This window comes from Puma concolor, chromosome C1, assembly GCF_028749965.1.
Source record: "Puma concolor isolate L17-30 chromosome C1, mPumCon1.1.hap2, whole genome shotgun sequence".
Classification (NCBI taxonomy): Eukaryota; Metazoa; Chordata; class Mammalia; order Carnivora; family Felidae; genus Puma; species Puma concolor.
Genome location: NC_141674.1, coordinates 218,890,916 through 219,145,172, shown reverse-complemented (window position 1 = coordinate 219,145,172; position 254,257 = coordinate 218,890,916). Strand labels below are relative to the sequence as shown.

Sequence of the window (254,257 nt, the reverse complement as noted above, 5' to 3'; positions counted from 1 at the left end):
GTTTACGTCCGAGCAAGCCTTTGCACAGCGCCTCCTAGAAGACAATGCAAAACGACAGGTTTCCACTGGCAGGCAAAAGGAGGCAGAGTGCAAAGAGTCAAGACCCACTCTTTCCTGGTGGGAGTTCAAATGAAAGAAATGTGCCTTGCCTACTTGCTTATGCGAGTGCCACTAGGTAACATGAGGGGGAACCCTGGCCCCATCGAGACCGCATTTCAGCACATACGGGGCACTGCATGGTCCAGCCCGCCGAAGCTTTTTGGGTCCGGTGTCATGTGCAGCAAATGAACGTCCCACACGGCCTGTGTCACGGGAGAGCGTAAACCATCGGCTGTCCGAGTTTGCACCCGGTGACGCTGGCGGCGGGGAACAGGGCAGGGCCGGAGGGAACGGCACTGTGCGACCTGGCCCAGAAGACGGGGGCTTTGTGCCCCTGCCGCGGCAGCCTCAGACTGACCGGCGTCTGTGCGGCCAAGCACAAAGCAGGCCCCCCGCAGAGGCCGAGCCACCAAGGCCAGAGAGGAGCCTCGAGGGGCCGGGAGGGGACGCCCGGGCCCAGGTGCCCGTCCCTCGCTCGGAACTGGCTGCAGCTGAACGCACGAGCCTCCCAGCTGGCTTTGCATCCCACCAGCCGGAGGCTCCAGGGCCCCCCGAGACCCCCCTGGACCACCTCAGGGTATTGAGTAGATCCTAGATCACTGGAGCCGTCCTGTTCCAGCTCCTTCTCCTAGCTTTCACCCTGCCACGGCTTTCCTCCGAGCTTAGTTTCCTCTTGTGTTTCTCTGAGTTATGATTTGCTCCTTATTTTTAGTGTTTTTATTCTTCGTTTACAAGGAAGGTGGGCAGGAAGGAGGGTGAGGACATTCTCCCCCGTCATCCCCGGACAGCCTTCCATCCCTCCCCTCCCAGGATGAAGCCTCCGGCACCTTCAGTGGTGGATCCCTGGGAGATTCAATGACCTTCTAGACCCACGAGGAAGCAGCTCCGTGGTAGTGCGTGGATCCTGCCGGGGCAGCCGTGCTTCTGGTCCCCGATCTGGGGCCACGTGGTCTCTGAGAGGGAATCCAGTTACACCTGGTCTCTACCTGTGAGCTCAGGGGACATAGGTCAGGCCTCGTGAAACCCTCCAGCCGGCATGCTTCCGGCAGCTCTCGAGGTCGGATCTGCCCTCTCACCAGCCTGTATCTCCCCATCTTGTCCATGTGTCAATGCACCTGCTGGGCGATGAATCTCGGAATCTCATGCGGCTGCAGGACGAGGCAGACTTGGATTGCTCGTGCCAACTCTCCCTCCTCCCCGCCCCCGTGTGCTCTCGGGCAACAACACGAGCCCTTCTGAGCCCCGCTCCCCGTTTGTGCATGGGGCGGGGGGGGCACAGTCTATTCACACTCGCTGCGGAATGAGTCCACCTGCGAACGCCCTGCCACGAGTCCTACCCGAGCTAGATACAAGAGGTGGCATCTGTCGTTACGACTAGAGATAGAACCCAGGCCCCTTCCAGGGAAGTATCATCCCATCCCTGGAGGCTGTGTCCTCCCCGGGGGAGCACTGACGCCATGCGGGAAAGAGCTCGGACGGATGCCCGGGAAAGTGCATGACCTTTATCCCCGTTCCCGACCGGAGAAGCTTCAGGTGCTGGTGGGCCCGTTCCCGCCCAGGCGTCTCAGCAGTGGCAGCGAGAATACAAGATGCACTGAGTCCCCCGGAGACTGGGCCGTGATGATGCAGGGAGGCAGGAAGGTGACAAAATCAGAGACAGAAGCGTAAAGGCCATAGGCCTGAAAGAGTGAAAATAGGACTGGCCAGAAGAGGAGGGCGGGGATTCAAGATAGGCTTTGGCCTGCGGGTTGGGTAGCAGAGAGGACAGGGCGGTGGTGGCCGGGGGATGAGCCCCTGGCAGGCAGGAGGTGGGGGGGGATGGGGCCAGGGAGCTGAGCTGAGCCTCCTCAGCCCTATTCACAGAGCCCGGGGCAAACACCTCGGAGAGGCTCTTCCTGTGGCCTGTTTCCTTCAGAGCTCTTGCCGTGTTCCCTTTCCTTCCTTTGGAAGAAGAGAGTGCTCCCGACGCCCTCACTTGGTCACCTTGCTGCCCGGTCTCAGCCCGTCCTGCCACTCTGCAGACGGGACCCATGGCTGTGCTGCCCTCGGTGCTCGCCCCGACCCGGCCCCGACATCACCGGGCCACTCCAGCTCCCTGCGTGACTCCCAGCCCCCTGCAGCCCTTTCCTCTGGACGCCCCCCAGCCTCTCGGAGCCTCCTTCTCCTCCTAGATCCATTTCCCAGACCTCACACCTGACCCCACGCTCCCCCCTAAACCCTGTTCCTCTCCCTGTGTCCCTGAGACGACGGCAAAGCTCACCACCTGTCTCAGAAATGGCAGAGGTGCCCCCACGGTGCACAGGCAGGATCCAAGTCTAGCCCTTCCACCCTGCGCTCGTCAGCTCAGCCGCTGAAACAAAGAACCCCAGCGGCTGTCAACAACAGTCATGGGTCCTGAAGGTCCAGTGTCCTGGAGGCTGAATGTGATGAAGGCCGAGTGTCCTGGGGGCCGAGTGTCCCAGATCAGGGCACCAGCGGGGTTCAATCCCGAGGAGGCTCCTTGGCTTATCTTCCCTGTGTGTCTGCGCCCTACCCTCCTCTTCTTTTTTTTTTTATTTTTTAATTTTTTTTTTCAACGTTTTTTATTTATTTTTGGGACAGAGAGAGACAGAGCATGAACGGGGGAGGGGCAGAGAGAGAGGGAGACACAGAGTTGGAAACAGGCTCCAGGCTCCGAGCCATCAGCCCAGAGCCTGACGCGGGGCTCGAACTCACGGACCGCGAGATCGTGACCTGGCTGAAGTCGGACGCTTAACCGACTGCGCCACCCAGGCGCCCCCTACCCTCCTCTTCTTACAAGGACACCAGTCAAACTGGACCAGACCCATTCAGAAGACCTCACCGTGCCTTAATTGCCTCTTTACGGTTACCAGAAGCAGTCACATTCTGAGATACTGAGGATCATGGCTTCAACATATAAATCAAGGAGGGACACAACGCAGCCCGGAACACACCCTCCAAGCAAGCACCTCGAGAGGCCATCCTGTCCCGCGTCCCCCCTGCCGAGCCGTGGTTCCCCCCCCCACCCCAGCACCGGCCGGCAGCTGGAACACCACTCTCCGGGCCTCCCAGCCTCCAGGCTCTCCTGTCCCAATTCACCGGCCACGCTGCCCCCCCCCCATCAGTCAGGCTACTCTTTGTTTACACATCCCCAATACCGCCTGTTTCTTGCAAGAAGCCGACCCTTGGCGCTCTTCCCCATCTGCTTCTCCCCTCTCCCTGCCCACCAGGCGCCCTACAGGGACTGGGGAACACACTTCTGGGTGAGGGCAGGGCTCCTCCTGCCTTCCCACTGGGCCCCAAGGCCCCACTCGTCCCGTACCTCTTTCCTGGAAAGCCAAACCGTGTCTCCTCCTTCGAGATCCCACCAAATGCCCCGAGATCTGAGGCTTCCTGCACTCGCCCGGGGAGACAGACACTCCGTTCTCCGTGCACCCAGGGTGCTCTGTGCACACCTCGTCTCCCGCACGGAGCCCGAGGGGGGCCCTCTGCACGCGTGCACCCACCGGCGGCGGCCGACGGAGGCCGGACCCGTTCCATCTCTGCCTTCACGGGGCCCCGCACACGGGGGACACCCCCAGGTACTGCATCGATTCGGTGAACGAACCTACAGCCTGGGCTCTCCCCCGCTGGAGGGTAAACGAAGTCTCACAGACAGCTTACTTGGCACTAACTTGCAGGCCCTGAAAAATAAATAACGTTCTCGGAATTCTGAGAAACCCAGTATCGGAGCCCTGAATGGGGGGCCGACACGTGCATGTTCCTGACCGGACAGAGGAATTTAAGGAGCCCTGGGTCTCACAGCATCCATTGGTCTGCGTGAGCCTCAAAGCCCTCCTAACATTCTGCGGGGACAGTGCTGCCATTCATCGGGGCCCCTGCCGCAGGGGCAACTCAGGGGACAGCTGAACGTTTCACTGTGCGTTTATTTTGCAAGCAAACATAATGAAATGTGAAGGGCTCCAGCGGCTCCAGTGAATAAACAGCCTGTTGGGTGGAGAGCGCAGGAAAGACAGTTCGGAACAGAGCTCGCCCTGCGAGGCCCCAGGTCTGCCCTTTCCTCAGCGGCAAGGCGTGGGTTACAGCTGGAACGCGGGGACTTTCTGGTTGTGTCTCAGCAGCAGGAAGGACTCGGAGAGGGGGACTGTTTTCTGAATAGTAAAGAGTTTGCTTGTTGGCGTGGAATCCCCTCCTTGGTTTACAGGAATGAATGCTCAGTGCTAAGGCTCTCGTCTTCTCCTTCAGAAAGTGGGACGAAACCCAAAGCCTTGAACCTCACAGTGTTGTCCCCTCTGCCTGCCAAATCCCCATCAGTATGCGGTCCACACGCCTCACCTTTTCTCTGGGTTCAATGCAACCTTGCACAAAGCCCGTGCTCTGGGGGGTGGCCCCGAGCCTCTGAAACAGAGCAGGTGCAGGGGCCTCTGCCGGGGCCCAGCTCCCAGTTCTGGCACAGGTCATGCCCAGCCCCTCGCCCCGGGTTCCCACGGGGATTTACAGAGCCCCACACGGGGAAGATGCTGAGCGGTCCACTCTTCACGGTAAGTAGAAAGCTCCTTGTTTTCTCCTTCACTTATTCACTCGTTCAAAAAGTACTTGGATGCCTACGTCGCGCCAGGCACTGTAGCCACGTCTGAGGCACTGAGGACGGCCGCGGTGGAAAAGTCAGGCCAAACCCTGAGTTTTCTCCAGCCCAGCCACCAGCGTCCCCTTCCCATACCCACCCCGGCCCCGGACCGCCGCTCACCGCGTGGTCAGGGATCCCGGCGGCAAGCTAAACAACGTGCGAGGCTCTCCCCCAAGAAGAACACCCACGTCCTCATCCCTGTAATCTGTGACTGTCTCTGGAGATGGAGAGATTCTCCCGGACCGTCTGCGTGGGCCCCACATGTCACCTCCAGCGTTCCTACCGGAAGGAGCCAGGAGGAGGTCTGGTCACAGAGGAGAGGGGTCACCGTGCCAGGGCAGGCAGCGAGGCTGAAGAGATGCCCTCTGCAGATGAAGCAGGGACCACGGGCCTCTAGTCACTGAAAAGGCAAGGAAACAGACTCTCCCCAAAGCCTCCAGAAGCGGCCGCTTCGCCTGCACTTTGACTTCTGCCTGATGAAACTGATGGCAGGCCTGTGACTTCCAGAACATTCAGCGTGTGTTGCTTCAACCACTAAGTTTGCGGTAATTTGTTGCAGCAGCCACAGGGAACTAATGCATGCCTCTTCTGTCAGGGGCTGGATTTCACGGTGCCAGAGCACGCGGGCCGGGAAGGGACACCCGGGCCACCAGATGCGTCTCCAGATATGTGCTGTTCGTCAGATCACTGCCGGGGCAAGTATCCTGCAGCACGTGTGAGTCAGGCGTGGTGCTGCCATGGGGAGCACAGGTGGCAGCAACAGCCCCCGGGCCTGGCTTGTGGAGTTGCTTCCCTGCCGTGAGGCTGCTTGCACACATCCAGTGACAGGGAGCTCACTCCCTAACAGAGAAGCCCATTTTATCCTAGGACCACTCCTGCTGTTAGAAAGTTCTTTCTTTGAGGGGGCGCCTGGGTGGCTCAGTCGGTTAAGCATCCGACTCTGGCTCAGGTCATGATCTCACGGTCCGTGGGTTCGAGCCCTGCGTCGGGCTCTGTGCTGACAGCTCGGAGCCTGCTTTGGATTCTGTGTCTCCCTCTCTCTCTGACCCTCCCCGACTTGTGCTCGCTCTCTCTCTCTCTCTCTCTCACACACATTAAAGAAAAAAGAAAGTTCTTTCTTTCCATAGAATGGAACTCCTTGGAAATCACTTCTTCCACTGAGTTCCGAGGAAGTGAGCTGCGTCCAGAGAGGATCGCCACACAGCCTCTGTTCCCCACACCACCCCTCTGTGGATGCATCCACAGCCGAGCCCCTCACCCCCGAATCCGTGCCCCCAGCCTCCCGGAACCCCAGCCTCTAATACACCTGCCTTCATCAAACATACCCTCCCTGCTCCTACGTGACTGGTTTTTCGAGGCTGTCATTTTTGCTTATGAAACACCATCACTTTAGATGCGACGTGGCATTTCCCCTGACCTAGGTCATCCGACACGTCCACAGCCCTGTCCTCTGTGTGTCATCAGAAAAGCATTTCTTCTCCTTTTTGGTCAAAGCAGAAACCTCCGTGCTATCTCCGTGCGGATCGCTCCAAGGACACGACGTGTCCTGACGCCCGGGGCCTCCCCCGCTGAGGGTCACCGGACACACATTGCCCTGCGGTCGGATGCCTTCTACCGACAGCCGCCTCGTCGCCTGTGCTCTCAAGCAGCGCCGGCTTGTCCCTAAGCAGGAAGCGGTTAACACATCCCCGAACTCCGTCACCTGGAGGCCCAGACATCAGCCCTCCCCGGGCATGCACTCCACGAGCATGAGGGTGCCGGGCGGAGCCCTCCCAGAGGGATTCCACAGAGGACGCACGGACGCAGAAAGCCCACCAATCGGGACACCGGCCTCCAACAAAGATTGGTGAAACTTTCCTTATCGGCCTTGGGAACGCAGACTAACCTCCAGCAGAAAACGGGTGCTGGTAATTAGAGGCGTGCCGGTTATTGGCCAGGAAGCAGAGTCTAACTAGGAAGCTACGTTTGGGAGGCCTGAAAGGGGACAATCCAAATACGATTGGGGATGGGGCACCTGGGTGGCTCTGTCGGTTCAGCGTCCGACTTCCGCTCAGGTCATGATCTCACACTCCGCGGGTTCGAGCCCCGCGTCGGGCTCTGTGCGGACGGCTCGAGCCTGGAGCCTGCTTCGGATCCTGTGTCTCCCTCTCTCTCTCTGCCCCCTCCCGCTCGCACTGTCTCTCTCTGTCCCTCAAAAATAAATAACTGTTTAAAAAAACATTTTTTTTAATACAAAAGGAGACGGGAACTTCAGTAAATGATGACCCTTTGAGGCTTTCCCTTGAGTAAACTGGCCACCTCGTCTCCAGTGGACCTCCCGTTCCAGCCCATTCCCTCAATGTGCGTGTCCTGAGATCCCCATGCCGAGTGAAGGTTCTGGGGCTGGTGGAGAGGGGAGCGAGGCGCAAGCCTGCCCTCGGGGAACATGCAGTCTAACACGGAAGGAGAACCACAGCACGTGGCCACCAGTCAGACACTCGGCCACATGTGCTTCTAAGACCAGACTTTAACATGATCAGCAGGCAATGGCCAAGCCATCTGGTCCCCAGTCCCCGCCCTCACATGACCCAATGGGAGAAACACCCCCAAGTTCAGGCTTTTTTTGTTTTTTAATTTTTTTAACATTTATTTATTTTTGAGAGAAAGAGAGAGAGAGAGAGAAACAGAGCATGAGTGGGGGAGGGGCAGAGAGAGAGAGGGAGACACAGAATCCGAAGCAGGCTCCAGGCTCCGAGCCATCAGCACAGAGCCCGACGCGGGGCTCAAACTCACAAACCAGTGAGATCGTGACCTCAGCCAAAGTTGGATGCTTAACCGCCTGAGCCACCCGGGCACCCCAAGTTCAGACTGCTTTAGTGCTGGACCCCTAAGGGCAAGGTGGTTGACGAGTTTCACCCTTGGAGCCAACCCCAGCTGGTTGGCAGAGCTTCTGTGAGCACTGGGTCGGGACCTCAAGCCAAGCCTGCCAGACTCCGTGGAGGAGAGAACCAGGGTGGATAAGCCGTGAAACCACCACCAAGGGTGTTGGCAATGCGACACACTCATTCCCCATCTACAGATATTTCTGTTCAGCCGGCTTCACTTCCCCAGCTTCACCCAAGTGAATGGCCCAACTCCTGAGGAGTTCCTCCAACTCGAGATGACAGTGACCCTGACAGCAGGGCAGCCTCTGTCCCTCCCGACTCACCACTGAGCGTGTGAGAAGAGGCCTGTCTGGCCCCAGGGCACTGCTCACCTGAGATTGTTAGCAAAATAGATTTGGACGTAATGGGTTCGCTCAAGCCACCTACCACCAAGGAACAGGCCAGAAGGCCCGGGCTGATTCATAATGGTGACTGATGCTGGAGGTAATGAGTTACATAATTTTGGGCAGTGGAACGGTAATTCCACGGAGCTTACGTCGCAAGACCGGAGCATTAGGAAGGCTTACTTTCAAAGGGCTAGTAGGTATCGTGGAACTCCCACGTGCTCCCACGTGCCTTCGAACCAAGTCCAGGACCAGAGGCTCACTGTCAACTTGACGTGGCTTTAGTAAAACCTTGGTGGAATCACAACACATGAGGATTTCTTTATTGAAAAACCCCAATGCTGGGGCGCCCGGCTGGCTCAGTCAGTTGGGCGTCCAACTTCGGTTCGGGTCACGATCTCAAGATTTGTGAGTTTGAGCCCCACATTGGGTTCTGTGCTGACAGCTCAGAGCCTGGAGCTGCTTCAGATTCTGTGTCTCCCTCTCTCTCTGCTCCTCCCCCACTCATGCTCTGTCTCTCTGTCTCTCTGTCTCTCTCTCTTTCTCTGTCTCTCTCTTTCTCTCTCTCTCAAAAATAAATAAACATACAAAATTTTTTTTAAAACAAGAAAAAAGAAAAACCCCAATGCTGAGTCCAAGACTGAGAACAGCTGCGTCTGGGAGGGTGGTGGGGGGGGGGGACACTTTCCACTGGCTGGTTCTCCCATTGGCCCTCCAGTGCGGCCTTCTAGTTGCTGCTGGCCCTTCATGGCTCCTTGTCTCTTTACTGTTAAGACTGATGCGTCCACGGAGCCCTACTTTCCATCAGCTGTTGCAGTTACCAGTAGCTTTTATCACGGCGACCAGAAGAAAGCCCCTTGAACTTGTCTCCCTAAATCTGCCCCTTTAAGACCGCAGGTGGTCCGTGGCTTGTGGATTCTACTTGTGTACTTGTGGGTGTGCTCTGTTTGCGAGAACATGAAATCTGGCCCTGGGCGCTAATTTCTAAAATGAGTGTGTGTGATACAGGGCTAAGTTCCAAGCTCCCGAACATCCCTGGACATGCATCGTGAAGAATGGAATCCGCCAACCTGCGTTCCACATGTGTTATGTGCTAATGCCATCCGCAGGAGGAGCTGGGTTCCACTCTCACGTGACATCGTGTGCATTCGTCCTTAAAGCACATAGAAGAGTGCCTGGCCATGAGTAAGTGCCCTGTAAGTCTACACCTTCATCAGCCAGTCACAAACCACCTCTTTCTAATTCATCCCAGGTCCCATCAAAAAGAAAACCCATCCCACTCTACCAGAAAGAAACGAAGGTCTTGGAATTAAGCAGACGTGTTGCCCGATGCTAACAGCATCATGCCAGGCACGCTGGTGGAGAAATCAGAGGCACGCCATCTTGCAAAGGGCCCAAGAACGTGAGGGACAATAGTGACAAGTCACCTCGGCACACCACAGGTACCCCATGAGTTAGGGCTGTCATCCCCGGGGGCCTGGTGCCCCAAAGAACGGCACCCTCTCCCCTCTCTTTATGCCTGGGAGCACAGACCTTTCCTACCTGCACTCAGGACACATCTCTTGTTTAAAGATCTCATGAAAGAGGTGCCATCTACAAACCTCGTTTTATTTTGAAAATCGCCATCACACAAACAAATGGGGGGACCATGTTGGCTTCGTTTCTCAGCATGTTTCCATTTCTTTCTACAACAAATCCAAAGTTTCAAATATACACAATAACCTGATTTGAGAAAAAAATACCAAGCAGGAATGAGAAAGGAAAGTAGTCAGGTGCGCTAAGAAAATGACCGGGATTTATTATAACCTGGCTCTTAGCCTTGCATTTAAAGATGGCAGTTGGAGCCCATAGACTTCATTCCCCTCCACCCTTAAGAATTCCCATTAGATTATTTGTTTTTCGGGTGTGGAGTTTAGTGAGTTCTTTATAGATCTTAGATACCAGCCCTTTATCCGATATGTCATTTGCAAATATCTTTTCCCATTCCATCGGTTGCCTTCTAGTTTTGTTGATTGTTTGACGATAGATTATATTTAAAAAATAATAAGATAATAAAATGAACTTAAGGGAATTGTAATTAAAAATAAAGAATTCCCATTGAATTTTCTTTGAAAATAGGAGAGAAATTCTGTAGCTGAGCTGGAAAATATTGGTGCCACCGTGGGTAATAAATGACAAGAACTGCCCATAGGTATGTCGCCAATGGGGTAGGTCCCAGGACTTAACTCTTTTTTTTTTTTTTTTAACAGCAAGAGAGAGAACGAGCAGGGGAGAAGCAGAGAGAGAGAGAGAATCTTGAACAGTCTCCACACAAAGCCTGACGTGGGGCTCGATCCCACAACCACGAAATCATGACCTGAACCGAAATCAAGAATCAGACACTTAACCAACTAACCCACCCAGGCAATCCCAGGACCCAGCTCTTAACCCTAACCTGAGACCCATACTGAAACATCGGGCAGCCACCACACATCTGAGCTGCCCTGCAGCTCTGTAATCGATCTCACTCGTATCGTCCTTGGCTGGCCCTTCGTCACATTGGGTGCTTTTATTATCACAACATATAAACTTGTATTATCACAGCAGAATCACACAATCCAGGCAGACCTGACATATCCCTCATAGGACTTGATGGAAAATGGAGATATTAGATTATTTTAGATTATTTCAGAGAACAACATGCAAAACAAACAAGCCTACAGAGAAGCATGGCCCTTGGGATCTGCTGGGTTCTCGGAGGCCTTTCATTTCTGCTAGACTTTCCACATAATGGCAAGACCCAGAAATGTCAGTCACATCCATTACAGGAGACTATGACTTCTCTTAATGGTTAAAACTGGGGTTTTTATCTCCTGTTTAGTGTGCAGAAATGTCAGGACGTGTACCCTGTGAGACCAAGCAAACCCGAGAAACGTCTAGGACGGGCTCGCAGCCCTGGTGTTTCAGACCTCTCATCTGGAATTCATTAAACTGTAAGATTATTAAGCTTCCAGTCAAATGGAAAAAAGAACTGTATTCATTGGAAATGTGAAGGTATTCAAGTGTCAGCAACCAGGCCCTACCTCTAGGGACAGGGTTTTCTTGAAAGAAGTGTTATTATGGTAAAGTCTGTGTTTCTGGTGATTTCACCATATCCACGTTGTTGACAACAAACCTCACTTTCAGAAGCGATGTGGGATATGTAACAATTCTTCATGCGGGCGACCCCTGCCCCCGCTGTAAGCCAGCCTCCGTCCATGGTACCCCAGCCCCACGAGATGGGCAGGGCACCTCTCGGCGGGTCAGACAGGTAGATGGTCGTGGCCGAGGTCACCCAGCTGAGGAGTGATGGAGCTCGTTCTAGAACGCGGCTCCTCGGGCTCCTGGCTCAGGGCACCACTCCGGGTACCCCCTCCACAGCCGCCAAGCCCCAATGCCTCTGCTAAGTGCCGAATCGCGTTCCCCAAAACTCACACATTGAAAACCTAACCGGAGACATGACTGTATTTGGAGACAGTGCCTCCAAGGAGGTAATTACAGTTGAATGAGGTCACAAGGTGGGGCCCTAATCTCAAAAGGCTGTGGCCTTACAAGCAGAAGAGGCACCAGAGATAATCTCCCTCTCTCTCTCCCTCAGCCCCCACCACCCCATGTGCACCAAAGAAGGGCCACGTGAGGAGACACAGAAAGCGGCTGTCCCCAAGCCAGGCAGTGGGCTCTCACCAGAAACCACATTTGCCAACACCTTGATCCTGACTCCTGGCTTGAAAAAAATAACTATTGTTTTATCCTTAGAGTTCTTTTTCTTTTTTTTAATTAACTAGGCTCCACACCCAACGTGGGGCTTGAACTCAGGACCCTGAGATCAAGACTCGCATGTTCTACCAACCGAGCCAGCCAGGCGTCCCTAGAAAAATAACTATTGCTTAAGCCCCCGTGTCTGCCTGTTTTGCTAGGATAGCCCAAGCTGACTTGGACGTAAAGGCCTTAGAAGGTCAAGGGCAGGTGTCCAGGAAGCAGGACAAGGGCCCTTTCTTAAGGAGAGCCCACAAGATTGGAGGCGTGCGTGTCACAGGCAGGGGTGGGGTTGTGCAGTCACTGCTCCGTGCAGGTGCCCGCTTTGGGGCCGGACAGCAGGGACATGTGGAAAGCCCGGGCCTGGTGCTCCCCATCTGGGACAGAGTCCACTGCCGGGCCACCCAGCCAGGCTGCAAGGCAGTGGGCCCCACTCCTGCCCAAGGAAAAGTGAGCTGGAGATCCGGACCTTACTCAGCGATGCCGCGAGAGTCTAGCCAGCCCTGCCAGGTCAGAGGCCATCTCAGAAGGGACCCAGAGTCAAGGGCAGAGCCAGCGTCCTAACAGCCTCCTTGGACAGTCAGGCCCTGAAAGGTGCCTTTGGTGTCACAGATGTTGTCCCTCCTCTTCCGGCCAGTGCCAGGAGGGGGGCAGGAGGTACATCTCAACTCCTCAGGCTGGGGGCAGGGGGAGGGATGGGGTTGGCGTGGGCAGGCTGCTTTGCTTGAATTCCTGAGAAGTCACCATACATAGTGGCCGGAGATTGGGTAGGAACACAGCTGTGGTTGTCGGACAGCAGGTCTGGACAGGACACACAGAGCAAGGGGTCCATGGACCCATAGAAGGAACTCAGAACCAACACACAATACGATCATCTGTTACAGGTGAATTATGCCTCTGCCCAAAGCCATAAGTTGAAGCCCCAGCCCCAGTGTCTCAGCATGTAGCCGTATTTGGGGACAGTTATGTGCCTTTAAAGAGGAACATAAGTTAAAAGGGGGCCATTAGAGTAGGCTCTGCTCCAGTCTGACCAGCATCCTTAGAAGAAGAAAGGCAGACATCCTGAAGGGCACCAGGGACACACAAGCACAGAGGAAAGGCCAGCTGAGGACAGGTCGGGAACACAGGCACCTGTAGGCCGAGGAGAAAGATCTCAGCAGAATCCAATCCAGGCAGCGCCCTGACCTTGGACTTCCAGCTTCCAGAACCAAGAAGTGAGTTTCTGTCAGTCAAGCCCAGTCTGCGGTACTTTATCACGGGCAGCCCGGGCGAAGTGACATGTCCCCCACGGACAGCCAAGGGATTCTGCAGGAAAGCAGAACGCAGGTGGAGTGTAAATCGAAGGAATGGATGAGGGCCACTGTGAAGCACCAAGGAAGCATCAGGAAACCTCCGTGAGGCACCTCGGCAAGCAGATTCGCCCTGGGGAGGCAGGACTGGGGGTGGCCATTCACAGGCAAGAAGCAAGCGAGCCTCTGTGAGCTGTAGGGACGCAGCCTGGGCTGGACTGAATGGGGTCAGTGGGAGGGCGGCCCGTGGACACAACAGGAGGAAAAAGCCCTACAAGTGGCTTAGGGTGAAGGGCAGAAATGATGGGGACAGCAGTGTCAGAGGGACCGGGTATCCAGGGAAGATTCCAAAATTTTCTTTTGTTTTGGGGTGAGGAGCATGTCTACTCTGTGAGATACTCAAGACTGCTTTGGTGGAAGAGGGGACACAGAGCGTGGCTGAAATATGACGTCTCCTACAAGATCCACCTCACCCAGCTGGGACTGTGGACAGAATTTAAGGAGGGAATATACTGAGAGAACTCTGGGCGGCTTCAAGGGAACTAGAAGGGCCACTGAGACACCCAAGGGCAAAGTCATTAAGCACTCAGACCCAAAAGCAAGAGAGCAAGAAACCGTGATATCCCCATTGGGCAAGAGTGGGAACCATGGAGGGGCGGGTGCCCAGCAGAAGTCGTGCATTAGGGGACATGGTTTTACTTCCAGAACCACAGCATCGATGGAGGGAAGGACGGAAAGAAAGGCCTGATGCTGGTCTCCCTTCACTTCCCATCTCCTGGAGGCTCCTGTAGACAAACCCAGCCAAAGACCGAGGACAAGAATGCGCAGCAAAGGACCCAGGCCATGGGGGTCATGGCCTGGGGCCCAGAGCAGAGGGGATCATGGATCTGGAGGATGTTGTGGGTGGACTGTGTCTTCCCAAAAAAAGGTACGTTGAGGTCCTTACCCCTTACCTCAAAATGTGACTTTATCTAGAAATAGGGTCCCTGCAGATATAATTAGTCAAGGTTGTGCTGGAGTAGGTGGGCCCTCACCCAGCATGACCTGTGTCCTTAGGAAAAGATAGCTGTGTGGAGCCAGAAGCACAGGGAGAACACGGGGGAAAGGCAGGATTAGAAGGATGCTTCCAGAAGCCCAGGAGCACCAAGGATGGAAGCTAAGAGAAAAGCAGGGGCAGAACCTCCCCTAGAATCTCCAGGGGGCGCACGGCACTCCTGGCACCTTGACTTCGGACTTCCAGAACTTTGACACAACAAGGTTCTGCGGTTTTAACATGCACTTTGTGGTACTTGTGACAGCAGCCCTGGGAAGCTGCTACAGGGTGATGGACAGGCTAACCGGCATCTTTAGGGAACGTGATGAGCAAAGCCCCTGATGACACTGGAGGGTCAGGAGCACAGGCATTAAGTGAGCTTCCCGGGAAGAAGGGAGGGAGAGGGCAGAGTGTGGGGTGGATGCTGGGAAGGGAATTAAGGGCACTCCCTTCCTTCCACCCCTGCCTTCTCCAGGGTGTGGCGGGTGAGGTCATCTGCCCTGAGATAGGGGTGGGGGCTGGAGTAGGAGTTTGAGGAGCCAGGGGAGAGCCAGAGGCATCTATCTGGCAGGGCAGGGAGAGGGGGTTTCTGGAAAAGGACATAATTTCAAGGGTCTGGAGAACCATCCATATGATTGGCACCTGTCTATGTAGTCTAGGGATTTTTTTTTTTAATGTTTATTTATTGTAGAGAGAGAGAGAGAGAGAGAGACAGAGCATGAGAGGGGGAGGGGCAGAGAGAGGGAGACACAGAATCCGAAGCAGACTCCAGGCCCTGAGCTGTCAGCACTGAGCCCGATGTGGGGCTGGAACTCATGGACTGTGAGATCATGACCTGAGCCGAAGTCAGACACCGAACCGACTGAGCCACCCAGGCACCCCAGGAGGTTTCTCCACAGCAAATAGCCTGGTACAGGACAGGATGGGGGATGTGTGTATCAATCCCAGGCAGGGGACCTGCAGTGTGGACCCTGGGGGGCAGCACTGCCCAATAGGATTTTCTGTGATCAAGCAAATATTCTCTAAATCTCCACTGTCCAGTGAGAGAGCCACCAGCCACGAATGCTTTCACTGGGTCCGGTGCAACCGACCAACTGAATTTGCTTTATTTTCATGAACGGAAATGGAAATAACCACAGGGGCTCTTGGCTACCATATTGGATTCAGCACGCCGCAGAGCAGGTGAGGGAAGGCAAGGTCGGTTTGAACCAACGAGTGCACTCAGGGCGCTGGGGCCACAGGGTCGGAGGCCAAGTTGGAGGCTCATCCAGGCAAAAGAACAGCCTGGAGCCATTCAAGTCTTTCTTTATTAAACTTCTCAAGGAGGAAATTGGCACTGGCCTCGAAGTTGGTGGGCAACCCCTTGGACATGTTTTAAGGGTGACAGTTGTATTGAGGTGTGAATCCTGGAAAGTATGGTTATTCCCTAAAGTCATAGTTCTTTTCTCAATTGACACAGGTCACTGTGCCCTCCAAGTATCCTGGGCTTCTGTTACGTGTGAGCAGCTCTCCAAAATGTTTAAAAGCTCCCCAGATGTGCCAAGGAGATGTGCTCCAGAGAAGTCGTAGGCACGTTACTTTCATGGTGCTTTGTTTTATCATTGGATCCTTCTCCCCACGTTTTAAAGAAATCCCTTAGGGGGGATAAGATACCTGTTGGTTAATTAAACTGTGTGATAAGTTATTTGCCCTCTCCTGGGCCTTATTAAGCTACAGATATTCCATAAAGGAGTCTCTACAGGAATTGCAAGGTCTGGAGAAACATACTTATCCACACTGTATCATCCACTAAACTTCTCACTGGTTTTCTAGATGCCAAAACGCATTTTTGGAGTGGCACTTTCTCTCCATACCTGGGCTCATTCCCCATAAATTCTTGGATCCTTTGTTGGGGGAGCCACACTCCTCAGGCATATTCCAGAAAAGCAAGCTGGGACGTGGTCTCCGGGCGGAAAGGGCCCAACCCAGACCTCCAAACTCGCAATTCAGACCTGTTGCACTATGTGATGTCACCTCCTAGGCACTCCGATCAAAACAAAAATACCTTTAATTCACCCCTTGTCTCAAAATTCCATAAAATTTCCACCATGGTATTTGCTCAGACGCAAAGGGGAAAAAAAAGAACGTCTTAGAGACGCCATGCGAAAGAATTCTAGGTGCAGAAGAAAAATAAGTGTTGGGAAATCTATACATGTACCGACAATGGAAAGATGTCACACTGATTCGAATGAGAGTGGCTGAAAAACGGTCCCTTTAGGAGAGCAGGAAGCGCGGCCACGGGCCCAGCTCCATGGCTCACATGCCCCCGGGGGATGTTCTGCTCCCCAGATGCCAGTGACGGGTCATCATAAATCTCCCCCGGGGTGGGCGGTGGGGGGGGTGGTGCCAGGTGTTTCCGATGATAAAATTCTCAAGATTAATGAAAACTTCCCTTACACGATATTTTTTCCGGGATTGACAAAAAAAAAAAAAAATACCAGCTGACCCTTTGTTTCGGCCGGCTTTGGACTCTGCCATCACGAGCTCCGGGGCTGCCCATCTCAGAGCCACACGGCTCCAGCAGCTCAGGGACCCCTCTGTGGCTCTTTCCATCCCTCGGTGGTCTAGTTTTGTTTTTTCCCATTTATTCAAACATAAATGACAAAAAAATAAAATAAAATCCACTCAGAGAACCCTTATTAAGTACTGTCGTTACTCTCATGCAGCGGTGATGAGGTCATTGGGGGACTTTCGGAAAACAGCCTCTTTTTCAAAAGCTGGCCTCACCTCTTGAAGTTCGGGTGTTATCTCAGTAAAATGAGTCTCCCCGGGCGATGTTTTCAGAGGGAACGGTCTGGCCGGCCGGTACACAGGTGACCAAAACAGCAATATTTCTCTTTAGCCAAACAGCACGTAGGGTGTCTCTTACTAAAGCAACATCCAAAGCTCGCCTTTGGCTCCTGCTGGTAAAAATCCATTTTAGCACCAGCGTGGACAGCAGGGTTTAGTGATGAGTGGAGTCATTCTAGATAGAGCATTTGGTAGCACAGCTAACACCACCACGAGCTCCAGAGCTAAACAAAAGTCCGTAACTTGGGCTTGTGAGTTTCGCTCTCCGTAGGAAAGAGAAACCACTCAAAATCGTGTTCTGCGCGTCCCTCTCCTTCCGAAAGTGACCTGCCAGGGGCAGGGGTGGAGGTGGGAGTGGGGAGCAGCCTGACGTTGGTTTCGAGGCTTCCCCATCATCCGCCTGGAGCAACGTCCCCATCACACGACCTTCCTGGGACGCGGGAGGGCACAGCATCGGCAATGCGGGGTCCGTCGCGATGACTGGTATTATTTACAGGTCTGGCCAACGCTCAGCCCCACCACCCGCCGAGGCTGCTCCCGGCAGAAACACTGCAGGTAATTAGAGAGGAGCCTGCTTCCCCGGGGCTGTCGCTGGTGAGTCCTGGCACGGGTTACGTTGTTTGGTCTTCATTAGGGAACCTACAGGGAGTTGCTTTCAAAACCTCCGCGCGCCCCGAGGACGGATGTGGTAAGTCTTGGCCAAATTGACGAGATCTTCGTGAAAGCACATGAATCAATCGGCTGGGGCTGAACGAGTGAAGTCTTTGTTCCCTCAAAGGGCACGGGTCTCATTCATTCATTCCTTGCCCCAGCAGGCATGCAGGGCTCCTCTGTGTTTGGGGCACGTTTGAGGACCCAAAGACACGAAGAGGAGCAGGACAGTGTCCCATCTAACGGTTCTACCGCCCTCCTCCCCACGCCCTTCAGGGCAAAAAAATATAGCAGACGCTGGAGAACGCGGAAGTGAAACGAAACCCAGACCCGTTCTCTTCTGTGTCACGTGCTCACAGGTGGACACAGGTGCCCGATCTTTGCTGTCCCTTCTCTGCCACCCCCGAGACTGCATCGAGACGGAGCATCAGATGTGCTGAGTGCCCGAGGACTCACAGTGTGGACAGCTGCCTCAAAAGAGCATGTGCAGTAGATTCTGATTAAGGGCCCTCGAGGAATTCTGCCTCCTCCAGGCAGCCCTCGAGGGCCTATCGGGCAAGCTGGGGCCCCATCCCTTTGCCTCGCTGGTGGTGTTCCACAAACCGAACTAGCTGACCTCAGGGAGTGCTGTCTGCTGACCATCACTTACTCAGGCCCTGGCTAAGACCGGGGGTTACATGAATTGAGTCATCATAGGTGGGATCAAGAATTTGTTTTTTATTTTCCCCCACGGTTAGCAAATTTTGGAAATATGTGAATTCCTCAAATATCATGCACATAACCACAGGGTGGGGTTTCAGAAACTAATCACTAAGGGCTATTAAAATGGAAAAGAACTTGACATTTGAAATGTTAGAACAAATAACCTCTAGTAAATCTATATAAAGACAGTGATGGTATGAAAAGAATTATTCTTCGAGAGGACCAAGAAGACCGCGGTCAATCAGCAAGTTTGCTGATGGGGGAATCCAGCTAATGGATGGATCACATGATAACCTCCGAGGCCCGCCTGCAGGCACAGGTGTCCCCAGCATGGTCCAAGCCTGCCTGTCACAGGCTCGCTCACACACTCTCTTAGCTATCCCCTCACGGTCACGTTCAACATCGCAGCAAGAATGGAAGAAGAGGCAGAGAGGGGAGGGGAAGGGGAACCAGCACCGACGGACGAGTGCGAGGGGTAGGGGCAGTCACAGAACGCTATTATTCTCACCACACACTGTGAATGGATACCAGTGTGGAGCCCATACTCTAGAGGACAGAGTCAAGGCTCAGAAGGACTGTGTCCCTTGTCCAGAGGGAGAATTTGAGCCTACGTGCGTCTGATTCCCAAATTCTGATGGATGCCGTCTCTGAACCAGAACATGCCGGAGAGAAAGCGACAAATGCTTGGCGGGCAGAGGACGCCAGCTTTGGGTGATGCTTGCTTCCAGAGCCCAGCTGTGAGCTTGGTGGTCCATCCCAGGGAAATCCGAAATGCAAGTCTGACTCGTTGAGTTCCTGGCTTCAAAGGCTCGAGCTGGAGGAATCCAGTGAGGACTGGCCCCCGGGGGTCATTTGGCCAGCCCTAAAGCCAGGGACATTTGGAGAGACGCGACCCAAAGTGCCATGAAGCACGCTTCATCTGGCCCAAAGCCAGACCTGACTCCCAGCGATCATTATCTTCTCAATATTGGCCAACTTCTTGGAGCTTGCATTAAAATCCAAATGGGTCGGGGCGCCTGGGTGGCGCAGTCGGTTAAGCGTCCGGCTTCAACCAGGTCACGATCTCACGGTCCGTGGGTTCGAGCCCCGCGTCAGGCTCTGGGCTGATGGCTCGGAGCCTGGAGCCTGTTTCCGATTCTGTGTCTCCCTCTCTCTCTGCCCCTCCCCTGTTCATGCTCTGTCTCTCTCAGTCCCAAAAATAAATAAAAACGTTGAAAAAAAATTTAAAAAAAAAAAAATCCAAATGGGTCCACTCATTCTGCATGTGCCCTAATTGAAGGAAGAGTTGCCAGAAGGAGCAATCATGCAACTGCTTATTAAGTCAATGGAGCCCCCCGAGACCCGCTATGTTGCCAGGCACCATGTGAGACCCCAGAACTACAAGGGTACCAAAGCCGCCTCCCCAGCAAGGCCGTCTCTTGGAATATAACCGAATGAGAAGGAGCTAACCACAGAGAAACACAGAAACATTCTGTTTGCTGACCATTCAAATGTATGGATGTTTTCTAGATCAAGTAACCAAAAGAAGGCACTGCACAGAAGTGAATAGCTCATTAGAGAAATGACTCTCTGTTGAACTGTTGAAGCAAAGCCCTGCTTTAGGATCAAAGATGTGGCAGAAAGCTTGGCCTCCTCTCAATGAAGGATCTTCACAAAGTAGCACAGCCGCTGATTGGCCTCCCCTAAAAAACAATATCAAGTTTCAGACCTTTCAGGCTTTTTACGCCAAAAATACGCCACGCGGTTTGGGGTTTCTGCCTTCCTCGCTGACCCTACCTTTATGGCAGCGATCCAGCTTCTAAGAATAAGCTTCCCACCCGTACAGCGATCGATATTATTTTTTACACACTGTCCGGAAGAAGGATGCATCATCAGCTTGGCAACCTTAGAGTAACCCTAGAAGACCAAGTCTAACAATCAGAAAGAAAGGAAGGGAAAGTGAGCCTCGAAGTAGAAACTGATGTACTTTGCTTTAGTTTTAAACCTACTTCATCTTTCCTTCCTTTCGAGGGGAACCCCAAAGGCCCAATTTACTATTTTCAAATACTACTCCTGAACTGCAGTCTGGTTCGGCCTTTGGATAACTTCTGACTTCGGCCAATTCTGTAAACTAAACCTGGATTTCATCAGGGGATCTGCCCTTGGACACAAAGCATCAAGGACTTGTGCTCGAATCCATCGCTCAGAGAGAAGGCAGGAAAAATGAAATTCTTTTGTCAACTGGGTTGGGGTCTCTGGTAGGGCCGGGGCTTGTTCTGGGCCGCTGGGCTGATGGTCCCGGGATGCCCCTGGGTCCCTGATACAGTCTGCTGGGACTCAGTCCTTCTTCTGGGTGCAGCCTGGCGGCGTGGGGGTGGGGGTGGGGGCTCGGAGCCGGGCCAGTCTTAGGTTCAGATTCAGGCCTCCTCCACTCACTCTCCTTGTACCAGAGCCTTTGTGCGTGAAACAGGGGTGATAAGGACACCCCCCTCCAAGGCCCAGGTTGGGACCGAGTGAGAGGCTCAGCCCCGCGCTGAACACCTAGACTGGAGTTTGCACCTTTCACCTGCTGCTAAGAGCTCAGACCTCAGACCGTGCCCACCCCACCGCCTGCAGTGGCCGCTCCCGTGGCACTCACTGCCGGAGCCACCAAAACACCCGAAGCTTGAGCAGAACTGCTGGGAACCCCTGCTTTTGTACGCTAAGAACACAGTAGCTTTTTTGTTTTTGTTGTGTTTGCGTTTTGACATGGAGAAACTTCTCGTGCTGTTGCACAGAGAAAAGGAAATCCAGATACAGCTCAGTATCTTAGGTTTCAGGTCTCTGAGCAGGAAACCATTTGACACTGTGGGAAGACCAAGTCTAAGGGCACCTCCTGCTTAAACGAGCACCTGTGGACTCCGATGCCCTATCTGCTGTCCCTCCTGAGTGTAGCCACGGGCCAGCGTGCGGGAGACCATCCGTTAATCTGTTTAAACCCATCATGTTCCTGCTTTCACTGCCTCTGGGTTTTTTTTTAAGTTTATTTATTTATTTTGAGGAAGAGAGAGGGAGAGAGAGAAAGCTCGAGCAGGGGAGGAGCAGAGAGAGAGGGAGAGAGAGAATCCCAAGCCGACTCCACGCTGCCAGCACAGAGTCGGATGTGGGGCTTGATCCCGTGAACCGTGAGATCGTGACCTGAGCCGAGATCAAGACCGAGCCACCCAGGCGCCCCTCAGTGCATCTATCACCTCCCCTCTACAAGCAATACAATGGAGGGCAAAGCTCACAGCGTTGTTCCGCCATTTGGTCATGTGTCTGTTCCACAGCTGTGCACTGAGCAAGCAGCACCGAGCCAGGCCCAGCGAGCAGAGACGATTTCCCGGTCCAGGGCCCTCGCGTCTCGTCGGGGAGACAGGAAGCAAAGGCAGGCAGGTCAAAGCCCAAGGGAAGCACGAGGGACAAATAACTTGTGCCGGTTGCATGTGCCCGAAGGGCATCCAGTTATCAGGCATGGTGCATGCAGTTCATACGCTCTCTCTGATTTAACCCTCGAAACAAGCCCACGAAGAAAATACCTCCAGGATCCCCGTATTGCAGTCATAGAAACTGAAGCTCTGACAAGTTAGGTAACTTTCCCCAAGTCACAGGGTGGTAAGTGGGGAGTAAAACCCAGATCAGACCTACTAGAGCAAAGTTTGAGTCTTTGACAATTCTTTCACATGCTATGGGTTTCGCCTATGACCTCTGAGTTGCCATCCACACCTTTTTCTGAGTTGTCTGCTACCTCAAACCCCCGAGGTGCCTTGATAGTGGGGGGCAGGAGGTAAAAAAAAATACACACCTGTGAAATATTAGTATACTCCTGAGTTTTTGTGCAAGGAAGTGCTTGGTGAGCTGGGCACGAGCTTGATGCTTTAAGCAACGCTGAAACTTAATCTGAGAATGAGATACGGTCACTTACTAAACATAACTTATTCAATTGATTTTCAGATTGTTTTGTGCAGCCACGTTTCACCACAGGAGGCTCGTCAGCGGGGCACGGAGCCCCTCCCAGCCGGGCTCCTGCTCACCAAGGGGTCCCCCCAGTGCAAGGTGCTTGTCCCAGGGCCTTCTGGTTCTACTGGAATCACCGCTCACTGGAGCTCCATTCCATGAGCGTCGGACAACCCTGATTTTTGCAGGCCGCATCCATCGATATTTGATTTGGCCGGGCCTGGCGCTCAAGCTCCCCCAAGCAGAGGGGTTTGCACGGCTAACTGCCTTCCCGCTACTAAGAGGGGGCGCCGGGTTGGGGGCGCCTGGGTGGGGGCGCCTGGGTGGCTCAGTGTCCGACTCTTGATTTCAGCTCAGGTCATGATCTCACAGTTCCTGAGTTTGAGCCCCACGTTGGGCTCCACGCTGACAGTGCAGAGCCTGCTTGGGATTCTCTCTCTCCCTCTCGCTCTACCCCTCCCCACTCATCTCTTTCAAAATGAATAAACTTAAAAAAAGGGGGGGGGAGGGCGCCTGGGTAGCTCGGTCAGTTGAGCATCCGACTTTGGCTCAGATCATGATCTCATGGGTTCACGAGTTCGAGCCCCGTGTCGGGCTCTGTGCTGACAGCTCAGAGCCTGGAGTCTGCTTCAGATTCTGCGTCTCCCTCTGTCTCTGCTCCTCTCCCGCTCACACTCTGTCTCTCTGTCTCTCAAAAATAAATCAAACAGGGCACCTGGGTGGCTCAGTCGGTTAAGTGGCTGACTTCGGCTCAGGTCGTGATCTCACGGTCCGTGAGTTCGAGCCCCGTGTCGGGCTCTATGCTGGCAGCTCAGAGCCTGGAGCCTGCTTCTGTTTCTGTGTCTCCCTCTCTCTCTGCCCCTCCCCCATTCGTGCTGTGTCTCTCTCTGCCTTTCAAAAATGAATAAATGTTAAAAAAATTTTGTTTTTTTAAATAAACCAGACATTAAAAAAAAAAAAGAGGCACTTCGCAGATCAGTTCTAACCCACGGCCTTGGGCTCTTCCTAAAGTAGTTTCAAATGGGTCCACACACTGCTCAGATGTCCCCATGACGTGATGCTTCCATGTCATGTTGAACACATAACACATTTCCCGGGATGGGTGGAAATGTGCGTCACGCATTTTCCTGGATGCCGTACAAGCCGAGGATGAATCAACGTTCAAGGAGGAGATCGTTTCCTCCTGCTGCTTCCCAAAGGGAGAGCTGCTCATTTAGCAGGGCAGTGCCTCTGGGGGAGACGTTTTCCTGGTACCCTACAGCAGGGCAAGCCCCTGGGGTAAAGTGAATCCCCCAGGGCCATCTTTCCCAGTCCTCGAAAGGCACGACTGCTCCACATAGATCTGTCCTGAGACGACATTTTCCAAGACTCACCCACACGATGAGTCTGACGACGAATTTGTGCCACACTGACTCCTCTCCCTCGTTCGTCCCCGGGATGCTCAGACTTCAATCAAAACAGAGGAAAAACTCAGTCGCTGGGCTCTGCGCGGCCACTGAAAGGCTTCCGTGGGCCTGCGAGGTCACTGATGATCAGAACCACCTGGAAACTTTTTTTTTTTTTTAATTTTTTTTTTCAACGTTTTTATTTTTATTTTTGGGACAGAGAGAGACAGAGCATGAACGGGGGAGGGGCAGAGAGAGAGGGAGACACAGAATCGGAAACAGGCTCCAGGCTCTGAGCTATCAGCCCAGAGCCCGACGCGGGGCTCGAACTCACGGACCGCGAGATCGTGACCTGGCTGAAGTCGGACGCTCAACCGACTGCGCCACCCAGGCGCCCCAAGAACCACCTGGAAACTTTTAAAGAGCGTGAATTGCGGGGTTCACCCTGGAGCTCCTAAAGCAAAACACCCACGGGTGGACCCCGGGAACCACTTTTGTTTCAAATCCTTCCCCGGGAGCATCCTTGCAGCCGGGCTTGGAAACATCGCCACGTTCCACATCAGCACTGCAGGCCAGAAGTCCAAGTTCTATAAGGAATGAACTCCACGACCGACAAAGCCACAGAGATTTCTTCACGCCAGGACTCCTCGAGCCTCAGATTTGCCCAGGTGCAAAGGCACCGCGTCCTCAACCTGTCTGCCCACAGAAACCTCAGGGAACACCCCGGGCCTCCGGCAGGGCTGGGCACCCCTGGGGAAATGCCGCAGGCACACGAAGGATCAGGCATCCCCTCCAGACATCATCCTCGGTGCTCGTATCTGCGTCCTCGGAGCCTGTGCTGCTCGGCGCAGAACCCGGATCGATCCGTTAGCCCCAAAACCAATCCCGACAATCCCTGGCCTCAACCAGGACACCTGCACTCGCTGTGTCTCTTTCTTCCCCATAAAACAGAGCTGCCTGAAGCCCACAGTCTCACATCGGAGATGGCAGAGCCTGTAACCTGTGAGCAGGGAGCCTGAATGCTCAGGGCTGGTTACGAAACAGGGCGACGACCAGGCAGGGCCCGCGGAGCCTAGAGATCCAGAGTTGATGAACTGATTAAGTCAGCCTGGAGGCAGGCCACCGGTGGCCACACCTAATTACTCACTGGCCACTGGGGGCCTGCCTGTTGGGATTCTCCCTTCGTGAATCACTCACCCTGCTCCGGCAGCTGGGGCGTCCTTCCTCCCCCAGCACGCGTGCTAGGCAGCGGCCCCAGATGGCTGGGCCCCTTCCGTTAGCACCACTGCCTCTGGTCCCCACTGAGCAGATGTTAACCCCTGAGTGCTAACTGACAAGGAGGCGTTTGGGGTCGCAGGATTCTACATGGGCAGCATGAGAAATAAAGTATTAAAAAGAAAACAGACAAGAAAAATACAGAGGGCAAAGGAGGCGGGGGTGCTCCCACACCCGCCCTGCCCTTGGCAGGAGACTTGGTCAGGTTGGAGGAGAGGACTCACTCACTCAGTCACGCACAGTTCAGCCAAGAACAAGGAGACCACGCCAGTCACTAAGGGAGAGAATTGAGCGCGTGGACCTTGGTAAAAGGTGCTGACAGCACTGAAAAGCCGTTCGAGGACAATGAGGCAACCCAGCGGTCACCATGAGGGAGGGGACACCGCCCCTAGGGCCCACGGGACCCTGGTGGAGCAGGAGAAGCTCTGAGGCCAGGCACCACCGGTGAAAACCAGGACCACTGCAGAGATGCTGACCGAAGCAGAGGAAGAGGAGAAGATGCCCACTGTCCTGGGTGCTCGTATGAAGGACGAGTTGGTTGGCCAGAGACAAGGTAAGGGGCCAACCGACAAAGAAAGGAATCCCTAGGAAGGGATGAAACCGAGATGATGGCCCTCGTGGGAGAGTGACTGATGGCTGTGTGGCTGCCGATGGGGTGGGGGGCGGCGGGTGGTCAGAAGACGCTCATCTGACCTCCCCGGTGGAACACAGCAGGCACCTAGACTGCCCTGCCCCCCAGCACTCCGGATCGGTCAAGGTCCCATCAGGAGAGGAAACCTGAACGGCGAAAAGTTTAATATCAAGGGTCATAAACCACAGCAAGCGCTAACCAGCGTAGCTCCCCAAACCCTCCCTACAAAGGCAGTAGAGAGAGTTAAAATAAAACATCGATACATGCATGTGTGTGCGTACTGTCTTTCACCTTCTTTCTTCCCAAACCCGTAATGAAATCAGAAGAGAGAGACAGACCAATAAGAAACAAATCTATTGGAGCCACGAGAAATTTGAGCTACCAGGTGCCAGGGAGAGGGCAGGACGTGACTCAGGGGCTCTGTGTGCTAGTCAGCTTATACCGGTTCGCAAGGGCCGGCTGTCACGTTCCAGAACTTCCCTGCATCGGTTATCCAACACAGCGGTGATCAAACCTAAATTATAGGAACTTCAGTTAAACGCACTGTATGAAAAACGGAGGTAACGATAACTCAGAACGCATCACTTCCTGAGTCTTCTGTTACATTTTGCCGCTCCCTGTGCTCTTGAGGTGACCAATGTGACTGTGTCTACCTGCTGGAGGTGCCACATGAGGACATGTGCCACGGAGCCTCTCTCCTCAACTCTGCATCCAGGGGCATCAACCCGGCGAGCTTGGAACCAGCCACGGTGGGAATACTGACCTACCAGAGTCAACAGGTTCTAGAAATCGGGACGTCTTTTCTTTCCTCCAGGGAGCCAGCTGCTGACTGTTTACCAAGACGGCAGTGGATGAATCTGAAAACACTGTGATCATCTTAGACCCTAAAACCCGACCCCTACTTCACAATCGGGAGACCACCCTTCCCTATCCAAAGAGGAAACTAGATGCATCCTGCGGAGAAGCTCCATCAGAGTCTGGGCCCTGGGGCCTCAGGCGTAGCAGCCGGTGGTGAAAGGTAAAGGCTGAATTTGGGGCAATTAAGCAAAAGTCACGTGGCTGGGGAGCCCTATCCTCTTCTCTTTCTCCCCTTCCAGAATGCCACAAATCAAAGTCACACCTCCCAGACAGATAGAAGGATCTGGGAAAAGATGTCACTGTGAACCGTGAGTAGATCGCCAAAGATCTGCGGCTGTTTGAGAAAAACTCCGATGTGAAAGAATAAAATCCAAAACCTGCAAACAGGAAAACAGGAGGAGAAAGGCTTGGCTGGAGCCCGGTCGGCGCAAGCCTTGTGCGTGCAGGGCTGGGTGGGGAACGACGAGCCGGGCTGACCCTGTGCACACCTGTCTGCCCACCCCGTTCGTGCAGGAACATCCCTGCAGGTGGCTGACAAGTGTCCCCTAAATAACACGTCCACCCAGCACGTGTTATTTGAGAAGGGTCTTTGCAGATATCATTAAGGGTCCTAAATCCAATGACAGGGGCCCTCGTAAGAACAGGAGGAGACCCAGAGACGCAGAAGAAAGCCCTATGAAGCCAGAGGCCAAGACTGGAGTCATGCAGCCCCAAGCCAATGAAAGCCTGGAGTCCCCAGAAACTAGAAGGGCAGGAACTGATTGTCCTCAGATCCTGCAGGAGGAATGAGCCCTGTCAACAACTTGATTTCAGACTCCTGGCCTCCAGAAGTGTGGGACAGTCAATTTCTAGGGTCCTGATGTCCCCAGTGTGTGATGCTCTGTTACGGCAGCCCTAAGGGGGGACGTGTGCAGGGCTGCAGTGTGCTGAACTATATTCAGATCCCAGATCCATTGCTGGAGGGCAGGTGGGCGGAGCCCACACACGCCCCTGCAGCCCCCAGACCCCGGTTCCCTCTCTCCAGAAAGGGGGTGCATACACACCTGCAGGCCAGCCCCGCCTACCTGGGACAGGGCCTGGGGGCCCACGGAGGTGCCTTTCCATTTCTGCAGCTGAATTTTGAGAACGCCCATGAGGGGCCGGGCACACCGTAAGTGCTCAACAAGCATGGTGTTTCATTCATTACACCCTGTCCGTTACGGACCGAATAATTATTTGTGCCCCTCCACCAAAATTCAGATACTGAAGCTCTGAGCCCCCTGCCTGGTGTAATCACACTGTGTTTGAAGGTGGGAAGTCTAAGGACGTAATTCAGGTTAAATGAGGTCCTGAAGGTGGAGCCCTGGTCTGATGGGATTAGTGTCCTTATAAGGAGAGATGCCAAGAGCTTGCCCTACCCCACCTTGGGCACAAAGAGAAGGTCACATGCGCACACAGAGCTGGAGCACCCCACAAACCCAGAGAAGCCGGAGGACGAAGCCTCTCTGGCCGCTCCCCCGACTTTCTTGTCCTAAAGTCTCATTTCCTGTCCTCAGGGTGGGGATGGCCATTAAGACCTTCCATTCCCAATTTAGAAAAAACGCTCCTATCACACCGTGACGAATGCTGTCGGTATTCATGAACCCGTGGCCACCTCTCAGACGCCTTCACTTTTCCTGAACACGTTTACTTTTAACAGTGACAGCATCCTGAAGACTCTCTGTCCCACACCGTGTGCCCTGGACCTACCTCCTGGAGCCTGGCCGTCCTCAGGCTGGGAGAGGAGGATCCCTTCTTTGTAAGCCTTCCCCGATGCCTTCTCTAAGGGATCACTCCCTCCCATCGGCTCTGCATATTTCCAGAAAAGCCAACCGGGATCCTTCTCACCACGCAGCCTCGTAACCATTTCCCTATGTCTCCATTGTCCATCGATCTCCCCTTCCAGGCTGGGAGCCGATGAAAAGAAGAAACAAAGCCCTGGCCATCTCTGACATTTTTAAAGCCCAGCACAGTGCCCGGCACACAGTGGGCACTCAGCAAAGCTCGGCCGAACCGGCGACTGAATGAACTAGTGCACGGCTGGATGAATACATTAACGGAAACAAGCGTGGAATAAATTGCAGAGAAAGACACCCATTGGTGGCACAGCTGGGCAACTGACGACTTTTCATTTACCCTTCAGGCTCCACACGGAATTCAAATTCTCATTACAGTCCCGCATAAAACACAATCCGCACTTTCAACAACGACCCTGAGAAATGCAGCGGTGGGGAAAGCTTTAATGCACTCTTCCCATTGATTACAACTCTGCAAAAAAAGAAAAAGGGGGGGGGATGAAAAGATTAGCTTCAAACACTTTCATGTGAACAGCTAAAAGGAAGCAAATCCGGCATGGTAAAGCAAAGCCCTGGGCTCTTTCAGACGTACCGCGGCCACCGACACGACGTGTTTGCGGCTCGCCCCACGACACGTTGCCCTGCCAACATACATTCTGAGTCACCCAAGCAGATGTAATGCCATTGCCACAATGACTCCCTCTTCGCTTTTTCTTCGAAAACTTGTTAAAGGGAAGATTCCGACCTACCTAGGAAATGCTTTTAATCAGTTTAGTTCCGGAAATAACTATGGAAATTCAGATTTTTCCATTCTGTTGCTTCTGAACATCATATTGTGACAAACGGCTGATGATCACCGCTCTTCCCCCAGAGCGTAGGGAGGAATGACGTGACTGGCAGCCGTTCTGAATCCCGCATGGAAAGGTCTGAGCGAATAAGCATATGAAAGGCCAGCAAAAACGAAGCTTTTGAAAAAAAAAAAAAAAAGAAGAAGAAGAAAAATGTCAAAATTGCCCATCACTCTTCACATACCGATCCGATAGCCATCCCCTCCTTTGGCAAGAGCTGTGCGTGGCCTTTTGTCTCGGTCCTTGGAAAGCAGGGTCCCGGGGACTCTGGACGGAGGTCACGTGTACCGTGACAGATGGCCATGCGCGGGTGAACAGAAGCCCACTCGTGGATGCCAAACGAGCTTGAGAAGTGTGACAGTCACGGAGGTCTGATACACGGGTCTTCCCCAGCTTACGATGGGGCGAATCCCGATCAACTGGAAACATCGCTGCAAATACAAACTGCCTACAGTAAGTGAGCTCCTTTCCTTTCGTGCCTGACCCAAACTACTATCGTTCCTTATCAAACGCTGCCAGTGTCCAAATTTGGGACTGCATAGACGTGCACCGTCCAGGATATTCCGGGACTAGGAGAAGAAGTGCTTTGTAACACTGGCACGGTTTTCCAAGCATGTGACCCTCCCGCTCCCCGGAAACCATCCCCCTGGGAGGAACGAAACTGTAGAGACACACATCCACCGGAGACATCCCTGGGGTTTAGGAGCAGAGTCCAAACCTCCGGGAGGGGACTTTGGGGACCTACCTGCTCTCATCAGCCAATGCGCTCGACCCCGTGTGGCACACATCCACAGCTCCTCGTGTGTCCCCGGGTCCTGAGATACGGGGCTTAGCATGGATGGGGAGTTGCCTGGACCCAGGGCGGAGAAGCTCAGCAAAGAAACAGACCACATCCTCGAGCCGCGGCCTCCTGGGGAGACCTCCAGAAACAGCGAGCCTGGTGATTTTAAATGTCTTGTTACCCAGGAAGAGAGCTGAACACAAGCGTCCGTGGGGTCTCATCCCAGGTTGCCTGGAGTCTACCGGGAAGGCTGAAGTCCATTATCCAGAGGACATTATCCCGCTGTTTGTATGCTGACCTTCGGAGCAGGGTCACAGGGTGGGAGAGGTCCAGAAAAGCCTCTCTCCGGTGGGGGCGGGGGGGGGTCCATCCACATCCCATCCTCTGCTGGAGCCCCAGTAACCCTTCCCGGGGTCCACATGCCATCATGCACTAAACAATGCATAGCTTCACTACCCTCTGGCATTTTCAAAGATCTTTCCATCAGGAATGAACCTCAAAAGGTAGAAATCTCGGCACCAGGCTCTCCGGACTCTGAATTTGAGGAGAGTCAGGGGCTTCTGCCCCAAACCTTCTCCACCGCCACCCCCCGCCCCTCGCCCCACAGTCGACCCCGTACCCAAAACCTGGCACACAACTTCTCCCAACTCTACATCTACATCCACGTGGGTGGGACAGGGACAGAAGTTCTTTAATATTAACCGATTAGCCCCCCCACCCCCACGGAGCTCTGTACCTCTCGGCCTGTGCCTCCATCGCCCCACCCCAGAGCCACAGGCCAGCGTCACTGCTCCGGGGAACAGTGTTACAGCCACAGATCAAAGGACAGGCTCTGGGGTCTGGATAACCAGGGATGAATCAGGGCAAGTCTTCAAGCACCAGGCAGGGCGAAGAAAGGGGATTTCTAGGAGCAGAGACGGTCTGACCACTGGAGCATCCCTGAGATGGAGTTTGCACGCCAGAAACCCCACCGAGCTCTGAGGGCGCCGTGTCCTGGGGTCTGTGGGGAGATGGGGAATCCCCACAAAGCAGCAAGGGCTGCGTGGTAAGTCGAGAGTCGGTTCAGAGTCTGCCCACCTTCCCTCCGGCCCTCCGTGCCAGAGCAGCAGCTGGTGACTCTCGTGGGGCTAAGGGTGGCCAGAATACAGAAAAGAGTCGAGGCGGTGCACCGAGCACCCGAGCACCCCACGACCCAGCGTGGCGCCCAACAGCAGAAAGAGACCCTGGAATAGGGTGACACGCAGGAGACCTGCGTAAGAACCTGGCAGGTGTCAGTGGACACTTCCGAAGATGCTGGCAGGAACTGACGGCCAGGACCGCCCCCCACCCCACCCCCCTGCACCTCCGTCACTATGTACCCCCCGGCAGAGCTCACCCAAGGTTTCGGAAGAATTAGGCAGTTGCGGGGAGCATCTCTGAATTGACAGAGATGGGGCCTCGAGACAGAAGAAATTAAGTTGAAATCGTTTCATGTTACACGTACTGCAAGGCCGAGCTTGTGGGTACAGGTATGTCCCCGCCTTGAATGTGCTGCTCAGCGAGCGTGTTTCTATCTGCGCTTAGGCTGCTAGGAAGCTCAGCGCAAGTTGCAGTCTATTGTCAGGAACACATATTCTGGTCATGATTTACTGACTTGTCTGTCATTGTGCTCGTCCTTGTCCTTGCTCTTGGGATCTCCGCCCATAGTTGGCCGTGGTCCCACTATCTATATTATTGTTACCCAATCAGAACCCTCAAGGCACATGTGCACCTGAGAACATGTGTGTCTGTCACATAGATATTTAGAGTGACTTATAACCCTGGTTTCAAAATTCTCAGCCATAAAGCCCTTTGAGGAACTAGGAGCCCTCCTGTGGCAGGCTGGGTCTATGGGACCTGGTGGGGGCTGCTGGGGGCAGTCCACCGTGAGCGTCTGGGTGAGCCGACATGCCCAGGGGGCTCTCCTCTATGGTAGCAGTCCCCAAACTCACAGGTGAGACAGGGGCTCGTGGCCCGGGTCCCTCCTTGTGTTGGCAAACAGCTCTCTGTGCAAATCAGCCTTAGCACAGCTGGAGGGGGAAAGGGCAGCTTTGGGGAGCTGGGTCCCCCTCTCAGGTCCTGCCCAGACGCACCTGCCTGCTGAGGTCCCCACCGTTCTTGTGGCCCCACAGAGAGCTGGTGAGGGCACAGCAGAACTGGCCATTCTGAAAGTGCTCTCTCAAGCCACCGGTAAAGCGGGTTTATTTGGTAACGCACAGGCCGACAATGCACTCATCGCGTGGTCTCAAGAGGGTCACAGATTGGTTTTGTCTTTTAAATGAAGAGTTTGCCCTGTACACAGGAAGAGAAAGCAGGGCCTAAAACCACAGAAAGCGGGGAGTCTGGGTGGTTCAGTGGGTTAAGCGTCCGACTTCGGCTCAGGTCATAATCTCATCGTTGGTGGGTTCGAGCCCCGCGTCGGGCTCTGTGCTGACAGTTCAGAGCCTGGAGCCGGCTTCGGATTCTGTGTCTCCCTCTCTGTGTCCCTCCCCAGCTCACACTCTGTCTCTCTCTCTCTCTCAAAAATAAATCAACATTAAAAAAAAATTAAAAAAAAAACTGGATGCTCAAAGGGGCTCCTGGGTGGCTCAGTTGGTTAAGCATCAAACTTCAGCTCAGGTCATGATCTCACAGTCCGTGAGTTCATGCCCCACATCAGGCTCTGTGCTGACAGCTCAGAGCCTAGAGCCTGCTTCCGATTCTGTGTCTCCCTCTCTCTGCCCCTCGTCTGCTCACGCTCTGCCTCTCTTCCTCTCAAAAATAAATAAACATTAAAAAATTAAAAAAAAAAAAACTTCGCAGGGAAGTGTCAAGGGCTATGTGACATGTGGCCCTGGGGGCACACACCAAGCCACACACAAAGTCCCGGGCCCTGGACAATTCTGGGCCGACGGCAGGCGAGAATCTTCCGGCACGCACGTGGCCTCGAAGGCTACACTGACCCAGCATTCTCCTTTCCCGCAAATATACCACATGACGTTAAAAAAAAAAAAAAAAAGCACGAAATGTTTTTCCTTTTCCATCACCGCCTCCAAGCTGACCCCTTGGGTTTTGCTTTATGGTAGCGTTCTTGTTTTAAACACGTCAGGCCGACGTAACATGCAGCACAGATGTGTCGTTATTACCTCACACACACGCCACCTAAATGTCACACATGCTTTTAAAACTGAGACTCAAATGCCTTTTTAGGAAAAAAAAAAACTTTATTAAAAAAAAAAAATAACTTACAAACGGAGAGAACTTTCTGGAATAAGACCGCTCGCTTTGTGCACAGCGTCGCAGCCCGGGGCAGCTGTGCTTTGTTTCGCCTTTTTCACGTACTTTTACAACACCCATAAGATCACAGGCTGCATGACAGAGTCCTTTTGTCATTCCATACCCCAAAGCACCACACAGACATAAAACTATCGTAAATAAAGCCTTTCCGCCAAGACTGGCGTATATTTATATACTTATATATTTATAGATATATCCTTTCAAACCAGCTAACAATTAATGTCATCCTTAGTCAACACGGAAGTCAAACTAGTCTTCAAACTACCACGCTCTGAATACAAGTCAGCGTTGTGCCTCCCGTACGATATTTAAAATATATTTAAACTTTCAAATACGTTTATCAGGTACACCGATAGTGAGAAAATAAAGTCTTAAGATTTAAATACAAATCGCCATAGAAAACCTTCGGGGAGCACGGAAAGTCCTATTTTACACAAGTGCAGGCAAGCCCATCCCCGCGGCGGGCTTGGGCCAACAGGTCGGTCACACCTGCGTCAGGAGACACCGCCAGGATGCACGGCCGCGTGGCAGCCGCCACGGCGGCCCGTGGCGCACACTCCCCTCTGCCCGCCACTCGGGCGCCCAGCCCCGAAGCCACCTGGCCGCGCGCTCGGGAAACGACGCATCCCGGTGCCGCATGGCAAACGGGCACCTTCGGTCCCCGGGACCCCGCAGGGCGCGTCACTTGGTGCTCTGCTCCAAGGCCGAGTACTCCGTCTCAGACACTCTGGAGGCGTCGATGAGTTTGGTGAGGCCTGTTTTGGCCGAGTACTTAAAGATGAAGGCCTTCATCAGCTCGTACCTGTAGTTACGGTTGATGAAACTGTAGAGCACGGGGTTGACGCAGCAGTGCACCAGCGACAGGCACTGCGTGACGTGCAGCGCCGTGAACAGGAAGTTCTCCAGCTGGCAGGTGAAGGGGAGGTAGTGGAGGATGGAGAAGATGTCCAGGAGCACCACCACGTGGTAGGGGAGCCAGCACACGAGGAAGACCACCACGTAGGAGAAGATGATCTTCCGGCTGGTCTGCTTCTCCTGGTCACCGGACGCCGAGATGGCTCGGGCCAGCAGGCAGTAGAAGACGGCGATGACGCAGGAGGGGACGGCGAAGCCCAGCACGACGGAGACCAGCTCCATGCTGATGAGCCACTCCTTGACGCTGTGCTCGGGGTAGAAGGAACGGCAGTAGGTCTCGTTGTTGGACGCCGACGTGACGGTCTTCAGGTAGTAGGTGTCGGGCAGGGACACGCAGAAGGCCAGCAGCCACACCAGGACGCAGACGGTGCGGCGAACCGCCTTCTTCCTGCGGCTCGACGTGCCGGCGAAGTGGGTGAGGGACAGGTAGCGGTCCACGCTCATGCACGTCAGGAAGAAGATGCTGCCGAACAGGTTGATGGAGAAGATGAGGTGCGTGATCTTGCACGTGAGCTCCCCCATGGGCCACTGGTTGTGCTGCACGAGGCTGACCACCCAGACGGGGATGGTGACCACCACCCACAGGTCGGCGATGGCCAGGTTGAGGATGTAGCAGTGCGTGTCGTAGCCGGTGGTCTTGGCCTGGATGGTGACCCAGACCACCACGGAGTTGGCGATCATGCCGATCACGAAGATGAAGATGTGAACGAAGGCCAGCGTGTACAGCAGCAGGCTTTTGTTGGGCATGTGGGGGCACAGCACCGTGTCCACGACGATGCAGTCGCTGCCGTTGCACGGCCAGCTGACGTCGGAGAAGTTCCCCGGTTCCGAGTAGTCGAAGAGGTGCAGATCCATGGTGCTTAGGGCAGGAAGCAAACGGCCTGCACAAAAACCACACAAAGAGAGATGGAACGGAAAAGCGGCTTCGTTAGGGAACGCCGGAGCGCCAGCCCATGTGCTTTTCCGGCGCTCCGTAAGCTCGGCTGTCCCGCTCGGGCTCGGTGGCGTCTTCCCAAAGAAAGGACAAAAGCAAGCCGCCGTGACGGAGCTCTGCACCACCGCAAAAAAAAACCTACCCGGAATCTTAAGCCCACGTGGTGCTAAAGACAGCAAGAGTGGCCGCTGTCTCTATCTTTTCATGGCTGTGTTCTCAAGACGTCAGCAGCCCGGCCGTGCCCATGGGGTGAAATCAACACGGCCCAGGGGCCAGCGAAGCGTCTGACAGCCCAGGCGACGCCGACGGCTCGCTCATTCTCCGCGGAGGACAGCGGAGCCGTTTTCCCCACGTCCCAAAGAATGGCAGTCGATCAGTTCCTGGCAAAGCTGCATGACCAGGGTCCTGTGCTGGGGTCTTAATGACAGCGCTGCAGATTCCCTCCCCAGCGTGCGTCAGAGGTGTGACTGACTCGGTGCTTCTGACCTTCCTGCAGCACGCGTGTGTGTCGGCCCGGGTCTCAGGCCGCCTTCGCCCCGCGGTCCTGACGACCATTCGGCACGCAACGTCCTGCAGCTCGGGTGCCTGGGTGCACCCCAAACCCGCACCCCCCCCCGTCCCCGGCTGGGCCACACGCTTTTCAACTAAGGGCAACCAACCGGCTGTGTTCCCTTCTTTTTTTTTATCCAACGCTTCGGGAGCGGCTTGTGCCAAGACCCGGAGCACAAAAGTCACCACCTGCCACGCTTCTGGAGGGGCAGACACCTGTCTCCACCGTCTTCCCTGCTGACCTGGGGATCGTCACCATTTGCACATCCATAGAAGAATCCCGCTCCCAGGTACCACGGGGCCTAGACGTGATTTCTCCCGAAATGCACCCACCGTGAGAGCTGTCAGGGGCTGTCTTCTACGGGTGACCCCCCCCCCCCCCGCAAACCTGAGGGTGCTGAGATCCCACCAGGACCCAGCCCCGGGACGGCAGCCCCACTGTGTGACCGTGGGAACAAGGGCGACCTGCTGAGAGTTACCTCACAGAGGAAGGTGTTTGTGCTTCCTTTCCGCATGTCACGGGTAATGACCCACCCCGAGTCGAGCCTCTGTGCCAAGTTCATTTACAGTGGACTCCAGGTCACCTAGGTGACCTCCCTGGAGGATGCACAGGTCAGTACTCAGGTGGCTACGCTCACGGTATGAGGACACACAGCCGGGAAAAGCACCCATCCCGAGACCAGACCTTCCTGGGTTGGAATCCTGACGCTCCCCTCACGGGCGGTTAACTTGAGACTAGTTGACCTGTCTTCCGCTGCATTGTCAGGGCACCAGAGCCATCGCGGAGTCACCCGGGCACCAAAGGGCCCAGTGCAGAGTCTAGCACATAGGGGAATTGCTCTGCAAAAGTCCACCCCCACCCCCTCCCAACCCTTTAGCAAAGGTCACAGCCTCCCTTAATTCTTGGTCCACGTTTGAAACTAACTCTTGCCGCCTAAGTAATTGCCCGTCCCTGCCTGGAAGGGAAGGCAAGGGTGCACAGAGATGGGCGGGGTGATGGGTTTACCTTCCGGATAAATGAACAGAGTCCCTGACAATGAGACATCCCACTGCCTCCCAGGACCGACTTCCTCAGCCTCGAACCCACAGCAGGTGGATCTCAGTTAGTGGGGATCACCAGCAGATTCCTGGGCACTTCTCCTCTGTGGGTTGAAAGTGCCCCTTGGTCCCTCTCCTGGTGACCTAACCAGGCCCCCTGCTGCTAAGGGGTGAAGGCCGGGCCCCCCGTGAAATGCCCGCAGCCAGGAAGCCTGGCGGTCCTCGGAGCACCCTACCAGGAGGGTCCCGTGCCCTGCAACCACCAACTTGTGCAGGACCAGACCCACAGCAGAGGACGGCATCCCGGGAGACTCAGCACGACCAAGTTTCAGACAAAGAAACTCCTCGCGTGACCAGACTCTGGACCACCTTGTCTTAAGAGGCAGCTCGAGGACCCCCACAGGACACGGGGCAGCAGAAGAGACAGGGGTCCCTGACCCACTGGGTTGGCCTTAGGGTGGACAGCCAGCCCCAGACCATGCCTTGAGGCCACTATTGCCACGTCCCCCTGGCCACTAACCTGCCCGGGACTGATCCTCCCCACCCCGACCCCTGAAGCCCCCGATTCCAGAACAGAACAAAGCAAGGATTTCAGCTTTGCTTTCTTCCTGGTTCCAAGGCAGTGACCCCTTCTCCCCGCATTTCCCTAAAAGGAAACACATCTGCAGCACGGCCTAGTTTATAAGGTGCTTTCGCCTCATGACCTCATCTGACCCCAGAGTCCCTGCAGAGCAGAGGACCCCTGCTGGAGGGCAGAGGAAGGCGGGAGCCGGGTGGGGCTCCCTCCTCCACCCGCACCGCTACAGCCCTGCAAGGCCTCAGCAGACACGCCCCGGAGCCCCAGATCTGGACTGTCGGCTGGGGCCAGAAAGGAAGGAATGCGCCCCAGCCTTTGTCACCGTGACTGGGTCCAAGCCCCCCCACCTCTCTGCTCACCACAAGGAGACAGTGAGCTCCCGTGCTGTCCAGTGGACAGGCGCTGGGCGCTATTCGGCGTGCACAGCCATACCACACAGGGCAGGAGCGTATGAGAAGCCACCTGCCTCTCACGTCCTGCTCTTTTGGACCCTCTGGGGCTCCTGCCAACCGTCGCTGTTCCCAGAGCTTGAGCTGTGGCCAGAGAGGGTGCGGGCCCCATCCCGGGTTTTTCCGCCTCTGCCCTCTGAGCAATGAAAACCTGTTGTAGCGATCACGGGTCCTCCTAGGCCCTCGTGGGGTACACCACCCAATCCATGTGTCCTCTCCCTGTGTCTGGGGGGACACAGTAGGGCTCTTCCAGCAAGGGTTGATGGGCTGAAGGGCACAACAGAGGCTTCGAGGCCCCTGGCTAGAGCGAGAAAGCCAGCTGGCCCGTCCATCACCGATCATCCACCACCACTCGGCCCAGGAGCTGAAGCTGGGGCCTGTGCCCTGACCACCCGCCTCCGGGGCACCCGCCTCCCAGGCACCCCCTCCCAGGGCAGGAGGCCCCAGCGGTCAAGAGAAGCAGGGAAGCACAGCGAGGAGACGAGACCAACTGGGAATCAAGCCTTCCACGAATCTAAACGGGGACTAAGGAGAGTAAAAGTCCTCACCACAGCTTAGCCTCTTGTCATGCCGGTATCTTCCATGCATTTGGCTTTGGAAACAATCAAGGGCCGTTTCCAAAAGAGAATATGATCTGACAAAGACAGTCTGCATTTTCTGTCAAATGCCGTCTGCCGCAAGGCCTGATGACAAAGCTCCCGGCAAAATCTGAGGGTGGAGAGGGCCAGGGAGAGGGGCTGCTGATGAACTACAGGGGCCACTTTAACGCCCAGCGTGTCCCACACCAGCTCCTCAGCTGCCCTCCAGCAAAAGCTGGAGGTCACCTCAGCCAGTACACAGACAGACAGACTGCATTCCGCATGAACCCCGGAGGATCTGCACTCCCCGTCTAAGTATCAGGCCTCTGAGCCAGTCTCTGGTCTCTCTGTGCTGGGAGGCAGTGGAGGTCTGATGACACCCAGACCTGCAGGAGACCCCTCATCCCACCGGGACCAGTCACCTTCTGCTTTGCACAAACCAGCAAGTCCTTTCCCGCCAGCGTGGGGCCAGAGCTTGGGAAAAACTCCCAGGGGCGCACTGCCCCCCTCCCTGCGGACTCAGAGCCCCGAGGCCGGAGGGTGAGACCCACTTTGACACCTAGGTTCACACGTTGCTCCTCTCGAAAGATTCAGGAGTCCCCAACTGCACGAGCAAGCATGTTTACTGAAGCACTATTTGTTAGCGAAAAAATTGGAGACAGTGTGGATGTCCATCAGCAGGGACTGGTTTGTCAAAGCGTCCACCTTCTGAAATATAACATAGCTCTAAGAAAAATGAAAGGGACCCTCCTTTAGGAACATGGAAAGTTACAAGGTAGCCCAAGTGAAGGCGACGTGCCTGTGCATACGCGTCGCATAATCTCATTTGCGTCCCATAATCTCATTTACGTAAAACAGGAGCAAAAGGTGGGTGTGTCTTTATATGCAAATACATGTGCACAAAAGCCACAGAAAAAAGATCTGCGATAAGTATAAAACTTTGGGCAGAGGGGACGGAGGGGGGATTGTTGATTTGACTCTCTAAACTTCTGTACCACTTGAAATTTGACCTCGAGAATTATGTACATTCAGGAATGTTCCACAGACCAGTAAAGGCTCCCTTTCCATTGTCTCCTGGACCATGGAGACCCCACTGACAACAAAAAGCCGGACTTTTCACTGTACGTCCCCTTGTCCCCAGCACTCACTGAGTCTTAACTGACCGCTCCTCTCCCCTGGGGTCACTTTCTATAGACCCTTGGGGGTCACCTGTCCCACACCTGTACTCAGGGACCATCACACTTCTGCCATTTCCCTATGGCTGCGGAGGACCCGGTGTCTGTCTGGACCTCCCCACCGGCCTGGGGTCTGCAAAGGGCCTCATCCACCACTCCTCTTCGCTAGTGGTGGAAAGGTTCCGCTTTGTCGATTGGAGGACTTTTCTGGGAGATGAGCCTCTCCTATCTCAGGCTTATTATTCATCAACCAAGTATCCCAGACAACGAGTGAACTACAGCCAAGTGGCCCGAGGCATTCGTCTGGATCCAAATGGTCCGCCTGAGCTCACCCGGTGAGCTGGGGGGTCAAGCCAGAATTAGAAGTCCCCAGGGTTAGTAGGCAAGGGGTGGCGGTCAGCCTGCAGTAAACATGTCCTCTCCTTGGCCGAAAGTCAGTCCCTCCACAACGGAGACTGCCAAGTGTTCCGGCAACCGGCTGGCGTTCGCCAAAACTGCCTCCTGTGTGTTTGCAAATTCCCATCCCAGACCAGGAAGACTCTTCCCGACCCACCCCTTGGCTGCTCCTGTCCCAATGAACGCATCCTGCTTCTCCCTCCTCGTCCACCACCCAGGCCACAGGTCTCCATTCTGTGTCACCGCGGTCACTTCTCTCCACATTCTTCCTGCCCAAGTCCCACACCCCGACGACGTCTTCACCTTTTTCCACCATGGCCAGCACAATGCAGGGGCTCAACGCACTCACGGTCAGTAAGTCAGCGGGGTTCATCAGGCTCCGCCACACCCAGTGATGCGACGCCATCCCTGGGAATGGGAGTCCAGAAGATTCTGAGCCCCTCATCGAACTGAGACAAACATCAACGCTGTCCGGGCCCCCAAATCTTTGTGGAGCCTCCTCCGCGAGGGGCACTGCTCTGGGGCATAACAGACCAGAATCACCACGCCCCGCCCCCCCCCAAGAACTTGCCAGTAACTGAGATGGACAGCAAGGTGCGGGATTTCCCCCCAAGTGGCTTATGGGGGCCTTCAAGGAGAAGGGAAGGCGTGTACCAATGAGGCACCACGAAGAGCATCACTGAATTTGCCTGAGGCCACCCTCCCCACACACGAAAGCTGGCGCAAGACTCGGTCCAGGGCAGGGGTGCAGGGAGCGAGGGGGTCAGGCTGGGGCAGTCCACCAGGAGCCACAGGGGTTTTGAGCAAGGAAGTGGCTTGGGGCAGAAAAGGCTTTGAGGGCAGGGGTGCCACAAAGCCGGGAGAAGGCGCACAGCCGGGTGCTCTGGTGGCCGGGGGCAAACAGGCGGGAGGAAGGCGCTCCCCGAAGTCCCCAGTGGTGCAGGTACGATTTCACAGGCCAGGCCAGGGCTGGGAGGCAGCAGCTCAGACCCTAAGGGGGACCCTCCGGCCCTCGGGGCTCTTTGGGAGACCTCTGCCTACGGGTGACCTTTTTTATTGGCTTTCTGCCGTTTGGGATCTGTGTCCCCCCGGGACGGAATTTCACAGAGCAAGTCCGCGACGTCCAGATCCTATCACCCTGTTCAGCCTCTCTCTCTGCTGAACCTCCGCAAACCGAGGCCAGGCCAAGGGACCAGTTGATCTAGGTTTGTGGCTCAACATCAGCTCTCTTCCCTTTCGCAACTTTTCCAGAGACTTCATCCAGTGGGAGCTGTGCTCTGGCCTCCTTGCCAAAGTCCCCCCCTACCCCACCTTCCCGCACAGCCGGCACGCGGTTCGCTAAGGAGAATCCGCACTACCTCTAAAAACGTGAGGCAACGGCCCAGCGCTGAGGTTTGGGTTCTGTTTGCCCCTTGGTTTTGGTGTTTTTACCGATGCTGCATTACATCCAATGGGGCAGTCCGGGAAAGCTCCGGCCCTGGCAGGCTCCCTGCGGCCATCTGCGAGGGCTGACAACAGATTGGGGACTGGTGGGTCCCCCAGTGCCAGGCAAACAAAAATAATGCTGTCTTGACTGCCCATTCAGTCTCAGACGGATACTTACTTTATACAAGTAAGGGGCTGCTCTGCGTCAGCAGGAAACTCAAAGGTCATAAAGAGAGAGTCAAGGAGAAAGAAAGCTTCCTACCCTGATTCAGATCTAGGCCACCTACCCCTGGGGGGCGGGGGGGGGGGTCCTCACCATGCTTCCTGTTAACACACGGGGTGGGGTATCTTCATCCACCTTTAAGCATTTGGGGGAGAAAATGAACCCCCACATCCAGAAAGCCCATCTGGTCTATTGTGCTCAGCTGCCCACAGGGAAACAGGGCTGTGCCCAGAAGGGCAGATCCAGAGAGCCCCACGTCACAAAGGCTGCCGTCTGGGTTGGCCGGGTGTAACCAGAGCCTTAGTTCCCACCCAGCTCAGGACCTGGACGAGGCAGTGGGAGGTCAGCCAGGCTCTCGGCCAGACACAATAGGGTTCCCAGGAGAAGGCGACTCAGTCTTAAGGCTCTGCTAATAAAACTCGGGGAAGATCCCCACAAAGGTATCTGTTACAGCAAGAAAATTGGAAGACGCTGCCGACACGGTCCCCCACGCTGCCCACTGCCCTTTGATCTGTCCCTGGCCAACAGCTGTCCAAAGTCACCACTGAGATACTCAAGTCCCTCTACCCCTCAAGAAACCCATCAAGTGTTCGAAATCAGACAATCCCCTCTTTTGTTCCTTTCCCATTCTTCTCTCTCTCTCTCTCTCTCTCTCTCTCTCTCTATCTCCGCTTGCTTGTTTTTACTTTAATAGAAAATGTGTGTCCCAGGGCTCTGATTTTCCAGACGTGAGAAACACTGGACGTGACCCAGCCTCTGGGTTTCTTTCTACGCTCTACCCACGTGCAGGAAACTCAACAAGAAGGCGTTCTGACACCATTCTTGTTGCTAAAAGGAAAACTAAGTTCAAACGCTGTGCTTTCCAGTTCCAAATTCCATTTGTGCCCTGCAAAACCACTGAGAGAAAGCTAAAGTCCTCAAGTCCTGAAGGTTTTTTTTCCTCAGCTCAGTTTTACTCTCAGGGTTTCTAGAGTGTCCGTCCGCCAGCCTCAGGTCCGAGTAACCTCAGCCAGCTCCCACATGCCTCCCCGAAAACAGAAACCCCTCTGCCCCGATGATCACACAAAAAGCCACTGTTCCTGATGAAGCAGGTTTTTTTGTTTGGGTTTTTTGTTTTTTTTTTTTTTTTTCCCAATCCAGAAAGCCTATACTTTGCCTGTTCTGGGTCTGATTAGAAACCATAATACCTTCTCAACTCTCCCAGGACTCGCTGTTAATAAGGGAAAAACTCACCTCCAAAGTCCTGACTCAGTTAAGCACCGGCATGCTGCCTTGGCTACACTTTCTGGAACTTTTTTAAAACTATGACTGCAATGCATGCCCCTCTAAAAAACCGGACAGGCAGCAAAACACAGGCGTTTCTCAATTTTCTTTTGCCCTTCCACCCCACCCCCACCCCCCAGCCCCAGGAGGCTGTGTGGCATCCAGCTCCCGCACATTCAAGTGTGCATGGCCAGAGACCCGGAGAAAAAGAGCAAATTGTTTCCAAGCTAGAGCGCCTATGTGCAACTTCGCTTTAGAGAAAGGCTTTGCATCTGGGGAAGCTCGCTCCTGACGAAAGGACAGGCAGTTTATCCATTTAAAAATCTATAGAAAGTTAAGCACAGACCCCAGCAGCCTGCCCTCTCTTTTCTAGGCAAGCCTATTTGATCTCCACATTTTCCTGGAATAAATAAAAGGACACAAAGGCAGCATCTGCGTTCAAAAAGAAAAGAAAAAGTTACCACATTGAGACCTTGCAGAATGAAGTTTCAGGGGATGTCAGCTCACCGAATCCCTTCAAAGAGCCATAAACCATGTCAGGGGGGCCCTCTGCCACTCCTGGAAAACCTAGTGATCCTGTTGTGAGCAAGTGAACTGGGGGGGGGGGGTGGAGAAAGAAGAAAAGAAAAAAGAAAAGAAAAGAAAAAGGAAAGGAAAAGAGAAAAGAAAAGGAAAGGAAAAGAAAGGAAAGGAAGAAGAGAAGAGGAAAGAAAAAAGAGGAGGAGAGAAGAAAAAGAAAAGGAGGGGGAGGGAGACAGCCAGTCTGACTTTTACAACTTCTCATTCTCTCTGGAAGTTACAAGTCTTGGCTAACCACCCATCCCTTGACCTCACTCCAAAGTTCTGCCTGCCAGTCACCCCTTGAATCTTTATGCAAGCTAACAATATAGAACAGCACTCATGTTTTACCTGAAGGGTACATTTAAACGACAAAATCCTAGACTTTTGTGTGTGTCTTTATTGTTCTCTAGTTGAAGTTGGACTTACCTTCCGAGAGCACGATACCTACTCAGATTAGATCAGCAAGGATGCAATCAAGACACCAGAAGCCCGGGCTGCATTTAACATTCACCCTCCCAGCTTCCCGGCTTACAGGATCTGGTAATCCCCCAAAGCACCGAACTCGAGCACATTCTGGAATCCCACAGTTCAGTGCTTTACTTGAGGATGCCTCTTAATAAAGTGTACGTCCTTCTGGAACTACGGATTTCCTGCCAATTCTATTTCCCGACTGGTATCCCGGCACGAGAGAGGTTAAGCGATGGTGCCAGGCTGTTCCCTATGCCAACTCGGAGCCAGCCGAGCGGACGGTCTGCATTCTTGCTAAGCTCTCCACTTACCCGAGCTTCAACACCCACAGCAGCAAATCAACACCAGATTCCTAAAGCCAACACACCCACGGAGCGCGCCGTCCACCAGTGCCTGAGGGAAAACGGCCCTTTTTACTTTCTGCAGCCCAAAGGTGAAGCCCCACGTTAGCACCGCGCGTTGCAAAAAAAGCAGCCCGTGCAGCATGCAGCCCGTGCTTTCGGAGACCAGACCTGCACGCCCCGGGCAACCGTCACAGCGATGCAAAGAGAGTCCTCGGTAAAAAGACCGCTCGGCTGAAGAGCAGAAACCCTGCCCGCCTTGCTTCCCTTCCTCTCCGGCAGGGCTGCCCAGAGCAGCTGCCTTACCTCCCCGCTGGGCTCCGGCTCACGGCTCCCTGCGCTCACCGCCTCCGGGCCGAGCAGTTTGCAGGACTGAGCTCGCCGGCTGCGGACCTGCGTTATATACACTGCAGGAAGGCGCCTCTAGGTGGCAGCTTTGTAACCCGCATCTCCCTCCCTCCCGGCGCGCGCGCCGCCCCCTCCTGACACACACACGTGCAGGGACACACACACGCACGCCGACACGCACACACACGCGCATGCACGCAGGCACGCGCGCACACCCTTCTCGTAACCCGCCCCGCCCATCTCGGGCGCAGCTCTCCCACCCCCTCCGGCGCACTCCTGGGAAACCCCAGCCGTCCTTGACTTGCAAAGTCTAAGGAGGCCACAAGGTCCGGACCCCACGGGGAAACATATGTCAGCAGAAGGAAAACTGCAAAGACACCCCAGCGCTTTGCAAAATCGTCAAATATTTATCTGGTCTCAGGTATATCTTTAATAATCCCATTACCACCAAGAGTTCCTCTGAATGCCTCTTGGCCCTAGGGAAGACTTTGTTCCCAAGACAAATTGCTCTGACCTTCTGAACTTCGGTGTTGATTTATTTGGCCTGGGTTTTCTTTGTTAATTCCTCCAAAACAGAAGTAACAGTTTGGGTATGAGCAATTAATCAGCACCATTTTCTGTGCCCCGGGAGTGGGGGAAAGGGCTTTTGAAATAGATTTTAAGAATTTATTCGGATAGTTCTGTCTGTGAAGGATTTTAGGTCCAGAGTCCTTGAAACTCTAAGCAAAATGGTGTTCCCGAGTGCCTACCCAGTGCCGGGCACACATTAGGGGTATAATAAATGTCTTCTGATAAGGTCTTTTTCTGAAGTGAGTTTAGCAAGTGCTTTATTATGATTACTGAAATCCGCATTCTCATCAAAAAGCGTACAGCTTAAGTTATGCCCATGGGGAATTCAACCTAAGAAAAACCAACCATTAAACAAGGACGTAAACTTTCACTTTTAAAACCATGCTCGCTGAGTTTTTTTCCCCTCTAGAGTAATGTGCAACAGCGTGTGACTTTTGGTTTGCTTTCTGCTTCTTGTGGGGTTCCCTAAGGGCACGTATGCGTGGAGGCACCCGCGTGTTCCTCCTTTCTCCCCAGCTAAAACTTTTCACCATTTTTTTTATACTTCTCCCTAAAAATAACAGCAGACAGCCCAACGCTGCACCTGGAGAATCGGAAAGGTCAAACTCTCCCGTGGCAACAAGGCCCTGGTGTGGAGAAAGCCCTTAACAAAAGAAATCCTCTTTTCAGATAAAAGCTTCCCATTTTCCTCGGTACCAGAACTCCAAACGCGAGGGCCAAGCGCACACCTGCCCCCCGCCGCCGCCCCCGCCTCCCCCCACCAGCGTCCCCACCCCCACCCCGGGATCGCGGAGGGCGTCTGCCCGCCCCTTCCCGCCCGGCCCCGGCTGGGTCCCCCTGTCGCCTGGGGACCCAAACTCCACCTCCAGGCGCCTGGGGACAAAGCTGCGGTAAAGGCAACTGCGGGCAGCTCTGTGTGCGCACAGGATCCAGGGCGGACTGCAAGAATACTTTTCCTAACTTTCCGATCCTGGTTTCTTCTTGTGCCTGACCCTGTGTCTGAGCCTCGTGGGAATGTAAGCGCCGGCCAGCGAGCAGAGGTCCCCTCTGTGACACTGACGCACACCGCTTCACTGTGTGTCTCCGTGAACTTGAGATACCGACTTTGGAGGACGCCTTTCTCCTTCGGGAGGCTCCACGCTCCTGGAGCAAGAGCTAAGCACCGGGCGGGCTGGAATCGGCTGTGAATTGCGCTTGCTGTCTCTAAAAGAAAATATGCACTGGTGAGAAACGTGCCGCAGGATGCAGTCGCTAATGTGAGGGGAGGAAAAACCAAAGTCATTGTTAAAATTAAAAAAAAAAAAAAAAAAAAAACCCTCCTGGGTACAGAAGGTGGGGCCCGCACTCCCCTCCCCACCAGCGGGGTGGGGATGCAGGAACCTCGCCCCCACCTGCTGGGGTGCAGAGGGCTGCTGGGCCAGGGGTACCCGGGATCCCCCCCTCCACCCCGGCCACCGTGGCTCGGCTGCGTGGGCCCTGCCACCAATTCTGGAGGCACTGCCTTGAAAGGGAACCAGATTCCAGCGTCCCAGGCCCTCAAATGTCTCTGGGAACCCTCCCAAGGTCTGCCCCAGCTTTGTGGAAAGATCCCTTTGGAAGGGAGGGTCACACTTCATGGTTAACTTGGTAGCAGTGAGTTTGGTTACCCCCAGTGGGAGAGTCTGAGAAGGCAGGAGTGGGTGTCTGTCCTTAAAATTGTCCCAGCTGCCCTCAGGACTCAGTTCTAGATGGAAAGGGTGGTGAAGGGGTTTTCAGCCCAGCTCTGGGCTCTTTCCCTGTGTATAATATGAACCTGAGATGTTAGACTCCACAGAGCAGACTCTCCCCTCTGACTTAATTTGCCTGCAGATAAAATAAATCTAATAGATCCTTCTACTCTTTCTGGGCCCTGGAAGCCTGAACCCGCTCGCTGCCTGAAACCCCATCTGAGCCTTGGTAGGCTGGGTCCGGGCTCCTCCCGAGCACAGTTACAATAGAATCAGCCTGGACTCTGGTGGCCCCAGAGACTCTCAACGGCATGGTGGGCCTGAAGACAAGGCTGACTTTGCCTAACGGCGGTCTACACTCCAGCCTGAAGACTGTCACACAAGGCATTGCAGATCCCTGGAGTCATGCCCCTGGAAGAAGCTTCATGCTCTAGTGCCTTGGCCTGGTGAGAGTCGTCTCAGCTGGCACTGGATGTGCCCCCTGAACATCGGACACAAGGCCTTGTGGGGGAAGGGCCTAGAAGCAAAGACAGAGCCCCACACCCAAGGAGGTAGGGTCCCCAGCCTGGGCTCTGTCCAGACAAGTCTGACTTGGAGCCCCGACTGACACACCGTGTCTCCTTAGGCAGCTTGGCCTTTTTGAACATGAGGTTCCTATCTTCCAAGTGAGTATAGCAGACCCTTCTTGTCAGGATTAAATGAAAGGACGCGTATTAGAGACATCTTGGCTATTTCTTTCCCTCCCCCCGTCCCCGTCCCCATCCCCGGCTGAGTCAAATTCCAGTGACACAGTGTGTTGCTTTTGTTTATTTGTTTGTTTGTTTTAAGAACTAACACAGATATGTAACCCAAGGCTTGCAGCGTTCTATGAACTTTGATAAGGTTTGGACAGGTTTCATGACAATAGCTGAGTCTGAACATTTGCTCTTGGCCCGTCTAAGTGTTTTGTCCCACTTTTGTAATTGAGGAAGATAAGACCCACAGAGAGGGGGTAACCCGGCCAAGCTCATGAATGGAGGGGATTCGAACCCAGATGTGTCCGGCTTCCCGCACTCTCCATCTCGTCTGGTGCCACAGGAAGACGTACTTTTCAAAGAAAAAAGGAAAAGCCATTGCAGAATATATGTCGGGCTGTCTTCAGCGGGGGTCCCTGAAAGCAGGATCGTGGAGGAGAATTCAGGGGCAACCCACGTATTAAGGAAGTGCTCCAGAGGAAACTAGCGAGCGAAGGGACGACACAAAGCCGAGCTAGGATTCTGGCCAAGTCTCAGCCGCAGCCTGACCCCTCAGGAGCCTCCAAAGCCTGCGTCCTGATTTTGTCCCAACTGCAGGCAGGGATGCTGGCTTTCATACTCCTACACCTTTCAGAGCCTGGGTCAGGGTTGCTGGGTGGGAAGGTGGGGAATGTAACCTCCCCTTACTTCCCGCTCCCACCCCGTATGGGCAACACAGCTCCAGTAGCCTGACGTCAGTCTCGCAGAGATGCGGTCCAGTCACAAGCCTGGGCGGTCAACCCCCATTAGATAGACGCACAGACATACAAGGAAGTCAGCAGCCTGTGGGAACAATGCCACCAGTGCCCACAGTACTAGGCATCAGTGGTACCTCTTAGGGCAATTTTGACCCAAATAAGAGAGTATCCACTAATTAATACTCAGACCTACTTGTTTCTACCTCAGGACCTTTGTACCTGACATTTTCTCTTCCTGGAATGCTCTTCTCAATGACCGTTGTATGGTTATGTCCTTCTTGTTATTCAAATAGTGACTTAAGTATAATTTTCTTAGCAGAACCTTCTTTGACTGCTCTGGCCCATGCCAATTACTCTGTCCTTATCCTACTTCCTTCATAGCACCTTCCACCATCCAGAGTTTCCAGTTTCTTATTTGTCTTTTCCCCACCACAGCATAAATTCGAGGGTAAGAGTGTTGCTGTTTTGTCTTGTGCTGTATCCCTGCTGTCACCTGGAGTGTTTGGCACATGGCAGTGCTCATAAATATTAACGGAATGAAGAAGCTCAGAAGAAGCTCACTCTTGAATCAGGTTCTTGACGCCCCCCCCCCCCCCCATATTTCACTCACCTTCTGCCTCATAGAAATGATTTGGTGGGAGGAGTGCCAATTAGGACAGGGCTCAAGAAAATGTTTTAAGGAGTCTTAAAATATGGACATTGAAAGTAGGCAAAACTATATAGGTACTTCCCACAACTTTGTGACCCCTAAAAATGTGAAAGGGGAGCAACTTCCTTAGTTTGGCAACTACACGTTAAAACGACCGGATGCCTCCAGAAAGGCTGAAATGAAAATCAGTGAATGCCTGCAAGGATGCGGATCCTCCAAGATGCTCGCTCATCTGTGCTTCTCAGACCGTGTGGTGAAGGACCAGTGTTCTCTTTTTTCCCCCAAAGTATTGCACACCAAGCCGTGGTCCTACTGAGACTGACCGGTGAGGGGCTCCTTCCCCCGTGTGTCATCACACGTGTGCAACATACCGTGTCACACGAGGCTGCTGACCATGCACTTGTGTGTCGCAGCAATGTCACATGTCTTTAAAACTTTCTAAACGCTCACTGTCCATTTCTAACCTCACTTCTTTGCCAACTAGTGGCAGATCGCTCACAGCCCACACTTGGAGGGACACAGCTGTACCCCAATGGTGGAGGCATAAATTGGCACAGCCATTTTGGCACTGAAGTATTTTTGGGCGCAACATATTTGCTAAAGTTGAACCCACGCATACCTATGACCTAGCACTTCCATTGCAAGGCACAGCTTAAAGGTGAACCTACTGCACCAAATAAAACACACAAGAATGTCTAGTAGGACTCTGTGTAAGAACTCCACACCAGAAATAACCTGACATTAGCAGAAAAGACTATTACCGATCAATATCCGTCGTGAACATAGGGACAAAAACTCCTTCAATGAAAGCAAACCAAATGGAACAATGTATATCATGACGGAGTGGGGCTCATCCTGGAAATGCAAGGCTGGTTCAACATTTGAAAGGCAATATAATTCACTAAGTTAGCAAAATAAAGCATTTGAAAAATTCAAAATCGATTTGCAGTAACACCCTTCAGCAATCTAAAAATAGAATGACTTTGATTATATTTGGTTCTTCAATTTGATACAGGGGCCTGGATGAATTTGATACAGGGCAGGTGTGAATCCTTAAAAATTTTTTAATGTTTATTTATTTTTGAGAGACAGAGCGTGAGCACGGGAGGGGCAGAGAGAGAGAGGGAGACACAGAATCCAAAGCAGGCTTCACCCTCGGAGCTGTCAGCACAGAGCCCGATGTGGGGCTCGAACCCATGAACCATGAGATCATGACCTGAGCCAAAGTCAGATGCTTAACTGACTGAGCCACCCAGGTGCCCCGGTGTGTGTAAATCCTTAAATCTAATGTCACTTAATGCTGAAAATTGAATGCTTCCAAAACTGAAAAAAAGGAAAAGATATCAATTTTCACCACTTCCTTTCCAGCATGGTGGTCCTAGCTATTGCCAATAAGGGAGATTTAAAAAAATAAAGACATTTGGCTTCTGCACTTCTTTGAGAGACGTGGGGAGTATGGATCCACCTACTTCTCTGCCCTGTTGCCCCCCCACCCCGAGATACCACCTCACGCGGGTCAGAGTGGCTAAAATGAACAAATCAGGAGACTATGGATGCTGGAGACGATGTGGAGAAACAGGAACCCTCTTGTACTGTTGGTGGGAATGCAAACTGGTGCAGCTGCTCTGGAGAACAGTGTGGAGTTTCCTCAAAAAATTAAAAATATACCTACCCTATGACCCAGCAATAGCACTGCTAGGAATTTCCCCAAGGGATACAGGAGTACTGATGCATAGGGGCACTTGTACCCCAATGTTCATAGCAGCACTCTCAACAATAGCCAAATTATGGAAAGAGCCTAAATGTCCATCAACTGACGAATGGATAAAGAACATGTGGTTTATATATACAATGGAATACTACTTGGCAATGAGAAAGAATGAAATCTGGCCATTTGTAGCAACGTGGGTGGAACTGGAGAGTGTTATGCTAAGTGAAATAAGTCATACGGAGAAAGACAGATACCATATGTTTTCACTCTTATGTGGATCCCGAGAAACTTAACAAGATCATGGGGGAGGGGAAGGGCGAAAAAAAGTTACAGAGGGGGAAGGAGGCAAACCATAAGAGACTCTTAAATACTGAGAACAAACTGAGGGTTGATGGGGGTGGGAGGGAAGGGAAAGTGGGTGATGGGCATCGAGGAGGGCATGTGTTGGGATGAGCACTGGGTGTTGTATGGAAACCAATCTGACAATAAATTATATTTAATATACAAAAATAAAAATAAAAAAACAAAGATATGGATGAGAAAGAAACATGTAAAATCACCTGTATTAACAGTTGATATGATTATTTCCATAGAAAGTCCTGATGAATATACAAAACAACTTCTAGAACTAGCTGGTGAACTCAGGCCCCGGATGGGGCACCTAGATGGTTCAGTCAGTTAAGCGTCTGCCTTCGACTCAGGTCATAATCTTATGGTTTGTGAGTTCGAGCACACATCCGGCTTGTTGCTGTCAATGCAAAGCCCGCTTCAAATCCTATCTCCCTCTCTCTCTGCCCCTCCCCCACATGCTTCCTCTCTCCCTCCCTCCCTCTCTCTCTCTCTCTCAAAAAAAAAGTCAGTTGTATTTCCATGTATCAGCAGCAAACAATTAGAAATAAAATTGTAAGATGCCTTTATAATAGCACCAAAATCCATAAAACACCTTGGAATAAATTTAACAAAAAACACATGAGACCTCTACAACAACGGCCCTGAGGGAAGGAAGACCACAATAAATGAAGAAATACACCATGTTCATGGATTGGGGGATGCAACAGCGTTAATATGCCAATTCTCCCCAAATTGGTCTGTCCAGTCAACGCCACTCTAATCAAAATCCCAGACGTTTCTTTTGGAGACATTGGCAAGTTGATTTTTAAATTTTTATGAAAATTCACACGACTTCAAAATAGCTAAAACTGTCCTGAAATGGAAGAATGTTGGAGGAATCAGTTCGCGATTTCATGGCTTACTATAAAGTTAGGGCAAGAAATCTAGTGTGGTATTGGCATATTAGGCAAACCGAGCAAGGGAATAAAATAGTTCAAAAGCAGACTCAACCTGCACAGTCAACTGATACTCAACGATGGCACTATATCAATTAGCAAAAGTTAAGAACAATTATATTACTGTATCATAGTAGAAATCAAATAATTGTTGTCTGTAAGGGTGGGGAATAACGGGGAGGGAATTTTCTGGGGTGATGACAGTGTTCTAGATATCGATTGGGCCGGGGGTTACAGTGGGTGTATATATTTATCATATCTCATTACCTGTTCACTTAAGATCTGTGCTTTTCATTACATTTTACCTCAATTTTAAAAAAAAGTAAGTTGTAGGGGCGCCTGGGTGGCTCAGTCGGTTAAGCATTTGACTTCGGCTCAGGTCACGATCTCGCGGTCTGTGAGTTTGAGCCCCACGTCGGGCTCTGTGCTGACAGATCGGACCTGGAGCCTGCTTCGGATTCTGTGTCTCCCTCTCTCTCTGCCCCTCTCTGTCTCTCTCTCAAAAATAAACATTAAAAAAAAAAAGTAAGTTGCAGACTGTACATATCCAGTGACGCCATTTATTTAAAGTTTTAAAGCACTCAAAGTCCTTATTATTTATGGAAATATACAAAAAGCCCACCTAGAGGTAAGAAAGGCTATAAACCAACTTGAAGACAGGGGTTACCTCTGAGGAGGGAGAGGAGACAGGGGATGGACGGGACACACAGAAGTATCTACACAGTCTCTACAGGATTTTTAGTTCTTTAGGCAAAATATTCACATTTGTTGGATGTTATTGGTTGAGCACACGGAGATATTTTACAGTACTTGCTGTTCTCGGTGTTTGAAATGTTTCATTTCAGCTTGTACATTTGAGGAAAAGGGGGAAAAACGGAAAGTTCTGAGCGAAGCATTGCTTTCTCTCCGCTTCATTGTGAAGTCTGACACCGAGAAGAATGTTTTTCTGATCTCTGAGTGAGTCCAGGCAACTTCTTCGACGAGAGTATATCAAAGCACGGAGGGGCCTAATGAGACACCAAGCGTGTCGGGTCAACCCCAAGTCTCATTTTCCCGAAACTTTGGCAACATTCTAAAGCACTGCGATTTCACACTCCTCAAACTTCAATATATAGATTGTAGCTTCAAAGCCTAAAAATGATTTCAGCCCCCAAAAGATCTAACCTGAAGATCATGAAGAAATATCTGCACACAGCTAATAAAATTCCTTCAGCAGATATGGGTTTTGAAAGTACAAATTTCATATATGCTAATAGAGTTACACATTTCCGTTTCCACCGATGCTTGAAAATGTATGTAGAGACTTTAAAACACCACGTAAGGTCAAGCTAGTAAGCGAGACTCTTCCTCCTTTCTTTCTTCCCTTCCTTCCTTCTTCCTTCCTTCTTTTTATTTTTAAATAATTGTAACATCTTCAAGCGAAGCACAAAACCTCTTTTTTTCCCCTCTGAACTGAGAGTAAGTTGTTGACATGATGCCCTCTCACCCCCTAAACACTCAATGTGTGTTGCTCACAAACAGGCATATTCTCTTTCTTTACCCAAATGCAGCCACCAAAATCAGAAAGCTAACGTTGAGACATTCCTACCTCCAAGCCACAGATCCCATTCAAGTTTTGCCAATTATCCCAATAACACCTTTTGCAGAGAAAGGATCCTCTGAATCGTGGGTTGCCTTGAGCTGCTGGGTCTCTTCCATTTCTTTCAGTCCGGCACACTCTCTCAGCCTTTCCTCGACATTTATAACCCGGCACTGTTTGAAAATAACAGGTTGGTTATTTTATAGATCGTCCTTCCATTTGAGTTTGTCTGATGGTTCCTCTTGATTAGACTCCAGTTATATGTTTTTGGTGAGAATTTCCAGGAGTGAGGGTGTTTTTTCATTGCGACCCATCAGATGGTGAACAATGTCAGTCTGTTCCACAGTGTTCACTCTGATCTCTTGATTAGGGACCGTCTGCCAGATTATTCCACTAGTTACTCTTTTCGCCTATGTGAGTTCGAGAGGAGATAGTTTGAATCTGTGCAAATATTTCATTCTTCCTCAAACTTTTCGTTTCTTCATTTATTTATATCTGCCTGAACTTGTGGTTCCCTGTCTTATCTAGTGAGTTATAATCCCTTACTCTGAGTATTTATTTTGCAGCTCAGATTTCCCCTGATTTGGCCGGCGGTAGTTGGCTTTTGTATCCTTTTAAAACACCCTCATCATTTTTTGAAACGCCCATTGTTTCCTGGCACAAGAATATGGTCCAGGCTCATCTCGTACTTCCTCTACCCCAGCTCAGAATCACCCTTCCAAGGAGCATTAGTGAACTGTGATATTTAGAAGCCAAGATCTTGGTGCAAAGTGTGCTCGCAGTTAATGTGTATTGCAACTCCGAGGCTCGCTCGGTGGTCAGAGCCAAGACGTGTATGCATGCACGTGCACACACGTATATAACAGTGGGTTCACACCAGCACCTCTGATTCCAGTCCAACAGACAGATTTCATCCACATGTTGTCGCTTTCCATATTTGTAACTCTCTTCTCCTCAGTGACAATCTTAGCCTCCATTATCCTTATTATAGCAGTGTATTTGACCGTTCCTCTTAGTTTCCTGTTGCTGCTGTAACAAATAACCTTTTCTTACCTTTTTAGAGATCGTAAGTCTAAAAGCATTGTGCCAGCGGACATAAGAATCCCCTTAGGAAGGCTTCAGAGGAGACATGTTCTTGCTTTTTCCAGCTTCTAAGAGGACACCTGCAGGCCTTGACTTGGCTCCTTTCTCATGTGCTCCCTAATCATGTTCTGTCCTCACGTCTTCTACTCTTGGCTCTGATCCACTCCCCATATAAGGACCTCGTGGTGACATTGGACCTACGTGGATAGTCCAGATAATCTCCCCATCTCAAGATCCTTACCTCAATCACATCTTGCCATAGAGGTAACCCTCCTAGGTTTGCAGCAACAAAAGATGTGTTTGGGGATCAAAGATGTGGACATCTTTGGGGCGCCTTGTTGTCCCTCTTCCCCTGTGTGGATGTCGTCCTCATTCTTTCTGGTCCCTGACACCCGCCACAGGACTGACCTGTGAGAATGCCCTCCTTATCCCATCCTGAGCCTCCCTGGCTTCCCACCGTGGGCCACACACAATTGCTTTAGGACTGAATTGCTCAGGAAGAAAAAGGAAGAAGCAGGGAGCAGCAAGATCTTATTTCCGAAACACACTTTTTCTAAAACTCACTAACAACAAATTCCCAAAGTGACCATTTCAAATTATATTCGCTTCTACAGAAATCCTGTATCAAAGACGTGAGAGAATGGTACCCTTGCCTCTTTATTTTTCTCTTTTCATGTTGGGAAAGCTGGAGTTGGTGTTCTTTGTTGCTGATTGCCAGAAACCCATCCTGAGCTAGTTTCAGCAAAGAAGATGCACTTATTGGCTTCTATAACCAAACCAAGGCAAAGAGGTACCAGGACTGGCCTCAGGGATTCTGGGCACCAGGGACTCCGATGGCATCAGGTGCTTTCTCTCTGCCGTCTCTGCGTCCGTCTCGTCTTAGATGCATTCTCTCTAGCTAGAGTCAGGGTCGCAGGCAGCCCTTTGCATTCATAAGGTCTTAGCTTCTCTGTGAACAGAGACTTCTCTTTCCTGCCACCATTTTTGAAAAGTCCCATTTCTGACATTGATCAGGAGTCACCCCGTAGATCAATCACTGTGGCCAAGACAAGGTCAGTTACAAGTGCTCCTATTTTGCCCTATCAGAGCACGCTTGGAACGTGTTTGGGGACAGATATTGCCAAGTCTTGCAAAGAGACCCACACACATGGATGTGCATTCATTGCCCTGCTTGGTAGAGTGAAAAGGCTCTGAGCTGTCAGAGAGGTCATCAGGTATATGGTTTACAAGAGACAGAAGCGTTGGGGGAAGAAGCAAAGCCGAAGGACCGAGTTCGTGTATTTGAAGAGCTCCCCTCAAGACAGGTGGTGGGTGTAAGGTAGTTCGGAGCCAGAAGCAGAGACGGAAGAGGGCTCATCCTTCTGGCTGCCACAGGTCGTGGCTCGCGCCCTGCTGCGGATGTCCCGCAAGTAGGACTAGGATGCAGTAGGGCTTTTAAAGTCCCTTCCAGGGGCGCCTGGGTGGCGCAGTCGGTTAAGCGTCCGACTTCAGCCAGGTCACGATCTCGCGGTCCGTGAGTTCGAGCCCCGCGTCAGGCTCTGGGCTGATGGCTCGGAGCCTGGAGCCTGGAGCCTGTTTCCGATTCTGTGTCTCCCTCTCTCTCTGCCCCTCCCCCGTTCATGTTCTGTCTCTCTCTGTCCCAAAAATAAATAAAAAACGTTGAAAAAAAAAAATTTAAAGTCCCTTCCAAACTTGACATTCAGTGAAACCCTGCTGTACGCTTACTGACATACTGCCTCTCAGCTACAAATTCACCCTTTTTTTACTGTTTTGTGACAAGGGGCGTGAGCCCCTTACATGTTTTTACCGGGCCAGTTGGCGTGATGTTTAGTTGTGTCAGTGGAGGGGCCGGAGGGGCATGGCAGAAGGAAGCCTTTCGCTTCCCAGTTTGGCTGTGCCACTTGTGGAGTTCCCTGTGTACATGGAAGCCCACAGCAGCCACCAGCTTCCCCCCAGCCCCCTACATGGTTTTGTAGCAGAAACTTGGGTGGTTTTTGTGCAAAATCCATGTTGCCTCTGACGACACATTTCACGAACACCTTTCCCCAGTGCTCTAGAGGACGGAGTTCCCGTTAAGTCCTGACCATGAGTCACCATAGCAACATCCCTGGCATCCAGGAAGCTGTGGCCATGCCCTCTGCCACGAGGCCTGGGTCTCGGCCTGGCGGTGATGTCTGCCTCTCTACCTCCCAATCCTCTCTTCCTTAGAGCCCCCTTACTTCTTGCTGGCCATTCCCTCCTTACTCTAACCCGTTGTTAGAGTTAATAATGTTTTACATTAGAACCTCCCTATTCAGGTTACCGTGTGGTTTCTCTCCTGTTAGCCCCTGATGGATGCATCTGCCTTGCTCCTCCTGATGTCTTCTCTCTCCCTCCCATTCAGAGTGTATCACACCCTCACGATCCAGAGACCTTTTCTATAGATCTGTGGGCACAGATCGTAACTCGTATTATTTATGTAAAACGCACAAAGGATTAATAACCCCTCAAGGGTAAGGGAAGGTTTCTTAATCACCTATTTTCCCAGAATGAAGAGAGGAGAAGGGGCAGGTATCAGAATCACCTGGAAGTTTTCCCAACTGCGCTGTCCTCCTGGAGCGTAAGAACCACTAAGGATTAAGTCCATCTCATGGGGCGCCAGGGTGGCTCAGTCGGTGGAGCATCCGACTTCAGCTCAGGTCATGATCTCATGGCTTGTGGGTTCGAGCCCCATGTCGGGCTCTGGGCCGACAGCTCAGAGCCTGCTTCGGACTCTGTGTCTCTCTCCGCCCCTAAGCCACTCGTATTCTGCCTCTGTCTCTCTCAAAAATAAATACAAATTTTTTTTAAAAAACCACTCATTTAAAAAGAAAAAAAAAAAAAAGATGAAGTCCATCTCAAACTCCCCACCGTGGCTCCGAGTTGCTCTTTTAGGGCATGGTGTCCTGCCCCTCAGAAACAAAGACACCTTGTGAGCCTCTGTCCTGGACCCTGTCTGGCAACGGGGCAGAGAGCGGGCATGAGGGAATTTTCTGACCAAAGACCTGCACAAATGGAATAGCGATGCAGGACAAATCTCCCGCAATGGCTGGAACCAGGTGAGATGAAATAATTAAAACATCACCAAAGGAAACACTTTCTTTTCTGCAGGCCGTATTTTTTTGAGATCCTTCCCACTCCTGTGACCGTCACAGGTGCTTACAAACCCGCTCTGAACACAGGCCTCCCGGGGTCCCCACCGTGAACGACCTGTCCCTCAGCCCTCCGACCATCGTGCCTCACGCACTGGCCACATAAGTACTCACAACCATGTGCACGGATGAGGGGTCTCCCTATCTCTATCTGAGCCTTAGTTTACTGAACTCATAACTCTGTTCCCAGCAACTGAGCCGTATGCCGGCTCAGCCAGTGTGCCCTCCTTGATGGAGACCCTCTGGAAGCCGTCTTCTCTGTTGTGGCTCATCTTCGTTGGCGTCTCAAGGTCTTGGTCTTTTCCACCTCCACAGAGCTCTCTGTAAAGGATCGAAAGCATAAATACGCCCAAATGTCGTCAGCAGCTGTCTTTACGTTGGGGGGGGGCAAGTGGGGTGCCAAAGACCTCCGTCTGCCCTTTAGCTCCAGGCCCCGCCCTCCTCTACCTGCTCCCCACCCGGGAGGCTGAGCCACTGGACGCGTCCACAGGCTCTGGGCACTCTGGTTTCCGGTGGGATTTTGCAGCAAATAGGAGGGGAATGTCACCCTGTTCTCCACCCTCACCCCGGGTGCCTCACAGAGCCACCAACTCCACGCAACTCTGTCTCCTCTGTAATGGTGGATCCAGGGGCTGTGGGGCTGACACAATTTTGGAGGGGGTCCCCTTTCAGAAAGAGAATACAAGGGACACCTGCGGGGCTCAGTCGGTTGAGCATCCGGCTCTCGATTTCATGGTCTGTGGGTTCAAGCCCCACGTCAGCTCGGCACTGACAGCTCGGAGGCTACTTGGGATTCTCTCTCACCCTCTCTCTGCCCCTCCCCTGCTCACACTCAAGCGCTCACTCTCTCTCTTTCTCAAAAATAAATAAACACTTTCTTTAAATTTTTTTTTAATGTTTATTTCTGAGACAGAGAGAGAGTGTGAGTGGGGGAGGGGCAGAGAGAGAGGAAGACAGAGTCCGAAGCAGGCTCCGGGCTCCGAGCTGTCAGCACAGAGCCTGACGCGGGGCTCGAACTCACAGACCATGAGATCACGACCTGAGCCGAAGTCGGTCACTCAACCGACTGAGCCCCCCAGGTGCCCCTAAATAAACATTTTTTAAGAAGAAAAGAAATAGAAAGTTATGAATAGGAAACACTGTGCCCCTGCATCACCCCGCGTGAGGTGGGGGACGGAACGTACCAAAGGGAACTTGAAATCGTAGTGGAAAGAGAAACGTGTTAATCTGATGGTGCTTAAAACGTGTTACTTCTACAAACGTTCTAAACAGTGGGGTGCTGTGACCACACCCTGAGAGCCTCTCCTCTCCCCTGGCCTGGGAACGGTCCATGCAGTCTCACTGACTTTATCGTGACCCCCTGCTTCGGGCTCTGGGGGCCACTCAGGCTGCCTGGCCTGTGTCACCCACTACCTTGCTATGTACCCCCTTTGTGGGGACACATATTTCAGATCTCCCCGTTCTGATAGTGTCGTCACAGTATCCATCTTCTTCTTTTTTCTTTTTCGTGTTTATTTATTTATTTTGAGGGAGAGTGAGCATGAGCAGGGGAGGGGCAGACGGAGAGGAAGCGAGAGAATCCCAGGCAGGCTCCCGGCCGTCAGCACAGAGCCCAATGCGGGGCTCGATCCCATGAACCGTGAGGTCATGACCTGAGCAGAAACCAAGAGTCGGTCACCTAACTGACTGAGCCACCCAGATGCCCCTCACAGTATATGTTTTCTTTTCTTTTCTTTTCTTTTCTTTTCTTTTCTTTTCTTTTTTTTTTTTTTTTTTTTTGACAAGAGCCGACATCTACAATTTTTTTGCAAATAAAATCACCCCTCCACCACCAGCACACAAGTCTTGGGTCACGGCAACTCCCAGCGGTCACCACTGTGTACAGAATAAAACAGAGGAGGAAAAGTCTGGGGAAACACCCCAAAAGTCTCAAGGTGGTTTTCTTTGGGGGGGTGGGGCCAATGTTGATGTTCCCTTAGTTCTGATTTTACTAATTTCCCCAATTGTTCACCGTGTAAAACAGAAACAATGTGAATGAACAAGATGGACGACAGACAGGTGGAGACAGACCCTCCCTCTCCCTGCATTTGCCCCCGTCACCTCCCCCGCACACACTCAAGGACACGGTCGGTGTCACCTACCAGGAAGCTGTCCCCCCTCCTCCCCCTTCCCCCCTCGGGGTTTCTCTTGCTCTGGGAAATCCCCCTGACTTCCCTACAAAAATGTAAATACTCTGAATCAGGGTATCGGCCAGGAAACCCAGCAGAAAGTCCCATCAGGGGAAAAGACCAGGTTCGGTTACTAACATGGGGATAGAAAGAGGTGCTTGATAACAAGAATCAAGGCCAGAGTCCAAATACTGGTACCCGAGTCCCAGGGCAGGTGGGACCCTTGGCCTCCCAGTTACCAGCCTGGGTGCCCTGTGATGTCGGGACAAGGCTGGCCCAGAGACAGGTGGGAGCCAGCCAGCCTTGGGGTCTCAGCTGCAAGAATCAGAAGACCCGGGCCACAGGATCCAAGCAGACGGTCTTGAAGGTCTGTGCTCAAATACAAATCCACGCTCGTGAACTCTGAAAATGAAGGGAAAATAATTTCCGACAGCCCAAAGCGCATTTCCTTGTTTGCGAATATCCCATTTGCCTTTCAGAAGCCATCATTCTGTGGATGGGGCGGGGGGGGGGGGGGGTGGAGGGAGAGCAGATGAACAGTCCCAATGCAACCTGTTTCGATGTTGGGGTCAGTTAGGACCTGAATCGGCGGGGGCCTGGATCCCGTTGTCCCACAGAGACAGTGCACTTCGGGAGGTAAGCTCACGGGACAGCCCCCTACGATCAGCACCCTGGCTCCGCGCGCCTCAGTTTCACGGGGAAATGCTTTCTGAGTTCCTCCTGGGGTTGGGACGGGTGCAGAAGCACACTTTCCATCCTGCAACCACAAGGCTGGCCTCAGGGGCAGCCAGCTTCAGCTCAAACGTCACCAGCAAGGTCCCCAGATACCTGAGCAAGGGACTTCACCTGGCCAGGCAGGAAGGGCACTAGGGCGCTGGGGCACAAGGGATCAGCATCCTGGCCGGGGCCCCAGGAGGAGGCCTGAGTGCCGCGAAGACGAAGGAGAAGCAGGGAGCTGTTCATCAACTGTTAGGCGTCATTTAGGCCACAGCCTGGTTAGGGAGGCTGGGTCTCTTGTTGTGGGAGGACCGGCCTTGCCTGGAGCTGGTCTGGGGCTGCAGGCTCCCCCTCAGTCTCCCCCTTAGCAGCTTGCACTCGCCTGAGACAGAGCAAAGCAGTCACAGTGGCCCGGATTCCCTCAAAAGGTAATGCCATCAGGCAACACATATTTCACTGCCTGATGACATGGAGAATGTCGACTCACCCCTGGAAACTGAGATGCTGTTAACCCGGTTCGGTCGGATGGCTCCCCGGCTGGGCAGGAGCAGGGGTGGCAGGGTGCCCACCCCCCACCCCACCCCCAACGTCTCCTGCCAGGAGCTTGTCTGGCAAAGATGCATCCTGGCGTTCCGGGGCCACGAGGAGGATGTTATGGATTTCTCCCCTCACCCCTCCATCGCTGGGGGAAGGCCAGCCCCTCCGTGACCATGGGGGTGAGAAAAAAACAGGGTATGAAGGAGGAATCCACACCGCTGCGGGTTGGCTCCCGACTGCAAAGCTGGGGCCCTGGTTAGCCACCTTCAAGGAGCACTTGTCAAAAGGCCAGTAAGCATCCCAGGTAGCTAGCACTTGGGGTCCAACAGCCAGTCCCCGCCCGCATAGTCACACCTGCAGGAAGGCTAGAGAGGAGGGAGTGTCTCAGTCCCACTGGAGAAATCGGCGATTCACAAACACTACTGACCCACTGATCCTCTGGAAATAAGTGCATTGAGACCTGCCCCACGGCCCATTTTCTTCGACTGAACACAAGACACGATGTCCATACTCCCAAAGGAAGTCCTGGGGACTATAGTAATTGTACCCGCCATTACATGAGGGCCCCTGAGAGGCGGCCCCCTTGCAGACACAGCAAACATCGGGGGACCATGAACCATGCACCGATCTCCCGGCCCCAGCTTCCACCCTGCTCCTGCTCTCACTTCCAGAAATGCCACCAAGCAGAAGAATGCTGCCATGTTATACACGTTCGTTCCATTATCATCTAGCTAAACATTACGACACCTGTTGGGGCGCCTGGGTGGCCCAGTTGGTTAAGTATCCAACTTCGGCTCAGGTCATGATCTCACGGTTCGGGGGTTCAAACCCCATGTCGGGCTCTGTGCTGACGGCTTGGAGCCTGGAGCCTGCTTCGAATTCTGTGCCTCCCTCTCTCTCTGCCCCTCCCCCGCTCATGCTCTGTCTCTCTCTCTCTGTCAAAAATAAATAAACATTGGGGCGCCTGGGTGGCGCAGTCGGTTAAGCGTCCGACTTCAGCCAGGTCACGATCTCACAGTCCGTGAGTTCGAGCCCCGCATCGGGCTCTGGGCTGATGGCTCAGAGCCTGGAGCCTGTTTCCGATTCTGTGTCTCCCTCTCTCTCTGCCCCTCCCCCGTTCATGCTCTGTCTCTCTCTGTCCCAAAAATAAATAAACGTTGAAAAAAAAATTTTTTTTTTTAAATAAATAAATAAACATAAAAAAAATTTTAAAAATAAAAGAACTTGGACCTTACGCAATAGACGCAAGAAAGAGTACAGAGAACACCTGTATGTTCTGGACTCAGATCCACCTGTTTCTTGTTAGCGTTGCTTCATCTGGGCCTCTCTCTGCCCTCCCCACCTCCCCTCTGTACTCATAATATTATTTTTGCCCTGAATCATCTGAGAATTGTTGCCTGTATCACTGCCACGTTCCTCCTTCTCACTGAGGAGGAGCGCAGGGTACCTGGAGTCATCACCCTCCTGACGGGCACAGGGGACACACTCAGAAGGGTGGCCGAGCGGGGACCCACAAAAAATCAAGGGCAGCCTTCCAGAGACCAAGCAGGGACCGCAAAGCAGGCTGGGGCCAGCAATCGTGGAAGCACCCCCTTTCGTGCAGCCCCTCGAGCCTGAAGAGTCAGGGCAGGGCTGAGAGGAGACCCCGGGCCCAGCAGAGCTAGACCCACAGGAGAAACTTCCTCCATGGAAGCTGTGGGCTCAGACAAAGCCCCGTCAGACAGGGAGAGAAGGGGGGCAGAAACGCCTCACCCTCTGAAAACATCTCAGCTCAATCTTGCTGGAAAAGCAGAGAGCCTATCTCATTTTATAGAAACAAAATTTGTCAGTTTGCCGTGGGTTCCTAGTGACTCCCGACAGCAATCTCAAATTCCCCTCAAAGTAGAACTGAGACAACCAAGGCTCTATATTTAAACGACTCTAATTTTTCACCAAGAGATGTTCAACTTGAAGCTTTAAGAATGGCATAAATGTGTGTGCCCTGGTGGTTTGTTCAGGAAATCTATTCCAGAATGGTAATATGTCCTCTTTAGATACATGTAAATGAGCTTTTAATAAGCTTCTTGGCAAGAAATCATCCAGTAAGTATAAATTACAACTAAATAAACACTGAACTGTGCTGGTGTGAGTTTTTATTGGCTGTGATGTCAGAAAAAGCCGACATCCGCAATTCTCCTCAACACCCCTTCCAGATCTTCCCGTTCACGCGTCACATGGGTCCCCCTTCCCAAGCTGCGCAATCACTCCCGTCCAGAGGTTGGCAATGTCCACTCACATCTGTCCTCTCGCTGGGTTGGCTTGCTTGTGAAAGGTGGGACAAGGGCCAGAGCCGAGAGGTCAGAGCGGAGACCTCCACGCACGATGCCACAGCCTCCACGGGAAGGTTGAGAAGGATGGTGAAGGCTCTCGGTCCTGGTTAAAGGGAGAAAAAAATATTCCCTGACAGTTTATAATAACAGGCCAGACCTTATGCAGGTTTGGGGACTGATTTCGATCCACCTGTGCGGTCCAAAGACATCTTGGTGGAGAATTTGGTAGAAAGTAGACCTTCCTGCAGCAGGCCGACTGAAGCATGTACAAATGCCCGGAAGAATGCACTCCCGACCCACGTGCAGGGCTTCCTGAGGTGAAGACCGCCATCATGAGTTTACAATCAAAATGAACTTAGGAAAATCACCAAGCTCATGAGGAAACAAGACATCGTGAACATTGAGTCAGCAGAAACAACCAATGGCAGATCCAAACCCACAAAGACACAGATATTGGAGCTATTGGATATGGACTAGAAAATCAGGGGTAGAAAACCCCAGACATGGAAAACAGAAATGACAGAGGCGCCTGGGTGGCTCAGTCAGTTAAGCGTCTGACTTTGGCTCAGGTCATGATCTCGCGGTTCATGAGTTCAAGCCCCGCGTCAGGCTGTGTGCTGACAGCTTGGAGCCTGGAGCTTGCTTCGGATTCTGTGTCTCCCTCTCTTTCTGTCCCTCCCCAACTCATGCTCTCTCTCTCTCTCTCTCTCTCAAAAATAAAAAAAACATTTAAAAATTAAAAAAAAAAAAAAAAGAAAAGAAGAATGACAGATGAAAAGATAGGAGGGCCAGGGAAGTGTCCATCTAATGGAAAATCCAGGAGAGACAGAAGAAAATAGGGGTGACATGATAATGGAGGGAAACAGTACTGAATTTTCCAGAGCTGATGAAAGACACGAATCCTCAAGGTCAGGAAGCACAACGAACCTCAAGCAGAACACACATTACAAAGCTCAGCACCCGGGTACATTACAAAGAAATTTCAGAGCATGAAAGTCAAAAGTGAGCATGTTCAAGGCAGCCCCAGAGAAAAGACAGGTTGCACAAAGAAATGGCAGTCAGACTGAAATCTGACTTTTCAGACACCAGAAGAATGGCCTCCAGAAGTCAGGGGAATAATATCTTCAACACGATGAAAGAAAATAGCTCTGAATCTGGAATTGTAAACTCCGGATAATTATCTATTAAGAACGCGTGCAAAATTGGGGCATCTGGGTGGCTCGGTTGGTTGAGCATCTGACTTCAGCTCAGGTCCTGATCTTGTGGTTGGTGAGTTCGAGCCCCGCATCAGGCTCACCACTGTTGGGACAGAGCCCACTCAGGATCTTCTGTCCCTCTCTCTCTTAGCCCTTTTCCCACTTGTGCTCTTTCTCTCAAAAAGAAATAAAACATGAAAACATTTTTTTAAGAATGAGTATAAAATAAAGCTTTCTTGAATTACATAAAGTTCATCTATTTACGTATATGGTTCAGTGATCTCTAATGCATTTCTAAAGCTTCAAAACCATCACCAAAATCCAATTTCAGAACATTCCCATCATCCCAAAAGATGCATTAAATTTTAAAAATTGTGGGGCGCCTGGGTGGCGCAGTCGGTTAAGCGTCTGACTTCAGCCAGGTCACGATCTCACGGTCCGGGAGTTCGAGCCCCGCGTCAGGCTCTGGGCTGATGGCTCAGAGCCTGGAGCCTGTTTCCGATTCTGTGTCTCCCTCTCTCTCTGCCCCTCCCCCGTTCATGCTCTGTCTCTCTCTGTCCCAAAAATAAATAAACGTTGGAAAAAAAATTAAAAAAATAAAAATTGGTTTCAGTTACTCATTTTCCAAAGAGCTCTTTGACAATAACATATCACATATACAAACCATCAGAAGGGTCTTTGGAGGAGCCCCTGGGTGGCTCAGTCAGTTAAGCAACCAACTTCAGTTCAGGTCATGATCTCGCGCTTCGTGGGTTCAAGCCCCACGTTGGGCTCTGTGCTGTCAGCTCAGAGCCTGGAGCCTGTTTCAGATTCAGTGTCTCCCTCTCTCTCTGCCCCTCCCCCACTTGCGCTCTGTCTCTCTCTGTCTCTCAAAAATAAATAAAAACTTCAAAAAAAAAGAGTCTTTGGAGCCATCAAAAACTGAGTTTTTTTTAAACCAACAAAGCCTTCTTAAAAGACAAAATAAAATTATCCCAGAAGAAAACAAAACAAAACAAAACAAAAAGATCTGACCTCCAAGAAGAAAGGAAGAGCAAAGAACGTAATAAACCTGTGGGTAAATCTATTCAAATTCTGATCATGTATTTGTGGAACGTATTCTTCATGGATGAGGAATAGATATTCTTTTGTAATAAACACAGGGACAAAATGGCTCTCTTCAGAGCACCAGTCATTGAAGGCCAAAACTTTAGTAACTGTGTTTATAGTTTTACAGCCTATGATTTGAAATGTAGTAGAGAGGGGAAAAAAATAGTATACTGTTAAAGAGTCATTATCTCACTGTGGAGATGCTCTGAGCAATTTTTACTTCCTTATTTACACTTTAATAGTTTTCCCGTGTTTTCTAGACTCATCATTGCTGGGGGTGAAATGATGAAAGGAGACATCCTTGTCAATGACAGCGCATGTCTGCAGCCGGGGGCAAGGGATTCTCCCCGAGGGAGGGACACCAACATGTCTCTACCAACCCCAACTTTCAGGCTCCAGAAGCTGCACCCCCAGAACCACCGCAATGGTGGGTCCGCACTTCCTGGGGGGGGGGGGGGGCAGGCTTCTACCTGAAAAGCCAGGGAACTGATGCGGTATTAATTTACAGTGAGAATAACCGTCTCCAGGGCCAGAGCGCTTTCTCTCCCGAAAAGCAACTCATGGAGAGAAGCCAAAACATAACGAGGAGGTCTCCCTACTGGGGGGGGGGGGGGGGGGGGGAGATCCAAAGCAAAGGGAGGTCAGGCGAGCACACTGCTTTCTTGCTGAAGGCCAACATAGCCTAGGAGTCCTGCTCGCCCCGGGACCAGGCGACCCACAGTGTCCCATCCCAGGCTCCTTATCCCCAGCACAGCGGCTGCACGGCCACTGCAGGTCTGCCCCTGGACCCCCACGCCCGCAGGCTGACCACTGCCTCCCCTCCCTTGACTGTGGGTCATCCTGACTCAGGAGGGTGGCCATGCTGGCGGGCCTGGGCGCCCTCTCCAGAGTCAAGGGCGTCTGCCCAGCCTTGCCCGTTACAGCTTAGATCTCAAGACACCCTTACTCCCTTAAACCTAGGCTCTCACTGTGACCGCCCAGGACTGACCCATTTTATTACATTTGTAGCGGAAAAGTAGCTGTGTATTAAAGTCACACGTAGAATAGCCCCACCCGGGCGCACAGAGACTAAGAGACACAGAGGAGATCACTGGCCCCTGAAGCCAAGGGGCCTCGGCAGGTGGGCCCTGAGGGGCCATCCTTCCAGAACGAGCCACAGGTGGAGTCCCCTTGTGGGCATATGCCAGTTACCAAAGCGCCCACTTTACCTGCGGCTCAGCAAGAATCAGTCTGCACGTCACCAGTTACCCAGTGTCTCCTGAGACCAGCAAAAATTCTTCTGTGCCAACAAAACGTTTCTGTCGCCTGGTGCTTCACAATTCACAAAGGCCCGCCACCGAATTTTCTCGCGTTTCCTCCAGCCACACACGCAGTGCGCCTCTGAAAAGGAAGCAAAACTCTTGTGGTCAAAGTACAGCTCCCCGCTTTGTAGTCGGGCTGAAAAATAACCCAGAGAACAGCTGTTCCAGAACTTCATTTCCTTTCTCACATGCTCTACACTTGGGGCTTTTCGGTTCCTCTCACACTGTGAGTTTAAGGCATGTGAAATTCAACAATGAGAGACTACACCATGCAAATGGCTTCATAAATAAACATGACTTCTCTTTCTAGTAATCTAAAAGTATTTGGCTTGGAAAACACCGTGAACTTATAAAAATACATTCCCAGGGGTTTTAGTTTCCATCCCCCGAGAGAGAGGAGATCCCGGATTACATGCCGTGAAATCTCCCGGTTGTATAACCGAGTTGCAAAGCAGAGCATTAAAACCTTGCCGTCCTGAGACGCGAGTCCATAGGGAATTTCCCCCGTCCCCTGCTCACCGGTGCAGGCAAGCATCAAGGAGGAAAGGGAAGTAGGAGACCAGGCCCCGCTGAACTTCCTGACCTTGAATGGCGTTGAACCACACTCAGAAGAGAAATGGATTGTTCCGGTTGGCCAAGTTCTCTCTTATGGACAGCTTGCACGGATTCCTCGCATTCTGTCCATCCTTACAACCGTATCTTGAACATCATTCTCAAAGTATTTAGTATATGCCCACAGCACCCCGGCTTCATGATCGTGGGGGGTCAGATGTATTATGTAGCCTCTTCCTCTTTAATTACAGCACTGATGGAAGCTTCCAGGGAGCTACAGACATGCACGAATTGTTAAGGACATACGACATAGAAACACGGAGTGTCGGCAGGACCTCGAGATGGTCTGTAAAGCGGAAAACGTGGTGGCTGTGTTTCTGGGCAGGGGGACGAAGCAGGGGGCCGTGAACAGCCAGCATGGTGGGCATTCCGGAGCTGGGCATGATGCCACACAGGAATCCCCAGCATGTGGGGTGGGGGGCAGAGCCCCCACAGATCAGGGTCTTTCTCTTACATCCTTCAGTTGCAAGAAATGAAGGTGCTCCCCGCCTCGCTTAAGCTCCCGTCAATGAAGAATGTATGGAAAAGACCCAGGGCATCCCGTGGAATTCACAGGAAGCAAAGACGCATCCTGAGGGACCGCAGCGAATAAGGAACGTGGACCCCCGAGGTGCTGGGCTTCCCAGAGGTCACATGTGTCCCCTCCTCTCAGCTCTGGTGGCCTGCCACCATCTGCACACCAGACTCCTCTTCTTTGGGGTGAAGACCAGTGGCCCCATTCCCCTGTAAATATGTCCAAATGTGTCCAATTAAAATAAAACAAGATCCACATTGTGTCTCGTAGATGTCTGCCATGATTCCTAAGGGCCTTAAAACAATGGCCTACGCTCCATGTGCCTCTACTTGCTCCCAAATCCAGCCCCGGTCTCTCTCTCCTGAGCATCAAGCCCACGTTTACCCCTTCCTTGATGTACCTCCGATTCCTGGGTTGAGACAATCATCCTCCACCTAAAATCTGCTCCTCCCCTCTGCTCCTCCCGCTCAGTCGTAAGCCCGTAATCCAACTATCCTGGTGCACGACCCACATACTGGGACCACCTTCACCCCGTCTTCTTCACATTCAACGTCTGCACTGGCCCTCTTCCCATCCATCCAGCCTTCCCTGCGTCTCTCTTATCTACCCTCAGGTCTACACCCCCAGTGGTAAGTCGTCCCCACTTGGGGGCCCTGAAGTTGCCTCCTCACTGGTCTGCCTGCCTCCAGACTTGGCATCCATCGGACAGCCGCCCTGGCAACAAAGGAAGCCATCGAAATGACAGAGCTCCCCTGTGATGGCCCATCGCACACCCGAGCGGCCTCCGTACCCACAGTGAAAACCTCTCTGAATCCTGGGCCCCTCCGTGTCTACATGACGCTATAGACCTTTCTCCCAGGAGACCGAAAAATCACACACAGTCTGTAACCACTAAGTCGAACAAGCACAACTCGTGGATAGAGTCACACAGCAATTTTATTTTGGGTGCCACTGTCCCTTCAAATCTACCCTGCCCTTGGATGGAATTCGGGTCATAAAACTTTAGAACAATCACTATTCTGGTCACTTCCAACCAATGAAAGTGGCCATACCAGTCCGTAATTAAAATGCCCAGTGTAGCGATCTAACCAAACGTGGGGTTTCATTGAAAGTTACTCCTTGCCAACCTGCACCTACTACTGGCTGGGCACCTACCCCCCTGGGAGGCTGGGGGCTTCATTGCTTTCTCTACACAGCGTGTATTTACCCATGCAGCCCCCAGTGGTGCGGTTACGACACACAACACATGAATAACCCCAAAGTCATCTCTTCGTCTCCAGCTCCTTTGCTGTAACCTCAGTGCGGCTGAAGAGTTAAAAGACGGAAGGCAGCTTCCGTCTTCACCACCCCCTGCACGCAGGCCTCAAACACCCCTCTCCAAATAAGCCACCCGGGTCATCGTTGAAACTGAAGCAAAGTGGTTCCATCCGTCTCTGAGGGTCCGCACCACAGGAGCCCTGTCTTCCAGATGGGCGCCTGCCCCTGCTCCACGTCTGGAGCCCTGGCAAGATCCCCGAAGGCACGAGGCTCTCCCTGCACACTTTCTCTCCCTCTACCAGAGCTATTCCCTTTCCCGTCCACCAGGATAACTGCCACCCACCGTTTTGTACGCCCAACAGCAGCTCGTGCAGAAAAACGTCCTTTCTCTGTTGCTTCGGTAAAGCATTGCTCACACTAGACTGTCTAATTTCTGTCTCTTCCACAGAAGGCTTGGACCCCGGAGGCCAAGAACCATCTTCTTGGTAGCCTCCACGGTCATCACCGGGTATTAGACAAGCGGGCCCTCGTGGATAACTCGGAAACAGAAACCGTGGCCAAGAGTGCAAAGCATCACGGCCTGCTCTGGGTTTTTACAGGACTCTCAAGATGCGGGGGAAGAAATTCCACGCTGGATTCTCATCCACGAGTGCTGTCCCAGATCAATGCTGGCTTCCTCTCAGGTCTGCACTGTGTCCAGGAAACGTCGTGTACTTGCTCCCTTACGCCTAAACTTGACCCAAGCTGATCGCTACTTCTCTTAAAGCACCTCAGTGCTGCTCGGGATGGAACCCGGACCACTCCCTCCTGACCCAAACTCGTGTAAATAGGACGACAAGTCTCTCACCGTCGATTTGCTTCCATGGCATCGGAGACCCGAGGGATGGTCCAAACGCTGGGAGGTAATTATTGAACTACGGCAGGGCGGGGAGTTTTCCAACACTTTTTTTACAGTGTGCCTCTGCGTAAACAGACTTCGTAATGTTGAAAGTAGGGGGTCCTTACCTTTTGCAATTGCTGGAGTAAATGAATGGCGTGAAGGCGGGCGTGGACGGGGACACACAGCCCGAGGGTGGCCCTGCTGGTCACACCCACTGATTAGACACCATCTCCAGGGGAGCCCCCTCTGCAGACTGGCTCCAAGATTGTTCTGGGGCTAGTGCAAATTAACCCGGTGCACTCCATGAACACAGTGTGCACGGGCGACTCTGTAAAGCAGGAAGATCCCTGTCCCTGAGACAACTGCCGGAGGCCATGTGCGCCTCCCCTCACCCCACACGACAGCACGTATGACAACTCAGTCGCTGCCTTGTCTCCCCACCAGCAGGAAGGTTGAACCCAACGATGTGCTCGTCAACGTTCAACAATGTTAGGAAAAGAGTCCTGATTTGTAGTGCTTGCCTGTTTCCAGGGTGCAAATGCCCCCGTCCCTCCTGACCGCAAGCTGCCAACCTGTGGTCACCGAAAGCAAAAAAAAAAAAAAAAAAAGGCTAAAAACCGTTGGGATTGACACATAACACCGGCATTTGTCTGTTGTGGTGATGTTTCTGCAGCAAAAGTTAGAGAAGACTGGAAGGTAGGAAGTTGAAAATGCCAAGTAAATTTTCCTGGTAAGAACCTTCAACAACTTGTATTTTTGGATCATGTAAAGAGGAAAAAAAAATTATTGCAGGGAGTAAGGGTAAAGAAGCAAGCATTCTGGAGCGACCCTCCTAAAGACAGACAAAGCCAGCACTTGGTACGCTACCAGTCCGAGATAAACTCAGGAGATGATGCAGGTTTCGATAAAGGTGTAGACGAAACCACAGATAGACGCCAATAGAGCACCGGGCGAGAGGTTTCTTCCAGCCGTCCTGCCTTGGCTTCCCCCAGAAGGCGGAGCCATCCGTGATCAGAACTCAGGCACCGGCCCTCCTAGGACTTACCGTAAAGCTACAGTAATCAGGACAGTCTGCAAAGACGCAGAATGTGCTAGAAACACACACATGCTCAATTGATTTTCAACCAAGACACCAATGGGATCCACTGGGGAAAGGCAAGTCTTAGTAAAGCATTGGAGAAGAATGGATAATCACACAAGACAGAAGGAGGCTCCCCCCTTACGTTAGACCATAACACAAAAATTAATTTGAAGCAGGGCATGGGCCTAAACATAAAACATTTTATTTTATATTATATATTATTTTATATATGCCAAGTGTTACAAGAAAATAAGAAGAAAATTGTGTGACTCTGAATCAGGCACAGATTTCTGAGAACATAAAAACTCCATACGTGAAAATAGTCGATAACGTGGATTTAATCGGAAATAAAGCCTCCTGTTTTTCCAGCGACGTCATTGAGGGAATGAAAAGGCGAGCCCTAGAATGGGGAGCAAGTACCTGAAAAGGACTTGTATCCTGAATGTATACATAATAAATAACGCAGTAAGAAGACAGATGTGGGCGAAAGACTCGGACAATTCTTTTAGAGACAGGAATGGCCAGTAAGCACCCGAGAAGATTCTCGACCAAATTATCATCAGAGAATTAGGAACCAGAACCACAATAAAATAGCGTCTTACAATTACTAGAAAAACTGACGTTTTAAAAAGACAGTTCCGAGTGTTGGCAAGGATGTGGAACAGGTGCACTTTTCACACGCCGCTGGTGCTCTGGACTGTTTGCATCCACCCTGGGATTCATATGCTCAAGTCCTAACACCCCACGTGACGGTGCTGGGAGGTGGGGCCTTTGGGAGGTGAGCAGGTCATGAGGGCACAGCCGATGGGGGGTGAGGGAGAGAGGAAAGTGGGTGATGGGCATTGAGGAGGGCACTTGTTGGGATGAGCACTGGGTGTTGTATGGAAACCAATTTGGCAATGAATTTCATATAAAAAAGAAGAGTGCTCACAGGGGCGTCTGGGTGGCTCAGTCGGTTAAGCGTCTGACTCTTGATTTCAGCTCAGGTCATAATGTCATGGTCATGAGATCCAGCCCTGTGTCAGACTCCACACTGGGCTTGGAGCCTCCTTAAGATTCTCTCCCTCTCAGAGGGGCGCCTGGGTGGCTTAGTTGGTTAAGCTTCAGGTCATGATCTCACGGTTCGTGGGTTTGAGCCCAGCGTCGGTCTCTGTGCTGACAGCTCAGAGCCTGGAGCCTGCTTGGGATCCTGTGTCTCCCTCTCTCTCTGCCCCTCCCCCACTCGTTCTCTATTTCTCTCTCTCTCTCTCAAAAAGAAATAAACATTTTTAAAAATTAAAAAAAAGATTCTGGGGGTTGGGAGGGAAGAGTGGATGGGTGACGGGCATCGAGGAAGGCACTTGTTGGGATGAGCACTGGGTGTTGTGTGGAAACCAACTTGGCAAAAAATTTCATTTAAAAAAAAAAAAAAAAAGAGTGCTCACAGGGGCTCCTGGGTGGCTCAGTCTGTTAAGCGTCCAACCTCAGCTCAGGTCATGATCTCGAGGTCCATGAGTTCGAGCCCTGTGTCGGGTTCTGCTGATGGCTCGGAGCCTGGAGCCTGCTTTAGATTCTGTGTCTCCTCTCTCTGCCCCTCCCTCACTCATTCTCTCTCTCTCTCTCTCAAAAGTAAATAAGCATTTAAAAAATTGTTTTAACAAAAAATAATATAAATAAATAAATAAATAAATAAATAAATAAATAAATAAAGAGACTTCCCAGAATTTGGTAGCCCTTTCTGTTCCTTGAGGACACAGAGAAGGACCCGGCTATGAACCATTACGAGAACGCTCGCCAGCATGGACCCATGTTGCTGCCTTCATCTTGGCCTCCCAGCCCCCAGAACTTGGGGGAGGGGAAAAAAATCTGTTGTGTATAAACCACCCAGTCTTGATATCTTGTTACAGAGGCTGAACGGACCAAGGCAGCTGGTCAGAGAATAAAATGGCACAACCATTCTGGAAAATGATTTGGCATCTTCTCACACAGTTAAACATACCCTTCGCAGAAGGTCCAGCTTTTCCGCTCCCGGGGTTCTGCCCAAGAGAAAGGAGAGTGTGTATGTCCACAAAAAAATGTTGCGCACCAAAACACACAGGAGCAGCTTTACTCATGATAGATGAAACATGGAAACAAGTCAAGGGTCCTTCTCTCGGAGGGAGAGAAGACATAAAAGAAGAAATACCGCCCAATTCCATCTATGTGAGGTTCTAAAACCCGAAAGCTTACTAAAGATTCTTAGAGACTTGATCAGTCGGGAAAGCCGGCACAGACTGTCTGGGCCTCCCTGGCCCTGAGCGAGGGTTGCCTGGTTCAGCAAGAAAGAATACAGGCCTTAGTCAAGCTTCAGCTTCAGATAGACCGCAGATAATTTTTTTAGTGTAAGTATGTCCCATGCACTGTGTGGGATATACATGGCACACACAGGCCCTGGACATACTTTTTCTAAAAAAGTATGCATTGTTCATCTGCAAAATCCAAATTAGCTAGACATCCTGTTTTATCTGGCAGCTCAACACTGTTGTTTCCTGTGGCCTTTCTAAGGGCAAGGCCTCTGCTGACCGGGAGGTCCGCAAGGCCTGGTCTTACCCCCAGTCACTTCTCAGAGAAAGGGACAGAAAACGAGTCTGCCCCAGGCCCCTTCCAGCACGCAGGCCCCTGTCACGCTGTACGGGTTTCGACCTTCACTTCTCAAAGGTGCAGGAGTCCGAGCCTTGCAGGGGCGACAAGGTGGGGGGCCCACACCCCAGGGAGGGCACCAAGCTTCTCCCGCGGGGCGGGGCGGGGCGGGGCTGAGCCCAATCTCGGGCTTGAATGACTCCTTCAGACCACATTCTCATTACTTCAAATCGTGAAAATGCGTCATTACTGTGTCGCCGTCTTATTTCGGTTCTTTGTGTCTTGCTTTTTCCTTTCCGGCCGTGTCTGCAGCTCCTGTTACCTTGCAGAACACGCTCCAAGGCAGCTAATCAAAGAGGGGATTACGGCACACGGGAGTTTTAGCCCTTTTCCAAGAAGTCAAATACCAGATGTGACAGCCTGATATTAACAAGCAAAGGGAAGCCCGATCTGTTTACACTGCTTTTCACACCGGTTACAAAAAGAGCTTTTTGAAGGAGAACCTGTTAAGAGTTGTTCGGGGAATTATTTTTTTTTAAAGAACCCCCCCCTTTTTTTTAGAAAGCCTACTTTGAACATAAACACTTTCTCAATAGGGATTTTTTTTTTTTTCCTAGCCTGGCAACAAAAAAAAGGGTATAATCTGCCAAGAGGTGATTCCCTAAAAGAAGCACATTCACTTGCTTGAAAGAACATGAATATATACCAGCGAGAGAAAGTAAATTTGACAAGAAAATTACACCTTTTAGGGAAAGTGCAAGAAACAATAAAGGTGGTGGAAGGGAACACTTTGATCGAAAAATTAATACGCATTTGCCCTCCCTGCACCTCTCTGTGAAAAATGGCTAACCCTGGCTCATAAATAGTAGCAGGCAAAAAAGAGGAAAATTTGAAAGTAGAATTCGTATGCATTAAGAAAGCGAAAGGAGGAATTTAAAGTGTCGTAAAGGACGGGTCGGATGAGCCTCGCCGCGTCTGGGGGTGCTCTGGGGTCCCGGCACCTTCAGAATTTACATCGGGATGGTCCGGCTGAGGTGGTTTTAGGACGTTTGGGTCGTGGACCATTAAGATCCTCATAAAAATTACGAACCCGCTTCCTGCGACATGCACACACCCCCGTGTGCACACAGCTTTGCAGACCACTGCAAGGGGTTCAGGCACCGCCCCCGGAGTGCCTCGCAGAGCCCAGGTCAGGAGGCCTTGAGCGAAGCCCCACCAGCGTCCTTCACGCTGCCTGCCTCCTGGGACGGGCCTCTCCGGCCCCACTCTTGGAGCCAAGGCGGGCTGCCGGCGCTGGACCGCTGTCGCCTCTGTCCTCCCACGCAGCAGCCAGCAGCTTGGACAGCCCACCGGTTGCTTCTCGTCTGATCACGAACCCTAGGATGCTTGTCACGGTGTCCCATGACCCCATGCGGTGAGAGACTGGGGGCAGGAGGCAGAGACTGCAGCGGGGAGGGCCTGGCTGTGCTCTCTGAGCTTCTGGGCCCTCACCCAGATAGTAGCCACGGCCTCAGGGGCTGCAGTGAGGACTCCATATCACCACGCCTACGAAGTGCCTGGCGTGCGGCAGGCATTCTGGAAAACGGAAGAACGCGTCTATTCCAACGATCAGTCCAGACGCATTGACGCTGGCCGGTGACTCTCAGTGTTATCTCACACTCGGACGGTGGTTTGTGAAGGGCAAAGCACCTCCACGGGAAACTCATCATTGCGAACTTAGTATTAGCCCACGACGCCCACGAGGTGGTTCGATCAAAGTTATGGTTCCCGTTTCACAGGTGAGAAAACTAAGTCTCAGGTTAAGAGGGCTGTTTTTCTTCATTCCCAAGGCTGGGACATGCCTCCAGAGCCAGACCAGCGAGCAAACACCCGGGACTGAAGGTCACCACGTTCCCCTAGATAAAAAGGCACAGGTCACCACATGCTACCAATGAACTTCACAGCAGCCCAGGAGGCTTCTCTGTCCTGATAGCAAAGGCCTGGCTTGGGGTCAGGCCCTGGAGCTGCATCAAAGGCCCCCCCGGAGCCCTTCTCACATCCTCCTCACCCACCTTCTACTGGAGCCGTTCTGGCGACAACCGGCCTCCTGCAGGTGCTAGCCGTCAGCGCTTGGCCTCCACGGCCCCAGGCCGCCCTGTGCCCGTGACACCTGCCCGTCACCCATACACAAGGGCTGGAGCATACAAGGCAGGGACGCCCACACAGTGGCCCCTGACAGTGGAGAACAGGAGCCCCCGGATAACTCCTCCTTCTCCCGTCCTCGGGCAGACCGTCCTTGAAGGCAGACTCTATGGGGCTCCCGAGAGGGTCCAGTGAATGGAATCCCCCAGCCCACGGTGGCGTCCAGCGTGAGGAAGCACCTTTGTAACCTTGCTCCCCTTCCCTGTGTTGGTCCCCAGCCCCCAACACTGCCCTTGCTTCTGTTCTGTGCCCACCTCCTTCCGGCAGCCCAGCCTCGGGAGCGTCCTGGCCCCCGTGCACACCTGCTCTCGCAGAGGCTGCCGTGACTCAGGACTTAGAAGATTGCCCTCCAAAGGGCCTGGATTCCAACACGGAGATCCCAAGACCCCCGACTGCCGGAGATGGCACCCTCAGCCTCCCCTTCCCCCAAATGTCCCAGGTGAGGCCGGGCTTTCCTCGGCCATGGCCAATCCAACGCTGGGGGAAAAAAGCACCACCTCTCGGCCGCATCCCAAGAGCACGCCAGGAGGGGCAGCCTCCGTCAGCTTCTACTGGTGTCCGTCTTTCCGTGCCTTGACCGTCGGTTGGTCCCCTGACACTGGTTTGGACTCTGGTCCCCAGCCGGGACTGGAGTCCGGTCTGAGATGGCTGGGTCCTTGGCGACATTGGCACTGGCGACATGGTGCTTCTACGTGCATGGTCCCAGTCACTTTCCCACACCAAGTCTTGCCCGTCCCGGCCGACTGTCCTAACGCCTGGCCTGTCTCTGCACGGACACCTGCTTCACACCCTGTGCCACGTGTGGTCCACGGAGCCCCAGCAGTGTGATGAATGAGAACTATGGCGGCCTGGCATAGCTCCCAACGTACTGTGTCACTTTTAACCTCCCCGTTCTGGACACCAACCCAAGTCCCTGCTGAGGCTCTCTTTCCAGCTCCTCTGAGAAGACGTCCAGTCATCAGGAGGACTCGGTGCCATGGAGACGAGCAGCAGGCAAAGGCAGCCATGTCCCTTAGGGTCGTAAGTTCCTGAATACCTTGTGTCTGCTCTGCCATGGTTAGGATGAGGCTCAGCATCACCTCCAAGTGCTCCGGGATTGGAAGAGCCTCCAGGCTTTCCCTGCCAGATTTTCCGGGGAGGCAGGTTCTATGTGGAAGCAGCTGACTGAGGAAAATGAATTAAGGAAACAGGATATTTTTTTCCAATTTTTTAAATGTTTATTTATTTTTGAGAGAGAGAGAGAAAGAATGAGTAGAGGAAGGAGCAGAGAGACAGGAAGACACAGAATCCAAAGCAGGCTCCAGGCTCCGAGCTGTCAGCACAGAGCCTGACGCGGGACTCGAACCCACGAACGGGGAGATCATGACCCGAGCCGAAGTCCGTCACTCAACCGACTGAACGACCCAGGTGCCCCTGGAAATGGAATCTTTCTGTGGATGAGGGTTGGGGCTCACAGCATGGTTGTCTGGTGAGTTGATAGGTGTAGGGGGCCCCAGGGGTGTCCCCAAGACGTCCTGCCAAGAACCCTGCTAGACTGGGTGAATGGGTCAATGCCCCAAACCTGTAGGTGGCCTTACTTTGCTTTACCGAAGCCAAACCCCGACCTGCCCACAGTCTCCTCGTCTCCCTAGAGCAAGGTCAGCAAAGATGTGCTCAACCACCGATTCGTGTACTCACTCACTGATGCAACCTGCTTTCACTGGGCTCCGCTGGGCACAGGTTAGGCGCTCATACACAAGACAAGCGCTGCCATCATGAAGCTTACGTGATCTCAAGGAAGTAGACACTAAACCGGTTGAAAACTACACGTGACATTATTTCAGTGGGTGATAATGGCAAAAACGATGAGTTAGGGCAGGTTGGTGGGGATACAGGATAAGTGCCAGTCCCCGATTAGTTTTTAATGGCTCTTCGCCTCTGCTGAAGAATACAGCAAAATAGTTCTACGTATCTTCTCTACCCCAGACCGTTTACATGAGGCAAGAAGAGACATGCCCATGTTACTTTCGCTAAAGAGAATCACTTAAAAGTACACGTCGCCAACGCGTCTTTCAGATTTTATACGGATTTATATACTCTGACCACCGAAGTATAACAGAGCTGGTTCTCGAGAATCCTCGCTTGTTCCTGAGTGTTATGTCCTTGCCCTTCACTGAGACTTTGCCGTTGAGAATATTTTTGAAAAGAGTAACAGTGGTTTTAATTTGCCTTTCTTCAAAGATGTGCTCCTGCTGGCCCTTTGCCCTTTGCAAAGGGGTCTAAGCCTTTCTTTCACCCGAGACTCACGCTGGTGCTCAAGGAGGCACCCAGGGCTGGGATCATCTCCGAGGAGCCCAGGGTTGTCCCTACCACAGAGGCCTGTCCCCCCGCCCGAGAGATCTCTCTGGGCTCCCAGACTGGGGCAGGCAGTGCCTCGAAGCACGGCCACCGGGAAGATTACTGGCTTCCCACCGCATGAGCAGGTGGCTCTGGGGTCTGCTGGTGCCCCTCAACCGTAGGGAGACCCCATCGCCACGGTGGAAACCGCTGGAAAATGTGCCTCTGTTGGTTTCTTTGTCTTCTCCATCTCACTTCCAGACGCCCTTATGGGCGCTTTCTGGGATCACCGCCCAAATCGTCTACTTGTCTCACAGTTGACTTCAGGAACCCAGGCTGAGGCAGAGCATACCAGGAACATCTACTAAATGGACCCTGGGCCCATGTTCCTTCCTAGCGGAGAGAGAGGGGGTAGCACAGAACAGGTGCAGCTCACATAACACCCGTGGCTGGCCATGGAAGACGAACTAATAGATTCACGTTCAAAGGGAACCTCAGCGATGGGCGGGTCGACCAGCAGACCCAATACATGGGCTCTGGTCACCTGGGCTGCGACCCCCTGCCCCGGGAGCTGCCTCGGGTCGGATCTGTCTTTGCACAGCCCTACCTGTCGGTGCAGCCGCAGACATCTGCTGACCTCAGATGCGATGCCTCTGGGGGCTCGGCCTGGGAGGGTGTCGAGTGGGGACGGGCGTCGCGACACCCTCAGGAGATGATTTTCCACGTTATCATCTCCTCTGGGTCCAAGAGAACTGTAGCGGCTGCCACAGCCCCTGTCCACAGCTGGCGTCTGGACATCTGGATGAGGCTCTGTGGGGCTTCGGAAGGGGATGGGGAAGCGGGGACAACTCTTTGACCTCCAAGCAGGGAGACAGCAGCCGTAAAGAAGTGGTTAAGAAGCCACGTGTGATCTGGGAGTGGGGACGGGTGACTTGCGATCTCAGCCGGGGACAGCAGCTGCCCCTGCCTTTTGGCTAACGCTACTCAAGCAGCCGGAGCTGAGGCACAGACACCTGCCCTGAGCAGACGAGAGAGGGGCACATCGGATTGCCCACAAAACCTTTGTTCCCGGCTCCACCCTTCTAAAATGTATGTGAAATTAAAAAAAAAAAAAAAGGTTGAGGGGGATGCCTGGGTGGCTCAGTCGGTTGAGTGTCTGACTTCAGTTCAGGTCACCATCTCATGGTCTGTGAGTTCAAGCCCTGCGTGGGGCTCTGTGCCGACAGCTCAGAGCCTGGAGCCTGCTTCCGATTCCGTGCCTCCCTCTCTCTCTGCCCCTCCCCCCACTTGTGCTCTGTCTCTCTGTCTCTCAAAAATGAATAAACGTTGGGGCGCCTGGGTGGCGCAGTCGGTTAAGCGTCCGACTTCAGCCAGGTCATGATCTCGCGGTCTGTGAGTTCGAGCCCCGCATCGGGCTCTGGGTTGATGGCTCAGAGCCTGGAGCCTGCTTCCGATTCCGTGCCTCCCTCTCTCTCTGCCCCTCCCCCCACTTGTGCTCTGTCTCTCTGTCTCTCAAAAATGAATAAACGTTAAAAAAAATTTTTTGAGAAAAATTTTGAGTAACGCAGATGGCAATGTATAAATGCAATTTGGTATGAAGCACTATGTGAAAAATAATTTCGCCTTGTTGAAAAATGGTTAATAATTTCAACTTAACATACAATAATTTCCCTTTCATAAGGTAACGTCGTGTTTTTCTTTAGCGCACGATGTATTAGAACGTGTACCGTATTTTATCTTGCGCGGATTCACTTGTGGAAAGACTCGAAGTGTGACAGAAAAGAACAGAGGGCGGGACAGAACAGATCGGCAGAAGGAAGCATGTCCATGGAGAAACCGAGCTTGATGGGGAATCCAGCGGTCCTTGTTGCTGGCAGTTTTTCTGGAACTCTGGCCCTTGTAAAGCCCAGCTAACTTTGGATTCTGGGGACGTCCCTGAATCTTCTCGACAAATTCCTCTTTCGGTGTAACTTAATTTGAGTGGGATTCCTTTGCTTCTACCGTGGGAAGAAGTGGAAACTGTACAAGGCTTTCTTGACAAATTCAGTGTCTTGACAAAGTTACATGACTTTCATTTCCCTTATTTACACAGTAGCAACAATAAAGCTTGCTTCATTATGAGGCCTAAAGTGTGAGTGTGTGCACATGCGTATGAGTGTAGAGCGCTTATCAAGTATAAAATACTACCAATAGGGGCACCTGGGTGGCACAGTTGGTTAAGCGTCCGACTTCGGGTCATGATCTCGCAGTTCAGGGGTCCGAGGCCCGCATCAGGTTCTGCACCGACAGCTCAGAGCCTGGAGCCTGCTTCGGATTCCCTCTTTCTCTGCCCCTCCCCCGCATGTGCATTCACACGCACTCTCTCTCTGTCTCTCTCAAAAATAAACATTTAAGGGGCGCCTGGGTGGCGCAGTCGGTTAAGCGTCCGACTTCAGCCAGGTCACGATCTCACGGTCCGTGAGTTCGAGCCCCGCATCAGGCTCTGGGCTGATGGCTCAGAGCCTGGAGCCTGTTTCCGATTCTGTGTCTCCCTCTCTCTCTGCCCCTCCCCCATTCATGCTCTGTCTCTCTCTGTCCCAAAAAAATAAAAATTAAAAAAAAAAAAAAAAACGTTGAAAAAAAAATAAACATTTAAAAAAATTTTAATAAAAAAATAAATAAAATACTACAAATAGTGTTTTGATGTTGTTTTCTCGTCAAAACAACTCTGAATGTTTTGTAAGGGAAATCCCCCCACAGCTTTTTCCTGGATGAGGACCCGAGTGTCGTGAAGGAGGGAGGCACAGAGCCCAGACCTAGCTCAGAGCTTGGTCCGCTAAAGGGTGACCAGGCCCAGGTGCAGGCTATTTCTACAAATCCACACTGGTGGCATGAGAAGGGAAATGGAGACAGTGAGGATGACTGAAGTCATTTGGGGCTTTCCTTTCTGGACAAAATACAAACACAGCAGTCGTTTGTAGGCATGGCCCAGGGTCCCTCGTCAGACCCTTCCAGGCAGAGATTCAAGGCACTTCTAGCCTATCTCTGGCCGGGGCGTCTAGAACCTTTGCGTCTAGTGCAATCATCAGTATGGTTGGGTTGGCGTCCGCCATCTTGTTGTGCGTGTTCTACGTTCTCCACTTTGTCTCTTTCCCCTTTTCTTCTTGGAGAGGCCTGAACACCAAAAGCAGAATCGCCTCCGATACAGAGGCGCCCCACGAAGAGTCCTCAGAACCTCAGGACTCAAACAAAACACAGAACACCCACACTTTGCCCTTTGCCGCCCCAACGGAGTTTATCTGATAAAGCTGAAACGAGATATGTTTCACCTTAGTAAAAAAGAAAGGTCTCAATTATTCGACTCGTGGCTGTCAGTTCTATTTTTCTGGTTACATGGGAAACATGTGATTTCGGCAAAGGCTCTGAACGCGTGTCATCAAACTAAATATTTATAAAGAGTCAACAAAGTGAATTATTTCTTCCTTGTAAACTGGGAAAAGGCGGGCTGTCCTCACCACGGATCAGGTGCTATCCTGCAAATATGCGAAAACACCCACACTTCGCGGGGTTTGAACAGACCCGGCGCCTGGGAATTTGAAAACTCCAGCCCAGCTCGGGTGTGCGCGTTTCAGAGGATGTGTCACGGTGAGGTCACCACACTCACGTGCGTTAAGGACACTGTGCGTGTGAACCGGCCGGGAAGGCTCACGGGCAAGAGGTACAAAGCACACGCACTCCCAGTGCGGTTGAGTCAGCTCAGTAAGAGGCTAGAGCCTCTCAACGAAACGCGATGGCACCTTTAAAGTACGGCATGTCCATTAGCCACAAGTTCTAAGGGAAACCAGGTTCGCTGTCAGCCACAAGTCCCTGGCGTGCGTCCCGGGGCACGGAGAAACAGGAAAGATTCTCTGGCACCCACACCTTGCACTCACACGCGGGGCAAGATGGGTTCATTTGCGCACAGACCCAGACGAGCAAGAAGAAAGTGGTCCAAAGGAAAATAATGTGGGTCCTAGAACCCTCTGAATTATCTGAGTTGGGCAGAAACGTGGCTAAGGAAGAGTCTTTCGCTGCTCACCACCACGCAGGGACTGAGGACTCGGTCACAGAGGCTGAGGCACCGAGCACGTGGGACGAGAGCAGGAGCACAAACCTGGCTTTGCGTGGCTATGCGTGAAGTCACCGCTGACCCCAAACTCTCCGGTGTGGGGGCCGATGCGCATCCCTTTCCGCAAAGCCCATTTGAGTTGGTTTTCGGCCATTCACAACCAAAAACTAAATAAATAAACAGCAGCCCTGCAGGGGGTCGGATGAGGGAGGGGTGGCTGTGACGGGGGCCGGGCGGAGGGGAGGTCTGGGACACCTGTGGGATCCATAGGGCCCCCTATGGAGGAGGTGGATGGAGGGAGGGAGCAGGGAGGGGACAGCAGCTCTCAGCTGTGACGTCACCAGCCATCCAAATGTGCAGTTATAAAATAAGCAAGTCATGGGGATGATGAAAAGTACTGCAAAGAGAAGATAGCGGCTAACGTCACGATAACGTCAGATGGGGACAGAAGGGACCACGCTCACCCTGGGGAGCCCTGAGGAGTGTGCAGGGCACGGTCGAATCAACACATGGTGCACCCAGAACTAATATAAGATCGTAGGTCCACTATACTTCGATGAAAAATTTGAAAAGATAATAAAATAAACCACAAGAAATCATTTAGGACGCTGGTCAGTCCTGTGTCCCTTAGGAAGAGGCAGTTTGCTGAAGAAGAGACAGAACAGAAAATTTTATTTTCTGGGAAGGAGGCGTCAGAAAGAAAATGTGGTCGTCTTGGTGCATGCACTGGCTAAGCTTTCACGGAGGAGATTCCAGAAAGCCCCAGTCTGATAAACAGCTTGAGGTTCCAAGCCATCCTGCAGGAATTCGTGGTATAAATTGAGTCTTAATCGTTGCATCAAACAAGCCAACCACGCGGGAATTTTGAGCCTCGGCTGAGACATGGCTGGCGATTGTTATTAGAAGTGCTCCTAGAATGTTTACATTTCAGTAAAAGGTGACTCTCTCTGAGCCTGGAGAATGAGGAAAGCGATCAATCACGCCTCTTAACTTGTTACAAGTTCATACCAGGTCAACGTGCCACTAATAATTCCTTCTTCTCCTGATTTATGTGTGCTCCGCCACTCGTGTTTATCGTACGCCGCGAGCAGCGAGCCTTCCCGCCACCTTGCTGGGCCAGGGGAGCGACCCCGGCTCTGCTGATGGGTCTCTGTACCCCACGCCACTTGCTTCTGACAAAGGATCATCGCACCCCTGGATTTACCGGCAAGACAGACGCACCTCCGCTTGCGAAGTCAGCAGCTAAGGACACATGCGGCTCCCCCTAAAGGTCACTGGTTACTACTGTGAACTTTTAAAGTGTGTCTGATCTCAGCACCTTCCCCTCTTCCGGTAAAGCAAACGTAGTTCAAAGCGGTATTTTGTGCCATTATGGAAACCTCACACACCGCTGCTCAGCACACGTTCGTCTTGTTTTGTTTTAACACAGAAGTGTCTCTGGGAAGGCAGAAACCCCGGAGGGCAGCCCCACTTGAAGGACAGTTTTCCTGGTAGACTGCAGGCACTCAGTCGATGCTCGATCAAGGAATCTGGCCCAATCTGCTTAGGAGGGCTCCCGCCGCACGAAGGCTGCACTCAGCCTTATGCTGGGTTGCGTTCGTGATGGGTTGTTTTCACTCTATTTTTTGGTGACCCGGAGGTTGAACGCAAAAGTGAGCAAAGGGCAAACTGTGTAGCAGGAAGGTTTCCCAACTGGCGGGGAGCCGCTCCAAAGCGTGAAAGAAATTGCAAGGCAAGCTGGAAGGCGTTAACTTCCTAAAAGAGGCAAAGGTGGAAGAGTGATGGATTGATCTCTGAGCGAGGAAGAGGGAGGCATCCGATACGGGATACTTTACTGCACGCACGTGTTCACACACTAATTCTCTTGCACTCCCAGAGCAGTGTCAGTTCTGCAGAAGCCTTACATGCGCGCATAAGACTCACGTAACCAATCCTGCAGCAACCCCAGATACGACACAGATTTGGTATCGTATCTCCATGTTTGGAGGCTGGACATTAAGAGACCCACCTCTCAAGTAATGCCTATTGATTATTTCCTCTCTTAGCAGAAGTGGGTTTTTTCCTAGCCACCTGACTTCATAACCTGTGGCACGTAGAATTCTCTAAGAAGGCCCCAGAGATGCCCACCCCTTGGTAGATATGCCTGCATCATCCCCTCCCCTTGAGTGGGGGTGGATCCACACCCGAGATGGGCTAACGGCTCCCTTGATCAGGTTACAAGCTATCGGCTCTCCCACTGTGGCCCACGAGCGAGTTCTCCGGCTGGCTTTGCAGAGGGGCGCTGCAGCGGGCAACGGAGAAAGCTGCAGAGCTGGGCCCTCAGCCCTGCTTCTAGGATCTGAGTCCTGGGGGGCTCAGTCCCACACCACAGGGAACTGAATTCTGTCAGCGGCCTGAATGAACTTGCAGGAGGAGGCAGAGTTCTGGAAGGGAATGCGGTCCAGCCAGAATTCAGTTTCAGCTTTGTAAGCCCCTGAGCAGAGAACCCAGCAGCGTTGGGCTGGGATTTCTGACCAACAGAAACTGTGTGATACTGAGGGGAGTGTGCGCTAAGTTTATGATGAGTTTATGATGAGTTACACAACAACCGAAAAGTAATACAGACTCATCTTCTAGGATTTCAAAAAAAAATTTTTAATGTTTATCTATTTTTGAGACAGAGAGAGAGGGAGACACAGAATCCAAAGCAGGCTCCAGGCTCCGAGCTGTCAGCATAGAGCCCAATGAGGGGCTCAAACCCACAAATGGTGAGATCTTGCCCTGAGCCGAGGCCGAACGCCACCCAGGCAGCAACCGAGACCCCTCAGTCAGCGCAGAACCCAACGCGGGGCTCAAACTCATGAACTGGGAGATCGTGACTTGAGCCGAGGTCGGATGCCTAACTGACTGAGCCACCCAGGCACCCCATCATCTTCTAGGATTTTTATCTAATTCTCTTTGTTTTTTGTTTTTGTTTCTGTTTCCTTTTCTTCACATCTGACCGTTTCTTTTCTCCAGTTACCTCTGCCTGAATTCTGTACCCAGGATATCATTTAATGGTAATACAGCCTACAAGTCACCAAAAAAAAAAAACAAAAACAAAAAAAAGGGAGAGGGGCAGAAAGAGAACATTAATTCAGCTTCTTGCCAATTCATCCAGGCCTTGAAGCATGCAGAAATAGAGGTAACCCCACCCCCACTGCTGGTTCCGTGGAAAATAGAACTTCCTCCTCACCAGAGATCCCTGCATTGTTCTGCAGACAAGCAAACGGGATTGGGTTTGGTAGGTGATCGTCTAGGCTGGCACACAGGCCAGCATGAGAGTGAGGACAAGGCCTTTGTGCTAGACTCTGACCATGAGGGAACCAGAACCACTTTCAGAGTCCCAAGACATTCAGCAGAGAGAGCCGGGCTACAGGCAATTATTTATTAAAATAAAAATCACCCTAGTTCTGTCCAGCCCTGATGAATTAACTGGTACTGTGCCAGCCCTCCTGCCATGAACAACTACGGAGTCGGGCAGAAGTTGTGTGTTAACATTTTCCAGGCATTTTCAAACAAGGTGTGGTACAGCAACCAAGAGAAGACAGAAGCAAAAGTGATGCAATCATTTGCGAGATTAGGTCAAAGAAAGACTTTGGCTGCCGTCCTGCCTACCCTCTCTCTCTTGCTCACTCTGGTGGAGCCGACTTCTGTTCCATGAGCCGCCCTACAGAGAGGCCCCTACGGGAAGGAGCTGAGGGAGACCTCCAGATGACAGCCAACCCAGAATGGAATTCTCCAGTCCAACAGCTCAGGACAAATTTGGTCCTGCATTTGGTCCTGCCAACAAAGTCCCAAGTAAGCTGGACGCCAACTCCCCCACGGCTGAGCCTTCAGATGAGACCACATCACAGCTTCCCCCGTGAGTATAGCCTGTGAGGAGACTATGGCTAGAGGCACCACTGTGCTGTGAGCAGATTTTATATCCACACAGATGCTGAGACGATAAATGTATACTGTTCTAAGCCACTAGGTCAGGATAATCTGTTATGCAGCAATATAAAGCTAACATAGAAAACAAATAATAAAGATATATTATATATATTATATTATATTATATTATATTATATTATATTATATTATATTTATTATATAGATAATTATTAAAACCAAAGTTTGCTTCTTTGGCTGTATTAATAAAAATGATAACCCCTAGCAAGACTCATCAGGGAAAAAGAGAAAACACAAATTGCAACTATTACGAATGGCAAAAGAAATATCATCACCAATCACACAGGTATTAAACGGACGGTATAGGAATATCACAACCAACTTACTATCATAAGTTCCACAAGTTACATAAAATGATCAGGTAGCCTGAACCACACAGCTTCCAAAACTAAGAAGAAATGGAAAACCCAGATAGCACTATATCTATTAGAGACATTGAGTTCTTAATTTTAAAAACCTTCTCACAAAGACAACCTCGGGTCCAGATCACGTCCAGCAAACCTTTCAGAAAGAAATAACAACCACCCTATGCAAACTTTTTAAAAAATACAGGAAAAAAAGGGAACATTCCCCAACTTATTTTATGAAGCTAACATTACCATGAGAGGAAAATCTCACACAGCTGTCAAAGAAAATCACAGACTCCTATCCTTCATGAATGCAGGTGCAAACCTCCTCAACGATATCTTATATATAAAGTGTAGCAGGTGCATGATAAGAATAACCCATCGGGTGGGGTTTCTCCCAGCTATGCATTCAAAAATCAAACAATGTACTTCCCTACATTAACAGAATAAAGGGGAAAATCATATGATCCTATCAAAGACTCCAAAAACATCAGCAAAGTTCAACACCTTTTCAGAAAGACACCCATGCTTATCCGGACACTGGATTCATGAGAAAGGTACCACAGAAGAGCAGGGGGAAAGGTGGTCTTCTTGTGAACAGGGCTGGTAGATTTGGAAGTTCCTACAGGAAAAAAAAAAAAAAAAAAAAAAACAAGATTTAATCTCTATTTCACACTTCATAGAAAAACTAATTCTTTTTTTAAAATTTTTTAATGATATATCATTTTTGAGAGAGAGACAGAGATAGAGCATGAGTGTGGGAGGGGCAGAGAGAGGGAGAAGCAGAATCCGAAGCAGGCTCCAGGTTCCGAGCACAGATCCTGACGTGGGGCTCGAACCCACGAGCCGTGAGATCATGACCTGAGCTGCACTCGGACACTTAATCAACCGACTGAGCTACCCAGGAGCCCCAAAACACTAATTCTACATAAATTATAGATCTAAATGTGAAAAGTAAGACAGTACAGCTTCGGGAAGACAACACAGAGGAATATTTCATCACCTTGAAGTAGGCAAAAAAAAGTTCTTAAACAGAACACAAAAAAATCACTAATCATAGAGAAACAGATGGATATGTTAGGCTTTATTAAAATTAGGAAATGCTATTCACCAGAAGACATCATTAAGAGAGAGAAAAAAGCAAACCATGTGGTGACAGGAGCTATTCTCAATAAATATATTAAACGTGGGCTGATGTCAGAATGTGCAAATATCTTCTAAAAATGGGTAAGGAAAAGACAGGAATTCTAGTGAAAGTTTGCTCAGTGATTTCCACTGGTGCTTCACGAAAACACAACAAAGGATATCCAAAGGGCCAGACGGGCACGTGAAAAGGTTCTCAGCACCGTGACCCATCCGAGAAATGCCAATCACAAACACAAGGAGATGATGACACCACGATTTCAGAGAAAAAAGACAGGAAATTCCAAGTGTTGGTAAGCGCGTGGAACAACAAAAACTACTACTCGAAAAACTGGAGATCTCGCTCTCCCTCTCCCTCTCCCCTCTCTCTCTCTTCCTCAGGACAATGTCACAAAGTCTTCCTTTATAAGGGAGAAGTACTCATTGGAGTCAGTCGGGTAATGCTTGCCTGTGGGGAAACGACACAGGATGCGATTAGGAAGGGCACAGAGCACTTGGGGGATCCTGCTCGTCTGTGTCTCAGTCGATGTACTTATGAGTGTTTGCAGACTGGGAAAACTCCTTGAGCAGTAGGCTGGAGAGCTGCGTCCTCTTCTGCATTGACTGTAATAAAAGGTAATTTTATTTTAAGTTTATCTATTTATTTTGAGAGAGAGAGAGAGAGAGAGAGAGAGCAAGCTCGTGAGCAGGGCAGGGGCAGAGAGAGAGAGAGAGAGGGAATCCCAAGCAGGCTCTGCACTCTCAGCACAGAGCCCGACGCCGGGCTCGAACCTCAGAACTGCGAGATCGTGACCTGAGCAGAAGTCGGACGCTTCACCAACGGAACCACCCGGGGGGCCCATAAACATAGCTCTTACTATGTTCATCTGCATTTCGTGTGTCAGACAACTAAAAAGTCTGAAATCGTATCCACAGCGTAGAAACGCAGAAGTCAGCAACCCGCTGGGAAGACAGGAGGCAGGCACGTGACCCGGATGCTTTACCGCTTAAGGCTCAGCCCAGCATCAACAGGCTGCACTGGGTATTTGAACCAGGAAGACCCCGTGGGGTCTGTGATGAGCCCATCCCGAGTGCCGTGAGGTCCCTGGCACCCTGCCCTGCTACAGGGCAGCACTGCTTCTCAGAGGTGTGGCATTTGTAGGGAGCAGGGATAAACAAAGGAGCAGCAGAGAAACGGCTGGAAGACAGACGGGGTTCGAACGTGCACGTGAACGTCTCACTAGGCTTCTGCCTGATTTCTTTAAACGGAGATTCTATTCCTATTAAGTCTGGCCATGGACTACGATAAATGAGAAGATTAAATAAGTATTTTCTCTGCTGTTAAACTGCATCTTACTGATGCACTCAGGGCCCCTGGCAATTTAAGTCTCGAAACACCTCTCATTAATGTTATCGCTTTTGTTTTATGCGCAACGCGGCTTTTATTTGCAATTAGCTTTCTACCCTGGGTATCAAGAGCTATTGTTTTGCTAGAAGCATTGTGAAAATCACACAAGAGGAGGGAAACGGTTTGAGAGTCAAACAGAAACAAAACAAAACAAAGCAAATTGGACGGACACGTGCTAGTTATTCGGAAGTAGGATCAAAATACAAGGAGACGGTCATTTGTGGGGCAGTTTTAAGACTGAATTTATCAATGGCTTGTGGGAATCATGTTCATTTTAAAAGACAGCAGGTGTTAAAACAATGAAGAGTGACCTCCTTTGCACCTGGGTTACAAAAGCTGCCTCAATGTTTGTGGGGGAAAAAAAACCAGGATAATAACAATAATAATAATAAAAAACATCCTGTCTTTGGCTAGTTCCTTTTCATTTTTTTCTCACGCTGGACAGTTTTATTTATAGATAATACAGCAGCTTATAAGAAGCACATACACACACACACACACACACACACACACACACACACACTCATTTCCCAGGGGAAGTGATGTTTATTTGACGTAAAATAACTTTGCTGTTTGTATCATTAGTCTGAATTCCATCCAGACCATAACGTTCGGATTACTAATATCCATTTTAAATCTGTTTCCTAGCATATGCTCAACAAAATCCATCAAATAAGACTCATTTCCAGTCCGATATCCTGTGATATGTTATTGTAATAGACTGGAGAGAAGCCAACTTTCACGACTAAATGCTCTGCTTTTCGGGCACGTAGATTTCAGCTGCAGGGTCGACTGTGTACCTATCACTGGTATTAAGCCAAGATCTCTGCTATGCGCACCCTACGGAAAAACCTGCATGCATCAGATCCTCGACATCTGGGATTCCTCCCACGATCACCGCAAACCCCCAAATCAGGAATGCTGCTAATTGAGATGTGGATTTTGAGCGGGCACCTTGGCAACCCCAGCAGCTTAAGGGATTAGCTGCCACATAACAGCAGGTGGGTCCTAACGTGTGCCAAGTGCCCTACATCCATTATTCACTGAATTCTTACAATAATCCTTTGAGATAAGGAGAATTGCCCCTGTTATAAATTACAACATGTCGCTGACATCGGACGTTGGTCAGGAGGAGTCAAGAGTGTAAATGGCGGGTCTTGGGACACCAGGGGTCTGCCAACATTTACTTTTAAAACCGTGATCGGAAGAAATGAATACTCTGTTCACTTCCAGTTCTGGACGCAAACGTAAAAGGCTCCCTGTGCCACCGTTAGCTTTTGTGCAGACATAACATCAGACGTAAAAGGGGGCATGTCACGGCAGAGGGTTTGGCATCTGACAGGTTAAAATACGCCTCTTATGAGGAATGACATTTTGTGCTTAGAAGCCTAGAAAACGTGTCTTACATTTGAGAGAAGTCCTTCCGATGCACTTTGAACCTTACACCTTTCCAGCCTTATCTGTCCTGCGTTCGCCGCCTGCGGACCCGCGGGTCTCCCCAGACACCTACGGGAGCTGACTCAGAGGCCGGCGCTTCCCGTCCCCCAGCCTTGAAGTCCCAACGCATCGCTGGGGGACTCCTCTACCTGAGCCCATGAGGAAACGACAACTATCAGCACGTGGCAACATAAAGCCACTCAAGGAGCCACGCCACGCTCTGAGGACGTGGGGGGTGTGGTAAGCAGCATCCCCACGTGGGGCGGCGGTGGGGGCTTTCAGGAAATCTGGAACTGGACCCAGGAGGGTCCCGGACCCGGGACAACAAGCCTGCACGTCCCGGTGGCCCCTCTGGGGCTGCTGTCCTGCCTCGTCCTCCTCGCTAAGCCATGCCAGCGGTCACACTTGGCTGCTGCAGCTCCTGGTGTCTCGGTGCCCTCTGCTCCTGTCTTGCAGGTGCCCCCCCACGTGAAGCACCCCAAAGCCGCCTCCCATTCTGCCAGCAGCCCGGCCTCCCTGCCCATCACCGGCACTGGGCCTTCAGGGTCATCTCTGATTTTCCCTCCGCACCACACCACGCCTCCTGTGAATGACACTTTCTCAGTACTTGACATGGTCTCCTCCGCTCTCGACCACCTGCTCAAAATGCCCAAGTCCTAATTCGTGTACATGTGACACAAAACTTGCCATTTTAAGCGTGCGGTTGGACGCCATGGACCATGTCCACAATGCCGCGGGGCCATCGGCACTATTTCCAAGATTTCCCATCACCCCCACCGGAAGCTCCATACCCATTAGGCACTGACACCCCCACGCCCGCCCTCCCCCAGCCCCTGCTCACCTCGAACCTACCTCTGTCTCTGTAAATTTGCCACAATAGGGATTTCATGCGAAGGGACGCCACGCAGGATCTGTCCTTTGGTACCTGGCCTGTCTCCCCTCGCCTAGGGTCTTCAGGGTTCCTCCACGTTGCTGCAGGTGTTGGCCACTCATGCCTCCGTGTGGCTAAGTGTTACTCCAGAGCACGGACATGCCACGTCTCGTTCAGCCACTCACCTGTGCTCCCCGCTTTAAGACCCTCTGCGCCCGGTGACGGCGTCGGCTCTCCTGCTCAACCAAACCTCAGACCCCGGAGCAGCCCCACAGCCCAGTCCGGTCTTCTCTGCCCGCTGCTGAGCGCACACAGCACTGGCCCCGATCTGTGATGCCAGACCTGTTCCCAAGTCAAACGGAAATACTGACTCCCCAGTGAATGTGTCCCCACGCTTCTGCTTTGATGCCTCTCCTTTGCCTGGCATGCTCTCCTTCTATCCCCTCGGGCCACAGCCCTGCTCGCCCTGGCATGGCCAGCTCCGATCCCGCCTTCCGCTTTCCCAAGGCCACCTTGGCCCTCTCAGTTCTAAGCTCACAGAAGACTTGATGCGGTGGCCTTTGGCCACCTCTGACCTTCATCTCCTCTGCTGCTCTCTGAAGGCAGAATTCCCATCTGAGTCACCGGTTTTCCCACCGCACGGTGTCGAGTACTGGGCTTTGTCGAGGGCCAGCACCAACAAACATTTGCCGAACCGACTTCCTCCATATCGTGACTGCCTGGGAGGTGAACTTTGCCGGAGACCTAGCAGTCGGACTATGAGGCCGTGGAGAAAGACATTTACATTTTGAATGGAATCAAACATCGACGGTTAGGGCAAAAACACAGTAACCGCGGAAAAGATAGCAATCAGTTTAGAGGAAATTACTGGCAAGGTGAGCCAGACTTGGGCCTCAGGGGTCTAGCAAAGCATAGAGGGTGGTCGCTCAACAAAATAAAGGTAGTATTTTCAGGGAGAAGGGAACCAGAGATCACTGAGGCACGGCAGGATGGGATTCCGGGATGGGACTGGGCAGGACAGAGCACGAGACAGGGAGGGCAGGACAGGGAGCTAACTCCTCGGGGCAATGTTGCCGCATCTGTGCCCCGCCCGTGCCGCCTGTGGGAGCCCTGAGCCATCCCCTGGGCAGGGTACTTGGTCCGGCTGTGTTTGGTGCAGACAGCTTGGTCTGAGGGCAGAGTGTCTGCTTGCCTTGTCGTGTTTAGCCTTGCGGTCCCTGGGAAGGGTGAGGCGGCCTTCAGTGGAGGAGGAGGGCGCAGAGGCTGGGTCCCTGAGGTGGTGGTCCCGGAAGCGTTAAGCGGCATCCCGTCTCGATTGGTCAAGTGGCTTGCACACCATCTCCTCCTATGAAAGGGCAGAGCTCAATCTTGCAGCCTGGGCTCAATCTTGCCGGGCAGAGGTCTAGACCCAGGAGCTGCTGTTATCGTCAATCAGGTGCCAGCCTTCCGGGGACTTGGGTACCAGCGAAGAGCCAATGCCCCGTCTGGTTGAGTTGTCACCGTGCCACGTTCAGCGGAGAGGCTCCGTGTGGCAGGTGACTCCCAAAAGAAAGGAAACTCAGGCACTGATCCCAGTGAACTTCACGTGGAGCCAGAACAGACCATTAAAAGGATGAGTGAGTTCTCAGGAAAGGAAGCAGAGAAGGCAAGTGTTATCATCTTGGGTTCCCTAGAAAACAAGGCTCAGCTGACAAGCCCGGTTCTCACTTCCCATGGTCACAAAAGGCACTAGTACAAAAGGACGAGGCCGTAGGTATGACAGAGCTGTGTGTTAGCAATGCACTTGGCCGAATCCTTATTTCATGGTGTCATGGAGGACAAGGAGACACGTGAGCCAGAGAGAGGATGGGGGGGCCGGGCGGGTTTATAACTCGTCACCGGACGACAACTCTGACACGTTTCCAGAGCTGTGCTCGGGCTCCCTGGCTTTCTCACAGGGAACATCCTGGAACTGGACGGGGTGGGGAACACACTGAGTGGCACGGGGGGCTCGGCAGGAGAGAGCGGAGGAAGGGCTGCAGGTTTGGTCGGCTGCGAGCACCGCCTGAGTCAACAGCGTGACGTTGATGAAGTGTCCCCGGCCCCCACCCGGGAGGTTGTGTTTCACCGGGTTAGGTGTGAGGGACACCGATGGAGAACAGCGTGACAGAGAGAATGACCGCAAGGGAGCTTACCGTCTTGCCGTGGCAGAGAACTTGAGGGTGCTTGCCCTGGAATCAGGAAGACCGGGGCAGGGGCACCGGGGCTTAACCGTTCACAAGGCTGCTCTGGTGGAGAAGGGTTGGCCTGGAGTCTTGATGTCAAGGAATAATGGCGAGTTGGGCACAACCAGAGTGGACTTTCTAGAAGGGCCGGGGGGTCCCTCTCCCCGACAGTGTGTTGGCAGAGCAGGGGCGCTCAGGAGACAGGAATGTCCTGGGGCTTGAGGCCTCTGACATGATCCGTGGACACTGTCCGAGGGCTCTTCCAGACCTGCTGTTCCCCCAGGAAACGAGCCTGTGAAAAGGAAGTCTGAGACCTTCTGGAAGGTTATCGCCTCTGTTCCTTGAAGGCAGAACACAGCCAGATCAGCTGCACGGTGGGGACCATGGCGCTTTGCTCAGAAGGAGCATCAGCGAGGATCTGCCCGAGTGACTGCGTATGTGAGAAGATACATTTTCCCAGAGACCTGGCAGTCTGACCATGAAGCTGCATAAATTACTGAATACTGAGGACAGAGTCACCTTCTCTACGGTAGCTACCTGATGAGGCAGCAACGGTGTGTTCGTTCGTTTGTTTTCTTAAAGGATAAATGAGTTGAGAACCACTGGTGTTCAGCGACTCCTCATTAAGACAGTTGTTGTTGCCAACAAAATGGTAGTCGTCAACGGTGTAGCCTTTGAAGTGAGGCTGTTGGGTGGTTTGAAGACAAATCCACCGTCCACACACTGTGGTCTTGGACGTACTTAACCTCTCAGTCTCAGTTTCCACCTGTGGAAAACGTGGGTGAAATTATGATTCCCCTCATGATGTAAGTGGGAAGGCTAAGTGAATGAATCGACATCAGGTCCTAAACAGTCCCTGCCAGAGAGAAAGTGGTCAGTAAGCGGTCTGCAAAGCTCGCGGGACATAATCAGAGAATAACCGCATCTGTTCTCCTACTACGCAGACTTGGGGAGACCTTGTTCCCATCTTCCCACACTGAGTGCTTGTTCATCCTTTGAACATGACTTCTGTCTTTTGATAGCTGGGTTTTGCCACCAAGTGATTTATTTCCTGGAAGAGCTCGAGTTATGCTGCTGAATGTGGCCCCCTCAACACCCCATACCGCCTGCTTCCAGGCTGGCAGAATCCCGATTTGGTTCTTTTATCCACTTCTCTGTCTGTCATAATGCAGGTAATTCCCGATTTCTCTAAGGCAGTAATGGTGGTCCCATTTCCCAGCCGGTCCTGTTTCTGGTTTTGTTTTTTTTGTTTTTTTTTTTAATTTTTTTTTAATGTTTTTATTTATTTTTGAGACAGAGAGAGGCAGAGCATGAGCAGGGGAGGGGCAGAGAGGGAGACACAGAATCCGAAGCAGGCTCCAGGCTCTGAGCCGTCAGCACTGAGCCTGACGTGGGGCTGGAACTCACAAACCGTGAGATCATGACCTGAGCCAAAGCCGGACGCTCAACTGACTGAGCCACCCAGGCGCCCCTGGCCGGTCCTGTTTCTATCTCCAGATGTCACCGAGTGAGGGTGCAATGTCTATAGCTGCAGCACACATTTTATGACCATGAGGGAAGCCATCCAACATCTTCAGGATGACAGCTCCAAAAGATGGAAAAACCATCAAAGATTGATGATGTCACCGAGTCACTGAAATAACCACCTCTAAACCTCCCTTGTGACCACCTCTAAAACTGTCTCACCTCTATTCTTGTTAAGGGACACTATAAATCCTCTGATCTTTTTAAAGTTTATTTATGTATTTTGAACGAGACTGAGACAGAGCAAGTGGAGGAGGGGCAGAGACACAGGGAGACAGAGAATCCCAAGCAGGCTCCACACTGCCAGCGAAGAGCCTGGCGTGGGGCTTGAACTCACGGAACTGTGAGATCATGACCGGAGCTGAAACCAAGAACGGGACGCCTAGCCGACTGAGCCACCCAGGTGCCCCTAAATCCTCTTCCTGTGTAAGCCATTAGACGTTGGGTTTTCTATTACTTGTGTTGGAAAACATGTCAATTCACCCATGAGTGCTGTATTTCCTGAGGGCTTTCACATTTGGGAACATCACCTTCAGGGAGTAGAAATATCCTGGGTCACATTTTCCCCCCAAAGCTTTGTAAATGTTGCTACCTTTTCATCTTACATTGAGAGCCACCATGGAGACATGTGAGGCCACCAGATCCCCCCTACCACTTCTCCTGAAGTTCAATAACACATCCAGGATATCTCTGGGGTTGGTCGTTCTACACCTTTTTCCTGGGACACAGTGAGGACTTTTGATCTGCAGATTTGGTTCTCTTATTTCAGAGATATTCCCTTATATCTTGGAAAAAATTAATATCGGAGGACTCTTTTTAAAGAAATATCAACTGACCCCTTCCTAATTGCTTAAATGGTGCAGTCTTTTCCCTCTACGTCCAACTACGTTCCCTGCAGTTGATCAAGCTTTTCCTGTAAGTCAGTAATTCAGGTGACTTGTGCCCAGTCTATTTCTTGGTCTTTCTAATTTGGTTTCTCTGGTGGGTGTTTCTGATTTTCATTTCGTTGCCTTAGCTGTATAATCCTTCTCATTGTGCCGTTTCATCATTTCTTTCAGCCCTTATTCTCTTCAGTTAATGTTCATATTAATTTGTTCTAGAACCTGGGACACATGTGACGAATTTTCTTCTCTTTGCTTACATTTTCTTTCGGGCTAGGTTCTTCATCTGTCTTGCCCACACTGTAATTCTTTTTTTATTGCTTCCCCTGTTACGAAAGCCTTCAGCTTGGGTAGTGGACTTACTGCTTCTGTCTTGTTCATATTAAAATGGGTTGCTCTTTGTAAAACCTTCTATTTGTTCAAATATGTGAACAGATTTTCCTCGGTTGCTTTCTCACTGTACCTGAACGAGTTTGAGAGCTGGAAGATTGCATTTTTACCCATGTTTCCATGACCTGTATGTACATACAGTGAGGACTAGGGCTGACCCCCACCCCCCCCCCCCCCCGGCTGTGTGCGAGAGTGAGATTCTGGTAAACTCCTGCCCTCACCCTTGTTAGAAGCCTCCCCTGTCCCTGTGACAAAAATGTCCTTGGACTTTGAATCTCTGCCTCAACTCGGTGCAAAGGCCTAGAAAGTGGCAAGCCCTAAGTGCTTTTTCCCAGCTCTGGTCGGGTCCTGGGGCAGCAGGGGCTACTTTCTACTCAAGATAGTTTTGTCTCCCCTGCGTTTCCCTGGTGGTTTGCTTCTGTGCCCACCCTCCCGCTCTGTGGATTCACCAAAAATTCATGGTATTTTGTCTACTTGGTTTCCTTCCCTGGTAGGGATTTGTGCGGAATGGGAATGAGATTCAGATGCTGTGATCGGCAGCGGGCTTCTAGTTCACTGAGTACCGTTTTTGACATTTGTAGCACAAAGCTGTACTTAAGTTTTTAGTTCTTTCTTTCTTTTGCTGATTTATGCGACTCTTTTGTTCACTTCATTAGCGATGGTGGGAGCCAGGTTCTGTGATCCAGACCCAGGCTGTTATTTTTAGGTGGATATCTTCTCCAGGCTCGCGGCGCCGCGTTGGTCCTGAATATATTCCTGCAGGGACTGCGGGTTCTAGAATTTGCAAATAAATCTCAATAGTTCCGAAAGAAGAAGGAAGAAGGGCAATGAACGCAGACCCTCAAGGCGACTTGCTGCTAACTAACATCCACACAGCATTTTCCATTTAAAACACACTAGCTCCTCGCCTCGTTTTCATCCCGTCCCAGAAGGACGGGACTGCTTGTCCTGTATCCCCAGAACCTAAGTCTGCGCTTGGCCCAGAGAAGCCCAGTAAAGGTTGGAACAAATGAACGGCTGTTATCCCATTTTACAGATGGGAGACTGAGGCTACAATCAAGGACCTGGTCCAAGGCCACATATCTGAATGTGGATGAAAGCGGGGCAAACAGGAAAGCGGGAAGACGACACGGAGGACGAGGAGCCGGTGGGAGGCACCCGGGGTGGCCCCCGGAGGCAGGTCCCAGCGGTGCCCTCCGGGAGCTCCGCCTCCCTACCGGGCGGCACCTCCCCTCCGCGGGACCAGCGTCCCTCGGCGCCCCTGCGCGGTTGCCACGGAAACCAGGCAGCAGCGCAGGCGCCTGGAGCTCAGGGGGCGGGGCGCGCGCCGCGCGCCGGGCCGGAGTGAGCCGGCACTACGCATGCGCAGCGTCTCGGTTGCTAGGTTCCGCCTCGCGTCGCGTCGAGTGGCTACGGTAAGGTCCCGGAGCCTCGGGGTGGCTACGGGAACGTTCGAATCCCCCTCGGTGCCTGCGCGTATCTGCAGGTTGTCGCCTTTTCCTGCCCAAAGTGAGAGGATCTCTCCGATCCCTGTCCCCCTCCTCCGGAAGGACCTCTCCGTGGACGCCCCTGGCGGTGTCCCGACCCCTGCAGCCGGCCGCCCCTCGGAGGGACAAGGAAGAGCTTCCAGGCGGGCGAGGGAAAGAGGGAAAGTAGCCAGCCATGTCGAACGCGTAAGTTATGGGCTGCCGGCTTAGAGGCATGGGGTGGACTTCTTCAGACGGAAGGATAGCTTCCTCTGCTTCTTTTCTTTTTTTCTTTTCTTCTCTCTCCCACCCTCCTTCTTATATTGCAGCAAACATAGGCCTAGTATAGAGTGTCCGCTTCTTGGGGACACGGAAGGCCATCCACTTAGGTGTCCCTCCTCCCTGGCCCACCACCCTCTCCGCCCATGAAGATGCGCTCCCGCAAGCCCGCTGCTCGTGTCTGCTAAGCCCTCGCCGCTGTGTTTTCGAGGAAGCAGTACCTTCAGTAGGTTCGGTACTTGGCCTGCTTTTCCCTTGACCTGGCTCAGTAGTAAATGGATTGCTTTGTGAAAACACGCGGGGCCCATATTAAGTCAAGAAAGGAGTTACGGAAGCTTTGTGGTACCGCATTGTTCACCACACCCCTACCGTGTAGGACTTGTTACTGTTGTTGGTTTTTTGTTTTTTTTCCCGTTTTACAGCTGAGGAAACAGGCACAAATAGACAAGTAGTTCATACACAGCGCGTCCACGACATTTTTTTTAATGTTTATTTATTTGTGAGACAGAGAGAGACAGAGCATGAATGGGGGAGGGTCAGAGAGAGAGGGAGACACAGAATCCGAAGCAGGCTCCAGGCCCTGAGCTGTCAGCACAGAGCCCGACGCGGGGCTCGAACTCACAGACCGTGAGATCATGACCTGAGCCAAAGTCGGACGCCCAACCAACTGAGCCACCCAGGCGCCCCAAAGCTTGCTATTTCTAACCCTGTTTTTAGGTGAGAAAATCAGAGCAGAGAGGCCAAGGGCCTGCTGAGATGTTGCGGGTGGGGAAGGTCGGGGCTCTGTCGTGCAGGTGTTGAGTTTGAAGAGCCAGTTGGACATCACACAGAGGTCAAGTAGGCCATTGGAGGGTCAAGCCTCGAGTTCAGGAGAGAGGTCTGTGTGTGAAATAGAAGCTCGACAGGTGTTGGTATGTACATGGGCTTTATTAACACGGAATGAGGGTAGACAAAGAGAGAGAGGGGTCTGAGGACGAAGCCTTGAGCTTTGAATCATCGGTGGCAAGAGACTGGGGACCAGATACCAGCAAAGGGATCGAAGGTGTGATCAGTGAGGAAGAAGCAAACTCGCGGGGCCCCGGAAGCCAGGTGAACAAGAAGTAATGTTTCTCCCAGAGCGGGGAGTGGCAGACTCAGACACTGCTGAGGAGAGTCAGAGGAGAACCGAAAAGGACCATCCATTTAGCACCGGGGAGTCGGGTGGTACCCTTGACCCTCAGTGGGGATGCGGCAGGGAGGTGGCCGGGAGGGGGAGGGGGAGACCTTGTAGGCAGTGAGCACCGCCAACTTTTTGAAGGAGTTTTGCTTTAAGGGGCGGCTGGGTGGTTGAGCGTCTGACTTCGGCTCAGGGCATGATCTCGCGGTTCGTGTGTTCGAGCCCTGCGTCGGACTCTGTGCTGATAGCTGGGAGCCTGGAGCCTGCATCAGGTTCTGTGTCTCCCTCTCTCTCTCTGCCCTTCCTCTGCTCATTCTCTCTCTCTCTCTCTCTCTCTCTCTCTCTCTCTCTCTCTCTCAAAAACAAATAGACATTTAAAAAAATGTTTTGCTATAAGCTGGTGAAAGGCTGTGGGGCCTGGAGAAGTGAGAAGTGGGGTGATGATAGTGGGGGGGCATGAGCCCCAGCGGGTGGCTTAAGGTCCTGGCCTCCAGGGAGACGATGAGTTACTTATCCCAGGGAAGTGAGGAGGGTAGAGTCTGTCAGCAAATGCAGACGTCTTGTGGGGGCCTGAAAAAATGGTAGACGGACAATGGAGGCACTGAGGGGCAGTGGTAATACCACCTGATGAAATGAGGTTCAAAGCAAGGGAGTGGGATGGTGGGAGGAACGGGGCGAATGGCCCGGACATGGCAGTGAGGAGCACGGACCTTGACCCTGTGTCCCCACTGTGGTTAGAGGAGCCTGGGGGAAAGGGAGCCTCTCTTTGTGAAGCCTGCAGGGGATGACAGCTGAGCCTCCCTTAAGCAAGAAAGCCGAGGGAATATCCTGGAAAGAGGACAAACAGCTAGAAGAACTTGAAGACTTACCCTGAATAAAATATTTGGGGGAGAACGGCCAATTTTACAAGCTTTAGATTTTCCATGGAAGTACGCGGTAGGTCTGAATGGTCAAGTCTTCCCCTCCCCCACCCACCCAGATACAGAAAAACTGCCAAAATCTAGAAATAACAATCTGCTCGTTATCAACTGGTGTATCGTGTTCTCCACCCACAATCCTCCTGACCTCAAGATCTGTAATATTTTTTGATCATACGCTCAACCCTGAAACCAGTCACGTACTTAAAATTCTACGCAGTCTCAAGGATAAAATGCCACCTTCTCCTTACAAGGCGCATGTTAAGCTTTCAAGAACGCCTTCACATCTGTTATCCTGTCCCACAGCAATCCCTGGGGGCATCCAGAGAGGAAGCATTGTTACCCAGATTTGCCACTTGAGCAAGTAAAGGCACACGGAGGTTCAGTGACCAGCCCCAGACCAGCTACCCCAGGAGACAGATTCTGATTCTAAACATGGAGCACTTTTACCTTTAAAACCCCCCTTGCCGTGACCAAGGAAAATAAAAACACAGGTCCACACAAACACGGGTGCAGGAGGGGCGCCTGGGTGGCGCAGTCGGTTAAGCGTCCGACTTCAGCCAGGTCACGATCTCATAGTCCGTGAGTTCGAGCCCCGCGTCAGGCTCTGGGCTGATGGCTCAGAGCCTGGAGCCTGTTTCCGATTCTGTGTCTCCCTCTCTCTCTGCCCCTCCCCCGTTCATGCTCTGTCTCTCTCTGTCCCAAAAATAAATAAATGTTGAAAAAAAATTTAAAAAAAAAAAAAAAAACAAAAAACAAACACGGGTGCAGGAAATGCCCTTAGCGGCGTCATCCGCAATAATGAAAAGACAGACACAGCCCCTGTGTCCCTCCCCTGCAGAATGGGCCAGCAGAGTGGGGTGTGTGTATGCCTGGAACATATTTGGCAAACAAGAAGAAGGAGGCCTTGATACATGTTAAAGCACCTGTGAACTTGGCAAACGTTGTGCTGAGTGAAAGGAGCCAGTCGGCAAGGCCCCCCTCCTGTGTGGGTCCTTACCTGAAGTGCCCACCACCATAGGCAAATAGAGACCGAAACTAGATTAATGGTTGCCTGGGGCTAGGAGGAGGCGGGCTGGGGGTGACAGCTAGTGGGTACGGGGTTCCTCTCGGAGATGAAAATGTTCTCAGGGCACCTGGGTCGCTCGGTCGCTTAAGTGTCCGACTCTTGGTTTCCGCTCAGGTCCTGATCTCACGGCTTCATGGGTTCGAGCCCCATGTTGGGCTCTGTGCTGACAGTGCAGAGCCTGCTCGGGATTCTCCCTCCCCCCTTTCTCTCTCTGCCCCTCCCCTGCTCGTGCTGTCTCTGTCTCTCTCAAAATAAATAAATAGACTTAAAAAAAATGCTCTCAAATTAGAGGTGTTGGTTGTGAATACACTAAAAACCACTGATGTGTGCACTTTTAAGGGATAAATTCACAGCACGTGAATTTTAGTTTGCTGATGTTGTTATTTAAAAACTCATCTTGGGGCGCCTGGGTGGCGCAGTCGGTTAAGCCTCTGACTTCAGCCAGGTCACGATCTCGCGGTCCGTGAGTTCGAGCCCCGCGTCAGGCTCTGGGCTGATGGCTTGGAGCCTGGAGCCTGTTTCCGATTCTGTGTCTCCCTCTCTCTCTGCCCCTCCCCCGTTCATGCTCTGTCTCTCTCTGTCCCAAAAATAAATAAAAAACGTTGAAAAAAAAATTAAAAAAAAAAAAAAACTCATCTTGGGGCGCCTGGGTGGCTCAGTCGGTTGAGCATCCGACTTCGGCTCAGGTCGTGATCTCGCAGTCCGTGAGTTCGAGCCCCGCATCGGGCTCTGTGCTGACAGCTCGGAGCCTGGAGCCTGCTTCGGATTCTGTGTGTCTCTCTCTCTCTGCCCCACCCCCGCTCATGCTCTGTCTCTCACTCTCAAAAATAAACATTAAAAAAAGAATTAAAAAACAAAATCATCTTGCCACGTCCCTTGTCTCACACGATGTTCCCCGGGCACTGGTTCAGCAGAAGGATGCGGGGACTGTGGGGCAACGAGGCGGGGTAGGTCTCCAGGGGACGTGGGGGGTCTCCAGGCTGGCCTGGCCAAGGCACCGTGGCCGGGCTGCTGGCAGTCCAGAGAGTGGCCGGGCTGTGACCAGTGGGCACACATCGAGGAACATCAGGACAGCAGGGAGACTTGAGGGCAGTGAAGCAAAGGTCGGTCTCTAGAGAAAAGGCTGTCGATGCAGAGGTTGGCCTGCTCACACAGCTACTTAATATTTGCCATCAACCAATGACCTCTGCCTGGTCTTTCTAGCCAGGATCACGCAGCAGGTGAGGGAGGAAGAGGCTGCCGCCCAAAAGGCAGGACTTGAAAGGCTGAAGCCACAAGGAGGATCTGCGGCCCAGAGCTCCAGTGAGGGGTCCGCCCAGCCATGGCCTTGGAGGCGTTTCTGCTTCCTTGACCCTGGATGGAAGCCAGTGAGTGAGCTAGGGCAGCGAGGCCTCCCCGGGCTGGGTCTGTCCCAAAGCAGGACCAGGCTTTCTTAAATTCTAGTTGTGTTCTGCCATTAATCTGGGCGCCTTACCCCAGTGGAAGTCCCCCCTCCACGTCCCTTGCTCACGATGGGTTGGGTCTTCGTGGGATTCAGGTCACCCCACCTGCACCCCACGGAGGCAGCCTCCCCGGAGCGTTGCACAACCTTAGTGCTGACTGGTGTGGTAAGTGCTTTGAAGTCTGATAAGCGCCCCTTATCTTTTATTGATGACCCCTCCCCCCCCCCCCATTTAGAAATCTCAACTGGCTTCATTTGTGGAGCCTCCAGGATCTTATCCCCAAATTCTTGGTGATATTAAATCTGCTTGTCAGTCTCAGGAGGCTGCTTTCTTTTCGTCCGGTCTCTCCTGCCGTCTGCCCCTTCTGATCCTCTGCAGCTAGCGTTCCAGAATTTTCTTCAGTGACATTGTGTGGCTCCCACCATATTCATTTTTAGATGTTTCATCGGTACCGGGAGCGAGGTCTCGTTTTTCCTGCTTTTCTCCGCGTCTAGTTTTTGTGGCTTTCGCCAAAAAGCTTTGCTGTAGCAGGTGACTTCTTATATTTGTTACCGACCTCCTTGCATTTTGCAGCTGTGTCATTTACAAGCAGTTTCTTAAATCTTTTGTGTTAATTAATCCCTTTTCATTCCGCTTCGTCCTTTTTGACTCCTGCCTTCCAGATTTCTAGTGTGTCTCTTGAAAATGCTTTTGGTCTCTGGTGTTCAGCGTCTTGAGGGGCTGACAGCATCTGTTCTCTGTGTATGTGGACAGTATTCTGCATCAGGCGTATGCCGTAAATTAAATTTATTGAGCATTTTCTTGGCATCTGTGGAAACAATCTTCGGTCTGTAGTGTTCTGTTGCTGTATTTAGCTCTGCTTCTCTTTATGTGAAATTCTCGCAGATTCCTGGGATGACCCCTCCCTGGTCAGAGGGAACCACTCTTTTGATCTGGCGCTGGCTACATCCTGTTTGCTAACTGGGATTTTAGATCCAGGTTCTAAACAAAATTAGCCTGTAATTGTCTTCTGTATCGTCCTGACAGGTGTAGACCACAAAACAAACCACGCGGTTTTCTGTTTTATGTAGACACTTTCTCTGTAGCCGGCGTCACTCATCAGGTCAGGGAACGCCAGGGTCTGCCGTCCCCCCTCAGAGTGTCTGAGTCTGGGCTCTGGCGAACTGAGAATGTGCTCGGCCCCCTGACACCCTGCACAGCCCCCCCCCCCCCCCGGCTCCCCTGGGCACGTACGTGACAAGCTGGCCTGGACAGCTCCACGTGGTGCAGCAGCCCCCTTGGTTTCTCCTCCGCCTCCCCTGTCCCGTTTGCCTGTCGTTTAAAGGCCCAGCAGGCAGAGTGGCCCCATGCGCCACGCTGGGACCGGGCAGAAGGTGCTACTGTTGCCGTTACGGGGCAGAGTGTCCGATAAACAGCCGTTTCTTCTGCAAGGAGCGGCAGGTCCCGTGCTGAGCGGAATCTAACTTTCCCCTGAAGATGTTCTCTCTTCATCAAGTCGTCTGGCAGAGATTTTTCCACTGGCAATGGTTTTTAAAGATGGCCACGTTTGGAGACATGGGACGTTGGCGCCCGCGGATGGCACACCCGAGGCAGCCTTCAGTATGAACCTCGGTGGAGTGCTGGGGTGGGGCCGTGTGTTTTCAACCGTGAATCCGTGTTTTCTCGTGGCGCCCATCAGAGCTATGCCCTGCGAGGCGTCACCCTCGTCTGCTTTCACCCCGAAGACCAGGGAGCCACAAAGCGCTCAGAGTATGGGCACTGGGGCCGGCCTGCCTGGGCGAGGGCCCTGCGTGCAGATCGCTCTGCTTTGGGCAACTTTGTTTGCCGTGTCTCCGTCCGCCCGCCTGCAAACCGCAGCGACGATAGCACCTGCCCCATGGGGTTGTCGGGTTTACAGGAGCACTGAGGACGGTGACCGACGTGACGTCCTGGTGAGCTGTCACCCTCATCATCACCATCGTCATTGTCATCGCCATCATCTGAACCTGAAAGACTTGGCATCAAGGAAAGCTTGTGACCTGTGGCCGGGAAGATGAACATCTCTCATCTCTGCCCCAGGAACACAAACATAACGGATTAATGGGGCGCCCGGGTGGCGGTTGAGCCTCCGACTTCGGCTCAGGTCATGATCTCGCGGTCCGTGGGTTCGAGCCCCGCGTCGGGCTCTGTGGCGCCTGGAGCCTGATTCCAATTCTGTGTCTCCTGCTCTCTCGCTGTCCCTCCCGGGCTCATGCTCTGTCTCTCTTGCTTTTAAAAATAAATAAAACATTTTTAAAAATTGATTAAAAAATGTTTTGGGGCACCCGGGTGGCTCAGTCGGTTGAGCATCTGACTTCAGATCAGGTCATGATCTTGTGGTCTGTGGGTTCGAGCCCCACATCGGGCTCTGTGCTCACAGCTGGGAGCCTGGAGTCTATTTCGGATTCTGTATCTCCCTCTCTCTCTGCCCCTCCCCCACTTGTGCACGTGTGCTCTCTCTCTCTCTCTCTCTGTCTCATAAATAAACTTTAAAAGTGACCACTTCCCCATATTCTCCCTTTTAAAAAATAAGAAAATAAAAAGTAAAAAATGTTTAATTTTTTTAATGTTTTATTTTTTTAAATGTTTATTTTTAAAAATGTTTTCAGTTGTTAAGTTTATATGAACCAATAACATACTGACACGTATTTATTATGTTTAATAGTGTAATATCACATTTTAAAATAAAATGAAAATATTTTAACTTGAAAAATCCAAGAATTGGAATTTTTTAATGCCAGGTGAAAACGTCCGCACCAGGAGCAGAGTGGGAGCCCACAGCAGCGGCTGGGCCCTGGCACAGGGACGGGCTCTGTGCCCTGGGACTGCTGCCCCCATGGGGCCTGGCTGCAAACCGGCCTGCAGGGCTACGGCTGGACCCCCGTGAATCCGGGTGGGATCGCCCTTCCCGGCAGTGCCCTCGCTGGGCCGTGCATGGTGAGACACCAGCTTCTCGGCTGGGAGGCAAGCTGAGGAAGGCGTAGACACTCAGAATGTATAAAGAACCCCCAGGAATTAGTAGAAAAACAATCCGACATAAAAACAAGCAAAGCAGGGGCGCCTGGGTGGCTCAGTCGGTTGAGCCTCCGACTTCGGCTCAGGTCATGATCTCACGGCTCGTGGGTTCGAGCCCCACGTCAGGCTCTGTGCTGACCACTCGGAGCCTGGAGCCTGCTTCTGATTCTGTGTCTTCCTCTGTCTCTGACCCTCCCCCGTTCATGCTCTGTCTCTCTCTGTCTCAAAAATAAATAAACATTAAAATTTTTTTAAAAAACTAGGCAAAGCAAATGGATAAACAACCTCCAACGACCAGAGTGCGTGGAGATACTCAGTCTCATTTGCCATCAAGTGAACGGACGTTAAAAGGGGGAGGTCCAGTTTGTCACCCACCCCCTTGGCAAGAGTTAGGAGTGTACTTTCTGGCGGTGGTGGTTCTGTTTTTGGTCAAGGTAGAGGTGGCGGTGCCGTGTTGAATCGTGGTCTGGAGCTCAGACTCATGCACACTGGGCTCAGACACCCACCTCCCTCTCAGGAGCAGGCCACCTCCCCCTCCCACCGCACAGAGAGGCACAGGAGCCCTGCTCAGGGAGCGTCCCCTGCAAGCATCACACATAACACAGGTCACGGCCCGTGGTCACTTCCGGCACCTGATGTTTACGGTTCTCAGAGGACAGGGCTGGTGCAATGAGGAGCAGAGAGTGGGGCCAGAGCAGAAGACCCAGAGGGTGTGCCTGGGAATGACCTTGGGAAGGTCGATGGGGGACTCCCAGGTAAACAAGGTGGACCGAATGAGCATTTCAATCTCCCGTTCTTCCTGAATCACCTCCAAAATGGCAATAGAGGACTTCAAAGGCCATACACGCATGAGGGCCAAGGGAACATGCGAGCATTTGACAGGAGACATCACAAAAACCCAGAAGGAGGGACAACAGATGAGACAAGAGGGAAGAGGCAGGCTAGGGAACGCCGAGAACTCGGTACCTGCGGGCCAGCAGGGGGGCGGCGAGGGAAAGCCCACCTTCCGGCAGAGCCCTGGGAAGAGAGAGCGCAAGGCCTGGTCCTTCTGAGTGCTGTTTGTTCATTCTTGATGATGACTTACAAGAGTTTCTCTGGGGTGTAATTGTTCATTCATAGCATCTGCTCACGTTCAACTTTATAAGATAGTGTGGAATGACTTTCCAATGTCATTGTTCCAGTTTGTACCCCACCAGCTGTGTATCTGGACAGATCAGTTGAATATTCTAGTGATCAACTTCTTCGTCTATTAAATGAGTATAATGATGCAGGTTTTATGGGCCTCGTGAGGAATCGCTGTATATCATTTAGGTGAAAAGTCTTTTAATCTACGTATTTGATGATAATAGCAGTGGTCACATCCAAAAATCACATGCACCTCAAAATGAGACACAAATGGTCTAAAGGGCCTCGTAATTACATGCCGTGTTCTTAGCTCTCATTCGATGCCGCGTTACTGTTTGTTATATCAGATGCCCATTTCGTATGGCTCATGAAGGAATTTTTGCTTATTCTCTGTCTTCCCTCAGAATGTATAATAAGATGTGGCATCAGACCCAAGAAGCCCTCAATTCTCTGCTTGATAAAGAGTCTGAGACTGTGATGGAATCACAAAGAAATCAAGGTTTCATCTTCCAAATGTTAGCCACCTTCTACATAAAATACGTGCAGATCTTTAGAAACCTGGAGAATGTCTACGACCAGATTGTCCACCCACAGAAGCGACTGCTGATCCGGAAAATACTGGACGGGGTGATGGGTCGCATCCTGGAACTGAAGAATGACATGGTTGAATTGGAATTAACTGAGTTTCATTATTTCGATGACATCCTACAGGACCTAAAGTTGGCTCCTGTAAGTACTCGGCCTCTTTTCTCATCAGTGCCTTGTTTTAAATCGGATATGGAGGTCCGTAACCAATACTCTAGGCTTCCTAGGCACATTTACTGGCTGTTGTGTGAAAAGGTGAAGCTTTGCCCTTCAGTTGGGCCATACTGCCATGGACAAGGATTGGGTTCCTGTAGTTGTGGGCACAGACAAATCTTTTCACAGTCCTTGGGTCCAGTGTTGGGTCTTACTTGGTCACCATGATGTCTGCCCAGGTCTGTTGGATGGAGGAGGCCAACCCTTTCGCAAATATCCTGTGGCACAAACCCTCCCAATTTCCAGTAGCAGTGCCCCTACTTTTGTTGCCCAAGGAGATCTCCTTCTGGCCTTTGTTTACCCCCATTTTCTTCGGGCTGATTGGCTGCTGGTTCCTTATTACCAGGTAGATGTGTCTCCTCCTCTCCTTTGGGTCTTTGGTGACTTGGGGACTTATGGCGATAGGCCTCTGAGGCTCAGACAAGAAAGAAGGGCCTCCTCTCTCTCTCTCTGATGCCCTGGAGCTGAGGACCTTCTGTCTCCCCGCCACTGCCCTTCCGACCTCCACTACCAGATGCCCAGAGTCTCTTCTGATGCTCTGGCCGAGTCAGCCAGAGGCCAGTGGACAGCTCCTTGCAGTGTCACGGTCCTGTGAGCTCAGTCTTCATTTCGAAAGGAACATTTCCCTAAAATAAAATTAAAAGGAGATAGTGTTCAATTTTCCACCTGGTGTGTAATGCTCCTTCCTTTCGAAAACATGCGAGATTCTATAAAGGTTATGTTTCTTTCCGGAATAGGTTTTTCTGGCATTGTTATTGCACTTTGTTAGAAAGGACTATAAAGGGGAACTAAAATGATGGAAAGTGTTGAAGGTCACTCCGAAACTTTCATGTCTGTCGCGTTCACTTACAAGAGCATGGCTTAAAGCCCTGGATTTTTTTCTGTCAGGTGTACTTTACTCCACCCGTGTGAAAATATCAAGAACCCCTGAGGATAAGCATGAAATCAACAGCCATTAAATCATAACTCTAAATCAAATTAGTGAAGTAGTATTAAATGTATTAATTTAATCCCAAGAATATTAAATAACCTGCTCAAAGTTGAAGAGTAAGACATCTATGAAATCTGTGTGGCGGGCTCCTTCAGATTTTCCCCTGCTTCACCCCAGTCGTCACCCCTCTGGTTGAGCTGGTTCATCTTTTCAAAGCTCATGAGCACTAAAAGGGGCGATGAACGAGTGACATTGTCCAGGAAGCCTTCCTGGTAGGAGACTGTCAACTGTGTGGTCCAGCACTTCTGGGGTGGGCACACTGAGCCACGTGACGACACTGGGGTCCAGGCGGGACCAGCGGCGGCACGGACCCCGGGAGCACTGCCGGGCCAGGGACACGCACACGTACCAGCTCTGGGAAGTCCTGTGGGGCTCAGCCCTGCAGTTCCCAGTGGAAGCCTGACCAACCAGCACCCCTGAGTCTGGGCCCCTGTGGCCGCCACCCACATGGCACACGGCTCCTCTATTCCATCGGGCCAGCACCCAGCTATCTGTGTGCAGTGTGACCCACAGCCCAGCCACAGCTGATCAGACCAGGGATGGGTGCTGGTGGCTGCCCCAGGCGATCCTTCCCCGAGAGATTCTGAAACTGAGACCGAGAGACTGGTTTCTGTCTTCGAGTCAGAACTGTGCTGCCCCAAATTCGCGAGTTCATCAGATGCTCAGAAGAATGGAGAAAGCCGCTCTCCAGAGAACACGAGAGAGGTCCCTTAGAGAATGGGAAACCCCAAAGCATCTGGGTTGGACATAAAGTGTTTTGCGGATGGAGGTCTAGCCGCAAACCCAAGCAACTGTCTTCGGCTTCCCTCCTCTTTCGTCCTCCGCTGCTCCGTTTCCTCACCCTCAGACTCTTCGTTCTTGGACCACACGGAGCCGTGTCAATAACACGTTGTCGTCACAGTTGGAAAAGCACAACGCTTTAACACACCTACTAATAAATACAATCTCCACATTAAATAAAAGCGTAATCACTCTCTTCTGACTTTCCTCCATCCCCCAGGCCACACTCACTCACTGGATCCTGGAAACCCACTTTCAGTTCACCCCAAAATTCCATCCGTCTAAGAAAAGTTTGGCTGTCAAAAGCAGTTGCCGTCTGGTATTGGTACAATCTCACCGAGTCCTAAAAAAGGACACCCCTTTCTGTTACAATGCTTCTTTAAGGGAAGGCCTGTTCAGAATTCCCTGGATAGGGGAGAGGGTGTGGAGAGTCATGCCAGAATAGGGAAAAGGGGAACTGACCCCGAGGACTGAACCCTTAGCTTTGCCCAGCCAACTGGTCTACCAGAGGGCAGCCAGGAGGGTCTGAAAGAGTGCCTAGCACAGTGTTCCTCATGGGGGGTGGCCAAGGGCCACCCCACACCCCCAGATAGCACTTCTATCCTTCTGATGGTTGAACTTGGGCTCGTAAATATTCGTGTGACCTCCAGCAACTGAACTAGTTGGTAATATGCACAGTGAAAAGCAGAAGTTTATATTTATTGCATAAAAAACAAGTTTCCTAATAAAGCAAATGAACTTTGCCAATAACTTTTGTAATTTGGGGTCATTTAGGTAAAAGTCCAACCAAAGTATTAGGGGAAGAAAACCTGTGATCATTTACAGGCAAATAGTTAACGATGCTGATGATAAATCATTAGGTTTATTTCAAAGATCTCTCCGTCGCAATACTTTGCTCTCTTAATTTGCATTATTGTTTGAGGTAGGCTGAGATGATACTCTATTTCCTTAAAGAAATTCATGAAGTTATCATGAGTTAATTGTGAATTAATTGATGTGAGTTCTTAAGTTTTACATAACGATTAAAATAAGGGCCACGGCGATGATTTTTCCTTATGACTTTATTTGTGTTTCCTTAGCGGTAATGAATTGTTTTTATGCCACTGGTGTCGTCACCTCTTGAATAAGGATGGGAGGTAAAATGCATCTCTTTGATATACGGTCCTTACTGTATGTTTTAGATGGGTTTGAACTGTGTCCTTAAGTTGTGACAAATGTGCCCTTTTGCTTATTTTTTCTCTTCTCTAGCAACAATTAGATATTCCCATCCCCAAGTATTTTTTGAAGGAGAAGTTGGAAGTAATCAAAGGAAGAGAGAAAATCCTGGCTCAGATATTAGCTGACACTGGATTAGATATGGCTGAAAAGGTTTGTAAACCATTTTAACCACCATCGCTCCATAATCTATAAAACCTCCTTTCCCCGTGGCTCCTGACTGTGCGAGAGACAGATTATTTCCAGGGCGAGGAAAGCAGCACCCGTCCCCCGTGCTGTTCGGTATGTAAGAAGTTGCTTACCTTCAGGATGTGTCTTTGACGATTCATAACCATTATTTTCAAGAACTTAGAAACAGAGATCAGAACATAATGCTTTGTTGGGGATGTCAGTGTCTCTGAGATTAGGCAGATCATTGACTCTGTAATTCTTCAACTCAGGTTCACCTAACCTAAAGTCAGAAGCTGAGTGTTTCACGGGAAATAATTGCTAAGATAACCTACTGGGCAGTCTTTTCATTTCAGACTTTTCCACACGGCACTGCCATATCCGCCGTCTGGCCAGTCACACATTTCGGTGACCCTCGCTGCCTCCCGAATCAGTGCCTCGTGCCCCTGGCTGGTCACGGCCCAAGCAGGGAGGCGGCAGTTGTGTGTCCAAACTGGGACAATTCAGGGTGAAAGGGGCGCTCTCGGTAACTACGCGAGGGGAAACCAGCACGTGCGGGCTTCCCGCAGATAGGCCCCCTTGGGTGTTGGGTCATGGCACCGTGGAAAATTCCGAGCACAGCCAGAATGGCAGCAGGGAGAGAGAAGGATGCGGCCTGTCTGCGTGCCTGGAGAAGCAGGTGGGCAACACGCACCGTCTGAGGCGTCTCTGTGCTCTCTGGCATTCGTGGCCGTGCTTCAAGCTGCAGGGAGGGCTCTCTCTTTCCCCTACACCTCGGCCTGTCGAAACGGTGCTCGCTCAACACAGCCCAGCCTGATGCAGCAACCCTCCGGCACCTGTCCTGACCCTGCTAACTCAAGGCTGTCCCTCCTTCCTCCACCTCGCCCTTAGATGCCCGGCCCTTCCTCTGCACTGCACACTCCCGGAGGCCGGTCCCAGGGCTGTTTAGAGTGGGGGCCATCGAGCCGTCCTTGCACCTGTCCCTGCCTTCAGCCCGTGCGTCATTCAGAGGGAAGCCCTCAGCACCATCTGGCGCCCCCCAGAGGAATCCCCAGGCACAGAGCACTGACGAGCAGTGCAGACTTCACTGAGGGCTTTTTACAGGGGACACGAGAAGGGAGGTGACATCACAGACGCTACAGTAGAGCCCTAAAGATCCCTCTCTGCTCCTTGTCCTGCTTACCCTCTCTGCTGTCCCTCTTCACTTGTGCGGGGAACTTTCTTTCCCAGCGGCCAGCCCCAGCTGGCCCACTGGATCCGCTACGTAGACCTGGCCATCTCTGTCCCAGCCCCTACTTCGGATGGGCTGAACATCCGAGAAACACCAGGCTCCGGGCAGCAGCACGCGACAGCTGTGTGACTTTCCCTTAGCCTTCGGTGCCTCACGAGACCCCATTTCCACCTTAAGCTGCCTCTTTCCTAAAGATATACGTACATGCAATATAGATCCCAAGAAGAATTCTGGGAGACAGATGTTACCGTCCTGTTCTCCATTTCTCATGCTTCGTATTTAGTCTCGGGCCCTCCACAAATGTTCAGAATCTTTGTTGTCCTGCATAGACCACGCCAACCCTCAGAAGTATTCAGTAAGGGCTGCAACGATTTTCAGAGTGATGATGTCTGAAGGAAATAAGTACAATAATAACTCATGTTTGCAGGACACCTGCTCTCTGCTCCAGTGATTGAACAGGCCTCATCCAATTCGGTACCAAAATGGCATTCGTTCTACTCTGGCGTGCCAAGTGCGTTATTGAAAACGTGTGCTCCCTGCACATCTGAGATGATGAGGTGTCACTGAAAACAGAACTTGGAGGGACTGGTATGTGAAAGAGCTTCCTCAAGGGGAGCCAAGGCTGAGGCACAGTGGGGGCTTGGTCAGGAAGATGGCCAGTCGTGGCTCAAATTGACTCCACCCGTACTAACCGCGGGAGCCCGTGTGAATTATTTTTCTTCTATCGGGCTCCTTCTTCTTAACTCTTGAGCGGTCACAGCAATACCTGTCTTGGAGGTTGCTTTGTGAACTTGCTGAGGATATCTAAGAAAAGCATCTGGCCTCTCCGGGGTCTCAGTGAACGCCCCTCCCCACCCCTTGCTCCTTCCTGGGCACCGTGGCCCCCGACACACACAGTCATTACGCAGAGAAGAGGCCATCGCGGGAAACAGTGGCCCCGGGGATGAATTGGAGCCCACACTTGGGACCTCAGCGTCTGGCACCGTGTCCTGATAAGGTGGCCACACTGCCCTCTGAGACCTGAGCAAGGGCCCAGCCCACGACTGGGTGTTTCTCAGATTCAAAAGGCCTCTCCCTTCTGCTTCTGTCCCTGCATGAGGCTCCACCCCAGCCAGGCCACGTGCCCAGCTTCTCCCTCGCCCCAAGGACAGCAGAGAGCCTCACCCCTGCATCCACTCGGAGCTGACACGGGGCTCTGGACGCCCCAGCAGCCTTGCCCTGGACCCTCCTCAGGAAATGGCTCAGCCCCTCACCTGGCTGTGCCTCCACAACCGCCACCTGACGTCTCCAAAGGCAGCATTTTCCTGCACGAGCTCTGATTTTTCTCCAGACATAATCTTCCCATCCCATTTGGATGTTCTGAAATGCAAACACGTAGGTACTAGAAGACATTTCATTTATAAATTGAATACTCCTGAAATGATTTTAGCCTTACTCGTATTCACGGCATCATCCCATAATTGATTTTGAAGCCAGCATTTTACTGCCTCTGTATTTTACATTTCAAGGTCTCGTATTAAAGATGTGTTTTTAATTTATATGTTTCCACTATTAAGTTAATCAAACACTGATAGCGATTTTGAGTTTTATTGAATCCATTTTATTGGCATTCCTGGTATAATTTTCTGCCAACCTAAAATATTGTGGAACTCATTAGGATTTTGTTCGGAATGGTAGAGGAAAGCTTACGGGACCCTTAAATATGGGACCAGAGCACCAGCGTGGCATGTTATCAAAATCCACATAATTAAAGAGTAAGATGATGGAACGAGACAACTCTCAGACTCTTTATCGACAGCTTGGGAACTTTCAGCAAAGTTGTGTTCGAAGTCAGCTTGTGAGGCTCCCAGGATCAACTGATGTAGTAAACATGTTTAAACACTGATTTACCTTGAATGTTTTTGCAGAAATACTCTGTGAAGAGTATCCCCCTAGAAGAGGCCGTGAAATTAATCCAGATCGCTGAGAGAGCGCGGCAGGGTCGTCTAAGAGCCATGTTCATGAAGCAGATCTTTCTTCAAGAATACAGAGCGAAACAAGCCAAGTTCCTTAGCGAGAAAGTAGCGGATCTGGAGGCCGCAGCGCTGCAGATTCAGAAGGTGCGGGCAGGGTGCTGGTGGAGCGGGGCAGGTGCCTTGACACAGCTAGAAATGCACACCAGGGTCAGGGTGAGCTCTGGAACCCAAAATTCCAAAATTCTGCCTTTAAGAGAACTGGATTTTAAATGCTGGAAAGATTTATTATCTTACCCTGGGGACAACCGTTAAGTAAGCTTGGTCACATGTTGTTTTATTTTGTTTTTAATTGTATTATAAATAGGTGTAACATGCAGGGCATTTTATTCAAATATTTTCAAAGATCATTGATAATCATTGGAAAGAGTGTTGCGAAACATTCAGTGAGAATGTCAATCCCTAATGAATTTTTAAAAGCGCGTTCAGGGGCGCCTGGGTGGCTCAGTCGGTTAAGCGTCCGACTTCAGCTCAGGTCACGATCTCGCAGTCTGTGAGTTCGAGCCCCGCATTGGGCTCTGGGCTGATGGCTCAGAGCCTGGAGCCTGCTTCCGATTCTGTGTCCCTCTCTCTCTGCCCTTCCCCCGTTCATGCTCTGTCTCTCTCTGTCTCAAAAATCAATAAACGTTAAAAAAAATAATAAATTTAAAAAAATAAAAAATAAAAGCGCGTTCACACACAGACGTAATCACAGAAGGGGAGCAAAGGTCAACCCCTCTGGCCGGTGACCAGGACATCCTCGTTCCTTTAAATGTTTATTTATTTGTTGTGAGAGAGAGAGAGAGAGGGAGAGCAGGGGAGGGGCAGAGATAGGGGGAGAGAATCCCAAGCAGGCTCTGTGCTGTGAACGCAGAGCCCGATGCAGGATTCAATCCCATGAACCGTGAGACCATGACCTGAGCTGAAATCAAGAGTCAGACGCTTAACCGACTGAGCCACCCGGGCACCCCAATGTTCCTTTCTGAAGCAGGCCTGAGGTCCCCCCGCTTTGTTGGATGAGCACGGGGGTCTGCTCCACACCTTTTTCCAAATGGAGGCCAAGGCTGCTTACGGTAAATTCAGGAGATGGAAACATGAGGCAAATTGGAACCAGATAAGAGAGAAAGAGAGCATGAGGACACAGACCCCAGCCGGAGGGTCAGGACCCCCTCCCTCTGGGTTCTTGATGGGGGCAGGCAGAAGGGTGCAGGGGGACCGCTAACAGACCGTGTTCTTTATGTTCCTGTGATGAAGTTCTAGACAAGCATCTGAGTTCAGAGCTTGAGTCGTATCAATCTTGGACGTGACCATGTTATATCTCCCCCCATTGCGGTGGAAATTTTTCTTTTAAAACTATGAAGTGCCACCCTTAGATCTAGCCCCACACTCCTGCAATCTGGAAGTTTCTCTTGAAGAAACCTGGGTAGGGGACTCTCACTAATGAGAATTAGAAGCCATTTCTCCTCTCCCTCCCCCCGCTTTATTGCGATGCATTTGACATAAAACATTGTGTATGTTTAAGATGTATGATGTCGTGATGTGATATACGTATATATTGCAAAGTGATTCTCACTGTAAGGGTAATTAAACGTCCATCACGTCACATAATTACCAGTTTTCGATAGTGAGCACCCTTCAGATCAACTCTTTTAAGCAGCTTTCGAGAACACAGCACAGTGTTGTTGAAGGAGGCGAACTCATTCATCTGACAACTGGAAGTTGGTGCCTTCTGGCCACTTTCCCCCATTTTCTTCAACTCCCAGCCCCTAGCAATCCCAAACCTACTCAGATACCCAAACTACTAGACATCTATTTCTACAGGGTCAGTGTTTTTAGATTCCACATGCAAGTGAGATCATAATAGTGGTTGTCCTTCTCTATGTGGCCTTCTTTCGCTTAGCATGCTGCCCTCAAAATTCATGCATGTTGACACAAATATCAGGATTTCCTTTTTTTAAAATTTTTTATATGTTTATTTATCTTGAGAGAGACAGAGCAAGAGGAGGGGTGGGGCAGAGAGAGGGGGAGACACAGAATCCGAAGCAGGCTCCAGGCTCCGAGCTGTCAGCACAGAGCCCGACATGGGGCTCGAACTCACAGACCTTGAGACCATGACCTGAGCCAAAGTCGGATGCTCAACCGACTGAGCCACTCAGGTGCTCAGATTTCCTTCTTCTTCTTTTTTTTTAGCTGGATAATATTCTGTTGTGTGTATATAGTATATACCACCTTTTTTATCCATGCACCCATCCACTGACAGGTGGTTTCCATCGTCGTATGAATTGTAAATAATGCTGCGACGAACATGCATTGAAATAATGTGTACGTCTCTCTTCAAGTCCATGACTTCGTTTCCTTCAGATATGTACCCAGACGTGGGATTGCTGGAGTGTAGGGTAGTTCTATTTTTAATTTTTTGAGGAACCCCCATACCGTGTCCCCAGTGGCTGCCCCGGTTCGCACGCCCACCGGCAGTGCGGGAGGTTCCTTTCCCCCTCACCCTCGCCAGCACCTGTTGTCGCTCATCTTGTGGATGACGGCCGTTCTGGCAGCCGGGAGGATGTCTGGGCCAGCAGGTGGGCTGTGTGGTTGGCAGATCTGCTTCCAGGGTGTTGGGCGAGTGTGGATCCTGTCCAGCCCGTGGGTGAACAGGACGGCGCCCCGCCCCCCTTGTTCAGTAGGGTGGCTCTGGGTCCACAGTTGGGTGCTCAGGCAGCGAATAGGCCGTTTGTTCTTTCTTTAAACTTTTTGCCTGTGATCACGGAAGAAAAAATATTCCATCAACACACACACGCACACGGCCTTGACTGCATAGTCATTGTATCATTTGAAACGGAAGAAAGGGTAGGACAGGGTTTTTATTTTTGTTTTAATGTATTAGACAAATAACCATTTATTTCTTTTTAGGTCTGGCGAGGTTTCCATCAACGTAAGAAAACCGAAAAACTGAGGCGGGAGGAGATGATATTCCTGGGTATGGTAAGTTCTCTTACAGGCAGGATGTGCATGTGGCTTTCTTGAGACTTGTTTCTTAGAGAGTTTTTGTGGGAAGAGAGGAAAGAAAAATAGGTAACCCGTGACTGAAGAGGATGGAACGGCCCGCACTGTGCGGGAGTGTGCCCGGGGGATCTGGACAGAGCAGTCACGTGTCCGTGTACACATCTCCCTTGGAATACACGGAGCGTTCCGGGCGTGGGAATAAGCTCTGAATTGCTCACAAACCGCCATTCCTGCGTGACGTCTGCCCTGCCCTCCGTCAGTATTTGTGGTCAAGAGAATGGGTTTGCACTGAGCTAGCTGGCTTTTGGGGGCAGATCTCCGTGGGGATGACTGAATCAGAGCTGAATGGGTGTGTATTAGTTATCTGTTGCCGCGTAACAATATGACCACAACCCAGCAGCTTAAACACACACTCATCAGCTCAGTTTCTGTGGGTCGGGAGTCTGGGCTTAGCTAAGTCTCCTGCTCAGGGTCTCACAAGGCTGCAGGCAGCTGTCATCTGAGGCCCACGTGGGTAAAATCCATTTCCAAGCTTGTGCAGTTGTGAGCAGGATGTAGTTCAGTGCCCCATATTTAATTCCGGGATAAAAACATTGATAGATACTGTGGCTGAGGCTTTGAAAATGCTAATCATGTACCAAGCTCGAGTGGGGCTAAAAGAAGAAAAGAAACACAGATAACCACAAATACCAATAAGCTTTACAAAAAAAAAACTATTCAATAGTATCCTGAGTGACTGAGGTAATAAATTAGAAAATACTGAACAGAGAAGGTGATCTAGGGAAGTACAAAGATCGAAACAGACCAAAGAGGTTAAAAAAACAAATACCCAAACAAACTAATCACTACAGCGAATGCCAAGTGATTTTCCGCATCCCGGCTTTCACTTGGGGCCTGTGAGAAGCAGGTGCCAGGATGGAGTTGGATGGTCAGGGCATTTACCGGGAGGAAGGGAGGGAGGGAGGGCGGGGAGGCTGGGGGAGCCTCACAGGGAGGCCGGAATGACGGGGGGTGGGGGGGTGCGGCAGGAGAGGGGTGGAGAGGAAGAGCCAGCCCGGCAGTGCTCTCACGCCATGTTTTTTAAATCTCTGCTAAGAAAGGAAAAGAAAGCCGGTAATGGCGATGGCCAGACTGGGCGAGGACCCAGGGGCAGGTGCAGCCCGGGGACAATAACCAGGGTTTAAGTGCGCACCCACCCTTCTGAGGACAGTTGGTCTCCTTATAAACATTAAAGCACAGGGGAGCCTGGGGGGCTCAGTCGGTTAAGCATCTGACTTTGGCTCAGGTCGTGATTAGCGATTCGTGAGTTCAAGCCCCACATCGGGCTCTGTGCTGACAGCTCAGCGCCTGGAGCCTGCTTCGGATTCTGTGTCTCCTCTCTCTCTGCCCCTCCCCCACTCATGCTCTGTCTCTCTCTGTCTCTCTCTCAAAAAATAAATAAACATCAAACACATTTAAAAAAAAAAAAAACACTTAGGCCTGTTTGCTCAGTAATCCTGACCCTTGCAATCTCCATGCTAAAAAAAAAAAAGAATGTGAGCAACATTTACGATATATAATTATTCGTATCAGAGCAGTTTTATACTTGGTAGATAGGTGCCCAGAAACAGTTCACACAGTTAAAACATGCCATTGTGTGGCTTTAGAAGTGTGTTTAGAGTTTCTGTGTAATGTGCCAAGTGTAAAATGTGAACCCTGTGATCCTATTTTTAATGCTTTTGCTTATTCTTACACTTTTCTACAATAAACGTTTTTTATGTCTAAAAAATTACACATAAAGTACATGTTCAAAATTTTATCCAAGGAGAAAATGGTAGGAATCATGGTTTAGACAATTTTGTAGCTTTCTTTTTAACTGAACCTTTAAAATTTTTTTTAATGTTTATTTATTTTTGAGAAAGACAGAGCATGAGCGGGGGAGGGGCAGAGAGAGAGGGAGACACAGAATCCGAAGCCGGCTCCAGGCTCTGCGCTGTCAGCACAGAGCCTGACGCGGGGCTCAAACTCACAAGCCGTGAGCTCATGACCTGAGCTGAAGTCAGGCACTTAACCGACAGAGCCACCCAGGTGCCCCGAAACTTTAAATAATACCGATTCACAATACATTTTCCCACGTCTGTGTACTTCTTACCAAATGTATATCTCGGTAGGACAAAAATCAGGATTTATTATTTTTCTTGCTTTCTATTTTTAACAATTAATATACTCAGAGAGGTTATGCATCCAACTTCGGCTCAGGTCGTGATCTCATAGATCGTGGGTTCAAGCCCCACATCGGGTTCTGTGCTGACAGCTCAGAGCCTGGAGCCTGCTTTGCATTCTGTGCCTCTGCCTCTGTCTGCCCCTCCCCCGCTTGCACTCTGTCTCTCTCTCTTTCAAAAAATAAACAAACATTAAAAAATTTTAAATATATATATATATATATGAACTCAGAGAATAACATGAGACGTAAAAAAACAACAAATGTTATTTATACTCTTGTAACCAGTGTAGGAAAGTGGCTTTCATTATATTACTCTTTCCTTTTTGTATTTAAGTTATATTTTCTAAGACTGCATTCCACCTTCTCACTTTTAGAGAAATCAAGTGGGGACCAGTGTGTGGGTGATACGAGCACAGTGAGGCACAATAGCTCTCTCAGTTCTGTGATCAACTGTCGACGCGTTCCTTTCACCCATATTTCTATCAGGTCTTCTCATATAAAAATATTAGTTTCTTTTCTGGGACTTGAGGATTTAAATAAATTATGAGATCTTATCAGCGGTATTATTAAATATAGAAAAACTGTAATTGAGCCCCATATTCGGGCTACTGCTGTATAATTTTCATCCGTGTTATGATGGCACGTTCTAAGTAACCAACCGCGGGGTAAATACACTTGATGTTGGAATATCTTGTATCTCCCTTCGGCTCTGTGTCCTGGACCAACCACTCCACCCTGCCACTATGACCCCTGTGCACCACCTCCGTTATCAGCACAGAATTGAAAATATGAATTATTTGGCTTGTGGAAAGAACTCAGGCCCATCTTCCGGACACTTGGAAGGGCGCAGTCAGCCGGTGGAGGGTTCTGATGCCACTGCACGTGTTTATAAAGCCTAAATTGTGACATCCAACCTTTATTGTCTTAAAAAATACGATCAGTCATACAGTATGTATGTACGATTTAAGAAATACCTCGATCTTCATCACCTATTTTCTTGATTTCCCTTTGATCTCTGAGTTTAAAAAAAATGAGTCAACATTTCTCTTTGATATCGAGACACCTGGGACCCCAGCCCATCTCTTGCTGTGCACCTGCTTGGGTGTGCTGAAAGAGCCACGTGGGTGAGCAGTCCCGGCCAGCCGTTGCTGATGTCTACGATTTAACACGTTCACTGGGTGGAATACTATTTAGCCATAAAAAGGAAGCCTGCAGCATGCTATAGCATAGGCGAACTTTGAAGACATTGTGTGACGTGAAATACACAGTCACGAAAAGATAAATACTGCCCGATTCCACTTGCATGAGGCACCCAGAGTCATCAGAAACAGAGACACAGAGAGCAGAATCATGACTGCCAAAGGCTCGGGGGGCAGGGGAGGGGGGCCGGCAGTCATTGCCCAGTGGGTGTGGGGTTGCAGTTTTGCAAAATCAAGAAGCTCTACAGATCTGTTTCACAGCAGTGTGAAGACGCGGAACACTGCTGAACTGTATCCCTAAAAAGTGCCTCTTATGGGTTTTGTTTTGGTTTTTTTAGCCACAATTAAAAAAACTGTTTTTCAATTCACTGGGACATTGCAGCATATACTGAAATGATTCTATGAGAATCATGACTATTTGCTAGTGGTCAAAAAACACAAATCAAAAATTAAATGAGATACTGCGTTTCCTTGAATCTGAGATGTCATCAATTATAAGACGCATCGTGATTTTTACATGCTCTTAAAGAGAATACTGTCAGATAAAACAAAACACCACCTTGATTGTAATCCACATCCATCCCTAATTTCGGACACATTAATTATGAAAACCATGCATCTTAGAATTAGTGACATATGGGACATCTGGGCACCTCAGTCGGTTAAATGACCGACTCTTGGTTTCGGCTCAGGTCATGATCTCACGGTTTGTGAGATCGAGCCCCACATTGGGCTCTGTGTTGACAGCGTGGAGCCTGCTTGGGATTCTCTCTCTCTCCCTCTCTCTCCCTCTGCCCCCCTCAAAATAAATAAGTAAACATTAAAAAAAAAGAATTAGTGAAATAAGCTAAGTTGTTTCTATCTTATAAGCAAAAGAAAAAATTTTTTTCAAGTTGTAATTATTGGCAAGGGTGGGAGGAGACGCCATGAGTTACATGGACTCTGCCTTTCTAAAAGACGATGAGCAAAGTGCAAGATGGTTAAGATGTTTACATCCTGTCCCCACAACGTTCTATCTCTGTCTTGAGGAAACCATCCGAAATAGAGATTTACGCCCATGGAAGTCTCCTCCAGTGTTCTTTTTGATAAGGACAAATTGGGGATAAAGCTGGTTCAGAGTAAGGACGTAGTTAAATAACTTCTAGTGGACCCATATTAATGCAGTCGTATGTCACCTTTGACGACTATGTTTATGATTAGTTTTTGATGGCATGAAAACGCTCAAAGTAAAAATTCAAGGTTTGGAATTACACATATAATTTGATATGATTTCAACTAAATATATACACACATCTATGCACTTGCAAAAGAAAGAAAAGATACCGTGTACAATAGCATTCATTTTTTTTAATGTGGGGACTTTGGAAGATTGTTTGTCTGTAATTGTATTTTTCAACATGCTTAAACTTTACTTCATTAACTGGGAAAAAGTACACATTTAAAATGAAAGCAAGTGGCCGTAGAATCATACCAATTTTTTTTCTCCTAAGATCTCCACATCATTTGGTGCATATGGATGGGGAGACAGACAAAGATATAAATCTGTTTCTCTCTCCCGCCCTGAAGAGGCAGACACATGTACGATATCGTGATAAAAACAATGGTTCACTCCAACTTTGTACTTTCCAAACTTAATTAGCAGTCAAAACATTCAATCTAAGATCATCTACGTTTGACATGAAATTTTACATTAGCAGTTTGGTTCAACAATTTCCTTTTAATTTAATTCAGCATGCATGTCCTGGATGTCTATTACGTGTAACACGTAGCCAGAAACTCGGGAATAGCCTAGCACTCTTTTTCACCCGAGAATCTTTTTTTTTTTTTTTTTTTTTCAACGTTTTTATTTTATTTTTGGGACAGAGAGAGACAGAGCATGAACGGGGGAGGGGCAGAGACAGAGGGAGACACAGAATCGGAAACAGGCTCCAGGCTCCGAGCCATCAGCCCAGAGCCTGACGCGGGGCTCGAACTCACGGACCGCGAGATCGTGACCTGGCTGAAGTCGGACGCTTAACCGACTGCGCCACCCAGGCGCCCCTCACCCGAGAATCTTAATTGCTTACACTGATAGCACACAAATACAGAATTACGTGTTTATTACTGTATTTTTTCTGTTTTACTTTGGAGTTTATATCTGTTCAGCTCAAATCAAAGAAGTCTGTGTTAATTTTTCAGCAGTTCAGGGTTTGGATAAATATAAAGAGAGCAACTTGTCTGTTTTGCGTTAAATGTGACTTTCTCTGGTTTGCCTTTTTTTTTTTTCTTCCAAGTATGTCTCCTGCTGGTAGTGTGTATTCTATTGAAATTTTACACCATCGAGAAATGTATGGATTCAATTTTTAAGAGAATGGTATCTCCTGTCCTCTGGCTGATAACCATAAAAAGCCATTACCCCAAATCCAAGAAATGTTTTCAATTGAATATATTTTCCACTATATCACTAATGAAGATATTGTCCACTCGTTTTAAAATTTCATTTTCCCATAACTTCATTTCGTTACATCACGCCAGTGAATAAGGCGTTGACTTATCTGATCAAAATAATATTTGTACGTTTTGGGAAGCTTGGCCTATTTCCAGGTATTTAGTAACTAAAACCAGAATTAGAGCAAGAGACATCATTATGCCTTCCTTTCCTGACCAAATGTTTCCTTTACCATTGTCACATAAATTATTTTTTTGATATTGCCATTTTAAATATTTATATTCTAAAATCTACAAAAGAAAATAAATAGCACTCTAAAAATTCATGTGCACTTACTTTAATTGGCAGAGCCAATGGGGTGAATCGAGTGGAAGGAAAATTAATGAATGTAATATATTTCATTCTGTGGATCCCTTTGAAATAATTTGTCCTATGGTCGTGCCCGCCGTATATTTTATGTTACCCTGGAGCTAGCGATGTTTTCATTATAATAACGCTGGGGGACAGTTATTAAAGAGGAAGAGCCGTCGCTTGGAAATGAGTCAACTAAGTCTTCAAAGCACCATAAAACCCTGCTCACCTTCAGATTCTAATATCAAACAAGCTGTATTATAAATTATCTGTTGGTCAATCTGGTCTTCCTTATTAACAAATAACCCCAGGGCACCCGGCTGGCTCAGTCGGTTAAGCATCTGACTCTTGGTTTTAGCTCTGGTCATGAACTCGCAGTTGGTGAGATCGAGCCCCACGTTGGGCTCTGGGCTGACAGTGCAGAGCCTGCTTGGGATTCTCTGTCTCCCTCTGTCTCTGCCCCTCCCCTGCTCGCTGTCTATGTCTCTCTCTCTCTCAAAATAAATAAATAAATGATAACAATAATAACAACCCAAAGTTGGAGCTTGGGCACCCAGTGAGCTCCTGAAACGCAGCCCCCTCAGAAGCCCCACTTGGGAAGACTGTATGTACGTCAGGAGCCATCGGTGGTCATGGGCTCTTCCTTGGGAACTGCTCTCAGAGCCAAAAGAAGAGAACGACCAAGAGGACGTGCTCTTTGTGGTCACGGTTTTAGTTCCAACCAAAACCGACATCATCCAGCTTGGTCATATATATTATTCATTACAGTTCAAATGATGTTTGTTTCTGGAAATTTATTCTCAGGAAAAAAAAAAACAGATTTGTCATGATTCATGGGGGTTTTGTGTAGTTTTAGTTTTATTTTACTTTTTGAAGGCAAAAGAACTGTTTCCTAAGCGTCCCTGGGGGAGGCAGCATCTTAGAAATGAGTGCATGTCTCCAGGCACCAGCTTTAAAGAGTCTACTCCGCCATGTTGATGAAGACAGGTTTCTGGGTGGCCCGCTTGTGCACCCAGTTCTACACGGGGGCCTGTGGGAGGTCTTTGGGTGGCATACCCTCCCTCCCTTGAGCCTCAGTTTCTTCTTCTGTAAGAGCAGGATGCTGCTACCTATTTCGCAGAGAGATTCCAGGCAAAGGGCCTGACCTACAGCTTGGGGTAGGATAGGCCTTCAAGGAGCAGTGGCCAACATGAATCATCTTGGAAAAGTATAGTACATTGTTGCGATAACTGAATCTGAAGAAGTGTGATAAATTGTCTACGTAATGAAACACAGTATATTCCAAAATATACTGTTGCAGAAAATACCCATGCCACTAATTTCAAAATACACACTCTCCTGGCCTTTGTTATTTGCTACTCAGATTAATGAACTTGAAATTAGTCTGTTGAAAGTAGGATCTCAGAAAGTGATGGAGTTGGAGCAGCGCACGCAGTCTGACTCTGATCTGCAACCACCCATGTAGCTGCGGGGGGAGAATTGTGACAGTCCCCTAAGGCAGCAAGCGCTGCCCCCACAAGCCACACGCACTGTATGTGATGCACCAGAAAAAAGTTTGCAACCCAGGAAAAGCAGTGACCCTGGGTCAGGTGTATGCAAAAGGCTCTTAGGCTGGGCAGAGAGATCAGAGCTTGAGGCAGGGCACCATTTTCTGTTAAATGGGATTTACAGCCTACCTACTCAGAAACCTTTCGTTTGATATTAAGTTGTTACTATTTTAATTCTGCTTTATTCTTGTTCCATGTCCCCAGATCATCAGAAATTACATGACAAAAAGAATTCTCTTCTTATCCTTCCTTTGTAGCCTGTTCCCAGGATTTCTTCTTTTTTTTTTTTTTTAATTTTTTTAACGTTTATTTATTTATTTATTTATTTATTTATTTTAATTTTTTTAACGTTTATTTATTTTTGAGACAGAGAGAGACAGAGCATGATCGGGGGAGGGTCAGAGAGAGGGAGACACAGAATCTGAAACAGGCTCCAGGCTCTGAGCTGTCAGCACAGAGCCCGACGCGGGGCTCAAACTCATGGACCGCGAGATCATGACCTGAGCCGAAGTCAGCCACCCAACCGACTGAGCCACCCAGGCGCCCCTAACGTTTATTTATTTTTGAGAGAGGGGGGGACACAGCATGAGCGAGGCAGGACAGAGAGAGAGGGAGACACAGAATCCGAAGCAGGCTCCAGGCTATGAACTGTCAACACAGAGCCCCACGCGGGGCTTGAACTCACAAACCATGAGATCATGACCTGAGCCGAAGTCGGACACTTAACCAACTGAGCCGCCCAGGCACCCCTGATCCCAGAATTTCTTAGCCTACATCCAAGGGCAGAACGTTCATCCTCAACCACCTTAGATTTGGGCTTGTTACACAGTCTGTTAATGTAGCAGGTAGAGTGGTGAAGGCCATGAATTCCGGAGCCCGCCCATCCGCGTTCAGATCTGGTTCTACCGTTTCCCAGCTGTGGGGACTTCTGGGAGTGACATGAGTTCTGGGTGCCACGATTTCCACATAGGTGGGATGGAGATGGCACCACACTCGAAGATTTCGTGTTAATTTCTAAGGAAACTGCTCTCTGGAAAGCATTTAAGATAGTGTCTCACGTAGAGCACACAGTAAGCACTAAGAAAAGCTGTTACTTTTCTTCAAATGATTTAATATCGTGGGTTTAGATGTTCACGTCCTTCGTGTTTCTAAATTGCCTACTAAACTGCCCAACTTTTTTTATCTATTTAAGTTAAGTATGGAAAGATGGGCTTTGTACACTGTTGTGCGAAGAGGAAATCTTGCAACGTCTTTGCGGGAAAGCATCGGCAGTATCTACCAAAATTACAAATGCACATTTTTTAAAGTATGATCTATAGTACCCATTTAAAAAAATTTTTTTTCAGGGGAACCTGGGTGGCTCAGTCGGTTAAGTGTCTGACTTCAGCTCAGGTCACGATCTTGCAATTTGCGGGTTCGAGCCCCGCGTCAGGCTCTGTGCTGACGGCTCAGAGCCTGGAGCCTGCTTCGGATTCTGTGTCTCCCCCTCTCTCTGCCCCTCCCCTGCTGGTGCTTTGTCTCTCTCTCTCTCTCTCTCTCCGTCTCTCAATAATAAGTAAATGTTAAAAAAAAATTTTTTTTAAACATTTTCAGACAAAGTGGGTTAAGCTGGAAGAAACCTGTCACTGGAGAGACAGCTGAGCATAGAGGGTGGGAGCAGAGATGCTGGAAATAGACGCCTTGGGCCAAAGCCCCAGACCACCGCTTCATGGCTGTGTGACCCTGGTCAAGTTCTTGACCTTTCAGTGCCTCAGTTTCCTCCTGTATAAAATGAAGATAATAATGCCACCTACTCATAATGTAATTAGGAGGAATAAATTAGTATTTGTAAACCACTTAAACTAGTGCCTCACAGCCTACAAGTGGCATCGAAGTGTTTATTTTAAAAATATTTAAAGAGGGGCACCTGGGTGGTTCGGTCAGTTGAGCGTCTGACTCTTGATTTCTGCTCAGGTCACGATCCCAGGGTCGTGGGACTGAGCCCTGAGTCGGGGTCTATGCTGAGCATGAAGCCTGCTTGAGATTCCCTCTCTTTCTCTCTCTCTGCTCCTCTCCCCAACCTGAGCTCCCTCTCTCTCTCTCTCTCTCTCTCTCTCTCTCTCTCTCTCTCAAGAAAAAAATGTATATATATTTCAAAGAAAGTAGGACACAAATGTGGCTGAGTAAGCTTCTATCACTTATCAGTTGTAAACTCAACGTGACTGTCCTAGCCCAGCTCCTAAGGAAGCAAATCTTAAATCTACGAAATAATTTTTAGAAGTTAGGCTTAACGAGCTAGAAAATTTTTTATTATCTAATAGTTTTGCACATACTAAAATTGCGGCATCCTAAAATAAGGCCTTACCATAACTACTCTGGGCAGAGGGCAGGAGACTACCATTGGCTATGGGTCTGCTTACAGTTTTATTCCACTTCTTCTGCTGGGTTCCTCTTTTTTAAGTAGGTGTATTTGTATAAACACACACATATAAATATAGGTCTGTTTCTCTGGAACGAAATGACGGAACAAAATGGCTTGTTTTCATAAACTAAGGAGCATACACGCACGCACGCACGCGCACACCCCATCTTGAAATGGATCAACCGAAGAGCTGTTTCCTCCACAGCGTGAGGCGGGAGCAGGGAGCCCACTGAGCCCGCCTCTAGATGCTTCCTAATGAACACCAGCACACGCTGCGATCAGAAGGCTCTGGAGCTAATTGATCTCTGCACTGATGACAGCAAGAGATTTCACGGGATGGTCATTTGCTCAGAGTGGACTCTTTCCCTCCCCCAGACCCGTTCCAGCTTCGCCTTCAGTGACAACAAAGCACCATAAAGACACAACCCCCCCAAGACAATGAGCTTCTGGAGAAAGTTGCCAGCATTAAATCACTTATCTGCAAGTGTATTTGTGACTGATAAATTGAACAGATTTTCATGTGGACAAATGTCCATTTTATCTGACTAATTTGAACAAGGATTTTTAAAGACAAAGCCCATCAAACATTAGATAAGCATTTTAAGTTAATGGACCGTGGAGTCCTATTTCCCCGCAAACCCGGGAAGCATCATCAGATGTCCTATGTTTACGGCAACATCAATTATTAATATGTATATTTTTGCTGACAGAGGACCTTGCTATCAACGTAGGTTTCGCTATGCGGTTCCGGGTCATTAACTGTGGAAAGCTTGTAAATATAATGGTTTATTCACATGGGAAGCCTTCATTAAGATGCATTATTCTACAGCTGATGTATTTCAATATATACTATATTATCATGTTCTCTATTTCCCTTTAATATTTGTAATTTATTTTTAAATGAGTTGCTGTTTATGCGGTGAGTTAACAAATTTGAATTCCATATGACCAAAGTTGCTAACGAGGAAAAGATATCTTAGCCCAAAGGAAAAGCTGCTCATTAACATAGGACCTAAATATATTATAACCTTTAAATTCAAAAGCAACTAGAGAAAGAAGCTGCAAATGACCCCAAATGTATTTTTCGTCAGAGAAAGTCTATATCAAGAAACATGCATGAATACACACGTATTAACGGCACAGCATGGTGTCACGGGAGGAACACAGAACGGGAGGAATCGGGAAACCCTACTACCAGCTTCTTCGTTAATGTAGAACGACTTGGGAGAGCCACTTCGGTATGATCCTCAGGGTCCTCGTCTGTTCAGTGGGATAGTCACATCCTCGTATCTGCCTCCAAAATGGACGTGGACGCCAGTCAGGGAACGTAGAGGAAGAACGCTCAGGACAGAGTGCATACCACTGGGGTTGTTGCAAAACTCCAGTGTGAGCTGAGAAATTTCTCTGCTTTGCTCAAAGATCATGCAAGTGTAAGGAAGTTGGCTGAACGCTTCGCAGAGTTCTGGAGCTATTGCCAAGACCCAAGTCAGAGTCACCTCCTCAATGTTTCATTTTTAGAGACAAAAGGGAAAAAGACGAGCTAAAAATATATTTTGCATGTGTACATCTATGAAAGAAATCTGCTGTAAATTACCGTAAGAACAATGTAAGGGAGGGTAAAGCAAGATCCTATGATTGGCTGATAGAGAATCAGAAAATTAATGCAAGACTTCAAAACAATTTTACACATTCATCGCAGACAAAAAAAAAATTGGGGTACAGATCTATTTTAACCTCTTCACGGACACCGTGAACTTAAAATAGTCGTTGAAGTGGGGCACCTGGGTGGCTCGGTCGGTTGAGCGTCTGACTTCAGTTCAGGTCCTGATCTCACAGCTCGTGAGTTCAAGCCCCACATCCGGCTCTGTGCTGACAGCTCGGAGCCTGGAGCCTGCTTCGGATTCTGTGTCTCCCTCTCTCTCTGCCCCTAACTCACTCGCATTCTGTCTCTGTCTCTCTCAGAAATAAATAAACATTAAAAAAAATTTTTTTTAATAGTCATTGAAGAGATCAGGTAAAAATCTTTATGTCAATTGTAAGATTCTAGTTCATACGTTGAAAATGTACATACTAGGAATAAAAAATATCACCTGGAAAATACAAGAATTGGGTACTTATTAAAATGATTAAATAAAGGAAATTTCTATCTGTTTTGGCACAAGATACGGAATATAGAGTCAGGCATTTGAGCACACGCATAGCAAGGAAATTTAGATCATTTGTTTTTAACGTTGTTCTTTAAAGTGATCCTATGATTTTCATTCTAGATTCACTTATAAAGTGGTTTGGGTTTTTTTTTCCCTACTATAAAAGTGTGTTTTCATTATACTTAACTCAGACAATTGGATTATTTCCTTAGACTTTTCAATGCATATTTTTAAAGTGTTATATGTGTAATTTTTTTCATCTTTTTTCACTGACTTTGTGTTAAGTGGGTGCTGTATTCTAACAGCATCTTGATTGTATTTCTAGTTGACAAATCACTCCCAGAGGTTCACAGGTATTTCTCAGAGATTGTGTGTGTGTGTGTGTGTGTGTGTGTGTGTGTGTGTGTACACGTGCATGCACACTTATGTGCATACGTGTTACAATTAACTATTCCACCCATTTGGAGCTTATTTTAGTATATAGCATCAATTGAGTGTTTAAGATTATGTTTTTCCAACTAATTAACTTAAATTTGTAAGGTTGTTAATGTGTTTTGTAAACAAGGCAAAATTTTGTTCTATGTTTGAATTTTATCCTGTATTTGTTTCAAAGCTTTTGAAATGAACTTCGATGTTTTTCTCTTACCCCTGAAATTTTCTTTATATGGTAGCCCCCTAGCACTCCTGGGTTTCACACACTTAGACGTCGGTGCACCTGCTGACATGGCGGCGGCCACAGCAAATGCACCGAGGGCTCACGTGATGCCAGGCGCTGTAGCAGGATCTCACATAGAGCGCTTCACTCAGTCTTCGCAGTGTGATACTGTTGCCATTAAAGAGGAGGAAACTAAACCTTAACAGTGTCAATGCCTTTTACAAACTCCTAGAGGTAGCAAATGGCTGAGCCTCAACTTACATCCAGGCTTCTGTCCCAAACCCCATACCATGGCTTTGGGTCAGACAAGCCAGGGATTGATTGTTTCCTACCTCTCCCATTTGCCAGCTGTGTGAATTTGGGAAAGTTAATTAGCCTCTGTGGTTCATTTCTTATATGATAAAAATACCCGCCTGGCCGGATTATTGTAAGGGTTGAGGGATTACTTCTGCAGAGTGAGGGTGTACTCATTCAGGAAATGATACATGTGTCGTCTTCTGTGATGCTTCTTTTAAACAGCCCTTCCTCCTCCTTCCCCTTCCCCCCTCCTCCTCCCCCTCCTCCTTCTCTGTCATCATTTTAGGCTTTGCAGGCCAGACAATCTCTGCCACAACCATTCAGCATTGTCCTTGTAGTACGAAAGCAGCCACAGACAATATGTAAATAAATGGGCTCCGCTGTGATCCAGGATAACTTTATTCACAAAAACATGCACTTGAGCCAGGTTTGACCTGCGGGCTACAGGTTACCAAACCCTGGCCTGGATAGTTATCAGAATCACCTGAAGATTTTCCAAAACTACTAGTTTCTTTTTTTTTTTTTTTTTATAAATTTTTTTTTCAACGTTTTTATTTATTTATGGGACAGACAGAGACAGAGCATGAATGGGGGAGGGGCAGAGAGAGAGGGAGACACAGAATCGGAAACAGGCTCCAGGCTCCGAGCCATCAGCCCAGAGCCTGACGCGGGGCTCGAACTCACGGACCGTGAGATCGTGACCTGGCTGAAGTCGGACGCTTAACCGACTGCGCCACCCAGGCGCCCCCAAAACTACTAGTTTCTTGATTCTTCCTCACTCCCAGGATTAAACTGGGAGTCTGTTTTTTTGTTTTTTTTTTTTTAAGCTCTCCAGCATTTTGAGGAAAAAAGAAAATGTGGATAAATAAGTCACCAGTAGATTTGAGGATATGTTGCCTCTAAAAGAACTTCCCCAGGGGCATCTGGGTGGCTCCATCGGTTAAGCATCCAACTTTGGCTAAGGTCATGATCTCACGGTTCGTGCGTTCGAGCCCCACGTCAGGCTCTGTGCTGACAGCCTGGAGCCTGCTTGGGATTCTCTCTCTCTATCTCTCTCTCTCCTCTCTCCCTCTCTCTCCCTCCCTCCCTCCCTCCCTCCCCTGATGCGCTCTCTCTCTAAATAAGTAAACTTTTTAAAAAATTATAAATAAATCCAAATTAATCAATGGACATAACTGAAAATCAAATTAGTTCTGGAAGATAATGTTCAGGAAACCTCCTATAACACAGCGCAAATAGATGAAGGAGAAATGGAACATACAGGAGAAAAGTTCAGCCTAGCAGAAGATAAATCTGGTGGCCTGGCAATTTTATCTAACATTTATTGCAGAGAGAGAAATGGGGGAAGGGGAAATAATAGCAGGGAAATTTTCAGAGTCGAAGACACAATTTTTTATAGTGAATAGACCCACCAAATGGAGAGTGTGATGAATGAGTAAGTGTCCACGCCTGGACACATTTTGATAAACGTTCAGAGCTCCAAGGGTAAAGCAGGAGGGAGAAGAGCTTATGTACGAGGAACATCCGTGTCCGACAAGCCAGTCACGGGCGGCTCTGCGTGCTGGAAGTTTCCTCCAAGGACACTGCCAAAGGTGGGAGGGACCCCAGGAAACACCTCCAAAGTGCAAGTACTTAGCAGACTCACGGCTGCACGTATCCAGTCTGCAAGTTACGCTCATGGGCGTGTTTCAGCAAAATGAAAACGGAACACAAGAAAAAAGAGTAAACAGAGAAATCAGAGCAACTTCTGCTTCAACTTCGGGAGCATTTGCTCATTTCCACAGTGTATATATCCCCATCTCCCATTCAAGCTGCTAACCGATATAACGCAGCTGGGAAGATAGGTGCCGTGGCACACTTTATGTAGTATTTTCACCGTGGAGCTAGGGCAGATATACATAATGCCGAGAGTGCAGATGATATAGTAACATCCAATCAGATAATTAGGAAGTGATGAGTTTTGAGTATTGAGGACTTTGTAATGTAATTTACTTAATTGTAAGTTTATAGAAATTAGCATTCTAAAATGCTCACAATGAACAATGCGTTTAACAGCCAGCTTGCAAAATTCTAGGAAATGGGTCAATTGGATCTCATGAGCCGTCGCGGGCTGGCTCCAGCTGACCACCGAGTGTGCCCTTTATCTGCTCTCTGGCCTGGGCTGACTCTCTGAACTGCTTAGAGCTCAGATCCTCTATCTGTGAAGGAAGCAGAGCTTCAGGGATATGATTGCAGGTACAACTGCCCTGTGGCGTCTTCCTTCTCCAAGTCCCTTTTTGGTCCGAAACTTCCATCCAAACCCATGTTGCAAAACATCGTTAGGTCGGCTGGCATTGTTCCCTACCATGTCATCCATTACTCCTGTCTTGCCAATTCCATTTTAGAGGATCCTAAAGAACAGGAATTATGTCTCAAAATGATTTGGTTTTTTTTATGTAAATGCTGCACCCAACGAGGAGCTTGAACTCACGACCCTGAGATCAGGAGTCACGTCCCCTATGGACTGAGCCAGCCAGGCTCCCCTCAAGGTGATTGTGTATTTTCTCTCACCACCACCCCATAGATGTTGGAGCAGTGCTGAGCATTTGATTGGCACTCCCTAGCCAGACTTCTGTTGACTTGCTAACCAGCAGATTTTAAGGTAGAACATTGTACCAACAAGATGTAATATCAGGGTGAATGTCTGGAGTCAGCTGAGAATTTCCTCCCTGGGAGGTCTTTAACAACGGAAGGGATGTTTGCAGAGTTGGTTTGGGGGTAGTTTTGCTTGCAATCGGAGCACCCAAACTTTCCACTTGCTTCAAATACTTTCTTCCTCTATAATCTTTGCTGTCCCATTAACCAAGATTTGGAAACATGTGACTTTCCATCGTGTGAACAGTTTTTTGTCGTATTTATTGAATATGCTTTTTTTTCCAGCTAACCGCGCCCCAGCTGCCAGATGGTATGGAGTGATCCCCATCTTTCCTCCCCATGGTGGTGAATCACTTCTTAAGACCCGCCCGCCAGCCATGATTCTTTCGTTCTGTGTGCATGTCTTGTATGCCTTGCTAAGACGCCACCAGAGACATCAACATATTTCACGAGTGTCTGGTGTTCTTTGGCATGAGAACCTTTATGATCTTGTGTTTTCAGAATCCACCTCCCCTGTTTAATGAAGTCAGTGCCACCATAATCCAGGCTGAAAAGGTGACCTCCCTGAGGAATGAGGTGCAGATAAAGCATGAAGAGAAATACAGAGAAGCCTTGGTCACAATCAAGGATGATCTGAAACTAATAGAAGGTCCAGATATCAAGGAGAACCTTCAAGACCAGATTCGGCATTGGTTCATCGAATGCAGGTAAGCGCGAGCAGCCCGGTGATGTGTCCCGATGGTCTCTTCTGTAGGGGTTGAGGTTCTTGTATGTTTTTAAGCACAGAAGCATGTCCTTGTAGATAGACTCGTGGGTTTTTTTTTTTTAAGTTTATTTATTTTGAGGGACAGAGCAGAGAAGGGGCAGAGAGAGAGGGAGAGAGAAAAATCCCACGCAGGCACTATGCTGTCAGCATGCGGGGCTCGAACCCACAAACCGTGAGATCACGACCTGAGCTGAAACCAAGAGTTGGACAGTTAACCGACTGAGCCTCCCAGGCCCCCCCTGATTCATGGAGTTTTAAGCTTCATTTTAGAAAGCGGAATGTCAGGGCTAAGAATTCAGGAACGAACTTTTTTTTCTTTTAATGAGATTGCTTTTTGTGCTGGTGTTTTGGTTTTTTTTTTTAATAAGGTCCATATGGTACTTTTGTGACCACATGGAATTGAACGTCATGGGTAGATGACACAGCCCCACGTTGGTGGACTTCCTGGGCCACGTCTGGCCGGAAGCCGAGGGATCCAGTCACAAGCAGGTCCTGGGATCTGGCCAGCCCGTCTCCTTGTATGAGCTTGGGATTCTCAGTCACAGCCCTTCTCTGTCAGAATTCTGTGAGGCAACTGCTGCATTGGTGACCTGACACCGGGGCCCTGGGCCTCCTTGAAATGCTGGGTGGGTAGCAGCTCTGGGGACCAGGCCCCAGGGTCTGCGTGAAGGGTCCTCTTTAATGCCCTTGCGTGAAACGTTAACTGACTTAAAGCTTGCTTTACGAAAGAGGGTTTTTGAAACATATTCATTTTTAGAGAATCACACGTGGTTAGGACAGACACTCGTGGAGCACAGAAGTTTCCACACAGCAGAACAAACACTTTGCAGGCAGCCTAATTCGAGCAGTTTTAAAATCTGTTTTATTTCAAGGCGGGGGGTGGGGGTGGAGAAAAAGAGGGCAGATTGTAGTGCTCCGTCCCAGGAGCCGCGGAGGCCAGACTTGGCCGTCTGTTTCCTTTACGGGGAGCTGTGCCGCATCGTACCGGGTTCAGAGACGCTCAGACACCAACTTTGGTTGGCTTCTCAGAACCGGAGACTTTGACTGTTGACAATAGAGAATCCCGTTAAAAGGTATTTATGTCTCAGCCTCTGAGATGACCTCCAGCGACTTCACCTCTTGTTGCCGTAATGTCCTTCCCTTGACTGTGATGTAGACCTGTAACTCGCTTCTGAAGGAAGAACAGAGCCACAGTGATGGGGTGTCACTGCCTTCCTGCCTGCCTCTCTTGCCCTCTCTCTGGCTCTCTCCCTCGCTGCCCTGAGAGAAGTCAGTGGCCACGTTGTGTGCTAGTCCCACACGGGAAGGAACGGAGGGCCTCGATCCAGCAGCCGGGGAAGAACCAACTTCCGTCACAGCCACGTGATGACCGTGGACGTGGATTCTCCCCCAGAGAGCCTTCAGATGAGACCGCACCCGTGGTTTGCAGCCTGGTGGCAGACCTGGAGGCAGAGGCACCCAGGGCAGCCACGTCTGGTCCCCTCCCCACAGAAACAGCGACCACATAAACGTGCATCTAAGTTCTGATGTAACATGTTCTGCGGCACCAGATATCACACGTACATCAAGGTTTAGAGATACGCGGCTGTCGTAAACTACTCGTGTTAAATTTGTATGGCATTCTGATGGTTTCCTCAACACTTAAATTTCATAACAAACTTTCTTCAAAGAAAGCAATTCAGGGGCGCCTGAATGGTTTGGCCAGTTAAGCGTCCGACTCTTGACTTTGGCCCAGGTAACGATCTCATGATTTGTGAGTTCGAGCCCCGTGTCAAGGTCTGTGCTGACAGTGCGGAGCCTGCTTGGGATCCTCTCCCTCTCCTATCTCTCTGTGCCTCTCTCTCTCTCTCTCGCTCTCCCTCTCTCTCTCTCAAAATAAATTTAAAAACTTTAAAAAAGTTTTTTTAAAGAAAGCAATTCAGTGGGGTGCCTGGATGGCTCAGTCACTTAAGCATCCGACTCTTAACTTCAGCTCAGGTCATGATCTCCTGTTTCGTGAGTTCGAGCCCCTCATTGGGTTCTGCACTGACAGTACGGAGCCTGCTTGAGATTCTGTCTCCCTCTCTCTCTCTCTCTGCCCCTCCCTCCTTCTCTCCCTCCCTAACTCTCTATCTCCCTCGAAATAAATAAATAATTCTTAAAATTATTTTAATGCTCGAGGCGCCTGGGTGGCTCAGTCAGCTGAGTGTCCAACTTCAGCTCAGATCATAATTTTGCAGTTTGTAAGTTTGAGCCCCACGTCGGGCTCATTGACCGCGGCACAGAGCCCACTTCAGATCCTCTGTCCCTCCCTCTCTGCCCCTCCCCCACTCGCACTCTCTCCCTCAAAAATAAATAAAGCATTTTTTAAATTTTTTATATATTTTTTAAGGTTTATTTATTTTTGACAGAGAGAGAGAGAGAGCGTGTGTGTAAGCGTGAGCTAGGGAGGGGCAGAGAGAGAGGGAGACACAGAATCCGAAGCAGGCTCCAGGCTCCAAGCTGTCAGCACAGAGCCTGACCGGGGCTCGAACTCGTGAACCGTGAGATCATGACCTGAGTTGGACACTTAACCGACTGAGCCACCCAGGCGCCCCAAGCATTTTTTAAAACAAAGGAAGCAATCAATTGCTTTTGATTGGGAAGCTCTGTCCTTTATTATAGAAATACAATTTGGGGAGCCTGGGTGTCTCAGTCAGTTAAGCAGCCGACTTCAGCTCAGGCCATGATCTCACAGTTCGTGGGTTCAAGCCCCGCATCAGGCTCTGTGCTGACAGCCCGGAGCCTGGAGCCGGCTTCAGATTCTGTGTCTCCCTCTCTCTTTCTCTCTGCCCCTCCCCTGCTCACACTCTGTCTCTCTCTGTCTCTCAAAAATGAATAGAAATACAATTTGAAAATGCTGATGATTTTTAAAAATTCAAAATTGAATAAATTTGTGAACTTGTCCTTTTATACCTTATTGACCAAGGCTACGTTATAGCAAACTGGGGCATTTTCAGTGAAAGCATATTTAAAGTGCGGAGTTTGAGGCTGTGTTAATTCTGTGCCGGTAATGATCATAAAGAAGTGAATACAGCTATTAACAGAGGGTGGCATGTATGTGCACCTATGCTCTCCTTTCTTTATCGGGCTCCCTCCTTACTCTCCACTCTGGTGATGGTTTCATGGGCATATATAGAGCCCAGACCTCTCAAACTGTACGCTTAAGGGACAGTTTGTCATGTATCAATTATACGTCAGTAAAGCTGTTAAAAATGTAATGGCATTCCATCAGCAGAGATATCAGTGTTTTCAGTTCTTAAAAAAGGCATGTTTTTCTGTTCTCCAAATAGCGAAGCCCAGTATTCCTGTCTCTAACCTCGCCCTTGGACCGCCCCATCTCCTGCACACAGTCTAAGAAAAGCTTAAATTTGCCGGTTGTGGGTGACTCCGAGCCTTCCAGTTTAAAAGAGCGTCTTTCGGGCTGTTTTGAGTACCTTTGGAGCCCGTCCAAATGCCTATCAAGAATGCTTTCCCACTTCTCTTCCCCTTAGGGCACCTGACCACGAAGGGAAGCTCAACCCTCATGCTGACAGTTAGGGGCCAGACGAGTGTGACAGCGTCTGGGCACATGCTATGGTCAGCACTGTCACCTGTCCCATAGGCTCGCAGCGTAGTCATCTGGTCCAACGAGGAATGACCACCCACTTGGTCCCCGGGACTTCCTTCCGCAGCCTGTGGTTTCTGCCACGTGCCCCCGATCGCTAGGCACCTGCAATCCTGGCCTCTCATTTCTGAGCGTGGCCTCGCTGGGATGCCGCTTCTCTTGGGAACTCCGTGTCCCCCCAGAGCATGAGTGGTGTCCTGCCCAAGCCTCGGGGCCCGGGCAGGCTCCTTCGGACCCTCACCCACCGAGGCCCCTCCTCCTCGCTGCCATCCAACCCCCTCCAACCCCCTCCAGCCAAGCTGCACGGGGAAGGAAGACAGGCACCACTCAGATGTTCCCAGGTTCTCTTCAGCCACCTGCTGGGATCTCCACGTTGGCCCCCCTCCTTCATGGAGACCCTTAAAGGGTGAGCCTCAAGGACTCAGGCGGTGTCCCCACTCACGCACCTTCTCCTGCTTCCTCCCGCCCTTCCCCTCTGCCTCACTAACTTCTCCTTCCGGCCGAGACTCCACGAAACCCTCCCTGAGGGGTCTCCCTTCAAAGTTCCTCCTTGTCTCCTGCTTGAGCTCTGCCTAGCCCCACACCCACCATCCCTGCCCCTGACGGCTGGCAGGACGATTAAGAACACACACTGGAGATGGCTGTGCAGCCTTGAGTCCTCGTCTCCGTGGGTCAGTTTCCTCATCTGTGATATGGGGACAAGACTCACACCTACTTCGCGGGGCTGTTTAGAGACGCGGGGCGCCGAGACCTGGACGTCAGGTCATTACTGCTTCTCCCGTCCTGTGACCACCTGCTCGCTCACATGCCCCTCCACCAACCACCGGGCGAGCCCCGTCAGGACATGCCTGGCGCTGAGAAGGGAGCGGTGTATGAATTCCACGTGGAAGAGGTGAATTGTGCAGGTGATGGGATCGCCGGGCTCCGTGCTTGGCCAATTACACAATTGTGCCCGGAGCAACTACACTTGGGATGATTTTGTGCCGTTGTACACATTTGGGTAGAAAGGCATAACTTCAAAAGAATTGAATCTTTGGGTGATATGATATTAGTTTATAATTAGAATCCTTTTGGGGCACCTGGGTGGCTCAGTCGGTTAAGGGTCCGACTTCGGCCCAGGTCATGATCTCAGGGTCCGTGAGTTCGAGTCCCGCGTCGGGCTCTGTGCTGACAGCTCAGAGCCTGGAGCCTGTTTCCGATTCTGTGTCTCCCTCTGTCTCTGACCCTCCACCGTTCATGCTCTATCTCTCTCTGTCTCAAAAATAGATAAACGTTAAAAAAAATTTTTTAATTAGAAGCCTTTTTTTTTTAATAAATAAAGGGGGGAAGGGCCCCTTCCATTGTTCCCAGGGACGTGGGCTCTTCTGGAGACCCAGCCCTCACTGGCCAGTCCTTGAGAGCAGTTCACCCGGGTGTCACTGGCCTGACAGTTTGGAGACCGAGCTAGGGTCCCACGGGTATGGGGAGCATCACTCCCAAAGACATAAAGACTCCTCTTTTTGAAGTAACGTAAGGTCAAGGGCAAATTTATTTTCCTAATTGGATTACGTTTAACTGATTGACTTTGATAAAAATCCTTTTCCTTGCTTTTTTAAATCAAAGACAAATAAAAAGCAAATATTGTCTTTTGAAACATGAAACATGACCCATCCTCAAGCAAAATTCCAACAGGACACAAAGTGACAACTTGAAAAATTACCAGAAGTTACAGTTTGTATATACGCCCACGATTTGGAATACGTATTCGGATCTCATTTCATCAATACTTACAGCTGCCAAGTTATACTAGGATCTGTTTTTTCACTCAGTTTTCACATTACTTTAAAGGAATCCTGTTTTCCCAACGTTAAAAGTGACACATGCTCGTGTAGAAAATGTGCGAGGCGGGGAGGGGCTTAAAGAGGAAGATTTAGATTGCTCCTGATCCCGGCTCGTCAAGGTCGCCACCGTAAAAGTTCTCCCTAAATCTCCTTGCGTCTTTTTCCCTCACACGTGTACTTAATTTCAATTTTACGAATCTTTTTAAATTTTTTAAAAGGTAACATTGGGTTTTCCCACGTCCTTAAGATATTTGCCAGAAGATGTTTTTAGTGCTTGGTTAGCCTTCTGTGAGGTGGGCACACTAGTGAATGCATAGATTATTACCTTTTTAATCTTTTGTCAAATTGATGAAAGAAAAGTGCTCTTGGTAATCTTTCCATTTGCACCTATGTCATTAATGGGGTGGGGGTGGGGGTGGGGTTGAAAACTGGGGTTTTCTCAGCAGCATCCTCTCTGTGAACCCCCTTGACTCGTATCCGTTTCTCTCTGTGACATCATCTTTTTAAGTGATTTTCTAAAATGTAGTCATGTGTGTTACTGATACTAAAGCTGTTTTGGATACATTATTGCAATAATGACTTCTGAGTTACCATTTGCCTTTGATTTTTTTTAGCTGGCCTGTAAGAAAGCTAGAAAGAGAGAGGAGGAAAGACGGGGAAGGAGAGAAATGATAAATAATGCAGCGTTAAGAACCCACTGCTCATAGGGGCGCCTGAGTGGCTCAGTCGGTTAAGCGACCGACTTCGGCTCAGGTCATGATCTCACGGTTCGTGGGTTCAAGCCCCGCGTCGGGCTCTGTGCCAACAGCTCGGAGCCCGGAGCCTGCTTCGGATTCTGTGTCTCCCTCTCTTTCTGCCCCTCCCCTGCTCGTGTTCTGTCTGTCTCTCAATAACAAATAAATGTTAAAAAAAAAAAAGAAAGAAAAGAAAGAAAGATCTCACTGCTCACTTTCTGTGCCCCAGGCGCCCCGGAGCCCCACCCTGGCCACCTGCACGAGGCGGTCACCACCCCTGCTGCCTGGGGTTGTTGTGGGGGTTAATGAGGCAGCACAGAGGCAATACCGGGGCCCCAGAGTTACGGGTTTTTTTGGTGTTTTTGTATTTCATAAGATTTTCTCCAAGTAGTATTTTCTACTGTTATTAGTTGTATATTTTGCTTACTGATTTATTGTTTTATTACTAAAGTACAGTGGACATAGAACGCCATGTTAGTTTGCTGTGCAACACAGCGATGCCACAAGTCTGTACATCATATAGCGCTCGCCACAGGTGTGGTCCCCATCTGTCACCACCCAGCGTTGTTGCAATATTACTCACTGTGTTCTCCATGCTGTTAGTCGTATATTTTATATAATTTGCACCATTAGCTGAGTGAACTCTCAGGTTATTTCCAGCAGCCCTTTACTTGACTCTCTTGGATTTTCTTGGATACGGAGTCATGGGAACAACGTGGCTGCTACTGTCTCCCCATCCCCCACAGTTACTCTTCTGGCTCCTTCCCCTCCCGGTGAAGCAGGGGGGAGGGTTCACCTTGACGCCCGCTCCTGTGCTGTGTTTCCCTTCGCTTCACACTTGGGCTCCAAGAGCCGAGAATCTTCTGGAAACAGAGCCAGTTGTGTTTATAGTCCTCTGTGCAGGCTGAGCCATTCGAAATAGCAGTTTTTGGCAAATATCGCAATCTTGGAAACACGGGCTCAGCTGGCGGGTGCTTTGGTTGTTCATCCAGGGAACACGGCTTCCTCCACCTAACCCTCAGTCCTGCCCCCAGAGCCCTTGCCCTTGTGAGCGCTCCTTGCCCTAACGCACCACTGGCCTCCCTTGTAATTAGAACCGTTTGGTGACTGGGTACCTAAGGTGTGTTATTCATCTGAAATGATAATAACAACAAACAGAGGCTCCCAGTTATTGAGCGTCTGTTCAGTATTGGGAATTCTCAATACTTTACACACTAACTCATTTAACCCTCGCATTAACCTGCCATTGCTTCTGTGGCAAATGATCACAACCACGGTGGCTTAAACCGGTATGAGTTTATTTTCTCCCGCTTATGGAAATCGGACGTGTGAAATCAAGGGGTCCGCGGTGCGCCATCCGGAAGCCCCAGGGAGAGTCTGTTTCTCAGCCTCTTGCTGCCTCTGGAGGCGGCTGGCATTTCTTGGCTTGTGGCTCCGTCCCTTCTCTGCTGTGCCGTCTCATCGCCCCCACCTCTCCCCCAGGCGCTTAATCTCCCTGCGCTCCTCTGTCCTGAGAACACCTTTGATTGCGTAACTGGAATCATCTCCCTGTCTCGCATCCTTGATTCAGTCACACTTACGGAGCCCCTTTTTTCCTATAAGATAACATTCACAGGCTCCAGGGATCAGGACCCAGTATCTTTGGGAACCGTGACTCAGCCGACCACAGCCCTCAACGGTTGTGAGATAAGCACCCTGCTTTGCATTCACCGGTGACTTTCGTGATGAAGGACAGAATGCGCCTTGGGTCCCTCGAGACCAGCGCTGTCCCATCGGCCTTCCTGCAGTGCTGGAGACGGCCTGGATCCCCGCGTTCCAGGGCGGTGGCCGCAGGCCGCACATGGCTCTTGAGCACGTGCAGGGTAGTTAATTTTATTATTCTGATAATTTTATTCTAATACATTCAGATTTGGGGTTTGGATCTCCACATGTCACGATTATGATAATAATAGGGAATCTGGAAGAGTATAAATTAGGTAGCCTTACCCCGCTATTCAAGCCAACACACAATCAGAAGGGATGAGTAACAGAAGAGGTCTTGGGGGCTTGGGATGATCCCCATCCTCAGCAGGGTGAGCCAGGCCGGGAATGTGGTAGACACAGCCACTACCTTTTGATCTTATTATGTGACGTTATCGACGATGTACATTTACATTACACACGTATGCAGGAGTAGAGGTTATAGAGCCAAGCAGCATGGGTGCAAATCCCAGCTATAGCACTTACATGCTGTGTGACCTTGAGCCACTCACTTAACCTCTCTGTGCTTCCGTTTCCTCATCTTAAAATGCTATTCATAGCCCCTACCTCGCAGGCAGGATAACACGGATGAATACATATGGAATCCTTGGAACATTGTGTGGCACATGCTACCCCTGCCATAATTACTTCAAGCAGAGAGGTAGGCCATCACTTTCCAGACACAAAATTTTCAGCTTTCATCCCGGGGTGTGGGACCTTTTGTCGTCACAGCGGGAGGCGTCTTTTCAGAATGCTGCATTGGGAAGCTCTAGAAAGAGAGCCTGGCCAGCGGCGGAGCAGGGAGAGGCAGGGCTGCGAGGGCTGGAGTGGGGACGAAGCTAAGGGGGTAATGACAGGGCAGGCAAACACAAGTTAGACCGTGTGGGATGCGCATCAAGCCTCCAGGGTGCAGGGGTGACATGCCTGCACAGCCCCAGCAAGTGCGCATTCTTTCTGGAAGAGGTCTTGGGATGCTTCGTTCTGGGGATTGTTTTATTTGTTTGCTTGTTTCCTTTTTAAAGTGAAGCTACAATTGAAATGTGGTAAAATCCTCCCTTTCGCGTAAAGCTCCGCGAGTTAAGCCTGGTCATTTGAAGGTACGTGGACCCGGAGAGACTCTTCTCTCACCGCCCCCCCCCCCCACCCTGGTTTACGCCAGTCGAGGCTCCGGGAACTCACCCTGGAGGGGACCCTAGAACTGGTGTGACCATACCCTCTGCCCAGCAGAGCCCGAGGCCACGAGCAGAAATTGGGAAAGTGAGTGTCCCGCCCACCCGGAGAGGGCAGTGCGGGTCTCTCCCACTCTGGCCTCCGTGCCCCCCACCCCCCAGATATCCTAAGCTCCTGGCCCCACACCGTCTTCCACCATGATTGACTCCTTCAGAAGCAGGTCCTCTCTGCTCAGCCCATGTGCCTCTCCTCTGTTCCTACAAGAGACACCACACCGGCTGCTTCCCACGGGTGCCCTTCTGAGATCCCAAGCCCCAGAAAGGCAGCAACAGTGGCTCCCTCGGGACCCATGGCTCATGGCGGGGGGGGGGGGGTGCTGGAATTCATACTCAGGTCTCCGAATTCCCAAAGCCATGATGCTCCCACAACACCAAGCGCATCTCCTTATTCTGAGCATTCCAGAGGCAGAAACCTTGCTCTGTGTCTTGAATGCATCGTGCAGCTAAGTGTCATTTTTGTAGGAAACAATGGAGGTTGTCCGAGGCCGTGTGGCTCATTAGGTCCCACCCGGAAACCCCAGGGCTTTCCTTATTTCTGATTCCTTCTCTTCCTTCTCCGATTCACCTGCACGGTGAGCGCAGTGATGGTTCTGTGTAGGGAGGGGGGGAGAAAGAGAGGCAGGAACCGTGGGACCCGAGAGACGTGGCGTGGCCCCACTTATTTCACAGGCTTCAGAGGGGGCTCAGAGAAGTAGGCTAAAGCCCGGGTGTTTGCTGGCAGAACTGAAACCCGGCTGTGTGAAACTTGCAGAAGCGCGAACACCTTGTGAAACCAGAGCTGGTTTCAGGGCAGGGGTTCGGAATTGGCGCCTCTGAGGACTTCTAAAGGCGTCCAAAGAGAAACCACTAGAGTGGGCACGGCAGATACGTCTGGGTAGTGGGACCACAGCTTGTTTTTTTCCCTTCACACTCCAAGTGTCCCACCTGGAGCACACGTGCCCTTCTGATTGGAAGAAGTTTCCGGAGGACGGCGAAAGGGCGGGTCATACACAGGGGGGTGCGTCAGGGGCTCTTTGTTTGGAATTCTCTCTTCAGCAAATCCTCAGGGGCAGCCATGGTCCCGAGAGGAGCTGTGACCACGTGTAGGTTACTCATAGCAGGAGGCGAATGACTGTCCTGCCACCTGTTTTGGTGGTAAATATGTTAGGTTGAGCACAGGGCGTGAGAAGAGGTGGGATGAGAAATTGAGTGCCTGGCATTGCCCACCGAGGCCTCGGGGACAGGTGCGCCCCCCATGTGATATCGTGTGTAATATGCCCATCGTCACGCTAAATCAAGTTAAGGGCACCCAGCAGCCAAGGGCACCCGAGGTCTGTCCAGGTGCTGAGTCATGTTGAAAGACGGGCCCTGAGGCTCTTTTGTGAAGGCGCGGCGGACAGAGTCCCTTCCGTGGACCACGGACACTCCAGCTTATATTCCCGGCCCCCACTGTGCCTGCCACTGTGCTGTCCTTCTCCGTCTGTCCCGCTAGACCGCAAGCTTCCGGCGGACACGGCCGTGATGTCTTCCTTTGGTCCTCTCCCGACCAAGCACAGGGCCTGGCATTCAGCAGGTGCAATACACCTGCGGAGCTGAGCTGAGCTAATAGGCAGAGAATGCCTGAAGGTCCAGCCAAATGTCACAGTTAAGATCGGGCCGGACCGCACTGCCTCGCAAGCTGGAGCCTGCATCACCGTCAGCGGTGAAGTGCAACTGATGGTCTGCATTTTTTTTTTAATTTTAATTACCTCCCACTCTTTCTACTTAATCATTTTGTACGTGTGATAAAGCCACTTAAGATGGGATCTACCCTCCTAGCAAATGTTCAAGGATACAATGCAGCGTTTGCAACCACAAGCTGCGGGCTGAACGGCAGGTCTCTGGGGCTTGCTCATCTGCAGAGCCGAACTCTGTGCCCTTTGCCTAACCCCACCCCGTTTCTCCCTTACCCCCCGCCCATCCCTGACAACCTCCATTCTTCTCGCTGCTTCTATGAGCTTGACTATCTTAGGTCGCGCATGTAGGTGGAATTGTGTGCTCTTTGACTATCCGTGCATGGCTCATTTCACTCGGCAGACTGTCTTCCGGGTCCGTCCATGTTGTTGCAAATGGTGGGACTTCCTTCTTCCTTCTGGCCGAATAATATTCTGTTGTATGTATATACCACCAATTCTTTTCTTAAGTTTATTTATTTATTTTTGATAGAGAGAGGGAGGGAGCAAGCAGGGGAGGGGGCAGAGAGAGAGGGAGAGAGAGAGGGAGGGAGGGAGCAAACAGGGGAGGGGGCAGAGAGAGGGAGAGAGAGAATCCTTAGCAGGCTCTGCGCTGTCAGCCCAGAGCCCGAGGTGGGGCTCAAACTCACGAACCGTGAGATCGCGACCGCAGCCGAAATCAAGAGTCGGGTGCTCAACCGACTGAGCCGCCCAGGCGCCCCGCCCCCCCTTCTTCATCCACATATCCCTTAACGGATATTTAGTCGGTTTCCATATCTTGACCTCCGTGAATAATGCTGCAGTGAACACGGAGGTGGGGAAGAAAAAAAAATTCACTTCCTCCTGTGTGCTTCTCCCCTACCACACACTGCTATCACCCTCACGAGCATTCGTTCACTGCTGACACCAGGGCTGTGGGTTTTTCACATGTGGAGGAATTTCCTCAGCACCAGCCGGGTGCCCCACAGTTCAGCGCAGTCCCCCGGTCACGGTGCCGGAGCCTGCAGGTTGGGGGCTCGGTCCTACAAGGCTCTTCCCCTGCAGGTGCCAGTCACAGGTCTCTGGTTCTGACCTCTATGTACTTCTGACTGATCAGCTATAAATTGGGGTTCCCAGGACTCCCCATTGGGTTCCATAATTTGCTAAAATAGCTCACAGAACTCCGGGGAACCCTGAGGTCTACTGGTCTATTATGAGAGGAGACAGATGAACGTCCAGATGGAAGAGACGTATGGGACAAGGGACCGGGGAAGGGACACCACCGCCCCCAGGACCTCCATGTGTTCACCAGAGGACCCCCAAACCCTGTGCTTTGAGGACTTCTGTGGAGGTTTCATCACAGAGGCACGATTGACCATTAACTCAATTTCCATCCCTTCTCCGCTTTCTGGAGAATAGACAGCGGGGCTGAAAGTCCCGAGCCTCAAATCATGGCTCGGTCTTCCTTCTGACGAGCCCCCATTCAGCAGCCCCCCAGACATTGTTTCAGCAGAACAAAAGGCACTCCTGTCACCCAGAGATTTACGAGCCCTGTGCGAGGAACTGGGGTCAAAGATCAAATATTAGAACAAAGCATTCTCTTAGTGCTCTGATCAATTAGGAAATTACGAGGGTTTTACGAGTCCGTGCCGGGAACTGAGGGCAGAGAGCAATGTATAAACTTTCTATTATTTTAGTGTGCGTATAACCGTGCCGTGCTTAGCTCATTTCCCAAAAGTGGGAACGTGTTTCACAATGGCCACACCAATTTACACTCCCACCAACAATGCACAAGGCCTCCTTTTTCTTGTTATTTTTCATCTCTGAGTCCAGCCGTTCTGACAGGTGCGAGGTGCTGTCTCATTGTGGTCCTGATTTGCATTTCCCTGATGATGAGTGATGTTGAGCATTTCTTCATGTACCTATCGCCCATCTGTAGGTAGGTCTCTGCTTGAGAAATGTCTATTCGGTTCCTTCACCCATTTTTTTTAAATCAGGGTATATTTTTTTTAATATATATTGAGTTGTAGGAACGCCTCATATATTTTAGGTGTTAACCCTTTGTCAGATAGATGACTTGCAAACTTTTTCTCCCATTTTATTAGGTCGGCTTTCACTCTGTTGATTGTTTCCTTTGCTGCACAAAAGCCTTTTAGCTTAATGTCATCCCCCTTGTCTATTTTTGCTTTTGTTGCCTGCGTTTTTGGTGTCGAGTTTTGAGTTTCTAACAAGCTCCAAACGGATGCTGATGCTTCTGCTCCTGGGACGGTACTTTGAGTGGTTCTGGGCCAAAGTTACTGCCACCCTCTGCCAAGGGAAGGGGGACGTGTAGGGAGCCCCCGTAAGGAGTGGCAGAGCACCACTGAAAAAATTAAAACCAAAATTATCCTGGGAATGTGAAAGCCCTCAGGTCTACTGACTCTCTATTACCCGGGAAAGTCAGACGACTTTGGGCCGTCTGCTTTATGGTGCGTGTAATACGTCATGACAGAGGACTGACTGTTCTTTGGATACAGAGCCTTTAGGTTTGTTGTAGCTAGCCCTTCATTTCTGTGTCTTACGGTGACATATGTCGACATGTATGTGTTGCTCCGGACAGAAATTATCCTACCTTCATGCTTCATAAATTCGTATTTTCCGTTTGATCCAGTAAGGTCAGAGAACCTGCAGAATTAACCTTTGTGCCCTAAAGCTACCCTTTTCTGTAATGCATTCCATTGCTGTGTGTACGTGGTTATTTCTTTTTAAAAGTAGTGCGTAAGAAATGAGTTTAAACCATGCATTTCTGTTCTGCTAACGTACACTCTTCCTCTCATGACTACTTTCCCAGGCTTTCTGGATTCTTGAAATAGATAAGGGAATGTGGATGAACCATGGTCGGGGTTTTGAACCAGGAGCGTGTGAACAGAAACTGAGGGCAGCCTATCTGAATGCGAAATCTCTCCATTCCTTCCTCAAGCGGTCTGCTCTTGCCCAGGTGTTTGTAAATATTCCTTTGCAAATATTTAAGACAGAAAGGTGCAAGGACGCCACGTGGGGTCATTTTCCCAACGAGAGAGTAACCGAAATCAGACTGATCCATCACGTGATCACTAACATGTTGTTTCTTTCGATAAAATGCAAACGGGCAGGGGGTTGGGCAGGGAGGCTCCTATAGGATTCAAGCACGAGCGAAGGGATTACTTCCGAATCGGGAAGGAAACTTCCGTCTTGAGTGATAACTGCTTGTAATATCCCACTAACAAGGAGAAACACCAGTGAATAAATCAGGTTTCGCAATGTGCCACTGTGCGATTGCACACCACTTTTTTCCCCCTCTCCTTTGAGAAACGGTGAGCCCCTCAGTTTCCCAAGGAGGGCCGTGGTAATTAGGCCCATGTGCAGCCAATTGCCTTTATTGAGTGTAAGTGAATTTATAGACAGCAAGTGACATTTTGGAGGCTTCTGTGCAGGGGTACAAGCTGCTTTCTTTAGAACACAGGAGAAATTTATGAGCCTGCTGACATTAATGGAGGTAACTGGATGACTGGGGGGGGGGGTGGAGTACCAGCCGGAAACCCCTCCACCCGTATATTTTTCATACTTGATGAAACACAGATAAATCTCTGTCCTGGGAGTCTGAAACGGTGGGACCCATTGAAGCACAGTGTCAGACCTCAAGGGAAATATTTATCATTTTCGTAGTTCTCCTTTCTAAATCACTGCAAACTAGCACTGGTCATTTTCCCGTTTGTGCAAGAATTGTTGACAATATGCATAAATTTTTAATAGGCCCTAACTTTACCAAAGGTTCTGCAAACCCCATTTGCTAGGCACGGGTGTTTTTCTCCTCAAGCTTCCTCAATAAAAGCACATAAAGTCAGATCACTACGTCAAGTATCTTTTTATAAGAAAGTAACATTAATCACGGAATAGATTCTGTAGGAAACTAGCGTTGCCTTTCGCTGCCAACTCCTGTCACGTATAAATCATAGAGCTTCTAGAGCTGAGAGGAACTTTAGAAATGGTCTAAGAGGCGCACCATGCTTGTTTTTAACAACCGAGTAGACAAACCCAGTTCAGCTACACCGTATGGCAGAACGAGCGAAACAGGTCCCCATAGTGATGGAGGTTTTGTCTCACTCCACACAGCTAATTAGTGGCTGTGGCCCTGACTTTCGTCATTTCCAGGAAAATACTATTTTCACGATACATCCAGCCACCAGATGCCTCTTTACTGGGTCCAAAGCTTTATTTTATGTTTTTATTACTGGGACCTAAACAGTTGCTTCCCGTGACCTCCCAGCTCCGCGTGGCTTGCGCGTGGCTCCCTCAGTGGAGCCGAGCCCGTAGGCTCTGGAGCGGATCTGCATGGACAAGTCACCGAAAACCACTGACAATAACAGTACCTACCTCGTAAGACTGTTGGATGCGTTAGAAGAGTCAATGATATCAAGTTCTGAGCCCATGAGTGTTAATAGTTCCTTTGGGGCACCTGGATGGTTCAGTCAGTTAAGCATCCAACTCTTGGTTTCAGCTCAGGTCATGATCTCGCGGTTCGTGAGTTCGAGCCCCGCGTCGGGCTCTGTGCTGACAGCTCGGAGCCTGGAGCCTGCTTCAGCTTCTGTGTCTCCCTCTCTCTCTCTGCCCCTCCCCCGCTCATGCTCTGTCTCCCTCTCTCTTTTTCTCTCTCTCCCAAAAGTAAATAAACGTTAAAAATTTTTAAAATAATAATAATAATTCCACTAGTATAGAAGGTTCATTGCAAATCATCTCGGTACGTTTACTGGATCGGGTTATCCAGAAATTACACTGCATTTTCAACCACCCTAGTTGGTCACATTCAAGGCGTTCAGGGTACAGGCGAGAAGCAGCAGCCGACGTAGGGAACACACCTGCCTGCCGAGGGCCAGGCAGTCCATCTTTTCCAGCTGGAAAGTCTGTCTGACTTGAAGTCTTCTCTGCTGGTTCCATGAAATCATCCGCTTTGTCCAACAATCCCCGCCCCCCCCACCTCCGTGGAGGCTCACTTTGGTCAGGATGAGGTTACATCATACAAGTGGCCGTGCCATCATCTGACAAGAGAGGGAGGGTCCGGGGCTTGAAGAGCTGATAGGAGCCCCCGTGTGCCCAGAACCTCATCCCCTCAGAGCTGTCCCCACACGGCCTTTCACACCCCAGCGGACGGAGAACCCACCCTGCCCGTCCCTGAGGCACGACCCTGACTCCTCTCCTTCTCTGAGCCCAAATTCCAGTCCGTCAGAAGATTCCATCGGCTTCACCTTCACAATATGCCCCAAACCCACCACGTCTAGGCCTCGGTCTTTGCTGCCACCGGGCCTGGTCTGAGCCGCGTCAGCCCTAACCTAGACTGCGTGGCCCCCTGACTCATTCCTGCGACCACCCTTGCTCTCCGAATCTGTCTCAACGTGATGACGGTGCATTTGCTCTTTATTGCCGCATAACCGTATCAGTCTGGCTTACGGACTTGGTGGCTGGAAACCACAGCCACTGAGCGTCTCGCGGCTGCTGTGGATCCGGAGTCTGGGCTGAGCTGCGTCCTCTGCCCTGGGTCCCCTAGGGCTGCAGACGGGGTCACATCGGCTTCCAAGCTCCAGTGGCAGCTGGCGGCGTGCAGTTCCTGTGGGGCTGCCAGACCGAGGGTCCCAGGGCTTGCTGGCTGTTGGCCAGAGTCGTCCCCTGCTCTGTGGGGGGTGGGCCCCTGGGTCTGGCAACTTGCCTCATCAAAGCCAGCAAGGGAGGGAGTCTACAGACACGTGGAGCAATCACACAAGTGACATCCCGCCGTCTTGCTTGCTGTATCCCGTGGGCTACGAGCCAGCGGCCAGTCCGACCCACACTCAAGGGGAGGGAAACACACAAAGGTGTGAACACCAGGAGAAGGAGAACACAGGGACTACATACAGTCTGTCCACCACACAGAGGAAGGGTCGTCCTTTAAAATCCGAAGGCGGGTCATGACCCTGCAGTGGCTCCTTTGTCACTCTGGGGCTCACTGGCCCAGGCACCTGTTCCTCCCCAGGGCAGGTGCTGACCTCGTGGCAGGAGCCCCCTCCCTGGGAATTTTAGCTCCCAGACCTGCCCCAGGTGTGTGCTCTGTTGGGGCTTCCAGCAGGATCTGGGGGAAGGGAAATTAGGGGCATGTGATTTGGGTGCTGGACCCTTATTCTGGAGGACTTTGGAAAAATGACATGCCGTGGGGCGCCTGGGTGGCTCAGTAGGTGAAGCATCTGGTTAAGCTCAGGTCATGATCTCACATTTCGTGAGTTTGAGCCCCACGTCGGGCTCTGTGCTGACAGCTCAGAGCCTGGAGCCTGCTTTGGATTCTGGGTCTCCCTCTTTCTCTGCCCCTCCTCTGCTCACACTCTGTATTGCTGTCTCTCTCTCTCTCTGAAAAATAAATATTTAAAAAAATTTTTTGAATTACATGTCGTGATTTTCTTGTCCATCTCCAACCCGTTTGCGTTTTGATTTTTGTCTCTGACTCAGTTGTCATTTCAGACAGTACTTTTTAGATTTCCAAGTGGCTCGAAATCAGACCGCCAGTGTCTAGTCCCAAAAACGTAAATAGTTAAGTGCTAAGAAAATTCAGTGTTGTGGGGCGCCTGGGTGGCGCAGTCGGTTAAGCGTCCGACTTCAGCCAGATCACGATCTCGCAGTCCGTGAGTTCGAGCCCCGTGTCGGTCTCTGGGCTGATGGCTCAGAGCCTGGAGGCTGTTTCCGATTCTGTGTCTCCCTCTCTCTCTGCCCCTAGCCCGTTCATGCTCTGTCTCTCTCTGTCCCAAAAATAAATAAACGTTGAAAAAAAAAAAAAGAAAGAAAATTCAGTGTTGTGTAATACCAATAAAAGCAATGTGATCGTCTCAGCTCATGCAGAAAAATCATTTCATAAAATCAAATATCCCCTTCTTATTTTAAAATTTAAAAATGGAGGGGCACCTGGGTGGCACAGTGGGTTAAGCGTCTGATTTTGGCTCAGGTTATAATCTCATAGTTTGTGGGTTCGAGCCCCACATCAGGCTCTGTGCTGACAGCTCAGAGCCTGGAGCCTGCTTCTGATTCTGTGTCTCCCCCTCCCCTGCTTGCTCTCTCTCTCTCTCTGTCTCAAAAATAAATAAACATTTAAATAAATGCATACATACATACATACATACATACATAAAATAAAATTTAAAAATGGCAAGACAAGGATTAATTCTCAGCATAATAAAATGTAAGCTGAATAAAAGCAAAGACTTTTAGATGTTCTGTTTACTGCTTTTTCCCAGTGCCTCAAAGTGTCTGTGGCACATCGTAGATACTCACTTGAGTAAGTTCTAAATGAGTGCGTGAATGAGTGAAACATCCAGGATTTTTTAAACCAAGAGAAAGCCATGCACTTGAAGAAACGCTGCAGGCCTTCTCAGGAAAGGACAGTATGGATGGCTTTTGCCCCTAATATCAGTTAGTTCCATGAGATAAATTATTTTCAGTATGACATGAAAAGGAAATAAGTATTTTAAAGAAAGTGGCACAACGTAGTTTTTAAATCAGCGATAGACTAAATATGAAAGAAAAATATGTGAAAGTTTAAGAAGGCTATAAATGTTAAAAGGAAGGAATACAAAAAGACTTGTATAAGTGGGCAGACTCACCATGCTCCCGATCCAATGGAAAGACGATGTGTCTGCTCCAGGTAATTGCTAGACCGCAATTCCAATTAAAATCCCAACAGGATTATTTATTGAACTTGCAAACATAATTATTAAAGTCATTAGGATTAAAACAAGAAGGGAACACCAACAGGGCAGGACAAATGGCACTCTGTTTTCAAGTATATTATTATAAAGAAAAATAAGGTGAATGCATTCTACGAATATAAAAGCAGAAACGTGAATCAACAGAGCAAACTGGAGAGCCCAGGAAGTGACAGACAGAGATGGAAATAGTGTATGATAAATTAAGTGACTAGAAGTAATAAGACTGCAAACGACATAGATTGATCTAATAGACATAGATAGAACATAATAGACATAGATAGAACTAGATTGATCTAATTATTAAGGCCAACAGGAAGTAGAAAGCACAATGGAGAACTTAACTCTCCTAGACACAGGTCACAATTTTCTGACTTCTAGGAACAAAAATATTGTCAAAGAAAATTGGATTGATCCCACTGTGAAATTTACGAAATGTGTATCCTAGTCAAACCCTAAAATAAGACAGAAAGGGAAACCGACCAGGGGTGCCTGGGTGGTTCAGTCGGTTAAGCGTCCGCCTCTTGATTTTGGCTCAGGTGATCATCTCACAGTTTGTGAGTTCAAGCCCCACGTAGGGCTCTGCACTGACAGCACAGAGCCTGCTTGCTCTCTCTGGCGCTCTCTCTCTCTCTCTCTCTTTCAAAATAAATAAATAATAAAAAAAAAAAAAACTTGAAGAAAAAAAAGGAAACCAGCCAAATACCACCTATACGTTTAATGTAATTTATTTTACTTTGTTGTTTTATTTAATTACCAACATAATTCCTATACGCTGTGGCACGGGAAGCAATACTCAAATGCATACAGAAGAATTTACTGGTCTTCCCCCATCCATTCCCACAGCTGTGCGTGAACCTAGGTGCACACAGGGACACAGCTCGCCGGTCTCCACGCACCTGCGAACCGAAACACCCATACCTGAGGCTGTCCGCCTATCCCCTTTTCTTTCTAGAACGCATATCACTTCCCAGCCTGGTCTTCCCCCTTAATATTAACATCTCCGCCATTCCTGTAGAGCAGCTGGTCTTTGCGAGAGCTCCGAGTGTGTATAAGGTGCCCATGGCGAACAGGTAAAAAACAGGCGAAGTTCTACCTGTCCTTTGGTAGACCTTCTACCTTTGGTAGACCTTCTGTCCAAGGTAGAACAGAAGCAGAGTTCTACCTTGAGGCTTCACCATAATTATATAGCCAATCCCCAGGGGTGCTTATTTGCAGGGTTTGATCGTAGCTTTTATTATTTACAGTTTTTACTAGTACAGACAGTGCATAGCAGAGTATCTCTGCCTTCACTTCTGTGAGGATTCCTAACGGCGGAACCGTTGGGGCAGGAGGGTATCCAGGGCAACCCTGGAAGTCTTAGGAATCCGTTGTCTAAGGATTCATGCAAACACAGCAAGTGGCTGTGATAAGTGGAGACGCCCTGCACATCCAGACACAGGTTCGAGTTCAAGTCGGAATCCAGGCTCTGGAACCATTTGCCTTAGGATAAATCACTTAAACTCTCGCATTTTCAAATTTCCTCCTTCGCAAAGTGGAGGGAAATGCGTATCTCACAGAATTTCTGTAAGGACGAAATGAGAAAGTACTTTGTGAAAGGCAGGTGTGAAAACGCGGTGTAAACCTCCGTGCGACACGCATCTTGTGAGCTGTTGTCATTTCTGCCACTTACGTGGATCCGAGAAAGGACGAGACGCAGATGCACGGGCACGTGGCAAAGTGTCAGCCTCACTAGCAGCTGAAGAAATTCAAGTCCACATCTGGCTTCCACTCCTCACCTAAACTGGTCAAAACCCGTAAAGGCAAAATGGTGAAGGCATCGGAGGAAGAGGAGAGCTGACGTGTGGGCGCCACGGGTGAGCGGGTCTCCAGCCAAGCCGTGCCTCCCACGGGCGGAGCGGCCAGAGTCGGGCTGAGTCTCCTTTCTCAGCTCTTGGCCCAGGGCTTCCTGTCGGCAGTAGGTCTCTAGAGATCTTCCAGAGAACCAGCACATGTCCAGGAGTGGAGTCCTCGCACTGATAAAATACAGCATGAGGAAATATTTAAAAGAATATTTGTAAGACCTGTAAGTACACACCCTACAGTTATTTTAAGTCTGGAAAAACCACATCTTCTCAGCAAACAGGGCTCCCGGCTGACAAAAGATCTTTTTCCATTTCCTGGTTCGGGAAAACAGACTGCGAAGGGAAACGGGAACCGCCTGGCGTGTCCGAGCGTGAATTCTCTTCTTTTCGGGAAACAACCGGGTGCTTTTCCCAGTGTGCTGCCATGACCCTGCCTCCCCAGGGGAACAACCAGTTGGGGGCACGGGGGCACGGTTGTCACAGATTATAATCCTTCCCGTTGAAGATCAGGAGACACGGGCATCCTGTGTGGAGCCTCTCGTTTTCCGGAACGGGTTGGGGCTGTTAGCGGGAGACGCCTGTGAGGTGCACACTGAGGTGGCCCGAGCTGAGTTGGGTCACAGTGTGCAGCAGCTCTGGACAGGCCACGTCGGGACCTGGGCGTCTGGGCAGGTTCTCCACCCAGTTCTGGCCCTGCCCCCACACTGCAGAGCCCGGGTGGGCAAGTATTTCAGGCGCAAGGAGGAAACGGCTGGAACGCCTGGGGGCTCAGTCGGTTGAGTGTCCGACTCTCGATTTTGGCTCGGGTCACAATCTCACAGTTTGAGGGTTCAAGCCCCGTGTTGGGCTCTGTGCTGATAGCTCAGAGCCTGCTTGGGATTCTCTCTCTCCCTCTAGTCTGTCTCTCACTCTGTCTCCCTCCCTCTCTTTCTCTCTCTCTCTCTCCCCCTCCTTCTCTTCCTCTCTCAAAATAAAGAAGCTTAAAAAAAAAAAAAGGACACAGCAACACCATTGCCTCAGCCACCCTCATACCAGGCAAACACTATCCGTAGAAAAGAAAATACAGCATACTTCCCACTTGCCCTTGTGGAGGTCAAGAGTGGGCAGGAGCAGCCCCTGACCTCGGGCCAGGATGGGAGCTTGGGGTCCATGTGTCTCAGGCAGGAGCCTCTGTCTTAGGCTAAGAGAAGCTTGGACACAGCGTCGGGCCAAAGACAGGATTGTGAGCGAGGATCGCGGACCAAGGATTTGGATGGGGGTGGGGCAGAGTGAGAATTAAGTGTTTGGCCAGGACGAAACAGTGCGATGGCTTTACACATGTGAAGCCCACGTGGGAGCTCGGTTAGGGGAGAGCAGGTGTGATGGGTGCAGGCCTCGTCCCCTTAAATAATTCTGATTGTGCAGACGGAGTCAAGAGCAGGACTGGTAGAAGAAGCTGGAAGAAATGTCCAACGACTGCAGATGTCCAACCCCGGAACAACTACAAGACAGCATCACCTAGATTAATTCTCTGGCAGGGACGGGGACTTGGTGGCCCCTCCCGCTTCTTTCTTTTGTAATAGTCCAAGAGTAATCAGACTTAGTGATACGCAAGTGTCTCTGGGGCTTGGTACATGATATCTTGCACATCCAGCGATCGCATTCAGATCTTTCTGAATATTTTTTAGGCAAAGGGTTAGACGAGTAACTTTAAATTCTATCTTTTGGAAATTGTACTTAATTTAATACGAATTACACTTTGTTCCCCAAAGCTGAATTCTTACTTTAAAATGAATGTAAGGGCACCTGGGTGGCTCAGTCGGTTGAGCGTCTGACTTCGGCTCAGGTCATGATCTCACGGTTCGTGGGTTCGAGCCCCGCGTCGGGCTCTGTGCTGACAGCTCGGAGCCTGGAGCCTGCTTCGGATTCTCTCTCTCTCTCTCTCTCTCTCTCCCTCTGCCCCTTCCCCACTCATGCTCTGTCTCTCTCTATCTCTCAAAAATGAATAGATGTTAAAAAAAAATTTTTTTAAATGAACATAACCCCCATGGGATATGCCAGCATTTGTTTGCAGGTGACTGAATGGTAAGAGCTCAGAAATACCTGATGAATCCAGTCTCATTAAGCTCCATGTGCCATTCTCATGCATCGTGTCCTTGGACGATTTTCTCCTTTCTTGGTGTTCCTTTTCCGTCGTGTTCTGTAGACTTGGGCGAAATGAGAGAGCCCTCATCTGCGCGGTTCAGGTGATTTTCCATGCGGCCCCATGCCATTTTCTACGTCACTCGCCCCATTAGGTGGTCTGACTGCCCGGCTGAGCCACCTGTTCTGGGCTTGACTGCTGCCCCCCATCGGGGGACAAATAGAAAGTCGGAGGGGGTCCGCGAATGGCGCCGAAGCCTGTGCAGCACGGTAACTTTGCAAATCAGCAAAACGATGAAAGATCATCAAGTGTCTTTGGAATCAAGATTCAAAGTCTAATTGAGGGAGCGCTGCGATCTCAATCATCACGCACAGAGGCAGCGTGTTGAACACGATAACGTTGCAGGGGTGTTTTGTGTGCTACGATCTAAGTGGAGAAGATCCCCGCATCTATGAAAGGGTTTTCCAAACTGTAAAGAGAAACTGAAGTAATGATCCAAAAATAACTTTCCATCCTTTTCTTCCCTACCCCACACGTACCTACCTGGGCGGGACCTTCGGCTGTCAGATGAGAGGGAATGTATTTATTTGGCTGAAAAACTTATTTTATACAAGGTGGTCGGGGAAGACCTCTCTGATACGATACCGTTTGAGCGTGTGTGTTATCTCTGCGGGAGAACCTGTCTCTGAGGAGGGAGAACCCCCAGTAGACGGGGAGCAGCTGGAAGCAGGGGAGCAGGGGGAAGGTGGTGAGGGCCAAGCCAGGGAGGTAGCAGGTGAGTGTCACGAAGGCCATTGTAGGTGGAGGAACCATATAATTAAATGTCCACACCAGGACACTTAAGAGTGAAAGGGGGTGCCGTTATGAATTGCATGTGACAGAACCTGTAAGGAGGGATCTAAGTTAACCTGATCCGAAGGCCATTGGTTTTCACTTTGAGTGAGAGAGTTGGCAAACTTTGAGCAGAGAAGGGGCGTGATGCGAGGCAGCTTCTGTTTTAAAAGGTTCGTCGCTCTGGCTGCTGCAAGGAATGTGGTCAGAGCAGGAGTGGTCGGGGGCGGGGGGGGGGGGGGCACAGCAGGGCATCCTGTGCCTTGTAGTAACGCACACAAGAGTTGATGGTGGCTGGGACCAGCACAGGCAATGACAGGGGGTCGGATGCAGGGTTTGCGGGTGGACTGAACAGAGGCACGAAGGAGGAACGTGCTGGAGGACGATTCTAGGTTTTTGCCCCTGGAGGCAACTACGAACGCTTCCATTTTCTGAAATGGGGAAATGCAGGCGGAGGAGGGGGTTTGGGGGACGAGGTGAGGACAGAGGCTGAGTTTGCGACATCTGGGCTTGAGGAACTCGCTGCACTTCGGATGGAGGTGGTGGGCAGGCGTCGAATGTAGGTCTGCAGCCCGGGGGACAGACGAGCCTGAGACACGGCGTTGGGAGGGGTGAAGTGCACGGTGCTATTTGAAGCCAAGAAACCGGATGAGACCCTGATGCACATGCACAGAGAAGAGCCCAAGAGCAGAGCCCTGGGTCCCCAGCACCTATAGTCCGGGAGCCGAGGAGACCCTGACCCGGAAGGCTGAGCAGGTGGCCGTCAGGGGCAGCAGAGCCTAGACGGAACCTTCCTCCTGAAATGAAGGGACAGTCAAGAGCTCAAACGCCGATGATAAGCCTCGCAATCTGAGCTCCTTCTGTGTGAGACGGAGGAGGGCGGCCTAAAAAGATGGAGGAGCGGGGAGAGAGACGAGAGGAAGCCAAGAGAGAGAACCTTCCAGAAAAGAGGACTCGGCCATCTGACAGATCCAGAGAGAGTGGAGGGGAGCGATAGAACGACCGCGGAAGTCGCCAGCAGCAAACTTGTTGCCAGGCTCGTGGATTAGCTTCCTACGGTGACCGTAACAAGTGCCACAGCTGGGTGGCCAAAACAGCCGGAGTTCACTCCCTCACTGTCTGGGGCTCCAGTCCAAGACCGCCGTGGCGTCAGCCAGGTTGGTTCCTTGCACAGGCCGTGAGGGAGAAGCTGTTCCAGGCCCCTCCTTGGCGTGTGGATGGCCACCTTCTCCCTGTGTCTTCACATAGTCCGTGTGTGTCTGTCCTGGGGTCCCAGTCGCCCCCTGTTTATAAGGATACCAGTCACATTAGATGCGGGCCCACCCTGGCCCCTCCAGTATAACCTCCTCCCAACGGCCCTACTTCCAAATGAGGCCACGTTCTCAGGTCCTGGTGGTTAGGATCAGGCCGGCCCGTCTGGGGAGTGGTGGTCCCTCCCACCAGTCAGAGAGGGGACCAGCTGTCTCTGCGGCTCCCCACTCCCCTCCCCGGACACATTCAGGCAACGAGTAGCAAAGTCCCCGGGAGGGATGGGGAGGAGAATTTTCCAGGCCGAGACGCCATCGTCTTGTAATTCCAGTTATCTGACTACTGCCAATGTTCACAGCATGTGTCAGCCCTAAGCACAGTGGCGTGTTTTCGGGACAGGGGGCCTGGATAAGGCACCCGTGGCGTTCAGACACTGTGGGTGGTGACCAGACAGCACGTCTGTACCCAAGTGAGAGGACAGCGCCTGCCCCTCGGTGATCCTGGGACGGTGGAGAAGGTGAAGACAGGAATGAGGTGCCCGTGGGGGGAGCAGAGTCCAGCAGAAACCATGCGTGTTGTTTGCACCTGTAATCCTTCCTGACACTGTGTCATTGGAATTACTCCCCCAGAAGTCCCCCGATGGGCTTTCACCTGCAGCCGATGCTGTCAGCCCTAGCTGTTTCTGCCAGGAGCACAGTGGGAGCCAAAATCATATTCTCTTTACTCGTCCCCAAGTCAAGGCCAACGGTCCCTGCAGTTTTCACACCTTGCAGTGTGCTGAGCCCAGAGCGACACCTTACAGCTCGTCACCTTACAGCTTCCTTATGATTAGCGGCAGGAGAGATCAGGTGTGTCCCAGCTTTGAGCACCCTGACTCGGGAGAGGGGAGGCCATGGCCCCGCAGCTGAAAATGTGAGGGTGAAACCCAGCAACCAAGGAAACAGAGTAAAATTCAGTATCTGTCAGCATGCTCTAAGTGACTGAGTCACAGGACACACAGGACAGGGCGACATGGACAGGGAGAATCCCAATCAGTGCACACCCAGGGCACACTTAGAATATCCCAAAGCTGGTGGGCGCCTGGGTGGCTCAGTCGGCTAAGCGTCCGACTTCGGCTCAGGTCGTGATCTCGCGGTCCGTGAGTTCGAGCCCCACGTCGGGCTCTGTGCCGACAGCTCGGAGCCTGGAGCCTGCTTCGGATTTTGTGTCTCTGTCTCTCTCTCTGACTCTCCCCCATTCATGCTCTGTCTCATTCTGTCTCAAAAATAAATAAACGATAAAAAAAATTAAAAAGAATATCCCAAAGCTGGGAAACAACCACTCTGGGGCCAGAGGACTCCTTATGAGGGAGGAAGAACATGGGGATGGTGTGAGCACAGCAAGTGTGTGTGTGTGTGTGTGTGTGTGTGTGTGTGTGTGCGCGCGCACGTGTGTGCATGATGCAAGTGTGTGTACATGTATGTGTGCGCGTGCATGATGCATGTGTGTGTGCATGATGCGTGTGTGCATATGCATGCCTGATCCATGTGTGTGCGTGTGCATGTATGATGCAAGTGTGTGCACGTGTGTGTGTGCACATGTGTGCATGGAAGTGAGACAGAGCTATCAGGTTATGCTGTCATGTCTCGATAAGAATTTTAAAATCTATTAAATGTGTGCCCTACAACAGTTTGTGCAGTCTCTAAGGCCAAGACATCCAATTTCAGTTTATGGTTAATTACTTAAACTAACATGACTTAAAAAACAAAGTATGTCCTTTTATCTGTTAAAAATAGATATATTTGATCCTGTTTTTGCAAAAAGAACTATGAAAACTATCATACGTGCATTATTAAATCTTACTATGACAATTGATGTGTAACATAATTATGAATTCTATTTTAGAAATGGCACATGTAAATCCTGTTTGTGTTCAGTTTATGTCAGTTTCTAGGTTTGTTCTGAGTCCCCCAAAACACTCAAGCTTTAAAGTGTGGAATTAAAATTAGACAAGGAAGCTGCCTATAAAGTGGCCTTCGGAGGGATGGGCGGGTGGGTGCACAGAGCAAGAGTGTTTGAGCTTTTAATCCAAATGTATTCATAGTTGTTTGGGCTTTTTTTATTTTTTTAATGTTTATTTTTGAGAGAGAGAGAGAGAGAGAGAGACATAGTGTGAGCTGGGAAGGGGCAGAGAGAGGAAACACAGAATCTGCAGCAGGCTCCAGGCTCTGAGCTGTCAGCCCAGAGCCCGACGTGGGGCTTGAACCCACGAAACGTGAGATCATGACGTGAGCTGAAGTCGGACGCTCAACCGACTGAGCCACCCAGGCGCCCCAAATGTATTCATACTTTTTAACTTGTCAAGGCCAAGTGAAGCACAGAACAAGATAGACTGTGGTCAGGCAGTTTAATAAGATTTGAGATTTGAGTCTTGTGAACAAGCAGTGTCTGAAGTCAAATACATGCATCAGCCATGTGATTGTGGAAGGTGAGAGCATCAGGGCAACGGCTGACATGTCAGTCTTCAGATCACTGTCTCCCATCACTACATCCAGAATCTCATTGGTACTAATCAGGTGTGTGTTGATTGACCATATCAATAGATGGATGGTTGGATAGATTGGATGGATGGAGGGATGGAGGGATGGAGGGATGATGGAGGGATGGATGGATGATGGATAGATGTATGGATGGGCGGATGGACGGATGGATGGATGGGTGGGTGAATGGATGGATGATGGATGGGTGGAGGGATGGATGGGTGGATGGATGGATGGATGGATGGATGGGTGGAGGGATGGATGAGTGGATGGATGGATGGATGGGTGGATGGGTGGGTGGAGGGATGGGTGGAGGGATGGATGGGTGGATGGATGAATGGATGGATGGATGGATGGGTAAATGAGTACATGAGTCCACCAAGGTAGCTACAATGATGGCAGCTCCATTGACAGAATGTCACTTAGCATGTGACATAGTCTAGTCTATGTCTAGTGACAATGTCACTAAGCAGTGTGACTTAGTGTCAATGTCACTTAGCATGTGATCTCCTACCATCATCCTGCCCTTTCATTTGGCCACATATGCCCCATCGTGGTCAGTGCTTTTCAAAGCAAAGCTAAGGAGCTGAGTCATGTTCCTATTAAATGAGCCCAAAGGAAAGGCTCAGGAGACCTGAGATATTTTGTGCAGACAATGATGTGACTGTTTTAAAATGCTTGAAGAGTAATCCTGTGGAAACACTGGGGCAACAGCCAGCAGGGGTGTTGACTCCTAAGCATGAACCAAGCAGCAGCCCCAATTCAGAGTCAGCCCTCACCACCATGCATGTGCCTTTCAAAAAAAGGTTTCATTTAACAGTATCCTTGAGGACACAGTAAAAAGTAATTGTATTAAGAAGACTTGGCAATTGGGGCGCCTGGGTGGCTCAGTCAGTTAAGTGTCCCACTTCGGCTCAGGGTCATGATCCTGCGGTTTGTGGGTTCGAGACCCGCATCGGGCTCTGTGCTGACAGCTCGGAGCCTGGAGCCTTCTTTGGATTCTGTGTCTCCCTCTCTGTGCCTCTCCCCCGCTCACACCCTCTCAATGTCAAAAATAAATGAATAAACATTAAAAAAAAAAAAGACTTCACCCTTGACTACACAGCTTTTTAATATTCTGCCTGATGAAATCAGAAGTGCACTGAATGCTTTTGGCCGCACGCCGAGTGTGCTGGCTATCTGGACGCACACCTGTGGAGCCGTCTGCTTTCAGCCGAACCAGCCACTTTTCATGGAACATCATTCTTAATTGAGCAAACAACTGCCAGATTCTCAAAAAAGTGAACCAAATGAGCCTGAAGGAAAACCTCTGACATGGCAGAAATTAAATTTTTGGAACTCTTGTGATCACCCCCGTGAGCCTGAGAGCTTCCCATTACTCAGGCTTTTGGTTTTGAGATCGGCGGAATTGCTAATGAATGACGAAATGTGGCGAACGGGAGGACAGGTTTTCTTCCCAAACTTCAACCGAAACAGCGTGTTGCAGCAGAACGAATACGGAAGCAGATAGGAGCGGCCAGCTAACGCCCAAGCCAGGCATTAAAAAGGCTTCAAAGATGCAGAACAGTAACACTCTTCTATTTTTGTTTGTTTGTTTTCGGATATGTACTAAAGATGTTATTTACGTGAACATATAAGGGGTTTGTCAGCGTTGTTATTAAGTGAATTTAAAATGCACGTTTTAGAAATTTCTCCGTTTTAGTATCTAACACAGTAAATACTTGTAGCTAGAACTCACATAAACAAGAGCTCTTTGAGATGCTCAAAAATTCTAAGAGTATAAAGGACTCCAAAGGGCAAATGTTTGAGAACCACTGTTGTAGACTCATCTTCAGCACGGCTGTCTCCTCTAACCCTTAATTTCTTTGCCTCAGTAGACCCCCAGGCACGTAGAAATAGTAACCACACACACCCCTCGCAAAATTCCTCAAGATTCAATTGCCAAGTCTGCGGGGCGCCTGAGTGGCTCAGTCGGTTGAGCGGCCGACTTCGGCTCAGGTCATGATTTTGCGGTCTGTGGGTTCAATCCCCCCATCGGTCTCTGTGCTGACGGCTCAGAGCCTGGAGCCTGCTTTGGATTCTGTGTCTGCCTCTCTCTCTCTCTCTCTCTCTCTCTCTCTCTCTCTGCCCCTCCCCACTCATGCCCTGTCTCTCTCTGTCTCTCAAAAATGAATAAACGTTAAAAAAATTTTTTAATAAATTGCAAACTCTGCTTTTTGAAAGGTAAAAATTACACGGTGACACAAAAAACTATTTGGAGCCCATGCAAAATGGAGCCTTAGCCTTACGGAAACTTAAGAGCGTGTCCATGTATCTCATGCACCGTTAGTAAATTTGTCATCCGAACAGCTCCATCCTTCTGTTTAGTTTCAAAACCCTGTGTTTATTCTAAATTTTAAACAGGAAGAAATGATTTGTGCTTCTGTCTTCATTCCTAACTTAAGCACAGAGTGTCTCAATCATTTTAAAAATCTGTTTTCAAGAGAGGGGTGTCTGTCTCCAAGTAACAATTACCTGGAGGAAGCAAACCTCTAGGAACGTCTCCCGGGTCTCTCTGCTCCTCGGAGGCAGCGTGTCCGGCCGCAACGGGCAGGGAGCTTCCACGCTGACAACCATCACTCATTTATTTTTTTTTTTAATTTGTTTAAACCTTTGTTTGTTTTTGAGAGACAGAGAGAGGCAGAACGTGAGCAGGGAGGGACAGAGAGAGAGGGCGAGACACAGAATCCGAAGCAGGCTCTGGGCTCCAAGCTGTTTGTTAACGCAGAGCCCGACGCCGGGCTCGAACTCACGAACTGCCAGACCATGACCTGATCTGAAGTCGGACGCTCAACCGACCGAGCCACCCCGGCTCCCCAACCGTCACTCATTTAAATGAGCGTAAGCAGAGCCAGCTAGTGGGAAATATTACAGAGGGGAGTTCTGTATTACATTCTGAATTACGGAGTTCATTTCTACTTAATCTCCCTCTTTTGCTTCCTCAGGAACTTAACAGGCATGTTTCCTGACTACCCTCATGTAGAAGAAGGAGGGTCAGCTATTATTTTCTCCAACAAGACCCCACAACAGGTACGAACACGCTTGAGAAATGAAACATAAATATACTGCAACCGCGTTTCTTCTGAAGCGTAAGCTGGATGGGTTCGTAGTGTTACTAGGTTTGGGTTATTTCCCTACACGTGTTCACAGGGAACTACTTTTGGGGTTTCACCAATGACGTACTTTTAAATTTATTTCAAAATGAATTCCTTCTTTCTCCCATCTTGCCTCTCAAAGAGACGTGACAACGCGTGGGGCTCACTTTCTTGGTAAATTCTGAGCAGTTTGACTTCAAGGGCCCCTTTATGCTCTGGCCCCTGCTTGCCTCTCAGGGTCGTCTCCTGCCCCCATCTTCCTGCCACGGACTCCAGCGGCCACTCGCCCACCCTCCTCATGCCTCGTGTCACGGCATCTGTGGTGCCTTTGTGTGCGTCGTGCCCTCCTCTCATCCCAGGGTGGCCTTCTGCCCCTCTTCCCCCACTTAGTTTCTGCTCACCGTCTGGACTCAGCTCTTTGCATACTGACACTCTTCCAGAGAAACATCTCTATAGATGCTCCAGTGTCGTCTGATGCAATTGACTGCTAAAGCTATATTTATTAATTTATTTATTTTTAAAGTTTTTTTCATGCATGGGCAGGGGAGGGGCAGAGAGAGAGAATCCCAGGCAGGCTCCACGCCGTCAGCGCAGAGCACGACGTGGGGCTCAAACTCACGAACTGCAAGATCATGACCTGAGCCAAAAACCAAGGGTCAGATGCTTAACCAGCTGAGCCACCCAGGCACCCTTAGAGCTATTTTTAGAGATGTGTCAATAAACTATAAATAGAAAAAACATTCTTTTTTTTTTTTGTTTTTATATTCATTTATTTTTGAGAGACAGAGGGAGACAGAGCACAAGTGGGGGAGGGGTAAAGAGAGAGAGGGAGAGACAGAATCCGAAGCAGGCTCCAGGCTCCGAACTGTCAGCACAGAGCCTGACACGGGGCTCGAACCCACGGACTGCGAGGTCATGACCTGAGCCGAAGTTAGACGCTTAACTGACTGAGCCACCCAGGCCTCCCAATAGGAAAACCATTCTTAACCTCAGCGTATTTATCATGGAAACCAAGAGAAGATTTGCATCATACCCTACAGTAGAGGACTACGAGCATTGCCATTAAAAGTGAAACTCGGGGCACCTGGGTGGCGCAGTCGGTTAAGCGTCCGACTTCAGCCAGGTCACGATCTCGCGGTCCGTGAGTTCGAGCCCCGCGTCAGGCTCTGGGCTGATGGCTCAGAGCCTGGAGCCTGTTTCCGATTCTGTGTCTCCCTCTCTCTCTGCCCCTCCCCCGTTCATGCTCTGTCTCTCTCTGTCCCAAAAATAAATAAATGTTGAAAAAAAAAAATTTTTTTTAAAAATAAAAAAGTGAAACTCATACTGATACACTCAAGCTGGTATACTTGACTACATAAAGCTCAAATGGCAAACAAATATATAGCATAATTCAAATTAAAATCATATGATGAACTGGAGAAAATATTTGCGACATAGGTGACAGTAGCTATCTTTCATACATACAGAGTTCTTAGAAAATACTAAGAAAAATCTAAACAGCCCAGTAGAAAAGCAGGGGGAAAAATGTTACCTTAATTTAAAAAATTTTAAAACTCACTAGCATCGAGACTTAAATGTAAAATAATGTCACTATATCTCTTTTCACCTATACAGTTGGTAAAAATTTTAAGTCACGGTCATCACTGGAGTTGGTGAGCATGTAGAGAAAAGCCACTCTCATCTGCTGTGGCTGGATACATAAATGTGTAAATTAGCATGACATTCTTGAGGGATGTGGGCCAAGTAAATATGAAATGTTTAATGAGTATACTCTTTGACCCATAAACGCTATTCAAGGAATTTATTCCAAGCACAAGATAAGACAAGTTGCCGTAGATCGGAGCCAACAAACTTTTTCCATAAAGGGCCAAATGGTCAATATTTGAGTCTATGGAACAACATTCTCTGCCACAGCTGCTCATCTCTGCCATCCTAGCATGAAAGTGAACATGGACAGTAGGTAACGAATGGGCATGGCTGTGTTCCAATAAAACTTTATTTACAAACTGGGCAGCAGGCCGGATTTGGCCCCTGCGGTGTGATTTGCTGCCCCCTGCCATACACATGGTTGAACCAGCTGTCCGTGTCTGCCCCATTTGTAGCACTGACGAAGAAAACAGACTAATGCTCCTTAGGAGGGACCCAGTTAAGGAACACGAAGCACTACACAGAGGTAAAAGCCATGCTACAGGTCAGGGTTTCTCACCCTCAGCACTACTGACCTCCCACCCCCCTGTGCTCCCCTGAGTGAGCCCTCGGGGTCAAAGGGAAGCACTCTCCCCCCCCCACCCCCCATCAGAGGCTGACCTCAGCTCCCCAGCCTTCGCTCCGCCCTCTGGCAGACTCCTGTCCTCCTCGGAACTCAGCGACCACATAACCTCCCCAGCCCATCAAACCCTGCCTTGAGTGGCTATCATTTCGACTTGGTGCCATTTCTCGTTTTTACACGGTTGGGTCTTGTCTCTGCAGCTACATTATCAGGCACACGCTGTGTCCTGAAAGCCCACGGCCAGGCCCCAAATGCATTTCGTGTTAGTTTAGAAAGGGAGTGATCTCAGGAGGAAGAAAGTTGGTGCCGTGTCTAAATCGTGTACCAGAGACGTTCACAAGTAGGGCTGATGTCTACTAAAAACAAAAGAAACTGAGGATCTCCAGTTAATACGTTAAAGCAAAGGAGGCCAGCCGCAAGGCAGCAGGACTTTCTTTTAATGTTTATTTATTTTTGAGAGAGAGCACGAGCATGAGCCCCGGAGGGGCAGAGAGCCCGAGAGAGAGAGAATCCCAAGCAGGCTCCACGCTGTCAGCACAGAGCCCGACTCAGGGCTCGATCTCATGAACCACGAGATCGTGACCTGAGCTGAAACCAAGAGTCAGATGCTTAATGGACTGAGCCACCCAGGTGCCCTGAGGCAGCGTGACTTTTAAACATAGGTGAGTGAAGACTGGGGACAGCATAGTGTTGATGAACCAGAGTCCCAGCACTCGCTACGTCCGCAGCCTCCCCTCGCGCCTCAGTTTTCTCCTCTGCAAATGGACATCCCAGCGGTACCTCCTTCCCGGGGCTGATGTGATGGTTAGATGAGGTGACGTGCGTCGTGTACCTCAGGCAGCGCACGTGGAAATCTTGCAGGAGGTCGTAACAGTTGTCACTAACAGAAGGAGGAAGATGAAGAGACAGGCCAAGCACAAACATGGTAACATGTACCTAAAGAGTCAACTTTACGTTTGTAAAAAACAAACAGTGCAAACACTTGCTACGAAGTGAGCATAATCCCATTGCTACCAACTCCCCAGAAAGGCTGAGGACAAATAGAACCACAGACCAGTCTTCGTTACAAGTTTTAATGCAAAAATTCAAACCGAAATATCAGCACGCCAGAACCACTGACAGCCCAGAGCCTGGAACCCGCTTCAGATTCTGTGTGTCTTTCTCTCTCTTCCCCTCCCCTGTTCGTGCTGTTTCTCTCTCTCAAAAATAAATAAATGTTAAAATAAATAAATATTAAAAAACAAATTCAACAGCCATTTGTGATATTATGAAACAAACCAAAAAAATCAGAATATAGGGATACTTCTTTAACGTGACAAAGTATTTCTTGGTTCAAGATCTAATACTGCGCTTAATGAAATTCACAAGCGACAATTCCACCAATGTCATGAAAAATACAAGGGTGGCCATTGTCACCACTGTCCCCTAGGATCTATCAAGCACAGTGGGACACGAGAAAGAACGTAGAGACAGAGAAATTAGAACGGAAGAGGCAAAGCGGACACTTTTTGCAGGTTTGCTCTACACGTAGAAAAGCAATGAGAATAAACTGAACAGCCCCTTCACACAGTACGAGAAGGAAGACGGGGAGTTACAGAGAGCAAAAGCGTTCGTGTGTGCAAACAGCGGCTGGAAAGAAAGTAGAACAAAACGGTCCGTTTTCAACAGCAACAGCAACAAAACAATAAAGCATCCAGGAACAAACTTAATAATAAATGTGTGTTCTATGTGAAGAAAAGTTCAAAACACTGTGAGGGATGCAGAGGACAAGAGATAAAAGCACCCTGTGTTCTTAGGCAGGGATACGCAGCACGGTAAATACGTCAGCTCTCCCAAACTTCATCTGTACGTGTACTACGATCCAAACAAAAATACCAGTGGCATTATGGTGGAGGTGGGGTGGGCAGGCCTCACAGAATGTGACCAACCTGATTTTCCTGTTTTTTAATTTATATTTATTTTATTTATTTTTGAGAGAAACACAGAGAGAGAGAACAGGCAGGGGAGGGGAAGAAAGAGAGGGAGACACAGAATCCAAAGCAGCCTCCAGGCTCTGAGCTGTCAGCACAGAGCCGGACGTGGGGCTTGAACCCACAAACTGTGAGATCATGACCTAAGCCAAAGTCAGACATTCAACCAACTGAGCCACCCAGATGCCCTGTGACCAACCTGATTTTAAACTTTAGATAGAAAGTCAGTACCCAAGAATAACCAATAAAATTCCAAAAGCACAATGTAATGAGAAGAAACTAGCCCTACCCAGTATTGAACCGTGTCATTGAGAGCCCATTGTGGGGGCCTCGGTGGCTCAGTCAGTTAAGCGTCTAACTTCAGCTCAGGTCATGATCTCGCGGTTCGTGAGTTCGAGCCCCGTGTCGGGCTCTGTGCTGACAGCTCTGAGCCTGGAGCCTGCTTCAGATTCTGTGTCTCCCTCTCTCTCTACCCCTCCCCCACTTGTGCTCTGTCTCTCTCTGTCTCTCAAAAATAAGTAAATGTAAAAAAAAAAATTTTTTTTAATTTCTTTTCCTAGGGGCGCCTGGGTGGCTCAGTCGGTTGAAAAGAATTTTTTTTAAAGAGCCCATTGAAAGAGGCAAATAACTAAAAAGACGCATCAATGGAAAAGAATAGGAAATCAAGAAATATACCCAAATTTATGCAAATTTCGTCCATAATAAAGATGGCATCTCACCTTTCTTGGGTAAGGGGGAGAAAAAAACACTTAATAAATAGTATTAGAATAAGCAAGTCATCATCTGAAAAAAAGAAGAAAATTAAATCCCTGTTTCTTTATAGCTTCTACCAGAATGCTTCCAGATGGATCAAAGATGTAAACGTCAAACAAAACAAAAACACAAAAGAACTAGAAGAAGCCAAGGAAGAAATGTCATAACCTCAGAGTGAGAAAGACATTTCTACCTCTGCTGCACAACCCAGGAGTCATAGAAGAAAAAAATGAAATTTTCAATGACACACACACAGTTTCTAACCCACGTGGCAAAACCAACCCCAAGTGAAGTCCAATGACCAATGACACAGTAGGATAATTACTTGTTATGAGCATCACACACAGGAGGTCATTGTTTTCATATATAAAGAGCTCCTGCAGGTCTGTAAAAAAAAGATCAATAACCTGATATTTTAAAAAGCCAAAGGACATGAACAGGCAGTTCTCAGAAAAGAAAATGTAAATGGGTTTGAAACATAATAAAAGCTGTTCAGAATATGAAAAGATTATCAACCCCATGCCTATAACAGAAACGCAAATTAGAACTAAACTAACAGACAATATTGCTCAATTGAACCTCATCAAAATTCAAAAATTTTACACCTCAAAAGATGCCATCAAAAAAATGTAAAGACAAAAACAGACTGGGGGAAGATATGTCTTCAGGCATATACCTGGAAAGGGATTTATATCCAGGATTAACAAAGAACTCTAACGTCTCAATAAGAAGCCTATTCAGTCAAAGAACGGGCAAAAGACTTGAAGACCATGCACAATGGATCGTATATGAATAGCTAATTAGCACAGGAAAAGATGCTTGACACCATTAGTCACTAGGGAGATAAAATTTAAAACGCTATGAACCCACAATTGTATGGTCAACATACAGTTGCTTCAACAAAGCAGGAAAGCATATCCAATGGAAAAAAGATGGTCTCTTCAACAAGTGGTGCTGAGAAAACTGGACAGCAACGTGCAGAATAAAATTGGGCCACTTCCTTATGCCATACACAAAAATAAATTCAAAATGGATGAAAGACCTAAATGTGAGACAGGAAAAAATCCTAGAAGAGAGCACAGGCAGCAACCTCTTTGACCTCGGCCATAGCAACTTCTTACTAGACACGTCGCCTAAGGTAAGGGAAACAAAAGCAAACATGAACCATTGGGACTTCATCCAGATAAAAAGCTTTTGAAAAGTGAAGGAAACAATCAACAAAACGAAAAGGCAGCCTACGGAATGAGAGAAAATATTTGCAACTGACATGTCTGATAAAGAGTTGGTGTCCAAAATCTATAAAGAACTTATCAAACTCAACACCCAAAAAACAAACAACCCAGCGAAGAAATGAGCAGAAGACACGAATAGACACTTTTCCAAAGAAGACATCCAGATGGCCGACAGACACATGAAAAGATCCTCGGCATCACTCATCATCAGGGAAACACAAATCAAAACCATGATGAGATACCACCTCACACCTGTCCAAATGCCTAGAATTAACAACGTAAGAAACAACAAGTGTTGGCAAGGATACAGAGAAAGGGGGGCCCTCTTGCACTGTTGGTGGAAATGCAAACTGGTACAGCCACTCTGGATAGCAGTGTGGAGGTTTCTCAAAAAAACTAAAAATAGAACTACCTTATGATCCAGCAACTGCACTATTAGATATTTACCCAAAAGTTACAAAAATACAGATTTGAAGGGATACATGCACCCCAATGTTTTAGAGCAGCACTATCAACAATAGGCAAACTATGGAGACCGCCCAAATGTCCATCAACTGATGAATGGATAAAGAAGATGTGGCATATAGATATATACAATGGAATATTACTCAGCCAACAAAAAGAATGAAATCTTGCCATTTGCAATGACATGGATGGAGCTAGAAAGTATTATGCTAAGTGAAATAAGTCAGTCAGAAGTCAGATAAAGACAAGTACCGTATGATTTCACTCGTGTGGAATTTAAGAAGTAAAACAGACGAGGGGCGCCTGGGAGGTTCAGTCAGTTAAGCGTCCGACTTCGGCTCAGGTCACGATCTCACGGTTCGTGAGTTCAAGCCTTGCATCGGGCTCTGTGCTGACAGCTCGGAGCCTGCAGCCTGCTTCGGATTCTGTGTCTCCCCTCTCTCTCTGCCCCTCTCCTGCTCACACTCTGTGTGTGTCTCTCTCTCAAAAATAAATAAACATTAAAAAAAAGAGAGAAAGAAAACAGATGAACATATGGAAGGGGGGGGAAGAAAAGAGAGGGAAACAAACCACAGAAGACTCGATGATAGAGAACAAACTGAGGATTGATGGACGGAAGTGGGTGGGGGATGGGCTAAATAGTGACGGGCATTAAGGAAGGCACTTGTAATGACGAGCACTGGGTGTTGTATGTAAGTGATGAGTCACTGAATTCTACTCCTGAAACCAATATTGTACTGTGTGTTAACTAAACTTTAAATAAATAAATAATAAATAAATGAATGAATGAATAAATCCTGCAATGAGACCATTTCATACCCACTAGGATGGTGACAATCAAGAGGACAGACAATAACAAATGTTGAGGGTGCAGAGAAAAGGGAACCCTCCTGTGGTGCTGGTAGGAACACAAAATGGTGGGGCCACTTGGAGAAAAGTTTGTCAGTTTCTTTAAAGTTAGATATAGGAGTGCTTGGGTGGCTCAGTCGGTTAAGTGTCCAACTCTTGATCTCAGCTCAGATCTTGATCTCAGGATCCTGAGTTCAAGCCCCTCATTGGGCTCCACATTGGGTATGAGGCCTACTTCCCTAGTTTTTTTTTAAAGTTTTTTTTTTTTTATTTATTATTTTTGAGAGAGAGACAGACAGAGCCTGAGCTGGGGAGGAGCAGAGAGAGGGAGACACAGAATCTGAAGGAGGCTCCAGGCTCTGAGCTGTCAGCACAGAGCCCGACACGGGGCTCGAACTCATGAACTGTGAGATCATGACCTGAGCCAAAGTCATACACTTAACTGACTGAGCCGCCCAGGCACCCCTGAAGCCTACTTTAAAAAAAAAGTTAAATATAAAGATTCCAAATGACCCAGCAGCCCACTCTCGGGCTTCTATCCAAGAGAAATGAAAATATGTCCACACAAAAAAGTTTATGTATGAACATTCATGAGACTATTATTCATAATAGCCAAAACTTTGGAACAACTTAAATATCCATCACGCGGTAACTGGATAGGGCAGATGTGGTGTGTGCATGCAAAGGAATATTATTTGGCGATAAAAAAGGAAAAATCAATTGAGATACACCGCAACATGGGTAGACCTCGAAAACATGATGCAAACGCAAAGGAACCAGACATAAGAGACCACACATTATATGATTCCATTTACAGGAAACATCCAGATAAAGTGACTGTATGGAGGCAGGGAGGAGATTAGCATTTGCCTGTCAAGGGGTGAAGGAAAAACAAAGGACTGACCACAGACATGAGGGGCTCACACTGGGGTGATGGAAATGTTCTAAATCGGATTCATGGTGATGGTTGCACAACTTGGTGTATCCACTAAAAACAATTGAATTGTACCCTTGGAATGTGTGAATACATGCTATGTAAAACATGCCTCAAAAAAATTACATTATGATACATCATTGTGAAAGAAACCAGGTGGCGGGACCAGATTTGGCCCTCAGGCCCCACAGTTTCCTGAAAACATGGCGGCTGTCTTAGCAAAGCAATAAAGGGTCCTTCTGACTTTGGGAGGTTTTGCTAAAGTTGAAGAGCGTGAGCAAGATAAATTCAGCACTGCTATTGAGAAACAACTCCAGTGACATACCATTTTCTCAGCCGTTCGGGTAGCAAACATAAATACATGGGGTCACACCTTGTCAGAGCATATAAGGAAAGAAGCACCCCCTTGCACTGCTGGCAGAGTAGAAGTTGGCAGCCCGATGGGGGCAGTGGGACTGCATTACAAATGGACATACCCTTGACCCAGCATAGTAGGAACTCATCCTGCAGATAGGCCCACACACCTGCCAGATGATATTTGCATGCACTTACTCGTGCAGCGTTGCTAGTGAAAGCAAACAATGGGGAACAACCTAACTCCATCGGTGGGAGAACAGCCAGATAATCGACACTACACCTATAAAAAAAAGAACAAGGAAGCCCTTTACGCACTGCGAAGGAAAGACGGCCAGGACATTATCAGGAGAGAAGCTCACAAGGACACTGGGTACGATACACTGACGTTTGTATAGAATGACCAGTCTATGTTTACATTATGTGTTTGTGTGTATACCTGTGTACACATTTGTGTACTTTGGAAGATTTTGCTAGGGTTGAAACTCAAGAGGAGGGGCACCTGGGTGGCTGAGTTGGTTGAGCGCCCAACTCTCGATTCTGGCTCAGGTCATGATCCCAGGGTCGGGGGATCAAGCCTCACGTCGGGCTCTGGGCTGAGCAGGGGGCCTGCTTAAGATTCTCTCTCTCCTTCTCTCTCTCTCTCTTCTTTCTCTCGCTCTACCCTCTCCCCCCACTCTCAAGCACATACACTGTCTCTCTCACTAAAAAAAAAAAAAATCTTAAAAAAAAGAAAAAACCAAGAACAAAATAAATCCAACATTGGCTTAAAAAAAAGACAAACTCCAATCACACACCATTTCACACCATTGGCAAACATAACACAGCCGTGTGTGTGTGTGTGTGTGCACATATATTTGCATACAGCTATATAAAATGTCTCCAGAAGTATCTCCAAGGAATTGAGGCTGGCTTTAGAAAGCTGACTGGCTCACAGCATGGGAATGGAACATTTCACTACATGCTCTTCTGTCGTTCTTGAATTGTGGGCCATGTGAATGTATTTATTCATCAAATTAATAAACTAAGGATATGGAGGAAATAAATAATACAATGGAAAAGGCTTTCAAAGATACACTGAATTGTATGTTCCACAAATAAGGATGTCACCATTTTGTATAGCCGCTCACATTTTATACATCGGGCTATTGTTTGAAAATTGTCTTTACGTTTCTGAAAGCTTCCAGACTTCCAAGGACCAAAAAAATATTCATGCTCCATAAGTGCTCCAAACGTAAAAGTCCTGAGCAGCCATGATTTGGGTCTCTGAGTTGAGGCGAGCCTGATCCCCAAGGAAAACATTGCTACTTGGACAAGAGACTTTTAATTCCATCCAAAGACACCCTTTTTATTACCATATAATGTGTGCAACACATACGTCACCTCTCACCCTCCCCAGCACCCTTTCTGTGAGCCTCATCCCACCGAGAGCTTCACTAGAGCCTAGGGGACGGGCAGACCTCTGGATAGAGGGAAGTAGGGCACATGACTAATGATTATGGTGGTGGTGTTGTTTTTAAGTCCAGATGGGACCAGAATATCCTGCTTGGTTCACAATAAAGCTGTATCGTTTATATTTTTAAAGGTTTGAAGTAAGCTCCTAAAAGCCACATAGGTATAAATAACAAAAATATAATACTAGAAAATAAACGTCAGCAGTGTCGTAAATCACTAACAAGGCGTAACAAGCAGCCCTGGTCCCGGGAGGATGATTTAGTACAACATAGTAGAGGTGAAATGCTACTAGCCTTTTGGTTTAATTGCATACCCTGCCGTCCAGAAGAAACCACTGTCCTCAATTTGGCATTGGGCATTCCCTCATATGTCTTTTTTGCTTGGACGACATATGTATGGATCCTGAAACTGGAGAGTATTTTTTTTTTTTTTTTATTGAACTATATGCGTTTTGTATGATAGGATAAATCGACCTACGCTGGGCACACCTTGCCTCGTTCCTTTCTATGTTGTGAAATTCATCCCGGTTAGTGCCTCTTTGGATCCCAGCTCTGCACCTCCCAGCTGTGTGTCCTTGGCCACATGCATGAACTCTTTGTGCCCTGTTCTCTTACCGACAAAACAGGTTGGTGACAGCTCCCATCCCTGGGCTGCATTTAGCAGTAAATGAGTTCGTCTTTGTGCCGCTCTTAGGACCATGTCTGGTTTATCATACATGCAATGGACGCGAGTACCGACTTCACTTCAGAAAATGAAACTCGGAAACTAGGTCCTAGGGATGTCATGCCACTTGTCTCGGTCACATGACCAGTGATGGGCGGAGCCCCAGGGTCTAACAGGAAATGGGTCCTATCACCGGCACCCTCACATCTCCCAGAATTCATGGCTCTCGGCCACAGCAAATGGGAGCTCAGCAAACATCTGTCGTACAGAAGGGATTGTGTGATTTTTCACAAACCTTTACTAATTCTCCGATGAAGCTAATCTGATGTGAACCAGGTACTTCTTAAAAGATATTGAAAATTTGGGAAGAATAAATGGGGTTTGTCACTGTAGGAAATAGAAATGAAGTCACAGATGAAAGAAACCAATCATGAGGGGCGCCTGGGTGGCTCAGCCGGTTAAGTGTCCAACGTCAGTTCAGGTCATGATCTCGTGTTTCGTGAGCTCGAGTCCCCAGTCGGGCTGTATGCTGACAGCTCAGAGCCTGGAGCCTGTCTCACGGTGCGTGGGATCAAGCCCTTCATCGGGCTCTGTGCTGATAGTGTAGAGCCTGCTTGGGATTCTCTCTCTCCCTGTCTCTCTGCCCCTCCCCTGCTTGCGTGCGCTCTCTCTCTCTCTCTCTCTCAAAATATTTTTTTTCAAAATTTTTCATAAAAAATTAAAGAAAAAAAAGAAAAGAAAAGTTATTGGAAGGGCGCCTGTCCCACGGAGTCCAGGCAGGAAACCAAGGTAGCCTCAGCTCCACTGGGGAAAGTGTGAGCAGGTCTGGCACTAGGAAGCCATGAGCTCCCCTGCGTTGGGACTGGGTTCAGAAATGTCCAGCCTCCCTTTCAACCGCCCCCAAGATCCGACGGCTGCCCGATAAATCCAGCCAGAGGCAGCCAGCAGCCAGCGATGTCCCCACGAGGGTCTGCCTTGGGCCCCAGAGCAAGGCAGGGAGGGAGGGGGCACTGATCAGCACACATACTTCCTCCAGACGGGAAAACCAGTCCTCATCCCGATGGGGCTCCATTAAAGCACGATGCTCATTTTGTGTTCCTTACCAGGTTACTGAAGATATTCTTGCAAGCCAAGAAGAGGAGGAGAAAAACAAAAAGAATAAAAAGAAGGCAAAGAAACCCAAGAAACCTAAAGAAGATAAGGAAAAGAAAAGCACAAGGGAAAAAAGCAAGGTAAGGAATTTGGAATTTTAGAAATTTTCTTTTAAGTGCCTTTTTTTGCTTTGAATCCGCAGCTTGGTCCCCTCCGGAGATGGCAGACATTCGTTTCCTAGGCAACCGTTCTTTCCTACCAACTGTTTTTCAGTATTTTTTTTATGCTGCTCCATCACCCGTCACCATCCTCTCTGTGACTTGTAGTAAATAAATATTAGGATAAAGAGTGGTTTCAGGGACTCGGACCCTGTACGTGTTCATTCATGTATGGGATACCTTTGAAATTTTTATTCTTCAAAATCAGTGATCCCTCCGGTCTTTCCTCAAAGGTAGACATCAGGAAAAATGCTGGCGAACCAGATGACCACTGCAAAGTCAAAATAATCTTAACTGCTTTAACCGAAGTGTGTTCGTTCAAATTTATCCCTTCACGTTGACATGGTGGCTACATTTTAGTGGGAGTTTTTCCTTCTTACTATCCAAAGGAAACCAGAGTTCAAACAGTGTCACTTTGGGCCAGGCCTCCCCTCGTGCAAGGGGGAAGGTGGTGGCCGTGGCTGGATTCACCAGGTGCTGCTGTCTTGGGGGGTTAACTGGCGGGGTCTTCACCTTCAAGCACGTGGAGAGGTGGGCGCCCAGGGCAGTGTTCTCCCAGCAGAAACTCCTTCTATGGGGGGTGGAGCTCAGGCTGGAAGCTGGCATCATCCTGAAGCGTGATTATGTTTAAAGAAGCATTTCTGCATAGACAGTTCCTTCTTCACAGCTGACCAAAACCCTGATCTCAGTCGACTCAGGAGAACGGATCCTTAAGGGTGATGGTCCGTCTGTGACCCTGTCCAGGGGCAGAGACCCAGCTGTCGCTCAGGTAGCAGCGGCCACACTCCTCCTGTTCCAAAAGGTGGATTCAGGAGAGACACGGGGCAGACTGCATAGTCCAGGACAAGTGATGGGACCAAGGAGCCAGAAACGATGAGCAGGGGAGAAAGGAGACTGTTGGTGAATGTACAATGACAATACCCAGATTCCACGTAAATGCAAGTCCTGGGTGGTGGTGATGAAGGCCAACCTCTTGTTAAAAATCCCTTGCACGGGGCGCCTGGGTGGCTCAGCCGGTTAAGCGTCTGACTCTCGGTTTCAGCTCAGGTCACGATCTTACGGTGTGTGGGTTCGAGCCTCACGGCGGGCTTTGCGCGGAGGGCATGGGGACTGCTCGGGATTCCCTCTCCCTTTCTCTCTGCCCCTCCCCCACTCAAATAAATAAATAAACTTTAAAAAAAGTCTCCCTTGCACGATTGCGGCCACCCAGCTGGAGACAATTGCCCCTTCTGCCAGGTTCTTCTCCACTTGTCCGGCACCGTGGCTGACAGAACCTGCCCCCATCCGTCCTTGTCCCTCTCCTTCACCACGCTGCATTGGGTGCTCTTCTTTTGAAGAGAAGAGAGACCTCTTACAGCTCGCTCTGGGCACAACCCGCTCCACCGCAACCCCAGCTCAGTCCCCAGCTACCCAGCGTGTTGTGCTGACCCCTCATCTAATTCCGCCCCAGGAATTGCTGCTCCAAGGCCACACCACCCAGGGACAGCCCACCCCCCTCCGTGGGGCCATTCTGAAGGGTTGTCCCAGCTCCCAGGCTCCCTGTGGGGTCAGCTGACCGCTCACGTCCAGGGGTAGCACAGCTCAGCTACATCTGGTTCTCTTCCCGGGGCTGCTCCCCTCCCGGTGGGTGGTGTTCCCAGTAGATCACCCCCTCGGCCTCCATCTGAGTGTTTCCAGGGAACCCAACCCACGAGGCCACCTGTTGTCCCTTACTCCTCTGCTTGGGTCCCAAAGCTTCTAATGTGTTGCAGAAGAAAAATTTAAAAAATAAATAAAATGAGAAGAAGAGAGCTTACTCGCTACAGTTAATTTTTAAAGCCCCCCCTCACACGCTGCAAGATACTTTTCAAGCGGTGCCTGAGAATAAGGACAATTGGAAGGATTTCAATTTTATTCTAAGCATTCTCTTGCTCTAAATATGCATTAGGGAGTTTGACACTTGCAAATTAAAAATTCACTGTTAATGAAGCGTGTTCCATAAAAAAAAAAAATCTGAAATTATCAGCTATACAATCTGGTTTTTGTTGAGCGAAGGTATTTTATTAACTGGCAATTAAAGAGTCACTTCATGATGAACAGTTTGGGCCAGGAAGCAAACTCTGAATCCATCAGCATTTACGAAGTGGCTGGAAATGAAGGGAAAAATCCTTCAGAGCTACTCAGAACTGAATCTATTCATGAAAAGTACAGGTCTACCCGGTGACCTTTTGTATTGACTTTTAAGAGTCTTAATTTAGAATCAACCCCAAAGCATCTAAAAGCATTCCTGTGTGTGAGAACTGGCATGTTGACCTGTAGAAACAGACATCTCGCATTCATCCTGGTCCAAGAGTAAGGCAGGGGAGAGGGGAAACTGGTTTGACTTCGCTTGTGTTCGTGCTGACTCACCCCTAACTCTTTCATGGTGGCACAGCTGTAGGATTATCCCTCAGGTATTTTTGTAAACCTGGTCGTTTCTCTATTGCCAATACATATATATGGTCAGAAAACTTGAGAAAGACCTCATATTAAAAAGAGAAAAACCTGAGGATTATCTGAATATTTCCACTCACCTCTACAAATGGAAAATAGACTCTTGTCAACATATCACACAAGTACAAGCTTCGTCAGTCCATAGAAAGGCTACAAATGAGCATACGTGGCCACAGAGGAGCTGTTGACAAAGGTCTGGAGGTGAGTGAATCAGAAGGCTGCATGGGGGTCAGGGGCTCCAGGCAGGATTCCAGGCCATCGCTGAGCCAAGGAACCAGAGGACAACTTCAGAGCAAGGAAGACAGAGGCCAGGGAGGGTGCGGGGTGTGGGGCTGGGGAAGCCTGGAGCGTGGCCTGCAGGTGCTTGGCGGAACCTTCTGGAGAAGATGAGAGTCACCCCTGGGGTAGTGACCTGAGCAGACCTAAGCTGTGCAAGCTGTGGTCTAAGGTCTGTGGTTCACGACCGTGGTTGGGATGGCCTGTGGGTGGGGAAGTGATCGAGGCAGGGAGGCTGTTAGGTCCAGGCAGGGAGTCCCAAGAGACAGGAAGCCGGGTCCGTGCAAGCCCAGGTTCCACCCAAAGGCAAGTGTGGGCCAGGGGCCGGAGCTCCTCTGAAGTTTGCGTCCATCTCCATTGGAGAACGCATTTAAAGTCAGACATCATCCACGAGGCTGTGAGTGAAGTGAGTTCTGTTTGCCTTGTTGATTTTTTGCAAAAATGATGAGGAAGGAAAGGCACATCCAGCTGGTGGCACAAAGATCTGGGCTCATAGTGAGCAGAACGGTGACACCCTGGCCTGGCTCACAAATACCCATGGTCATCCTTTCATGACTGCCTCCCCTCCCTCCTCAGCCCCTTCCTGGGGTCCCCTCCATCTGCATAAGAGTGTCTCAGAGTGCCCTGCCCAAAACACCTCTCCTGCAACCCTAGTGCAGCGGGGCAGGGCTCCCCTTAGACACTCTGTCATTCAGGACTCTGAGGATTAGTGAGTGTCCCTGTGGTATCTTGAGATGTTTGAACCTGGAGATGACCGGAAGGATGTTTAAAGGGGTTTGGGTGTCCCTGCTTGGATTTCCAATTTTCTGGAGGGCTGATGGCATGAGAAGAGAGAGTGCCGTCAGGGTGGACCTCCATAAATCGTGCACAGCATTTTAGAACAATTGTGGCGGGTGGTCCTACGTTCACTTGACCATTTCATCAAGAAACGTCGCAGACAAGTTAACACTTAAAGCATGAAAGTTTTCCATTTCTTATCGGGATCCGTCTGGAGACCCTCTCTGCTGAGATGCTGAAGCACAGGAGCAAGGAGATTGATTCATGGCTCGTTCACCTTCACCAGCGCGAGTAAAGGGAAGACATGAAAGCACCATAGACACCTTCAAAGATGAGCTTCCAAAAATTAGTCGTTTCATCCCCTAGAGAAGAAAACGAACTTCTATCCTGTACCTTTTCTTATACAAAAATTAACTCAACATGGATCATGTATTTACATGTAAAACTAAAACCTTTAGGTAAAAAGAGGGAAAACAGGTCTTCAGGATCTAGCGCTGGGCAAACAGTTTTTACATTTGATGCCAAAAATATCCACAAAGGGAAAGATTGATAAATTGGACTTTATCAAAATAAAAATTTTTTTAAAAAAATATAGGGGCACCTGGGTGGCTGAGTCGGTTAAGTGTCTGACTCTTGATTTCAGCTCGGGTCATGATCTCCCAGTTCATGGCGTCAGGTTCTGCACTGACAGCACAGAGCCTGCTTGGGGTTCTCTCTCCTCTTCTCTCTCTGCCCCTCTCCCACTTGCGCTCCCTCTCTCTCAAAATAAATAAACAAACATTAAAAAAATAGCAATAAAAAAATAAAAAAAAACTTTTGCTCTGGGAAGAGGACAAAGAAACAAAGAGAAAATGGTTGCAGGCTATAGATCTGACAAAGGACTAGCATCTAGAATACGTAAAGAATTCTCAAAATGTCAACAGTAAAAAAAAAAATTAGTCTTCCTTTCTATCTTTGGTTTGAAAATCATCTCTACAAGCGTTAAGGATCGCAGACGAGGACATCCCCTGTTAAGAATATGTAATAGAGGACAATGCTAGTCTGGTCGAGAGAACGTTCTCTGCAAGCCAACAGCAAGCTTTGCGAACATGCTTGCAACGTCAGAATCACGCCATTCGCTTGACAGTCGTCTGTGTGGACTTCACGTTGGCTTTCGAAACAAAAACCCAGAGAAGGACCACCATGCGATCCATCCTTACAACCCTTTTCTCTTTGTTGTCTTTCAAGCCATATGTTAAGCCATTTGGAACTATCTTAAATGGATTTTACCTGCCCAGACCACACGGTCATGTGATGCTAAAGAGTCCTCTCTGCATTCGCGTAACTTCGTGCTAAATCCTGGGAAGAGCCTGGTGCCCACATGGAGCACCATTAGCTTGAGAAGCTTCTGCTTGTCTGCAGGGCCACCCAGCCTTTCCGTGACCACAGCGCCTCTTCTCCAAGCGCTTGGCCCCAGGAGGTGCTCCATAGTGAACCATGGAGCCAACCACCCTCTTCTATTATGTTAGGGTATTTCAAACTAAATTTTGTCCTCCTTCACAAGGATGGAAAAGTGAGTGAATTTCCAGAGGCTGGTATCAGGAATAAAGGTGTCATCGTGGAAATGTCCGTACTGAGCATCCTCTGTGTCCACTGAAGGACAGCGAGAGAGGAAGATAAGAAGCTTCGAGCTGTAGGGACAGGAGCTCTAACCCAGGAAACGGAGACCCCAAAGATAGACTCCCTGCAATTGTACATAAACTTTTACATGAAAGCGTATCACTCTAAGAAGAAGGTGTGTGAGGTTTTTTTCATGTTTCCTCCTATCTAAAAAGCTCAAAAATCACCACTTCCAGAAAGGACATCGTTGGTTATGCAGAAGGGCCAAGGAAAGCGCTGCTGGTTCAGAAAAGAGCGGGGATCCACCAGCCCTGGAGACAACGGAGGAGGCTTCCCCGAGAACATGGCCTGTCAGCAGCCTTTCAGGAGCTCACACTCATAGCCCAGGTCTGCCTGGGTCTCCCCATCCCTGGGGTGGGGGAACCACAACAGCCTCGTGGCCGCCACTGCCTCCTCCCGTCCTGCCATTCTGCCACCTGTCACCCAGCCCAGCAGCCAGCGACCTGATGAAACCAGGACTCCGATCAGCACCCAAACAGCGCTTGGGGCTCAAGAGCTGGGCGGTAGTTCTTTCCAAAGGAATGCTGGATGTTCACCTGAAGGTGCTGGGAGGAGGTAGTGGGATACAAAGATGCACCAGATGCTAGAGACATCAAGAAGGGTGACTGGCCTGGGCTGGGTGTTGGAGGACGAGAGGGAGGTCAGGAGTCGAGGTGGACGCCAAGTGTCTTCACTGAGATGCCACAGAGGATGAGGTACAGAAAGACAGGAGCTGGCTTCAGAATGACACAGATTGGAGGGTGGGACACCCACGCGGATGCATCACATGGTTAGTGGAAATTCCAGACAAACTCTGGCAAGATTCAAGAGGCCCCCCTGCACAGAAAGCCCCCATCGAGGACAGGAGAATGGATGGGCTGTGGGAAGACCAGTGTGGGGTTAAGCTGGAGAATCTGGATGGTGTCCACAGAGGAGGGCAGGAGGAAGAGGGGAAACCAGTGAGAGAAGGCAGCAGCCTGGGAGGAGGGAGACATTCGGCACCCTGGACACAGTGAGGCTGCCATTTCCTTTTCCAACTGTGTGAGTTTCTGGAAGGACGAAAGGAAGGTTCTCCTTCTGTCCCCTCCGCCCGGCTACCGTGAGAAGCGAGAACTAATAATATGATGGAGACAAGTCAGGAGGTTCTTTGAAGGGTGGGAACCACTGTGTGGAATGTTCCAGAAAAGCCAAGGAGGATGCTTGAGGAAAAGGTGCGTTGATGGACACGTCACTGGGACGCAGAGCTCCTTCGGCTACAGAGGAGCGCGGGCCAGCAGGTGCAGAAGGCAGATCACCAGCAGCGGACAGACTCGGGCTGAGACCCGAGGGCAGCTCATATACATACTTCTTAAGGAAATTGCCAAATGATCAATAAAGTCGAGAAAGGATTTTACGAAGGGATAGAGCTAAGTGTTCAGGGACGGGGGGAATGCACCCATGGTGTGGGCTGGGGGAGGTCCCGGGGCAGCAGGCAGGGAGGAGATGTTGCCCAATAGAGTAAGGCCAGGGTTCTCTGCAGCAAAGAATGCTGGGGGAGAAGCCAGGAGAAGCAGAGGGTTTCAGGGGTGAGGAGAGTGTGAAGGGGAGGAAAACCATTTCACCCAAATGGCCTCCATCAAGAAGGCTTAAAACCCATGTGACTCTGCTCAGCCGGCAGAAGAACAGACAGCCACACAGGGACCGGTGCAGGGTTCGATGGTTACCGCTACCCTCTGAACCAGAAGACGGGACCAGACTGATGCTTGATTGACTGATTGATTGATTGATTGATTGATTGAATCAACGAGAATAATTCAGGTTGAGCGTTTTCACTAGACCCTGATTTCCCATAATGCGAGCTTCCAGAAAGATAACGGAGATTCCTTCCATTCAGCGTCAGAGAACCCCTGGATAGTCCTTTGCTGGCCCTAGGACTTGGTTTTCCCTGACCCATCCCCCTGAATGCTCATCTAATTACCCCCATCAAGCAATATATAACAATTATCACTCAAGCAACACAAGTTCAGGGTAGAGGAGGAGAAATCGGGTTATTGATTTAAAAAAAAAAGAGAGAAAAACAAGCAAAGGTCGCGTGGAACCCGTCACCCGTCATCATTAACATGGTGGTGTATATCCCTCCAGACACTTCTTTAGGCATCGGTGTATACTAATTGTTCCTTACGCTGCATGTTTCTAGTGACCATTAATTGTGGCATCCTGAAATGGGATGCTGAAGTCAGGATAAAGGTTAGGAACAAAGAGGAGTGTTTAAGTGAACCCTCTGGAGGCTGAGAAAGCTGGGCTTTTCACTGAGTTAAGTCTTCCTAAAGGGCAAGGAGCTGAGCCGGGTGCACAGAGGTAAGAAGGGCTTCCCGGCAAAGAGGCCCCCACTGGGAAAGCATCGCTTGTAGGTGTGGAGCCCGGACGGTGGTCAGGGGCCTCGGAGGAGGACATCAGCTGGCGGTTTGGAGGGCCGTTGTGAGAAACGTGGCATATTTCTTACCACCGTCATAATGGCCAGGACAATTTTTCTGACAAAAATTAAGCCTAGGTGCCACCAGAGAAAATCAGGACCGATGTACTTAGAACACAGCAACCCATTTTTTGACTTCACATTGTGGGTTATCTCAGATGGGCTGAATACCTTCTATGTAAGAAGGAACAGCAGTCTGAAGCCCGGAAAGACAGGAGTCATTTTGATTCTGAATCTCCATGGAATTGAGAGAACAGTGTGAGCAGAAAAGTAAAATGGCATCCTCAATTACCTTCAAGCTTGAAAATAGTTATGAGATGCTTAATTTTTTTTTTGCAAAGAGCTCTCATATTATTTTGGTGCCTTTTTATTTTAAAACACGGTTAGTAGCAGTGAGAGCTCCTGGGCTCATTTTCAGTTGTGGGTCTAGAATCCGTTGAGTGGGAAATAATCAGTCTCTTCCAAATCACAGTAACCCTACCCCCACCCCTACCCTGAGGACACAGACCCTAAAAAAATAATCAGATTATCTGATAGCCACTGAGTGACCGATCTGACATTTGAACCTATATGTTAAGAGGTATATGCCGAATGCATACCCCATTTTTTTAGAGGTGGGGGGAGAGAGGGCATGCATGAGCAGGGTAGAGGGGCAGAGGGAGAGGGAGAGAGAATCCCAAGCAGGCTCCACACTCAGCATGGAGCCCAACACAAGGCTCCGTCCAATGACCCTGGGATCATGGAACCCGACACAAGGCTCCATCCAATGACCCTGGGATCATGACCTGAGCCGAAATCAAGAGTCGAGCACTCGACTGACTGAGCCACCCAGGTGTCCCCGTGCCCCCATTCAAGAAATGTAACAGATGTGGCCCTGTTTGAACTCTGCCACTCATACCTGTTAATGTGCAGGGTCTCAGGTTCTCCTGGGCTGGGATTCTTGGACGCTCGCTGAGCATGCTTTCGGACCCCCACCCCATTATGTCACACCACGATCTCTCTTCCCAGTGTCTGCTGGGGCCGAGAAGCAGGTGCCAGGAAGTATAAGTAAATCCTACATAGTGAGGAGAGAGTCTTTTTCACCTGGAAGAATCCAGCACAGCTTCACAGAAGAGGACACATTTGCCTCAGACCTAAGAGGAATTTTCCACAAACGAAGATGGGAAAATGGAATTCTGATGGGAAAGAAGATGGGCACTTCCCCTCCACATTCCGGGCAGCTAGATGTCCCGACAAGCCCGTGAGGGGAGGCGGTAGGACTCAGGCTGGGAATCAGCTCTCAGAGCAAAGAAGGAACCAGAGCATAAGACAACAGGACCAAGCTCGGCATGGGGTGCCCCAGGAGGGGTGACTGAAACAGGAGAGTTTCAGCAGGCCTGCAGGCAGGGCCCAGTTTCTAGAATCATCCACACCCAGTTCGTGGACACAGCACTGCCTGCTCAGACGGGCCAGCTGGAACACTGCCCAGGTGGGTGGGCAAGGGGCTGGACCTTTGCTCGTAACCCAGGAAGGAGCCTGTGTGCCTTATCGTAGCCCAGTCACCAGGATGCGTGCACTTGTATTTCTAGTCTCAACAGATAAAGTGGGGCTGTAATTAACCAAAATACCATTCTTCTTTAACAGGTCGAAGATGAGGGGTGGAAAATGTCACCGAGTGTCTTTCTTCCTACGATGGAGGAAGGAAATAACGTATACAAAGGTTGGTTTAGGAGAATATACGTGTCACCCTGTCCACCCAGCATGACCCCCAGCCCTAGCACCCTGCCTGGGTGGGGAAGAATGAGGTGCTCAGTCATGAGAGGCTGAAAACATGCGGCTCATAGCCCAGATCTTCTGTCTGTCTCTACTGCAAAATTCCTTTGAGTCGCTTAAAAGGCATCGAATCAGTAAAAGAGCCAGATATGAATACCACGAGAACATAATCTCTAAACCTCCATGCTGGTTTTGAACCCCTGGGACTTCAGCTGAACGTCCTCTTGCTGGGAATGAAAGGGATTTGTCCTGGGCCGTTTCAATGAAGAAAATCAATACCATGTGTCCAGTAAAACGTTTTAATCCTGTTAGACCAAGACAGGTGCTCCAGAAACCCACACGTAATTCTTCTGTCCACTGTTCAGCCTAATTAGCCCAGCGATAATCTGACTAGACCTGCACCTGTATGAATTCGTCTTTCAAGCATTTCTGGTACAATCTACAAGAACAATTACCCAATTCCTTTGGTTCCCCTCCGCCCTCAGGATGAATCCCAACACAGAATGACCCGTCAGCGTGACCCCGGTCACTGGTGCCCTTCGGTAATCCCCGAAAAATGCAGTAAGCTTGTGAAGTCGAGTTTTTGCGAGCATCGGCCATGCCCGTGGTTCCTTCCCACTTCTGGTCTTGTCTGGACAGCACTGGTCCTATTATTTACTTACCACCTGTTTTTCATTGACTTGTGGTTTTTACCCTGCAATAAATTGAGCCTCATCCTGGCCAGCAACCCCAATGTCATTTCGGGTTGGAGATGCTAGTTACATGAAATAAAAACGTCCATGCGCCACCCGAAATTCACTTACCGCCAGTGGCGAGGGTCCCACGCCGCATGGGATGCTGAACGAAGGCGGAAGCTTCGGGGGAAAGGTGGCGTCCACAGGATTTGGCATCCACTTTAATCGGGGAGGAAGGAGGTCGAGGCAGTAGCCCCGTCATGTTATTAGGTGCCCAAGACACGCGAGGCTTTGTGTTTTCTGTGCCCTTCTCATCTTCTCTTCCCGACAACCAGGGGGAGCAAACAAAGCCATCGCCCTGTGAGAAGGAGCCTCTGCTCCCCCCTCCCCAGTTTGAGAAGTCATCAAGTCCTTTACAAACCGCAGTGCAGAGCCATCACCATCAGAAACACCGGGCGTGGTGGAGGTGGATGGGTGGGGACAGTGGCCTAGGGCAAGCAGCTTCCGCAACTTAGGCCGGCAGCAGCAGCATCCAAGGCCTCGCTGGGGACCTAGGAAGCGCGCGCGTCACACTGCTGGGTCACGGGCCAGCTGTGGGTGCCACCAGAACTCAGGGTGTGTCTGCAACAGCAGCTGCTACTTGGGGGGGACGTCTCTTTTGGCCTTTATGCCACCCCCGCTGGTCCTACTCTGCATGTCTATCCCCAGCCTCCGAGAGCATTGTTCGCAACTTCCAACGCATCAGATAATTTGCCCCCTCGTGTTCTGCTGAAGTCCCCCCTCTTGGAGCCCTGTCACCTGTCATCCTGGGCCTCCCTTCACCTTTCCGGATTGTCACTCTCTCATTTTGGTGGAGCCCGCCCTTCAGGGTGTCTGGAGGAGGAGCTACCACAGGGCGGCTCTAGGGGCCAATACATCTAAATATGGCCTTACACTTACGCTCAGCGGGACCATTTCCCTCGGCATTTGGGAGGCCTGGTTCCCTTCTCCTCCGAAATTAACTATCAGGAGAAAATAAGGGGGAAGGAAAGGGAGATGAGAGATAGCCAACCCCTCATCTGCCATAACAGGAGGTCAGGGGCTCAAGTCTGAAACTAATAAACCAAAAAACAGCAGTATGTGCACATTACAGACACAGAACAACAGAGAAGCAGCTAGATGGCCTCGCACCCTCCTCTCGTGGGCCCTGTGCTCTGCCACCAGCAGGCCAGTCCCTCCCTCCCCAGAGACCTTGTGCCGGGGGTTCCCCTTGGCTGGAATGCTGGCCCCTACAGGCCTTCCTTGAGCCCCGTGTCAGGTAACAGTCTCCAGCCTCACCCTGTCCCCAACCTGCTTTCCCTACCTCCGTCTGACGTGGATGTGGGTGTTCCTTGTCTCCCCACAGGAGGACGCGGGTCCCAGAAGGCAGGGCCTTCCACTGTCTGCCCAGTCTCATAGCAGAGCCTGCCCCATAATCAGGCTCAGTCAAGTTCTGAATTAAATAACCTACGAGTAAATCACATTTGTGGATAAATCTGAATCTGTTCAATGCATTTTTTAAATGAAGGAATGAATGCCATTGGGCAGTGTCACCGGAAGGCAGGGTCAGACAGCTTTTTGTTTATAATCCTTTCCCTCTTCTCCGACTTTGTCTAAAACGATGTGGGTGTATGATTTTGATATAAGCAAACATTAATATGGGGGAAATCGAACGTTGCCGCGGGAAGCCAAGTCTTGGTACCTGCCGACCCACTCAGGAAAGCGCTTGAGACTTTCCACGCCGTTTGTGTGATATCTGTTTCCATGACGCTGTTTGGATAATATCTGTTTCCTCTAAGGCTGGGAAAAAAAAAAAAGCCCAAGCCGTGGTCACTTGGGAGAGGAACCGTGAAGCCCCATTTTCCTCTCTGGATTTGTGGCGTTTCCTGTGACATCTGCCAGGTCTCTGGTAACTGAAAGAAATTCAATGTCTTCATCTTAGAATTCTTTTCTCAAAAATCAAAGGTTTTCCTTTTCAAATAAAACATTAGCATGTTAATCACTGCCCACCCCCATGTGAGAAACTGCACCCGACTGCTTTTCACATTCCCAGGATGAAAGCTCTTGGGGCAGTTGTTGTGCTCTGAGGGCCCTGAATAGCTTCCTGCATTTGTAAATGTCCATGAAATTCTTGAAGGGATTGAGAGTGCCCTGTGCAAAAGTGTCATGAGAAAAGCAAAGTTTCTGTGCAAAACCAGGACCATTCGAATGGCGGTGGAGGTGAACTCGGCACTAAGCGCCCGTTTACTTGTGAACCACAGTTACAAGCCCAGAATGAGAATTTGTTACGAGGTGCCATTGCTTTTTCATAAATAATCACCTCGTGTTCCTCTCTGTTCAATATTCTATGTCTCTTTCTTTAGTTAACGCTGCTGCTCCCAGAGTTTAGTAAGCCTGTCTAGTGAAAAAAAGCACAGTAGCCTCCTGGCGATAACAAAGCTATTTCGCTTTAAAATGTCTTAATGAAACAGGTGAGTTTTGTTGTTGGAGATTTAATGATCCTGCGAGGGGGACCCCCGTGAGACAAGAGTTCTCAGTGGTTGGCACGTTTTGACACATTTAAGCCTCTTCTAGGACTTTCAAGGGGGAAAGTTTGCAATTTCAAACACTTACGAAGAAGCATTGTATATTCTTACATTTTGAAGCTTTAAGCTCATGAACATTTCAGAAAATGCACCGAGAAGGAACAGTTACCTTCAGATGAAGAAGTAGATGTGCCTTGGGCACACACACACACACACACACACACACGCCAGCCACAAAACCCACCTTGTAGGGAGGTCGGGGGCTAAGAATAAACTTCCAAATTAGGACCGACTGAAAACAACAAAACACGTCAATGGGCTGATTTAGATCACTTATGCAATGCGTATTTTTCATTCCCTAACTGTAAAACGCAGGATGGGCCTCTTGGGCTGGCACTCAGTTGCAGGATTGATTATTTAAAACAATATGGGGCGCCTGGGTGGCACAGTCGGTTAAGCGTCCGACTTCAGCCAGGTCACGATCTCGCAGTCCGGGAGTTCGAGCCCCGCGTCCGGCTCTGGGCTGATGGCTCAGAGCCTGGAGCCTGTTTCCGATTCTGTGTCTCCCTCTCTCTCTGCCCCTCCCCCATTCATGCTCTGTCTCTCTCTGTCCCAAAAAATAAATAAATGTTGAAAAAAAAATTTTTTTTAAAAATAAAACAATAAAAGCTCAGCTCCTAGCTTTCCAGCAACTTCCTGTGTGCCCACTGCTGCCACAAGTGGCCTCCGTCAGTCTGTTTTGGGTCTTCTCCCTCTTGGTCTTCAAAGGAGTGTGAACTCGGTTCCAGGCTGGTCACCTGCCCCGCCTGGGTGATGACATCCCACGATGTCCTCACCTCTGGGGTCACCCTCTGCCGGGCAGGCATCCGGGAGACACGTGCCAAAACCCGTCCCGGACCCATCACTGCTTGCCGTCATCTCTGCTCTAAAAGTAGGGCCACCTGTCACACGGCCACCCTGATGGGGAAAGACATCGAGGTGACTCAGCTCTGTGAAAACTATTCCATCTGTGTGACTTAGTTCTTGTCTATCTCCTGCACGTCTACAGTAGCCACCCCAGAAGAAACTGGGGTCTTATCGTCACCCTTGTTTTCCAAAGTCTGTCCCCCCAAACTTGCAGAATGCGTGGCAAGACCCTGGCCAGCCAGCGACTGGCAGAGTCGTGCCTGTGCACTCCCCTCGATTCCCAGGTGGGAGGCTGGGAAGGCTAAGAGCCCTCGCTGGACCCGGATTCCAGACAGGCTCTGCTCTGGCCCATGCTCTGTACTCCCACCATACAGCCAGGGAGTGTGGTGGGCCTGCCCAACCTGCTCATGACATCTTGCGGTGACCATTTCTGCCTCCAGAAGTGTCCACGCCAACCGCTGGGAGCATCGCAGGGTCTCCAGCCTGGGGCTAACACACTTGGAAAACTGGAGCTGCGTTTCCCTGTCCCATCTTCCTGTACACTTTTCCCGTCCGCGGGGTCCCAACTGATCGCTTTGGGACAACACGTTCATTGGCCCTCAGGCCTCCATCGCTCCCGCTTAGCTCTGGGCACAGTTGTCCTGCAAGGTCCGTCTCCCCTCAGGAAGTAGGACTTGTCGATAAGGTGGACGAAGAGCCAATGAGTGGTCACGTGGGGGTTCCACTTGACCCGCCACGAGGGCCGGACAGGCACGGGTCGGACAAAGCCCTCGGGCAATTTTTTGGCCCCTTGGCCAGATTTGAGTCATGGGCCAACGTGTTCTGGCCCTGTTGTCCTTCTCTTCAGGATCTGCAGCTTTTGCCGGGTCCCACCGCCGTGTCCTTCCTTCGTCTCTCACCTCTTTGGCCGACCTCGGGCCCCTGTGATTCATTTGACTCCCTTCTCATTGGTTTGCCTAGGTGTCTCTCCAGGCACCTGCTCTGCCCTCTGTCTTCATGGTTGACACCTCTTGGTCTCCACGGCACCCAGACATATGTTCCTGTCTGTGACTGTGACTGTGACTGTCCCTCCCTTCTCAGGCAGCTGCGTCAGGGGGACACCCCCCAGGCAGGCTCAGGATCCCCAGTCTGTGCCCAGAGGGGAGATGGAGGTTGGGAAGGTTTCTCAGCCTCTGCCCATTCATTCACACCCTCACCCGCCCACACGGGCGCCTTTCTCCCCACATGGAGCCATCACCTGACCCGTGTGGGGAAGCCTCCGTCTGGCCCCCGGGGCCCTCAGCTGACTCCCCAAGTTGAAGGGCATCTCAGGCCAGGTTCTGGCAAGTTTCCATCACATGCTGAACACAGATCCTGGGACGAGACCTCACTTCCCAGACTGACCGTCTCAGCTCCCATGGGGGGAGCCCCCCCCCCCCACTGCCCCAGTGCCAGGATCCAGCTGACCTGCACACCTCCGCACACATCTGGAACTCCCCCTCTGAGAAGTGGGCTTCAGCTCAGCTTATGCCAATGATACTAAATTATCCTTATTTCCTCTAAGGTCACATTTCTCCAGTTATCCTCTTGACTCTCAGAACAAGGCAAAAAGGAAACATAAAACACGTATGATTTCCAACACATCCAAAAAGTAATTCAAAATTATAACCCTTCAGGGGACAGTCATGGGTGTTTGTACGTTCAGTGTTGTCTTTTAACAAGGGGCTGGGGTAAATCACTCACAAGTTCAGCTAGCAATAAAATCTTTCGTGTTTTAGGGAATTGTTTGAATAATGAAAGTAATCTAAAACATATTGCAAAAACAGGCATCCCACATTTGCATAATTGTATAATCCCACAACTAATATATTGTTTATTACATGGTTATAATCATTAGGAGAATACCATTGCATCGTACTTTTTTATTTTGTATGTTTTCACATTAGCAGTTTTCTTCTTCCTCTTTTAGGCATCATACGAGCACGTTTTTCCCATTTGCGAAGTGGAAGAAAAGAACACGGAGCCGCATCACTCTCCCATCAATAATCTCTTGATTCTTCTATTCGAACTTGTGTTCCACGCAAGAGGATAGAGAATTAAACTTGTGTTTTATATTCCATTAGCCATTTGTCACCCATCCTCATGTTGAAAAAAAACAAATTCCTTTTCTTTTCCTTTATCCTTCTGGATTACAGACATGTGGAGGAACAGAGACGAGTCGTGGAATTTCCCCCAGGACCATGACCCGGAACTGATCAAACAGGAGAAACGGAAGGAGCTGGAGTCAGAGATCAGAATACAGGTAACACGGCACTTACGTTGCCAGAAGACACGTCAGCAGAAGAAAAGCCACAGGGCTTTTTCACAGTTTCCTATCAATGACCGACCCAGATTTGACGCTATTTTTAAACTACACAAGGCACACAGTCGCTCGAAAGTGGCGTATTCTGTCCTCACCCAGGTGGACGAGCTGATGAGGCAGGAACTGAAAAACTTGAAACTGGCCGTGAACAGAGAAAAGGAGCAACCAGTCAAAGCAGGGAAGAAGAAAGGAGGCAAAAAGGTGAGTAGGAGCGAGCACGGGAGGGCTGAGGCGCAGACAGATTCAAACCAGGCCCAGGAGGGCTGTCCAGGCGCCCGGTGCTGAGTCCCGGGTGCCACCTGGCACACCGGCCGGGCCCGGGTGGCCGTGCACGGAAACGCCTTCCTTGGGTGGCTTTGCCTCATTCCACCATGCGGCCCTCGGGGATACGGGTTCTTAAATGGGATAAATCCAGCAGTCTGAGAGTGACCCACCCTGCCCCTCCCCGCTGCAGATTCACGTTCCCCAAACCCCACAGATATAACGAGGACCATCAGGGGAGCCAGCGATGGGCCCAGATCTAGGGGAGACCAGCGGCAATGAGCAAGCGCTTTGGGAGCAGGGGAATCGGGTGAATTCAGTGTTAAAGTGCCAGCAGTCCATCTCACAGCGTTTTGTTGGAGTAGCCAGTTAGATCCCCATATTCGACGTTCATTTCCTAGGGCCCTGTGAGATCATAGAAAACATATATATGCGTCCCTACCTCCGGCTCCTGGCACAGAGCTCCTGAAGCCATTGTAAACTCTGAAGTCATGAGAGCACTTAAAACATCTTTTGTTCTATTGAGACAACTCTGGGTGAGCTCCTGGGTGGCCCCTCTCTGGGGGCTGGTCACCGGGAAGACCAAGGCAGGATGAGAAGCTTAGAATTTGCAGCCCCAACCCCCCATCCTCCAGAGAGGGCAGAAGGGCTGGCAATGGAGTTAATAATGAATCATGCCTGGGTGAGGAAGGCTCCGTGAAATCCCAGTAATGTCAGGAGGGTAAACACGGGACCGTACCAGGGGGTTGATGCATCCCGACTCGCTCCTGCACTCAGGACCCTGCCCGACCTCACCCTACGTACCACTTCATTTGGCTGTTGGTCTGTACCCTTTCTCACATCCTTTAATAAGCCGGTAGACGTCAAGTGTTTCCCTCAGTGCTTCGAGCCGCTGTAATAAATTAATCAAACTTGAGGAAGGGTCACGGGAACCTCAGATTTATAACCAGTGGGTCGGAAGCACAGGGGACAACCCAGACTTGAGGCCAGCGTCTGCTGCGGGGCTGGGGGAGTGGTCGTGTGAAACCGAAGCCATTTCTAAGTAGTGTCAGACCTGACTCAAATTGTAGGACACCCAGCTGGCGTTGCTTGGTGGGGGAACCCCACACACACGCATCTGGTGTCAGAAGTGTTGTGCATGTGGCAGTCACATGAGAATGAAGGAGACACATAGGAGGGAAGAACTGGCCTTTTCCTCACCTAGACCCCTACTTTGACTTTCGTCCCAAATCCAGCCCTGCCACCGGGGCCAGAACCCTCCAGGGGCAGGCCACACTTGCCCTCCCTGGCCATGTCCGCAGGTGCGTAGGCAACCTTTGCCCCCTTGATGGCTTTCTCAGGGTTCTCCGGCTCCTCGGCCCTTCTTGTGATTCACAAACTGTCCTGGAGCTTTTCACACATCCAGCTACACGAGTGGCTAGTTCCTCCAGCCCCTTGAGGATGACGCTCTCCTGATCCGTCTTGTGTTGACTTTACAGTTTCACAGTTTAACCTTGACTTTTCAGTGTGACACCTGAATGTCCTTCGTGGCCCTCTTTGAGGATACATCCCTGAAGCCGGAGAGGTCACTGTCTATTGGTCTCATCGGTAGGTGAGGGCACTGACTGAGGAGACCATGGACTCTAGTAATGCCTTGAATACCTGCATGAAAAAGTGATGTTTTAGGGGTGCCTGGGTGGCTCAGTCAGTTAAGCCTCCAACTTTGGCTCAGGTCATGATGTCATGGTTCATGAGTTCAAACCCCACACGGGGCTGTCTGTCGTCAACACAGAGCCCACTTTGGCAACTCTGTTCCCCTCTCTCACTGCCCCTCCCCCGCTGGTTCTAAATTAATTAATTAGTTAATTAATTAATTTTGTTAAAAAAAAGGAAAAAAATTGATGTTTTAGTGACTGAACGTGGAATTCAAGCCAAACAAAATGGGAAATGAATACAGGAGATAGCTGTACACCCTCTGGCTGAAAACAGGCTTTCTCGTTTTACCCAACAAGTACCATTGGCCAAGCCCAAAGCCAATGGGCTTCCTCACCCTCCCGCACGACTGCCCTGTCTCACTGCCTGCAGTCTGGTGGCTGCCCTGTCCATGTAATGACTCACAGTATGTCACAAGGAGGGGCTGCTGCGAATTTCCCTTTTGGAATTAAATGGGTTGTGTTCAGGGTACCCCAGTAGCTTGATGGTAAATCTGTAACTATCGAGTTTTGAGTGCCTCAAACTCCCAATTCAATGACCTAGGCGTAAACCTCGGAGACATAAATTGAATGTGTGTTTCTTTTCCCATTACATCAAAAAACTTATTGCATTGTGGTTTTAATTTGCTTTTCCCTAATAACTAATGCTGTTGAGCATATTTTTTGATATAATTTATTGTCAGATTCATTTCCATACAACACCCAGTGCTCATCCCAACAAGTGCCCTCCTCCCTTCCCATCACCCACTATCCCCCTCCCCCACCCACCCTCTGCCCCTTAGTTTGTTCCTTAAAAAGGGTTAGTATCAAAAATCTATAAAGAACTTATCCAACTCAACACCCGAAAAACAAATAATCCAGTGAAGAAACGGGCAGAAGACATGAATAGACATTTCTCCAAAGAAGACATCCAGATGGCCAACAGACACATGAAAAGATGCTCAACGTCACTCATCATCAGGGAAATACAAATCAAAGCCACACTGAGATACCACCTCACACCTATCAGAGTGGCTAAATTGAATGTGGTTTTAATTTTGAAAGCTGAAGCTTAATTAACTCTACCAAATCCCATCCTTCAGAAGACCATTAGCAGAAGGGAAATACTCCACCTCAACCATAGAAAATAAGGAGGAAAAGGACTCAGAGGGATAGAATTGGGCAGTATTAATCCATCATCATCCAGAGAAAGTGACTTGATCAGAGATTGTACAGCAGCCTGAACAGTCCTTTCAAAATACAAATCTGATGTTCTCACTCCATGCTAAAACCCTTCAATGGTATCTTAATCCCCCAAGGATAAAGATGACAATCTTCAGCCAGGCTTACAAGGCCATGTCTGACCTGGCCAGTGCCCTCTTCATGATCTTCAGCATTCTGACCTTCCTCTCTGTCCCCCAAACATACTATGCTCCTTCCCAACACAGGGCCTTTGCACATGCTATTCCCTCTCAAGAACTATCTTCACTCCCTTTCCCCTAATTCCTCACATAGTTAACCCTACTCATCCTATGGTCTCAGTGCAAGCCTTTCTTTCTCAAGGAAGCCTTCTGGGACATCCATAGTAAGTCTTCTTTCTCTGCATACACATAGCACTGTGTACTATATCTTCCTGGTACTCTATCAGAGTTTTAATATTATATTTACTAGTGAGATCATTTTGTTGGTATCTGCCTTTTTGAATCTACAGAAGAGCTGTGAGTGCAGAAACTGTGTGATTGTCTTTTTTGATTGCTCACCATTGTAACCCTTTCTGGCAGAAGCAAGTCCTCAGCACATATTATCAAATAAATTAATTTGTCAGATCTAGGCCCCATGCAGATTGATCCCTGTAAGCTAAATATGTGCTTCAGGATGTCACAGGATAGCATCAGGAGCAATTCACAGCATCCAGCCACCTCCCTTAGTAATGCCATAATCACCAAGCAACCTTCTGATGAGTTATTATAGTTTCATGTTGATTTTCCTTAAGTTGGAAGTCTACAGGGTCTGTTTCTCTTGGCAAGTGTATGTGTCATTCTAAATCAATCTACTTACATTACAGCCTGTTCCACCTTCTCCTGTTATTTGCAGATCCAAAATTAGGCTTGAGGAACAGATTGTCTTTATTAACTGTTTCATTCAATAAGTATTTACGGAGCACTGTATGCCAGGAACATTTCAAGGCATTCGGGGTACAGAAGAGAACAACACACACAAGGCATCTGTGCCGGCAACAGCAGGTTTCTAGGTCTGCAGGACTGGGTCTCTCTGGATGTGCTGTCATCCCCATGATGACACCACTGGGTGAGGTCCTGCCTCTCAGGGGCCCTTTCTTTCCTGAGTTCCTCTCCTGTTGTAATCACAGAAATGTTAAGGACATAGGAGTTCCTGGAGAAGCTAAGAAACTCCTTGACAGTAAAATCCTTGGTTGACTCTCTTGCATTTCCCAGAGTGCCAGCATATATAAGTGGGGGAGGGAGGAATGTCATATACAAAGATAAATTGAGAACCTACTTTTAAGAGAAACAAATGAACATTCCACACCTGAAAAATGCAGTAGCGGAGATTAAAAACCCCTGGAACTGGTCTGACAACAGCATGGACATAGCAGAAGACAGATTGAGCTTTTACTGGTCAGTAGGAAATCTAAACTGAAGCACAGAAAGAACAAGAATGTAAAGAACAGAACAGAGAGTAAGAGACATTTGAGACATGGTCAAAAGTGGTACTACATGTGTAACTGGAATCCCCCAAAAAGGAAGGAGAATGGGAAAAAAGCAATGTATGAAAAAGTACTGTCCATGAATTTTCCCAACCAGATGAAAGACACGAAGCCACAAGTTCAGCGACGTCACTGAGGTCTGACTGGGATGAATCAAAGAAAACTACATCTCGACACATAGGAGTCAGAATGCTAAAAGTCGAAGGTGAAAGGCAAAATCTTACTGGATTTTTTTTTTAAGATATATTTCCTCCATGGAAACAAAAATAAGGATGCTGACTTTCCCAACAGAAACCATGGAGCCAGAAAGCAATGAATGGCATCTTTAGAGATTCGAAAGAACTAACTGCCAACCTAGAACTCCAGACCCAGTGAAAACATCCTTCAAAAGTGGAAGGAAATAGAGGTGTTCCCAGACAAACAAAATTTTGGAGATCTTAGCAGCAGCAGACCCACAATGTGAAATACTTTAAAGGATAGTTCTCAGGCGAAAGGGAAAGACTCCCAGATAGAAACAAAGACACGTAAGAAGAAAAGATCCGCTGTTGAAAATGGAAATATTTTGGTAAATATAAAAGGCCACTTTTAGAATATTTGCTTTTGAAGGCAAGAATCATAACAAAGTCATATGTGTTTATACCACACGGAAATGAAATATATGACAACCGCAACCAAAAAGGTGGGCAGGGGTAAGTAGACTTGTAAGGTTATTGCACTGTTCAGGGCACTGTAAAATGCCGGTCTACTGTAATAAGTTGATAATATATCTTGCAATTCTCTAATTGATACTAAAATGTATAACAAGTAATAGTGAAAATAAAGTAGAAAGATGAAAAATACATGATTGATTAGAAAGAATACAGGAAAGGGAAAGGGAAAAAAGAACAGATTGCATAATTAGAAAACATAGAAAGATGATAGAGTTAAATTTAATTACTGGTAGAGAGTTAGATGCACAGATCAACAGAACAGAATGTGTACTCCCAAAATAGGCCCACAGGAATACTCCAGAGTGATTTTTGACAAAGGTGCAAAAATTCAAGGAATAATAACTTTTACAATATGCGGTGCTGAAACCATTAGATGTCCACAGACAGAAAAAACGAACCTGGATCTAGGTCTCACACATTGTACAAAAATTAACTCAGACTAGATCACGGGCTTAAATGGAAAATGTACAACTGTAAAACTTTTATTAAAAAAGAGAACATCTTTGGGATCTAAGGCTAGGCAGACTTCTTAGAATAAACGCCAAAGCAGAATTCATGAAAGGAAAATTTTGGCTTTGTCAAAATGAAGAACTTTTCCTGTGTGAAAGATTTCTATTAACAGCGTGAGAAGACAAAGTACAGACTAGGAGAAAATAACTTGCAAGCCACATATCTGAGGAAAAGCTGGTGCATACAGCATACAGAGAACTCTTAAAACTCAACAGTTAAAAACCAAACAACCTAGGGGCACCTGGGTGGCCCAGCTGGTGGAGCGTCCAACTCTTGATTTTGGCTCAGGTCACGATCCCAAGGTCATCGGATCGAGCCCGTGTCAGGTCCCGTGCTGAAGGTGGAGCCTCCTGAAGATTCTTTCTCTCTCTCCTTCTGCCCCTCTCCCGCTCTCTCTCACACTCTCTTGAAAATAAGATTTTAAAAAAATTAGGGGCGCCTGGGTGGCGCAGTCGGTTAAGCGTCCGACTTCAGCCAGGTCACGATCTCGCGGTCCGTGAGTTCGAGCCCCGCGTCGGGCTCTGGGCTGATGGCTCAGAGCCTGGAGCCTGTTTCCGATTCTGTGTCTCCCTCTCTCTCTGCCCCTCCCCCGTTCATGCTCTGTCTCTCTCTGTCCCAAAAATAATAAATAAACGTTAAAAAAAAAATTAAAAAAAAAAACAATCAGAAAAAATGGGCCAAAGACGAGAGGCATTTGGCCGATGGGGAGGAAGAGGCACAGGAAAAGACATTCGGTGCCATGAGTCATTAGGGAAATGAAAATTTAAATCACAAAGAGAGGTCACCACCCACCCATTGGGATGGCTCAAATAAAAAATAATGGCAACACCAGTTGCTGGAAAGAATGGGAAAAAACTGATCACTAATACATTATTGGTGGGAATGTGAAATGGTACAGGCACCCTGAAAGGCAGTTTGCACTTTCTTTGCAAACCAGACTAGTCTACAACCGAGGAGTTGCACTTATGGGCATTTATCCCAGAGAAACAAAGACACACACACACACACACACACACACACGCACACATTTATGGCATCTTGATTCATAATAACTCAAAACTGAAAGCAGCAATAAAAAAGAATAATCATCGATACATACAATGACCTGGCCAAATTTCCTGAGAATTATAATGAATGAAAAGCAAAATGATACCAAAAAAAAAAAAGTCCAGTCTGTGATTTTGCTGATCCAACATTCTCAAAAGGACAAAATGACAGAAATAGAGGAGACTCTCGTGGTTTCTAGGGGTTAAGGATGGGGTGCTCGTGGGAGGAAAGTGAGTGGGTCTGGGAAAGGCCACCTGAGGACCCTGGTGGAGACAGAAATGTTCTGTATCTTGACTCCAATGTCAATACCAGCGTCTTGGTTGTGACCTTGTAAGATAGTTCTATAAGATGTTACCATTGAGAGAAACCTGGTGAAGAGGACACAGGACCTCTGTATCATTTCTTATGACTGCATGTGAATCCACTGTTTTCTCAAAATAAAAATTCTAATTTAAAAAAACCTGAGAAACATCAAGTGCAACCACATAAGTGAATCTTGCAATCACAGTATTGAATGAAATTCAGTTCTCTCTTTGAGAGAAAAAGAACATGAGCAGGGGAGGGGCAGAGAGAGAGGGAGACACAGAATGCGAAGCGGGCTCCAGGCTCCGAGCAGTCAGCACAGAGCCCGATACGGGGCTCGAACCCACGAGCCGTGAGATCATGACCTGAGCCGAAGTCGGACACTTAACCGACTGAGCCACCCGGGCACCCCCAGACATACAGAGTTTATATTGTATGATTACGTGTAGAGGAATAGGCAACATGAGTCCACAGTGACGTCAGAGGAGCGGCTTCCCACAGCAGCTTGAGAGACAGGTCAAGGATAAGAAGATGTTCTAGATGTTGAACGAGGCGGTGTTTGTATGGTTATATGCAAACTTTAAATGCAAAGGTTAGTCAGCCTGGATGTGGGTGATGCTTCACTGCACGTAAGTTATATGTGACAAAAATAATGAACGAGTGAATGAGGACGTGGACGTGGAGGAGTGAGATGCTGGGACAGTAAGTGCCCGACGTTCAGTCTGCATAACAGGGAGTGCGGGTGGCCCGAGGAGGCCTGAGATGAGCCGGGGAAGGAAGAGAGAGCCAGGCTGGGAGAACGTCATCCGCCGTGCTGGCGAACTTGAACTTCATCCTGTGGGCAAATGGGGCGATACCGATGGATGCCGTAGACAGAGGAGTGAAGCGATAGGCGCTGTTTTGAAAGATCACGTCCCAAGCCCTTCCCTCCAGCTGTCCCAGTGATCAGAACGCAGAGCCCTCTGGGAACCAGATCTCGGGCCGGACGCTAACAGAGCGTGACACCGGGCGTTAAGGACAAGCGCAACGTGATGGCCTGGGCACGCGGCGCTCTCCTCCTCTGTAGATGAGAGCCAGAGTGTTGGGCGCCTGCTGGGAATCAGGCCCCATGCAAGCTTCACAGTGGTGACCTCACTGTCCGCCCGGCCAGGGACATGCCCACACAAGCAAGCTGGGGGGTCCCCAGGCCAAACCCTATGTCCAGGAAAATGCTACACCCACACGCTCGGCACGCCACAATCGACACTCTCATCCCATTCCCCACCACCACTACCAAAACAGCTTCCCTTGCTAACTGCTAGAGATAATTTGCTCGCTTGTCTGTATTAAATTGTTGGCTCTTTTCATTTTTTTTTTCCAGAAAAAGAAAGGGAAGAAAGGCAAAAAAGGGAAGAAGGATAAAGATCTGACAGCTGACAGGTGAGATGTGCACAAGTGTTGCTGTTCTGCACGGCTAGGGGGCCCCCCCAGAGCAGCGCGCAGGTCTCAGCCGAAGTCGGCGACCCCCGTCCCGGAAAGGCATCCCTCCCTGTACCCCACACCTCCTTCATCCTCCAGGCGCTGGGACCGCTCTGGCCTCCTACACTGGAAAGATGTCTGCCAAGGTCAGGCCCCATCACTTCTGAGATCATATGACTTAAGCTTTTAAGATTCGTGGGGTTCTTAGGGCGCCTGGGTGGCTCAGTCGGTTGAGCGTCCGACTTCGGCTCAGGTCATGATCTCACAGTTTGTGAGTTCAGGCCCCACATCGGGCTCTGTGCTGATACCTCGGAGCCTGGAGCCCGCTTCAGATTCTGTCTCCCTCTCTCTGCCCCTTCCCCGCTCATGCTGTCTCTCTCTGTCTCTCAAAACAGAATAAATGTTAAAATAAAATAAAACAAAACAAAATAAAATAAAAATTAAAATCGTGGGGTTCTTAAGAATTTAAGAAATAGCATCCTGATCCAACTTTTGAGGGAATACTTAGACCCCTTCAGGGCAGAGACAGTTCCTGTGTCCTGCCCTGTCCTGGGCCCCACCCACTGAGGCACTTCCTAAACACTCATTGAAGGAAAGGAAGAGGATTTGTCTCATCAAGGGATATTTCCATTTCCTTGAGCTCCGCTGGCCAAATGTCGATACTCATGAATCATTTTATTTTTTAAGCTTATTTATTAATATATTTTGAGGGGGTGAGAGAATCAGAACCACACCATCAGGGCAGAGCCCAACAGGGGGCTCGATCCCACAAACCGTGAATCATGACCTGAGCTGAAACCCACTGAGCCACCCAGACGCCCCTTCATGAACCATTTTAAATGCTCATTTTTAAGCTGAAATGGCCCTTCGGTGCTTTAACATTGGAAATAAATGGGACTTAGGTTTTCAGATATTTCCAAGGAATGTAGTGGAATCTAAGGAACAAAATAAAACAAACACAACAGAACAGAAACAGACTATCGATACAGGAAGCAAGCTAGTGGTCACCGGATGGGGGAGGGTTGGGGGTCAGGTAAAATGGGTAACATGGATCCAGAGGTACAAACTTCCAGTTACACATAAGCCACGGGGATGTAACATACAACACAGGGAGTACAGTCAATGATATTGTACTAACTTCGTATGGTGATGGATGGTACCTAGACTTATCATGGCGATCATCTTGTAATGTATGTAAATATTCAATCACTATGAAATGCATATGAAACTAGTAGGATATTATATGTCAATTATACTTCAGTTAAATAAACAAATAAAAGTAAAATTGAATTAAATTAAATACCTAATAAGTGAATGTCAGAAATCATTTTGAGGGGCTCCTGGGTGGCTCAGTTGGTTGAGTGTTCGACTTCGGCTCAGGTCATGATCTCAAGGTTGGTGAGTTTGAGCCCTACATCGGGCTCTGTGCTGAGAGCACGGAGCCTGCTTGGGATCCTCAGTCTCCCTCTCTTTCTGCCCACCCCCCTCAAAAATAAATAAACATTAAAAGAAAAAGAAATCATTTTGAAGGAATACCTTTCTTCCCGTGGGTTTTGTTAACGGATACTACGTGTTGCTCCCTGTTTGGGGTGTTTCCTAGTCCTCCCCTGGGTAGCAGGGATACATTCCCAAACTCTATTTGAGAGAAGACCCATGAGAAAGGAAGCCCTTAGAACCATCCAGAAGGAAGTGGAGGCCAGAGCTGGTGCACGTGCCTGGAGCCCTGACACAAAGGCACAGAAGGATCTGGTCGTCTCATTCCTGGAAGATTTTTCATTTCAATTTTGGACAAGCCTGTGTCTCTAGACTAGGGCTAATTCTGCCAAGACACAGGAAGACAACTTCCATTTCTCTCATGAAGTTAATGTAAACCCAAAACCAGTGTTTTTGCCATATTTAAGGTAGGTTTAAAGTTGAAAATTTTTTTTATTCCATAACAGAATTCGTTTCACTGGAAAGATCGAAATACGGGTTTGTGTCCCGGGCTTCTTAATATATTTTGTTCTGATTGTTTTGGAGAATCTTCAATGTTACGTTAAATATTTTATGCATATATTATATGTTTATATCAAATAAGTATTCTAGTTGGAAAACTACAGTTAGTGCCTCCTTGATACAGGTCAGATACTGTTATCCCAAGTACCATTACACCTAAGCCTTAATTCACAGCAGAATTTTAAACACTTTTCATTTAAACACTATTGTAAATATATTTGAAAGAGCAAAATTGCAGTCAGTCAAAGATTGGGGTCATTGAATTAACATGTATCCGAATGGTATTTGGCTTAAATATAACTGAGAATTCTTTATCACCCTAACCTGGATCGTAGAACAAAGAACTGGTTAAATATAGTTATATTTACAATTCCTCATTCTAAAGAAAGACTAGGGTAGAACTAAAGAATAAAGCTTCTAGAAATGAAAAGGGAATAGATGAGACATCTCAAAGGATTGTACTCAATATGTCAGCTTGACCTACCTGAATTCCTATAAGCCAAGCCCCAGTTAATTTCACTGGGACGTTCACTTACTAAGTGGGATACTGTCTTGATTTTTTTCTTCAATTACTCTAAATTACCAGTGCACTGGCTATATGCCCAAGGCCCTGTTAGAGTAGTGGGTTGACATCTGTAAACACTATGGAAAAGTATAATATCCTCCTAAAAAAATCATCACCCCCACTGCGTTAGACATTTCATCTTTCAGAATAGAATTAGTTCCCCTCTGAGCCTTTGTTCTTTATAGGTATTTCTTTTGAAGTCTTATGCTGTTGGGTTAAAAGGAAACATCAGTTGCACAAAGGATTAATGATCTGCTGTGGCTTGCAGATGCTAACTGAATATATAATCGTGGGCCCATCGCACTGCTATTATAGGGCAATTTCTAATTCATATTTGTGCCATACCAAGGATTCATGAAAGGGCAGACTGCAGAAGCTGTAGCTGGTCTCAGATGCCCACAGATATAATTCTTATTAATGGGAAACGTCCGACGTGCATGTGGATGAGCAAAAGTATTGTTTTCGAAGCCTGATGTGTCCCTCAATTGTAGCAATGTTTCCAAACACCAGCTTAGTTGCATAGACACAAATGTGCATAGGAATAGGTCTGGTGAAAGTTCTCTGCATATGTGATGATTAACAGAAATGCTGACTTTATGTGTCTGCTCATGGAATAGCTCCTCTGCTTTGTCACCAGGACCATTGAGTCTCTGTACAAGGAGCTGGTGGAAGAAGGGTTGCTGATCCAGGCTCTGAACGTTAACCTCTCCGATTACATCGGTAAGGTACACCAAGAATTACGCATGTCTGGGTCGCATGTGTAGCCCCTCGGGTTTTGAGGTCCCAACAGCTGGAATTATGTTTCCTTGGTGGTTTTTGCCCAAACCAAAACCTGGCCCAAGGCTTGGAGTAGATTTTTGTCTAATGGAATGGATTTGAATTCATTCCATGCTGTGAGCTAATAGGTCCAGCTCTCCCCCCTCATGTGGTGGAGGGAGGTTTTTGAACCTACTCGCAAAGTTCCCTGCGGCATTCTGTCTGGAATAAGCTATATTGAGGAAATGAAGACTTGTTCGTATTTTCGTGTTGAAACAAAATGCCCCAGGGGGCAGCACCTGGAACTTGAACGCACAATTCTTACGGAAGGAATTCCTTCCAGAAGGGGCCGCCACACAGGTCACTGGAAGGAAGGAGGAGGGACATTTGTTGACACCATCTTCAACTAAGGTTTTCTCTTAATTTTTAAAAAACAACACGATGACCTGAAAACACACTTAAAGCTTAAAACTATTTGAAATGCCAGCACCCTAATGCAGGTATGATTTTCACTTTCTCGCACATGCCATGAACTAGGACATTCTCCCACATAACCACGAAAGGATAATCACACTCAGACAACTTGGCATCACTGAGATGTGATGCCTTCATAAGTTTTTGTCTTTCTGAATCCAACATCCAGTCAAGGACTGTGGATGCGGTGTTCATATCTTTGCCCCTTTAATTTGGAATACCTTCCAACCTGACGTCTTTCACGCCGCTGACCCTGTCAGAGTCTGGGCTGTTTTACAGGCTGTTTTTCAACAGAGGTGGTTTGATGGGTTTCCTCATGACTTGATTCGGGGGAGACTGTTTTTGGTAGGAAGACTTCATAGGTGATATTGTGTCCTCAGAGTTGCACGATGAGGGCCCGTCGTGTCCCATCTCTGGGGGCGTTACATTTCATCACTGGCCAAAGTGCTGTTCCCCAGATTTCTCCACTGTCAAGCTTCATGTTCCCCCTGGTAGTTAATGAACAACCTGTAGTGGGGAGTCTTTGAGGCTCTGGAGATTCTGTCCCCAACTGGTTTAAAGGTTTTATCAACCACTGATGAGTTTTGCGTACGTCGATAGCTGCAGCTATCCATAGGGTAGCTGTAAAATGGGGATGTTCTATTTCTGTCTTCTGTTCTATGTTTAGAAGGTGCCATTCCTCTAGGAAGAAATTTCCTTCCTACCCTTTTTGAAATTGTTGTGGTGTCAGTGTAGAAACATGGATTCTCTCTTTTTTATTGTATTATAATCAATTTCCATCTTATTCATTCTGATGTTATACACTGACCTATGTTTGGCCTGTAGGAACAAGGAGATTGACATTTCCCTCTGATCAAAAAGTGATTAATGTGATCCCTTTGAAATAAAGCCACATGGGGCACCTGGGTGGCTTAGTCGGCTAAGCATCCGACTCTTGATTTTTACTCCAGTCATGATCTCACACTTGGTGGGTTTGAGCCCTGCATTGGGCTCTGCACTGACAATGCAGAGCCTGCTTGGGATTCTCTCTCTATCTTCCTCCCGCCCCCCCCCCCCCGCCCCGCCCCACTCTCTACCCCTCAGTGCACTCTCTTTCTCAAGATAAAAAGAAAGAAAGAAAGAAAGAAAGAAAGAAAGAAAGAAAGAAAGAAAGAGGAAGAAAGAAAGAAAGAAAGAAAGAAAGAAAGAAAGAAAGAAGAAAGAAAGAAAAAGAAAGAAAGGAGGAAGGAAGGAAGGAAGACAGAAAGGAGGAAGGAAGAAAGGAAGGAAGGAAGAAAGGAGGAAGAAAGAAAGGAAAGAAAGAAAGAAAGGAAGGAAGGAAGGAAGGAAGGAAGGATGACAGAAAGAAGGAAGGAAGGAAGGAAGGAAGGAAGGAAGGAAGGAAGAAAGGAAGAGAGAAAGGAGGAAGAAAGAAAGAAAGAAGACAGAAAGGAGGAAGGAAGGAAGGAAGGAAGGAAGGAAGGAAGGAAGGAAGGGAGAAAGGAGGAAGAAAGAAAGAAAGAAGACAGAAAGGAGGAAGGAAGGAAGGAAGGAAGGAAGGAAGGAAGGAAGGAAGGAAAAAGAAAGGAGAAAGAAAGAAAGAAAGAAAGAAAGAAAGAAAGAAAGAAAGACAGAAAGGAGGAAGAAAGAAAGAAAGAAGACTGACAGGAAGGAAGGAAGGAAAAGAAAGAAAGAAAGAAAGAAAGAAAGAAAGAAAGAAAGAAAGAAAGAAAAAGACAGAAAGGAGGAAGGAAGGAAGGAAGGAAGGAAGGAAGGAAGGAAGGAAGGAAGGAAAAGAAATAAAGAGAAAGAAAGAAAGAAAGAAAGAAAGAAAGAAAGAAAGAAAGAAAGAAAAAGAAAGGAGAAAGGAAGGAAGGAAGGAAGGCAGAAAGGAGGAAGAAAGCAAGAGAAAGAAAGAAAGAAAGAAAAAGAAAGAAAGAGAAAGAAAGAAAGAAAAGAAAGAAAGAAAGAAAGAAAGAAAGAAAGAAAGAAAGAAAGAAAAAGAAAGAAAGAAGGAAAAAGAAAGGGCAGGAGGGAGGGAGAAGGAAGGAAAGAAAAGAAAGAGGGCTTGGGGGAGCATTTGTATTTCCTAATAGTATAAGAATTTTACCAGAATATATACTGAAATGTGTATTGGGTTTCTGTTTATTTTGTGTATTTCTCGTTCGATTACCAAAGGGTCTTCTCCTAGATTCCCTTGATTGTGTTCTGTTAATTCCATTAATACAAAAAAATGACGTTTTTAACATAACCCTGCCTCTTTACTTGTTGAGATCTCTGACTTCTTGTCTGCTTTCTCCTGTGACATTGTGTCTTTCTGTTCAGCACTGAATTTCCAGAGTTTAGACAGTGGCACAAGGTAGAGTCTCCAAGAATAAATTAAGGGAAATATTTCTCCCCTTCTTGACGATTTCCTATCCGTCTTTACAATGATCTCTCTGTCAGTTTCCGGGCAGCATCTTTATGACGCCTAAGGCCAAAGTGAATGCAGTCAGACACTTAAGAGTGACCTCAAATGACGGTGACACAGTCTAACAAAATCAGTCAAATGCCACAAGGGCTTTTTCCATGTTTTCCTTATTTTTTCCCAGTTGAGATCTTTAGCTTGAAAGATGGCAGCGGATGGTCCCAAATCCCCACATAAAAATAGCAGCCAGGGAGCAAAACCAAAAACCCACAGACATTTACATCAAAACTAAGTGACGAGGTCTCCCCTCCAACCCCAAAGTACAAGCCACTGGGGACACAGAAGAGAGGAATGCCAAAATAAGCCTCGGGCACTCACGGGGATGCGCAGGGGGCCAAGCCAGCAACCACAGCCGGAGCCAGTTTGCCTGCCTCAAAACAAGCACACCATGTCACAGAGGGGGCTCTGTGACATTTCAAAAGCTATCCTGAGCCAAACTTCCCTCTAAAAGTATAGAAATGTTTACTCACATAAATGTCAGCAATGGAAACGTCCAAGGCGAAAGCCCATGCAAAGTTTCTAGCAAAAAGAAAGAATAAAGAACAAATGAACATCACAAAAAGACATGCCCGGGCTCGTGAGTGGCTCCATTGGTTGAGTGTCCGACTTCAGCTCAAGTCATGATCTCACAGTTCGTGGGTTCGAGCCCCGCGTCGGGCTCTGTGTTGACAGCCTAGAGCCTGGAGCCTGCTTTGGATTCTGTGTCTCCCTCTCTCTGTATCTCTCCCCCACTTGCACTCTGTCTCTCTCTGTCCCTCAAAAATGAATAAACGTTAAAAAAATTTTTTTGTTAAAAAAAATTTTTTTTTGTTTAAAAACATGCCCCGTAAAGCAGGTGTAAATGGAGCCCACTCTTTCAAGCAAGCTAATGTACATTAAGAACTTGGGATGAGCACTGGGTGTTGTATGGAAACCAATTTGACAATAAATTATATTTTTTATTAAAAAAAAGAAAATACAGACAAAATGTAAGAATACATACCATGGAATTAGAAAAACTCAGAAACGAGATCACAAAACTCATGGAATAGTAGAAATAAAGAGAAAAAATCATTTTAGAAAATAAATTATAATGATACAAGAATGAATGAAGTCAACACAGAAGGGGCGCCTGGGTGGCTCAGTCGGCTGAGTGTCCAACTCTTAATATCAGCTCAGGTCATGATCTTGGAGTCATGGGATCAAGCCCCACCTAGGGAATCTGCTTGGGATCCTCTCTCTCCCTCTCTCTCTGGCCCTCCCCCATAAGCGCACATGTAGGCATGCACTTTCTCGCTCTGTCTCTCAAAATAAGTAAATAAGATTTTTAAAAAGTCAGCACATGTGGCTTTAAGAGAAAAAAAATGTGAAAGACAGAAACATCTCCTCCCCTACCCCTCACCTTCTGAAGGATACGTGTCCTTTCTGTAATCTTTCTGTGCCTCAGTTTCCACAATTGTGGGAACATTAACAGCTCCAACCCCATCAAATCACTGTGAGTATTTAATGAATTGGGTGATGGCATTCAGGACCATGCTTGGCACAGAGTTAGAGTGTCCTGCTGTTGGTGGTGGTGGCGTTCTCGCCCCGTCTCTGGCACACTCAGGGGTTGCCATTCGGAGGGCTGGTGACTTCATGGTGTCTTTGTGGCCCTCCCCCACCAGTGCACGTCACAGAAGCACGGAGCACCGAGAGGGTGGCCACTGCTTAAGGGCCAAATACAGGAAGAACAAATACAAATTAATGTTCCCCTAAGTTAAGTTTTCCTGTCCCATCCTGGTTCGATAACTGCATTTGGGAAAAACTTTGACCCAAAGTCAGAGTTAGTGTTTCTCAAACTCTCCTTGGAGTTCAGAGCCTGCCCTACAGATGGGAACGCCCAGCAGGCTCTCCGCGTCCCATCTTGGAAGGTATGACTGAAATATTTACATATGAAACGCCGCCCCCCTCCCCAAAGCTTCGGAGTCTTGGCCGGCCTGTCCCAATACAAAGTCAACCTGGAGCAGTCTGTCTGCTGACCTCGTTCCGGAAGCTGGGTGGCCCGCGTCCAACGTAACGTTCATAAACAAGTCAGCACCACTGAATTTTAACCACGTCGCCCGTGTCCCCATCCTTGTCGTTGGGAGATGGTGCCGTGTGCGCCCCTGACAGAGTCGGGGTGGGGGTAGCAGAATGTCCTTGTGCTCGGGGGTTGGGGGGAGGCCCAAACACTGACCAGCAGTGTCTGTTCCAGGCCTCCAGTCCTTGTCCCTGAGGAACATATTTAGGAAGCTAGTACTTGCTATAAATTGCTCTGTTCTTGTTCTTCCTACTCTTTTTTTTTTTTTTTTTTTTTTTAGTTTATTTACTTATTTTGAGAGGGAGAGAGAGAGCATGTGCTCAAGAACAGGGGAGGGACACAGAGAGAGCAAGGATCCCAAGCAGGCTCCACACTGTCAGCACACAGCCCGATACGGGGCTCGAACTCAAAAACCATGAGATCACGACCCGAGCCCAAACCAAGAGTCCGACACTTAACCGACTGAGCCACCCAGACGCCCCTTTCATACTCTTTTTAATGCTGTGTGGGGTAAAGTGGAAATTTTAGAGGCTGATCCACCCTAAATATTTTCTTGTTTCTCATGATTTTCTTTTGCTATTATGCCCGTCTTCTCTCCCATTATTTTACTCCTTCCGCACTGGTTTGCTGCGGCTGCTATAACAGCTGTCACAACCCAAGGGGCTCAACAGCAGACACATATCCGCTCCAGTCTGGAGGCCACAAGTGCCAGATCAGGATGTCACAGGGGCTGTCTCCTCCCAAGGACTCAAGAAGCTGGCGCTCTGCTGGGGCCTCCGTGCGCCCACCCCTCCCCAGCCCCGCGTCGGTCCTGCTCCTGACTGCCAGCCCTCCCGCCTGGCTGCCACACTGCCCTCCCGTCCCCGCGACCATCTTCACGCACCCTTTCTGAGTGCGCGTCCGTGTGCGCATTTCCCCAATTTATAAAGGACACCCGCCATATGGGCCTGGGATCCGCCCGGACGACCTCCCCTTCGCTCGTTCTCTCTGCATCAGCCCTATTTCCAAACAGGGTCACATTCGGAGATGTTGGAGATCTGGATTCCAACATAGGAATTTTAAGGACACGCATTCCCTGCGTCTTCTCCGTCCACTGGTGTAGGTTTTTTGCCCTCGTGCATGCCTTGTACCTAACACACCTTTTCATCCACCATTTCCTTCCTCCCTCTCTGGCAGAAGACCTGCTATCTGTGCAGGGAAATCCTGAAGTTTCCAAGTTCTGCCTGAATAGATGGGGAGCGTTTATGGCTTCCACACTGGGCAACAGCGAAACTCAGCGACACACTTTCAAGCTGAGTCTCAACACCTGGCCGGCAGCCAGGGCTAGTGTGTCTTTCTCTCCATCAGAACCGACACTCACTAATTCAATTTAAAATTCTTTTTAATGTTTATTTATTTGTGAGACAGAGACAGAGCACGAGTGGAGGAGGGGCAGAGACAGGGTGCGGGGGGGACACAGACTCCGAAGCAGGCTTCAGGCTCCAAGCTGTCAGCACAGAGTCCGACGCGGGGCTCGAACTCACAAACCATGAGATCATGACCTGAGCCCGAAGTCGGTCGCTCAACCGACTGAGCCACCCAGGCGCCCCTCAGTAATTCAATTTAATATGATGTGTCTGAATAAAGTCTGTGAGGTTCTAGAAAATATGGTGCATCTGGATATTAATGTGGATTTATTTAAGCGGGAAAATTGGGGTCACTTTCAGATCACCTCTAATGTCATGTTTATAGCAATAAGCACTGGATTTAATGGTGGCTACAGGATCTCTTCCTGCTCTAGTGAAGGTGAAATTAACCACTCTTCTATTTATTACCTGCTCATTAAAAAGCATGGGGATCGGACGCCGCAGTAGAAGCTTTCATTATCGCTCACTCTCTCCACCAATACCCACTGTCCTTGCCAAGGACTTTTTGTCACGTGGAAGCTTTGAAAGCCTGCCCTGCACAACAAAACAGCCATCATTAGCTGGGTTTTAATTCTAATTTTCTTAGCATTCGAAAATGCTTGTTTAAAGCTTCTCTTCCTTCACACACATGAAAGCGCATTATATTTGACACACGCGTATCACATGCAGATCCTTCTTATGGAAAGCAAACATCAGAGACAAAAACGATCAAGACACTGTGACTCATGCACTGAATATTTTCCCTTCAGACTCTGGTACACATCAAGAGAGAACCGCACAAGCATGTAAAGGTCCCTCCTCATGACAAATGGAGACGGGCAAACTAATTTTCTTGGTGACCTTATCCAAATTAGTTAGAAGATAACACTTCAGATTTACGACGAGTTACAATTAAGACCTTTGATGCCTTCTAATTAAACCTGTAAAGATTTATTTCTATTATTATTCCTTTGGTAATCCTTTGCAAATGATAAAAATGTAAATGAATATTGCCCTCCAAAAGAGATGTTTCCATTTGTCCTAAATTAGACTCCTTCCTTTCCAAGGATTGCGTTTCAGTTCAGATGCACACCTGCTCCAGTACAAATTCCACGTTGACCTTAAATAATTTACTTTTAAAGTTTGTGCAAGTGTTAGACACAGTCGCTCCGCCTAGAAACCGAATAAAAAGCCACCACATTCTTGTGCACTTTGTCTGTCCTGCATCTTGGAACTCTGTGCCACCTCACGTGTTCAACATGCAAAGGTAATCTTTAGAAATGCGAGGGGGTTGGCGTCAGACTCGAGAGACTCCCCAGTCACTGCAGCCGGGAGGCCTGGCTTTTCTCAAGCCTCTGTCCGAGAAAAGAGGTGTTCTTCATCACGACTCTCCGTAACACCATTGTATTTGCCCCAACATGTTGAGTGTGTATTCTGCATTAGTTTCACCAGGGCCAAACTGATGCAGCTCAGAGCAGTACCGCCTCCCAGGTCCTTATCCTCTGTCTCTTTCCCCCTAGGAGAGTACAGTTACTTGGGGACCACTCTTCGCCAGGTATCCATAGAGCCCATGCCTTCCCTCCTGGACGTGAGACAGCTCATCGCCCTGTACGGGATCTTGCCTCTAGGTAAAGACTCTACATGCCCCGTTATGCTTCTCTTAGAGGCAGGGACGCCCTGCTTGGTGACTTGGGTAGCATCTTCCTGGCTGAACTCTTCCTACTGAGGATTTTGACCGAGGGTCTCTCTGTTGCGATAGCGCGCCCTGGAGAGCACACGCCGGCACCGCTTTGGGGTGCCTGCTTGACATTCTGGGCTGAAGGTCCTGTCGGCAGTCATGCGGAGAGATAATAACCGAAGCCAGCACCTGCGATTAAAATTAATCAAATTAGACGAAGGGCTAACATCAGGCTTGCCTTCTAGACATAGGCTTCGGTTACGAGGTCCTTAACAAAGCCGGCCTTTGGCGAGTCAGTGAGAAGTGTATTTCGTGGATCCGAAGGATCAAGGCTCCACCGGTTTCCACTGATGGCCGCTGTAACCGCTAAGTAAGATTCAATCGTGATTGTTCGGACCGGCGGACCAGAGTCCTGCGGTGTGCCGACAGGTGCAGGCGAGTCAACAGAGAAACCTGCTGCTCTCATTAGCTGTTATTATTTTATGACGTTTTTTATGTGCATGACCTGAGTCATCCGGGGCAGAGGTCAGAGCCCCAGCCAGGCTTTGCTCTGATGACAATTCCGAAATAGAAACCATGTTTCATTTAACTGGCTTTTGAATGGTATGGGAGGGGCGCCTGGGTGGCGCAGTCACTTCGCCTCTTGATTTCGGCTCAGGTCATGACCTCACGGTTCAGGAGATGGAGCCCTGAGTTGGGGTCCAAGCTCAGCTTGGAGCCTGCTTAGGGTTCTCTCTCTCTCTGTCTCTCTCTCTCTCTCTCTCTCTCTCTCTCCCCCTCTGCCCCTCCCCCACTCATTTTGTCTCGAAAAAAAATTTTTTTAATAAATAAATAAATAAATAAATAAAATGGTATGGGGGTGGTTTAGGCACTTATAATATTGTTCCACTTTGACTTAAATGTACTGGGAAGAAATAGCTCGTTCCTCTGTCAGAAGTAGTAAATGGGATTGGGGGAGTCAACATAAATTTCACACATAAAATTTACGTCCTAAATAAGCATGTGTACTTGGAGGGTCAGCCTGATGTGGGGCCAACAAGATAAACACGCCATATTTACGAGGCCCCTGCAAATAACGTCACGAGCCCTCCGGCTTCATCATGCTGTGATCCAAGAACAGGACAGCAGGCAGCAGCACGTTGTTTTCACGGGTCTCCTAACAAATGAGGGGAGGTATGTTCGACCCGTGGCTCGAGGATACACGGGGATAGATGTTGCTTGCAAGCTGGCGTTGAAGCATCGGACGAAGGGGGCTCGGGAAGCGTCCCACTGAACCCCCTTTTGTCAACGAGGAGCCTGACGTCCCCATGGGCTGCCGACCTCCCCGGGCCCCAGAAAGGGGAGGGGTTTGTCCTCGTGACCCGTGTGTGTGTGTGTGTGTGTGTGCAAGGCACACACAGGCCAGACAGGCAAGTACGCTCACAGATCTGCCTTCGAGAGCTTCATTTAAATGTCATGGATCTGAAATAGTACCAGTCACAAGAGGGAGTGTGTCCTTTGGGCCTGTTGTTCAGGTCACCACCGGACCTGGCCAATAGGGCCACTGCAGAAGCCCTGAGGACCCACCGTGAGGCCTCTCTGCACCCAGAGCCTCCGCCAGGGATCCCGGGGTGAGGCGTGAGCTTTCCAAGCCCCTTGGGCAGATAAGGGAGTTCCCAGGACGCATCTGGTCACATTCCACCACTCACCCTCCCAGAAATATTACTGTCCCTCAAAACACAGAGGGAGAAAAGGAAGGGGGGCGGCGCTCACGGAGCGGAAACGTCATGCTGACGAGTTTTACACACGTCGTTTCGGCCCCCGCTTTTGCAGCTGAGTGAGCCTTTCCAGGATGCCGAGGAACTTTCTCAGGGTCCAGGGGTAGGGAGTGACAGAGCTGCGTTTAGGAAGGGCACGGAACACTGGCCTCCTTGTGATTCTCGCATCCTCCGAGAGTTGGAAAGTGTGAATGCACAGAATCCTGGACGTCTCTGTCTCTTGGGAATTCTGCGTATTTTTAAAAAACTGCCACTGAAAGGCGATGAGCAGGAAGGGCCGTGAACACCGTGGCAGGCGTGCCCGCCCATCGGATGGGCTGTCCAGGGACCAGCCCCGGCTGCAGAGGCCTCCCCAAACCACCGCCTTCCCCTCCCTGAGTGACCTTGGTGACCACCCTCTTCCTCTAGCAGGTCGCTTCCCTAGAGTGAACAGCACATGTTCTCCTGGGTCTCCCCCATCCTTGCGGCTTCCCTCCTGCTGCCCCCTCCTCAGAGTCTGCCCTCAGCACCGTTCTGTCCTCCCTCCACCCCTTCCAAGACCTCTCCCTGCTCCCTGGCTTCAGCCAGCAACCTTAGCAAACCTGCAGCCGCCAGCCACCTTCCAGGGACCCCTAGGGCTGGCCACAGTCTCCCTCCCCAGCCCCTTGCTGTCCCCTGCCCCATCGCTAGTAAGAACTACCTGCCCGAGTCCCACTCCAGGCCTGCAGTTACGGGGCCCCCCCTCGCCTGGCTTCGCCTCACATGTCCCCGTCTCTACACGGTCCAGCTCGGCCCCTTCCGAGGCCACCCTCTCCCAGAAGTCAGGCCTGAGCCCCCCATCCCCCAAGGTGGGATTAAGTTCTTCTCTGAACCCTCCGTGGCTCACACGGATCTCAGCACTATTTGCCTCCCATCCTGGTTACATCCACTGAGGTTTAGCTCCCGTCCTGGCCATAACCTTCTGCAGCAATCCCTGACTCTTCCACATGGGAACCCCACCAGCCCCCAGCCAGCAGCCCCCAATACCGGGTACTGAACGGACCACCCCTGGAATGGTGCCCCTCTCCTAGCATGACAAACAGCATCTCCTTTATCATATTATGTTACCGTACCCCTCACTGACCACCAATAACACGTGCTTATGTGAGGGCATTTTATTTATTTATTTTTTTTTTTGGAAGAGGGAGAGCATGAGCTGGGGAGGGGCAGAGAGAAAAGGGACAGAGGACGTGAAGGGGGCTCTATGCTGACAGCAGTGAGCTCAACGTGGGGCTCACACTTAGGAACCATGAGATCATGACCTGAGCCGAAGTCAGACGCTCACCCAACTGAGCCCCCCAGGTGCCCCTGTAATTGCATTTTGAACAGAACTTGCTCAAAACTGGTTTCCAAGTTTATGTTAGGTAACCATAAAACAATGTTTCTGGTTACTCGGTAAATTCCCTATATCTTTTCAATGACACAAGGGGCAAAAAAAAAAAAAAAAAAAAAAGGCACAATAATAATTGCAATATGGGTCTATTTACAGCTGATCGAAAAGTGCCCAGAGGTTGAGCAAAGCAAAGTCACGTGATAGGAGATGGTTTGATCACATTCATTCCGTTCGTGGTCTAATCACTTAGTGCCAGCATGCTCTCCGCGCATGTTCAGAACCACAGAAGATGGTCAAACCGAGTCCCGCTCTGGCCCGGGGGGAGACGGACAGTGTGGGGGCCTCTGATGCCTGCATGGAACTCGGGTCACTGCAACAAGTGTCAGGCTGCCCCTGCTACAGGCTAGAACCTCGGGCAGAACGAGGAAGCTTCCCCCTTTCCCTTCTGAGGATCACTAATGAACATTCTCAGCCCTCCTTAGCGGCTGTGTGTCCACATTCTTTTTCCCAAGCGTTCAAAGAATGTAGCGCCACTGCTGACAAGCAGAGAAATCCACACCCACCCCCCCCCCCAAAAAAATGCCAGAGGTGAGTTATTGCAGGAATGTCCTTTAAAATGATGGGCTGGGGCCGGGGCGGGGGCGGGGGGGAGGTATTCTAGGGTGAGGGGCAGCAGGGAAGCCAGGTACCGAGACCCTCTGGCCCCTCCTCGAGCCCTGACATACAAATCAAAGGTGTCACAGCCCAACTAAGACAGAAGGTGGGCCTCTGGGTAGAAATGCTCTGGACACATACCTCCCTGTTGCAGAAACAGGGGTCACGCGGTGGAGGGGTGGCCTTGAGGGGCTAAGAACTCGCTGAAGCGGGATTTTAGAGCCCGTGCCTCTGACTTTTTTAGGTTCTGCAACAGTGCACGAGAACGCTCCTTTGGTGAAATCCCTGCTGTTGGCAGGGCCATCTGGGGTAGGGAAGAAGATGCTGGTCCATGCCATCTGCACCGAAACGGGAGCCAACCTCTTCGACTTGTCCGCAGCCAACATCGCCGGGAAATACCCCGGCAAAGATGGCCTCCAAATGATGCTGCATATGGTCTTCAAGGTATTTACCGCAGTTCTTGGCTCTTAATTAATACTCCTCCCTTGTGCAAATCACGGTGTCAAATCCTGCAGCTCGTTTCCATAAGCCAGCGAGCGCGGACCCTCGCAGATGATTTCCTCAGGCTGACACACACATCTCTCTTCAACTCCCCCGTCGCGCCCTCCTATAAATTAGTTCATCGTTGCCTCTGGCCGAGCCTCCGACAGGTAGAAACAGCTGCTCTCTCTGCATAAACCCCCTCGGTGTCATCCAGACCAGCCTCTTCCTGCCGCAGGAGTCCTTCCTGAAATGCCTGCGTGCGTCGTTGAAATTGAAAGCCACAATTTCTATTTCCGGCCCACCTCCCTTCGATAATGGCATCAGTCATTCGCCTTTTGGGGGGATATTCTTCCACACGTGGCATGAACCTCCAAGGCCCGGTTCCTTGGGCACATCGGCTTCTCACACAGGTAACAAGGAGGAACCTGCAGGAGCGTTTACCCCACACACACATTTACCCCCACCCCCGCCACACACACACACACACACACACACACACACTGTTTTCGGGGTGGGGGGGCCAGCAAATGCTCCATGATATCTGGCTGGAGGATAGGGTTTCCTAAAAGATCCATATACCACCCAGCTCTGTGATCTTAGATAAGTTCTCCACCTCCCCCAGTCTCTGTCTTACATCACCAAAATGAAAATGGTACTGAAGTGTTCTGTCAGCCCTAAAAGCAATGAGTCTCGGATATAATTTAGATATGAGTGATTGTGGTAATAGATGTTGCTAGGTAGGTAGGTAGGTAGGTAGGTGATAGATGGATGAATGGATAGATAGATGATAGATAGATAGATAGATAGATAGATAGATAGAAAACATGCATATATACAGACAAGGATTAGCAAGTTTTCAAACATTTTGGTACTGAATATTTCTATTTAGTTTTAAAACTTCACAGGGTTTTGTTTTTATTTCGTGGACTACCTCGAGGTCGTCTTTATGCTGCTCGATTCACTCGTAGTTGTGAGCATGCCAGATAAGCCAGGTTTAACTATGGGAAGGTGTCCATGCAGCACGGCGACCCCATACCTGGGGTGAGGTACGAGCTGTGCCTCAGCCCTCGGGGGCTCAGAGGCACGGTTATCCATAAAGTTGCCCAAGGGGATGGTGCCTTTTCCGCATCACGCTGACAGCCATAGGGAGGACGTGATCGTGGTGGGATTTTGTTCTCTCGGCCTCGTGGTCCCCAGCGGTAGGTCAGGTCAGAACATTTCCCATTCTCCCTTTCTCCCCCGCTTGTCCCGCAGAAATTCACAGAGAGAATTGTCCAGAGCTGGGAGACGGGAGAGGAAGAAGGTGGGTGGGGAGGAAAGACCACTAAGGTATTTAACAGGGCACCTCGTTCGGACCAGCTGTCTCGCCTCTTTGTGTCGTACATTGGACCTTCACAGTGGCCCCGCGAGGAGGCCATCCCTGCCCCATTTACCGATAAAGAAACTGGGGCCCTGAGAGGGGTAGCAACTTGCCCAAGGCCACCGAGTCACGTGGCTTGGCCAGGGTCACCTAGGTCCTTCTCTTCTTGGCCCTCCTGCACCATTGTTATCAAGGTCAAAATTATATACGGTGAAATGCACAGACCTTAATACATTTTAAGTGCAAGCTTTGGAAACTGTGCACAACTCTACAGCCGCCATTTTCTGGTGACCGTCTGGTCCTTGTAGAACTTCTTTTTTGAAATATCTGTCCAAGGCATTTGCCTACTTTTCACTACACAGTTGGTCTTGCGATTTGCAAGAGTTCTTTATGCGTTCCGGACACAAGTTCTTTGCCAGACATACGTATTGCAAATATTTTCTCTTGTTCTGTGATCTGCGTGCTCATTTTTAAATTTTTTTGTTGTTCACATGTCCCATCAGTTACTGACCTAGCGTGTTACAACCTCCCACCGTGGTCACGGAACTCTGTATTTCTCCTGTTCTGTCGGCTTGTGCTGCGTGGACGTTGAAGCGCTGTTAGGAGATGCGCCCACATTTAGGATTGGTGTGACCAGCTGTTTAGTTATCTTATCATTGAAATGCCTCTTTTTGTCCCGGAAGTGCTCCTTGTCCTGAAGGCTCCCTGGCCTGATACTAATAGAGTCACATCAGCTTTCTTGAAAATGTCAAGAAAGGACATAGTTAAAGCGCATTTCTTGTGCAGAGCCCATGGTTGAGTCTTGCTTTCTTATTCAATCTGACAACATATGCCATTTCATTGGAGCCTCTCCTCCGTTTACATTAAATGCGTCATTCAGACAGTTGTGTTAGGTCCGCCATTTTGCTCTTTGCTCCCCATCACCCCATTTCTTCTTTTATTCTTCTGTTTGTCCTTTCCTGCCTTCCTTTGGGTTAACTCAATACTTTTTGTTACTTTATTTAGATTCCTGTATTGTCTTTTTAGCGATTCCTCTGTCTTAATCAATGGATTACAATAGTATTTTCAATTTAGCACCGTGGACACAGAGCTCATATTGTACTATTTTACCTAAAATGTGAGAAAAATAGAATCCATTTATTATCCTTTGTCCTTTATGTTTTTCTCATGGATTTTACATCTAAAAGTGTTATAAACACCACAAAAAAAGTGGTATTATTTTTGCATTAAATAGTCATTTGTCTTTTAAAGAAACTAGGTGGGGGGAATTAAGTACGTTACACCCATCCACTATATCCCTCTCGCCAATCCAAGCTCCCACCTGCTGCCATTTCCCCTTCAGCTGAAGGACTTCATTAGCATGTTTTTCAGTGCAGGTCTGCTGGCAACAAATATTTTTTAGCTTTCATTTGATTTTTTTTAATGTGTATTTACTTTTGAGAGAGAGAGAGAGAGCAGGGGGAAGTCAGAGAGACAGAGAGAGGGAGAGAGAGAATCCCAAGCAGGCTCAGAGCTATCAGCACAGAGCCTGACACGGGGCTCAAACCCACGAACCGTGAGATCATGACCCGAGCCAAAATCAAGAGGCAGGCGCTTAACCAACTGAGCCACCCAGGCGCCCCTCCTTTGATTGATTTTTAAATGTCTGTTCAGCACCTTCATTTTTGAAGGCACATTTTGCTGGATACAGAACTCTGGATTATATTTTTGCTTTCAGCACTTTAAAGATGTTATTCTGTCATCTTCTTACATCCATATTTCTCATTAACAGTTATCAGAAATTCGAATTGTTGATCTCCTGGATGTGATGTGTCATATTCTCTGAATGCTGTTAAATATTTCTCTTTACTATGCTTTTCCTCAGTTTCACCCTAATGGGTCTGGGTGTTTTTCGGTTTTTCTTTGTACTTAAACTGCTGTGTGGCTCACTGTGATCACCGAATCCACAGATATATGTTTTAAACCAAATTTCAGAAATTTTGGCTACGATTTCCTCAAATATTTTTTCTGCCTCATTCTCCCTCCTCTCCTTTGGATGCTCCAAGTACATATATATTATGTTCTACAAGTCACCCGGGTCTTGTTCTCTCTAGTTTCCACATTGGATAATTACAATTAGTCAGTGTTCAAGTCTACCTACCTTTCCTTCCACTGGTGCCAATCTGCTCTTAAGTCTATCGTGTGGGTATATTTTTTTGTATTTGATATTTTGTTTTTCAGTTATAGAATCTAATGTTTATTTATTTTTGAGACAGAAAGAGAGACAGAGCACAAGCAGGGGAGGGGCAGAGAGAGGGGGAGGACACAGAATCCGAAGCAGGCTCCAGGCTCCGAGCCGTCAGCACAGAGCCCGACGCGGCGCTCGAACTCACAAACTGTGAGGTCATGACCGGAGCCGAAGTCGGACGCTTATCCAACTGAGCCACCCAGGTGCCCCTTCAGTTGTAGAGTTTAAATTTGCTTATTTTTACAGGTTTTTATTTCTCTCTTGCAATTCTCCATCTGTTCATTCAAGATGACAATCCTTTCCTTTAAGTCTTTGAGCTTAACAATTGGCTTACATTTCTTGTCTACCAATTCCAATATGAAGGCACTTTGGAGTTTCTTTCTATCTGACTTTTTTCCCTGACCGTGTGTCACATATTGCTGTTCCTTCATATCATTAGTAATTTTTCTTTGCATGTTAGACATTGTGGATGGTATGCTGTTGATGCGCTGGCTTTGCTCTGACCGGCAGTTAAATTACTGGCTGATCAGCTTGAGCTTGCCGAGGTTTTGTTTTCCATTTTGGGATTGTGGGTCTATTTTGATTTTTGCCCTTAGCCTAAGGTGAACCTCTGAGTCCTAGAACATCATCTTCACTTGAACGAACCTTAAATGGAAAGCCTGAGATGTTTAACAAGCGCTTTTAATGTGGCAAAGGCTAAAGTATATGCTTAGTAATTTCCCAGCTGTTGCTCTCCACTGAGCTCGGAATCTTCCAGCATGCAGGCACCTTTCTGAGGTCAGCTAAGGCTCTGAACGCGGGTTGGAACTTAAAGCCCAGCAGCCTGGCTGGTGGCCTCCTGTACTTACCCACGAAGCTCTAAACACCAAGTGCTTCCGTGGAAAAGTAAAAGACACCGACGCTCTTGCCCTGCCCCCAAAAAAACACCTAAATTCATCCATCCTCAACACCTAACCGCGTTGACATTGTAAGTAACAGGCAGAAGCACATAAATATTAAACTATCGGCATTTCACCAGCATCTTGTTTCGTATTAACTCGTGCAGTCCTCACAACCACCTTGTGAGGTAGATGCTATCATCATCCCCGTTTTGCTGATGCGAAAACTGAGGCGCAAAGCATTTAAGTAACTTTCCTGGCCTGCCGTGCTGCGACGCGAGCCTCCAGACGTGATGACTGCATCACTCTGCCTCAGACGGAGGTAGGGCTGACGTAAGCCTCTTCGCCCTCCTGCCGCATGGCTCCCCTGCTCCTGGCACGACCCTAGGACAGAGCCAATGACAGGATCATGATGTTCTCTCGCTCAAGACATTGTTTCTTCTGCTACTGAGAGGTTGTCTTGACAGCGGGTAAGCTGTCTTCGCGTTTACTAAAACCATCGCGGGCTGACATGGTGTAGGCCACAAAAGGCCGAACGTCAAACTATCAGAATGTGGAAAACAGTGTATTTAGCCACCTAGGGCACTCTGTGCCTGACACACACCTCGTTAAGCCTCACCTTTACTGTGTGTATCACTGATTCCTGAGAGACACGAAGGTCTCGGGAGCGGGAGTCACTCAACGAAAACTCCTGTGCGGTGAGGCCACCGTGTCCTGGCGTGACTGACAGAGGGGCTATCTGCATTGCAAAGAGGTATGTGGCTTTAATTAACCAAAGAGGCGGGAAATGATACCTGTGCCGGGAGATCTAGGCCAGGAAGCCATAATGCATTCCTGTGGTCCGCGAGCCGTGGAATGGGCTGTGGTTTGCACACAGCAGAATCTGGCTCTTCGGCATTTGCTGCAGAAGGTGAAATAACAGAAGCCCTGTTACTTATCATGCCTCCTTCTGAAGAACTCCCATCCCTGAATTAACCTCTAGAAAGCCAAGCATGCAACTCTCGGGAAGCCACTCATAACTGCACTTCTGGCTGTTGTTGGGTTCCTCCCACCACACCCTGCATGCGTGAAAACTCTGCAGAAATGCGTCTCTGGTTTGTCGCACGGGCACAGATTCCAATCCGTGCTGTTAGCATTATTTTTGGAGGGTTCCTTTGTTTTACACAGTTTTTCTAGGGGGCGTCTGGGCGGCTCAGTCGGTTAAGCGTCCAACTTCAGCTCGGGTCATGGTCTCGCGGTTCGTGAGTTCGAGCCCCGCATCGGGCTCCGTGCTGACAGCGTGGAGCCTGGAGCCTGCTTTGGATTCTGTCTCCCTCTCTCTGCCCCTCCCCTGCTTATGCTCTGTCTCCGTCAAATGTAAAATAGACAGTCTTTCTCATGGATTAACAGCTTGGATAAGCGAATTCCTTGAAGAACTGAGTTGTGTATGAGTAAGCAACTTAGCTGAAATTCCCTCTTATGCTAAAGCTATATGCAGGAAAGAATACACATCTATTTATCAGGGAAATATTAGAAATGTATCTAACAATTAAGAAATGTGATAAGTGGGGGCATCTGGATGGCTCAGTCAGTTAAGCATCCGACTCTTGGTTTGGGCTCAGGTCATGACCCCAGGGTCGCGGGATCAAGCCCTGTGTCGGGCTCCACACCGAGTATGGGATCCGCTTAAAATTCTCCCTCCCTCTCCCTCCGTCCCTCTCCCCTGCTTGCACTCTCTCTTTCTCTCTCAAGAAGAAAGAAGGACAGAAATGTGATAAACGATTACTATTTAATACGTATTTCGCGGACGAAAGAAGTCACCACGGCAAGGCACCAGCCTCCTCGGGTCTTTATAATCAGGGGACGGAGGAATGGCGAAGACTCCACGGGACTGGAGCCTGCCACGTGCTAAGGAGTGTAACACACACTTTCATTTTTAACTGCACCAATCCCTGATGAGACAGGAACTAAAGTCTCCATTCTACAGACAAAAAAAAAAAAAAAAACACACACACACAAAAAAAACCAACGAAGCTCAGAGTGCTTCATTTGACCCAAAATACAAAAGAACAAAGAGGCTGGCATCTGGATTTAAGCCCACGTCTGACTCCAGCTCTGTCAGAGGCTCCCGACTGGCCTCTGGGGGAGGGAAGCCTCCATCGTGCCCGGCCTGTGGCAGCCATGCCCGCCCAGTGACCCAAGGGCAGGGACATTCCTGGGGCAGAGTGTCAGCTGGGGACATTGCAGCGTGAGAAGGTGAAGAACTGGAAACTATTGCGTGCTGTTGGCACTCCAGCGGGATTCCACGTCTTCCGGATCCCCCCTTCTCCTGAGCCTCCAGACCTCCCACGAGAAGGCCGAGCAGAGGCCAGCAGAGCTTGGAAGGTCCAGGCAGAGGACTGCTTGTCTTGTGCTCTGGGTCTGGGGAGAGATGGCTTCTCTTCCCCGTAGTCCTTGAGCCCTCCCTGTCCTCCAGTGAGGGCCCGACTCAGAGCGAGGCCGCCTCCCACACTCCGCATCTGGTCCAGGCCACGTGGCCCACACCAGCCTGCATGTCTGGACAAAAAGAAGCCGTGATGCTGTTCGTGCCTTGGCACCGCTCGCCAGGAGCTCCTCGTTGGGCTCACAGCCAACAGCCTGTGGCCGCCTGCCAAGGGATCTCGCCCAGATGTGCTGGTACAAACAGCTGGTCCAGGAGTCAGGCCACGGAGACCCCAGCCAGTTATGTTTCTGTAGCTCACGGAAGCTCAGATTCCTCCTGATGAATAACGCAAACAAAGACACGGTTGCTATTCGTGGATGATTTTTTTTTTCCCAACACACGGACATAGAATAAATGTAATAAATGTGGGAGTGTCACCGTCGTAAGGTGAAATTCAATACGGATAAAGCAAGCATGACACCTGACCCCAAAACGCAGAGTTGCTCACGGGAGAGAAGGGGAGGAGGGGGAGAGGGCAGGGGAGGAGAGTGGCAGAGAGAATCAGAATCTAGGAGCTCCGGTGGAGCAGCAGGTATGAAAATGAAGGAAGGGAGGGGCTGGTGACCTTGATCCTGAATGGGTCACCTTACACTTGTTGTGGAGACAGTTTAGGCTGAGAAGGGAGTCCACATGCGCGTCACAACCTTTTTTTTTTTTCAGCGTGAACTTTGTATTTCAGAACAGTTTTAAGTTCACAGCAAAGTTGAGCAGATGCCCCAGAGCGTCCCCACATCCCCATGGAAGGGGGGCCCCAGACCGCGGATGCCCCAAGCGTCGTCTGTCAGTAAGGGACGTGCAGGCATTCTGTGGGCTGTAAATCACCATAAATCTAGGGTCCGTCTGCTCTTGACCAGGGTCTACCCACAGGCGGCGTTAAAGAATCGTCAGCCAATTTTGAAACACGTAAAGCAAGGAAGGCCTTGAATGTGGCTAAAACGTGCCACGTGTCAGTGGAGACTGTAGATGGCCTTGCGCGTACGCATTAACCCTTGTGCTGCCCAAGGCTGGCTCGGTCAGTGCAGCCTGGCGTGAGGCCGTTGGCCCCGGTGTGGCTGGGAGTGAGCTGAGGAGGAGAAGGGCATCCAGACAGAATTCCGGAGGGCTTGAAAGCCTGACGCCTGTCACCATGCAGACACCTTCCCTTTGACTACAGCCTGATAATCGGCCGAGCATCAACATGTTGGTGTTGCCAGCACTGACCTGACTCCCCCCACGGCACCCACCTGTCACAGTCTATCAACCGTGCCTGTATCCCAGCTCCTCCTGGTCCTCTCTTCTGCCTCAGTTTCCCTTCCTTTTCATACAGGGCCAGCCCAGCCGGTCTCCTGAGTCTTTAGTACACCTCGGCTCGTCCTTTGAGTATCAACTTACGGTTTAGCCCAGCTCATACCCAGTGAGGACTTGAAGTAATTTCCGCCATCTCGTAAAAGACTGTAATTCAAGAAAATCAAGAATTTAAACACTATTTCTAAATAGTGGAGATGCAGAACGAAACGACTTCACGTTTTAAGTGTTTAAACAGAAGCCACGTGACCACGGTCTCGGAACATGAGCCTCCCCTCTCCCTGAGTAACTCACAACTCTCCACTCCTCCCCAGCATGACAGCTCCCTGGTGGTTGCCTGCCTGTGCCCAGCAACTCTCATTCAGACACAGAAACTATACACTCTCCACCATGTCCCTCCTGCCTCCCCCCACTGAGCTTGGAATATCACAGATGCTTGGCAAATAGGTATGGGGTGGGTAGTTTGACGGATGGATGGATGGAGGGAGGGATGCATGGATGGATGGGTGGATGGGTGGATGGATGGATGGAAGAAAGGAAGGGTGGGTGGGTGAGTAGATGGATGGATGGTACATGGGTGGATAGATGGATGGATAGATAAGAGAAAGGACGGAAGGGCAAATAGTTGGATGGTGGGTGGATGGATGGATGGTGGGTGGGTGGACAGATGGGAGAATAGGTGGTAGGAAGGAAGGCAGGGGGTGGGTAGGTGACCGAATAGACGGATGATGGGTGCATACATGGATGGTGACTAAGTGGATGGCTAGATGCATGCATGGTAGGCTGTAGATGGATGGTGGTGGTCAAATGGATGGATCGATAGAAAAAAGGACGAGAGGGTGAGTGGGTGGATGGATGGATGGACGCGGGGTGTTTCCAGTTTGGTAAACTGAGACTCAACCACTGAAAAAAGTAACCTGGCTTTTCATCAGTTTCTCTAAGGCAAGCCAAATGGCACACTTTCGGAGAGAACTTCCAAAGCTTCCAGGAGTCATTTGGGCAAATCATATTAGTAAGTTAAGTGTGCCGAACACAAACACGTTTTCACCGTGGAGTCATTATATCCTGACCCAAGAGAATCTAATTCTGATGGAGAATGTTGATAGCGTTTCTTTCGGGATTAAAAAAGATCAAAGCCATAAAAATCACATGGAAGAAGTCTTTCATTGTTTGATAGAGCTTCCCAGAATTTGGAAAAGCGCATGGTGGAAATTCGTCTCGATTCCAGATTTGACATGTAACTGAAAACCTGTAGTTATATTTGATGGGACTGAAGAGCCCTCTACTGGCAGCTGAAGTCAACTAGCCCGTGCAACTTCTGGAAAGTTCAATTATGAATTAATTACATCTAATTGCCCATGACCTCAAACTCTCTGTGAGTAATTTGAATGAAGGCTTATCATTGCTAAATGAAAATTAAAAGAGCAAAGGATACCATTTTTCATTAACAAATTGGCAAAGAGTTTTTTATTGTTAATACTCACTAAGGAGGGAGTGTGGAAAAACAGATTCGCTTATCCACAGCTGAAGAGAGTGTAAGCAGAGAACCTCTGGGAGGGCAGGTTGCCAACGTCGGCGAAAACAAGAATAACATAAGCCCTGAGGTCCAGCAGCTGTGGGTCTGGCCCCGTTCTAAGGGAGTGACCTCGTCATGGGCTCCCAAAGCTCATCGAAGCACTGTTTGATTTCATTAGAAGGCAGAAACCTTCCAAATGTTCAAAATCAGAAGGTTAGATCACTAAATTATGGGACATCAGGTTAAAATGATGTTGGAGAAATAAATTTCATATGGGGTAAACCAGAATGCAAAACAGTGTATGAGGAACGATCTCATTTTGGCAAATATGGGTGTCGAAGACGGTCTACAAAGGTGGGAAATACGTGACAATTCGCTCATACAGAGGAGGCAAAGAGTGTTGTTTATGTGTCTGAATACGTATCCTGAAAACTTTGCTAATGAATACTGCTTTGGCAGTAACAATAAGGAAGGGCCAAATTTCCACGAATTTCCAGGTTTTCAAAGCTTGGCCTGTCCACCCTTTGTATCTGCGAACATCCCTCGTGTCACAGATGCCCAGCCTGGGCCAGCAACCATCCTTACCTCCTGCTCCCTGGGGAAGGAGGACAGCCCTTCTCCCTCCTAGGTCGTCCTCTGCTGGCCGCCCTCCCATCCCACGCCACCTCCGGGCTCCGGGCTCCCCATCCTTCTAAAAGAATGCTCCCTGCCTCAGCCTCTGACCCTTTCACCCCTCAGCCCCCGTCACCTGGCTTCTCTCCCCTCCACGCCCCACCAAGGCCACCAGTGACCTCCAGATTACCAGCCCCGGCCGCCGTTGCCCACTCCCTTCCTGCACCACTGACCTCCCTGGGCGGTGGCGACGGCTCCCTCTTCTGTGCCCTTTGCTGTCCCCAACGCAGCACTCCTGCCCCGTCAGGCTGTTCACCCGCAGCCGTCACCGGTCCTCACCCACTCTCCCCCTCCACTGGTGAGCTCCCACCCTCCACTCCCACATGCCCACCAACCAACTTCCCAGTTCCCCGGGAACAGCCCCCCAGCACGCCATGCTTCACACACCCACCAGAGGGATGTTTCCATACTGCAACTAGGATCCAAGTTCTTGATTAAAATCCCTCACAGACTCTCCACAGCTTCCAGGATAAAAGCAAACTCTGCAGCCCGGCCACAGCCTTTGTGACGCCTTTGTGGCCCCGAGCAGCCCCACGAGGGCACACGTAGCCCTGTGCCCTGGCTCCCGTCCCTGGCATGGCCGACGCATCCCCATCTTCAGGCTCTGTGATCTTCTAGAGACCACTAGAAGCTCTGTGTGCTTTAACACTTTGTCTGCAGTCTCCATTCCTGGTCACCTGCTTGACCCACTTCTCGCTCTTTCTGTCATTGGTGGCCCTCGCCGACACCCCATTTTCCTAGGGCCACCCTCACAAGCTGCCCTCCCTTCCCCTGGGCAGGTCCTTGAGTGCAGGGACCCCAGCACCGAGCACAGCGCCTGGCACATCCCCGGGAAGCACTAACGAATGAAGAAATGTGAGAACAGCTCTCAGTCTACATAAAGCCAGTCTTTCTGGCCCACGAGAGCCTTTCGACTATTTGAAAACAGCTAGCTTACCCCCTTGAGTCTTCTTTTCTCCCAAGACAAGTCTCATCCCTTCGATCCTCCCTGGTGGGAGACACTGTCCGCGTGGGGGTCCCGGATTCCATGCCTCTCTCGTCTGTCCAGAACTGAGCCTGGCCACCAGATGTCCTCTGGCCAGCTCCCCACTGAGGAGGACAAGGCAGTGACGGCTTTAGAGTTCTCCCTGCTGAAATAAAAAGGGGGTAGAGGAGGAAACAGGTCAAGGGTAGTGAGATGCTTTGGAACGGGCATCTTGTCTCCCATGGAGACAGGGCAGACATTAACGCCTGGTTAATAAAGGCAGACCCAGGTCTGACTCCGGGCAGACTGACTCCAACATTTCTCCGGTGCTGGGGGGCATATTACCCCTTCTCTGCCCCAGTGACCTCACATATAAAGGGGAGACTCAGCGAGCGAAGGAGAAGTGGTGTCATGAGATCAAGGCGCTTTGCAAGTGATCATTCCTTGTATTGTTATTGTCAGAGAAATCGCTGGGGAAACATTTTCTGCTTCATTTGATAAGAACTGAACCCTCAGAAACCACGTCACCCCCAAGGTCCCCCACACAGCCCCGTGTGCCCCGCAGCAGGTGAACGGTCCCAGCAAAGCCATTCCTTCACAGGTGCGGGTGACGAACACAGGAAGCTTGGAATTTCCCCACCAGCCCCGAACGCACACGAGTTCGGGAACAGTTGTTAGACTTTCGCGTTGAATGGAATGGTATGACCAGAGACTGTTGGTCTCAAATTATCCCAAGCTAACAAGACTCCTGCCTTTCAAGACGGCTGGAGCAGCTTACTTCGTTAGAAGCAGAAGGCTCCGGAAGGGCTTGTGCTCACATCTGCGATTGCCATTGAGAAGAGTGGATCGGCAGAATGGAGACACGCAAAGACTGGAAAGGCTGTCGCTTGCCAAGTGGACACAGGAGGGGAGAGGCCGGCTCCTTCGGCAAACTCACCATTAGCCCGAGACGGGAGACAACGGCTTCTGTGCGGTGTTCTTCCAACAGCTTTCTGTTCTAAAGCTACGATTTTTAAGGAGTGAAAAAGAATAAGATTTTGCCTTTGTCATTATGAAGTGTGTCTTTTCTAAGAAGCTGGAAACCCAGGATCTCATTTTCTTATTTTCTTTAGGGGCTGGAAGCAGGGAAGCTTTGGACTTAAAATAGCTCTCAGCAGAACAATGCTTCCTTGGAGCCCACCCTCGGTCTGCAGCAAGGGAGGGGGCGGGCCACGTTGTAAAGTCGGGGGGGCCTACGGCAAGGAACCCAGAGAACCGACAGCTGGCGACGGGGCCCGAGAGCCTGGCAGACTTTGCCGCCAGCAGCCCGGTCTTACATCCTGCTTCTGCCATTTTCGAGCTGTGTGACCTTGGACAGCTCACTTAGCGCCTTTCAGCCTTGGTTTCCCCGTCTGCAAACCTGGGTGAGCATCGCGGCACCTGCTTCGCAGGGCTGTGGCGTGAACCACGTATCAAGCGGAGGACGTGCTGGGTCAGTGTTGGCCCTGACCGTGAGTGTGCTGCCGTGTGCGACGCGTGTGGCCCTGGCCGGGCACACGGCTGCTCACTAACTGCTGGCACTCGCTGCGGTTATCACACCCCACCGCCCCGCCTAGGAATTGGGGCTACAGTTTGCAGTTCTTAAACTCTGTGGCTCTGGGTCTAAAAACTAACGCGTACCGAACAGTGGTTGGCAAGACGTGCTTCCCCCCTGAAGGTGCTGGCAAGTGGGGACCGTGAATGCACACAGCCCAGGTGTCACGCTGGCACCAGGATCAAGTTCCATCGGCTTTTGTCTTAGAGCGTGCATAATCTGCCTCACTAGGTACGTAACACTGGGGAAACGGTCACAGCGAGCCTAGTGATTTTTCCATCATTTGTTAGATGCCGGTCTTGGTTGAAAATCATGCCCGCTGCCTTAATGAGGTTTGAAGAAATATAAAAATAGGAGTGGATAACACTACATTCGCTGCGGCCGGAGGCTGGCTTTCATCTGTCGCAATTTTGCACAAAGCACAGGTTGTTGCAAAAAACCCCGAACTTTGCTGTCATGGGGGCGCTTTGAAGAGATCCTTAGGTGTGTGGCCATGATTTGCCGTCCCAGCGCTGTCGCAAAGCCCCGCCCACCGTGGAGGGGCTCAGAGCCACTTCCCAGACAGAACCTGGGCCACAAAGGCACAGCCACACCAAGGAGAACAAAAGGCATTCCGGGGGCCCTTGTGCTGAAACAGCTTTTCTCACGAGGAGCAGGTCTGAATAAACCTGGGAGCTGCAAGCAGGCTGTAATTACATCTTGAGACCCAAACACCCCTTGATTTTGTTGCAGCAGAAAACTGTCATTTTATTTCAAGCCAGACTAATTCAAGGCTCCGGGTCCTAGAGCCAAATGCACAGACCTCAAGGGTGTCTTGCCAGCAAGGTGGGAGAGGAGGCCGCGGTGGGGGCCCCGCCCTGTCGTGCAGGAGGGCCAGGGTCAGGCAGTGGAGCCCCTCCGGGCCCCGCTCCCCCGTGAGAGCCGTCTTGGGGGGCCTGCTGTTCGTGGTCGGGGACCAAGAAAGACATGCATGTACGTTTCCCCCTGCAGGTGGCCCGGCAACTCCAGCCCTCCGTGGTCTGGATCGGAGACACAGAAAAAACCTTCTACAAGAAAGTTCCCAGCGCAGAAAGGATGGTAAGGAGGGCCTCTCGAGCATTTCTTCCTTTGGCCTTTTCTTTCCTCCGAGGGGACCCTTACCAGGAACTGTCTCCATTTTTCAAGGTCTTTTTTACGGGAGGAAGGAAATGAAAGGGCAGTCTCTCTCTGCCCTATACATGTCTGCATTTGAAAAAATTCAGTGGTCTGCTTTGATGAGGAATAATTTGGGGAAAAAAAAAAAAAGAAGAAGAAGAAGGAAAGTGTGGAAAGAGGGGGGAGGGAGAGCTTTGGACCCAAACGTGTGACGCAGAGGTAAGAAACAATTCAGAGAATTTTGCTCAGTTAAAGCAAATGGCACACAGAGGAGTTATTATTAGGATTTCCTATTGTTCATAATAATAAATAGCAAGGGCCTGAAATTTATGAACAAAGGCCTTCTATAGAACTGCTAAGTGCCTGCATTTGGGGCCTCCAGGGAGCCGGCTTTCAACTGCTTCCTTCCTCCTTTTCTCTCCTTTAAACGGCCCCCCCTCCCCCCGAACTTCCCCCCACAAATCACCAGCAAATTTCCCACAAGTTAAAAAAAATTTGCAGATACACATGATTGTTATTCGACATCAATTTGCAACAAAGCAAATAGTGGTTAACTGTGAATTTCTGATTAAATTCATAAGGATTTTAATCACTTTCGATCCTTATGCATTATACATCATTTTTAGCAGGTAGAGCTGATTTGGAAAAAGAATGAAAGCTCAATCTTTTCTTCCCCCAAATGAGCCTTGATTGCCCTGTCATTTTAGAAACTCTTAAGAGGACTCATTCATGATTTACTGGAATCTGGGAGCTAGCTCCCTCTGCTGGCCACTCTGCTGCAGTGAAGAAAGTCCCCACCTACGATCGCGTCGAGACAGGAGTTAACTACGGGCCAGATCAGAGATCTAAAGACACATGCAGGGCGCGTGTGACCCAAGGTGTCACACACCCGACGTCATCAGAAACTCTGTCCTGAGAGAGCAAGGGCTTCTCACGCTCCCGCTGGACATCGGCCTGGAGACTAGGAGACATGGGCTCTGGGCTCACCACGCCATTCATCGTAGCTGGCTGTGTGTCCGTGAGCAAGTAACTTAACCTCTCTGGGCATCCACTTCCATGCCTACTTAATTACAGGGCTCCAGCGAGCACAGCCTCCGGGTTCATGAGGCACCCCTTGCATTCTCTGCCGTGACCCCCTCGGGCTGTGGCTCCTCTCTGAGCGCTTACAGCCATCGGCTCACCTGCACACCTGAGTCTGTGGGGAACAGGGCGACGGTGAACTGCTCACGTGTAAGAGAGCCAGAGGAGCACTGGGGGAAGGGCTGATGGCGGGGAACGAAATACGGGCTCAGCAGACACATCCCGTGGGCGGCAGAGGGGAGAGACCAGAAGCCCGTCTCCAGACCTCTCTCCTGAACAGGCCCTACTGTCGCGGATTCCCAGGGACACAGCACGACCTCCGGTTCCCACAAACACAGCCGCGGACTGATTTGATTCCGGTGGGAAGTGAAGACCTTTGGTAGCAGAGTCTTTGCGACGGATAAATCAGACCTTAATTCTGTCCAGCTCTGCATTAGAAGAGTCTGTCGTCTGTCCGGGGAATTAACTGCACTGGAAAAATGGACCAGGCCCTCAGATAACTCCCGGGACACCTGACGGACAAGAGGCAGAATGTCCCCATGGCTGGCCGGGTGGCCCGGGCCAACCCAGGCCCAGACAGAGCTGCGGGGGGCATGCACACCCCACCCAGCAGGAGACCGCAGGGGTGAGGGGGAATCGCTGTGTGATCCCCCAGACGTACGTGGGAATGTGTGTCCCCCCACGTCCTGGGCCTGCCCCTCGTGCTGCCTCCACTGTCTTCCTGGAAATCTGGGGCCAAGGCTGGTCCAGCTGTGCTCTCTCTCCCCCACACCCGGCCCCTGACTTGCGCTCTCAAGTCCCTCGGCCACCAGGGCCCGGAGCTGCCTCGAGCGTTGGCCGCCTACCTTCTGAAGGTGACCACTGAAAGCTAAGGGCAGCAGCTGCATCCACAGGGGACAGGAACCCGGGAGGCATCACAGCCAGCTTCTCCTCGGTCTCATCGGTCACTCGGCCACGCCAGGGAAACCCAGCAGCCTTCCTTCCGCCGTGGTCCAGCCTCTGTCCCAAAGGCTCCACGGTCCCAAAGGCACTGAGGCTCGGAGAGGAAAGTCCATCCGCAAAGAAAGCAGGAGGCTGCCTTGTCCACCGCCCTCAGCGACAGCACAAACGGCACTCCAGCGGCTGCTTCTTGGACCCGAGGGATCCCAGAATCTCCCCCTGAAAAAAAGTCTCGCCCACGGTGACTTGCTCCCCCGCTAGAACCCCGTCGTCAGCCACAAAGCAAGGAAGAAGTCCAGGCAGGCCGCGATCCCCAGGCCTAACACATACGGCCGCCGTGCACAAGAAGAGGTTCCCAGGGGCACGACGCCTCTGTCGGGGAAGCTCCCGGCCACCCTAGGAAGGAGGCAGCCTTGCCCTGTTTGGCACAAGAGGACAAAGGCTCCAAGAGAGCCACAGCAGGTTGGGGATAGCGCTGGGACCCAGAAGAAGGTGTGTCCGAAAGTCCTGCTCCCCGTCTGGATGGTGCTCCCAGCTGGGACGCCACGGAGTGCCAGCCATGCTGCCCCCCCAACCCCCCACCGTGCAGGCTTCAGCTACACCCGCATCCACCCGCCACACCTCCCCTACCCCCGGCCGCTCCGGATCACATCCTGAAAACTGCCCGTGGGGCCCTCTGGCCTTAGAGCCCAAAGTGCCCTGCTCCAGAATTCCCACACCCCTGTCCCTTCCCGTCGTCCCCAACACCCCGAGAAGCCCTTTCTCCTCTAGACTCTCAGGAATGGCCCAGCTCCAAGTATGCCCCAGCCCTGCCACCTTCACAAACCCCCAGCCAGGCGGACGCCTGGGCCGAGCCCCCTTCCCCTCTCCTCCTCCTGGGAGCACAGCCATCATCTCCACCGTCTGCGGCCCAACACAGCCAGTCGGGTGTCTGTGGACGCGGCGAAGGCGTTAAGAATGAGGCAAGACAGGCTGCGGCTGCATTTTCTGCACCATTAGCCTTCGTTACTTCGTCTAGCAGCCTTCCCGACGTCGCAAGAGGCCTCCGTGAGGGAATCTCTTGCTTTGTTGGAGCTGGCGGCCATGTGGCTTCGTGGAGCTGACTGCAGAAAAGCAAATGGAAATTGCTGTGCGGATGCTAAGCACTGATTTGAAATTGCCCACAATAACACAGTTGTGTGGGGGCTGGCGGGACCGGCCATAGAGGCGGTGGCTGCGGAGGTTGCCAGGTGACCGTGGGGATGTTGGCTGGCGTGATGGATGAGCGCCAGGGTCTCGTGCATAATGGACAGGCCTCTGAACTGGAACAGGGGTGGCCCGAGTGCAAGGGAGTGCTGATTGAATGGACTTGCCTTTCATTTTCATCCGCTCCTAATGGGACGACACCTCACCATCAGAGAGGATGTCACTCTGGATGCGGCCCAGGAACAACATTTGTTATCCAAACAGGCTAATTAAGTTCAGGTGTCCCTGCCATTTCAGGACATGCAGGTAGCAATATCATCTGCCTCAGAACAGGCGGACGGCACTGCCATCACCATGGCAACTAGGCTGCTGGGGATGGGCTCAGACCACACAAGCACGCCTCTTCCCCACAGAGTGGCAGTCTCCAGCTTCACTGGGGCCCTGGGATCAGTCCTCCTTCCACCAGCCTTTGGGCAGCTCCCACATGCACCACCTACATCCCAGTCACCCCCTGCCACCCACTTTGTTCTCCATCAAGCTTCTCAAAAGACCGGTCTACTCTCACCATCCCCACTTACTCCTCAACCCGCCTTCGTCTGTTTGCTGCCTTCCAATTCCACAGAAACTGCTCTCAAAAAGTTCTTCTTTGACATCCATTTTGCCAACACACACTTTGGTCCCCTTGCTCTCCCTTTATGCCATGTTCAAGATGGCTACATTCCACCATTTTGTAAAACTCTCTCTTCCCTTGGCTTCCATAGCCCTGGCCTCCGCATACCCCACCAACACTTTTTTCTGTATCTCCTCCTCCTGTGCCTTCTGTGTCTCCTTGAGTTTCTACCCCAGGCCCATGGCCCATTTCTCTCTACTGGCCCTCCTTGGGCACCATCTCCTGGCTTGAAAAACCACACCCAAAGCAATGACTGTCTCCCCAGCCCATGGTCTCCCCAGTGCTCAGATGCAAACACCCATGGGAAACCTCCTCCACAGGGCTGCAAAGCCTGTCCAAACTCTCCTCCCCCCTTCCCGTTCCCAAACTGCTGCTCCTGTATTTTCAAAAAGTTGGTTTTATTTAATATAACCACTCTTCATAAGAGGGCTTTGGATTCATTCTGGTAAAATGAACCCCGTATATCACCAAACTCTCCAAGCCTCATCTAAGCGCTTTGGATTATTTCCTGGCACGGGTGTAGATATTCCTATGAGGTCTCTCCTTCCAGAATCTCAGCAGAGAGCTTTCTTCAGTGGCATGGGGCCCAGAAGGCAGTTTCTCAGGGCTGAGCAGAGGAAGACTTATCATCTAATATAATGGAAACTGATGGGAGCTTTTTACACAGTCATTTTGAGCTCTGTTGGCAAATTGCTAGGCTCCTCCAAATTGCAAAGGCCCCAGTTTTTCTGTCTCTTCCCTTTAAAAACCTTGCTCCTCAACAGAGTGGACATGGCATTGTCTCCCACCAGCACTTGGATTTCAGAAGAAAACGCAAATCATCCCTTAACAAGCACTTTGTCAGACAGACGCATTATGCCATGCAATCTTCACAGCATCCCAGTAAGTTAGGCTCTCTGATTTCCCCCATTTCTCAGACGTAGGGACTACAGCTCAGAGAAACTGAGCACCCTGCTCAAGGACACACGACTGTCAAGAGCAGAGCCAAAACTGCAATCAAATATGTCGAACCAAAATCTGTGCACTTAACCATTTACTATATTATCTGCCTGTTATTATGGAGTTTCTTCCTTGGGCTTTTGTGGGGGGTGGGGGGGGGGTTGGGGGGTTGGTGCACAGCCTGGTTCAGTATCAGATGAGATCGGGCGCGCTCAGGGTGGTGTGGCCGTAGACCCGCCTGGTTCAGTATCAAAGTAAACAAACACCCCTCCCTGTCCCGGGCCAGCCCAGAGGCTGGGTCTGAGAGATGACAGGTTTCTGCAAAGACCTGGGGTGGGGATTAAGGAGCAGCCCCTTTATGAGCGGGTCTTCATCCTCATGGTCAGAGCGCCATTTCTACGATTCCAGGAAGTCTCATTCCATCATGCCTGTCTTGTGCTTTCCCCTCTTTTAAGCTCCTCTGTTCTCCTGGGTGGAATCACGCAGGGCCATTGCTTCCTCCTGGTCGAGGCTCTGGATTCCTGTGGGCGCAGGAGGAAATGACAGGAAGATGCCTGGTGGTCTGGCCTCAGGCCCAGCCTACGGGATTCATTTTGCCATAAAAATTCCATCTCCTCTTCTGCTGTGAATTACTTTACAAAAAGTCTCCTCTAAACTGAATCCAACAACATAGTGAAAGGATTACACGCCATGACCGAGTGGGATTTACCCTGGGTTTAACATCCAAAAATCAGTTTGTGTAATATGCCGCATCACTGGAAGAAAAGACAAAAATCACATCATCCCAATACGTTCAGAAGAAGCATTTGACAAAACCCAGCACCCCTTCATGATAAAAGACTCAGCGACATAGAAAGTGAAGGGAACTTCCTCGCATGATAAAGGGCACATACTAACCTCCACAGGTCATGTCGTACTTTTGGCTTTTCGCTTAATGTCACCTCTTCTCTCCAGCATTTTACTGGAGGTTCTCGCCAGGGCGGTTGGGGGGGGGGGGGGGCGGGGGACGAAATAAAAGGCATTCATATTGGAAAAGAAGAAGTAAACCTATCTCTATTTGCTGATGGCACGCTCTTATATAGAGAAAATTCTAAGGAATCCACAAAGAAAGCATTAGAGCTAATAAACACGTCCGGCAAGCTTGCAAGATACTAGATCAACATACAAAAAGCAACTTACTGGGGCGCCTGGGTGGCGCAGTCGGTTAAGCGTCCGACTTCAGCCAGGTCACGATCTCGCGGTCCGTGGGTTCGAGCCCCGCATCGGGCTCTGGGCTGATGGCTCAGAGCCTGGAGCCTGTTTCCGATTCTGTGTCTCCCTCTCTCTCTGCTCCTCCCCCGTTCATGCTCTGTCTCTCTCTGTCCCAAAAATAAATAAACGTTGAAAAAAAAAATTAAAAAAAAAAAAAAAAGCAACTTACTTCCATACACGTGCTATGAAATTAAGAAACAACCATTTATAATAGCATCCAAAACAATGTTTGGGAATACATTTAGCAAAGGAAGTACAAGATTTCTACTCTGAAAACTCCAAAAGCATTGTTGAAAAAAGTTAAAGGAGACCTAGATAAAAGGAAAGATACATCAGCCTCATGGGCTGCAAAACTTAATATTGTTGAGATGGCAAGAATTCCCAAACTACCTGCAGATTCAACACAATTCCCATCCAGATGCCATCGGGCTTAGTGGCAGAAATTGACAAGCTAACCCTAAAATCCAGAAGGAAATTCGAGGGACCTTAAATAGCCAAAACAATCTTGAAAAAGAACAGAGTTGGAGTACTCAAGACTTCCCAGTTTCAATTTGACAAAGGTACCAAAACAATTCAGTGGAGAAAGTATAATATTTTCGAAACATGGCACTGGGACAATTGGATAACCACCTGCAAAAGAATAAAGCTGGACCTCCTACCTTACACGGGATTCAAAAATCAACCCATAATGCATCAAAGACCTACAGGTAAAAACTGAAGCTCTAAAACCCTTAGAAGAAAACAGAAGCACAAATCTGTGTGACCTTAAACAAAGCAACGATTTCTTAGCTATGACGCCGAAAGCACAAAGAACAAAAGGAAAAATAACCTGCCCCTCATCGAAACTAAAAACCTTTTTGCTGTAAAGGACGTCGTCAGGAAAGACGACCCACAGAATGGAAGAAAGTACTTGCAAATCATGAATCTATCTGATAAGGGACTTGTACCCGCAACATCTAAAGAAGTCTTACAACTCAATAATAGAAAGACAAATAATCCAGTGTAAAAAGTGGGCAAAGGATCCGAATAGGCATTTTTCCAAAGAAGATAAACACACGAAGAGATGCTGAACATCATCAGCCATCAGCAAAATACAAATCAAAACCACAATGAGATACCCTTTCACATCCATTAGGATACCTAATTTAAAAAAAAAAAAAAAAAAAAGGAAAAAGAGGGGCACCTGGGTGGCTCAGTCGGTTAAGCGTCCGACTCTCAGTTTCGGCTCAGGTCATGATCTCGTGATTTCATGAGTTCAGGCCCCGCATGGGGCTCTGCGCTGACGGTGCGGAGGCTGCTTGAGATTCTCTCTCTCCCTCTCTCTCTGCCCCTCCCCCGCTGGCACTGTCTCTGCGTCTCTCAAAATAAATAAATAAAACTTAAAGACTATTTTTTTAAAAAATTAAAGAAGGAAAAAGAAAGCGAAAAGAAAAATACATAATAACAAGTGTTCACAAGGGCATATAGGGAATTGGAAACATTATACTCTGCTTCTGGGATTATAAAAAGGCACAGCCACTTTGGAAAGTAGTCTGACATTTCTTCAAAACGTTACACATAGAGTAACTATATGACCTGGCAACTCAATTCCTGTGTGTGCCCAAGAGAAATGTTCACAGTGGCACTGTTCACAGTAGTCAAAAAGTGGAAACAACCCAAATACCCATCAACTGATGAATGGATAAATAAAATCTGGCCTTTCCGGACAATGGCTATCGTTCAGTAATCAAAATGAAGTATTAACACATGCCACAACATGGGGGAACCCCAAAATATGCAGAATGAAAGAAGCCACGGACACACACACACACACACACACCCCACATATTGTATGAGGCTATTTATGTAGAATATCCGGAATATACAAATCTGTAGGGACAGAAAGTAGATATCCTCTTGCCTAATCCTGGGTACAGTCTTTTGGGCCTGATGAAAATGTTCTAAAATTGACGGTGACAATATTTGCGCAACTCTATGAACGTACAGTTTAAATAGATAAATTGTAGAGTATGTGAATTGTACCTTAATAAAGCTGATGTGGATATACCATAATAATGATCTAAACCTAACAATACAATATAATACAATATAATAATAATAAACATATATTTTAGGTCTCCTTTGCAGCCCTCAAGTGGGATAGGCCCTTTCCCCAGGAAGGAGACTTGGGGGACACCCCAGCCCCCAGCACGTCCCCTCTGGGAGGAAGGGGACCCCAGCAGAGCAGAGGGAGGAGTGCCAGTCTGGAAGTCGGGGTCCTGCTCATCAACTCCAGGACTCAGGAGGTCACACAGCCTCTCTGGGCCCAGGGTCTCGAGGACTGTCCCCTCCTGGGGAGGTTGTGAGGACCAGGTGGAGAAGTCCATGCTGAGCAGAGAGAAGTACCTAGAACACAGTAAGCTCTCACGAGTTGCTCCTTCCTGGGATTACTCAGCTGGAAGACATGTAACCAGCCTGGACGTAGAAGTGCTGAGTCCAGGGTCAATGCTAGAGAAGACCAGCTCCCTGCCTTGTCCTTGGACGCCAACGGAGGCCTCGAGTCTCATGCCTGGTTGGGACCAGAGCTCCCCAAGTTCATGCAACTTCCTACCAGTCTTTCCTCCTAATGGCCCCATGGCCTCTAGGCTCCTGCCTTTTCCCACCGTCTCCCTCCTGCACCTTGTCAGTCCAGACATGGAACCTGGCCTTCTCACTACCAAAAGCAACCACCGCTGTGGGCACTGCACGGCCAACAGCCCCACGACACACAGAGGACACCCCTGGGCTTCAGAAGAACCCTGTGCAGCGCCCCCGGGGAGCCCCTTGCCCTTGCCCGGAAGGACTCCTCTCCCACCCCTCTCTTCTGGGCACCCCTGCCCTCCACGGCACTCCGTCGCACCTGACTTCCCCTCCCCTGTGCACAGCAGATGGTGGGCCCGTCCCTGACTCCCAGCTCTGCCGGGCCCACCAAGAGCCTCCTGGAGAGCAGGGCACCATAGCACATGAGTGTCCCTGCCCCAGAGGCCCCGCAAACCATACCCAACGCTATCAGCCAGCTGTGGCTCCAATACCCTGCCGTTCACTTTCATTCCTGACAGCGGGATTTATCAGACACCTGCTCTCCCCCAGGTGTTACTGGCCCTCCCTGTCTGCAGGGCTGTCTCTGGGCTGGGCTGCACAGGGACACGCAGGGACACATAGGACCGCTCTCTGCTGGGTGTTCCCAGCGAGAGCTGGGGTCTGCTCTGCTCCAGGAAAGCCACGTGGGGGCTTCTTTCGCTCCCACTCAGCTTTCAGGGTCTCATTGGCTCCGTCACCCCTCGCCAAGGGAGAGCGAAAGTGGCCGAGACCGTGCCCGGGGCTCCCCCGTGGACGCTGTCTCCATCACCCCAGGCGTCGTCCTCCTCCTCCCTCCTCGTGTGGCTGTGCGGTGGGGGCTGATTGAAAGCTGGTGCGTTGCCATGGCGACGTGGCCAAATCTGACCCCCACAGCTGAAGTCCTCCTCCCTGGGGTACCTCGCGTCCTGCTTCTCTCCCTCATTACTGCTGGGACTTTACTAAAATGACACAGGTTCAAACCCTTTCCAAACTGCTTCAGAGAAGTTTCACACTCTTCTGTAACCAGGTGTCTTTCAGACGTGAGATCCAGACCTGTGGTGGCTCGCCGTCAGAGCCGCCGGTCAAGGCGGTCTCGGGTTCACCCTCAGAACCGCTCGGAGGGACGCGCGTCACCGCTGGGAGTCCCGGCACCAGCCAGCTTCCTTCCGTTCGCACATCGGCCCTGCGTCCCATTCTGGGGGTCAAGGGGCTAGAAGATCGGTCAGGTGCTTCCTTCCTGCCCCCTTTCCAAGTCCCAATGCCAGATGTGGAGGAAAGGAAGGGTCTGGATTCAAACCACCCAGGCCAGGGAAAGCATCACGGCCTGGGCTCAGGACCAACTCAGAGCACCCTGTAATCCGGGCCTTGAGGCCGCTGTGACCCACACTTGCCGCGGTGCTTCCGAGAGTGAGTGTCCTCCCGTCCTGGATTCTGTCTCTGCGCGTGGCCTCATTTCCCCCTCTCTCCCCTTCTCCCAGATGGAACCTAAACGCCTGAAAAAGCAGCTTCCAAAAATCCTGAGACTCCTGAAACCGGATGACAGGATTCTGATCGTGGGGACCACACAGCGGCCTTTCGATGCGGAACTTCAATCCTTCTGCAAAGTTTACCAAAAAATTATTTTGGTTCCCAGACCAGACTATGCTTCCAGATTCGGCAAGTATCTCCAGCCCCTTCCCGGGCACCGGGACTGGGGCGGGGCCAGGGTGGGGGCCTGACCGGAAGGTGGGTGCCCCTTGAGGGGCCCTGGGACGCCCACAGAGCCTGGGCCGTAGATACAAACCGCCCGGTCACGAGGGCAAGACGTGCATGTCTCTTCTGTTGTTAACTTCGTCCTTTTTACCCAAGACAAAAGGAAACTGGACAGGGATACTTATTTTGGGCCCCGAAGGGGACAGAAGTCCTTGCGGGTGCTAACTTTTCTTTCAACAGGTAGATGAACACCGGTCGTCTTGGACCCACAGTGATGGCGTCTTTCTCAGAGAGCATTATTCTTTCCACAGATTGATTTTTGTTAAGTTTTCCAGGCTCAAAGTATTAGCCCAAGAGCCTGTTGACTTACTTGTAATAACCATTGACGTTAACAAGAGCTTTTCCAGTTTTTTCCTCTTGAATAGACAAATTCAAGATCTACTTGTATTGAGATATATTTCTAAATGGGAATAACACGAAACAAGTGCCCCCGGAGGCAGTGCAGGGAAACCGTAAAGGGCCACGGGATACGAGTTCTGAGGAGACCCGGTTCTGGGTCCCAGCTCTGCCACCGGATGGCCCGGTGACCTTGACGGCTCAGTTGACCTCCTGAGCCCCCACTGTTTCGTCTGTAAAGAGGACCGTTTAGTCTCCAGGACTGTCGTGACCCTTATCTGAGGGGACGGCAGAACACACAGCACTGTCCCAGCTCCCGCGAGAGCATGGGTGGTGCCGGGCATGAAGGGAGCAAAGATGGTGGCCGTGGTTATGGAGAAGGAGTACAGGACAGGGCAGCCAGTGGCCATGGTGGGGGTGCTGGTGTTTTCTGTTATCTACTGCTGTGTAACAAACCGCCCTAGTGGCTTAAGACAACAGATCATTCCATCCCATGGTTCAGAGGGTTCATGGGCTCAGCCATAAGGTTCCCCTTCAAGTATGTCGGGATGTTGCAGCCAGGTGTCAGTTTGGACTTCATCTGAAGACTCAACTGGGCTGGACAGCTATGGCCATTCACTCCTGTGGTTGGGGCCGATGCTGGCTGTTGACCGGGAGCTCAGCGGGGGCTGCCAACCAGATAGGGTATACACCTGGCCTTTTCGTGTGGCTTTGCACAGCACAGTGGCTGGGTCCCGAGAGAGAGCGTCCTGAGAGCAAACGTTTCCAGAGGTTCTGACAGAAGCTGGAAGGATTCTCGTGACTCAGCCTCAGAAGTCACACACGATCGCTTTCACCAGACTCTACCGGTCAAGAGGAAGTCCCAGGCCAGCCCAGATTCAAGGGCAGTGGACTGTACAAGGGTGTGAATAACGCGGTGTGGCCCGTTGAGGGGTCATCTTTACCCCTCATGGTGGTGGCAGTGATGGGCACGGTAGTAGATTTGGTATAGAGGTGGTGGTGGTGATGGAATGGACAAGAATGTGGGCACATGGGCACGTTCGGTGGTGATGGTGATGGTGATGGAATGTGCAGGAAATTGCTCCCAGTGGAGTAGTAATGGGGATGAGGCAGCGGCTATATGGTAACAGTTAAACGTCAAGAGAAGTAATGGAAAGGACCAGGTCAAACCTGGTTTCCATTCGTCCTTCCCCAGTCACAATGGCATCCCCAAAACACAGGGGCTCTGCAGGCCTTTCCGGTTGGTCTTGAGCTCCCGGCCCATGTTACCTGCTAAAGGACGACCTTCTAGCCCCCACACAGTATAAACTTCCAGCTTCTCGACCACTCCATGTGCCCTTTGTGTTCATTTCTATCTTGATAAACTGGGATCCTGGCTTCACACATCAATGTTATGCACAAAGTACAGGAGGACTTTGGTCTCGGTTCTTTCTTCATCATCTTCGTGGTATCTCCATCTTCTAGAGCCACCAGGCCCTCCACGGGGACCTTCGCGTTCAGCTAGCACAAAAGGAAAATAGAGAAGACACTAGAGAGTATCTCACAGGAGATTTTAGGGACGGGGCCCAGAAGGGCCAGCTGTCGTTTCACTCGTGTCACATCGGCCAGGATGACTCCCATGGCCCCGGTGAAGTTCAAGCGCACAGGGATGCGCGGCCCTGCCTGGAAAGACTCACACAGTGGGGTCGGTGCCAGCAGCACGTGAGTCAGCGCAGGGCGTCCCATCCTACTGACCTTCTCGGAACTTTCCCGCTCTCACTCTGGTTGGTCAGATCTCCTCTCCCGATTCCACAGACTTCTGGATGGTCGGTGTATATCTTAAGCCATTTGAATGGAATAAGGTAGGGTGTTATTAGTTTTAAGGCACCAGAGCATTATTCTTGACTTCAGATTGAATAGTTTCTACTGTTTGACAAAACCATAGGCCCTTTAAAAATGAAGCTCTTGGTGTTGTAACAAGGACAGTTGTGGGTTTTTTTTTTTTTTTTTTTGATGGAACGCCGGGCATGTGTTAGGACACAGATCACACTGCAGTTTCCAATCTGAATCTCCCCGTGGCGGCATCACAGGGGAGGAAGGAGAAAGCATCCCCTCACCTGTGGGCAGATGATAACCTTGCGTGCAGGACTTTTCTCAGGCCCGGGGCTCTGTCCACTAAAGCACGTGCTTCTCACATATTTCTCCCACGGTGGGTGATTTGTTCAGGCCGCCATTCTTGCTGACATCATAAATGCTGTCCGGCATTTCCTCTGGTGACCTTGAAGTTTTCATAGCCCCAGTGGCTGGGGCATCCATCTTAAAGAAAGACTGTTCCTGTCTTTGCAGTGATCAAAAAGTGGTCTCTTCCGGCCCACAAAGCGTGGACTGCAAATCTATAACTTGGGCCTCTGCTTGGCCGTCTCTCTACCAGCAGCAGAGCGTGGAAGGTGTTCGGGAACATTCATGATCCTGCTTCTCAGATCCCTCGAGGCAGGGTTGGGGAGGGAAGGGTGGGTCAGCTCGAGGAAACACAGTCCTTAATGTTTACCAAGTAGAATTCAGTACCTACCTTCTCTCTCCAAATCAAGCTGTTTCCTTCTAAATGTCTGTAAAGAAAATCCACCAGCAAGGTTGATTAATGCCTTGACTGGTCCCCAGAATTCCCTCTGGGCCTCCTCTCCCCACGTTCCTAATGCCTTCCTCTCTGGCCTCTCTTCCCAGGGATCTGTTTCACTAATATCCCAATTCATCACGGGCCCCCACCCCAGACCCAGTGTCTAGTCAGATGAGTCCAGTCCACGTCTTCCGATTTTTCTTACAGTCTGGTCTTCAGAGGCCAGAAGCTCATCCAAATCATATTATCCCTTCCTGTGCTTTTGTAAAACCACAAATTAAACAAAGAATTTTAAGACCCTACATCATCCCAGGCACGCGGTTGGGAGCCAGGGTAGAATCCGTGTGGAACATCAGAAAAAGAGAAGCAGATTCAGAGACCAGATTCTTTTCAGCCTAAAGAAGGGAGAGAGAATGTTGATGCATCTGAAGAAGCGAGGAGCCTTTCACATCCAGGAGAAGGAAGGCAAATATGGCACTCGGTCTGGGGAGCACCTCAGTGTGGGGAGCACCTCAGCTGTGGCTGCAGTGCTCCCTGTGGGGTTCCCATCTCAGTGAGCCCCTCAGGTTGTGACTCACTCTGCATCTGACTCCCCTCTTAGCCCCACAGCTGGTGGCTCTGTAACAGCAGTGGAAGCCGTTCTTTTAAAGGCAAGTCTAGTCCATCCAATATGAGAAGTCAAACTGATCCTCTTTCCTTCCCGTCCTTTGTCTCCTGTGAAGGCTGTGGCTATATCCTGCCGTAGCTGTGACTGCTTCCCGAGTCCCCTTACTGTGCCTCCATTAACAAATGGTGAGCATCGGGGGGAAATCAACGATTTGTGAATTTGGGAGTACCTTGACCAAAACGCTACATAAATATCAAGTATCATACATTTTAAAGAGTCAATCGTGTGTTCACATGCACTTAATGGACCAGAGTAATTGTAGTTGTTTGCTCCGTTTGTGAAGAACCTTTACTTGGAGAGGCCCCTCATGTTGATAGGCTGTGACCGTCCTAGCCTAGCAGGGTGGCAGGGATGAGAGCTGGGTTTGGTTTCTGGGATCCTAGACCCTCTGCGTTCACCGACTGCTTACTGACTGGTCCACTCCATGCCACGGGTAAGAAGTTTGCCCGGGTGCACAAGTCTGAAGCTGTCTGAGTTTCCAGTCTGGGGTACCTACTGGGTCCTCAGCTTTAGGGGCTCTATCCCGTGACTCCGCATAAAGCATGCCCTCTCCTCAGCTTCCAGAGTCACCGTCCCGACCTGTTCGCACCTTTTTTCGATGTTCTAATAAATCTGGACAGGGGACACACTAGATCCCAAGGGATGATGCCGTCTGGTCATCGTTCTTATTTTTCCTATGGGTTGTATCTTCTGATTTCCAACATTTCCTCAGTTATATCTAGCTAAGGGTAATCCTCACCTGCTATGATCTGTTTTACATAAACATTCTTTGACATGTTCTGTATTTATTTCATGCTATCTTTCATAATTGACATTTTAATGAGCATTAGGAAACTTTGGTACAAAATGGAATGACAAATAATAATTATAGTTATAATTACAACAACAACAGCAATACAGCTACAGAAAATAAAGTGCCCACCATATATTACAACAGTGCTTTGTCTACATTCTTGTATGTATTTTTCAGAGCAGCCCGAGAAGTAAATCGACTCCCATCTTACAGGCGAGCAAAGACGGATTAGAGCCCAAACAAACCCACCACGGAGGCAGGAGAGTAGATCCAGAGGGTTGGATGTTGCTTTAGGTCAACCTGGTGGCCCGTATGGCCCATGACACCCAACCTGGCACAGTTGGGAAACACTGAAGACCCCAGGGGGACATGCACCCCTTCCAACAACTCAGCTGACGCCAAGGCCAAAGACGACCCCCCCCCCCCGCCACCTCGCCACCAAAGAGGACGGTGGAGTTGGATTGTTAAAAGGACTCATGACCCAAAGTCTGACTCTATGATGTGACTCATAGATACGCTGAAGATCATTCTATTCCTGGACAGTAATTAGACTTTTTCATTTTATCAAGTGTTTTTGGATCAATGTATTTGGATGAGCTAGTCATTTACCAGACCTGACAGTGCTCAGATTATATAACAATGGTTATTTTTTTCCATTTTTTAATGTTTATCTTAGAGAGAGACAGAGCGTGAGTAAGGGAGGGGCAGAGAGAGAGGGAGACACAGAATCCCAAGCAGGCCCCAGAGTCTGAGCTGTCCGCACAGAGCCTGACACGGGGCTCAAACCAATGAACCATGAGATCATGACCTGAGCCAAAGTTGGACACTTAACCGACTGAGCCACCCGGGGACCCAATATTGGTCATTTTTTTAAAAAAACTGTTTCAAGTATTCTTCAAAGAGGTCACAATGCTTGGGACGCATTTGACCAGATCTTTCCAGCACTGAGAGAGAGTCTTTCTGAGACACGTGGTCTTAGCAATGCGTCACCTTTCCTCATTGGGTACAGCTAATGTGGAAAGGATATAGTGCTCTGAGTGTTACAGTATTTGAAATGCTGTGTGGGAGTCCAGTCTATATCTAAAGTTGAGTAATTTCATAACTCATGTTCACACCGTCCCTATGTTCTAAGTGAAATCTCTCTATTTCCCCAGGTTACACTAACCCGGAGAACAACCGGGCACCCACCGGGGAGATTTCAGTCAACCTCTGCCCATTTACAGCTGTTGGGGTTGGGGGAGAGAATACAGGTCAAACTGCACCCTGAGGGAACTGAACCCACTGGTGACGAATGGAGATTGGAATCTGCATTCCAATTCCACATATAAAAATAATGTACAAAGCCTTCGTAACTAAAAAAATTTTTAAAAAGGTCAAGCTCCTACTCATTCAAACACTTTGGAAAATGTAATATTCCGATGAGCAGAGATCTCATATATACCCTTATCTGAATTTCCAATTCTGGAAGATCTTGAACATCTTGGAAGGTACCACACTAAAACTATACTGAATGTGGTTTAATTTTTCCTTGTCTTGTGGACCTAGGACCTCAGGGCCATCAATATGTACGTCTTATGGTTGCAAATCACTCAGAGGGAAAAAAAGTATTTAGCTATATGGCTTCCTGCTCATTTGAATTACAAATAAAATGAAGTGTTCCTCCTGTGCATCCCTTTCTTGGTGAGATGCCACTTTGTACCAAGAACTAGAAAATCCTGCTTTCTCTTTGGTGACCCTGGTTCTCTGTGTCTTTTCCGCCATCTTGGACACCACAGTTCTGTGGAAACAGATCATTCAACGCAATGGAGGCATCATTACTAATGCCTTGAATATTAGTTGCCTGGCGAAGGTCACCGATGGCTTCACCCAAGGACACATAGTCCAGGTGGTTAAAGGCGTGCTCACGGACCGCAGAATCCACCGGCAAAATTACAAACCACTTGTGGCGGCGGAGTTCATGGCAGCGCTAACCAGGATGAGCCCGGTGTACCAGGAGGAAGAAGAGAGCTTTAAGGTAAATGGAACGCCCCTGTGGCCCTGTCTTAGCCACAAACACCTGTCACATGACCTCCTCCCTCTGGTTCCTGAGTTTCATGGATGTGTCATACACAATGAAATTTGGAAACTCGAAATGTCTCGATCACACATTCTTTCCAGTCTTGCCCGTGAACATGTGTCTTCCCAATTTTAGGAAAAAATGTGGTCTATGATCTTGTAAACTAACAGCCGAATTGCAGAATTGAATAGCAGCTTCAAAACCACTGGATTTAAATATACACACACACACTCGCACACACGCACACACACTCTCAGGCATACACACATCCACGAGTACATGTGTCGCGCCCGTTGTATCTCATGTAACGGAACAAGTTGTGCATAGAGAATACTATTCCCTAAATGGTGCATCTCAAGCCCATGCTGGTTTTAGCCCATATTTTATCCCATTCTGTGACGTTCATAGAATTTTTTAGATCTGGAGGAAACTGAGAACCAGCTCTTCCAAATCCCTGCTTTTACAGGAGGAAAGGAAGTTGTGGAGAGCTCTGTGCCTTATGCAAGCAAGTCAACATTAGAGTCCTGGGTGCCCAGGCCAACGGGCACACCTCACACTCCTAGTCAAAGTGAATATAGTTGTGTCCACTTTCTGGACCGGGAGGCAGTTTCCTTGGCCAACTGGGAAAACAAGAGGGAAATTATATCTGTGCGATTATACCCACTGCAACATTGGCCCTGCAATCATCGGAAAAAGAATCAGAATTCTCGCCTAAGCCTTATTGTGTCTGGAAGCCTGCTTGAGATTAGGAAAACTTCCCTTGGCAATATAATAGTTGTCCACCAACTCTGAAAACCATGATTCCCTCCTGCTTTGCCACTAACGTTTCAGTCCAAGGTAGAAAATAGTCACAATACTGATCGCCAAAATAATGATCCAGCGCGGGGATTGGTAAACGTTTCTATAAAGGGCCAGATAGCAAATATCTTAAGCTTTGAGAGCCCTGCAGTGTCTGTCACAAGTATTCAATCCTGTATCACGGTACAAAAGCGTTCACACACAATATGTAAATGAATGGGCATGGCTGCGTTCTAATAAAACTTTATTCCAAAATCATGCAGCAGGCCAGATCTGGCAGCTATAGTTTGCAAAACTGAAAAGAAATATTTCCAACTCCAAGCTGGAATTCCTGCCAAGGATTTGAACCAAGGCTCTTGTTAACTGTTTTCACCTTGTTAGAATTAATTGCAAATATTTATCCTCTGCACGTGATACGTCGTGTTCTCTTCTGAAATCCCCAATTTCTATTTGCCCTTCTGAAATAATCACCTTCCTCCTTGTTCTGAGGAGCTGGGTTTAGGGTAGCAGAACCTATGCTTTCTCTTAAATAGCTTTTTAACTGTCCGAAGTGATTTGTAGACGTTTTTCTGTCACAGGTGCCTGAGGTCCAGTAACTGTAAGTGATCACACTTATTCAAGAGAAAGGTACACCACCATTGTATAACCTGGATGAGAACATACATGCTTTTCACTTCCATTCTTGGCATATCTGATCACTTTATTCATTTTTTTTGAGGAAACGAAATCATTTTTTACCACCATTATTACTAGCCCCCTAGCCCCTTCAATTTCTGCTTCTTATCAATAGCTCGAGAGCTTGAGACAGTGCCAGGCCCCAACTAGAGGCCCAGTGAAATCGTTTAGTGGCAAATTTATTGAACAGATGGATAAATGGACAGGCGCTGTCACAGTGCTGAATAATGTGATGCTGTGGCTGTAGCTGCTGGTGATCAAGTCAATCATTTCTGCCCTGAAAAATTTGACCTAACCGTGCTTCTGACGTGTCAGACTAGGGTCTTGGCGATTCTCCAAACACATCATACCCTACCCCGTGGACATGATGGAAAAAATATTTAAGGATCATAATGGTACTAATCCTAATAACGTTAGGGGTACCTGGGTGGCTCAGTCGGTTCGGCATCTGGCTCTTGATTTCGGTTCAGGTCATGATCTCATGGTTTGTGGGTTCAAGTCCTGCACTGGGCTCTGTGCTGACAGTGCAGAGCCTGCTTGGGAGTCTCTCTCTTTCCCTCTCGCTCTGCCCCTCCCCCACTCGCACTATCTCTGTCTCTCTCAAAATAAACAATCTTTAAAAACATATTAGTAATAATCCTAATAATGTTAGCTAATACTTGTGACTACTTATGTACCAGGCACTCTGTTAACTCATTTAGACCTCATAATCCCTCCAGTTTTCAAACGAGGAAATTGAGTCATAGAGAGTCATAGAGTCACAGAGTCATTCTGTGGTAGCAGAATAGTGCCCCCGGCAATGATGTCTACATCTGAGTCCCTAGAACCTGTCAGTAGGTTACACAGCAAAGGGGAGCTGAGGTTGCAGATGGAGTAAAGTTGTTAATCTGCTGAACCTAAAACAGATTATCCTGACTTCTACTGGTGAGTCCAGTGTAATCATAAAAAGCGGAAGAAGCAATCAGAAGAGAGAACAAGAAAGTCAGCAGCCTGGGAGGGATCCGTTGGAACTCCAAGTAGCCCCGCGGTGCCAGTTTGAAGATGAAGGAGGGGCCACGAGCCAAGACAGCAGGTGGTCTTGGGAAAGGGAATAGATTCCCCCTGGTGTTCCAGAAAGGAACGCAGCCTGCAGACACCTAGATTTTAGCCCAGTGAGACCCATTTTGGACTTCTGACCTTTAAGACTGAAAGATAATAAATGGTTGTTTTACATCACAAAGTTTGTGGTAATTTGCTACAGCAGAAAAAAAAAAGAGCCAAAATGATTTGCTTCTAGTCACACAGCTAAAAAGGAGCAGAGCTGAAATTCAAACTGTAGGCCAAAGACAAAGACCATATTTTTTTTTATAAAGTTTATTTATTTATTCTGAGAGAGAGAGAGGGAGCACACAAGTAAGGGTGGGGGAAGAGAGAGAGGGAGAGAGAGATCAAGCTGGGGAAGGGCAGAGAGAGAATCCCAAGCAGGTTCCACGCTGTCAGCACAGAGCCCGACACCGGGCTTCATCTCATGAACCCTGACCCGGGGTGCCTGGGTGGCGCAGTCGGTTAAGCGTCTGACTTCAGCCAGGTCACGATCTCGCGGTCCGTGGGTTCGAGCCCCGCGTCAGGCTCTGGGCTGATGGCTCGGAGCCTGGAGCCTGTTTCTGATTCTGTGTCTCCCTCTCTCTCTGCCCCTCCCCCGTTCATGCTCTGTCTCTCTCTGTCCCAAAAATAAATAAACGTTGAAAAAAAAAAAATTTACATGAACCCTGACCCAAAATCAAGAGTCAGATTCTTAACCGACTGAACCACCCAGACGCCCCAATACTGTATGTAAATAAATTAGTAGGAGTTCATCACCTGAAATACGTGGCCACCTCACCTTACATGGAAAACAGAGCCAAAGCTAAAAGAAAGATGAGAAAAATCCCCAAGCGCCAGACAGAAACAAAGATAAATCTCAAACACACAGACAACCACATGCCCGGCATGCAGCATAGAGAAAAACCAGGGCTAGGAAACAAAAAGAGACTATACCTGCTGCTCCTTTCTCTGGGTCTGTGGTATGTCGACGTCACCGAGGAGCGTCATTATAAGACATGCTTCCGGATTTTGGCTTCACAGAATTGTGTAGAAGCACTGTGAGAGAGAGAGAAATAAGGGAGATACAACGAATACAACCAAAACAGAGCCTCCTACTCAAAATGAACCTGAAAATAAAAATTCCAAAACATTTGAGGAAATCTAGTGCAACCTGACAAAGAGTTTAAATTAATACAATTCAGGTGTTCAAAATAATAAATGAAGGCCTCATTTCCATTAGAGATGTACACAAAGTTTTGAAACAGAGACAGGCAGAAATGGAATAAGAGATAATAATGGGGGAAAAAATCACAAAAAGAAAGCTTAGATACAAAAAATATAGGGCTGCCTGTCTGGCTCAGTCAGTGGAGCGTGTGAGTCTTGATCTTGGGGTTGTGGGTTCAAGCCCCATATTGGGTGTAGAGATTACTTAAAAATATAAGTCTTTGAAAAAAATTAAAAATATATAACTTAAATGGCCAAAAAAAAGTAAGAGAGGTATGAACTCTAGACTAGACATGGTCAAAGAGCACATTCATGGATTGGAGGATGCTCCCTCTGGAAGCAGCACAGAAAAACATAAAGATAAAAATCTATAAACTGCAATAAGAACCTTGAAGATATTGACACCCAAGCTAACAGAAGTTCTAGAGGAAGAGAATAAAAGAAATACCAGAGGAATAATGATTTAAAGAAATACTTGCTGAAAATTTTCTTGAATTAAAGACATGAATTCTTAGGTTAAAAACAAACTCCAAGTGACTGGCAGGACAAATAAAAATGAATCCACACTCACATACATTATTGTGAACCTAAGAACAAGACAATAAGCCAGTCTTCAAAGATGCCGGGTTGCCTATAAAAAGCCAACAATGGAGAGGCCAGGCGTCTCTTTAACAGCAATCCCTACCAGAAGACAGTACGATCATTTCTGCAAAGTGCTGAGGAACAGTAACTGTAGGCCCAACATATATCCCCAACTAAACTAGCACCCAGGAGACAGGAAGGAATAAAGACACATTAAGACTTACAAAGACTGAGCTATCTTCCCCCTCACAGCCACTCCAGGGAACAATTTAGAAATATTCAGTAAAATTGAAGATGCTCGTGCCCTACCATCCCAGGAAGCCTACTTCTCTGGATATTCTCCAGAGTTTTCTCATAAGTTTACAAGGAGATACGTAAAAACTGTGCATGTCAACATCATTCCTCACAAAAAGTTGGAAACCACTTATGTGTCCATTAATAGGAGAATTGAGAAACCACTTGTAAGATAGTCACTCAGTGAAATACTATTACTACTATAAAGTTTCTGAACTAAAATGTTTCTTAGCTTTCAAATGAAAAGTGAAGGTTGAGAAAATGCATTCTCAGGACCAGTTGTAACCACAAGACACTTTGTTGGCACGTTGGCTCCAGTATTTCTGCCATGTTTTCAACAGTCCCCCTTGGCGCGTCTACGCGGCCTCCCCGTGGCCCCCGCGTAGCCAGCAGTCTAGCTTCTGGTGGCCATGTGTGAACCATGGAGGGCCATTCACATGACCAAGAAAGCCCATGCCCTCAGGATAGGGTAAGATTCCCCAGAAAGATAGGAGACTAATTGGGAAGGGCTGCTAGTCAGATTTGGTCTGTGATTCTCTGAAACCGTTAACTCCTTGAGGTGGAAGTTAAAAGACAGGTTAGAAAACCCACTGAGAAAGAATTTGTATTAAATATACATTAAATGCCCAAAGTTTAACGGCTGCTTGCCCCTTCCTTCTTAGCAAGTTTTTCTCTGTTTTTAAGAATATTCCCCCGGGAGGCACCTGCGGGGGGGGGGGGGGGGGGGGGGAGTCAGTCATTTGAGCACCCAACTCTTGGGTTCGGCTCAGGTCCTGATCTCACAGTTTGTGGGTTCAAGCCCCGCGTGGGGCTTTGCTCTGACAGCTCGGAGCCCACTTGGGATTCTCTCACTCCCTCTCTCTCTGCCCCTCCCTCATTCACACTCTCTCTCAAAATGAATAAACTTTAAAAAAAAGAATATTTCGGTGCATGAGTGTCATTTTGATATTTGCCTATAAATCTGTTTTATTTCAGGACTGGTATGCCAAAACCCCTATGGGTAAAAAGCGAGCCTTGGCACTAACAGGAGGGATCACTGAAAAGGGGAAAGGAGAAAAGAAGGAAAAGAAAGGAAAAAAGGAGAAGACAAAAAAGTAATGCCTTTCTGAGGAACCATCCTCGAGTGTCTCAGGGATGGAGGTGGTCCTGGCTTGCCAGGGAAAAGGTTCACCATCGCCTGTCTGAAGAAGACCCAGGCCAACGCCGCGAGTTCGTCCGCCCCTGCGTTCACTCCGATCTTTGCAGGCTGTACAAGTTCAACGTCCATAGCAATTGTTTCTAGAGCTTGTAACTGTCTCTTAATCTACGTAAAGCTTCTATATAACCGAAATCCACTCATTACACACTCCACAATCTTTCCAGCTCATCAATACCAGTCACCAAAACTAAAATGTGATATTTAGAAAATCCACTGATTTGACAAACTAGTAGGTACCTTGAGTCTGTCACCAGCACTCCAGCTTTTTATTAATCCGTATATACCGCATATTATCTTGCACATATTTTGATATATTAAGTCTTTGCTCTATTAATGTATTTTAAATAATTGAATAAAAACCATTTTCTTTGAACTGACTCAGTAATTTGGTGGCTGAAGCTAAAAAAGATAAAAAACGATGTTTAAAATTCACAAGTTTCATCTTCTGACTTTGAAGGTGGGGAAACTAGGGCCCAGGGTCACACAGCGGACATCTGGGACAATGGGACCAAAGTTCTCCTCACTCCCAGCCTGCTGCTCTTGGGAAGCACGGGAATTTGGGCAGGCCAATGGTGGCAGAATAGCACTGTGGGAACATTGGGTCAATGTGAAGAAGAGGAAGCCTGAATGAAGAAGGAAGAAATGCTAAATGAGAACAAGACTAAGGCCACCCGAGTGGCTCAGTCGGTTAAGCATCTGACTTTTGGCTCTGGCTCAGGTCATGATTTCATGGTTTGTGAGTTCGGCCCCACGTCCAGCTCTGCCTCCATGCTGACAGTGTGGAGTCTGCTTGGGATTCTCTCTCCCTCCCTCTCTGCCCTTCCCCTGCTTGCACATGTACTCACTCTCTGTCTCTCTTTCTCTCTCTCTTTCTAACTTTGAAAAAAATAGAAAAATAAGGATCAAGATATAAATTTAAATTTTGTTTGAATATGAAGGGTGATTTGGTGGAAGACAGTAAGTAACTCACCTCAGAGTTGTGGTGAGAACGCCATCAGAGGAAGCAGACTTGAAAGGAATTTAATCTGAAACTTCAGAATATCCTATCTGATGGTTCTGGTCCCGCCAGA

The 254,257-nt window shown here is 49.6% G+C and overlaps 2 protein-coding genes and 1 long non-coding RNA gene across 8 annotated transcripts; 1 reads left to right on the top strand and 2 right to left on the bottom strand.

The window, feature by feature from the left end:
- Positions 1-32,371: 32,371 nt before the first annotated feature.
- ACKR3 (atypical chemokine receptor 3) lies at positions 32,372-44,441 on the bottom strand. Of its 6 annotated transcripts, XM_086720015.1 has the most exons (3): positions 44,290-44,425; positions 43,954-44,035; positions 32,372-34,887 (listed from the first exon to the last, which is right to left on the bottom strand). In XM_086720015.1, exon 3 carries the CDS (start codon positions 34,859-34,861, stop codon positions 33,773-33,775), a length of 1,089 nt encoding a protein of 362 aa, XP_086576141.1. In that variant the 5' UTR covers positions 34,862-34,887; positions 43,954-44,035; positions 44,290-44,425; the 3' UTR covers positions 32,372-33,772. The 6 variants fall into 6 exon arrangements, with proteins under 6 accessions (XP_086576141.1, XP_086576142.1, XP_086576144.1 ...); XM_086720016.1 differs by lacking the exon at positions 43,954-44,035 and having other exon boundaries at positions 44,290-44,441; XM_086720018.1 differs by lacking the exons at positions 43,954-44,035; positions 44,290-44,425 and adding an exon at positions 43,601-43,947.
- Positions 44,442-63,093: 18,652 nt separating this feature from the next.
- On the bottom strand, positions 63,094-66,945 carry LOC147578764 (uncharacterized). Its single transcript, XR_015254348.1, has 2 exons — positions 66,781-66,945; positions 63,094-63,390 (listed from the first exon to the last, which is right to left on the bottom strand). It is a non-coding gene; the product is annotated as an uncharacterized LOC147578764 (long non-coding RNA).
- Positions 66,946-97,735: 30,790 nt separating this feature from the next.
- Positions 97,736-253,568, top strand: DRC11 (dynein regulatory complex subunit 11). The gene is made up of 19 exons (XM_025935010.2): positions 97,736-98,228; positions 107,447-107,771; positions 110,860-110,979; positions 114,133-114,324; positions 117,124-117,195; positions 133,580-133,785; positions 163,947-164,031; positions 176,147-176,272; positions 185,589-185,664; positions 192,015-192,121; positions 192,281-192,382; positions 200,768-200,826; positions 204,063-204,145; positions 212,045-212,152; positions 216,209-216,408; positions 230,373-230,459; positions 240,636-240,813; positions 247,074-247,312; positions 252,965-253,568. Exons 1-19 carry the CDS (start codon positions 98,218-98,220, stop codon positions 253,085-253,087), a joined length of 2,499 nt encoding a protein of 832 aa, XP_025790795.2. The 5' UTR covers positions 97,736-98,217; the 3' UTR covers positions 253,088-253,568.
- The last annotated feature ends 689 nt before the right edge of the window (positions 253,569-254,257 follow it).

What these genes read in the sequence shown, in the direction of transcription:
- ACKR3 (XM_025912170.2), bottom strand. Translation starts at nt 38,207, where the DNA reads ATGCAGACTGTCTTTGTCAGATCATATTCTCTTTTGGAAACGGCCCTT. An exon ending in TGACAAGAGGCTAAGCTGTG is followed by an intron (nt 34,888 to 38,101) that starts GTGAGGACTTTT and finishes GTTTTTGTGCAG; the next exon opens with GCCGTTTGCTTCCTGCCCTA.
- DRC11 (XM_025935010.2), top strand. An exon ending in AGATGATATTCCTGGGTATG is followed by an intron (nt 117,196 to 133,579) that starts GTAAGTTCTCTT and finishes TTGTGTTTTCAG; the next exon opens with AATCCACCTCCCCTGTTTAA. An exon ending in TTCCCAGCGCAGAAAGGATG is followed by an intron (nt 230,460 to 240,635) that starts GTAAGGAGGGCC and finishes CCCTTCTCCCAG; the next exon opens with ATGGAACCTAAACGCCTGAA.